This window comes from Spermophilus citellus (genome assembly GCF_964194105.1).
Source record: "Spermophilus citellus genome assembly, chromosome: 18".
NCBI classification, from domain to species: Eukaryota; Metazoa; Chordata; class Mammalia; order Rodentia; family Sciuridae; genus Spermophilus; species Spermophilus citellus.
Window position 1 is genome coordinate 63,292,048 of NC_138200.1, and position 216,835 is coordinate 63,508,882.

Genomic DNA, 216,835 nt, shown 5'->3' on the forward strand with positions numbered 1-216,835 from the left:
GAAGACCTTGCTATGGGTTATTTGGTCGATCTCTCTGTGTAAATAGTTCATGTTTATACATGATGCAATAAATGGGCCTTTGGGTAATAGAAGATGAAATTCCCAAAGTTCTATGTCTATTGCCAATTATATGGCTCTCTGTTTATAAACGATCCTGAGCCTGTGGGTCTGTGGGTTTTGGTTGTCAAGGTAGTAAAATGGGATCCTGATTCAATTGACATGGGATGTCTAAGGTCTCATCCACCTAGAAAACCAGCAGTAGTTCATTGCCAGGGATAAGACAGCCATTCTACCACGCGGCCTGCGCAGTGGTTTCATTAATGAGGTTCTAGGCATTAAGTTAGTTAGAAGAGATCGGAATAAAACACACAAACCAGTTACCTTATTTATATTGCTAGGTCCGAGACGGCTCGCCTCCCTGGTTCCCGCCTCCAGCCGCCCAGCAGGGCAGCGAGGATGACTCTGGGCTAGCAGGAGAGAGAGAGAGAGCGAACACGCCTGGGAGTAGCCTTTTATTTGGGGAACAAGAGATTCAGGGGAGAATTCCATCCAATGAAGGTTGAGGGGGGGCTGCACTCCAAGGTCAGGGTCAGTGATTGGGTCTCCGGGGTCAGTGGTCACGCACACCCCCACACGGATGGGCTCTCTCATCAGGAAAGGGTCGGGAAAGCTCCGACACAGCCAGAGCGCCTCAGGCCCTTAACGGGAGTGACCCAATCACGTGTCAGAATGGCTCCCCACAAGCCACTTAAGGACCTCATCAAATATGTATTTTTCCTCTTATCGTTCTGCTCTGCCATATTCAGTTTTTCCCCCTATGGCCTCAAGGTAGCTGCCAAAGTTCCAGGTGTTTTATATCAGACAGTGTCAGCAACATAGGAACCCTATCTCTGTGAGTCTCTTTTTATTAGCAAGGAGACCTCTCCCAAGGTACTCCCAAAGTACCTTAGAGACAGAACTCCATTCACTTTTTACTATCCAGAACTGTCACAATCACATGGCTACCTAAACCATTCACTGTCAAGAGAAATGGTTTGCCAAAGCCATGACAAATTAGGGTTTACCTTGAGGTGGCTGCATGAGTTGTGTGGGAGTGAAGCCAGATTTAAAGTTAGGTAGTCAGTGTAGTTAGGTAAATCGGGTCTAATATCCGAGTAAGATCCAAAATGGAGGCCATGTTTAGAATGAATTCCTGAAAAAGTTGAACAACTCTTGGAATGTTAATGAAGTCCGGGAAAAGTCCAAGGCCCAGAGCCCATCCCAAAGAAGTGTTAATGAACAGCCCCCAGCAAACTTGAAGATGCTGACTCAGAAATCCTTCCTAACCAGATTACTTCTTTGGCCCACCTGTGCCCCACCCTTGACAGAACAAAGGACAGGAATGTGACAGGAATGCGGGAAAGCTAAATGAAGACTTCAGCTATAAAAATGGGAGACAACTGTGCTTCCACGGATTCCATCTCTTGGGTCCCCTTCTTCCTCCAGGAGAAGTCTTTTCTGCTGTCCTTTAATAAAGCCTCTACTTTCCACTCTAAACTTGCCTTGGCATGCTTCTCTGGTGTTATACTTCAACATTGGGGAAGCAACAGCGGTAACAGGAGGTGTGGATGGCTAACTGAACAAAGCCGTGTTTCTCCTAGCAATGGGATGGATTTGGGTTAGGGCACCTCCAGTATCTGCTATAAGGGATGTGTGAGGAAGATCATTTTCTGTATGGGGAGGGAAGTGTTCAGTCATCTACACCAATGGCTGTAAGTCCTTTTTTCTCCAGACTTGTGGTTCCCAAGTTCAGCATCGTTATGAAGTCTCTCTTCCCCTTGGAGTCCTCTAGGGAGCTTCAAAAATATTGATGCCTGGGTCCCAGCCCAGAGATTTGATGTGCTGGGGTGAAGTCTAGTGGTTCTAGCATGCAGCCACAGCTTAGGACCACCAGTGGAGATCACAGTTCCTGGAGTGTCATGTAGGAACATTCACCCTGATGAGGTACTTCAGTATCTGGAACCTTGACCTGAGAAGTCTGGGAATCATTGTGGATGCCAGGAGATCCTACAGTGCACACTGAGCAAACCAAAACTCTGACAATTTCATGCCAAAGAACTTGCATAAAGTATATGTCAGATCAGTCGGGGCAGGCAATGGCCAAAGGAGGCAGATTTAAAAGGGCCGCTGAACAGGCTTTATTGAGATATCACTCCCTGGCGGAACTCGATCAGACCCACAGAGGGGATAGGAGAAGGGTCTGAGGAGAAACCGCGTGGAAGCTCGACCGGACTGGACTTTTATGGGGCTTACAGCAGGAAGAGAAGGGCTTGGGACGGAAACGGTGTTTCTAGGGTCCCTTGCCCCCTTGAAGTTGGTCAGGGGAGTTGGCTGAATTCCAGGATTGGCCAGGGGGGTCCTGCTGATTGACAGGCATTAGTCAGGAGATCTGGCTGATTGACAGGCGTTTCCGCCAGCATCTGATTGATGTTCTTTTTCAGCACGGGCTGCTTTGTTCTAAGTTGCCACTAAGTCGCCACCAAGTCAGCCGCCACCGACCTAACAGTATAATCATCCAGCATTACTCACATTTATTTGGTCCAGAAACTATCATGGATTGGATTGTGTCCCCTAAAGAGATAGGTCAAAGTCCTAACCCACCTCTTCAGAGTATGACTGTGTTGGGATAGAGTCATGCATTAGTTAATTCAAGTCATACTGCAGTAGGGTGGATCCCTAATCCAATATGACTGGCACCCTGATGAGAAGAGTCACAGAAAATGCCAAGTGCCAGGACAGAAGTGATTCATCTACAAGCTAAGGAACACCAAGGCTTACTAAGAAATTCAAAAGCTGGAAAAAGCATAGATTATTCCCTAGTACCGCAGAGGAAACATGGCTCGGTAATACCTTGATCTTAGACTTCTGGCTTCCAGAGTTATTATGAAACAATAACTCTCTGTTGTTTAAGCCATCTGGTGTGTGATACTATTCTAGCAACCCAAGGCTACTAATACCACACCCCGTGGTTGGTATTCAGAGAAGCTCTGAACAAGCATTGTTTGAAGGTAACCCCTGATTGACCAAAGAGATAAGACAACTGCTCTGTAGAGAAGACTTTTATTTCTAAGGGGAAATGCATTGGAACAAACAGGCTCTCACAGGGGGGCAATTTTATGCATGTAGGTAGATATCTTTTTTTTTTTTTTTAACTTGCTGGTTTGGTAAGTCTTCTACAGACACAACCATTGTCCCCGAGAGACTTTAGAATCCTTGTAAGCACAGGCCCGGGGTGGATGAACACCTTAAACATTGGGCACAGCTTGTGCTGGTTGAGGAACCCAAGCCTTGGGGGCAGATTCAGCCTGGTCACTGCTGCTCTGAGGGTCCTCTCCTTTATAGCTAATGCCTAGGAAGCTGAATATTTTCATCAGAAGTAAATCGATGATCTCTTCTTCCTCTGACAGCTGCAAGAGAGAAAAGACCAAGCAATGTATTTGCAACCATTCTCTTTGGAGGGTTTTCTTTCTATAGGGAAACCATGGTTTTATTGTCCCAGCCTGAGATCACTTTATTGCTTTTGGTGGGGTTTTATGGTTTTTTGGTTTGGTTTGGTTTTGAGGGGATTGAACCCAAGGTTGCTTTACCGTGGAGCCACATACCCAGCCCGTTTTATTTTTTATTTTGAAACATGGTCTCCTTAAGTGCTGAGGCTGTCCTCGAATTTGCAATCCTCCTGCCTCATCCTCCTGAGTCACTGGGATCACAAGAACACAGGTGTATGCCACTGTGCTAGGCCTGAGGTCACTTAATCATTTAGGTTTTTCTGAGGTTATTTGTTTGTTTGTGGAACTGGCGATTAAACTCCTGGCTTGATGCATGCTAGGTAAGTGCTCTTCCACATCCCCAGCCCTTTTCTGGGGTTGTGATGGCACCTTCTAAGGATCCCAGGGATGTGTGCTTCCTCCTTTTCTTCAATGAGCATGCCTGGGTTTTCCTGACCACATTTTAAATCCCAAGCTGAAGTAGAGAAAGACTAGACCAGGCTACTTGACCTGAATTTAAGCAGCACAGGCAACATGCGGACCCTCTTTGATAACTGTCACCCATTTCCCTCTAGATCAGTGTTTATAGTGTCTCTTTCTTTTGTTCTTTATTATTAGTACATCCTGCTCTGCTTACCTCCTAGCCTAGCCTGGCATGAGAGGAAATTATGGGAAAAGGAAAACTGTCTCCAATTTTCCCACATTTCTCAACCACTTATATGTTAAAAATGCCAGTTCCACAAACAAACAAATAACCTCAGAAAAACCTAAATGATTAAGTGACTTTTATAGCAAAGAAAAAAATGTAGGAAATAGTAATGGTAGACTGTAGGTATCAAAAAATTACATTTAGTAAACTAGTCAGAAAATATCCTCCACCACCCCCAACAGAGGCTATTAAAAATTTATGTACAGGGCTGGGGATGTGGCTCAAGCGGTAGCGCGCTCGCCTGGCATGCGTGCGGCCCGGGTTCGATCCTCAGCACCACATACCAACAAAGATGTTGTGTCCACCGAGAACTAAAAAAAATATATATATATTAAAAAATTCTCTCTCTCTCTCTCTCTCTCTCTCTCTCTCTCTCTCTCTCTCTCCCTCCTCTCTCACTCTCTCTTTTAAAAAAAATGTACAAAGGTCCTCACACATTGCTACTAAGAATATAAAACAGTGCAGCTGCTTTGGAAAACAGTCTGACAGTCACTCAAACAGTTAAACAAAACATATCCAGGGACTGTGGAAGCAGATCAGTGGTAGAATGCTTTCCTAGCATGCATGTAGCCCATGGTCAATCCCCAGCACTCAAAAAAAAATGTCCAAACAAAATCATGCACATAAATATGCATATAACATTATTCATAGTAGCCAAAATATGGAAATGACCCAAAGATCCATCAACAGACAAATGGATGGTAATCTGTGGTATATCCATGAAATGAAATATGATTCACACATAAAGAGGAATGAATTACTGATCCGTGCTACAATGGTGAACCTCACACCGTTATCCTAAGAGGAAGAAGCCAGCCATAAAAACTAACATATATATAATATATCCCCATTTATATGAAATGTGCAGAATGGGCAAATCAAAAAAAAAGAATAGAAAGTAGATTAGTTGTTTTCTGGGGGCTGAAAATATGGAATTTGGGGAATGACTAGTGGTGAGTTTAGGGTTTCTTTTTGGGGTAATGAAAATGTTCTAGAATTTGGTAATTGTGCTAGTTGCACAGCTCTGAACATACTAAAAAACATTTAATTACACATTTTAAAATGGTGACTGTTACAGGATGTGAATTATCTCTTCATTCAAAACAGAATTTCTGGACCAAAAATTAGTCAGCCTTCTGTGCACTAAGTTCAATTAAAGGTGTCTGTGTAATTGCCTGACACCTCCACCTCCAAAATAGGGTATAATTGGAATATCTGGGTGTCAAAATTGCACCCTGATAAAGGCAAACATGTTTCCTGAACACTACAAAATCATTTTCAAGATATCAGATCCGTGCAGGGCAAAGACACTGTGGTATAATAGGAAATATATTTGACCTTTGTCCCTGGCTCCTCCCCCAGAGCTCCTAAAACCACTGCAATTTCCTGAGTGACAGCAGTGCACTTTGCCTTCATGAGCACACCTGAGCTTATGCTAATGAGGTAACTTAGGGCAGGACCCCTAGATAGCTTCAGAATGGGGCTATCACCAGAAAGATCTTTCTAACCCACCAGTCTCCATGAGAAGAAGGAGCAGTGCAGAGTGGAATCAATCTTTATAAAAAGTCTTGAATGGCAAGATGTGAAGAGTGTTGCTAAATCCATGAAGGTGCTAGGAGGGTGGCTCACCCAGAGGGTGCATGGAAGTGCCACACCCTTCCCTCTCACCTTACCTCTGTGCCTCTTCATCTAGCTATTCATGTGCATCCTTGCACCCTCTAAATGGGTTTATGTTATTTATTCTATTTATTTTATTTTATTTATTTTATTCTATTTTATCTTAAAATTTATTATAATGTCCTTTAAAATAAGTAAGAGTTTTCCTGAGTCTTGAGAGCTGAGTTAGCAAGTTAATTGAGCTCAAGGAGAGAGTTATGGGAACCCTGACTGGTCAGCAATATAGATGACACCTACAACTAGCAGTGTATCTGAAGTGGGGGCAGTCTTATGGGACTGAGTTCTCTGCCTGAGTGATTGACACTACCTTCAAGCATATAGCATCACAACTAGATCAATTTATAGGACATTCCGTTGGTGTCCACTGGAATGTTGGTGTGGGGAAAACCTCACAAAATTTCCTGGCTTCTGGAAAAGCAGCTCTCTCTTCCAAATGATCCATTAACATGGTTATGCGTTGCAACTTAGAGAAACACATCACTGCTCTTGGACAGAAATGTAAAAATCAGAGAATGAGTTTTAAGGATCTGTAGGTATGTAGTTTTAGGAAAGATTTTAGGGAATCTTCCAACTGGGCAGGGAAGGGAGAAGCTAGTACAGCTACACCTCCAGAAGGACATTAAAACACATCCAAGTCAACCTAGGTTCCAACCTCACCTCTTCTCCTTTCTAGCTCTGGTCCTAAGTCGGGGATCTCAACTCTGTGGGCATCAGGTTCCTTCTCTGTAGCATGTGGCTGGATTTGTGTACTTCCCCTGAGCTTGGCCTTTCACTATTCAGGACCTGTGAGGCACACTAGGACTAACAGTCACCCGTGGTTGGAGGTTGACGGAGGGGCCCCAGCTCGACCCTCGTGAGTCATGCTGCTGTGGCAGAGGTTTCAGATTGTATTACAGAGTTCTCAACCTTGGCTAGACATTCATATCACTGCAGAGATTTTAAAAATGCCAACTCCAGGGTTGTCCCTGAGCTTCTTGTGTTGGTTTCAGGAGTAATTCCAAGGTATAGTCAGGGCCAAGAATCACTGGAGAGCAGGAGACCCCATTCTAGGCCCAGCACTGCCCTTCACTTGCTTGTGACCTCGAGGAAGTAATTTTCTCCTGGGCCTTAGTTTCCCTTCCTGAGAAATTGGTGTTTTGAGTTATACTGGTCTCTGAAATTCACCATCTAATGTTACTCAGCCAGTCTTCATAGTTCAAGGTTAATTAAAAGGCAAGAATAGGCCAAAAGGAACTCACCTGACCACACTTCTGCTCCTCGCTGAAGGCCACCAGAATGACAGAGATAAATAGATTCAGCACCACAAATGTCATGAAAATAATGCAGGACCCAATTAGGAAGGAACCAAGCACAGGACTGTAGCTCAGCACCTGAAAGTAAGAAGGCCATCCATTCCTGGTATCCTTTGTGCAAGCTGCCACCCCATTCCCTAGGACCATAAGAGGGAAATTGGACCTTGGAGCTGGGCAAAGAAGTATGGGCAGAGCTCTCTGGAGCTGGCCCAGGGAAGGGAGTCGGGGGTGGGGTGGCCCTCCTGCCCACCACTACTTCCTCCAAAGACAGGTGCCGGTCCTGACTACTGCCAAGAATACTCCTGTTGGAGACCCCCAGCATAGTCCTCCTGAGCATCCACTGCCTTGTGTTCTGTGAGCAGGGGTCTCCAGGGCAGGCTGCCTAGACAAAGGGGAACATATGACCAAAGCTGCCCTGTGCTTGCCAGGCCATGGACCAGAAGGATGATGGGGGTGGTGGGGAGAGACTTTTCTACTTTTCATGGAGACACAGTGTGGTTGCAGAGTCCGCCCCACCATTACCTCCTCATAGTTGAAGATTCCTAGCTGAAGGCTGATCATCGTTTCTGCTGCATCAAAGAGGGTCTTGTAGGAATGGAGTTTCCAACCAAATATTAAGTTTGACTATCATAGAAAGAGACCTCATGAGCAGGGAAAAGAGCATGAATCCCCAAATCCTGCTGTTTGACACAGTAGCCTGTGTTAGCTACCTCCTTGGTCTGGCCTGGCCAAACTGTCCATACCCACCCAGACATGCAGGTGGTGTATATACTTCCAGTTTTGTGTGGAATGTGTGTTTTTCTCTGTGGGCCTTTGCATACAAGACCACAAGTGTCCTGTGTGATTGCATGGACCTGTACACCTGTGGACATCATACTTGCATACCTATGCTGTGTGCATGCAGGCACCCACCACCTAAGCCCCTGCTGCTTTCACCAGATGGCTATGCAAAGAAAGTAGGGAAATTGGACATTATGATGCCCAACCCTCTTTCCTCCGGGGCAGTTGGATTGGATGGACAATGGGCTTTGCCCATCTGGGCATGGCTTTCCCCTCAACACACAACCCTTTCCCAGATTTTCCCAGGGCTGCGGTGTCAGAGGAAGGCCCAAAACTACATGGCTCTGAGTTGGTGACTTCTGGCCCCAGAGGACACTGCAATGTCCTTGCACCGCAAATGGCAGACTAAACAAATTGACATGAATTAGAGCATTTGAATAAAACCACCTCTTTCAGCATACACCCTCGACCAGACCACTCCATCGGTGTGCCCTACCCTGTTTTTGAGTGTGGGACAGGAAGAAAGAGGTGGGGGCAGAGATGATAGGGATACCAAAGGGTTGAAGGTAAAGGCAGAGTGGGGACTAGAATGTAGTGGACGTGTGGTCAGGGAAAGGTGGGAGATAGGAGACTAGATATGGTCAAGGTGAGAATGAGAAGGGGTCAGGATCAACATAGGGCTAAAGAGTCAAAGATGAGTGGGGGGCAGGAGTATGATGGAAATTGTGGATTAGCTGAGCATCAGGATTGGGGTTCATATGTGGATGGAGATCAGGATGTGGCAGGGTTGAAAGAGGGTCTTAGTTTCTCACATTACTTGGTAATAAGAAAGAGTTGAATGTTTTTATGGTTTTTTTTTTGGTTCTATTTTGTTTTCCAGTCATTAAAGATGTGATTGTCAGAATGTGCTCAGTGTTAAGGGGCTGAATGAAACAGCATTGATCCTGCTAAATTCAGACCTTATGTCTGTGGCAACAGTGCTGACATGGACAGTCAACCCTCACTTCCCCATCCCTACCCTAACTCAAGGACAGGGGTGACCCAGGTCATCCACCAGCACAGTAAGAGTGCTCTAAGCCTGCCTGGACATTAGCCCTGTGCCTTCGGAACAACTGGATATCAGGAGAACAGGCAGAGTCTAGCTGCAGAAAGGAATCCATCATTGGAAGGAGTTGGGCCCTTTCAGTTCCAGAGCCTATGCTTCCTCACTCCTACTCAACTAAGATCTCTAGTCTTTGCCATTTGATGTGGCCATCTCATGAGCACCCAGCTAAAATACCCAAGACTCAGAAGATCTGCCATCTTCCTCAGGTTCCCAGAGTCTCCCTGGCCCTAACTGTTCACTCCACACCACCTGGTAGCCTTGGCTTCCATGGACATCAGCTCTGAGGTTTTCCCAAAAGAGCCACTCACCGCAATGGAATAAGCCAGGAGCATGATAACAATGATGGTAATAAAGCCTGAAATGTCGCCCCAGGCCCGGCGTAGAGCCGAGGTGATCATGTTCATTTTGGGATTCAACCTGAGAAGATGCCAAAGCTTCACTGTAGACAGGAGTACCAGGAAGGCAATAATGTATCCAAGGGCAGCATCAGCTGCTGCTGTCTCACTGAAACTGATCCCCCTGTGGGAACAAAATGGGAAGTCTGGGTCTTAGAGACCATAAGCAATGCAGCTAAAATCCATCTGGATTCAGGATTAGACACATATTGTCTATGGTCTCAGAGGCTATCAAATCCAGAAACAGATCTCGGGGAGAGAAGTCCAATTCCCCAAACTGGTGACGTTGATGATAGTGATGGTGATGTTATAGTGATGATGGTGGTGATATTGATGATAGTAATGACAATGGTGATGATGTTGACAATGATGGTTGTGATGTTGAGGATAGTGATGATAGTGGTGATGGTAATGATGATGGTGGTGATATTGATGATAGTGTTGACTATGGTGATGATGATGGGGTGATAATTATGATGATGATGGTGATAATGGGAATGATGATGGAGATGAGAATGGTAATGATATTGGTTGGTGGTATTGGTGAAGATAGTGATGATGGTGGTAGTGACAATGAGAATAATGATGTTAGGATGATGGTGATGATGATGGTGATGAAGATGATGATGTAATCATGAAGGCTATGGTTATGTCGTTCATGAGGCCTTTAATTAGCTGTCTTTATTAAAGGTTGTAGAACTAGGGAGAAAAGGTAAAGGAGGAATCCTTTCAGGATTAAGGGGATAGAGCTAAGAGACATCTTTGAGCCTCCCTCTCCCTGCTTTGAGGCCAGTAGATGCCACCCTCTCTGCACACTTGTCTGAGTGTACATCTATAGCTGCCCTGTATTTGAAGGCAGGATCAAAGAAGTATCCACTTGTTGTACTAAGTGAAACTTCATTTGCTTAGTCTCATTTGAACTTCAAGATGAAGTACATCTTTCCAGGCATAGTGATGCATGCCTGTAATCCCACCAACTCAGGAGGCTGAAGCAGAAGGATTGCAAGTTCAAGCCAGTCTCAGCAACTTAGTGAGGCCCTAAGCAACTTGGCGAGACTCTGTCTCAAAATAAAAAAGGCAAGGGAGGTGGCTCAGTCATTAACTGCCCAGTACCAAAAAAAAAAAAAAAACCATGATAAAGTATAGCTTACTATTTCCTTTTCATAGATAAGGAGAGAAAGTTGGCACAAGGTCACTCAGCTAGTGACATAAACAGTCATTTGTGAGTGGTAAGAGAAGTTGAAACCTACATATGTCTGATTTCTAAATCCAGGCTGTGCCCAACATCACACCTTGTTCCATTCTCTTCTTGTGCCTTTGTACTTTAAATTCATTCTTAACTATAAAGAGAAAATCATATTACAGAAAAATATTGAATGATCCCAAGTTTGTAAAAGCTTAGGATATATATATATATATATATATATATATATATATATATATATATATATATCCTACATTTTATATATATAAAATGTATTATATATGTTATATATAATATTTATGTATTATATATGTTATATGTATGATAATATAATATATAACATGTAGTATTTATTATATATCAACATAATAAATATTAAATTAACTCCTTAAATTGAGCAATACTTCTAGTATCATATATTATTTTAATATTTTTTATATATAGGGGCTTGGGGATGTAACTTATTCATAGAACACATATTTAGCATGCCAAAGTGCCTGGGTTCAATTTCCAGGACCAAAAAAACCAAAGTTATATCACACACAGATACACATACATACATTCATGGGTGTGACACAAAGAAGATCTAAATGTTGGTTTGTTGAATGAATGAGACAATGTTAGAGGTTAGGAATAGAGTTCAAATTCTGACTCCAGTATTTACTTGCTGTGTGACCTTGTGCAAACAATTTAACCTCTCTAAGCCTCATTACAAATAATTCTCTTATTTGTAAAAAAGAGAAGATAAGACCATCTCTTAGAAGTCTCAGGAATATTAAGATAGGTAAGAAAGTGCTTTCACAGTGGTTTTGTAGGGCTGGAGATATAGCTCAGTGATAGAGCACCTGGTCAGCATGTGTGAAGCCCTGGGATTTTCATGACAGTGTACAACATCCAGCAATAACTCAATAAATATTTGTTATATCTATAAAAAGAGTGAGACAAGAAACACCATGACCCCAATAAGCCACAGGGATCCTAGATCCACATAAGCTAGATTTAAGTTACTTCTCTGCCAAAGTTAAGCTCTATGGTCGTGGGGAAGTCACATGACCTCCCTGAGCCTCAATTTCTTTGTTAAACAGGGCACTGATAACACCACCCTTCATCAGTTCTTATGTATCCTGTGAACACATAAGATATGTATGAACTCACCCTGCATAAGACATAGTGGACGCTTAACATGTTGTAGCAGTTGTGGAGCTACTTGGGCTCTAATACTTGCAAGAGCTCCCCCAAAGACCAGGGAGGACTTCAGCAGCATACCACATGGTCCTACATTTTGGTAAGATTTACCAAGGTTAGCTATGTTGTATTTTGTCTTTAAAGAGTCCTCTCCAGTTGTATCTGCTTCAGGCACCACAGCTGAATCTTGGTGGCAACTGCAATTATTTCTACCAGGTGTGTCCCCTAGTCTGCTGAGGTCCACAGGATTTCCAAAGCCTCCCTGACTCCTGGGCCTCAGACAGCTAGAAGGAGGAGAGTCAGTCGAGGAGGGGGGGCAGGGGAGCTAAGACAGCCACTTACTCCTCCCTGTGGCTCCTGTAGCGCTGAAGGTCACGCTCCACAAGGACAGCCCTCTTCACAAACACTGCCAGGGCACTCCAGCTGACCAGGATGATGGCTAGTTCCAGAAGATTCCACTTGCTGCAGAAATAGCCCCACTTCTGCTTTCTCATGAGCTTGCCCTGGGAAAAGAGCCTGAGCTTCTGCTAAAGGCTGCAGACCATGATCACTATCCCCTTACCCCACAGCTGCTCCTGTCCCCACCAGAGGGCTCTCTAGCAGGGGTTACTGATCCCAGCAAGGCTGTCCAGCCCTGACCCCACCTACACAGAGTGCCTTAAGGCCTCTCTCCAACCTTGTATAGACTTCTCCCCTTGTCCTGGCTGTAGGATTTATAAGAGTAAATACAGTGTCTACTAAGAAAACAACCTTGTATAGACTTCTCCCCTTGTCCTGGCTGTAGGATTTATAAGAGTAAATATAGTGTCTACTAAGAAAACAACTGACTTCTCTCTGATGCGGCAAAAAAAAAAAAAAAAAAAAAAAAAGTGTGTGTGTGTGTGGGTACTCTCCTCACCCTCACTTTTCCAAGAGACTATACTTTAGAAAACTTATAAACTCTGTGCCCCTTGAAAGTGTACATACATCTTTCCAAAAGTCAAACAAGCCTCCTGCCAGTTTTACAACTCAGAAATGTCTTTCTCAAGGACTGGAGAGCCATCTTTTTGGAAGGCAATTATGAAGGAAGATAGTGCCCCTTCTCAGGGTGTTCTCTGCATGTCGGGTAGGTGCCCACCTCCTCAGGCTCCTAACTCAAGTGCCAGCCCTTATCCTATCATAAAGGCTAAAGCTTATTTTTCCTTTTTATTTAGGCAGTTAGAAAACTGCCTAAATAAATATTTTATATATATATATATATACATATGATACTATATAATATATATTATACATTGTATATTATATGTATGATAAATATTACAAATATTTACATATAAATATGGTGATTCCAGGTGAATTTAGAAAGGATGAGGTGACAAATGGTGCAGTCCAGTCCTCTGCTTGAGGGTGCCCGTCACCCCCTTCAGAGCAGGAGTGCTGTGGGTTCTATCTGCTTCACTGTACTGCAGGTTGTGCTCACCTTCTGTCTTTGCAACCCCTAGAGCCACTGCACAGAACACACCCCACATTCTGGTCTGATGCTTATTCAATAACAAGAGTTGTTTTTCCTCAGGAGGAAGGGGAGTGGTTGGTTGCTTGATGCGTGTGGCTTCAGTTTTGCAAGATGGAGAGTTCTGGAGATGTTAGTGATGGTGGTGGGATGATAGAGAATGTGCTTACTGCATACTTAGGTGTGTGCATAAAATGCAAAGTGGTGAGTTTTATGTATACTTCACAGTTAAGAATCAATAATTTAAAACAATTACATTTCTTTCTTTCCTTTCTGTCTCGGGGAGAGGTTTCCTGGACTGGCAGGGTTTAGCCATACTTTCCCAACAAGTGTCCCAAGTCAGAGCTAGTCATCCTGCCAGCCCTCCTCTTCCTCCTCTTCCCCTTCCATGCAGAAGAACCGTGACCTAAGGAGGGGTACCTGTGTCTGGTTAGTGAGGAGGCCAAGTTTGCCTCCATAATAAAGAGGATTATTAAAACTGCTGAGCAGCACTCTGAATAAAAGTGAAGGTTTTGGGGAATGACTTTGTGAAGCAACTGCAAACAGAATGCAAAGACAACCGAGAGAAGAGAAGTGAAGGGTCAAGGGGGTGGTCAGTCCCTCTGCTGGGAGGGACAAGTGAAATGATGTTGATATCTCTGGCTGTGGGCTTGACTTGGTGATGGTGGGAGCCCTGTGTGGCCTGCTTTAGGAGGTCATGTTGCAGCATGGGGGTGAGTATGAAGGTCAGGCATCAGGCTCTGTGTTCAAATGCTGATCCTGGTGGCGGGGGAGTGGTTCATTCCTAGCATGCGTGAGGCCCTGAGTTCCATCCTCAGCATTGGATGAATATCTCACTTTGGGTGAGATGGGGCCCTACAGCTGACTCCCAGCAAGTTGTAGCATCTCCCAGTCCTCACCATAATCAACAGCTGCACCTTCCTGGTGTAACACATCAGTGAAGGAGGTAAAGGGGATTTTGCCTACTTCCTAGGGACAACAGATAAGAACAGAACACACCAAGAACCTCACCATCTAAGCTCAGAGTATCCTCCGTATGGGGACAACCACCCTCACATCCTACCATCCCCTCACCTCAGCTCTTTGGAAGGTCTCAATTAAGCAGAAATAGGGACCAGTCCTCCGTCCCCAACCCACTAGAAGGACCTCAGAGCTGTTGATTCCTGAGGAGTTGCCAGCCTTGGTCCTTCCCATGCCTGACACTGTAGACAGAAGCCTGGGTCATCTGTTAGAACCAACAAGGACCAAAAGGCTGACACCATACTTAAGGCAAAGCCTTGCTGCCACCTTCTTCAGGCCCACTCTAAGCGGGGGTCAGGGGGAGACTAGGCACACCCCAGAGCCACCCCTGCCTGTGCACATGTCCCCTCACCTGCACTACCATGTAGTAGAAGAGGAAGATGAAGTAAATGATCTCCGCTGCCACCACAAAGGGGTGCCAGCCATTGGTAAAGGGGTACAGGCGGAGGCTCTGCAGGGCCGCGTGTGTGAAGAAGGTTCCTGGAAGCACAGAGTACATGTCAGTCCAGGCCACTTGCCCCTCAGACCAGTAGACAGGCTGGAGGACTCAAGTTCAGACACTTCCAAGGGGTGGCAGGATCAGAGGAGAGGACTCAGAGACCCAAGGGACTGAGTGTGGACACATGCTCGATGCCATAGACCATGCACACACTGGAAGGGATGAAAGGGGCTACACTGGAAGTTCCACGGGACACATGACCATTCATGCAGTCACCTCCAGCAAAGCATCCACCCCATCAGCATCAGTCCTTGCTTTCCTCCAGCTGGCTTGCTTAAAGCCACTCTACTGCAGATCAGTCCTTCTGGTGGCCAGTATGCCTAAAACCCAACCTCCTTTTGAATATTTTTCCTGCACTTGTGTGTCTTTTCCTTGTTTTCTGCTAATTGTTGTTGGTGGTGTTTTGTTCTTTTTCCACTGTAATGATATTTGGGTGATAATGTTGTAAACCAGTTTGACTGGTGAGGCTGGTGGAGACAAAGTCAGCTAAGGGTGACAAGGAAGACATGGAAGCCATCTGAGCCCCTGAGGGACTGCAGTGCTTGGCAGACTCCATCAGCCCTCCACAGACTTCTTATGTGTGCAAACACAATTCAATCAGGGGAGGTTTGGACCAGTTATTTTAGAGTTCCTTAAGAGACAAAAAAGGAGGCAAAAATATACAAATAACTCCAAAAACAAAATTAGAAAGAATTCATTGACCATAGGGACTGACAATGGAAGTCAAAAGCCTTTTACTGTTCACTTTACACAATTTTGAATTTTTATTTATTGTTGTTATGATGATGATCATGATGACGTGGCTCAGTGATGAGCATGTACTCTACCACTGAGCTGCATCCCCAACCCTTTTTATTTTTTATTTTGAGACAGGGTCATGCTAAGTTGCTGAGGCTGGCCTTGAACTTAAAATCCTTCTGCCTTAAAAATCCTTTTATTGGCGTTACACCGGGAAAGTGCAGCCGTTGAGGGCTGGGAGATGCTACAGCTTGCTGGGAGTCAGCTGTAGGGCCCCATCTCACCCCAAATTAGATATTCATCCTATGCTGGGGATGTAATCCAGGGCCTCACGCATGCTAGGACTGAACCACTTAAAATCCCTTCTGCTGGGATTACAGGTGTACACCACCACACTTGGCTTCAACCTGAATTAAAAAAAAAAAAAACCCACAAGCATACGTTTTTCTGTGTATGTTATGCTAGGTCTTGAACCCAAAGGTACTCTACCACTAATCTACATCCCCAACCCTTCTATTTTTTAATTTTTTATTTTGAGTGAGGGTCTCGCTAAGTTGGACAGGCTGCCCTCAAACTTGAGATCCTCCTGCCTCAGCCTCTCAAAGTGCTGGAATTACAGATGTGAGCCACCATAACTGGGTGAAATTATGTTGTAATTATAAAAGTAATATATAATTGCTGGGAATGATGGCACATACCTGTAGTCTCAGCCAACCAGAAGACTGAGGCAGGAGGATCACAAATTCGAGGCCAACCTCAGCAACTTACCAAGACTTTGTCTCTACATAAAAATAAAAGGGACTGGGGATATAGCTCAGTGGTAAAGTACACCTGGGTTCAATCTCCAGTACCACAAAAAACAAATAAAATATAATTTAATATTTTTTAAATGTTCAGTTTTTAGTGGAGAGGAGGTTGAGTTTTAGGCAAATTGAGCATTAACTGAACAGGCTATAGGTTGGTGTTTTTAATAGCCTATGATTAACATTTTAAAAGAGGAGGCAGAAAGGAGGGGATAGAATGGGAAATAGGAGAGCATCCCATGTAGTTGGGGAAAACATTTTTTGTGAAGCTTTAGTTTTGGTTGTATACAAATGTTGAATTGTTATATCAAATGTGCTTCCTAGTGTAGATTGATGCACACTTTATAAAATGTTCTTTTAGGTAACATTACCTGTTAACAGGTAACCTTCACCAGCCCCTGTCTAGAGCTTCCATTTCGCTCCTCCAATACAATAGAAAGCTCCAGAATGAGCTGGAAGAGCTGCCTTCAGGCTCCAACTGTGTCACTTTGGGCCAGAGAGAAGAGGGGAAGAAGTCTAGGCCAGCTCTGACACCTTGATTTTGGGGGCCCAGGGATGTACAGCAGCAGGAAAAACCAGAGCCCCCCCCCAATTTCCCATCCCAGCTGGGTCAGGAGACCCAGCCCAGAGGAGACCCAGCAGGGGAGGCAGCCCACCCAGGCCACTGGTCTCCAGCGTGAGTGTGACGATGCAGAACAGGTTGACATTGGCATTGTAGACGGTGAACTCCACAAACACTGCTCTAGTCAGAGTATCCAGCCAGGTGTTGTCAAAGAGATACTGAAGAATTCTGTGGGAAAGAGCAGCATCTGGGGCATCTCCATCCTGTGGAGGCCTCTGCCCCTCAGTCCTGGATGGGACCAGGGTTTCCTGTTTAAACCTCCCTTTGCCCTTGCTCTGATCCTTGGCCACCAGGGTCGCTCCTTAGAATGGTCCCACTTGGCCAGCCATATCATGATATCTGGTACCCACAGTCTCTTGGCCATCAGAGCAGAAGCTTTCAAAGGATGGTCCCCAACCAGCATTTGGGAACTTATTGCAGATTTTCAGACCTCACCTCAGACCTGCTGAATCAGAAACTTGGAGCTAGAGGATATGTGCTCTGATGAGTCCTCCATTCAGGGGAATATCATGCTTTTTTAATGACAGCTATGATATTGGAGGAAAGCCATAAAACACCAGGGACTTAGGCAGGCAGCAGCTGCAACAGTGAGGTCCTCTGGAGGCTGGTAGCTCACAAGACCAGATCCTGGGAAGTTGTCAGCTGACTGTAGCACATGTTCTGGCGATGGCCCATGACCATCAAACCCTGAATGCCCCCTGTACAACCTAACCACCTCTCCAGGCCTTGGTTTCCTCATCTACCATAGTGTTAACACAAGTCCCTCAAGATCATTGCGAGGAGTGCTTGCCTCTGCACCCACATGTATACCCATGAGCATAGTAACAATGGCTGGAAAGGGATTTTCCTCCCAACTCTGAGAATGCAGTTTCTAAGGGCCTGCAAACATAATCTGAGTGCTTCTGAGTCTCCCCCACCCTTCCAAAATGACATGAAGGAACTTGACTTAGCCCCATTTTGAAGGCTGAATCTTCCAGTCTATCATGGATTCTAGAAAATTGCTCCACTCAGCTGCAAAAGAATCAAGTCAGCCTTACCGTGATGCACTTTGGAGATCAGTCCCCAAAGGGACCACATAGCCTCCTCCTCGGTACACAGTAAGTTTGCCCCACATGGGATAACCTTGACGTTGGCTCTGGCTCTGGTACTGCCAAGCCTGGGGAAAGCGGTTGCTATTATTGAGGGCGGAGGCATTCCAGCCTTCTCCATAGTCTGCCAGGTCTTCAACATCCCAGGAATATGGCGCACGGCATCTGTCCAAAGAAGCCTGCAGCTGTTGGACCAGAAGGCAAGAGTTTTCCCGGATCCTCACTTGGCGAATGTGGGCACTGCCAACTAGCTTGGAGTTTCCATCAGTGACAAAGCCTAAAGATGAAAACCAGGTCAGTAAATCTAACTATCAAAATCATCTTAACACATTCCAAGCTCCCTGGCCTGGACGCTCCTCTGAACTTCAGTCTGCCCATCATAGAGACAGCCCAGAGAAGCTCGTGACCAACCATTATCTACTCTCATCCCAACGACTTTGCCATCTTTCTATCTTGGATTTACTCTATGCCCTCCATAGGTTCTCTTGGGGAATGGCACTCCTCACCCTAGCATCAACGTGGATACCATCTGTGCCCTTTCCCCTCAATCCTCACACTCTTTTGGAGGCAGGTATTGAGGATTGAACTCAATGACACTTACCACTGAGCTACATCCTGTCTTTTTATTTTGAGACAGGGCCTTGCTAAATTGCTGAGGCTGGCCTTGAACTTGTAATCCTCCTTCCTTAGCCTCCCAAGTCACTGGGAGCAAGCTCTGCCATGCATGGCTCAACTCACATCCTAATGTTCACCATATCCCAGCATTACCACCTCTTCCATGTTTTATGTACCCATCCCCTTCTTTCCATCACACTGTCCTCTGACTCTGCATCAGCCCCCAGCATGTCTCTCTAGCATCTTGACTAGCCCACCATCTACCCCAGCTTCCGGGTGCTTCCAGAATGATCCTTATACCACAGATTTGTGTTGCTCCCTTATTGAGAAAACTCCTGTGGTGCCTCCTTTCCTCAAAGATAAAAGGTGAATTCAGCTCCTTCACAGCCTGGTCCCTGCTTCTCACTGGTCCTTAACTCAGACCCTACATTGTCACTATACTCAGTGCTGTGTAGTTCTTAGGATGTGCCGTGGAGTGCCCAGGCTCAGATATTCTCATGTTGTTTGTCCTGCCTAGTGCCCGGTTTTTGCCTAGCCAATGTGTGCTAGCTTAACTCTCATTTAAGATTTCTCCACTCTGCTTCAGAGGAGAGTTAGTGACCCTCCCTGCACATGCCCAGCCATCCAGAGGGTCTCCTTCAATAGCATATGGCTATTGGAATAACCACTCGCCTATTCATTGCCTTTGTTATGAGGCAGATTGTGGACTTGCACCATCTCATAAGGAGACCGTATTGTCATTGACCCTCACTTCCCCAAGAGTAGCATGCAGGGACTGTACCTGTGTAATGACCGTACAGGTTGTTCACAAGGGTGGTGTTAGCCCACTCGAAGAACTCTTGGAAGCCCAGCACGGCTGAAAAGCCTCGGGTGAAGCTGTGTTCGAGGTGTCTATTGAAATGGTAGGCACTGGGGTCCCTCTGCCCATAGGCCACCAGCAGTAGCATCCACAGGAAGCCCAGGTACGCTGGAAAGGAGGCACAGCTGCCAGTCAGGCAGGATTCTCGACTCCACCAAGTTAGGGTAGAACGTGGATGGTGCATGGCTCAGAAGAGTGGAGGTCTCACAGAACAGCCCCTCCCCTTTGGAATAACAGAGCCAATCTTCACAGAGACGGCAGAGAGCAGTGAAGTCCTTGGACCAGGAGGCCTCCTGTCTGGGTTCCAATCCCAGCTGTGCCACTTGCTATCCACAGGCCCTTTGCAAATGATTCAGCCCCTCTGTGGCTCACTCCTTATCTGTGGAATTTGCGTATAATTTTCTGGCACAGGGTTGTGAGGAGGTGATCAGTTAATATTTATAAGCACTTAAAACAGAGGCTGCACAGAGTTTGTGCTGTGTTAGTGTAAAATAGAATCATTTAAAACATGCATCTGCCCTGTTGCATTGCTGAGGACACAGAGCTTGCCTGGCTCGCTGGAGACAGAACAGTGTGATGTGAGGGCTCACCAGATGCACACATCTGGTTCAGGAGGCTCTACATCATAACCACTTTGGGGAACAGATTCCTACTAAGCCAGAACCTTGGCCTAGGCCTGGGGAACATTCTGAGGACTCTTCCCCCGAGGACCTGGACAGATACCGATAAGTAGGACAGTTCAGGACTGTACTGCACTCTCTCCCTGAGGCCCCCAGCAGGACTGGGCCCGCTCACTTCCTTCCCTCCTTCTACTCTCCCTTACCACCACTGAACCCAGGGCCACCTCCCAAATGAACTCCTTGCACCCAGATCTGCTCTGGGGAACTCAGAGGAAACTGCACCCTGAGATTTGGGAACTCCTGGCCAGAGGACCCAGGGAAACCTCTGTGAAGACACAGTGATCAGGCTGAGATTTAAAGGATGAGCAGAATTATCCAGAAGAAAGCTGGGGAGGAAGGGTGGACACCTTCCAGGCAGGAATCATCTGGCCAAAAGAGAGAGCCCTGGGTCCAAGAGCTGTAGAAGCCACTGTGGCTGGAGTTTGGGGCACAAGGAACAGAGGGGGTTTCTGCTATGGGTGGAGCCTCAGGAGGGAACTCAGACTTCATCCTAAGGGCCATAAGGACACTAAAGGATTTCAAGTGTAGAGCAGAAGCTGGGGTAAGTTGCCATCTAGGGAAACTGAGGCTCAGAAGCCGGGAGACACTTGGCAAAGACTGTGCAGTGAGTGTGCCAGGTCTGTGCTGAGACCCAGACTGGGAAACCTGCCTACCCAAGATTTCTCTGCTTAGGGCAAATGCTCTCTGTTCCTTGAGGTGGGTGGTTTTCATCTTCTCAATGGCGGTGGCAAGAGGTGGCTGATAGACGGGCTTGCTGCTGCATCTTCGTGCTCGGAACAAGACGTAGGGGCCTGTGGGAACAAGAATGCCAGGGCAGTCCCCCAAGCAGGCAGTGGGACCAGGCTCTGTGCAATCAGAGATGCCGATTGTTAGCACTCTTCTGCTGTAGCCACTTAAGGGAGTGCACCGACCCAGCTACCTTTTGGATCCATGCCCCCAGTGACTCCTAACACCAGAATTTGCCATCTCTTGCCTCCCTACTGCCCCCCCTCATTTCCACATATGGCCTAATATTTTTGGTTCTCATTAGCAACCCACAGTGATTTTTGTAAAATCACAAAACAGATCACCACTCTTCTGTTTAAAGACCTTCTATTTAAAGATCTCAGCTCGTCCAAGACCCTGCCTGAAGCCTCTCTACCTTGTCTTTAATCATCACCTCCACCCCGAACTCTACCTGCTGCAGCCAAACTATCCATAATTGTTATAAAATGACAAGTTCCATCTGGCCTCAGGACCTTTGCGTACACCACTGTACCATCCTCCCTTCCTTCCCCCTCAGCAGAGGCCTGCACTGGTCCCTCCCAGCCCTGCTCTTAGATTTCAACTTGTGCACTTAATTGCTTAATGTCATCTCTCCAGATGGCCTGTTTATTCCAGAGGCAATGACCTGATCCTTCCAGGCAGTGTCATGCTGCCTAGGGCAAGGGAGGCGTGGAATTGACTTTAGTTGGGCAAGAGGGACTCTTCAGGAGTGACAAATCTGAATTGCAGTGAAGGTTATATAACCCTCTAAATTTATTAAAATCAGCCAATTGTGCACTAAAAACGAGTACATTTTATGTAAATTTTGTTCTTGAGCCATCATGGCTGGCATGCAGCCAGAGCTCTCTGAAGAATGGCCAGAGAAATGGTGGAATGAATGTTTAATTGGGCCAAGGCTGGCATAAATTTGGAGATGCCAAATTGGAGAAAAAGTACTCTTTTCTCCTCAAAGAAGATTTTAATGGGCCTTGTGGATCTGTAGAGCCAACACTTTCTCCTAGAAAGAAGAACATGGTCCGGGTTGAGGCAACTCCACTAAGTGATCATGTGTGGAAAGGGGCTCTGGTTTGTTTGTTCCTGACTTATTTTCCCTGAAGGTTGAGATGGGTTATTAGAGGGTTCGTTCTACTTTCTTTGTTCCTTTGTTTTTGTATCCTCTCAGTGTCAGCGCTCAGGAATTTCCATCTGGAAGAACTACCTTGCCCAGGGACTTGAGTCTCAGGAAGAAAGCTGCTTGCTTGGAACACACAGAGAGGACAGCCAGGGTAGAGAGAGGGAGGGTCCCTGAGGTGTCTTTCTGGATGAAGGGTCCTGCTGGGGTGTCAGAGCAAAAGGCTGGGGAGGGAAGGAACAGGCTGCTGGGCAGACAAGGGGCCACTTTTGTCTGACTGGTTTGGTGTGGCTCCCAAATCCAAGGAGAAGGCTGGAGGAAGACCGCCCCCCACCCCCACCCCAGGCTGCAGAGGCTGGACTCTGAAGTTGTATGGCCTCCTCAAGACCACTAGGTGGCTAGGACCCTGCTTCCACCCACAGAGGCCCCATTACCTGGGCTGGACAGATGTCCCGGCAGTGGGGGCATAGTCTCCTCCTCCTCCTCCAGTCTCTTCAAGACCAGCGCAAAGAAAGCAGCAAAGCCCAGTACCTGCAAATCACTGGGGTGAACCCCGAGCCCACCCTGGAAACTCTTAGGGCTGGTCCGAGAGGGACAGGACATTTGTGTGCTGGGCACAGGAGCCAGGCTCTGGGGCAGGCAAGTGGGAAGCTGGCCACCCTTTGCAGAGAGGGAGGCAGTGAGGAGGAGTGTGAGCCACCAGCCAGGTGGGGTACTGGCCAGACTTGAACTCACCAAGCCTGCCCACCTCTACTCGCCCACAGAGGACTACCCCAGCCTGTGGGCTTCCAACATAGGGGCCCTCCTCCTCCTCCTCCACCCTGTCCTCCAGCCTTCAGTGGTGCGAGAACTCACCCTGCACCTACTCTGCACAACAGTAGGGCTCTGCGGGGTGGCTGGGAACAGAAGAGTCAGGACACACCTGCGCCCTTAGTATTCTAGCCTAGTCTGTGGGGAGTTCTCGAAGGTTTTGAGTCTTATCATAAAGTCTGTTCAGAGTAGAATGGGAAGCAAAGGATAGAAGGAGAGTGGGGACTTGGTGACATCCCACAGGCGTCAGGAGTCACCAAGTGACCCTCCTTTCTGCAGCCCCCACCCCAACACTAACTCCTCCCTACTGCCAGGGGTTCCCCAGAGATGGCCTGTTGACTGCTCCTTCCAAGGTGAGCTGGGCCCCCACCCACCCAGCTCCAGGTCAGGGCTTGGTGTTTCTTCAATGCTAGCACGCTTGTTGTAATTTTACCTTTCGGAAACAGGGCATAGCTCCTAATTGGTGCACACACTTAATGACTGAGCATTATATTGTGAAAGAAAATTAATTTCTTTTAAATTGCCATTCTCTCATAATCAAAAATATCTTAGGATTAAGGAAACAGGGTATTCATATTTATAGATATACATAGGGTCCAGGGCAAAATGTTTGTGATCTTAACTTCTCCTTCTTCCCAGGTCCTTGCACCTGTTAGGCAAGCTCTACCACTGGCTACGTCCCAGCCCTGGGGTCTTAACTGCTTCACTTCAGGTCTCCTCCCCTACAGAATTTCTCACAATTCCATAATCTCACTTGGTTATGAAAGCAAGTCTCTCCACGCAGCACCAAGCCTGACCCAGCGAGTGTCGGATAACATGGGTTATTATGCTGAGGCCTTCATGACCCTCCCTGCCCAGAGCCTGCACAGAGGTGGTGTTCCATGGAGGCTCCTTGAATGAATCCATGGCCTAAGCCCAAGGCAGGACCAGTCATGGGAGGGTAAGGGCAGGTGGAGGGAAGAGGGTGGCACTTTGGAACAGGGGTCCTGACCTTAAGGGGCTGAGTGATGAACACACTCTCCACCAAGGATACAGCCATGGAGATGAGCCACCGAAGGGAGCTGGCCCGCCCATAGTGCAGTCCATAGAGCATCGTGAAGAAAGCCGCCACACCTCCCGTGGCCACCACCAGGAGCCAGCCCACCAGGACGCACCACCAGGGCAGGCCACCACGGGACCTCCTGGCCCATGGAATACTACAAAGGAGAGTGGACAGTCAGGGTGGTACCAGTGGCTCAAGTTCAAATCCTTTTCTGCCCTCATCATCTACATGACAGTGGCCAAGCTCCTTGACCTCCCAGACCCTCTGTTTTGTCCTCTGTAACCTGCTACCTCAAAAGACTATTCTAGGTGCTGGGGTTGTAGTTCAGTGGTAGAGCGCTTGCCTCGTATGCATGAGGCACTGGGTTTGATCCTCAGCACCACATAAAAATCAATTAAAAAAGACATGTGTGGGGTTGGGGATGTGGCTCAAGCGGTAGCGCGTTCGCCTGGCATGCGTGCGGCCCGGGTTCGATCCTCAGCACCACATACAAAACAAAGATGTTGTGTCCGCCAATAACTAAAAAATAAATATATAAAAAAAGACATTGTGTCCATCTACAACTAAAAAAAATTAACAGACTAGTGCTGAGGGCCATTGCCAAGTAGGAATGACGCATCGAAATTTCCTTGCCATGTTATATGGACTTGCCTTAGAATTTCGCTGTTGACATTGCATGTAAGGTGACCTTGCTCAAGGACCAGGGCAGATCCGGGTTTAGAGCTGATCAGGTTTGAGGAAGTATCCCGCTCCTTGAGTTTAAGGCGTTCCCAGTTTAAGACAATAGGGGTTTTAGGGAAGTTGGAGGTTGAGGATTATTGCTGCTGGGATTAGGGTGTTCCTGCTGCCTGAGCTCCCGTCAAGTACAAGCAGTCTCATTAAGGTCTGCTGGAAGAAAGCCCCCCAACTAAACACTTTATACAGACTTGCTCCATTATTCCCTCATAGCAATCCTAGAAATGGGCTGTATATAATTTTTTTTTCACTTTTATCATGAAAAATGTCTCATCAAAAATTATCAAGCACAGAAAACCCTAGGTACAGCAATTGATTCCCACATTGTCACCACCTTGACATGCTATCCCATTTGTCCCTGGCTTCCTTCTCCCTTTATTAGGGAATGTTTAAAAATAAGCTCCAGACATAATTCAAAATCTAATTACTTCAAAGTGCAACTCAAAAATGATCATTTTCTTACCAAGTTACTATGCCATCATCACAGCTAACAAATGAGTAATAATTCCTCAGGGTCATCTAATAACCTGTCTGTAGTCAAACCTCACTATTTATCTTAAAAAATATATAATTTGTTTTAAGTTTGAAACAGGAGATACCCATTATCACTCCCACTTTACAAGAGAAGGAGGCTCAGAGAGGGACTGGCCCAAGGAGGCACAGCTAGGAAAAAATCCACACGAAGATGGCTACAGATTGTAAAGTGCTGTGCCCAGGGTTGCAGGTGTCTTCCAAGACAGCTTGGCTCAACATGCTTCCTTCAGGAGTCCCAAGTCCCTTCTGCTTAGAGGTCTGGGGTGAGAGCATCCTCCTAAGGTTCCTCAGGATAGGATGCCCTCTCCCACAGCCCCCAGGCTGTCCTGCTCGTCACTGGGAAAGTGGGTTACCTGACATATGCCGGGGCCAGGATGCCCAGCTGTCCCCCCAGACAGCCCTTCAGGGTCTGCAGCTGCCTGAGGGCCTGGGCGTGGCTGTGGTGCGGGAAGCCTCCGGGCCCCACCAGTCTCAGCTCTTGCTCCACGTGCTGCAGCTGAAGGTAGAGACACTGCCTGTAGGTGCTGCCCTTCCAGGGACTGCTGGGGGCCAACTTGGGCTCCTGGCACTGTGCTTTCTCTGGGGGGAAAAAAGAGAAAGCCATAGCTGAGCTGACTCGGAGCCAGTTCCAATCAAGATGGCAGCCGGGACAGAGGCAGCTGCCACCTCCCTGAGGATCCTAGAGCCATCCCCACCATGGCCTCATACCATCTGTAGACACTTCACGTGGTAAGTCCTGAACTTGAAGCATGACGCCTGTGAGTCTTGATCTTGTCTAAATCATAAAACGGTTCAAACAGAAGAGTGGAGAGTGATAAGAAGAAACCGCACACCCTGACACCCAGCTGCAAAATCAGTTCCCATGTGTTTTGCCAGCACCCACCCCACTATCCACATGGATTATTTTGCAGCAAATTCTGAAGTTTGTATCATTTCATTAAATAATTCAGTATATTTATGTAGAAGAGAAGGACTTTAAAAAAATAACCATGGCATTATGAATCTTTAGTAATTAACAATATTCCCATCAAATATCCAATCAGAGCCCAAGACCCCCAGATAATCCCATGAATATTCTTCTACAGTTGCTTTGTTCAAATTTCAGATTTAAAAAACAAAGTTTTTGATTTTTTTGCTGTTCTGGGGATAGAACCCAGGACCTGCACATGCAAAACAAGTGCTCTACTACTGGGCTACAAACCCAGATTCTCTGAAACTTTTTAAACACCTTTCATTGTTTTAAATTGCAAAAGTACCAGATTTCTTGGGAGGAAAAAAAACCCAGATTTCCACTATTCCTTTTAAGAGAAGCATGCCTTTTAAGGGAAACGTGGACTCTATAGGTGGAACCAGGCCCCAGTCCCTGGGCAATGGGCTGGAAGGCTGCACCCAGGACATGCTGTCCTGCCGTGAGGGCTGGGCTCTGAACCCCTGTTCACCTTCCCAGAGGGTGTGTGCAGCTGGACACAGGAGATGGCAAAATGGAGCCCTCCCCCCGTGATCCCATCCCAGTCGCCAGTGAGAGGTGAATGGGAATAGTTTGTGTGCAAAGAGAAGACTGTGGTGGGAATGTGTGCCACAGCTAGATCCTTGCCCTGGGCCTCCCTCACTGAAGCCTCAGCTGGGGAGTCCAGTGCGAATACACTCTATTGCAGGGCTCCTGCTCCTGTTTCCAAGAAGGTGCCATCCCTACCAATCAAAACAGAACTAACAAAATACCTGCTTTGTGTCAGGTGGGTGGGGGGCTAAGCCTTCTATATATCTTACAATCTTTTTTTTTTTTAAAGAGAGAGAGAGAATTTTAATATTTATTTTTTAGTTATTGGCGGACACAACATCTTTTGTTTGTATGTGGTGCTGAGAATCGAACCCGGGCCGCACGCATGCCAGGCGAGAGCGCTACCGCTTGAGCCACATCCCCAGCCCCATATATCTTACAATCTTGTTCAGTCCTCACAACTAGCCAAGAAGCCAGGCGGATTAGTGCCCCCATTTTATAGAAGAGGAAACTAAGTCTCAGAGAGGTTGATCAACTTGTCTCAAGTTGCACAGTTGCTATTGCATTGGGAGATCTTGAGTCAGGCTGTGTCCTTAATTCCAAAGCCTCCCAACTCAGGGCCAAGAGTCCAGTGAAAGCAGAGCCCTGCCAGGATGACCTTCATGACCATGGGGTCAGTGTGGCCTGGCTACAAAGGCCCAAGTGCTACAGTAAGGGGATAGGACTTCATCTGGAGGACAGTGGCTCTCCAAATTCAAGGTGCATGAAAAGCAGCAAGGTGCCTGGCTGGAAATGCACATGCCTGGTCTGCCCCTGGAATATTTAATCATAGGGGTTTGGACCAAGATTATGAATTCAAATCACCCATTCTATAACCCACACTGTGTTCTAAGCAAAGTTGAGACGTGACAAGTCTGAGTGCTAAGACCCATTACAGCCATGAGGTGAGCAGTTTTGTTGTGTCACAGGCTCCTGCCACGATGTTCTGCCTCACCCTAGGCCAAAGCAACAAGGCCAAGCCACCATGGACTGAAACCAGGAACCTTTCTTCCTTTTAAATTGATCATCTCAGGTATTTTGTCACAGTGATGGAAGCTGACCCAGATGGGAAAAGGATCAAGAGGAGAGTAAGGAGACTGGATCAAACCACAACAAATGCCATATGTAGGACATGAGACAATGTTACTAAATTCTAGCTGGATATTATAGCAAAAGACACTGAATTTGAGATCTCCTACCTCTGCCAAACAAGAGATCAACAAGTGGTAGAGAAGCATTAAAGATTTAGTGGCTCCAACTGAGATTTTCCTTGACTTCTTGATTAATTAGGAGGATTGAGTAGGAATAGAGAAAAGAACTTTGTCACTCTGTGAATCAATGTCCTTTAATGTGTTCTGCTGCCCTGGTCGTCCGTCATCTTGTGTCCTGCCCCACACATTTGAAAGCAGATCTGGGTCAACTCTGCAGCTCTGACACTTTACAGGAAAAGGAACATGGGGCACAGAGAACTGAAGCATCCTTCCAAGGTCACAGAACTGGTCACCCCAAGACAAGGCAAATGGGTGGCTCTCACTTCATGAAGTTTGGGGAACAGAAAGGATGGTGCAGACTTTAAACAACTCTTTACACAATTTATTATTTGGCCACGAGCAGTGAATGTAAGGAGAGGCATGGTGGCCAAATAGCAGGGGCCCAGAGCCTGGGAGACTTGGGTTGCTCCCCCAAGAAGGATGCTTAAGACCGAACCAAATGTCGGGTGAGAAATGGCCAAGCAGAGAAAGGGTGAGTGACATTCTGGACTACAGGGCCAGAGGGATCCAGGGCATAGTGAAGGCAGCCAGGACATAGTGGGAGGACAGCTGGGTGCCTGTGGTGTAGAAAGGGAGGTGACTGCAGTTTGAGCAGAGGCAGGTAAGGGTACCACCCTGTGACCCTCTCCCCTTGGCTCCAGAATTTCCTTTCTCTGGGCACAGAAATGTCCAGGCCTTACCATTCACTTGTGCAGATCCAAGAGTGAGTGTAAAAGGTTCTCCTCTCTTTTCAGCCTCTTCCTGGAAGCCCTGCCTCCTTGTGTTCTGTGGACGAATGAGGTCTTCCACCAAAGCCAGGAGGTTGTTGATGTCCATCGAGCCCACCGAGTCCCCACCGACGACTGGCGGTGGCACCTTCAGAGCTTTGAACAGCGAGCTGACAAGTCTGCACACATCCTGCAAGGCAGCCCCGTGGGGTAAGCAGACAGAGCCTCAGGGGAGGGCGTGCTGCTTGGGGCAAGGGCACACGCCTGGGCTCAGCAATCTGCATTTGAACCCCACTCTGCCCACTGAGGCATGATCTGGACCTCCCAGGACTTCTGTCCACCACCTCTAACATCTTTTTCTAGGATATAAACTGACTCCCTCCAGGCTGTGATCCTCAGAGAGGCACATGGGAAATAAAAGCATATCCAGTGCAGAAGGCAGCAGGAGTCTTCCGTGGGCTGCCAGCCTGGTAGGCTGTACCGAGTGGACTGTTTCACACAGTAGGCACTCAGAAAGCACATGTGTGTGTGGGTACACATTTGTGTGTGTGTGTGTGTGTGTGTGTGTGTGTGTGTGTGTGTATTAGTTGGTGAATCTTGGCAACTGAGGTTGAGATGGCTTGAGGCTGCTGGGCCCCAACCCTACCCCCACTTCTGCCTGAGCTAGAGTACCCCCTCGCACAAGCTGAGCTTGAGGGCATGCCTTGGTCACTGCTTCAGGTGTCAGAAGGCCATCCTCCATGGGCTGTGGTGCAGGAGTCATCTTGGGGGTCCCCCCAGTCCCCGTGTTCTGCTCCTTTGGGACCCGAGGACAGGTGTTTCGAAAGATCTGGACAATCAAGAGGTTGATGGGGAACATGAGGATGGAGCTCTCCAGCCCGATCATCACTTCCTGCCAAGTGAACTCAATTTTACCTGGGAACAGGGAGGAACAGGGCAAAGGAAGACACAGTCACCAGGAGCCAAGTCCCCTCCACTGCTTCCAGAAGGCGGCTGTGCAGTGAAGGATCAACCGGGCCCTACTCCTGGGATGTCACCTCAAAGCCTTTGGATGTCTTGCCTGGCAAAAGTGTCTTTGTTTACCCGGGGCTGCGGAACATGTCAGATAGTCTGGGCTGACAGTGTGATTTATGGTGGGCCTGAAGCACATGGTGTCAGCTTAACTCTGGGGGACTGAAGGCTAAGATCATAAGGTGGGTGGCCAGCCATGTCTACATGGCTGGGCCCTAGTAAATCTCTGGATCATAGTGGCATGACTAGCAATGAAGACTGATGTCCACCAGCCACTAGCTCTGACCGTCATGACAGCAGGAATTACCCAAGTCCATCTTTTGCTCAGCTGGGTCCTTGGGGACACCCCAAAACATGATACTGGTCAGCATGGTGCACAGGAGCAGGGAGAAGCAGCAGGACACCCTCTGAACGCGTGTGAAGTTGCTCCGAGCTGAGCCGCTGAAGATGGAATACCAGATGTGTCCTTCCTGGAAGCCCGTGGAGGTTTTCATGAAGAACAGGTGGCTGTGGGCAGGCAGGGAGAGGGGACAGGTGTTTAGAGAGAGAGGAGTGGGAGACCTGGTTTCTCTAGCTGCATGGGATCCCAGCCTGCTCTCTTCTAGCCCTGGGACCTTGGATGAGGGTGCTAACAGCTGCACCTCAGTTTACTTGTCTGTAACCTTGTGAGGCACTGGGTTCAACTCTCAGTACCATATATAAAAAAATAAAATGAAGGTCCATAGACAACTAAATATATATATTAAAAAAATAAATTAGGGCTGGGGATGTGGCTCAAGCGATAGTGCTCTCGCCTGGCATGCGTGCGGTCCGGGTTCGATCTTCAGCACCACATACAAACAAAGATGGTGTGTCCGCCGAGAACTAAAAAATAAATATTAAAAATTCTATCTTTCTAAAAACAATAAAATAAAAAAAAATTAAACAAAACTTCTTAAAACAAATGTGGATAACAGCAGACCCTACTTTACCACATGGTTGGAAGGATTCAAAGTTGTCATTTTTGTAATGCATTTGGGACAGTAATAGCACACAGGTGAGTGTTTAGTGTTCACACTGTTATTTGGGGTATAGTTTTAGTATAATAAACTATAATATTATTAATTTTGCTATAATTAGATTATTATTAGAGCATGATTAAAAACTCCTGGCTCTGCATTCAAATGGGATTTGGCTTGAGAGAATAAAAATTGTAAGGCAGATTCCCAATAACAGCCCCCGATTTTCAGTAAAAATTCAAATTGTTTCCTGTGAGTATAATGGAGTTTAACCATAGGAGCTGTTCAAGGGCCCAGACCCTCCAGAGTGCCCAGCACTGAGATTCCTGGGGCAGGCCTGTACTCATTAGTCCATGCCAGTACCCTCTAGAGCTGTCCAGTACTTTGACCACCACACTGAGGCTTGTGGGTGGGCTGGACTTAGGGGAAAGGAACACAAAGAAAGGGCTAGTGGCCAACAACAGTGATTTTCCATGTCATCCTGATCATTCATCAAGTATTTGTTGGGCACAGTACTGTGAGCCAGATACTGCTGGGCACCAAGTGCAGCGAAGAAAGAAAAAGAACCTGAATTGTTTCCTATCCTGCTCTGTGGCCACTGGAAACACCTTGTCAAGGACACAGTCTCCAACATTGATGGACAGCCATGAGTTGCAGAGGAAATACCACTTCTGGTCCATCGCCAGGTCATAGACCATCACCCGGCTCACGTACCTGGAAAAGGGACACGCAGTTGTGAGGATAAGGTGTGGGGAAATGAGACTTCCCTGGGCACCCTGAAGCTTAACACCTCTACAGCCTTGAACCCCAAGAACAGGAGCTGCTGGAGAAAGAAACTGCATTTCACTTCATTGATTTTGGCACCTTGATCAAAACTGGCCTCCTGTGGGGAGCTGGGGAGCCGGCTCTGGGAGGCTGTGGCTGGTCCACAGATGAGCTACAGGAGGGCACATTTGGAAACTCTTGGCCCTCCCCGTGGCACCTGGCCAGGGCCAGTGTCCAGCCATGAGTGAGTACAGCCAAAGCTGTCGAAAGTGCAGGCAGGTGCAGTCAGAACACACTGAAATGACCCTGTCTCACCTTTCTAGCCACACAATCAGGCCACCATCTATCTGGACCTGGGACTTCAAGGGCCTCATCGACCCTGATTGAGGGGGCCTGAGGAGGAAATGGGAGCATCTTGCTTGTCTTGGAGGTCAGCTCCAGCAGCAGCTCTCCCTGTCACTGTACAGCCAATAAGGACAGTCACAAGAGCAAAGTCATTTTCCCAGTGTTCACTGCACAGTGCTGAGAGGAGGGGCTCTCCACGGGCATTTTCATTTCAGGGAGGAAGGCCCATCAGGGGTGTAAGTCACTATGCCAGGGTCATGTGACTAACACCTAAGGATGCAGGGCCTGGAGTGAACAAGACCTGTGACCAAAACCAGAGCTCTCCATGGGCCTGTTATTAGGCTGCATTGCAGCTGGACCTCAACCCTGCCCATCCTGCTTCCTCCTTCCCAGGTCTGATCCTGGACCCCTTAATAGGTACCCAACACACTCATCTCCATTTCAGAGGCTGCTTCCCAGGAACCACCCAATGGCTGAGGCTCATAAGGTGCGGATATTTAATCCCTTGGTTTAATTAAAGACAGTGGTGTAAATGCTGTGTTGTTCTAAAGCCTCCATCTGCTGATGGCACGCAGGCTGACACCATTCATTTAGGTCACTAGTTTGGGCCTCAGACATAATGGGGAAGACCTTGTTCTGAACTTGCCACAAGTGTCAGATTGTTGCTGTGGAAGGGCGAAGGGTAGGCTAAGTCTGGACACCAGGGCTGTAACTTCCAGTCCTCTTGCTCCCGATCTGGTTTGTGTGGATCATGAACCAGGTGGTCCTTCTGACCCCGGTTTCCTCATCCATTCTACATGTTTTGCGGAGGCTTATGAGGGCCAAGAAGGCAACAAATGTGCAGTACCTCGCCCCAACCTGGACTGTGAAGGTCCTCATGGTTTGCTTTCTCTGACTCACCAGGATGGCTGGTCCCCTGAGTTGTCATGCCACAGCCTGAGGCTCCGCAGTTCTCCAAGAGGGAACAGGGTAGAAAGCAAGAAGACATCCACACCTCCTCGCTCAAAAACTGGGGAATCAGGGTCTGACAGGTGATGGGGCTCACTCTCTCCATCCATGCCATAGAGGGTGACAGTCACCTGAAATCCAGAGACCAAGAGTGGCCATCTTCACTTGGGGACTGAGTCCTGCTGGCCTTGCTTAATTGGGGTGGCTAGAAACCAACAAAAACCAATGAAGCACAACCCTTTTACCTTTTCCTCTCCTCCCGTCTTTGACCTGCCTGTTTTTCAGTTGAATACAGATTTGGGGTGGCCCTAACTGCATTCATGTCTTCAAGATCAATTAAGTTCATTTTTAAAAATGCTTGCTGGCAACATTTTCGAACTTCTCGTATGTTTATTTGTAAGGGCTGTAGGGCAAGAAATGGTTTCCTTCCTGTTCTAATTGTCTTTTCAGTGCTTCTGAGTACCTGGCATTGAGAGTGAATAAAGGAGTACCCACTGCTTTGAGAACACATACTCCCAGGGCCACCTTAGAGCTACCAAGTAAGAATAGTGCAGATTGGACCCACGAATCTGTTTTTCTGAAGCTATCCAGGAAGTGTTGATCCGCAGTGCCTGGTTTTCTGAAACAAAAATAGCATCGCAGCAGAACCTGCCTGTGCTGCCTGCAGCCCTTAGCCTCACACAGGTAGTGCTCCCAGCACTGCATCCAACCGCCACCCCTGGCGGCTCTTTCCCCAGGGACTTTCTTTGGCTGTTAGAACCAAAGAAAAGCCAGAGAATGAATGGCCCACACCTGCTGTTCTCATTGTGGGAGGTGGCTGACCAGTGCCTCAGTTCCCTCCTCTCTCAGATGGGATATTCTGGGGACACATGTTTGACACTATTTTTGAGTCCCCCAGTGGCCTTAGACTCAGGTGCCCACAGAGATAATCAGTTTGATCAGGTACCTTTCATCGTCTGCCTGCCTTCCCCTGTACGGATTCCTACTCTTCTACTCTCATTCCCTGGGACTCCATCTCTGATGAATTATTTGCACTTCAATTCTTGTGTCAGAGTCAGCTTTTATAGGGGTGTTTTCCCACCTCCACCATTGACATGGGAGCCAGATGCCCTAAACCTTGCCAACTGTCCCCTCAGAGGCAAGATCACCCCAGTGGAGAGCCACTACCCTAGGGAAACCCAATTAAGACAATATGCCTGTGAATAGAGGGTTTTTCATTCCCCTCCTATTGAGGTCAACTATTTAGCATCCAACAGAAATGAGATGGATAGTTCATTGGCTGTATGAAAATGATTCCTAGTACTTACGTTGGGTCAGACAGCTGATCTAAGACCTAAGATACAGCGATGAATAAAAGTTTTAAATTTAAAAAATAAAATAAATACACATAAATAAAAAATATAATTAAAAAAATAAACAGAGAAATACCCTACTCTCATGAAGCCTGATTGCATTTTCTAAAACAATGGAATTTTCCCCAGGACTGTGTACACAGTGATGATGGTGCCCAAACTGTGCGCCATGGACCCCTCAGTGTCAGTAAGGGAACGTGGAGGCGGCTGCAGGGGATGATGTATTCTGGCAAGGGAACCAGCAAGGAATATAAGACATTACAGAGACAGCCCACACGCACTCCATCACTGAACTCGAGGACTTCAGAGAGCCTGTAAGTAGCAGAAATACTCTCTTCAATAGCCCTGGTCAGCTGCTGGAGGACAGGCAGCTCTGCAGACTGCTGAGCCCTAGTCCAGCTGTCAGCCCATTGAGAGTGTAATTCAAGATTTTTCCTTCCTTCCATTTCCCCTTCTCTTCCACACATTATTTCCCATTTTTCCTTGGTAAGTTTACCGAGTGACTACCTCCTCTGTGGGTAAACTTGCTTTTGGTCAACAAACTGAAAGTCAGCATGATTCTTTGGGAGAAGGGAGAGATGAACAGCTAGACCCAGTGCTCCCTGAACCACTCCTTCTCCTCATTTTAAATATTGGGGCTTAAGGTCATATTTTGTATGACAAAAAGGATTATTTTTTCTAAGATAAAAAAAAAAAAGAAAAGAAAAACTAAGAAAATATTCCAAGAACACAAATCCAGTGTGCTAGTCACTATGGCAGAGCAAGCACTTGGATGGGTGGACCATGCAGATCAGTCCATGGGTCTCCTGTGGTGAGGTACCTTGGAGGACGTGGCTGCCCCTCGCCGGTGTCCTGTGTAGACTGTCACCAGGTAGTGGTACTGGGCAAAGGGGTCATTGTCCTCCAGCACTGTGATCTTCACCTGAACAGAAGGACAGTGTCAAGAGGACCCTACCTGAAACATTTACCCATCACCCACCAGCCAAGAATGAACTGGGCCCTCATGAAAATTAAAGGGCAAAAATAAAATTATGTATGCTATTTATCATTCCATCTGGTGAGAGCTGTACCTTATAAAAGCAGGGTTTTAAGTAAAAAATGTTGGCAAAAATGAAAAAGTTTGCATTCCTTATTAATCATGACCCTATGTGGTTAAATTGGAAGTGAACTTGGCACTAATCTGAGAACATTCACATTTGAGCTAGTAAACCATACAAACTCTTTTCACATGTAATTTCTTATAACATTGTAACCAGATTTGCTTCTGAGGTAATTTGAAAGGAATGAAATGTTAAAATAGTTTATCAAAAACAAAAACAAGGTCAACAATCTGGAGTTGATCAGAGGCTGTAGGGACCCCTGAGACGTGCTGCTCAGGTTTCCCTGCAGTGGGAGGCTTGTGACTAGGCACTGTTGTCAAAGACACAGTGGTCACCTCTTTGAAGTGGTGCCTCCTGAGGCACCTGGCATCCAGTGACTTCTCTGTGAAGTGCCTGGGTGTGATCAAGACCTGGGCCTCTCAGCTGGGCATGGTGATGCACACTTGTAATCCCAGCAGCTCAGGAAGCTGAGGCAGGAGGATTTCGAGTTAAAAGCCAGCCAGCAATTTGGTGAGGCCCTAAGCAACTTAGTGAGACCCTGATTCAAAAAAATAAAAAATGGGCTGAGAATGTGGCTCAGTGGTTAAATGCCCCTGGGTTCAATCCCCGGTACCAAAAAATAAAAATAAAATAAACACTTGGAGTCTGCTTTCTGGGAACCAACCTGCAGCTGAGGCACTTAAATATTAATGTTTAATCCCTTGAGTGAATCAGAACAGTTGCATGAAATGCTGAAACTATTGTCTTACTAAGTGTTATCTTGTTACCATCCTGAGTGGTACTGCTGGGGAGGAGGGCTGAGGAATGGAGAGTTTGCAGAGCTCTGCCACAGTGCAACTTTGCATCCACTTCTGTGTTACCTTAACTATTGAAGCCCTGTCATGAGTCCAACGTGATGCATATGTGGGAAAATTAAAACTACTGTCATTTCAAACCATTTGTTGCATAACCTGCTATTGTTTGGCCATGCTTCTAACCTCAGACTGGTCCTATGCTCAAGGAGAATCTAAGTTTACATCCCAGCTCCTGCCTGATGACTTTTAGCCAATTAATTGACAGCTTGGTCATTTGCTACCTCCTCTTGAAGATGATAGGAGTACTGTGCAATAGAGGATACACTCAGCAAGTTTGGGGTGTTCAGACCTTACACATTCCAAAGAAAGGATCTGCCATTGTATAGATCCTGGGAGGTCATGACTAAGTTCTTGGGAAATCTTGTGTGATAAGAGAGCTTTTGTATTTCTAGGGTATGGGCCAGGCCAGATTGCCTATGCCCAGTGTGACATGTGGCAGGAACTTTGGGCCATGCTCTACCAGGCTGACTTTGTTGAGGGAGACTGGAGAACCAGTACCTGAGGTCAGTCAGATGGATGCTCCCTACCTCTGTGGCTGACTTCCAATCAAACCCAGGACACCACGCTCAGGTGAGCTTTCCTGTTGGCAGAACTCCCCATGTGCTGTCACACGGCATGACTGGGAGAGTTAAGTCCCATCTGTGGACTTTCCAGGAAGGAACAAGCAGAAACTGTGCCTGTCTCTCCTCTGCCCCTGCTCATTTTAACCTGCATCCTTTCTCTGTAAGAACCCCTAACCATGAGCTCAACCACTTTTCTGAACTCAATGAGTCTTTCTACAAACCATTGAACCTGAGGGTGGTCTGGGACTCCCAGCAACAGTACCTTTCTCATTAGGCTGCTGTGTTACATGGGAGTCAACTGGTCCTCAGTAAACAATCAGCATTGTATTCCTGACAATTTGAGAAAAAGGGACATTTTTGTAGATAAAGAGGCTGAGAGGCCAGTTTGCTTGAGATGACCCTAGAGGCTAAAGCCTGGCTTAGCAGTTAGCTCTCAGCAGCTCACCCGGGCTCTCCCCCTGAGGCCCCTACAAGGGGTGACCCCTTACTCCACCCTCCCATGCCCTGGAGCACACAGCCTCACCTTAGCCTGATCTTGCGCATCCTTTCTCCTGGCCCAGATCACCACCAGCACATAGACCATACAGAGGCAGCCAACGGTGGTCACCACCACAGGGTTGTCCTCAAAGGTGGCAAAAAGCTCAGCAGTCTGGTGAACATCGACAGCATTGGGCATCACCAGGAAGGTGCTTCCGAAGAAGGTGAGGTGGTTGCAGAGGCAATGGGTCTGGGAGGGGGTGGTCCGCGGCCCCACCTGCAACCCCCAAGAGACCATGGGTAGAAACGCTTGGGAGCTCATCCCTGACTCCCTTATGCCCATGAGAAAAAAAAAATGACCACCTTGGAGTGGACCCTCCACAATCAGCCTTCTGTGTCCACAAACTCAGTCAACCTCAGTTGGGGGAGGGAGCAGGGAAGCTCACCTGTATTGAACAGGTAGACTTTTCCTTGTCATTATTCTCTAAGCAATGAGGTATGACAATGATCACGTACCATTTTAGTTTTATTAGGTAATATCCTGAGTAATCTAGATATGGTCTAAGGCACACATGAAGATGCGTATCAGTTACGTGCAAATACTACACCTTTTCAACAGGGACTAGAGCTTCCGAGGGTTTCAGTTTCCACAGGGAGTCCTGGAATTCATCTCTGTTGGATACTGTGTGACAACTGTACTAGGGTGTGGAGCCTCAGGATTCCTTTGGGCTTTTTATATTAAAAATTAATTTTAGGTCTGGGGTCATAGCTCAAGAGCAGAGCACATGCCTAGCATGTGTGAAGCCCCAGGTTCAATCTCTACCACTGCAAAAAAAAAAGTTATTTTCCAAATTCAGAGAACATTATTTCTAGCAAGCATCTTCATATCCACATTCTCACTGTGTAGCTCTGAACATCCTGACAACCTGCCTTGCCTATTTAGAGACATGTCGCAGGTGAAATTTGTCCCTACCCCCAGACATAACCATTTTTTTTTTTTTTTGCAAATTTGGATGTGTGCCTCCCATCCTCAGTGCACCTGATGCTCTTTCAAAAAAAATTAATAGATAAACCCCACAACTCAGTACTGCCCTTTTATTCCAAGGTCCATCTCAGGTTGGAGGGGTTAGAAGACTGGCATCTGGAAAGTTCTCTGCTCAAGCACCAGTTGAGGAAGAACCTCCCACAGCCCTGTTTTATGACCCAAAGGTAACTCTTGTCTCTTTCCTTTTTTTTTCTTTTTTGGTACTGGGGCTTGAACCCAGAGGCACTTTACCACTGAGCAATTTCCCCAGCCCCTTTTTATTTTCTTTTTGAGCCAGGGTCATGATAAGTTGCTAAGGGTCTTGCTAAGTTGCCCAGGATAGCCTCCAACTTAGGATTCTCCTGCCTCAGCCTCCCAAGCCGTTGGCATTACTATTGTGCATCACTGCACCCACCATCTCTTTCCCTTAATGAGCCACCAGCAAGTCCCACACGTGGGCACAGTGCCAAATCTTTATTAGAATTTCTGGTGGTTGTTAGTGCTGTGGTTGCTCATTGTTTTTCTCAATGTTTCCTAAACCTAGTCATCATTTGGAAAGGGCTGTGGGCCTCACGTGAACACCTGCCATGCCTCGAAGGAATGGGGCTGGTTTCAGAGAAGAGACTCAAGCAGGTGCCAATGATAAGACCTCAGTGCTGGTGCCTAGAGACGAGTCTTGATTTAGGCCCAACATCTTTCCGTTGAGGGTTTCCATAAAGACCTTGACGTCAGTGGCTTTCCCAGCTTTTTTCCAGCACAGGGTTTTTTCTCTCTTTCTGACAGTTCTGGGGATCCAACCCAGGGCCTTGTGCACACTAAACAAGCACTTTACCACTGAGCCACACCCCCCATAAGGTCCCTTTGAGTAATCTGTGGACCCTCCTGCAACCACAGTTGCACCTTTGATAAATGAATATCAGACCCCTTGTGATGATTCTGCCTTTATCTTGTAAAGGTCCCGAGGTTCAGACGTTTCTTTGGCTATTTAGAGAATTCAGTGGTTTTCCATTCACTCTTGAAAACCCATTTACTTATTTACAACTCTGCAATGAACTCTGCATAATGATCTAATGTCTCTATGTCTGTGTCTGTAATGAGCATCAAGTCCACCATTGGATTAATCATGATTTTTGGTCACACATGACCTCTGAACATCCATGGTTTTATATGCCTGCATTTGTAGGTTCATCTTTTAATAGCATAATAAGCAATGCATCTAAGAACTTACCACTGTAATCAAAAGCTAAAAATCTTCCAGTAACAGGTTTAGCTAAGTAGTCTTCCCCCAACCCATTCCCAACCGCCTCCCAACCACCATCTCAAGCCCTTGGTCATTGTGTCCTTGATTTCTGTTTTACAGCATTGTTATCAACTAATCAGTGTTTAACACAGCAATTGCTTTAACCTTTGGAGCACCCACTGAGTGCCAGGCACCATACTTAGTATTTTACACCCCTAAGCCCACCCACCTCTATGTGGCAGCTATCCCTCATTCCCATTTTAGGATAGGTAAGCTTAGAGAAGTGGGGTGACTTATCCAAGCCATGCTGCTAGTGTAGGAAATGAACCTAAGTCTATCTGATGGCAGAGTCCACATCCCCAGCCCCACACCATCCTGACACCTTGATCCTCAGGCCTTTGAGGATATCTCTTGTGGGTATTTCATGCCTTCCTGGAATACGCTGGCTTCAGAAAAGATGACACACACCCAGGGCTGGTTCCTGAGGCTCAGAGGCTTGCATGGGGAGTGTGGGGAGCCTGCTTTCTCTTGGACATCTCCATGTGCCCCTTTTTCCTACTGTTTTGGAGGCTCTCTGAATGTGGCAGCCCAAAGCCAGGGCAGAAATTGACAAGGCAGTGGAAGCCACCCAGGAGGAGCTCACTCTGAGTCCCTCTGTGGCTCTGATGGGACATGGCTTCTTAGGGCCCTTGTGACAGTTGTTAATAGACATGTGCCATTTGCTTCTTGTCTGTGTCCTCTGCTAGACCGAGAGCTCATTGGGTCTTCTCACCATATCCCTATCGCCAGGTCATGGTGAACATTCAGTGAACTAAAGAAAGAAGGTGCATGTGGTCTATGTTGGGACAGGTGATAGGTTCAATTCCACATGGAGGCTGCTGACCTTGGGAAGGGCACGGAATTTAGTGGAAATCCAACAGAAAAGGTTCTGATAACTGCAAGGCCAATGTCTGTCCCAGGACATTGTCACAGGCCTCAACTCCCTGGGGGCAGAGCTGAGTTGACCTGAGACAGGGGTTTGATTGCAATTAATAAAGCCATGTGCCACCTGGGGCTTAGCAGGACTCACTGAGTGCTGGGGAAGTGGCACCGCGTATTGCTGAGGTTGTGCTCTGGACAGAAGGACTTGGCCTTGAGTCCCAGCTCTTCCACATATCAGGTGTGGGATTTGAGGCAACTTAGTTGAGTCTCTAGAGCCTTTGTTTTATTGTCTGCAAAGTGGAATAACAACTCTCTTGAAGTTCATTATGAAGAGTTGACAAGCTAATGCAAGTAAGCACAGAACACTGTGCTTAGAACAGGATAAGGGGTGCAGCAATGAATTCATTTCCTCAGAAATGACCTCAGCCTCTTCCATCAACTCAATGTTATGAGGCCCTCCTGAGTCACTCATCCACTTGTTCAATGATCATTTGTCCCCAGTAGTGAACAAAGCACAGCATCCCGGCCCCTGGGGTACCCAGTGCCCTGAGTGAATCAGATATCTTTTAAGTGACAGGCAGAGGCCAAAGACCACCTGCTCAGCAGTCTGCAGGAGGGGCATGCCCTGTGTTTACAACAGGAGATATGACCTAGTCACACTCAAGATCAGTTTTCTTGAGGAAGCAGTGCTTAGGCGAAGGCAAGAGGGCATTCTGGGCATAGGAATGGTACATGCAAAGCCCCTGGAGGGGCATAAGACACCATACCAGAAGCAACAAGAAGGGACCTACAGGAGCCAGACACTGCCTTCCAGCCCACCTCGTCTTCTTTTTGCTCCCTCTCCTTACCCGACATCCAGAGTTGTCCCAAGTCTCCTGGACCTCATCCCAGAACACACAATGGGATAGGAAGGTGGTAATGCCGACAGTGAGATTCCCACCAGGGGCAGGCTCCAGGTCAGACTCAGGGACCACTGTCAAATAATAGAGACCTTCTCCAAAGGGCAGGTCCTCTGGGCCCAGGATCCATGTGGACAGCTCATCTGTAAGAAGGGGCTTTGGTCACCCAGAAGCCTCACTGAGACTGGAGCTGGTATCATGGGAGAAGGGGCACCAAGATGACAGGGTAGGGAAACACCCTGAAGTTCTCTCCCTTGTCCTAGGAGGACTTTACCTCCTGATAACAGGAACACAGAAGGGGCAACCCTGGTCAGTGTATAGAACACATCAGAAAGACAGGGGTCACATGCTAGTTCTGTTCCTTGTTGGTGTGTGGGATCTCAGATCAGTTACTTAACCTCTCTATATTATCTTCACCCCAAGAGTTGATAGTTGCCACTGCCACTTCACTGCACTGAGGTCAGTTCTATGCATGCTTAACAGCACCTTTGGGGCACATAGCAAATACTCACCTAATTTTGGCAAAAAAAAAAATAATAATACCACCAACAAAAACAAGTCACTTAAAAATGTGGCACTTAGTTTTTTCTTTGCTTTTCCCCTCATGGCTTCTGATCCTCACAATTAAAACTGAGATGCCTGGGAGGGTCCCCAAGAAGAGGACATAGGATTGGGAGAATAAGGGGGAGTCATTCCTGAGAAGCATCTCAAGAAATAGCTCAGGGATCAGGGTTACCTGGAGCAGACACTGGTGGCAAATGAGTTTGGGCATCATAGCTGGTCTTGTTGGGGTGGTAGCCATAGCCCAGGCTGAGTGTGAGTGGGATTCTGGGTCTGCAGTGCAGCTGGATGCCCAGAGCTGCCTCCTTTGATGTCACGTTCACCCACAGAGCTTCAGAGCTAGTCAGGCTCAACACAGTTGGCTCACTGTGTCCTTCCACAGGCCGGGGCAGCAGGATCTGTCATCAGAAACAATCAGATCAAGAGAAGGAAATGCCAGCCAGGCAGCATGAGGGCTGCAGTGCAGAACCGTGCAGGGCAAGGCCCTGGGAGCTGAAACCAGTTCTGCTTGTGGTGTTAGTTTCCTATGGTTTCCACCGCAGATGACCACAGACCGGGTAGTGTAAACCAATGCAAATTTGTTATCTCATGATCCTGGAGACCAGAAGTCTGAACTCAGCTTCACAGGGCTAAAATTGGCAGGGTTGGTTCCTCATCAGGCTCTAAGGGAAAATCCACATCCTGGCCTTTTCCAGCTTCACGAGGCCACCTGCATCCCTTGGCTTGTGGGCCCCTGCCTCATGTCACTCCAACCTCTTGCTTCTGCTATCAAATCACCTTTTCCTCTGGGGTAGTCAATACCCACCTCTGCTCACTCTTATAAGATCCCTTGTGTTTCCACTGGGCTCACTTAGTAATCCAGGCCAATGTCCCCTCCTCAAGATCCTTAACTCAGTCACATCTGCAAAGTCCCTGGGAACATATTCACAGGCTCCAGGGATAAGGTTTCATATAACCAAGAAAACTTGCTATGGACCCAAATGTTGGTAAATGATCACATATTTGTAGTTGCAAGTTAAACACGATGGTTAAGGTAGGGTAAGGATCATTTTGAATAATTCTCTTCTTTAACCACTGTTTTCATAATTGGACAATTTTTGATCCTTCCAGGTTGGAAAATGAAACAGAGTGCCATCTGGATCTGACTGCACTTCAACTTCTACCTCGATATTCTCCGGTAGGTTCTTTACAGGGAGGAGCTGTCCACTAGGGCTGGTCAGACGAAGGTCACCGACAGTTCCGCTGACATCAAAGTGACTTCCAGCCTGGAAGGGGCTCTTTGGGAAACTCATCATCTGAAACCAAGAGCAGGGAGCATTGGCTAAAGCCTGGAGGGGCTGGAGGTAAACAGTTCCTTCATGAATGATGAAGTCCTAAGAGGGCGCAAGTAGCCCTTGCCCTATGGGTGGTGGGGGGACCTTGCCTCAGCTGCTGCTTTTCAAGGTGTGTTTCTGGCCTCCGAGGGTGGCCCTGGAGAGCTCAAATCAGACTTGCTTTGGCTGAGCAGTTACTAGACTATAAAACCATCCAAATCATCCTTCCCTCAAAGGCAGTATAGTCTGACCGCCATATTTTGAGTTCTGCTCTATAGATTCAACTCACTGTGGATCAAAAGTATTTTTTTTAAAAGTCACATCTGGACTAAACAGGTACAGACTTTCTTCTTGTCATTATTCCTTATAATACAGTCTAACAACCATTTACGTAGCATTTGCATTGTACCAACTATTACAAGTAATCACATTTGATTTAAAGTACCTGGGAGGATGCGCATAGATCTCGTGCAAATACTATGCCATTGGGCATCCACAGATTTTGATATTCACAGGGAGTCCTAGAACCGGCCCCAAGGACACCAAGGGATGACAGTCAGTCTCTAAGGGGAAGACTGGTCTGCTCTCTCTAGGTACAGGGAGTTGGTAGTCTCCTGGGCCTTAATTTGGGGATGGGAAGGGCCCTGGTCTTGCCAGTTCCTAGTTATGGAGCTCAACCTAGAGAGCTCTCTTTCCAACGACTATTGGAGAAACAGGAAGGACTTGGGCATCCAGAGCTGTAGGACTGAATCTCAGCTCTACCCCTTACTGTGACTTTGGCAAGTCTTTGAACCTCATCTATAAAACAAGAATAATATATTATGTGACTGACAGGGCTGCTAGCCACATAAACGAGCAAACACCGTGACAGCACTTTGTGAACTCTAAAGGGCTGACCCAAAGAGGTTATTGCTATGTTACCCTTATATCCACGGGCGACTGGCTGCCCTCTGTAGAGAAGAGGGGGGCCACAGCAGGCAGAGTGAAGGCCACAGAGTTAGCAGCAGCAACGTGCACTGGGGAGCCTTGCAGACTCTGAGGGTATATTCTGGCCACAGGATGGAAAAAGACAGAGGAGAAAGTCAGGAAGATTCTACACCTTCTGCCCTGTAGGGAGTCCAGCTTTACCAGCAGAGAGGGCAGCTATATTTTGATGCCTTTAGAAAGTTCTACATGTTTGAGCCAGTAGATGTGGCATCAAAGGCATCTGGTCCCCTGTGCTGGACTGGAGACTCCATGAGGACAGAGCTTTGGCCAGGTTTTTCATTGCTGTACCCCTCAATTCCTACAACAAATATTTCTGAATGAGTAAATAAGCACAGATGTAGACATTTGTCCAGGTTTATCTCCCCCACCTCCCTCAACCTTTCATGTCATAGGCTCCCAGCCCCATCTTTCCTGGTCATTGACCTTGTCCCATTTGAACAGAGGGGGACCTGGTTTCAAATCCTAACTCTGATCTGGATGCTGCTTTGGAAACTTCCCCTGGGGTCCAAGAAAGCAACCTCAGAACAAGAACCCAGGAGAGCAAGGCTGACTGGCATTTGGTGCAGGGAAACACAGCGACACCTGCAGCATGCCCTGCAGTCAGGTGGAGGGTTAGAGGGGGAAAGCTCCCAGTGCTGGGCCAGTGTTGGGTGAGAGATGAGTCCCCCATGGAGAAAGGCCCGAGGTGAGTGTGTCTTGAATCCATGCAGGTCTTTCCTGGCTGGCACTCCGGGACATGAGATCCCCGTGGATTCTAGACAAGTTGGGTCAGCCCCATTCACTCATCCACCTTGCCTGCATACCTCTGATATGAACTTCTCTTGGTGTTCACTCAGGTGGCTCTAACCCTGGGCTTGGCACTAGATGCCTCCCTTCCTGACCTGTATAAATACTCACCAATGTGAGAGGGACATTCTCTAGGTACAAAGACCTTCTCTAGGTACAAAGCCCTCCTGGGTCTAAAGCCCATCCCTTATCCAAACCCCAGGTCTGGTCTCCTAGGCCTGCTGTCACAGGGTCTTGGGATGTAGGTGTGGAACGAGTGAGGTTAGAGCATGAGGTTTTGGGGGGATGCACAGTGCAGCTGGTTACCTGTTTGTGTACACAGAGATGGCAGGGGTGGTCAGGGTGGCTGGAAGGCCCCCGGGCAGTGTCCCCAGCAGGAGGGCAGTCTGAACATGCTCTGCAACCCTGAGAAGCTGGGGCACTGTGGCAGTCTGAAAAGGGAAGCCAGAGAATATCATTATGGAGTGTGGTCCTGTAACACCTATGGTGACTCTCAGCAAGCTAGTGTGGGAGCTCCGGCAGGGACTAGGGAAGGACAGGAGAGTGAGGGAGAAAGATGGCTCTGTCAATGGTAAGAGCAGGCACTTATATAGATTCCAAATGCCTGGCTTGAAATGGAGGTGCAGAGAGTATAGGTGACTTGGGGCGGTCACATGTTGTTAAGGAGAAGTGCTGGGACTCACAAAATTGTGTAACCAGCCCCATAAGTGACAGACAGGATTCAAACTCAGGCTGCCTGGTTCCGGGGTCCATGCTCTACCTACTGTACCACAGTGCCTCCCAGAGGTGCTGCTCTCTGGAACCTTTCTTCTAGCTCCTTGAGAAACACTTTAACCTCTGTGCCTCAGTTTACTCATCTGTAAGGTAGGGAGAAAGATCCACCTACAACTGCGAGTGTGAGCTGGTCATGCAGAAGGTGTAAGGTCGGCATCTGGCCTAGGACACCCACCTGGCTACTGTTGGTCTCTATGGGCTCTTCTGGTCCATTGCTCAAGGAAGCTTCCAGTACACTGCCCACAGCTTGAAACAGGTCTCTGGTGGCTGCCTGGTGCCTCTGGTCATCAGGATGGGCCTTAGTACTCATTGTCAATATGGCCTCACTGGCATGCTGCAGAGCGCAGCTGGCCTCCCACTGGTTCATTCAAAGAAGGAAAAGCACCATGAGCCCTGCCTGCAAGGGACTATCCCCCGTGCCATTCTAGGAAAAGGGATGCAGTGAAGGAAAACAAGGCAGGGGCATAAGCCAGGAAAAAGCTGGTCAGGCCCATTAAATAAGCTACCTATAGTTCTAACTTGAGACCAGGACCTTCCTCCTTACAAGGCTCTGAGTTCTTCCAGAAAGTAGCCTGGTCTGCCTCTGAAGCCTTCCCAGAGGGTGTCACACAGTGACCTGCATGGGTGTGCAGTAGGCATGCAGTTACATTTGCTGACTAGGTGGATGAATGGAGGTTAGATGGATGGATGGGTGGAAGAAGATGGGTGGGTAAGTGTGGGTGGGTAGGAAAACACCCGGAGAGTGAATGAACGGATGGACATAGTACTTCTTCCAATATTGTAATTATACATGGATTTGTGAAATTATTTGTTTAATGTCTGGCTTCCATAGTAGTCTGAAAGTGCCAAGAAGGTAGAGTTCATGTGTGTGAGTTGCTGAATTCTCCATGAATTCAGTACCTGGCATACAGCAGACAGGAAACATTTGTTGAGTGGGTAAATAAATTAATGCACACAAGGAAGGATGGATAGGTCCATGCATATACATATGCACACAAACAGATGGGTGCAAATGGTTGTGTGCATGGAAGTGACCCATCAACAGCACCACAGCCCCTGTAATTAAGAGCAGCCTCCCTGACTCCAGGCTGGGGGATTCAAGGAGACAGCCCCTGCCAGGTGGGGTGGGGCAAAGCCAGGGGAGTTCTTCCCTCTTTCTGTTTGGACATAACCTGGGAACCAGGTGCTTTGATTTGAGTTCTCCAAGCAGCAGATCTCAAGTCAAGGATCTGAGAGCAAGCAATTTATTTGGAGGTGATCCCAAGAAACATTGGTAGAAGAGTGGAGAAATGATACAGGAAATGATACAGGCCCTGGGTTCGATCCTCAGCACCACATATAAATAAATAAATTAAATTTTAAAAGGTATATGTCCAACTATAACTAAAAAATAAATATTAAAAAAAGTAGTAGAAGCCAGGGTGATCAAGCCTGTTGCCTGGGGCTCAGTTGTACTGGGAGTTACCCATCAAGAGGGCAGGGAAGCTGGGGTAGGGGACACTAGACCCGTTAGTCACTGAGCAATATATGAATTCCCTGCCATGTGGGCAAGTTGGAAAGGTTCTGAGGTCAGGCCCCTGGGCTAGAAAGGCAGGGAGCTGGAATCTGGATGTCAGGCTGGCCTGCACTGAGGGCAGGGACAGGGTGGGTCCACAGTAGTATCTGGAACATATCCATGGTGCCCAAAGATGAATGAGATCCAGCCACTCCTCAAGATGCTCACCAGTGGAGAAGATAATGCTAAGTGAAGTTAGCCAATCCCCAAAAACCAAATGCCAAATGTTTTCTCTGAAATAAGGAGGCTGATTCATAGTGGGGTTGGGAGGGGGAGCATGAGAAGATTAGACAAACTCTAGATAGGGCAAAGGGGAGGGTGAGAGAGGGAGAGGGCAAGGGGGTAAAAAAAGATAGTAGAATGAGATGGACATCACTACCCTAAGTACAGGTATGAAGAATACATGAATGGTGTGAACATACTTTGTATACAAGCAGAGATATGAAAAATTGTGCTCTATATATGCAATATGAATGGTAGTGCATTCTGCTGTCATATATAACAAATTTGAATAAAAATTTAAATATATATGTTTATAAAAATTTAAGTAGGAAAAAAATATATAACCTCAAGTTATAATGTGAAAAGATCTAGACAATATCATATAATAAAGTCTCCAATCCTAAAAAAAAAAAAGATGCTCACCAGTAGGTGGAGGTTGAGGGTATGGGTAGACAGACCATCACACCCAGGGTGAGACACAGGGGGCTGCTGGAGGGATGCCTTCCTTTGTACCACCCACGCAGGACCCTTAGGAAGAAGGTGGCAGGAGCCTTGGCATACTGGGAGAGCCCTGTGACTGAGGGACCTCTTTGACTCCTGCCCTGAATCAGCTCAGTGGATGGAAACGTCTTACCTGGGCCAACGAGGTGAGCTCCTTACTGTTGCGGGTCACCTCCCTCAGCACCTCAGCCAGGCCCTGCACTCTCTGCATGTCCTCCAGGTTGGTGGCAACCATGGACAGCGACTCCAGCACATGCTCTCTGACCTTGGCACAGGGAAGAGAGGCATAGAGAGGTCATGTGATTCTAGAGACTCCAGGAAGGCATTTCAGGAAGATCCAGGGTCAGAGAAGTGACCAGGTTCATCTGGGTCTTCCAAAGCCCCCCAAACCTGCATTTGCCTCACAGGATGTGTGGAAGGCAGGATAATGGCCTCCCAAAGATGTCCTTATCTTAATCCTTGAAACCTGAGAACATGTAACCTTGCATGGTAAGAGGCATTTTGGCAAAATCACTTTGCAGATGGGATTAAATTAAGACTCCTGAGATAGGAAGGTTATTCTGGGTTAACAGATGGGATCAATGTCATCTCAGGGTCATCTCTTTATAAGAGGGGAGGCAGCAGGGTCAGTTAGAGGAGATGGGTGAGAGAAGATGCAGCAAGGAGCTGTGAGCCATGGACTGCAGGTAGCCTCTAGGAGCTGGAAAGGCCAGGAAATGGATTCTCCCCAGAGCCTCCACAAGGGGCAGCCCTGTGTGGGTATGCTTAACCTAGACCAAGTCACTTTTCTCCTCTGGGCCTTGTTTTTATCATCTTTAGTATGTAGGGCCTGAAGTGATGCACTCTAAATCCCCTCCCCATCCCTGAAGCCTGCGACTCTGTAACAGTGAGCAGAGAAAGGCTATCAATAAAAGAGGCATGGCCTTTTTGTGTCATCAGAACAACCAGAGTGGGAGGTGATATCAACCACTGGGAGACACTAAAGGTCTCTCCACCGATCCATGAACCCCACCCTTGCCCCAAGTGGCTGAATGCAGATCCTGGGTCCCCCAGACCCAAGTACCTTCCTTCTGACATCCATTCTCAGAGGCTGCTTGGAGCCCTTGCCCTGGTCCTCCTGGTCCAGTATGGAGGATACAGACTTGGCCAGCTGGAGAAGCTGTTCAGGGCCATGCTCGCCTTGCAGAGAGGTGGTGATCGTCTGGAGTGCCACATCTCCAACACGTATGTCACTGAGACCCACCTGACCAGGAGACCAGGAACAGGCTCAGGTCAGTGGTCCTTGTTTGAGAACCTAATGCCTGAAGTCATGGGTCTTTGTGTGAGGAAACATGGCAGCCTGGCATGGGGCTCTTGGGCACTTCCTCAGGCTGGAGCACAGCCAGGCCTGCTTGCATCAGGCAACTGATGGCCACCAAGACCAGCTCTGGGCAAGCCGCTGCCTCTTCTCTAGCTATCCTCTTCAACTGGCTCTCAGGACCTTCCATCTCCTCCTGGCTTCTGACCCTTGAACCTTTCTCAGGACTTTATCCAATTTCTGCCCTGCATTCTTGCTGACTATCTTGGTTCTCCTTCCTCTGAACTCTCTGAAGGTGCTGGCCTAACTCATGCCTGGGTCCTTCTACCCAACCCTCCCCTGCTCCCAAGACTCTACCCCTATTCTGGCCACTAAGTGAAAAGATCTGCTAGGGCAGGGGCCATGTCCACGTGCCTGTGGCTATATCCTTGAGGCAGGGCACATAGAGGATGCTCTGTGAATATTTGTTGAAGGAATGAGTGAATCAGTGATTCCTCTGGCCAAGCCCCTCAGCCATCCCTGTGGCGAGGTCTAGATGGGAAGAGGAGGTTCTTAGTCTTAGTTTAATCCCACCACCCACCTTAACAGTTGCATGGGTCTGCTGTCTGTCCCCCGCCTGGTTTGTGACAGAAATGACCACTGTCAGCACAAAGTCATTGTTTTCTTTTCCAAGTGGTAGATACACAGATGGGAGTGCTTCTTCGGGGCCACAATGTAGGCAGAAACCTGGAAAATGGGAAAAGGGGGGCATCTCCAAGCCTCAGGAAAGGTGAGGCAGCACTCTGGGGTCCCACATTTTCAGGGAGAAAATAGCCAAATATACAGATACATTGTCCTAAGTAACTGAAGGCTACTGCAATGTTGGAATTGTTTTTCTAAAATCCATGAAAAACAGAAAAAAAAATCCCCTGTTTATAGCCTTTTAAAATAAATTAAAAGTGTTAAACCAAATTATACCAAATAGAAAAAGAAGGAAGGGGAGGCAGGGGTGTGGGGGTGGGAAGAGAGAAGAAAAGAGAACTTAGCTCTAAACATACCCAAACTCCCTCAAATGTCCCTTCCTTTACAAAGCCCCTCCCCAGCAGCTGTGTCAAATGGTGCCCCAGCCACACTTGTCTTTGTTCATCAGCTTCCCTCACTTCTAGATAATAGAGATCATGAGGTCAAGGGTGTCCTCCGTTTGTTCACTGCTGAATATCCAGGACCTAAAACAGAGCCTCATGTTCAATATATATTTATTGCAAAAAAAAAAAAAAAAAAGAGTGAGCGAATGAAAATCCTTTGTACCTTCCCTGGGTCCCACCAATCACCAGCTGCTGTATAGTGTGCAGACAATCATGAAGTTATTGATGTGTGATTAATCCCTCGGTTTATGTGGTCACACCCGTCTACCTTCTTGCTCACCTGTGTGGGGGTAGGGTACTAAGGGAATAACCAACTGGAATTAGAGCAGCTGTCCTGGCCTCTCCCTTTGGGGGATGCCAGTTGTAAATGAAATCCCACTTTGCTTGGAATATTTCCTTGCAGGCTCAGACCCAGTCACAGCCCTCTTAATAGCCGTGCATTTCCACATCTCTTTGGCAGGGCGCCCCTTAAAAACCACTCCCCTAGACCTCAAAAGAGCTTATATCCACCTCTCTCTAGTCAACATATGGCATTTATGTCACAGTGGTGTCTGTAGCTGGATATTGGAGAGAGTCTGAGAAAAACTCACGGTGCCTAGGTTTGGAGGAAAGATCCAATTCAACTAGAATACTTTTAGAGCTCATTAGAGGGTCACAAAATTCCCAGGCCTGCCAGGAGGAAATAAGGGATCAGATGAACCCTCCCAGGACCAGCCATCACTCAAATGGGAGAATAAATGGAGAGTGGGCTGTCCAACCCCCTGCTCATGCCCACTGTGATCCTGGATGTGAGTTGTTATGGCAATGGGTGACTGCAGGGTTTTATGTAATGTGGATGGGGTCTTCAATGTTTGTCACCTGTAAACCTTTCAAAAATGTTCTCCTATCAGCTGAGCCTGTCCTGTGACATCACCCATTTCCCTACTATCACCTGCAAAGCAGGGTCAATGAAATTGTGAAGACTCTGTGAACCAGACCATCTGTCTTCTTGAGAAGCTCCAGGCTTTCAGAGTCACAGCTACCCTAGTGTCTGGGCATGGTGTCCTCATACGGCCCCACCTGGTCATCTTCTGGTATCCCTGTTCATTTCACCCTTTCAATATCCCGTTTCTATGGCAGAGGTTTTTGGGTCTCCATGATAGTAGGGGAGCTACTGTTGGAACCTGCTTCTCATGTCTCTGTGGGGTCATGGTTGGATCCATACCTTGCGGGTAGAGGTCAAGGTTTAGGGGACCCTCACCCTGTTGACCTCTTCAACCCATAGAATACATTCTTTGCAGCTCCCAGAGAGAGTTCTTGGTGAGAATAAGCCCAGGAACTGAGGGCAGAGCAGAGTCCATGGCTGGTACCTGATTCCAGACAGAAGCAGTACTCCAGGGGGCCAAGGGACTTGGAGGCATCACAGAGAATGGAGAAGCGTGTCAGCACAGTGCCCTCCTCTGGGGCAATCTCACAGGTGGGCACCTCGGGGAGAGGCAGAGTGCTGATCACGTAGGCGTCCTCCCCATAGGTGTCCCTGGTCAGTGCTGAGGAGTGAAGACATATGGCGTTTAGGGAGCTGCGTTTAACAAGCTCCCCATGGTGCGTCAAGATCCCAGGGGAGCTTGTGAAACACACAGATTCCTGAGCCTCCACTCCAGGCCCAGAGCCCCAGACCTCTCTGGAGATTTTGGGAAACCCCAAAATATTCATATCTAACAACTTGCCCTGACCCAGGGATCTCAGGGAGTAACTGGGCAGAGGTAGAGGAAGAGAATCAGTCAGATCTGAGCTGCAATTCCAATTCTGCCAATTACCATCCAAGGGATCTTCCACTTGAACATGATCTTATTACAGGCAAGTTTGTCATCTGTAAAATGGGGTCAATAATAATTTCCTCACAGAGGTAGCATAACGAGGAAGACTACTGGGAAACAATGTCTTGCTCAAGCTCTCTGCGACAGCAAGGGTCGGAGCCAGGATTGAGAACAGGCTAATCCCAGAAGCCTGACTCTTTTGAGGCCTCTCAGCACTGGGAAGAGCCCTCAGTTGACCTGTTTCAAAAGACCAGTTTTCAAAAGGAGTATCTGCCTGCAAGAACTGGGAAAAGGAGAATTTTAATCAATTACAATTAATTCCACGGTCTAAATTCAATTTGGATGGCCAGGGTTAGACTCCAGAGTGTCCATTTAATGGGTACACCAGTTTCTCCCAGAGTGGGTGATCTATGAGCCACTTTAGAAAATACAGAATCAGAGACATTCTTCCTGAAAAGAATAATCAACAGATTTTTTTGTATTGTTTTGTTTTTGAGACTACATTTCCCACCCAGGGCTTGATCTAAATGAGCATCTCTGAACTCTCCTGACAGGACACTCAGGTTGCACGACCCCAGAACAACCTGCTCATCCCACTGGGGTCCTCCCATGCCACCTGCATAATAGCAATCCCGAGGCAGGCCCTTTTACCATCCCCAGCTTACTTGGGAGAAGACTGGGGCATGGAGAGGATAAATCCTTTGCCCAGTCTCCCGGGTAGAAAGACAGAATCCCACAGTGGTGGAATTCACTCTAGAGCCCCCGGCTACCCTGAATGAAGCCCCATATTATGGTTTCTGGTTTGTTTTGGGTCCCTAACAGCAAGTGGAAGGGTAGTTCACACCTGTGGCTCGGATCCTGATGACCTCGCCCCAGGTCCGCAGGGAGCTGCTGTTGAGTGACAGGGTGGAGGTGTTGCTCTGGAGCAGGACTAGAGAACGCAGCCAGAATCCTCTGAGTCTGCAGGCAGCTGGGAGGGGCTCCGCCTGAAAAAGAGCCATGCCCAGGGTCTCTGGGAGTCAGGCCACTGGGCCTCCCCAGGAGAGTGGCATCTGACCCAGAGGGGGGCTTTCAGGTTTCTGTCTGATGAGCGGAGGGCAGGCACTGCTGGCTTTCTGGAGGCTGCACAGCCTGTCTTCAGCCTTGTTAGGCTGTCTGTCTTAAGTCCACTGGAAGCGGAGCCTGGATGAGGGGCTTGTGTAGTGAGGGAGACTCTCTGGGAAAACCAGCAGGGGAGGCAGGGAAGCAGACCAGGGCAGAGAAAGAAATGAGGAAAAGAAGAGGTTTGAGGGGCTGTCCAGCCTCAGCCTGGCCCCATGGGGAGTTCTGGAGCAGAAGGGACTGTAGAAACTGCCTGCTTTGGGCAAGGGGGCTGGGCTGTCAGATTCCCCACATGAGCCAGCTCTTGGCCAACAGCCACCGCCCAGCAGTTGGGGGATAGGTGCACCAGCCTGGAAGGGGACCTTGGCTGGGCACCACTATATCAGCCAAAGTGCCTCCTAGAGTCTTTTTTTTTTTTTCCCATTCTAATTTGTTATATACCACAGCAGAATGTAATTCAATTCATATTACACAGATAGAGTACCATTTCTCATGTCTCTGGTTATACACAAAGTAGAGTCACACCATTTGTGTTTTCATACATGTACTTAGGGTAATGATGTCTGTCTCATTGCACCATCTTTCCTACCCCCATACCCCCTCCTTTCCCTCCCTCCCCTTTGCCCTATTTAAAGTTCATCTGTTCCTCCCATGTTGCCCCCAATCCCCATTATGAATCAGCATCTATATATCAGAGAAAACATTTGGCATTTGGTTTTTTGGGACTGGCTAACTTCAGTTAGCATTGTATTCTCCAACTCCATCCATTTACATGCAAATGCCATGATTTTATTCTCTTTTAATACTGAGTAATATTCCACTGTGTGTATATATATCACATTTTCTTTATCCTTTCATCTACTGAATGGTATATAGGTTGGTTCCACAATTTAGCTATTGTGAATTGTGCTGCTATAAACATTGATATGGCTGCATCACTGTAATATGCTGTTTTTAAGACCTCTGGGTATAAACTGAGGAGTAGGATAGCTGGGTCAAATGGTGGTTCCATTCCCAGTTTTTCAAGAATCTCCATACTGCTTTCCAGATTGGCTGCACCAATTTGCAGTCCCAAGAGTAATATATGAATGTTCCTTTTCCCCCACATTCTCGCCAACTCTTATTGTTGTTTGTATTCATAATAGCTGCCATTCTGACTGGAGGGAGATGAAATCTTAGAGTGGTTTTGGAAATCCATATGCAACAAATGAAATTAAGCCCCTATTTCTTACCATGCACAAAACTCAACTCAAAGTGAATCAAGAACCTAGGAATTAAGGAATTAAGCCAGAGACCCTACACCTAATAGAAGAAAAAGTAGGCCAAAATCTCCATCATGTCAGAAAGGCCCTGACTTCCTTAATAAGATTCCTTATAGCACAAGAATTAAAATCAAGAATCAATAAATGGGATAGATTCCAACTAAAAGGCTTCTTCTCAGCAAAAGAAACAATCAGTGAGGTGAATAGAGAGCCTACAGAATGGGAGCAAATTTCTACCACACACACATCAGATAGAGCACTAATCTCTAGGATAAAAAAAAAAAAAACTCAAAAATCTTAACACCAAAAAAAAAAAACACCCCAAAACAAACAACCAAATCAATAAATGGGCCAAGGAACAGAACAGACACTTCTCAGAAGATGATATACAGTTAATCAACAAATATATGAATAAATGTCAACATCTCCCACAGTCTTTGATCCTTTGCACCTACTCGGCCTGCTGACCAGTCCCTCCTGTGCCTCAGTGGCATGTCCTCCAGCCCTCCTGACTGCTGCACTGGCTCCGTGTGGAGCTGACCCACTTCTCAGTACTGGACATTCAACACAGGTCTGGTAAAAAAGGGAGATGGTTTCCTGTGAGTGGTTGTCAGCATCCTCACCTTATCTGGGGCAGGGTCATCTAAGTACCAGCTGAACGTGGCCACTGAGGCATCGCCTCCCAAGGTGACCCTGAGCTCAAGGTCTTCGCCAGCAGTCACCAGGCGACAGTTCTTCTCACAGCTGAAAGGGAGAAAGAGGGCGAGGAAGCTCCCTGGGTGTGGCGGCCGTGGGATCTTCCCAAGTCCTTTGAGAAGGTGGGCAGTGGCCTTTTTCCAGATGAGACGTGGAGTAAAAGCCACGGCTGCCCACCTCTACCAAGGACAGCCTTGTTCTCGCCTGGAGGGCTCACGGCCTCACTGAACTTTCATTTTGTTCACTGCACAGAGTAAAGTCGTGGAAAGTACAGGCAGCTGAACAGAACCCCGGGTTCAAGTCCTGTCCTTGCCACCTAGGAATGGCCACCTCACGCAAGTCACGAAACTCTCTCAGCCTCATCTGCCAAGTAAGGGGATAAGACCCATCAATTTCTGTGATTCTCCTTTTTAAGATTTATTTACTATGTATGTAGTACTGGGATCAAACTCAAGGGTGCTGAATCTCTGAGCTATACCTCCAGCTGTTTTTTTATTTTTATTTCAAGATAGGGTCTCACTAGGTTGCCCAGATTGACCTTGAACTTGCTGTCTTCCTGCCTCAGACTCCCAAGTAGCTGGGTTTACAGGCATGCATTATTGCAATTCTCTGAGTTCTAATAATAGGAAATAATGCTGTGGTTTCATAGCACATGTGCATGCATAAATCATGTTCCTGGGTGTTAGTGCATCAGATTCTTATAGCAGCCCTGTGGGTGACACTTCAGTATCCCCAGAGCACACACAGGCTCAGAGAATTGATGTCATTTTCCCAAGGTGATACACCTCCTAAGTAGGTGATGGAACCCCCATGTCTTACCTGAACCCTGGGTCTTCTCTGTAATGCCCTACTCCCTCCCTGGAGCCCCTGAGAGGTCACTTTGGCATCTACTCTATCCAGTCCATCCCCTGGGTCTTCCAAATTTTAAAACCTCAAAAGTTCTTGACTCTTCCTACTCTTCCTTCTCTCTTGATGCATATTTTAGTACAAGATGGTCTCCTTTGGCCCCTCCAGACTGTCCTCCAGCTCTCTCTGGCTGTGACCCATTGACTGGCCTCAACAGGCTGTGATGCCCCAGCTCCTGCACCCTCAGGCTTCTGCTTGGGTCCCACCAATGGGAGCCCTGGTAGAGGACTGGTGGTGTGAGGAGAGAAGGTGAGGTTTGCATTCAGTGTTTTCCCTGCTCCTTCCTTGCAGGCTGCAGTTGGTGGCAGCTGTGTCTTGCTAGCAAAGCCCAGGGCTCCTGCTGGGAGGTCCTTCTACTGCCACAGCTCCCAGGAATCCCCACCCCACCCCATCTTAGCAGTTTTGGAGTGATGGATTCCTGTGCTGCATTGTAACCTTAGGTTGTTCCTTTAGCCCTGTCCAAACCTGTAGACAGAGTCTTCATCCATCAGTGGTTAGTCATGGTTAGAATAAGCTATTTTGTTGCTACAGGGACCAGGCTGCCAGGCCATGCTACCCTGAGCTCTTAACCTTGACTCCAGCAACAGCAGGAGCAACCTCCCTGAGGGTTCCCACCCTCCTGCACCCGTTCTCCACTCTGCTAGCAGAGTTTTTGACATTCAACACAGGTCTGGTAAAAAAGGGAGATGGTTTCCTGTGAGTGGTTGTCAGCATCCTCACCTTATCTGGGGCAGGGTCATCTAAGTACCAGCTGAACGTGGCCACTGAGGCATCGCCTCCCAAGGTGACCCTGAGCAAGATGTGACCATGTCTCTAACTGCTCAGCACTCTTGGCTGGCATTCTCTACTGAACTCTTAGGAGAGAGACCCAAACATGGCATGATCTGCAAGGCCCTGCCTGCTCTTCCAGCTCCTCTTGCCCCTCTCTCCTCCAATCTCAAGGATACTCTCCACTTTCACTTCCTGGTTGCTCTCTGTTCTCTCCCTTTCCCCTCTCTGTTCCCTCTCCAGCCCCCACTCTCTGGCCAAGTCACTTCCTCTTCCCCAGGCACATCTCTGCTGATCCCCAGCTCCTGCGGGAAGCCCTCTCTGACCCTCAGCTGGGGAAGCTATCATGCATATGTAGTCGCTCCCTTCATTCCTTTGCTCCAATTGTTGCTGAAACCCTTATGAGAACAGCCAGGACAGTCTGCCCACCCTTGCCAGCCCCGCCCCTAAGTCAGGGCCAGCCCAGGTTGGTAAGTATTGACTGATGAATGACAACCTGGAGGAACTTGCCCACCTGATTTGAGGTTTGAGGTTCAGGGGAGCAGAGACATAGAGACACTGCTCTGCCTTGTTCTCCAGCTCCTGGCCCCTCAGGACATCCAGGCGCAGGGTGACAACAGAGTCCGGTGGTGGCAGGCAGGATGGTGGGACTACCAACTCCCTCTGGTCCATGTGGAGCAGCTGCCTCTCAACACAGTTGCTCCACTGAGCCCAGCATCGCCCTGAGAGAGGTGAGCAAACACTGTCATCTGTCGGGAACACTGAACTTGGAACATGTGGCTACCTTCTAGTTTGAGGACCCCTCACTACCCCCTCCAATGTGTTCATCAAGAGGCAGGCTCTGAGGACCATTTGTTTAAGATGGGATCTCACTGTGTTGCTCAGATTAGTCTCCAACTCCTAAGTTCAAGTGACCCTCCTGCCTCAGCTTCCCAAATAGCAGTGAAGCAGGCCATACTACAGCTTGATTTGATGTTTTTAGAAGAAAGAGGTCAATATTAACTGTGTTAGTTACAAACAGATTTTAGTTTTTTAAAGAATCGTCACTCATGGATTGCAGGAATGGGGCTGCAGAGGATGCTTTGGGAAATGGCCCACACTCCACCTAGACATGGAGCAAACCTGTGGGATCTATACAGTTGGTTTTATACCAGGGACTTTCATAGATGATCAGGCTGGCACTTGGCAAGAGAAACAGCAGGAGGATCTATGCTCCAGAAGGTAGCTTCTCATCCTTGGAGAAGTTTGTCACTCCATGTGGAGGAGGCTGTCCATAGCTATGTCCCTGTAGGGTGCTATGGGTGCCTCCATCTGCTCTGCTGAATCACCCCCTGCTTTATGTTGGCATCTCCCTAAGATTCAAAGCTGCTGATTGGTCTCTATCCATCACTGCCTCACTCGCTACCCCCTCCAGTGTGTTCATCAAGAGGCAGGCTCTGCTCAGTCACTTAAACTCTATACTTGTGTCCTCTGTATTCAAGTAATGAGAAGTAACAGAAAGTCACGACCATGTGGCAATATCAAAAACCTTGAACTTGTGCATGATTTTTGACCCTATTATTCCATTTTTAGAATAATAGGGTCATTTAGTTATAAAAACAACCACAGAGGTAAACAGAGATCAAACTATGAGGGTGTTCATTACAGTGTTGTTTATACAGCAAACAATTGGTGGCAACCTAATTATCTAAAAAGATGGCACTGGTCCATGTGCCATCTTTTTGGATAATTGACCACACATCAACTTGATCGTGCATTGTATAGCCATTACGAAAATCAAGATGGACAAGAAGACCCCATGACATTAAAATATGCAGAATATGTTGTTCAAGGAAGAAAACAAGGGTTGCAAAAGCAATGTGCATGCTATGAATGACATGCATCTTATTTCTAAAAGAGTGTACATGTAGCTAGGGTATGTGCCTATAAAAAGGAGGTCACTGATTCTGAAAAGTGGTGCTACCATCTTGGTTTGTCAACAAATGCCAACTCACACCCTTTCTAGACTCTCTGCAGTGACACATCTGGTGGGGTGGGAATATTGCATCACTGACATTGTTAGAATTGCCTGTGCATGCTGGTAATAAAAATGCACACAGGCTTTTATGAGTTTATTATTGGTTTTAATTTTCTACATCCCCTTGTGGCCTGCATTCAGGATCACCCTCCACCCAACCTTGGTTTGCCATGATTTCCCCATCCCCCATTTCCATGGAATTTGCAGTCTCTTGCATGTACACATTACATAAAATGTCAGGCTTAAGAAGTACTGTTGGTGTGAAAAGCAAGAAAACATCAAACTCTGACCTCAGGTCATGACTTATTAAGAAAGGACCACCCAAGGACTACCTACCACATGACCAATGGAAACGTAGATCCTTGTCATCATCTGGCCAGCTCAGAGTGACCGTTGTGAAAGGGTCTGCATACACACCAGGCTCAACATGCACCTCCATAGCCCCTTTGTCTCTCTGCAGAAGAAGCAGCCATGGTGAGACTCCCCATTCACAGGCTGTAGGGTGTGCTGCCAACCCACACCCACCTCTGAGCAATCTGTTCCAAGAGTGACCAAAGTAGAAACCTTGGAATGGAGAAAGACCCTAACCTATCCACTCAGGATCACTGGGTGAGTGACTTTGAGTGTGGGCTCAGGGTCTACCATGCATTCAGCTATACTGACACAGGCCTCTCTGGGCCAGGCTCTTCCTGGAGATACAAGTAAAAGATCCAGCCCTTGCCTTGAAGTTAGGTTAAAAAAGAAAAAAAAAAAAACCAGGCATACAAATGGACAAAACTTTGAGGAAGGGAGTCTAGGGAATCATGAGAGGTGGAGGAAAGAGGCAATAAATTAAGAATGTAGCCCTTGGGGCTGGCCAAAGCTCAGATTGCCTCATTAGCCCATGACCTTCAGCCAGTTTCTAAGTCTCTGAGCATCTGTTGCTCTGAGGGTTTGATAGCATCTGACCTGCAGGGCTGCTGTGATTCAGTCTAAAAAGAGCCAGTTGTTACCTCTATAAACTGGTCATTGGAGCCAGGGAACATTTCCCTGGAGGACAGGCTCCCAGAACAACCACAAGAGGGGGAGAGAGGGTGGGCTGGGCAATAATGGGGAGAATGTGGGTTCTAGGAAAAGGGCTTGGCAGGTACTCGGAATGTTCTGGGAGTAAATTCTGATCGGACCTGTTGAATAGCTCAGATGGTAGGGCCTCTTGTTCAAGCCTAGAGATCTTAGCCTGGAATAGTATGAGATTACAGTAGAACTCAATCTTTAGTGGCTTCCCACAGCCTGAGAATAAAATCCAAATTTCTTACCTTAGCACCTAAGGCCCCATGCCTTCTGGCCTCTGTCCACCTCTGTAATCCTAGTCCTTCTCCCACACCAGGCTCTAGCCACACTGGCTTCAGGCCATTTCCAGCTTCAGAGCCTTCTCATCCCACCCACTCAGCAAGCTCTTACTCTGTTTCCCAGCATGCTTCATATTTTCACATCACCTCTTGGGAGGCTCATCTGACCACATTTGCTAGACTACTCTGATAGTTGTATCTCTGCACCCTACTGGTTATTTGTAGACACCTAACACAATTCTTAATTTCTTAATTCTTCTATTTTGTTTGTCTCACTCAGTGAGCTTCATGAAGGCAGGGAACACCTTTGTTTATTCACCGTTACCTTCCTAGACACTAACACAAACCTTGAACATTATAGGTACACGATAGGTCTTTGTTATTGAATTATGCACACATGAACAATATTAATAGCAAGGAGTTGAATACTCAATCTTGTCATAACAACTAAAGAATGTGGACTTGTTTTCTAACATAAACACTAAAGCTATACATTTTCCTCTAAGTACTGCTTTAGCTGTCCCGCACAAATTTGATTAGGTTTTATTGTCATTATCATTTAGTTAGAGATATTTTCTGATTTCCTTTGTTGTTATATCTTTGGTCCAGTAATTTTTTATAGAAGAGTTGTATTTAATTTCTAAGATGTCTAAGAGATATCTACATATCCTAGTTAGCTTATTATTGATTCACAACAGAGTTATGTTGTGGTTAGAAAACATCGTTTGTTTGACTTCAATCCTTTCGGGGCTTCTTTCAGATGGAAGAGGACTTTGGGATTCCCATGCTTTGGCTATTGGTAGCAACAAACCCCAAATCAAAACTAACAGAGTGCTTGAATATCTTTTTCTTGTGAAGTTAAGTGTTTATAAAAGATACTCACATTCTTTCCTTTAACATTCATTCCAGTTCGTTCTTGAAGATTGGATGGGGCTGTAAACACAATGGGAACGAGCATTAAGCTTTCATAGAAAACCTCATATAAGATTCAAAAGGCAGAATCAGTCAGGCATGGTAGCACATGCCTGTGGTCCCAGCTTCTTGGGAGTCCAAAATAGGATCACAAGAGCCTAGGAGTTCAAGACCAACCAACCTGGGCAACACAGCAAGACTTCCCTACCCCCAACCCCTACGGCAAAAGCAGCAGTCAGAGAATCATGCTGAGGATGCTGGGTCAGGATGAGGAGCCCTGGTCTATAGCACATGCTAATTTCCATAGCATAAATATTCCCACCAGAGTAGATCTCAAGCTACCAACCCAACATTACTGAATGTAGAGTAAGAGGAAAGGGGTGCAATCAGACCACGGGGTGCTGTTTTCATCTCTCTCTATGGGCTTCTTATAGCTATGAGGACCTGGGCAGCTTAGTTATTATTCCTGAATCTTAGTTTTCTCATCTATAAACAAGATTTCAGGAGCACTCAATACCATGCTGTTTACATTACACTTCCTAACTCCTATAAAGAATGCTATTGTGCCATGTTAAAAAATGGAAAATGGATGTTCATCTGATATGCTCTGAAGGCATTGAAATGTGAATAAGATTAATGTGTAACTGAGTGTGGTGATTGATAGGAACACAGGGTTATTCTATACGGATCGCTTGATTCTAGTGACTTGGGTATTTTAAGAACTGGATACTCTGGCTGTTTAAAAATTCTCTTCCAGTAAATTCTCATTCACACAGCTATAACTTTGAAGGTCTATAAAATTACATGAAGCAAAGCTAAGATGCCAAAGAGACCTCCGTTTCCCTTAAGAAGAAAGATGGTCTAACAACCCTGGATGAAGAAATCAAGAGAAAGAGTTGCTGCCTCTGCTCCTGCCATGAATTAGTTGAGTGACTTCTGCAAAGCCAATTAGCCTCTCTGGGCCTCAGATGTCATGCATAGAAAATGAGGGCTGTGGACAGTACAGGGTGTTTTCCTCCTGTACAGGCAACCACGCCCCCTTTTTTAGGAAAGAGCACATCCCTTCCCTATTCTTTGTGCCTATGCTCACGATATGCCCACACCGAGTACCAGTTCCCTGAGGTCTCAGCCAGGTCCAGGAAGGAACCTGAACTGAGCTTGGTCCAGCAAGAGACAGGCTGGGACTTTCGCTGTAAATCTCAACAAGGAATGTTCTTTCTCCTCTGGGGACTGGGATCAAAGCCGGGGCCCATCTTGCGGGCTGGGGAAGAGAGAATCAGATGACGCCAACACAGAACCAAGAGGTGGAGAGGGCAGGTTTCCCAGGACATTTGTGTAAATGATGTCTATCCCCTGGACTCTTCATTTTATGAACTGATAAAATTTCCTTTCAGCTCGGTCCAGTTTGAACTTCTTTCCTGTCCCTTGCCACTTGGAGTCCTTGGCAAAAGCATTTGAGATGAACTTTAAGCTCTGTGATGGCTACTACTGACTGGCCAGTCAACAGCTTTTACCCTACCCTTCCTCTTGGCAGCCAGATTTCACCTTCCCCTGTAAGCACCTCGAAATCCTGCATCCCCGCTTTTCCAGCCTCCTTTACAGCCGAGCGCATCATTCCACCCTGATCAGCAGTGTTTGAGGGAAGATGACTGGGTGCCAGAGAGAAAGGGCACAGAAAGCAACATCCTTCTGCTACTTCTGGGTGATGCTGAATTGACAGACAATGTCTGGAACAGCAGCAGCCTCCTTGATTCCATCAGAGACAAGAGTAAGAACAGAGTCAAAGCCTGAGGATGGCAGAGCAGAAAGATAGACTGAGCCTGGGTTCTTGCTAGCATCACTGGGCCATTGAATCAACCCTCTTCCTTTCTAATCTCTTATACGAGGCGAGAAAGCTCTGAATGTTAAGTGACTTGAGTTGGACTTTCTGTTGCTTACAGCCCAGAACACCATGACCAATACCAATTCAGAATTCCATGCCAGTGGTTCAATGTTTTACTGTACAATTGTCCCTCAATATCCCCAGAGGATCGTTTCTAGGATCCCTTCAGATACCACAATCCAAGAATGCTCACATATAAAATGGTGTTGTATTTTTGCATATAACATACACATATCATCTCCTATACTTTCTGTTTCTCAGTGCTGGAGAGCAAACCCAGTGCCTTGCACATTCTAAGTAAGTGCTCTACCACTGAGCTACACCTCTGGCCCATCTCATATCCTTCAAATCATCTCTAGATTACTTGTAATACCTAAAATAATATGAATGCTATGTTAATTAATAGTTGTTATACTTTATTGTTTAGGGAATAATGACAAGAAAAACATCTGTACATGTTCAGCACAGACACAAGTTCTTTCTGATTTTTTGATCACTACCTCTTTAGAGAATTTTGAATGTCTGCAGTACAAGACATGCATTCAGAGCCCTGTTTGAAGGGCCCCTCACTAGATCCCAAGCAATAAGTTTTGTACACCCTTGAGGAAACACCTTGCCTGTGATGGTGACGCTTCCTATCTCCAAGCTCAAGTTTGAGAAGGCATTCCTCAGGTGCACGGTGACCAGAAAGGTGCCTGCAAGGCAAAGGCAAAGGGCACAGTGTTAGGGGCATTGCCGTGTACTGTCCAACTTGTGCTGAGACGACGCTCCCTGCACGTGCTTTTCAGTCCATTCAGAAGGTGGCACCTGAATCTTTCACCTCTGAGCATTTAATAAGCATCTGCTATATGCTGGGCACAGGGCAAGGCTCTGTGGACCCAAGAGATGAAGGAGTATGGTCCCTGTCCTCAAGGGCCTATGGTCTGGTAGATCCATAGGCAGGAGTGCCAAACCATGGCGGGAATTGGTACAGGGGCATTGTGGGCATGGGAGAGAAAGAAATGGTTCATGGGATGGAGCCAGGGCTAGAGCTTAACTTCCTTCCCACCCAGGGAAGGACATGACAACGTAACAAGGACTTAAACTTCTCACTTTTGCCTGCAAACGTTTAGATCATGGCTGAAAGCAGGATTAAAGACTTGGCATCTCTGCCTCTATTTCACGTCCATCCTCTTTGTTCCCAGTCAGCTTGGATCCCAGGAACAGGGAATGACCTCATAAACATCATGTGATGAGTCCAAGCTACCCCGCAGGCCACAGCCACTTTCTTATCAGAGACCCCACCTGACTGATCCTTAGGTGGTGGGGTCAGACCACACCTGAGCAAGGCCACCTGGCTGGCCGCTGCGGAGAGCCTTGAGGGGCAATCCCCAGCCCTGGCCCCCAGGCCCTTCCTGTTGGGCCCTGGAAGGCAGGGCTAAGGACGCGGGTTCCCCTTCCCGGGGTGGCTACACTGATTAAAGTTCTCTCATGCTGTTCACCTGTTACCGTCTCTGGTTTTTGCAGGGAGTGGCTGACCTGATTTGTGGGACCCCTCAAGTCAGCCCTCAGGCCTAGGACTTAAAGGACAGAATTGTAAAGAGAGTCAAGAGAGGGGAAAGGGAAGAGAGGTGTGGAAGATTTATTTGGAGAGGACTGCTAATACCTGGAAACCCATCTCCTCCCACTATGGGGAAGGGCCGAGGGGGGGGGTTCCCCAGCAGAGAGGGATCTTCAGGAAGACCCCTTGAAAAATGTGGTGTGTGTTCTCTGAGGTTGGGAACCCAAGGGCGGGTTTCTTACTCCTGTCCCTGAACCTGCTGGAGGGGTGGCTGTGGAGGGAGAGGGAAGAGGGAAGGGAGGGCTGCATTGGGTCTGGGAATACCCACGGTTGGCTGGCAGGGGAGCAATAGTGGGTAAGAACTCTCTGTGGGCCCGGTGTGGGCCGTGTTGCTGAAGGTGGAGAGAATGAGGAGACTAGCAGAGAGTGGCGAGAGAGGCAGCCTCTGGGCAGTTGTGGCCAGCTGAAAGGGAGGCTCACTCTGTCCTGGGAGCTGTAATCTATGGGGCCCAGCAGGGGGCCCCAGGAGCCCATAGAAGCTCTCACCAAAGGCAGTTTCAAACGTCTTCAGGGCCCTGAGACCAGGCCAGCCAGGCCGGAGCCAGCACCACCAAGAGCAAGTGTTCCTGCCTGATCCCCTTCCCCACCCTCCCTCAGCCCCTCTTCCCCTGGAGTGGTCCAAATCTGTTGGCCTTGGCAGGGAAAGAGTCTGTTAATCATCTGAGAGTAAGCAAACAAGTGGCAGGGTCACGCAGAGATGATGTCAATCAGTAAGGGATAAACCTCCCCCACTGAGCAGCTTTAAGGGAGCAGAGGGGATAAAACCCAGTGGGCATGTGGATCGTGGCCTCTACGGTGTGTGTCTTTTCCAGTTCCAGTGAACTCTGGGTTCTTCCTGTCCCGCACTGGACACTGGGTGCCTGGCCAACACCTAGTGGTTTCTTATTGAACCTGTCATTCCTGCTGCTGTCTCTTTTGCCAGCACCTGCCCCTGTGGCCTGCTCTCTCACACACCTCTGAGGTTCCCAAAAGCTGCCGGCAGAGTCCTGGTGGGCTGGAGACCCCACTGCCTTCCTGCCTGCTGATACCACCTTAGTCACACTGCCCTCCAGTCCAGCAGCTCCTTCCTGAGTCATTGCAAATGTGTGCTGTGACCTCTTCCTCATTTGGTGCCAGCCAGTCTACCTCATGCGTCATCTTATGCTTACTGCCTTCCAGTTCTAACCCCTCTCTCCCCAGGGCATGGATTGCAGCTCCTAGGACTATACTGTCCTAGACAGTTGTTGGAAGAAATCTGAATATATACTACTCTTTTCCAGTGGTCCTAAAAGAGGGTAATTTTGTCTTTCAGGGAACATCTGTCAATGTCTAGGAACATTTTTGGCTGTCATAACTTGGAGGACTGCTATTACTTGCATCTAGAGGTAGAAGCCAAGGATGCTGCTAGAAATCCTACAGTGCACGGGACCACCCCTGACTGTGAAAAGGAATTGCTCAGTGCCAAATGTCAGGAGTGCCAAAGTTGAGAAACCCCACAGCTATAAACTGTTGAAGGGCACATAACGTGTCTCATCCTCACTGGGTGACCCAGGCAGGACCATCCATGAATCACGCTTGTATCTAGGACACACTGAAATCTGGCTGGCAGAACCCTGGGCTCCAAGTCAGAAAGGGAAGAGAAGGGAAGTTGGATGGGTTGCCACCAAGTACCTTCAACAGGAACTGCCACGTGGTAAATCCCAGATGGCTCCCCCAAATCCTCTTCCGTTTGGGAGAAGTTTCCATTGAGTCCCACCACCTCAAAAGTCAGCTCCTCAGGGGTGCCGTGAGCTACTGAGACATTGATCAGTAGGTCCTGTCCCAGTTCTACAAGGTCCGAAGCCCAGGAGGCCTGCAGTCCTGACAGCAACTCCACAAAGTGAACAGTGATGTTCCCAGAGAGTGCTGAGGCGGTGCTGTTGCTGCTGGCTTGGATCTGCAGGTGGTGGACCCCGGGGCCCATCAGTTCCTGAGCATCCGTGTCCAGGGTCAGATTATAGGGTAGTGAGCCCCTCTGGGTGGCAGACTCAGCCAGAGTTATGTTGCCGGAAAGCACAGTGTAAGTCACTCTTGTTCCTAGTTGGGGTAAGAAGAATTTAAAAACATTGGTGACAACCATGCAGCCGCTTGTACTTTGATAGTTCATACTCAAGGTTTGATGTCTGATTCTAGGTGTAGGTATGCATACAGAAAGAGATATAAAGAAATATGTAAGGACATTACCCACTTCCCAATGTTAACAGTGACTATTTCTGAACATTGGGTTACTGGGTGATTTTTTGGCGGGGGGGGGGGTCCTCTAAGTTATTTCTACTATGCACATGTTACCTTTTTTTTTTTTTTTTGTACTAGGGGTTAAACCCAGGAGTATTCTACCACTGAGGTACATCCCCAGCCCTTCTTATACTTTGTTTTGAGACAGGGTTTTGCTAAGTTGAACTTGTGATCCTCCCACCTTGGCCTCCCAAGTAGCTGGGGTCACAGGTGTGTACCGCCATATGTTACCCTTGAACTTAGAAGCTTCTTAGGGAAGAAGCTGAAAAGGCAGCATCTCTGAGAGGTGGACTGTTTTTATGCATGAGAATGGGCCTCGAGTCTTATTTCAGTGGTAGCAAGTGGAGGCTTTTCTTCCTCCTCCATCATGACTGCCTGAAGCCTACCAACAGGAAAACTCAGCCTCTTTATCTTGGGTGGGTGCTCCCTCACAGTTTGCAGATAGGAATCCTTACTGGGTGCTAAATATCATGAGAATCTTAAAATCTCATTTATACCAAAAAATTAGAATTCCTTCCAAGCTAGTGTATTTCTAATTCAGATGATAATGAAGAAGGAGGAGGAGAAATTATTGGTACCAAATTATATTTATATAATAAATAGGTAAAAGTTTGTTTTAGGCTTCCCCAGGTTCACAATATCATCCTGCTTCAGCCAGCAAACAATCAAGAGCAGAAGGGAGCGGTGAGCACCGTCCAAGCCTGTTACCCCTCCACTAAGGCACTGCTGGAGCAGGGCTCCCGGTGGTAAGTAGTCACGTCCCCATTTCCACAGCTCTGTGCTGCGTCACTGACATCAACAGGCTTGGTACAGATCTCACACTGGACCTGCGCCTCATCAAAAGATGCTGCCCTGGATAAGGATGGTTTCTTAGCCAGGAAGTCTCTACAAGAGAAAGGGTGATGTTTAAAATAACTACTGAAACAGTGTGAGCACCAGCCAATAGAACAGATGGTCTGAGGCATCAGAATGGACACTGTAGCCAATCAGAATGAATTCTGTAACAAATCAGAATGGATGCCATGACCAATCAGAATGACACTGTGACCAATCAGAAATGCTACTATGACCAATCAAAACAGATGCCATGAATCTAATCTGAATCAAAATGGACACCTTGGCCAATAAAAAAAAAAAAAATAGACACGATGACCAATCAGAATGACATCTGCAACCAGTTGGAAACAGCATTGGGTGGACCATCACTGTAACGCTAGTGTGGTGGTGCCAGTGTGTACAACTGAATGTTAGTCATGACTGCAGCAAGATGACCATGCCCTGCTGGCTGTTGCTGGCTATACTGAGATAGGGTCAGCCTAGCTAGAGTCCTCCTAGTCCCACCTCATCCCATTCAAATTCCCCAACAGGAAGAGGCATGGAAGTTGTTCTTGTGATGGGTCTATGGGCAGGCAAAGAAGGGCTTGGGAAGGCTGGGAGCTCTCTTTGACTCACTAGCCTTGTGACTCTGGGCACATTTTTTAACCTTTCTGTGTCACCATTTCTTCATCTATAAAATAGAGATAATACTAGTATGCACTTAGTAGGCTAGCATAAGAAAAGCACCTAGAAAAGTGCATGGCACATATAGATGCTAAATAAATGAATAAATGGTAGCTTAATTCAAAGTGATCATTGTTGTTATTTATCAAAGCTAGTAGTTACCTAGACAGACTCAGAGGAAATCGAGGACCCTCAGCAAACCTTGACCGCCCCAGTGCTTCAGACTCACCTCCATCAAGCTCCACCTGAATCCACAGAGGCTCCCCAAAGACAGCCCGGCAGAGAGGGCTGGCTCCTGATCTGGATCGGCCGGCACACCCAGTGACACTGAGCTTCTCCATCTTATCTCGCACTGTTACTTGCTTCTGAGCTGTCACATGCCACTCACTGGTTGTGCACTCCAAAAACACAGTGAATTCCCCAGGAGATGTAAACTGGTGGATCACAGTGCTGGACAAACTGCCGCCACAGTCAGAAATGTTATTAGCATTGGGGATGCGTGGGCGCACGCGCGCGCACACACACACACACACACACACACACACACACACACACACTCTCACACCTGACTCACATCTTTAGGCTCTGCAAAGAGAAAAGATGAAGGGGAATGCCCAGCTCTCAGTGTTAGGGAAGGTTACCCTGAGACCTCCAGGAACGGGGAAGAGTGGTAGAAACGGCACTAGCCAGGGAGGCAAGTCCCTTTCCTGTCATTTCTTCCCCTCTCTGCCTCATCTTCCTTCTTGTTTCATCTGTGAAATACAGTGCTCCAGACTACCTCTCTCAGCCTTATTTTCCCCATTTATAAAATAGAATCAGATTCTAAACATACCAGAGTTGCAGGCATGTTTGGCTTCTTATTTTCAAGGTGCTAATTAAAAAACTCTCCCATGGCCCACAAAGATCCACAGACCTCTCCTTCCTCACTGCAACCCTCATCTCCTGCCTCTTTCCCCTTGTCTAACTATACTGGTCACCCAGACCACTGTCCATTTTCTGGACCACACCGCCTTTCTGCTTTAAGACTGCCAAGTGTGTGGTTCCTCACTGGGAAGTGTTTTGTCCCCTCTCCTTGTTCGTTCTCAGATGGCTCCTTGGGTCCTCCACTTAAACCTCACTTCCTAAGGGAAGCCTCCTTAAACCAAGGACTAAGTCAGACTCCTTTTATGGTCACTGTAGCTTCTTTGCTTCTCCTGGGGGGCACACACGTCTTTTGTGCTTGCTGGCTCTGTGTTATCCTCTGCCAATGGGCTCAGTGAGGACAGTTCCAGGATCTGCCATGCCCCCCCCCCAACAGCTAACAGAATCCACAGAGGCTCAAGTCTCTTTATAAAATGGCACAGCATTTGCCTATAATGTATATACGCCATCCTGTGTACTTGAAAGCATCTCCAGATCACTTAAAATATTAATATAATGTAAATATTATATAGTTATTGTACTATATTTTTATGTTATATTTTATTGTTTTAATTTTTATTAGGGTTTTTTTTCCAAATATTTTCTATCTGGTTGGTTGAGTCTGCAGATACAGATCCATGAATCTGGTGGGCTAACTGGACCTGGGGCCTCCACATACTATCTAGAACATGATTAGTGCTCAAGAAATATTCAGCAAGTGAACATATTTGTGAAAAAGCTTAGAAAGGTAATCCCTTTCCCAGGGATGGAGTAAGCCCATTACAGCCTGTCTCTTCCATTGATTTAAACTACAAGGCTTGGCAGAAGACAAAAACTACCCAAGGATTTAAAAAAGTAAATAACAGTGAGCAGATTGGGAAGAAAGTCAAAATGTGAAGAATGACCCATAAAGATGGTAGTTTCCTGGGTTTTTTTTTTTTTTTTTTTGCTTTTTTTTTCCCTCTCTTGGCTTTGATCCAAAGGTAGCCTAAATCATGAAATGTATAGGGAATAAAGAAAGAGCAAAAACCCCAGGAGAAACCAACCCCTTCTCTGTTTAGGAAGGGGACCAGGACCATGTATGTCTGAGAATACAGGGGAGGTCTCCAGTTTTGCTTTGTTTTGTTTCTTGTTCACCTCTCTTAGACTGTCCCAAGACTATCCCCTCTCTAGGAGCTGCATTAACAGCGTAGGGTAATGCAACTCTAAATCATCAATAGAAAGCACATCTTTCATGGGGTTGGGAATCTCATGAAAATCAAAGGAAGATCAGTAGACAAAGACCAACAACAGGTGGGAGGTGGGGAGGGAGAGGGAAAGTTCTGGGGAGTGATAGTGGCCAAATTATATTGTTACATTGTGTGCATCTACTAATATATAACAACAAATCCCATCATCATGTACAACTATAAATGCACCAATTTAAAAAATATGGGAAGCCAGGCACTAGGCTCATGCCTATAATCCCAGTGGTTTAAGAGGATGAGGCAGGAGGATTGCAAGTTCAAAGCCAGGCAAGGTGCTGAGCAACTCACTGAGACCCTGTCTCTAAATAAAAACAAAATAGGGCTGGGGATGTGGCTCAGTGGTCAAGTGCACCCAAGTTTAATGCCCAGAACAAAAAAAAAAAAAAAGAAAGCCCATCTGTCTGCCCAGAGGAAATACAAATGTACTAGAGAGATGGAGAGAGAATTCCCTAATTCTGTGATTGAACCAGCAAAAAACACAAGCTCATCTTCAAACTGCACATAGACCCCAAAGAAACAGCACAGGCTTTGTGAACTGAACCACAACAAAACCATGACCCTGGGAGGTAAATGCACAGGACAGACTCAAACATCCCTGAAAACTGGACTGACATTGAAACTACTTCAGAACAGGCAACTCAGACATGTGATAGGACCTATCTGGGTCAGTTGCCTGTTAAAACAAAGAAATGTTAAAAATAAACTTCCGGAAGATTTCAGCAAGACCCAGAATTTCAGAACATATTACTCAAAAAATTCAGAATGCAATCCAAAATTATTTGATACATAAAGAACCAAGAAAATGTGACCAAACTTCAGGGGAAAATGAAATCGGAAGTCAGTCTTGAGATGTTGGAATTACCAGATGAGGACTTTAAGTCATGTTATAAGCATGTTCTGTGAGGTCAAAGTAAACCATCTTGAAATGAGTGGAAAGGCATGCATTTCCAGCTGAGAAACAGAAACTACAAAAAAGAACCAGATGGAAATTTTAGAACTGAAAATATACAATATATGAAATAAGAAATTCACTTGATGAGTTCAATAGCAGAATAGAGATGAAAGAGAGAAATGTCATTGAACTTGAAGATAGACCAAGAGAAGTCCAATCTGAAGAACAGAGAGAAAACATTAAATGATCAGATAGGTATGGTGGGATAGGTATGGTGGTACATGACTGTAACCCCAGCATCTCAGGAGGCTGAGGGAGGATAGCATGTTTGAGGCCAGCAGAGGCAACTTAGCAAGACCCTGTCTCAAAATTTTAAAATATCTGGGACTATGACTCACTGGTAGAGCACACCCAGGTTAAATACACAGTAGCAAAAAACAGAGTGTTTACGGGGTAAAAATGGGAGTTCATAACCCACTTGAATCAATCTGTGAAATATGGTATATTAAGAACTATGTAATGTTTTGAACAACCAACAATAAAATTAAAAAAAAAAAAAAAACAGAGTGTTGGCAACCTATGCAACAATATCAAAAGATCTAACCTGTGTGTCATTGGAGCCCCAGAGAGAGGAAATAAGATTCATGTAGAAAAATATATTTGAAGAAATAATGTGGAAACCTCTCAAACATGACAAAAGACATATTTACAGATTTAAGAGGCTCAATGAACCCCAAACAGGGAAATAAAGTAAGTCACACCCATATCTATAATAATCAAACTGCTGAAGTTGAGATAAGGAGAAAATGTCTTGAAAGTAGCCAGAAATAAAAAGATGATATGTTACATACTAAAAAAAAAAAAAAAAAAAGTTTTGAATGACTCTAGATTTCTCAATACAAACTGTGGATGTCAGAAGACACTGAAACATGTCTAAACAGCTGAAAATGATAGAGTTGTCAACATAGATCTCTAGATCCAGAAAAAATATCTTCTAGGAATTAAGGCAAAATAAAGACATTCTCAGGCACACTAAGAGAACTTGTTGCTAGCTAGTCTCCTCTGAAAGAAATGCTATTGGAAGCTCTTCCCAGCTGAAGGGAGATAACAGAAGGACATGTGGAACTTTAGGAATGAAGGAAGAGCACAAGATATGGTAATATGTGGTTGGATGTATAGACTGTTTTTCCCATCTTAAATTCTTTCAAATACAGATGGCTGTTGAAGCGAGTTTTCAGTGTACCTGGATGTCATACCCATGACAAGTACAGCATGCAGGAGTGTGGGTCCTATGGGATAAAGAGGGAGCCTGGTAAGGCTTTAACACTTTACCTAATGGTGTAAAATGTTAACTCTATGTAGACCATGAAAGGTTCAGTATGTATATTGTAAACCCTGCATTAACCACTGAGAGAGTAATGCAAAGAAACACAGCCAAAAGTTAAAGTTAAAATGGAATGCTAAAATCATTCAAATCATCCAAAAGAAGACAGGAAAGGGGAGTAGAAGAAATAAAAACAGGGGGCAAGCAGAAAACAAATTTTAAAATGATGGACCTCAATCTAACTACAGCAGCAATTACATTAATTGTAAGTGGTCTAAATACACCAATGCTTGTGCCTCATTGGCTCTTAAGAAACCAAGACCTAACCGTGTGCTATCCACAAGAAGTCCACTTTAAACATAACCACATGGCCTAATTGAAATAAAGGAATGAAAGATAAATCAGCAAGCACTGAGTTGGACAATATCAGACAATGTAGATTTAAGAACAGGAAAACAGGAACCCTCTGTGGAAATGTGAAGGGTGTATGTATCAGTGATCTATCTGGAAGAAGCCATTTATTCCTTTCTCTGAACTCTGATATCAGCTGAAATTGCCTAGGACTAAAAGGCAGAGAAATGAACCTTTCCTAATTTCTCCCTCAGCAATCCCACCAGAGGGAGAAGAGTGCAAAGTGGTTTTAGAAACTGCTGCCAGCCAAGGGAGATAGGCTCAGAATACAGAGAGGGAGAGGGAGAGGGAGAGGGAGAAGAAGAGGGAGAGGGAGAGGGAGAGGGAGAGGGAGAGGGAGAGGGAGAGGGAGGGAGGAGGGAGAGAGAAAAAGAGGGGGGGAGGGAGACAGAGAGAGAAAACAACTTAAAAATTCATAGTGTGATCCTATATGATGCTAAGACCCAGCATTTCCTTTCTTGGATTTAGATGTAATATATGTACAAAAAGGTGGGCTAGAATGTTGGTAGCCGTACAATTTGTAATAGCCAAAAATGAAACACCATCCAAATGTTTCACCAACACTAGAATGCAAAAAGTTGAAGGATATTTACACTGTAGAATGTTATGCAGCAATGAGAAAAAGAAATCAGAATTATATGTGATATGAACAAATCCAAAAATGTAATTTTGAGCAGAAGTCAAATACAGTGTATTCTCTATGATTCCATTTACTTAAGCTCCAAATGCAGCTTACACTCACCTGTGAGGTTAGGGAATTAGGGCAGGGGTTATCCTTGAGGCTGGACGGGGACTGAGAGGGATGTTGGGAAGGCTGGTCACTTGCCTTTCCCAGTCGGGTAGCTGGTTACATGTGTGTGTTCATTATATAACAAGGGATTAAGCCCTACATTTTTATTCACTTTTCTGTACATTGTACTTCAAAAGAAAGGTTAAAAAAATAGCTCAAGATGCTTGTGGCTCAGTGTTTGCACTCATGGCTAATATTTACCTTTAATAAGATGTAATTTTCTTTGAAGCAAAGCTCACATTTCTGGCCTTTACTCCAAGTATCTAGCTGTATAGAATGCCATAGTCTGTGTCACTTTGTTATGACACTGAGAAGTGGCCCACCAAGTTGGTAGATGAAGCCCTCTGACCAAGCCGGGCAGTGGGATAGAGCGGAAAGAGTGGAGAACTGGGATCACATCTCCTAGGGAATCCACTGGTTACCTGCAGGACCTAAGATCCTGATATCTAACCTAACATCTCAACTAAGCTCCTGGAGTCTTGATTCCCTGGTCCACACAACGGAGATAGAACCGGCCTTGGCAGGGTTGTTATTAGGTTTAAATGATACAATACTGAGGAAGCGTCTGGTATATAATAAACCCAAATATTGTGTTTTTTGTTTAACAGGATACCATTGTGTACTACTTGGCCTATGAAATAAAAGTATTATTCACTTTCATGTAATATTGATATAATTGTAAGAATTAAGGAATCAACTCTGCCAGTTATTTTCTTCTTTGTGGTCTCATATGCTCCTTAAAATTATCCAGTGAGTATAACAACACTAGAAATCATATTAACAACATAGGCCATATAATTCCTGGCCTAAAATCTCTTCTCTGCTCCTCTGTAGTGGATGCTTCAAGTGTGTTGCCCAAGTTCCTCCAGGCCCCACGGCTGAACCCAACTCCAGGGACCCCTTAGTCATAGGAAGATGCCTCACCCCTGGTAACATCCCCTTCCCAGCACATCTGCTTCCAGTGACTGCTCGATTACAGGGGTAAGTGTCCCCTCTCTGGCCTCAACTCAAGAGGCCCATAAGAGCCACCCCACTCGGGTCTCCATGGCATTGGTGGGACGTCGGTGGAGGCTGCTTCCAGTTCCACTTCTCCTCTGCTCCTCTTGGCACCCCTCCCATGTTCCAGTTCAGTGTTTTTCCTGGCTCTCAATCTGCGCACCTTCCTCTGCTCTCCTTAGACCGGCTGGCACAAAGGCCCTCTGGACAGGGGCCCTGGTGAGTTTTCTGGCGTCTCTGGTTTTTCCACATCCCCTGAATACCCAGTAGAATGAGATATTATCAGTCATCGGAGCATGCCACGGCTCTCAGGCCCAGGCTGTCTCCTTCCCTAGACCTGCTGCTCCTGCCTTAGCATTCTGGCCCCCAACCCAAAGGACTTCCACTCCAGAGTCCTTTCTGAGCTTCACCTTCTGTCACCTTCCTCTGTGCCTCCCCAAACATCCTGTGTACACTAGGTCACTCTAAGGCTTGTGTTGTCTTGTGAATTACGGGTCTCCCACAAGTTCCTCAGCTGTGTGTAAGCGGCAGCTCTGAATGAGGATGAAATAATGGTGTCAACCCCCCAATCTGCCAGTGGGTGGCGCTTGGTTACCCAATACAGAACTTGAACAAACTGCCTTGTGTAAATTTGTCCCCTAAGGCCCATGATATAATCTCAGAAATGCAGAAAGCTTTTCTTAATAGAGAAACGAAGATTCCACTGTATAAATGAATACAAGGACCAAAGAACATCAAGCAGGAAGGCAGCTCCTCAAGGAGGATTTCTGACTTCCAAGACACCATTTCCACTTGAGGCTGGAGTCTCCCCCTCAACTCACGTATATATCTGCAGCGGACCTGGAGAGTCGGATATTAAAATCCCTTTTTCTTAGACTAATAAGGAGTTATTCAAAAGGAGGAGTTGGTATAACATGTGAAAGAAAAGCAGAGTGACATCCACACAAAGCATGTGACTTCTGTGTACTTAGAGTCCATGCCCTATCGAAAATTGAGAAGCAAGACTGCTGGCGTTGACAAGAGAGCATCTGAGATATGACCTCAATGTTAGAAGCCAGGTGGGTAGCTTTGAGATCCCACAAACTTTTACATGAAATACCAGCAAAGTCAACCCATACCAGAAAAGTCACCCAGCCCAAGAACCATGAGTCACTAAGTTCTTGGTGGGGGGGGTGCTTATTACATGGCAACAACTGACTGATACAATCCGACTCCAGGCTCAGAGAGTCCTCTTACCTGGGAGGGTAGTAGGGATCAAGAGTGAGGCCATCTCCCATGCTGAGTATACAGGACAGATTTCCAATGTAGGGAGAGAGGAGCCATGTCAAGGAGATGGTGACATTGTCAAAGATGAAACTCCCATTTGTCACCACCAGTCGCAGGCCTGCAGATCCAAACATAAGACACCCAGTGCTCTTGCAAAGCAAAGTTGCACATTTCTGCTTAAAACCTACCCTATTCTACCACTTGACCTTTATTTTTATATGGGACATTTAAAGTTTATTTTTGGTTTTAAAAGTTCTTTAAAATTTTATTTCCATTCAAAGATAGTATGAGTGTGACATGTATAAAGGGCACAGAATGAAAAGCCAGCCTCCCCTGTCTTCCTGTCCCTCAGCTCTGGTTCTCTGCCAGAGCAGCCATAGCTACCAGCCCAGGTTCACCTTCCAGAGACAGCTGCACACACAGCACACAGTCGTACTTTATTTACATACATGGTGCCTGCTGAATTCACTGTTCAGCACCTTGACTTTTCTTCACTTAGCACACCTGAGATTGCTCTGTAGGACCACAGTTAGAGCTGCCTTGTTCTTTTTAATAGCTGCACAGTGTACCCTGACTTATAAAGCCAAGATTCTATCCCAATGATTTTATGATGGTTAAAAAGACAAAAGGCAAAACCCCTTTAAGAAACTCTACTTGGCTAAGGTGGCAGATGAATCATGTAAGCTACTTAGTGCACATTAAATTTTATAAAACCTTGAACTTCAAAACTTGGCACAGAGGATGGGGTGAGGGAAGTGACTTAACTGTGGCTCCCCAAGGCCCTGGGCTAATCCAGGCACTGCAATCTTTCAGTGCTTGGCACTGTAATGTCAGTGGAAAGGATCTTCTGGAGCTGGTCTGAAAGCCATCAAGGCCTGATTCAGAGTTTTCTGAAGATGCTCAGGATGCAGCTAGGCCCTCTGAATATAGTCAGCAGGGCACCAGATAAAGTCCCTTCCTTCACAAATCAGAAACCGTGAGCAGAACACACTGGTTCACAAGGGAGCAGGATGTTCAAAATCAGGGTAGGGGCAGGAAATCTGGTCCACATTGTCGTCAGATCCAGCATACCCTTGTGCTCTAAGTGACACATTTGTCTAGCGACAGCAATGCTGCAGCTGGCATATCTCCAAGGGGCACCCTTTGTCCACTAGCAAAACCACCAAATGGTAATTGCTGCCAAAACACATGGCCCTCTCCCCAGAAAACAGAATGGACACATCTTACTTGCTCTTGATTACCCCAGGCACATTCAGCAAACTCACGACGCTGGTAAAACCTGTCTTTACTGCCACCCTCCCTTTTCTGCTCCCTGTCATCTGTGGATCCTCCCTCCTTCTTCTGTCCTAGATGTCCCCTGGCGACCCCAGCATTCCTTGGCTCATCTTTTCCCTTCAGAGCTCTTGTCCCTATTGCTTGTGTCCACAGTAGAAGCTGTTGTTCTATGTGATTTGTCAGATGGTGGCTCAGGGTGGTTTCACAGCCTTAAGGGAAGCTGGTACTTTCCCACCCTGTTTATGGGATGCAACCACTTTAGAGGGCAATGCCTGTTACCTTTAAAATGCACACACACTGTGATCCAGCACTCCCACTGGTAGGGATCTCTCCTCTAAAAATTTTTTTAAAAAATAACTAAGTTGTAGACCACTATGTTTCACATGATATATTTTTATAAAAAATATAGGCAAGTACATTCATACATAGCCATGTCTATGCAAACATTTTAAAAAGCAGGAAAGTTTCTATTCTAAATAATTAATAGTTTTTCCTTATGGGGAACAGGATTGTCAAATTGAAGGGAATATTTTTTTTCCTTCTTAATTTATAAAGCTTTTATTTTTTCTAAATTTCTTTAGTTGTAGATGGACACAATATCTTTATTTACTTATTTTTATGTGGTGCTGAGGATTGAACCCAGGGCCTCATGCATGCGATGCAAGTGCTCTACCACTGAGCTACAACCTCAGCCCCTATAAAGCTTTTATAAATTGTGATATTGTGAATTGATTTTTGTGGCTTTCACAATTTGTACGTTTAAAAATATTTATTTGGTTTTTAGTTGTAGTTGGACACAATACCTTTATTTATTTATTTTTATGTGGTGCTGAGGGTCGAACCCAGAGCCTTGCACGTGCTAGGTGAGAGCTCTGCCGCTGAGCCACAACCCCAGCCCTCAAGATTTGTACTTTTTAAAGTGAGAGATCCTTTGGTTCCTTCCAAATCAAGCAACCTGAAATTTAATGAAGGGTCCTGGGGTTAACACTTCTTTTTTTTTTCTGTTTAACTTCTGCAGTAGGAGCTGCAAATGTTTTACCCTAAGAAGCCAGCTTGGGGGTTGGGGGGGTCAAGCTACAGGGAAGCTGTTTTGGTAAGGAAGCCTCTCAGCACCCACATAGGAACTGCTGTGCTTCCTCCAGGGGGAAGCTGGACATGCTATGGACATAAGAACCATTCCAGTGGCTGGGGATGTGACTCAAGGGTAACATGCTCGCCTGGCATGTGTGGGGTGCTGGATTCGATCCTCAGCACCACATAAAAATAAAATAAAGTTTTGTGTCAGCCAAACCTGAAAAATAAATATTAAAAAAAAGAACCATTCCTACACCCAAGCAAGAGGGGGACTCACCTTCCCGGCATTGGTACTGCACCCATAGGTAGCTGCCCTGAGTGGGGCACAGATCTCCAAAGTAGGTCTCATCTGCTGCTACCTGGCATGCCTGCAGCCCCTGGCACTGGCCTGGGAAGCATCCAAGTCCCAGCAGCAACGGGGATGATGTGCAAGACACAAGGACAGACATCAGCAGAGATTGGTTACTATTCATCCATTCCTTTACCTGCCACCCACCCACCCAACAAACAACCATTGGCATCTGCCAAAGACCAGGCACTGGGTGAGGTAAGGGGACAGGAAGGTAAGATTCCTGACCATTAGCAGCTCAGGTCTGGAGCATTGGTTAAACTTCAGCATGCCTCAGATCCTCCAGAGGGCTTGTGAAGTCATGTAATTCCAAAGCCTACCCTCAGTGATTTGGATTCAGTAGGTCTGGGTGAGACCTAAGATCCTGCTTTTCTAACAAGCTCCCAGGTGATGTCAATACTGCTGGTCTACAGACCACACTTTGAGAACCACTGGCCCACCAGCACCTAGACAGATGGTCTAAAGTAGAAGCCTACAGCCTGGGAGTCAACAAGAGGGGGCAAGATTAGGAATCCTGTGTCTATCGGGGATCCATATGCCTGCAAAAGGGAAGAGCATGGAGACCCCACACCAGGATCATCTGACACCTCTCCCTCCTGCCCATGTATTAGAAGCCTGCAAAGCAGCCTGAGAGAGAGGGTCAGGCAGGCCCTGTGGCCCGAGAATATCCTCGGGCTTTGAATGACAGTGCCTGTACATCCAGGTTCTCCTTTGCCACTCAAAAACCTATGCTTGCTCTAGACTTTAAACTTCTAAGTACCTATGTGTTTGCTTAGCCAGGGAAGGGAAAAACCCCACTGGATTGCCACATGCCCCCTTGGGCCTGAATTCCTCCCCTGTGCTCTCTGTTTCCTGTACCTGGTTTTTACCCAGGCGTCCATCACTCCCCAGCCTACATCTCCCGCGCTACTGTCTCTGGAGAGGGTCAGGCTCCTCCTACACCAAGGTGAGGTCTTGATCCCTGATATGGGCTAAATTGTGTTCCCCAGAAAGATATATTGAAGTCCTAACCTTTGGAACTTGTGAATGGGACCTTATTTGGAAATAGGGTCTTCACAGATGTCATTAAGTTAAGATGAGGTCATTAGGGTGAGCTCTTAATCCGATACTGGTGTCCTTGCAGGATGAGGGAAATTTGGGCAACAAGACACACAGGGAGAAAACACCATGTGGAAATGGAAGCAGAGACTGGAACAATGTATCCAAAACCCAAGAGTGGCAAGGAGTGCCCTCTACAGCTCTCAGAGGAAGCACAGCCCTGCTGGCACCTTCGTTTTGGACTTCCTGCCTCCAGAACTGTGAGAGGATAGATTTCTGTTGTTCAAAGCCCTGCAGTATGCAGGACTCCATTTTGGCAGCCTTAGGACACTCATCAGCTCTTTCTCTCCACATCCTTGCTGCTGCTCCCCACTCTCTTGGCCTCCTTCTCTGCATACCCACCCACCCACCCACCTCCAGACCCAGAAGGCCCAAGCCATGGTCATCCTGGTTTCCCATCAGTGGCCAACCCCATGTGTCTCTAGAATCCACACTTTTCTCCCCATTGGCCCGGGGACCACTTGCCTCTAGCACCTGGGCCTCTCCATCTTCCAGCCCCCACCTGAACTCACAGCCACCTGAGGGTGTCTCTAAAACAAACTCCATGTCCCTCTTCTGCTCAGATCCTCCAGTGCTTTCCAGTGTCACTGGGATCGAGTCCAGGGTCCTTGGGCAGGTCCCCTTCTCACCTATGCTGGAACTGGCTGCACACTTTGCAGTCCCTGCACCACTGAGCCCTCTGCCTGCAGGGCTTTGCACACGCCCTCCCATTCCCCAAGCCCCCACCTGTGCTTTTCCTGGTCACCTCCTGCCTCATCGCCAATAGAAAGTTGGCTGGTTATTGGACCCTTAGCCCCAAGGTACCTGCTCACCCTTGCCCCATGACCCAAGCTTGCCTAACCCTGCTCCATATTGCAGGGGCCCACATTTCTCAAAGTCCCTAGTCCACTGGTTCCCAGGTAAGCCTGGCCACGTAGGCCATGGTGGAAGAGAGCTTGTTCATTTCCAACCGCTACTAGAACACATTACTATAAACTTAGCAGCTTAAAACAACATAGATTTATTATCTCACAGTTTTGGGGGTGAGAAGTTTGCCTGGGCTGGGCTGGGCTCTACTTTGGGTATTACAGAGCTGAAATCAGCAGGGCCACTCTCCTTTTTGAAGACTCTGGGAAGAGTCAGATTCTGACATTATTTTTGTTGGCAGAATTCAGCTCCCAGATCCTGGAGGTTTCTCTTGCATGTGGCCCTGCACTTCCGAAGCCAGAAGCAGCACATCAATTCTGTCTCACTGCTGGACTCTCTCTGACTTCTCCTCCCACTCTCTCTTCTGCTTCTAGCTAGAGAAAGCTCTCTGCTTTTAAGGGCTTACATGTTCAGATTATGCCCAACTGGATAATCCCAGATAATCTCCCTTGCCTAACACCAGTTGACTAGCAATTTAGTCACATCTGCAGAGCCCCTGTGCTCTGTCAGTTAACACACTCACAGGCATGGTGTCTCCCCAGGCCATAGGTCCAGGGATCAGGGTAATGTGACAACCCTTGTTTGGCTTCTCAGAAATTCCATGACTCAGGAACCAATTCCTTGCATTAAATTCCCTCTGTAGAAAGACACAGGGTAACATTGTGGGTTTTTTTTCCTTCCTTCTTTCCTATCTGTCTTTCTTCCTTTTCTTTTTTCAAGACAGGGTCTCACTATGTTCAAGACAGGTTGGCCTCAAACTTCCAGAGTCCTCCTTAGCCTCCCAAGTTGCTGAGACTACAGGTATGTGACACTGCACCCGGCTCAAAACATTTGTAAGAATTGGTTTTTTGAGTTGTGTGGGGTGTGTGTGTGTGTGTGTGTGTGTGTGTGTTACTAGGGACCAAACCCAGAGACTTAGATATGTGACACATGTGTTCTAGCGCTAATCTACAACCCTAGCTCCCTAGTGTGATTTCTGATGCAACCCGGTTAGAGACACCCCTCAATCTGAGTTAGGAACTGCATGTGTACTGGACTGCAGAGTAGCACTATGCATGAGCAAATCTGTAGTGTCTTTTGCTCCCTTATGATGTAGCACTTATCACACTATAGTTAATCACCAACACCAACACATATGTCTCCCCCTGGACTTTGAGCTCTTCAGAAAACAGATTGATTCATCCCTGTATCCACACAGCCCAGGATAGTGCATAGCACAATATTGGTTCTCAATAAATGTTTATTGGTCAAATGAATGGGCAAGTGACTAGGGCAGGTAGATATAGATGGATTTGGGGGGCCCTCAGGATCTCCTCCAGTGAGGTACAGGGCTCTCCTCTAGAGTGTTCCCTGGATGTAGCTGCCATGTCTCCAAAACTTGCAGGAGAGCCTTTGAGAGGACCTCCCTGTCTGTCCCGGTGTGCCTTGGTGAAGGGATCTCATGCATCAGCCTGTCCAGCTGAGGCCTTTCCTCCTTGGGGCCACAGTCAGGATTGCTGAAACAACGAGGAGAGTCACAGAGAACCAGGAAGTGGGTCCAGCATAGCCTCTACCCATACCTGCTCCAAGGATAGTGAGGGCCATGCTATAGACCCAGGAGGTGGGAGGAGCCAGGGGCCCTACCTGCCACCTCATCCTTGACGCTGACCCAGCTGCAATCCTTCTCCAGATCCGAAGGAGGCAGGTCTTCTTGGGTACAATAATGGGGGGTCTGGCGCCCATAGAAGGCATCCTGGATCTGGATGACCTCTCCTGAGCCGCAGTGCATGGTGGCATTGAGGCCACCACAGGCCAGGCTCTGACCAACCCCTGTGGCAAAGGGAAGGTGATGCTTTAGGGGGTTCACAGTGAGATGGAGAGCAGCTGGACAGGGCTGTGCGGTGCCAGGACAGGGGAGAGAGCAGGGAGCTGCAGAGAGGAAGCAAGACACAGAGATGCAGAGCACCCGGGTTGGGGGGCATGGGAGACAAAAGGAGAAAGCCCTGGATAAACAGAGGCGGGATCAGAAAAAGACTAATAAGCTCTTAAACAGGGGGACAGGGAGATGGAGCAACGGCACCAAGGAGAAAGGGGGACGGGAACACCACAGAAGTACAGGGAGAGACAGAGAAGGAGAACAGGGGGAGAGGAGAGGGGAGACCAAGAGAAGCCAGAGGCCAAGAAGGAAGGGAAGCTGAAGAAGAGGGAGGAGAGCTGAGCGGGCAGGCAGAGGCCGGGAGGAGGGAGCCCCAGACAGGGCCAGCTCACCAAACTCGCAGACAAAGGCCAAGGCCTGGGTGCAGTCATCAGAGGCAGCCCACTGTGAGGAAGGGCCTCTCCCGATGTAGCCACAGGTGTCAGGGGCAGGTGTGGCCTGCCCTTGCTGCCAGTTGCTGTAGCTCACATTTGAAGTGTCCAACCAGGTCCCGGGCCCTGGGATGGGAACATGGCGGCTAGGATTGGCGGGAACCCCTCTTCTCTACGTGGAGGGCTTGCCCCAGCTCAAGTCCTGGGATGCCATAGATGCTTAGCCAACATAGGTGGGTAAAGGCTCTCGTCCCCATACTAGAAGAGGGGCATAGCCTTGCCATTAGCTTCCAACAATCAGACATAAGAACCCGGACACCAGAGTGCACAGCCCGTAGAGGGTGGTCCAACTCAATTAACGATGCTCCCCTTTCATTTTAGATCATTTCCCATGATCAGAGAGAGAGCCCAGGAGGGTGCCGTGGATGTTCACAGGTGTTCTACGCACTAGCAGGGTTCTGGTCAGATGCATGTGGCTGAGTTAAGATGCAAGCAGTTTGAATCATTTCAGGACCCCTCAGCACCTTGAAAAGCCTGCTGCAGCCCTTGAAGAGGTAGGGTGTGTGTGTGTGTGTGTGTGTGTGTGTGTGTGTGAGAGAGAGAGAGAGAGAGAGAGAGAGAGAGAGAGAGAGAGAGAGAGAGAGAGAGAGAAGAGTCTCAAAGATATTCGTGAGCTCTAAAATATAAGAAAAATTTACTAGTAAGACTTGGAGAGTATAATTATCCATTTTAAAAAGAAAATAAATCCATGCAACAATTTTTTAAAGCTTCAAGTGCTATAAAGTGGTGCAAAATGCAAATATCTTCCCTCTCCCAACCTACAAAACTGCTCCCACTATTAGGTTTTTTGTAAATTGTTCCTAATGAATCTTAAGCACATATCAGTATTTATGAGTGTCTGAAATCCAATTGTGTAAACAGTATCATATTGCTCACAGTGTTCCAGCTCCTCTTTCACAACTAACATTACATCTTGCAGGTTGCTACATATCAACCTAGTAGACCTACATCATTTTCTGAAACTGCTATACAGTATCCCTTAGGGGACCTTAGTAGACCTGGCTCCCTTAGCTGCATGAAAATTATGTTTGAAACAGAAGTTCACAGCTGTGCCAGGATGCAGCAGGAGCCCCACACATGAGAGCAGAGATAGTCTCTAAAAGGACCATTAAGATGAGACCATCTAATGTGAACAGAGCTGTGCTGAGCACTTGGCCTGCTTTCATTTCCTAACAACTGGGGAAAAGCATTGAATGCACTTTGAAAATAGCTATCTCATTATTTTTGGAGACTGTTTTCTCATTTGTAAAATGAGGAGGATGACAATTTTCTCATTTTTATCGTATGGATCAGCATGATAATGGCCATGAAGCACTCAGGATAGTGTCCAGCACCATTCTAGCAAGAAACTTAAGAAGTTCTAACTGGCATTAATATTAGGTACATGCAGAGCTGGGGATGCAGCTCAGGGGTAGAGTGATTGCCAGCATGTGTGAGGCCTTAGGTTCAATCCCCAGCACTGGTGGGGGTGGAAGTGCATGCAAAGAAATGGACATTTCTAGACTGTCAGCTTTGTGGCTGGACTCTGTGCTGGGTCCTGTACGTGAATTATTTTATTTGATTCACATAAAACAACTATCCCAGCGCCTACCTCCTGGGGTTCCATTGTGCGCCGAGGTCCCTGTGAGTCCGATCCACCATTCTCTGTCCTGGGAGATGTGCATCTGAAGAAATCGCTGGGTACTTTCGTCACGAATGAAGACCAAATGGCCTCCCTGCCCTTCGCACCAGCTCTGGGCACCACGGAAGGTGTGTCCAAGTGACACAAATTCATAACAAGCATCTCTGAAGGCCACTTGGCTCTTAGAGCAAAAGCTGCCCTCTTCTGGATTAGCAATGATGGCCCTCAGCCTCAGAGCCAGCCCCAGGAGTAGCAAGTGTGCCACACTCATGATGGAACCACTGCTGGAACCGATGGCTGAGCTTGCTCTGGGGCCTTTCATACTCTGGGGCCTTTACAACCATCTGCCATCCATCATCCCTTCTTTTCTTGCATGAACAACAACAGCTCTTTTTGTTTAAAAAAACAAAGACTCAAGGTGAATGTGTCTGCATTTTTGCTTCACCCCGCTCTTTGTTCATGGCCTGTTCGGAAGCTGGCTGATTCACAGAGATCTTCTGGAGAGAGATCAAGCAGTTCTATCACCTGTGTGCTTGTCATCTGGTCACCTGTTGGCGCTTGATAAAAGCTCCTTGTTATTCATGCTATGCTGTTACCTGAGGGCCAGACGTCTCAGGATAAGCCATCAGCATGTGGGTGATATGTGATACAAGAAAACTGGCAGGAAAGTTAAGTGTTATGGGACAGCAAAAAACTACCCAGGGCTCAGATGCCATCCTGTTGTCCAGAGCAGCAGCTGCGCTCGAGTGATAACGGCCCTCTCCCCTCATGGCTGACGTCCTAGTGGACAACTGGGCCCTTCTGATTCATCACATCTTCACTCATTCTCTTTCACTTGCTGGAGAATAAAAATGGCCTACAAAATTTATTTGATTTCATCACAAAAATAAACTATTCAAAACAGACCTGCCCACCCTTACCCACTACCTAAGGCCTTCACTGGGTTTCCAGGGTTCATGGTCAAATTCGAACTTCTTAGCTTTGTATAAAGTCTCTGTAGAGCCTGGGCCCTGACAAGATTTCCAAACACACCCCTCTAAATGTGGCTTTCTCTCTCCCTGCAGAGGAAAAGTATAAATTGATATGATAGCTGGCAGTGTGACAATATCTATCAAGATTTTAAAAGCACAAACTCTATAAGGCAGCAAGTCCACTTCTGGAATTTTACCCACAGATCATTTCATACATTTGTGAAATGTCATGTGTAAGGTTAGTCACTACAAAATTTTGTACAGGACAAAAACCAGAAGTTTTTCTGATAGAAAACTGGTTAACAAAGTGTGGCATATCCTATAAACCCTTTTGAAAACAAAACCTCCTTCCTAGACGAATATGGAAGGATCTCCAATAGAATAAAGGAAAGGAACAGGGGGAGGGAGGAGAGTGGGGGTAAATACTGAGGAACTATATCAGACAAATTGTACTGTGTACTTGAATGAATATGTGTCAACAAATCCCACCATTGTGTACAACTCTAATGCATCAATTAAAAAAAAGTGATAAAAATTTGGAAGATTCTCTAAGATTCTTGTTCATGTTAAAAGCAAAATATGGGGCTGGGGATGTGGCTCAAGCGGTAGCACGCTTGCCTGGCATGCGTGCGGCCCGGGTTCGATCCTCAGCACCACATACAAAAAAAACAACGATGTTGTGTCTGCCAAAAACTGAAAAATAAATATTAAAATTCTCTCTCCCCTCTCTCTAAAAAAAAAGCAAAATATGGGGGGCTGGGGCTGGGGCTCAGTGGTAGAACACTTGCCTAGCATGTGTGAGGCACTGGGTTTGATTCTCAGCACCACATATATATACATAAAATAAAGGTATATCAACAGCTTAAAAAAGTTTAAAACAAAAAGCTAAATATGGAACACTGTATGTGGCCTAATCCCATTATGTATAAAACATAAATATTTGAATGTGAGTGATATATCTCATAAAGAACATACCAGATAACGGCAATAGTGATCATCTAGGAAAGAATTAGGTACCTGGGAGACATAGGAAGGAGGGAAACTTTTGTTTTGTTGACCATCCTTTTCCAACTTTTCTCTTTCGAACATGCAAATGTATTACCTGTTCAAAAATAATATTCTTGTTTTAAAAAAATAAGCTCATGGCTCCGTCATTTTCCACAAGCTCAATATCATAGTTCCTCCCGTCTACCACAATCCATGGCTGTGACCTTCCTTCATTATATCTGTGCACCTATCTTTCTATCCCCTTTGCCAGGGATTTCTTTGCCCCCAGCCTTTCTCTGACCATCTCCTTATCTTTTAAGGCTCAGCTCAAAAGCTCCTTTGTGAGTTTTGTAGAACTTGCTGCATACGATCTGCCTTCTCTGTGAGTTTCCTTGTTCTTTTTAAAACAATAGCTTTATTGAGATATGATTCACCTACCATACAATTGGCTCATTTAAAGTATTTGGTCCAGTGATCTTTAGTCTATTCACCAGGTGAGCAACCTTTACCATCGTCAACTTGAGGACGTTCAGTACTCCAAAAGGTACCCGTTTCCCATTCTCCCTCCCATCTCCTGAAAAGTATTCCTTACTTCCTGCCCCTGTGGATTTGCCCCTTCTGAACACCGCACATAAATGGGATCACTCAGTATGGTGCCTATGGTGACTGTCTGGCTTCTGCCCTGGCTATCCTGTTCTGAGATTCTTCCTGAGTCATTCTTCCTCCTATTTTTTTAGGAATACTCGGTAATTTCCCCAAATAAGCACTGGATGGATGGTTTTGTAAAATTTACACATCCCCACCTTGGGTCTTTGTTTGCCTGCCCAAATAACATCTGTTGTTCAAAATTAATTAAATTTGACCAAATTACTAATGTTACTTTAATGGTGGGAAAAAAACACTCCCAACTGCTAGTGCCAGAGTTTCTTTTGAAAACTTTCTCTTTAGAAAATACCAGCATGGGCCCATTTGGGTTGGGATTAGAGACATACCAAGGGAGTGATTGGTAAACCACTTTATTAACCAAAACCCAGAGCTGGATGAATTGGTCCATGTAAGAAGTAAGTCATTTGAGGAAGAGAAGGGAGCCATGCAGGGTGGTGGGACCCTGGAATTTCCAAAAAACGTGTCAGGTAGACAGTTTCTCGTGTGGCCAGAGACTTTGGAGAACACAGAGTCTAGTGTCTGATTATAAGAAGCCACTTTGCTCTGACAGGGCTCTATTTGTCCTTGCTTTCCCTGCCCTGGTCCCTGGCAACCACCAAACGACTTCCTGTTTCTATGGATGTGCCATATAAATGGAATCGTACAATGTCATGTTTTGTGTCTGTCGTTTCCCTTCTGGCCTTCAAGTTTTATCCCTGCACTAGTGAGCACTTTATTCCTTTTTATGGCTCCATGGAATGGACCACATTTCATTTGTCCATCTTCTATTGGTGGACACTCAGGTTATTTTACTCATAGAGCTTCCTGTGGGAGAGACAACTTCTCTTTATCTCTGTCCCATGGTTGGCTCATAGTAAGATTCAATGAACATTTGCTTGGCCCCATCTCCCAGCTGGCTGGACTGACCCTAGGCCTCCCTCCTTTCCTGGACACCCCTCCAAGCCCTCTGGAATGGTCTTGCCAGCCAAAAGGGGGATGGGCAGGCGCCCAGGCAGGATGAAGTATCATCACTGACTCACAGGCTGGAGCAAGGCTGGACAGAACTGGCCTCTTATCTCTGGAGGCCAAACTTCTAATGACTTCCATTAGAAAACTATGTGGAAGGCCACAGCAGTGATAATATATCGCACAGGCTTAATTTATGTTCCTAAAGGAACACAAGCTTGCAGACATTCGATAACAAATGCAGATCTGTGGGCTAAATTCCATCTGCACATTCTTTACATTCTGATGAATTGCAGGCTCCTGGGCAGGGAATTCGTCTTGGTGATGTCAGTTCTCAGTGTCCCTTAACCTTTGTGTCCTTGAAGCTCACACTGAAAGTAAGCAGGACATAGCTGGTCCCGTATGTGATGCTTCTAATGATCTGATCAGTCCTCAGGACTTCCGAGTGGCATCAACGACAGGAAAGCAGAAAGACAGAGATTTGTTTCAATAGGGGATGGGGGCAAAAAGAACTAGAAGGATCTTTACATTCCAGTCTGGGGATGTAAAAATCCATTTTAACTTGGGTTCCCCAGAAGCCAACAAAGACAAGAATTTTAGTGCAAGCAATGTATTTGGGAAGGTCTCCAGAAACTGCCTCTATAGGAATTGGTGTCTTTGTTGATCATATAGAGAATCTCTGCCCTCCTTTAGATCAAAAAGACAACACATTCAAAAGAATTATGAGTTCTCCCATCCTGTGGGTCCTGTTCCCTTGAAGACAGGTATTGCCTAGTTCTCCTCATGTGTGTGGGATTGGTTCCCTATACATCCTGCACTTCTGCTCAGCACTGGACACTCATTCTTTCCTGGGTCGTGAATGGGTTTTCACATTGTCAAGGTGGAGGCTGAGCCCCTTTCCACTGAATGTCCTTCAAACAGATCTGGTGAAGTCCTGCTCCCTGAGATCTGTGGATATGACCATATTTGGAAACAGGGTATTTACAGATGTCATCAGGTGAAGGTCACACTGGAATTGAATGGGCCCCAATCCCATGATTGGCATCCTTAGAGGAAGAGGGAAATTTGGACACAGAGACACAGAGATACTGAGGGAAGGATGTCACGGCAAGTAAAGGCAGAGATCAGAGTGATGTGTCTATGAGCCGAGGTACACCAAGGACTGCAGGCGATCAGCAGAGCGAGAGAAGCAGTGAGGATCTTCCCCCAGAGTCCACAGGAGCACAATCCTGCTGGCACCTTGATTTTGGTCTTCTGGCCTCTCCAGAACCAAGAATAAATTTATGTTGTTTAAAGCCTCTGTTTGTGGTAGTTTGCTATGGCAGCCCTAGGACACCAAAACCAAATGACTATATAGCAGGCCATTCATGCAAGCATTTCTTCATTTATTCACTAAATACTTGTTGAATACCTACTATGTGCCTGCAACTGTTTAAATTTTACAAAGGAGAGTGACACGTGACACGATCAGGTTTGAAGCTCAACCAAGTTACCTGGAGGTAGTGGGGAAGGTGGATTGGAAGGGGTGGGACTGGAGGTAGGGAGGCCCATGAGGAGGCTGTTCTGAAGAGGTTAAAAATAGTGAGGACAGGGGTTGGTGGGCTGGAAGAGAGGAATAATCTTAACAATTATTTAAGATGGGGTTGTAGTCCAGGCTCTAACCTGGGAGTCATTTTTTAAACTGAATCTTTGTCAAGTGTCATAGACTGAACTTGAAAGTACAGGATGGGAAATGAAAACTTTCCACCTCGGGTATAAGAAGACGTTCTTTTTTTCTTCCAGTCATACCGTCTGCATTTCAATCTGGTTGATTCTACTTCCTAAGTGTGGCATATTGTTGTCTTATCATTATTATTTGCCTTTCCGTCTCCCTCATTAGACTTTGAATTCATTGAGCTGTGTCAGGAGCCAGGATTCCTAGTTGTTCTGTCTCCAATAATCAACATGATACTAGTCTCTGCTGCTCAGGAGGATTTTGTAAAACTAGTGGATCCTCTTAAATGCCGAGAGCATAACTCAGGACCTTTGGTTTGGGCAGTTTTCTCTCCAGGAGCTCGAGGGAGACTGGTCATTTCACAGGGGCAAACTGCCACCTCTGTGGGGACTTTGCCTGTCACCTTGAACCCAACTGTCTGAGATCAATGTTGTCTATCACCCTGGCTAATTAGAGGCACGATTTAGACATTAACTTAATTGGAAAACTGCAAAGTAATTTAGATATGATAACGTTATCTCCAAAAGGGAAATATTAACTTATTTCAGGCAATAAAACTTTGTAACAAGAGATACAGAATTGCAAAATAAGGCTGTTGGGTTTTTTTTATAGCCTCTAAAGCTTCTCTTTTTGATTTCAGCTGTTACTTCTTAACCTCATGACTATTTTATAGGCTCACCCATCCTGTGTGATAAGTGATCTGAAGAAAGGGGAGCCATCTCCCCGACTCTTTCCCAGAATTACTGAGGTTGGAGGATCTGGAGAGAAATATTCCACCTCCTGCCACAGGGTGTGCCATCTCTGGCCAAGGGCACCACCTCATCCAGCTTCAGCCACTTCTCCTATGAGATGGGGTAAATGTGTAAGGGTGAGAAGATGCGACCTGTGCCCTGCCCAGGGCTGGGGCACCCTATGTGAACTCTGTGCCTTTATTAGCCTCGAGGTTCATGTTCTTCCTCCCTCCCAAAAGGAGGAGGCGAGGCTGCCCACTTGCCTTGACTATCTCACACCTCCCTGACCACAGTGGGCACTCCATACTGTGTGTGACTCCATACCAGGCCTTCCATGCTGCCATCTCTGGGCGACTGCTGAGGCACGTAGCCAACCTGAGCCAGCATGTGACCTGGGAGGGAGCCCAGGAGAGCCAGGAGCCTCTGTGGAATGTCAACCTCCTCTCTCTCTGTTCCTCCTGTTTTCCCCTCTCTCCCTTTCCCCTCTGCCATCTTCTCCTGGCTTCTTCTCACCTCTCTGCTTCTTTCCACAGCCTTACACAAAGCACCTCCAACCCTCCCCTCACCCAGAGCCCTATGTGGCCGCCATGCTGGGTGATGCCGCCGACTCTGCAACAGCTGCTGCCGTTAGTGGGGCCTTTCTTCCCACCTTCTCCACTTGGCCCATGCCTAGTGACCCTTCAGGTCTTGGGTCAAGCTTTGGTCCTGGCAGGAAACCTTCCTCTCATCACCATGCACCTCTGACCTTGGAAGATTCCCCACTCCTTCCTCAGGGGGTTGTGATACCTGTGAAGAGGAACTGCCCCTGACCACATGGGGCACTCCATACTGTGAAACCGATGAATGGATAGCACAGGGACTCCTTCCATGTTCACCATTGTCAGCCACAGGCTTCTCTGACATTGTACCCTCTGGGTTGGCTTGTCATTCAGTCAAAACTGCCTGACCCCCTTAGTCACATATAATGCCATCTTAGCAGCTCTCCTTACTCAGCACTGCCAATAGAACTTTCTGGAATTGTTATGTCTGCACTGTTCAACATGGAAGCCCTGGAGCCCTTGAAATGTGGCTACTGTGAACCAGGAACTAGCTTTTAAATTTAATTTTATTGCCATTAATTTATATTTAAGCTGAAAGGGCCACTGTGGTTAGTGGCTTTTGTGTTGGACAGCACAGTTGAGTGTCTCCTGAGTGCCTTTGCAGAGTGTCATTACTTGACTCAGTACTCCATTGCCTGGGGTATAAAAGCCAAGTTGCTACAAACTTTCGACCCTATCTCAGCAGTAGTGGAGACAAACATGGTTGCAAGTCCAGACTCTGGAGTCAGGCTGTTGGGGTGCAAAGTCCACTCCCAGGTGCCGGGCAACTTGCTTAGCTCCTCTGTGCCTCGCTTTCCCTCTGTAAAATGGGGCAAAACACCTGAGCTCAGGATTATCATAGGAGGATGTGGGTTTGTACAAGTAACAGGCTTAGAAAAGCATGATGCATGGGTAACTCGCCCTGAACAGCGCTGTGATTATCCTCCTCTCCCCAGGTCCCTGCAGAGCCAGCCACCTCCCTGCTGTCCCCCTGCTAAAGTGGCTTATGGTTCACACTGGTCCTTCTGCGTAGAAGCTCCACTCCGTGCTCTTGACCCATCCAAATTCTTCCCACTCTCCAGAGCTCAGCAGGGCACCCTGTCCCCCAGGACACCTTCCTTCGCAGTTCCCAGCCTGGGTAAGTTCTCCCTCCTGAGACACCTGGACACTTCCTACCTGTGCCATCCCCCAGAGCAGCAGGATTGGCTGCTGGTCATTGCTCCCTGGGTAACAGCCAGCTAAAGAAACTTAAAATACACGACTAGGTCATCGGTATTTAGTTTCCTTCCAGTGTCAGGCCCTATTGTGTGCATTGTAACTACTTAAAATTAGTATATTCAATCATTATATATATATATATTCCCTTTTCCAAAAAAAGAAGGGAAAGGAATATGACATGAACTCCTACAATATTTAAAGCATCCATGACAGACACAATCACAGAGTTCACACTGTTTAAGCTTTGCAGTCTGCCAGTGAAACAGGTGTTATAATTCTCATTTTAGAGATCAGAAAACTGAGGGTCTGAGATTTGAGTGAGTGGCTCAGAAATTTAGCAAGTAAGTAAGTGGAAGGCTGAGGCTCAAATGCTAAGGGTCTGTGGGGCAGCTAGTCCCCAGAGGTAGTCCAGAGGACCTGCCTGGTCAGACGCCATATTCCTGCCCATGAGCAGACCCTCCCCACTGGGTCTTGGCTGGCCCAGTGACTGGCACTAAATGATAGGAAGCCGTGGAGGGGAATCTGTGCCAGTTCTAGGTTTGGCCTTGATGGAGACTCAAGATGTGCTCCTCTCTCTTTATATGCCCACTTTTGGAGCCTTTGATCCTGCTGGAGAGACCCGTGAGGGGGCAAGGACAGATCCCAAGGCTACAGGGAAAGAGAGAGAGGCCTAGGCCCCCACCTACCTCCCAGTCAGTCACAGCAGCTGTGTGAGGACCGAAAGCCCTGGAAGCAGAAGAGCTGCCCAGACATGCCAGCCAACCCACAGAAGTGTGAGAAAATAAACACCGTGGTGTTTTAAGCCAGCACGTTTGGGGGAGATTTGTTACTCAGCACTGAGTAACCAGGACTCTTGTGTAAGATGTGCCGTTTCCTTCTCCGTTCCCATTGCCCAAGTCTCTTGCTCACTGGCCAGTTTTCAGGCCCCTTTTAAGGAAGCAATTGCATTACAGAAACAGTAGCCCCTTGCTCTTGCTCCCTTATCCACTCATCTGCCCCAACCAGCCACTCTGAAAGGTGGGAAGAGCTTTTGTGTAGTGGCGAGGGAGATGCACTCAGTGCGATCAAGTTGTGTCATGACTGTGAGGCTAAAAAGTAAGATTTCTAATGCTGCCCTATAGGGCCATGGAGGGCTGAAATGAGACTCTGCCAATAGAACACAAGGCACATCCCATGGCGCATGTCAGGCACCCAGCAAAGAGGGTTATGGGGGCGGGGGGGAACAGGCCAGGAGACTGCTCTCCCCAGGAACATATCCCTCATCCCACTCTCCCCAGATCAGTAAAGATGCAGAACACAGGGGCAGAGCTGTGGGGCCAGGGCTCCTTGGGAAGAGAGCAGTGGCTGCTTCTTGTTGCTCTGATTAGAAAGAGGGAGGACAGACGTTTGGCACAAAGACTTCAGGAGAACCTCCACAGGGCACCCAGCCCCTTTGGGAAAGTGCACCCAACCTGGACCCCAAACAAAAAGATCATCGTGGGGGTCTAAGAGGTCGGTCTGTCAGTCACCTCTACATTCCCAGAACTTGGCACACTGCAGGTGTCAGTTCCAGGAAGGCACAGAATTTTTTTTCCTGGTTTATTCCCCACTCTGTTTCCAACCGATAGTAGGTATTCGATAAATTTTTGAATGAATGGATGTGAGGATGAGTGATATTCTGCTTCCAGCTGACATTGTAGCTGCCTATCCCAACCCATCCCTTCTGTTTTTTTGCTCTTAAAAACCAGATTTGAGTGACAACCTGCCACCCCAGAAGAGACTATCAATGAGCTTAAGGAAATTAAGACTGTTCTGTTCCTCTTTGCCAGGGATTGGCCCAAGGATGGTCACCTGATAAAGTTGAGCCAATGGGATTTAAGAGAAAAACTGCTCAAGGCACTCTGGGAAAGATTGTCCTCCAGCATAAAATGAGAAATGTAAGGGGAAAAAAAAGGCCTCCGTTGTCCCCACCTTGCCTCACTGATTTTTGCACACCACTTGTGAGGACCCAGTTCCTGGAGCAGAGACAGTCATTTGTAACCAAACCTGAACATCCTAAAAATGAGAAGCCAACCCTTGGAGGATGGCCATGAGGAAGTTGGGAACAGGCACTGACCAGAGAATGACCCAGATGAGCTTGCAAGGGACCCAGGATCTCAAGCTCCAGATAGCTACGTGACTGAGGTAAATGCACATCTTTGGGGTTTCTGCAGATGTCCTGTTACCTGCAGTCAAAGTATCTTCCCCTAATTGTTGATTCCTAATGACATTATTATACACCAACCTTTGCTCCCAGACCAAATTTATTCAGTGAAGCCCCTGACCTACAGGACCTCAACATGTGACCATTTAGAAATGGATTTTTCAAAGGGAGATTGTGTTGAAATGAGGTCATTAGGGTGGGCCCTAACCCAGTCTGACTGGTGTCCTCATGAGAAGAGAAAACTTGGACACACAGAGAGAAACCAGTCAGCGCACAAAAGGAAAGATCATGCAAGGACACAGGGCTGAGGGGAGGTGCCGAGGGGAAACCATCCCATCCACACCTCACCTCAATCTTGGTCTTTGAGCCTCCAGAAATGTAAGAAGATAAATTCTTGTAATTTAAGTCACTCGGTCTGTGGTACTTTATTATGACAGCTGGAGCAAACTTATACAGATATCAGTCATTATGATCAACTTATTATCACTACTATTTTAAAAAATAGCTTTATCTAACCATGTATTATCCCTGGGTTATGGTTGGGGCCTAAATAAGAAAGCTTATCATTGATATCATAAATGATGCAATAATATCAACCCAAGACTGTCTTCTTGGGGTCTATCCCCCATCAATGAATCTGTCCATTACTTCATTCAGTAAAAATCCAGCCAATATCCCTCATGCCTCAGAGCTGTGTGAAATCATCGGTGTGTACTTGGAAGCCAGGCTACCAGCTTTGCTTTCTAATTCAATCTCTTTGTTGCTGTGACTTGGAGCAAACGGTTGGTTTCTCTGTGTTCTCATTTCTAGAACGGTGCAAGAGGATTCATCTCATGGGTCAGCAGAAGGCCAGAGTGAGATGTGCAGGTAAGGGTTCTGCAAGGAACTTGACTCACAGTACTCTGTGGACAGAGGCTATGGCTTTTCTGAATTTACAAAGAGGGGCAAGGAAGAAAAACCTGGTCATGTTTTCACCTGTTTAACTTCGGTGGTGTCCTCCCTACCAGCCCTGTGACAAGGGCATTTCCACCCCAATTTTGCAGGTAAAGCAAGGCTCCCAAGGGTAATGTGACAGTTATTGCAGTTATTAGACCTCAGGCTGAGATGCAAACCCAGGCCTTCTGATCTCCAAGCCTGGGGCTTTCTCCCACTGGTGGCAGTGTCACCCCAGCCCAGCCCGGCCCTCAGGGTATGCCAGACATTCACACAAGACGCAAAAGCCCTGATGAGGACGCCCGTGTTTAGACCCAACTGTGGAGTAAACTGGCAGGTTTATTCAGCTTACTGGACACATGGGTCAAAGGGAAGGGTCTTCTAAGAGAATGGGAGAAAAGGGTAATGACATGGATTGACAGCTCTCTGGGGCAGGGTCTTTAGCTAGACCCTTGATTTACAGTGGCCTTGAGACTGATCATCACACCCCGCTTCACAGTTAAGGAAAGGGAGACTCAGAGAGGAAAAGCTGACACGGACACACAGAACAGGGGTGGAAGAATTCAAATCTACTACCAGCTCGAACATGAGGCCTCTTTCCCTGGATCAGGCTCCGCCATGCCTGCTGCACATGTTAGGATCATCGGGAGACAGTTTTGACAACGCTGGTAGTTGGCTCCACCTTCAGAGATTCTGAGTCAGGGGGTCTGGGCCGGGGGTCTGAGCCAGGTCCAGCCTGGGCACTTTCAACCTCTCGCCGGTGATTGGAATGTGCAGCCGGGCAGGAGGTACAGCGTGCGGGGACACTCAATTCTCAGCCCATTCTCAGCTGCATCAAGGCCAGCACTGAGCCTTTTCTTTCTCTTCAAACAATTTTATTTTATTTTAATTAAATGTATTCTTAACTGATCTATCAAACATAAAAATTGCATGTGAACGGGGTTCCGTGGGACGTCTCAACACGTGTACATGCTATGCGATGATTAAATCAGGTACCCAAGCAATGCGAGTTATGAGTTCATTCTCTTCGCCTGATGCTCACAGAAACTTCAATGTAGATGCACGGCGATGGCATCACGTCAAGATACGTGAGTATTGGGAAACTCGAGAGTCGGATGCAGTCACTCTTTGCCCTCCTGAGGGGCCAGGAAGCTGGTTTTTTAACTATTCTTCAGTTCCCGAGAAGTCTCTGGTTCCCTGGACTTATGTTTTAAACAGGTATGTGACACGTTTTTATCTTTCCTTCTTGCAAAAAGAGAATCATGAATTAAGTTGCTTTTTAAATGATTTGTACTGGGGGAGCATCAGGGCTCCTTTTTAAAAACAAAGCCCAAAACTCCCTTCCCCAACTCTGCAGAAGGCTCTTCCCACGGGGCAGCAGGCGTGCGCGTGACCAGTGTCCTCAGGCGCCTTTGCTGGTCCTCACAGTCCCTTTCTGTTCTGATCATAAACACCTCCCGCACTCGGGATAGATTACTTCAGCCAACTAACTAAGCAGAATGCCCTGCTTTCTCTCCACCATTCAGAAAGGAGCTTTCCTCGGATAAGCCAGAAGTGAAAGGGGAGAGGGAGAGTCGGGGACACACTAACAGGATTAAAGATTAGCCATGGCACATGGCTTGGGAATTGACCTTTGACCGAACATCTTATAAATAACTCCAGCACGGCAGCTTCCCCTGTGAGAGCAGAGACACCAGGCCTTCAGAGGGAGACTAAGCGGAGAGGGTGGCTTCAGGACCCACCCTGATGTAAAGCCCCGCCGGGAGGGAAGACCTGAAGGCAAAGCGGGAGGAGGAGCAGCAGCTGCTGAGTGCACAGAAACCCGTTCCCTGTGAACCCTCGCTCTGCAGCCAGCAGGATGGATTTGATATTTGGCAAGAATAAGAAGGAACAGCTGGAGCCCGTGAAGGCCAAAGTGACAGGTGAGCATTTTGTACCATCTGCTGACTCTGCTTAGACGGACATCTGTTTTCTTTAATGTGAATTAGTTTTGGAAAGTCTGGGAGATATTCTGTAGGGGCAGAATGACCCATAATCCAGACAGATTCTCTCTGATGATCTGAGTGTGCTTTTACACATTTTAAGTCCATTTCCAGGGATAGAGAGAGTCCTTCTCGCTATTTCCGGGAAATGGGTGTTGGGAATGCTCCGGTTCCTCATACACAAGGGCATCAGGCTGCAAATGCAGCTATTCTGAATGCATGCTGTTTTGCAATGTGTGCATTCTAAACTGATTTTATAAAGCAAATAAGCATGTGCGAGCTCCTGCCCATGCACACGCCAATGTGGAGGGCATTGCAGCCTGACATGAGCTGTTCTCAAGTGCCCACAGGTGTGGCTTCAGCCTGTGGACACCTGCAGATCCAATAAGAGACGTATTGGTCCGTAGAGAGACCCTGTCAAGAACCACTCTTAGCCAGATTTGAGTCTCATTTTTTCCCTCTGCCATTTCTCTTGCTCTCTCCTCTTGTGGGTTGCCTCTTTCCTGGGACCATCCTATCTAGACTCTGAAGGGCTGTTGCTGGTTCTGAGCTCTCAAGTCCCTGTAATAGCAGTCCCTCAGTTCAGAAAACAGCTGCTGGGGCAGCCTGGGCACCTGGTGCTTCTGTCTCCCCACAGATGGATCGTGGATGGAAAGTCCACTGGGATTTTTTCCGACTGCAGAATTGCCTTAGAAGTCTTTCAAAAGAAAAAAATCTGCTCTTATGCCTATTTTTCATGATTACAAAGATAATATTCAATGTATGATGCTATTCTCTGTGTGTAAGTATTAAATTATATGTATAATTTGTAAGTGCAAATTAGAACATAGAAGGAAACATTTGGGTCTATTTCCCTGAAGTTTTTATAAGACATATATTTTATATTTGAGAAATATAAATAAACATAATATTATGTTTGAAAAATATAAAATTTTAATACACAAATAAACATTTACTGTTAATTTTTTGTATATAAGAAGAGAGCCTGTGACCCTAACATTTGTATGCTAGGATCCAGAACTTCTTGCCATGTCACTGTACCTCCCCTTACAACTCATGACCCATGACTGCATGGAATCCTTGGAAATTTTATAAAATAAGAATCTTAGAACCTGAGATGCTGAACAGACTCCAAAAATCCTCTAGAGCAGCAGTTTCCAAAGCAGGGTTGGGAGACCTGTGTGGGCACCACCTCCTGGACATTTGGCAGCAGCACAGAATCTTGGGCTCCCCAGCCCAACTGGACCAGATGGTGTGGGGTGGAGCCAGCGTCTGCATCTTCACAAGCCGCCTGGTGCTTCTAGCAGAAGGACCCATGCTCTAGCTCAAGCCCCCCTTCTTCACAGATGGGGAAACTGAGATGGAAGAGGACAGTGAGTTGTTGGAGGCCAGGCAGCCAGCAGAAAACAGGGCTTCTGATTCTTTGTACAGACCTGGAGCCCTGGGTGGAGCCCAATCAGCTGGACACTGCTGGTGATGGACAACCTGAGTTTGTGCCTGTGGGGGATCCCTCCCCGGGAGGCCATGCTGAGGCTGTGGCTTCACCTAGATGTTCATTAAAACAGAAAGCAGCCCTCAGGGAGATAGGAGTGCAAAGGGACCTGTGTGGGGGACTGGCTGTGTCTGCCGCAGTACCCTATCTTAGAGCAGTGCTCACTGTCCAACAGAATATGGTGCATGCCACGCTGGTACTTTTAAATTTTCTAGTAGACACATTCAAAAAAGTAAAAGGAAACTAGTGAAATTAATTTTGTTAGTGTATTTAACACATATCCAAAATATTATCAGTTCCATATGAAATCATATGCAAAAATAGCAAGTGAGATTTTTTTTCACACTGTCTTCGACATCCAGTGTGTGTTTTACCCTTACAGCACATCTCAGTTCTCACTGGCCACACTTACATGCTTAATCACCACATGGGGTTGCCGTCTGTCATGTTGGATGGCACAGCTCTAGGATGTTCTTTCTTGTGCCTTTGTAAGGCAAACACTCTCCCTCAAGACTGCTAGGTTGCCTCCTCCAGGAAGCCCTTGCTCATTCCTGCTCTCGACCCCCCCAGAGGAGGTTCTGTTCCATGCAGCACACTTTGCTGGGCCTAAAATCTTGCCTATCATAGAATATGTTGTGTGTCTCCTCTTCTGTCTCCTCCACGGACAACGAGCAACTTGAAGGCAGGGACCATGTCTATTTATCTTGGTGACTTCAGTGCTAGCAAAATACCAGGCACTTTCTAGAAGTATCTGTGGAATAAACAAGTAGGTGCAATGATCGGGGTGGGGCTGCCCAATCCCCCTTCCTCTCTCTGGCAACTCCACATTCTTTCTTCAACAGGCAGGATTCCAGCATGGCTTCAGGGGACCCTGCTTCGCAACGGGCCTGGCATGCACACGGTGGGGGAGAGCAGATACAACCACTGGTTTGACGGCTTGGCCTTACTCCACAGCTTCACCATCAGAGACGGTGAGAGTGCTGCAGCTGCCACCGCTGCGTTCTTGGCCTGAGACACAGGTTTATTCTCTTTCAGTTACAGAGGTCAGAAGTTGGAAATGGGTCTCACCTGGCTAAAATCAAGGTGTTGACAGGGTTGCGTTTCTTCTGGAGACCCTAGAGCAGAATCCATTTTCTTTCCTTCTCTAGCTTCTGGAAGCTGCCTGCATTTTGGGCTCGTGGCTCCCTCGCTTTCTTCAAAGCCATCAGCCCAGAATCTTGTAGCCCGCCACCACCTCATACCCCTTGCCCTCTCTCCACTGTCACAAACTCCCTTGTGATGATGCTGGTCACCTGGATAATCCAGGATCATCTCCCATCCCCAAATCTTTCACTTAATTATACCCACAAAGTCCCTTTTACCATGTCAGGTAACAGATTTACAGGTTCCAGGGACCAGGGTGTGAACATGTTGGGGTGGGGCATTATTCTGTCCACAGCAAGCACAAGACTCTCTGGAAGGGTGTCCAGGGTTCTCCCTCAGTTCATCTTGCAAAATAAGATGCATTTTCAATAAGGTGGGCCAGGGCACATGGAAGATTGCAGGCTTTGGATTCAGATATACATCAAATCAAAATATTAAGCATCTTTGGATTCAAATATGCATCAAATCAAAATATGAAGCTTTGCTGAAGAGCAAAGCTGAGCATCCTTCTCAACAGGGACCTGCCAGGCCGCTTGAGCACTGAATCAAATATACCTCTGAGCAGAACCCTACCAGGACAATGACAGGTGTCTGGCTTAAGACATGCACTGTGAATCCTTGGCTATTGGCCACCAAGCTGGTTTGTCACTTTGGTGGCTCTCATGAGACAAGTTCTTAAAGAAGTCCTGGCTGGTTGCATAAGACTATAGCATGTCACAGAGAAGGCAAGTCTGTGCCCAACTGCCCAGGCATGGCGAGACTTCAGCCCCTGCATTCCAGCATGGGTGAACTGTGGTCCCTGAGCCTCGGCTTCCTCGTTGGGAAAATCATCCTCCCCTAGACAGCTGTTGTGATGATTAGAATTTGTAGCAATTAGAATTATCATGAGATGTTGAGGAAGCACCTAACACTGGCCCAAATGCACATGGCAAAAGGTGGTAGAGGTCAAGTTTAAGCCCTATGCTTTCCAAAATCAAAATCTCAAGTCCTAGCCACTGTACTGTTCTGCTCTATCCCACTCCACCAGTCACCCCCATTCCCCATCCCTCCCACTGCTGCCAGATGGCCAACATTGGCATGGCACAGCCTAGCCTCCTCCCTCCTCTCCTCTAGAACTCTCAGTGGCTCCCCATGATCTAACAGTGGGAATATAGGTTAAGTTCACTACTATGCCTAGTTCAGAAGAGAGCACACACAGGGAGATCATGGGTCTCTGATGTGCAGATAACACAGAGCCAGGATTTCTCAAAAGGCCTTTGTATACCTCCTTCCTCAGACTACCCTGGGATGTAAATCCTGAGAGCCAGTGTCACCCAGGGCTTGAGTGAATCATGATCTCAAAGGGTAAGGGCAGAGCATTGGTGTTCCTAACACATTGTCTAAGAGACCCCAAGCCCCTCTTGGTAGACAGTAGGCTTTCCAGGCCCCCGGGACCAGGTTAATGAGAAGTGCTATGAGCTGGGGCATAGCCTCTGCCAGTGTTTAGAAGCACCAGGGGATTCCCTGCAGCAGAGAAGTGCCATATGGAGCCACACAGTGGGAGAGGATTCTGAGACTGGAGAGGGAAAAGGCCGTAAAATGGCTTGTGGCCTTCAGCAGAGACCAGAAGAAGTGAATGCCTTAAAAAACAACAAAGAGGACTGGGGATGCAGCTCAGTCGGTCGAGTGCTTGCCTCTCAGGCACAAGGCCCTGGGTTCAATCCCCAGCACCACAAAAAAATAAAATAAAATAAAAAACAGCAAAAACTGGACAAAAGGGACAGAGGTGGGGCGTTGGGGTGGGTCTAGGTGATGGATGTGTAAAAACATTCCTTCCTCTACGTCTAAAATCACTTCAAAATAAAAAGGGCTTTGTGTCTAAACATTGAAGGAGGTGAGTGACTCCAGGTCTCCTCTAGCAATGACAGTTACTGATTATCCAAGAAGGAAAGTTGTCCCACCAGGATTGGAATAGTGGAAAGAGTATGTGTGTGTGTGCATACACACGCATATGCCTCCTCTGCCCCCCGAAATATCAGGCGTGACCCAGCTGCTAAAGATCCCAGGCAGGACATGTGTTCTATGGAAGGAATGTGGCTAATTGGATGCTCCAGAGCAGGGGGTGGGGACACACAGAGGCCCCTTCTTTATTCTCAGCCCCGAAGTACAGGGTCAGCCTTGAGCAGTTCCAGAGACACATTGTGACCCCTGGCCCCTGCTCTCCCCGCTCTGCTGCTGGATGTTTATAGGACATGGGTGGCCTGGACTGGGAGTTTACATTTCAAGTGAAAAGAATCCAGTCTTGTGGGCCAAGCATCCATGAGTCCCAAAGAGCCTCAGCCAATGCACTAGGGGTGGCGCACTCTGCAGAGAGTGGCCAGCACAGGCCAGGCTGGCCTAACGCAGGTCTGCTTCTAGGCAGTACACAGCTGGGGACGAGGGTGTGGCCTCCCACCTCCAGGATCTCCAGGACCTGCCAGAGTTTCAGTAGCCCTCGACTCACACAGTGTGTCTTGGAGCCAGAGACTTTGCTCATCTTACTTCATGTAAACAACCAACTAGGCCCAGAGAACTCTGGAATCCCCAGCTTTCACTGGAGGAAATACGCTCGGTGACAGTACCTGCCACAGCTTGGATGGGGACAAGCCTCAGAATCAAAGCCTTGACCACTCTGTCTATAGCATCTTGGTACTGTCACTTTTTTTGAGCACCTACTATGTGCTGTACAGGCCTTAGATTCTGCAAGTATAAGAAACATCATGATCCTCATGTCAGCATGGAGAAGACTAAGGCTTGCTTCTGACCAAGGCCAGGTGTGTGCCTGGTCTATGGGGGAGTGTGGATTAGCACATGGGCAGCTGAGTCTCTTTCAGGGTGGGGACTTTGGCTGTTCCCATTTACTGAATCCCCACTCCTGGTCCCCTAAGGTGTTGGGACAGCCCTGTCAGCCCCAGAGCCCAGGCTCCCAACTGTTCCTCCCCAGGTCTTCCCACTGTCTCTGGAGTCCACCCCACAACTGAAACAGCCCCGTGACACTTGCTCACACAGTGGCCACGTCCAAAAGGATGTTTGACAAAAGGATAGAGGAATATCTGTCCCTTGAGGACACACAGTTAGCCTCCTGGTCAAGAAACTCCAGTTAAACCAGAGAAGGAATTGGACAGTCTTCCATAGCCTCCTCCAGTTTTATTATGGATCATGTCACTAGTAATTATTGTCATTACCTCCCTCCAGTGCACAGTGGGAGGCATTACCACTGATGTCCACACTCAGTCCTGGGGGATGGTCAAGAACACGACGCTGAAGGGGAAACCAAGGCTGCTGTTACAAGTCCAGGGAGTGGTTACCCTGGGGGTGGGGGTTAGTGACTGAATAGCTCCAAGGAGGTTTCTAGACCACTGCTTCTGTCCTCTTCCTGGCCAGCGTGTAGCTATGTGGGTATGCTCAGCTTGTTCAATGCCATCAAGCTGTTCAGTCATGGAAACACATTTCTACAGGTATTTTTAGCATCGAGGATCAGGCAATATAGTCAAACCTGTTGTGCTGCTGTGGTAGGATCTTGGTTAGGAGAGTCAGTTTTCAATGCCTGTTATGGGGCTTCAAATCCATGAGTGCTCACTAGATATGTGGCTTAAGGCAGTGTACTTAACCTTTCTGTGCCTCAATTTTAAGAGCTGAGAAATAGGTCTGCAGGGCTATGAGTACCCAAGCCTTTTATATTTCCTTTGGTAAGGAATTTTTTAATTTATTTTAATTAGGTATATATGACAGCAGAAGGCATTTTGATTAATTGCACACAATTGCTGCACAACTTTTTATTTCTCTGATTGTACACAATGTAGCATCGCACCATATGTGCAGTCATACATGACCTACGGTAATGATGTCCCTCTCATCCCACCATCTTTCCTGCCCCCATACCCCCTCCCCACCCTCCCTCCCCGTTGACTAATCACAGTTCCTCCATTTTTCCCATGTTCTCCCCCATTATGGATCAGCATCCACTTATCAGAGAGAACATTCAGCCTTTGGTTTTGGAGGATTGGCTTACTTCACTTAGCATGATATTCTCCAACTCCATCCATTGACCTGCAAATGCCATAGTTTTATTCTCTTTTAATGCTGAGTAATATTCCATTGTGTATATATACCACACTTTCTTTATCCATTTATCTATTGAAGAGTATCTGGGTTGCTTCCACAATTTAAGTATTATGAATTGAGCTGCTCTGAACATTGATGTGGCTGTGTTACTATAGTATGCTGATTTTAAGTCCTTTGCTATAGACGAGGAGTGGTATAGCTGGGTCAAATGGTAGTTCCATTCCAAGTTTTCTAAGGAATCCCCATACTGCTTTCCAGAGTGGTTGCAACCAATTTGCAGTCCCACCAATAATGGATGAGTGTACCTTTCCCTCCACATCCTTGCCAACATTTAATATTGCTTATATTCTTGATAATTGCCATTCTGACTAGCATGAGATAGACTCTCTGGGGGTAATGATGCCTCTCCTGAGCATTCCCAGCTGGATTTGAGCTCTCTCTCCCCTCCTTTCTCCCCAAAAGGAACCTGAGAATATGTCCAGTTTCTCTACATGGCAAAAGACTTTGCAGATGTACTTAGGTTAAGGATCTTGGATGGGAGGTTTCCCTGGGTTATCTAGGTGGCCTAACATAATCACAGGGTCCTTATAAAGGAAGGCAGGTCTGGGCATGACAGAATATTCCTGTAATCCCAGCAGCTTGAGAGGCTGAGGCAGGAGGATCATGAGTTCAAAGCCAGCCTTAGCAATTTAGCAAGGCCCTAAGCAACTCAGTGAGACCCGTCTCTAAACAAAATCCAGAAAAGGGTTGGAGATGTGGCTCAGTGGTGAATCACCCCTGAGTTCAGTACCATGTACCAAAAAGAAGTAAAACAGGAGGATCAGAGTCAAAGATGATAGAAAGGTGTTGGAGTAAAGTGGCCATAAGCCAAGGAATGCAGGCAGCTCCGGAAGCTAGAACAATCAAGGAGCAGATTTTTCCTTCAGAGCCCAAGAAGGAATTAGCCCCATGGACACCGTGAGTTGGCTCTGAAAGACCCATTTCAGACCATATCTCTCAGAGTTGTAAGATGGTGTTTGTTGTTTTAGGTCATAAATTTTGTGACAAGTTGTAACAGTAGCTATAGGAAACCCATAAAGTCTAGAATCATCTGCTGTTTTCATGTTGGTCCTGATGAAGGGACCTGCTCCCTGCTTTTGTGCAGTGACATAGAGCTGCTCTAGCGTCTGGATGGGTCACCCAGTCAGCACAGCTCCAACCCTCCATATACAGAGCAGAAGGTTAGGTGGCCCCTGGTAGATATCCGTGTTACTCCAGGAGGCTGCAGTTGTCCACCCAGCCTTCTAAAGGCAGGACTCCCAACAGTGAGAGGGGCCCCAGGGAAATGCAGCCTTTAGGCCAGTCCTCCAAGCCTGTGCCACCTCTGGGGGTGCACCAACATGGCGGAAGGGATGGTACACAGCCAGACAATGCTGGGCCAGGCAATGGCGCATCTCTGAGCTCAGCTCCCTCATATGGAAATGGAGCTAAGACAGACAGACTGAGCATGTCTCACTGTTGTGAGTCTCAAGTGGACGGATTGTGTGTGAAACTGGACCCCGGGTGCTGGTGATGCCGGCTCCTGCATGAAAGGAAACCATCTTGGTGAGCTGACCTCCCCCTTCCTTCGTAAAGCCCCCAGAATGGAGGACAGAGATTGTAAAGCCCTATACGTGCCAACCAGGGACTAATCTGGTTCTTCTCTTTCAGGTGAGGTCCATTACAGGAGCAAATACCTGAGAAGTGACACCTACAACGCCAATATCGAGGCCAACAGGATCGTGGTGTCGGAGTTTGGAACAATGGCCTACCCGGACCCCTGCAAAAACATCTTTTCCAAGTAACTGCCCATTTAGAATCTGACTGAATTTCATGCTCTTTGATGCCCTGCATAGTCCAAACAACCAGTACTTCCCCTCTGATGGTTTTCTTTAGGGTGGATAAAAACTCCACGGGGCTGGCCTTTTGACCATTGTTGCTGGTAATTCTTGATCACTGGTAGCAAGAAAGGCAGAGAGCATTTGACAAATTGTTAGGTACTCTCCCGTGTGACTGGGGAAAGAGCAGTTAGGAACCATCTGTCAAGGTTACAAATGCACATTCCCTCTAGTCAAGGGATACACTTGCTCGTGTCTGAAGTGACAAATGTACAAACAAGGTTATTCACGGCTACGTCATTTGTTATAATGAGAAACTGAAAACAACCCCAGTGCTCATAACAGAGGAGCAGTTAAATCAATAACATTGAAACTGTACGGGAAAGCACCATGCTGAAGTGAAGAGGAAGGGGGACACTCTAGATGGGAACATTTCCCAGACATATTGGTAAGTGCTTCATTTTGTGTACAAAGGCAGAGGAAATCTAGATTAGTTTTTGCTTGCACAGGTGTCAAGTCTGAAAGGATGCTTAAAGGAGAGAGGACACTGGCAGGTGGACCACAAAGTGGGGGAGACGTTTCAGATCATCAGGTTCTGATGCATATGTAGGTATCACAGGTTCGACTGTTAAACTTTTGGCCAGGGAAGCAGGCCAGCTGTCAGTATCTCCTCTCTGATACTCTTCAGACAAAGAGGGGTCATGAAATGGCTGGGGCTACACTGGTCCAGAGATGCAAGATTGCTTTTGCTTCTCTGGAAATGGCATCGGCTGTCTGCACAGGGAAGTGCTGTGCTCACACCTATAAATAGGGTGGAGCATGGAAGGAGCCAGCCAGAAAGGAGTGGCAGGGGTTAAGACCACAGCTGCGGAGCAGCCTCTCCTGCCACCCCTTGTCAGCAGGGTGCACGACCTAGATCTAGGATTGCCAGTTGCACCAGTGAACCCCTCTGGGTCTCCTTCTTTCCCGCTTGGAGTTTGCCTTCTGATAAAAATGAATAATGAGTTCCTAACTCAACACTCATTTGTATTCCTTTTAAAAAAAAAAAAAAAACTAATTTCCTAGCCAAATTTGAGAAAACCAGTGTGGACAAAGCAGGAATTCACTGCTTTGACAGCCATTACGGCATGTGTGCGATTTCTGTAGAGCTGCTCCAAGCACTTGGAAACAACCCGCCAGCTCTTGCTGGCTCTGGCACAAGAGACCTGTGGATTTTTGAGAGCTCAGTAGGGATCAGTGGGTGACCTAGGAACTCCCTGTAACTCATTGTAATATTGTTTTTGGGGAACCAGATATCTGAGTCCTCGAGATTCCTTAAGAACCCATTGAGGGCTGGGGATGTGGCTCAAGCGGTAGCGCGCTTGCCTGGCATGCGTGCGGCCTGGGTTCGATCCTAAGCACCACATACAAACAAAGATGTTGTGTCTGCCGAAAACTAAAAAATAAATATTAAAAAATTCTCTCTCTCTCTTCTCTCTCTCTTAAAAAAAAAAAAAAAAAAGAACCCATTGAGACCCAGTACTTTTTCTCCTGAAGTTGAAATTAAGCATTAAAGTGATAGGAAAACTGGAACCCTCAGGACAGAACTTTCTGGCTGGGTAGGCAGAGCCAGTGACCTTGCTGATATGCTTCTTTCCCCAGAGCATTCTCCTACTTGTCCCACACCATCCCTGACTTCACAGACAACTGCCTGATCAACATCATGAAGTGTGGAGACGACTTCTACGCAACCACAGAGACGAACTACATCAGGAAAATCGACCCATGGACACTGGAGACCCTACAGAAGGTATCAGCAGACCTTCAGTGACCTCAGTTCCACATGCAAGGGCGGGGCATGTTTGGCGAGACCCATTGGGCTGCCAGGAGCTCATCGGAGGTCCCCCCACGTGCCATTCCATCCTGGACAGCCCCTAGCCGTGCTTGGCACTAAATTCTAAGCTCTTGTGGGCAGGGATGGTGCTTTCATCTCTGGGGCTGTGTTGATTTTCCATAGTGATTACAACAAAGCACGTCCTGTGCCCCATGACAACATGTCTGTCAACACAGAACACTTAAACGGTGGTGGCCCCATGATTGTATTGCCTAGTGATGTTATAACCACCTTGGTCTGTCTTCGAACATGCTGTGATGTTCACACAACAACAAAATATATTGATGTTTCTTATCTCTATCCCCAAAATAATGCCGCGTGTCCCCATCACTAAGTAATGCATGACTATTCCACAAACTAAGGGGCTTTACTCTCAGTCATGGAGGTCAGAGGTCTGAAATCAAGGTGTTCCCACTTGGAGTTTGCTTTCTGATAACATGAGTGATGAGGTCCTAACTCAACCTTAGTTTGTTTTCCTTTGATAAAAATGAATTTCCTGGACAGGCTTGCTATGAGGGGTCTAGGGTGGGATCCTTCCCTGTCTCTTCCAGCTCCTGGTGGCTGCCAGCAATTCTTGGTGCTCCTTAGCTTGTAGGCAGGTTGCTCCAGTCTCCTCCTCCATCACCACACAGCCATCTCCTTGAGGTTTTTGAGTCCAAATTTCTCACCTTGCATAAACTCCCAAGCCATCAGATTTAGGGCCCACTCTAATGCAGTATGAGCTCATTTTAATTACTTCTATAAAGACCCTATTGCCCAATGAGGTCACGTTGGTAAGTACCAGGGTTCGGGACTGCGGTGTCTTATTGGAAGACACAATTCAACCCACACTTCTTGGCACCTAGGGAGCTTGATGACGTTGGAATGGCTGTTGGAGTGCCAGGATTCCTGGCAGTCCTACCCATATTGACCTGTAGAGGGAGGCCTTGGGCAAAGAGCAAGGGCATAAAAATAAATGTCCTAGCAGATGCCTTTCCTGGGCAGAATCAATCCAACATTTTTGTGAAAATCAATAGACCCGGGTTTGATTTTCCTCAGCTGGCCGTTCAAAGCCCCGGTGTCTTCACAAGGCGTTTCTTCACAAGTGCTTTTCTTAGCTGGGAAATTATATCCCGCTCCTTTTAAGCTAGGTGGCGGGGGTCCAACTGATGCCTGCTTTCCACAAAAGAGGAAATAACGGGAAAGGACGGAGCCCTCCTGACTCTGGGCTGGAGGGTGTGCTGCTCTTGGGGAGGAAGAGTGGACAGTTGGTCCTGGCCATCTCATGGTTCTGCAGCTGTGGCCTGTGCAGAGCAGGGGTTGTTGTTCAGCCTGTGAGTGGAGCTTCACTTTGACTAAAGGGCTTTATGCCCTCTCTATCCCCAGAATAATGGTGCAAGACAGGCTCGGAGCCCTGTGTTCTGTGGAAGGCAAAAGTGGTGAATCTAAATGAGTTAACAGAGCAGTGGCCAGGATTAGCTGGAAGGCTGCAGTCTCTCTGCCAAAGTCTTTGCTCAAGCCTCCCGAGGTGAGACAGCCTGTCTGCATGCTGAGGGCCCTGGCAGGGACAGGCCGCAGGGGGGAATGACAGCCACAGAAGTCACACAGGCTCACCAACTCTCCTCTACCCCTTTGCAGTAGGAGCCCCTCCCAACACAGGGTTACATCAGATCCAAGGGTCCACACCCACTCAGGTAATTCTCTTATTTTCCAATCTGGAGATGTGCAAAAATTCCCCTCATCTCTCTGGACATAGAATCAGTCAGGTGTTCAAGAAATTTCAACCTCTCCCCTTTAAAAACCTTGAGGCTGTCTTATTTTGCAGGTTGATTATCGTAAATATGTGGCTATAAACCTGGCAACGTCACATCCTCATTATGATGGGGCTGGAGATGTTCTCAACATGGGCACATCCATTGTGGACAAGGGGAAGACAAAATATGTGATATTTAAGATCCCTGCCACAGTGCCAGGTAGGTTCTTCTGGGGCACGTAATGAAGCCCACCTGGCCAAGGGCAGCTCCTGCTGAGGAATGCTGGGTTTTATTTACAACCCAGCACTTGGTGATACTTTCCCCATCAAGAAGGCATTCAGATGACCATAAACTCAGATTCCTCCTTTAAAAGAAAAGAGTAGTTTCTGGAATTCTTTTTGGAAGAAAGGAATTCTCTCACTATTCTAACCTCCTTCATCAATTCATCATTTTATCCATCCACCCACCACCCATCCATTCATTTGTCCTATTTCAACCTTTTCTCAAAGCTCCACTATTTTATTAGTTTATCCGTCCATCCATCCATCCATCCATCCATCCATCCATCCATCCATCCATTCATGTTTTAAGTCTTTTGACAATCTTTGCATGGCCAGGGTTCACCCCCAGCTCTGCAGCCAGGCTCCCAGGATTATTCAGGGAGCTCAGCTCTGCTGGGATTTACTCCAAATCCCCACCCTATTCTCTGGGCCTTCTGGACCTTCTCCACTTAGGGCTGGGATTCTGGAGCAAAGCCCAGGCCAACGGGAATTGCATGTTCCTGAGGGGGAAGAGGGTGAGGTTTCTAGCCTGTGTTTGTCCAGGACCCTCCTAGGAACCACACCCAGGAGACTGGGCCTTATGAGGGCTGCCACGCAGGACTCGAGGCAGTGTGGGACTCTGAGGGTGCTTGACCTGACCTTCTGGTTTAGGAAACTAGTTTACATCTGTGATCTTGATGGTCCCTGCCCCCACAGTCCTGTAGAAACTTCTGAGAGAATTGCCAGGCTGTGCTGGGAGATGTGATTCCCTTGGGTCAGAAGGTACAATGAGTATTCTTTAAGCAAAAATCTCATTAATTATGTCATTCAAGGACTATAAGGTCCAGTCAGAATCCTAGACTGCCAGAGTCAGGGGTATCTAGGCATCTGTTGCCACCTCATATTACCCAGGAGGACAGTGAGGCTCGGGGATCAGGTGACACCCTGGGGCCTACAGTTTACAGGAGCACAGACACTGCAAGAGCAGCCACCCTCTGCTCCAAGCTGGGACTGGCCTGGGGAGCCATCCCCATCTGTGCCGCCTGGGCCAGGAGCTTGTCATCTCAGTTTGCATTGTGCTTCATTTGTTTTGTGAAGAAAAGAACCATCCCACAGCCCCACCACATCCTCCCCAGCCAGCTGTTTACAGTGTGCACAGGTGGCCACAGAGAGGTGGGGACCTTTGCAGGTAACTCATTATAAACCGGCCTGGGGCCTGGGTGGGGAGGCCTTCTGGCCAGGGGTGACTCATCCTTTCAGAGGAATAAGAAAACCAAACACTGATCACCTCTGGTGTCAGGTGCACCAGGTGAGGCACCGGAACCCCAGTCAGGACAAGAGGTCAGCTTGTCCCTCACCACTGTGTTGTCTCATCCTGGTCTCTACCTTCACTGAGGCTATGCAACCTGATGGTGGAGAAGGAAGCCAAGGATAAGAGGCCATGTTTCTCACTGAACCCTGTGGCTCTGACCACAGTGGTAAGCAATGTCACCAAGTCTCAGTCTCTCAGCTTTGCAGTGGGCATCCAACAGCCTGGCTTGATTGTCACAGTATATGTAAAAGCCCCTCATCACAAGTCAGTCCCTTCCCAGGGTCTTGTAATGGGCAGTGCAGGAGAAAGTTGTGGAAGCCTTAGGAAATACATGCCAAATGATGGCACCCAGCAAAATACCAGAGCTTCAGCCCAGAAAGCCCCCGTCTCTTGGGAGTCTGATGGAAACGCAGACTCAGGCCCCAGCCCGCACGCTGAGTTAAACTCCTCATTTTATCATGATCCCCAGATGATTCACATGAGCGCTAAAGTTTGAAAAGCACTGCTCTGCAGCAGCTGACTTTTTCTGTAAAGGGGCCAAGTAGTAAATATTTAAGGCTTTGAGGACCATATGGCGTGGGCCACTGTAGCTGAAAGCAAAGGCAGTCACAGACAATGCACAAAGGCGTGGGGGAGTGGAGCCGAGGGAGTGGGACCACAGTCCAGAGAGACTGTGCCAAAGCAGGCAAGGCTCGGGTGAGCCCCTGGCTGTGATGCCGAGCCCTGGCCTCGAGGCCTCCCTTGGTGGACCAGAGGCTTTCATGCCCGAGAACCTGAGCTCATCGTCATGGGGGGCCTGAGTGGGATGCTCTCAGGCCCTATGCCTGGTCTCCTTAGCAACCATCAGTCTGTGGGTGACAGTTGTGTGGTGGTCCTGTCCTGGGCTGGTTCCTGTGTGATTCCAGGTTTGCTTTCCTGCAGAGGCCAAGAGGAAGGGGAAGAGCCCTCTGAGGCACACGGAGGTGTTCTGCTCCATCCCCTCCCGTTCGCTCCTCTCCCCCAGCTATTACCACAGCTTTGGAATCAGCGAGAACTACATCGTGTTTCTGGAGCAGCCGTTCAGGTTGGACATTCTCAAGATGGCAACGGCATACATGCGGGGAGTCAGCTGGGCTTCCTGCATGGCCTTCCACAGGGAGGACAAGGTGAGGCCTGGCTGGGATGTTGCTGCCTGCCGCAGGGGCAGACTGGGAGGGAGCCTGACTGGCAGGAGGGTCGGGGAAGGAGACTGCGTGGAGGGAGGGAGAAGAGCAGCTACCTTGCAGACTCTGGGAGGAGCCTCAACCTTCCAGAGTTCTAAAGCCGATGGTCCTTTAGAGTATCCCTGAATGAGGGCAAGAGGCCTGGACCTTCTACCCCGACTTCAGTAAGTCACTGGAGATAGACTGGCCTCACGCAACCAAGGCCACCAACCCAGTCCCCACATGCCCAGCTGCAAAGGGACCAAGAGCTCATCCTGAGGGATAGTTGGGCCCCTCACAGCCTCCATCATCCAAGAACACGGCTCCTCTGGCATCCCTGCCATCACCTTGTGTTGCTGGGAGGACGGCAGGTGCTCGCAGTGATGGAGGGCTCCCCAGCGTGCTTCAGGAGAAACATCTGTAGTCCAGGTGTGCCTGAGTGCTCCAGCAGGTGTGTCTGTGTGGTAATGTGTGCACGTCTGTGTTTGTGTTTATTTTCAGTTATTACTTTACTTTTGAAAAATATCAAGTAATTCTCAGTGTTATTTAGTCAACTAATACATGACTTTAGAGCCACATGTTCAGTCCCCTCCCTCCCAGCCTCCTGTCCCAGTAGAAAGCAATTTTACATGTACATACAAATACTGTGGCTGGCCACCTCCTTAGGGCCTGTCCTCTCCCTTCTCAGCGCTGAGGTTCTTGTGGGAGTGAAGTTGTGGCTAAGGTCCCTCCTCTGCTCAGAACCTTCTAGTTATTTTCCATCTTCCTCAGAATAAGATCCTGGAATCCCCACACACCCCCATCCCAAGCCCTCACTCCCTGCTTGGTGTCCTCCTGACTCTCCTGGCTCTTGAACCAGCCAGATACGTTCCTGTTTCAGGGCCTTTGCATCGTCTTCCTCTCATGGAGTGGGCTGCTCCCCCACCTGCACCTGGCTGCCCCCTGCCCTTGACCCAGGTGGTGGCTCGACACCCTTGATCTCTGGGCCTTCCTCTCTGAGCCCATCTGAGTAGACCCTGTCCAGGGCTTTCTCCACCTCCACCCTGCTATCTTTATTTCAGGAGCGCCCATCACCTTGACATGTTGTAGATTTGGTATTTATTGTGGGCTTCACCCCACTAGCACGGGAGCTCTGAGAAGGGAGTTTGGGATTATTCCCGAAGAAGCCCCTGATACCTAGTAGCCCCTCCACAAATATTTGAAGCTTAAATAAGAAGGACCGGAAGTCCACTGAAGCTGTGCGTGTCCTGTAGCACTCTCCTGGGGAGCCCCTGGGAGCTCCTGCCAGCAGGAGCTTGGGAGTCCTCTATGTCTCTAACCTGAACCTCTCAGGAGTCCCTGGCCCTCAGAAAGTCTCAGGGAGATTCCACATGTCAAAACCCACATGTCAGAGCAGACAGCCCTGGGGAAAGCTCTGGAATGAGTTCAGAAGAGAATTTTCTTTTTTCCTTTTTTACAACACTGGGAATTGAAACCAGGGGTGCTGTGCCACTGAGCTGAGCTACATCCCCAGACCTTTTTATTTAATTTTGAGACAGGGTTGAGGCTGGCCTCAAACTTGTGTTCCTCTTGCCTCACCCTCCCTAGTAGCCTGGATTATAGATATGTGCCACCACACCCAACTTTAAAAGAGAATTTCCTGCAAGATCCCAGTGGTTGGCTCAGGAATTGCAGTCATGAGAGAGAAAGCCTAAAATCATCACCACTATCCTCACCTCCCCTACTCAGCCCACTACCACCTCAATCAGAGCCTACCTCCCTTGCAGCCCTCCTAACACCTGAAGGTTGGTTCTGGGAAAGAAAGAAGGACCAGAGTGAACCTCCCTTCCTCTCAGGAGGAGGTGGTTAGCCCAGACCTGCCAAAAGAAAAAAACTCACACCCCGTTGGATTAGGCAAATGGCCACAGATATGGCTGATTACCACCCAGAGTGAGGCCAGCCAGTAGTTCCCAGGGAGGTGTCCCTGAGCACCTGTGAGCGGGTGCAGCTCCTAGGCTGGAGCTGGCACTGGGTCCGCTTCACTGCAGCCCCCGGGACAGGTGGGGTTGCTGTGCCAAGCACCTCCTGGGGAACAGGCAAAGGTGGGAAGTAGGCCCTGCAGTACCAGCCAGGAGAGGGGACCATAGGATGGGACTACAGCTTCTGATGGAGCCTGACACCTGGCAGGTCCACTGAAGTTCGTCTGTGGAATGCGGGACAGTGCACCCTCGGGAGCCTCCCCAGACATTGCCCAGAGGCCCTGGCAGCAGGGCATCCCTCCTTCCATCTTAAAGATGGGGCCACAGAGGGCTGGGGGTGTGGCTCAAGCGGTAGCGCGCTCGCCTGGCATGCGTGCGGCCCGGGTTCGATCCTCAGCACCACATACCAACAAAGATGTTGTGTCCGCCAAGAACTAAAAAATAAATAAATATTAAAAATTCTCTCTCACTCTCTCTCCTATCTCACTCTCTCTTAAAAAAAAAAAAAAAGATGTTGTGTCCGCTAAAAACTAACTAAATAAGTAAATAAATATTAAAAAAAAAAAAAGATGGGGCCACAGAAACCAACAAGGCACAGCTCTGCCCATTGAGTGCTTCTACCTATCGGGTACTTCTGAGAAGACTCAGAGCTCAGGAGGGGGAATGCTCCAGATCATGAGCTAGTGCCAGGTAGGGCCAGGTGTTGTCAGTCCCTGGACTCCACCATGCCAGGCTTCAGAGGGAGAGCTGACCACCCGGTGGGCATCTTCTTCCAGACTTACATTCACATCATTGACCAGAGGACCAGAAAGCCTGTGCCCACCAAGTTTTACACAGATGCCTTGGTGGTGTTTCACCATGTCAACGCCTACGAGGAAGGTGACTGCATCCTGTTTGATGTCATCGCCTATGAGGACAACAGCCTCTACCAGCTCTTCTACCTGGCCAACCTCAACAAGGACTTCGAGGAGAACTGCAGGCTCACCTCGGTCCCCACCCTCCGGAGGTTTGCTGTGCCCCTCCATGTGGACAAGGTATGGTGCTGGGGAGCAGCTGTTTCTTCCTAGAGAGACCCAAGCCCAGTAGGAAGTTACTTTGGCACTTATTTGATTGACATTGAAATTCAAAATGAACTGTTAAGAAAAATGATGCTTTCCTTGTTTTGATCATTATGGACATATTTGTACTGTCTGCCCCACCGACACACATACGTGCAAACATAAGATGCACATGTACATATCTCTCTCAATTTTAATCAGATTATACATAACTCTAACAGCTTCATTGAGATTTAATTCACATATCACAAAATTGGCCCATTTAAAGTGTTCTGTTCATTCTTCTTTGATATAGTCATGGAGTTGTGCATTCATCATCATTATCCATTCTAGAACATCTTCATCACCCCAGAAAAGAAATCCCACACGCCTTAGCCATCACCTCCTGGTGCCCCTCCCCTCCCCCCAGTCCCAGGCAGCCACTAGCCTACTGTCCATCTCAAAGGACTTGCCTTCCTGACTTTTCGTGTCAATGGAACCACATGGCGAGCAGCCTCTCTGACTGGCTTCTCCCAGGTAGCATGCTTTCAAAGTCCTTCCACGCTGTGGCATCTGGACACTTGTTCCCTCTTATGTGAGGGAATACTAATTCGCATGCTCCTTTCTTCACTTATTAATATATCTAAACATCTCTCCCTGACATTAAATATCCCTTGACAGCATCATTTTTAATTTTTACCTAATAGTCTCTGTCCAGGGTTCATTTCCACTGGCTGTCCAACAGTCCTGTTCCGATTCCAGTAGTCATCCTCCATTAGGGTGGCACTGCGGTGGCTCTGGGCGCAAGGAGGCGACAGCACAGCTTCTGGCTCCAGCACTCACTGTCTTCATGACTTAGTGAATGTCAATGAAGCCAAATGCAATTACATTTTGATGGCTCACATTTACTAAATGCACACCAGGTGCCAGGTACTTCGCTAAGCATTCTATTTCCCTTACATCAGTTAATGATGAGGGCGACCCATGGGAGAAGTCCCCAGCAGCCTCATCTTACAGATGAAAAAGCAGAGGCTCTGAGGTGAAGGAATGTGCCCAAGGTCCCAACAGCCCACCTAAGATCAGAGCCTGCTCCGGCCTATCTCCAAACCACATTTGCAGCTGCGAGGTGGTAGTGACTGCTGTTCTCCATAGCAGAGCTCACTCCTGGAAGGAGCCCTGGACAGTCACCCCGACCCCTCTTAGGGCTCTGCAGGCCTAGGAACATTCATTCCTCCAGTACCCGGGGAGCCTTCCCGGCCTCACTGCAGGCTCCACCGGGCAGCGGTTCAGCCTACTCCCACACAGCGAGCAGGGAGCCAGGAGCCGCGCCAGGGTTACTCAGTCTTCAGAGCAGAGGGTCTTGCCCGCCACTCTGGCCTTGCCCCACCTGTGGTCATTTGTGTGCCTCTGCCATGGTTTCACCATGTCTGATAGCGCCCCTATTTAACAATTTATGAAATTGTTTGTTTTAGCCAACTCTTAACTGGTGTGGAAGGAAGCATCTCTAACGACACAGAGCCAAAGGCTGGCACTAAGACAAAGATGTGAAGCAGAGGTCTGAACCGCAGGGGGACTGCTGCTCACCAAGGTCTGACCTCTTGAAAAGAAGCTGGAGGGGCTGGGGGCGCAGCTCAGAAGCCCTGCATTCCACCACCAGTGCCACATTTAAAAGAGAAAAAAGAGGTTTCAGGCACTGTGGCACCTGAGACTCTGAGGGACCCATCAGAAAAGTATTGCCTCCCTCCCTCCCTGCGCGCTCAGGGCTATTGACCCATCGGTCACAGCCCATGGCTTGGAGATGCCGCAGTGCAGCTCAGCAGCCTGTCTCCCACTTCCAGGAAGAATGTGGGTGTCACAAAATGTGGGTGACTCACAAGGCCACTCTCAGCCCAGGATGATGATGCAGGAAGAGGAGTGCGCTTCCTCCTGCTGCCCACACCGAGGGTTTTATAACCTTTTATCATGCCTTGGAAATGGTTCCCTTCCCCAGGACCATGCTTAGAAGGGAAACAGGTATGTTTATAAAAGACGCTGTGTAGCCATCTGGTGCTTTGAAATTAGCAAAGAAGAGATTTGGGTTTTGGAGATAAAACCCAAATCTCCTGGTCTAGGAGTAGAAGCTGCTATTTCTGGGCCCAAAGTGCCTCCTCCAATGACAGCCTCTTGTGTGTGGATGATAAATGCTCTGAACCCACCTCCTGGAGCACACGATGCCCTTTAGGACAAGGGCAGGGCTGCGGTCCCTGTTGTCTGTACATGCCCATGGGATGGGTAGCTCTGGTCACGCTGTTTAATTGCTATTTCTTGTCCTTTAAAAATGTATTCTCTACTTTCAAGTCACTCCGCTGCTGCATATGGAAATGGGAGAGTGAAGCAGGTGGACATAGCCACACATGCGCACATCCGACAGCTCTGGCCCCACCCTGTCCGGAGTCTGATCAGAGAGGTGACCCTAGGAGTGCAGTCCTCTCTCAGATGTCCTTCTGCTCTGGGACCTTGGCCCATTATTGTTCCCTCTTCCTGCCACACTGATCTGTCCCATCTCCCTGGCTGCATGTTGGAATCTGCTGCAAAGCTTGACCAGCCCACGCCCACACCACTACAGCAGAACCTCCAGGGGACCCAGGCCTGGCTGGGCTCAGCACCCAGGGATTCCAATGTGCAGCCAGGAGAGAGAAACTCTGGGCCTGGTGGATTCCCCATCCTTCAGGCCTCAGGTCATTTCTGCCCTCAGGTGCAGGCACACCCCCAGGCCCAGAGCTCCACATTTACCTCCAGCATGAGGAACTTGCTCAGTCCCCTCTTCCCACTGAAGCACAGGCTCCAAGAGGGCAGGGACTCTGTTTTGTTGACTGTGTCCCCAAGCTGAGAGGGTACTCACTCTTCAGTATCGGGAAGGAATAAATGAGGAGTGAATGAATGAAAATGTGAACCAAGGTCTCCAAATGAAAAATGATTTCCACATGGAATGGGCGACAGGGCACTGTACTTAGAGGCCCAGGACCACCCCACTGCCCTGGATTCTCTTGCACTTGAGCCAGCGAAGGTCAAAAGAAGGTGGGGCCATTAGGGCCTCTGGGCATCCCCCCCCCCGCCCCCCCAGCCTGTCTATGTAGGGCATCAGGTGTCTAGGGAAGGGCTCGGCAGAGAGGAGGAGTGGCAGGGAGGGCCATGGGCATGTACAGACAACAGGGACCGCAGCCCTGCCCTTGTCCTAAAGGGCATCGTGTGCTCCAGGAGGTGGGTTCAGAGCATTTATCATCCACACACAAGAGGCTGTCATTGGAGGAGGCACTTTGGGCCCAGAAGTAGCAGCTTCTACTCCTAGACCAGGAGATTTGGGTTTTATCTCCAAATGCAAAAATGAAGACAGATGTAAGAGAAGCTGTGCTGTTGGGAGCGTGCTGCACTTGAGGCCTATTAAATGCCCTTTGTGCTCTTAGACCCTGGCAAAGGGGGCCATGTTCTGGCCTTCTGTCTCTAGCAGGGCCCCTTCTCCACAGGGTGAGGTGCACACAGGGCATCAGGTGTTGTACCCACCAAGAAGGACATCTCCCCACTCTTACCCCAACCAGGCTCTGGATACCTGGAATCCTAAACCTGCTTCAGTGCCTGCCCCTGTCCCCCTAAGAGTGGACTGTGCCATTGGGGTACCCACCTGGGCCCACAAGGTGGCAGGGCTGGCCAGGGCATCCAGGCAGTTAGGGCAGAGCCATCTCATCCAGCTCGGAGCTGCAAGGGGCCCTAGATTCCTAAAGTCAAGCTCCTTCCAGAGCAGCACTGTGCACTGGGACCTGCATCACAGCCGGAACATTCTCCCTGCCCTGTAACAGGGCTACTGGCCATGAGTTCTGTGGAGCACTTGACAGAGCCCATCAGAATGTTTCATTTTACTTCACTATTTTTTAAAATTTTTTTTAGTTGCAGATGGACACAATACCTTTATTATTTTTATGTGGTGCTGAGGATTGAACCCAGAGCCTCACATGGGCTAGGCAAGCACTCTACCACTGAGAATCCTACTCAGCCCCTACTTCACTGTTTTTAAAATTTGATTTAAAGAGCCACATTTGGCTGGTGGTTGCTGCCCTGGACACAGCAGTTAGTTCCACAATGTTAAGGTCCATGTGTCCAGGTAGGAGAGAGAGGATATTTTGCTCAATTTGCTTGATGGTTAGGGTCTGTGATCCTCTGCTCATTCTCTCGCTCTGGGTCTTGCACACTTTAGGAATTGTGAAGTGCTGTGCTAATACACATCACACCCTAGTAGTTGTGGCTTCTCCCTGTGTCTACAGATGAGAGTGAAAGTAGTTTGCCCAAAATCGATGAATCAGCCATGGGATTTGTGTTGGGATCTGAATGCTTGTCGTCTGGCTCCAGGTCACTAACTACAATATGACTGACACTGGACCAGAGGTTTCAACAGCTATGATTCCATGCTAAACATGATCCTCAGAGCAGGAGGAAGCAACTCTGCCTACTCTCAACAGCCCTTCTGACAGAGGAGGAAGCAGGCCCAGCGAGATTGAGGTTGGGCTCAAATTCACATAGAAGGTTGTAGAGTGAGATTTCACACTGAAACTGGTTTGTGGGGGATTCCTGAGATGACTGATTCTCCTGGGAGTTCCCTCACATTAAGGGACTTTAAAGTAGGCCTCCAGGATTTTGTTGAACTCTGGCTGGAAAGTGATTTCTTTCCAAAGCTGAGCATATTGCAGCCGAAAGCAGCCGAGTCATGTTCGTTATTGCTGTGTGTGGAAAAATTCAGTTTATTCCTCAACCAGTCTGACCAGTTTCAGGCTGGAGTTATAAGATGTCTCTGTAGACCAACTCCCTGAGAATCAAGGCTGGGACATGCCCAGGGGCCTGTGGCTGTCACGTGTCCAGCAAGGCACCAGGCAGGCCTCCTACTGGCTCCCAGTGCGCACAGGTGAGGGAGGCACTTAGAGTTTCTGTTTATTGCCAGTGTGCCAGGCACTGGGCTATTCTGTTCACACCGTTTATCTCACTGAATTCTTACAGCCAGCCTGGGAAGCAAGTGTTTCACCGCTTGATAGTTGAAGGAAAAGCTTGAGTTATGCATTTACTCCTTCCAGCAATTACTTCCTGTGCACTGACTGTGTGCCATGCAGTAGGCAAAGTCTGGTCCTTACCTTTATGGAGAAGACAAGTGTAAGAAGGAAACAGCTATGTATAATATGTCAGAATACATCCTACCATCATGTATATCTAAAAAAAAAAAAATTAAAGAAAAAGAATCAGCTCCATAATGGAGAAACCACTGCTTAGAACAATTGTTTCAGAGACACTGAAGATTCAGATTCAGACCGAGTTATTAGGGGACATTTGAGCTGAGACTTGCAGGATGAGTACTGGCCAGTCTCAGGACCTTTGCTCTTGCTTTGCCCACTGTTACAATGCTCTTGCTTCCAAGAAGAAGAATCACAGTGCAAAAGCCTGGGCCCAAGTTCTGCTTCTGCCTGTGTGGCTTTGGACAATTCCCCTTTTTTCTCTTCTGTAAATTGATGGGTTAATCTAGACAGATCTCTCAGCACTCCTGTAGTCCAACTACCAGGATGCAGTGAACTTTTCCTCCTTCCCAGCAAAAAATAGGTTGGTTCTCATTATAAAAAGTGATTTTGGGAAATTGGTACATGGAGAAAAGTTTCAATGAGAAGTCAGCCAAAATAAGGATCTGTGATTTTGTTTCTCAGTCTTCCAGTGCCTAATCTGTACTCACCCCCAGGAGTAGTGGTAGGAATTGTTATTGTAATGGTAATAATAATAATCATATTGTGGTGCCCCATTACCTATGGTTTTGCTTTATATAGTTTCAGTTACCTATGATCAATTGTGATCTAAAAATATGAAATGAAAACTCCAAAATATACAATTCATAAGTTTTCAATTGCATGCTGTTCTCAGCATTATAAAACTTTAAGCCCTCCTGCTCTGTCCTATCCAGGACATGAGTCACCTGTGTATCCATACTGTATATACTACCTGCCTGTTAATCCTTTCATATCTGCCCCAGTTATCAGATCAACTATGCTATACATAAGACTCAGTACTACCTACAGTAAGCACCCACTGGGGGGCTTGTATTCCCTAGGGACAATGGGGACAACTATCACAACAAAGATGTCATCATCAACAAAACAGTTAGCATTTATCTAGCTCGTAAGTTAATCAGGCATTCTTGTAGACCATTTGTGAGGATGATCTTATTTAATCTTCACAATAACTCAAAACTATTATCATCCTCACTATACACAAGGAAGCAGAATTGTGGAGAAGCTAACTAACCTGCTTAAGACCCCATGGTTAGGAAGTGGGGCAAACAGGGAACATTAGGTGTTCAGTAAGTATTTATTCATGTTAAGTCCTTCTCCTGGATTAATGGTGACAGAAAGTTACTGAACAGAGCAGTCTGATCATAACCCAAGACTAAGGAATGGCCTTGAAAGTTGTTTTTCTCCCAAATAATTATATCACATTTGTTTTCATTTCAGCAATGATACATTTTCACAGGTCAAAGTACTGACAATCCAGAGAAACACAGAGAAAGAAAGGAGGAGGTCCCCATAACCCACCACTCACTGTATTGTCAATATTTGGTTTCTCTCCCAGTCTCTTTACAGTAATTTTGTGTAAATGGTTGAACTCAGGCTCCATATGCAATTTAGTCCAGAACTTTCACCTGGTGCTGTACCATAAGCATTTCTCATATTATTGTATGATCTTTATAAACACCTTTTAATGACTGATGCACTCTTTTACAGGTGAATCATCCAGTATTTATAAAGTGAGAATTTACTCTTATAAGCATATTAATTTTCCCTAGGAGGGATAAAGCAGCCCAGAGTGGGAGAAAAGAGCCCTAGGTTTCAGTGCCTGGTTCTACCACCTACTGCTGAGTGACCTTGGAGGAGCCACTTCAAGCTGCTAACCCTCATTTTTAAATTGAGAATAGTATCACAACAATAAAATACCTGCTTCCTACTGTTAATGTGAGACCAAGCCGGTCGATTTATGCTAAAGCATTTTTAAAGTGTACCCAGTGAGGGAAAGATTTGCTCTGAATAAAACGTCATCCTGTTTTGTTCTGAAAAATGATTCTTTTCAGAATGCCGAAGTAGGCTCAAATTTAATCAAGGTGGCATCTACGACAGCAACGGCCCTGAAAGAGAAAGATGACCAAGTCTACTGCCAGCCAGAAGCGCTTTACGAAGGTAACAGGCGCCCTCCTTGCATGTATCTGGGGGCGGGGGAGGGGGTATCAGGCTCAGTGTCTGGGGACTCTCCTGGCAACACTTGAATTTGCCTGGCTGCCTAAGAATCTGCTTCTGTAAATGGCCTTCTGCAGACCCTTGAACCTGCTCTGTGAGGGACTTTTGCTTCTTGGAACATAAAGAAATGAAGATGTAAATCTTAGACCCAGGCCTGCTTTGGGGCCAGCCGTGGGCAGCTTATTAAGTATGTGAGCGGCCATCCTTCTCATGCTCACCTTGGCCTGTCCCTTGGAAGTGTCACAGTTGCTCATCTGGGGGTTGGACGGATATCTCCTTCCCATCCCAGTGGTCCATTGTCCTTAGTCCCTGCTGAGCCTGCAGGAGCCACAAAGGCCTTGGGTCCTTTCAGGAGGCCTTCAGGGGGTGAGAGGGTCGCCTCGGCAGCCCCTATTCCTGGACCTTACCTCCTCACCAGCAGTTGGCTTCAACACCTGGAGTATGTCACAAGAGAATACTTTCCCTTCAGCATTCAGATTTAGAAATTCAGCTTGACCCATGGGAATACCTAAAGATATGCACATCTGCATGGAATTTTTTGGATTATTAAAGCAATAGACATAATGAAATTTTCACATAATGAATCTACAATATAACATATAAATTACAAGACAGTTCTAACCCCAGCAGTACTTTTAAACTTTTTCTCTTCATTTGTAACATTATTAAGATGATTCTATAATCAGCCTTTAATTTTGTGATATGGATACTTGCCCATGTCATTAAAATCTTCTGTAAACATCATTTTTACATATTATTATAATAGAATTCATCAGATATTTTTTGTATTGCCCATTGAAACTTCTTACTCTGCTTCCAAAATTTATCTTCACACCCCCACATGTGTGTGTGCACACATACACACAAGTACTTTTTAAAAATATTTTTTATTTAGTTGTTGATGGACCTTTATTTATTTATATGTGGTGCTGAGAATCAAACCCAGTGTCTCACACATGCTAGGCAAGCACTTTGAGCCACAACCCCAGCCCCTATATACGCACAAGTACTTTTTTAAAAAGAGCTTTAAAAATTTGCAGTAGCCTCTGATTTTAATCATGCAATTCTCTTTGATTTCTATCTTGGATAATTAAAGATGCTTACACACTTAAACCTGGTCTATGATACCTTACTCCTGAAACTTCTAATAGAGCCAGGGTCATTATCAGAGGTTCCCTCCCCTGCATTTGGCTGCCTTTGATCCAATCTGGAGTCTGAATCAAGGTTGGGAATCCTGCTTGGGAACTTTTTCTGTGGAAAGGAGGCCCAGCCTGGAAGGAAGGGTGGATATTCCCCACCCAGGTGACAGGGGCTTACTGTTGCCTCCTTTCTCTCCAGGCTTAGAGCTCCCTCGGATCAATTATGCTCACAACGGAAAGCAATACCGCTATGTCTTTGCTGCTGAGGTTCAGTGGAGCCCAATCCCAACCAAGGTACTGACCCCTGTGTGGCTGCAGAGTGGTTTTCTAGAATGATCTCATCTGTCTGCAAAGCTGAATTCAAGGTTTTGGAGACTGTGTGGATGTTGATCAGGAAAGGAGATCAGTTTGGGAAGATAAATCCAAAGTAATGATGAACCATCTAAGAGATCGAGCCATACCTCGTGGGCTGCAGCTCAAGAAGCCCTGGTTGGAGCTCAGGCAGGGACTTGAGTCCACATGTATTTGTCGAGCACCAACTATGTGCTGCCATGTGGTAGGCAAAGAGGACAAGGAAGTCAGCAGGGGTGTCCCAACCCCTGCCCTCAGGAACTAGCTCACCCTCTAGAGCAGAGAGGGTGTGACTAGAATTTGGAGGATTTATTTTGTTTTTTAAATTAGTGTTTGTCAATCTTATTATGTCTGGGCACTGTACAAAGTGATACACAGGCTTCACTTTTCTTTGACATCTTCAATTATTAATAATTTTGTGTTTTAAAATAATGCAAACAGGGTAGAAATATACAAAGCCAAAAATTAAAGTTCCCAAACACACATACAGACACCCTAAGCCTCTCCCCACTAATCCTACACCCTAAAGGGAGTAGGCCTATGAGAATTTAAGAGAGGCCCAGGGACTTTTTTCTTTTTTACACGAAGCTGGATTGAACCCAGGATCTTGTGCATGCTGGGCAAGCGCTGTTCCACTGAGCTATTCCTCTGCCCAGGGTCTTTCATCTTTAAAGCAAGAAGGAATCACATTATATTCTAGCTTTGGCATTGAACACATTAGTTTATTTAACATATAAAATTGCAATGTAGTACCAAATACCAGATCAATTCAGGAGTTTTCTGAGAATTCCTTGTCACTGTTGGCCACGTTGTACCTGGAAGACCTGAGTTTGAAGCCAGAGGAGGAATTTCAGTTCTTTCCTTTTCATTGCTGTGCTGACCAGAGGCAGATGTCATTTGGAGGTGATGTCAAAGTCTAGATGTGAGGGCTTAATCTCCCCCCGTGGGCCTCCGTACCTACCTGTTCCCAGGAAATCAGCATGTCCTTGAACAGATAACTCACACGTTCCCCTCTTTGGATGTACAGATTCTAAAATATGACATTCTTACCAAGTCAACCTTAAAATGGAGCGAAAAATGTTGCTGGCCTGCAGAACCCCTATTTGTGCCTGCTCCAGGTGCCAAGGACGAGGATGATGGTAAGACTGACCACTGCATGCTGCAGCAATCACCCCTGAAACAGAGATGTTGTGTAGGGGCATCATGTCCTCCAGGTCACACAGCTAGGGGAGGTCTGCTCTGAGCTCTGTCTGAGCCCAAGACCCTCTTGCTTCTGACACCAATTGTAAGTTCAGGGCCCTCCAGACCACCTGTTCAGGAGGACTCACAGAACTCACAGGAGGCTGCTGTTCTTATTGGTTGGGGTTTCACTGCAGTCAAAAGACACAGGTTAAAATCAGCAAAGCAAAGAGACCCGCAGGACTGGGTGCAGGAGCGGCCCGGCAGGGAGGTTGCGCTTATCTTCTCCCAGTGTAGTCTCAGCGCTGACTTCTCCCAGTGACCTTACTTGACAGTACACACCAGGTACTGCCAGCTGTGGGAGCTCAGCTGAGCCTTGGTGTCCAGAGTCTTGCTGGGCCACTTATGTGGCCAAATTTTAGTCGTCAGCCCTCAGAGGTTAAACTGACAGCACATGGTCCAAGGTCCACCATAAACCACACTGTGAGGATAGACTCCCTGGAGGGTCCGAGGCCCCCAGGTGAACCAACTGTTAGGACATTCCAAGGACTTAGAGGGGACCTCCCAAGGACAAAGGCTAGTCCTCTCTTTGGCAAGGTTAAAGTCCATAATAAACAAAGCCCATGTCCTTCCTACCAAGTGACACTGAATTCTCCCAGGGTGTGGAATTCATTGCAATGGTTGGGTCCAAATTTCTAACTACAAACATGTGACTTTTTCACAGAGCACATAGAAAGTGTGTGTTTGTGCCCATCTCCCTTTTCTAGGTTTCCACATGACCAAAGCATCCTCTCCTTCCACTCTGCCCTTGCCTCAGAAACGCCCTGCCCGCAGCCGGGGGATGCTGAGGAGAACGGGTCGGGTCACCAGCTGGCAAGGCATAATAGGGCTGCCCACACTGCAGGGGAGGGCAGGCGGCCCCGGGAGCCTGCCAGCTTCTTCCCTCAGGTGCGGAGGGAGTGACTTTCTGTCTGGCCTTGTCTTCCTACTGATTGTGGCGTGGCACACCAGCCAAAACTCCATGTCACTGTCATCTCCCAGGTGGAGGACTGTTGGCATCAACTCCAGCTGAGGCTGGCCTCCCACTCAGCTGGGCACTTGGTTCCTGTGTGTTCTCTTGGTCCCTAGGAAGAGAGTCACTGTCTTCATAGGACCAAGGAAGGCTCAGGGAGTGAGATAACTTGCCCAAGGTCACACGCACCCTATGTACAGATCTAGGATCTGAATACAGGCCAATCTGACTTCGCCTGTGTTCAACTGCTCTACATCCTGGGAACCTGGGGGTGGGGGGCTCTCACTTCCCCTGAAAGTGTGTGGACTCATTAGCCTCTGTCTATCCCTTGAGAGTGGCTGCTGAGTAAGCCTTGGGGTGTTTCCATTCTATAGAGGGCAAGCTGAGACTACAGTTGGCTGCATGCACAAAAGATGAACTGGACTTGTTCGAACACCAGTGGTTTGTGACAAGTCCAAGTTTAGCTGAGTGACACATAGTAGCCAAAGTGCATCCCTGGAGTGGACTCTGTGTCTTCTGAATTTTTAAGCAGTAGGAAAATAGCCATTCCTAAGTACTTGCAACAATTTACAAAGCGCTTTCATACCCCACCCTGCAAGAGATCCTCTCAACAACCTTGTGAGACTAGGGAGGGTTATCCTTACTGTACAGATGAAGAGACTGAGGTTCAGAGAGGTAAAGGGACTGATCCAGCCAGTGCTAGAATCAGTTCTTCTGATTTCTGGTTCCCAGGCTTCTCTTCTGCTCACATAGAATATCAAAATCTCTTTCCTCCTATTTGGATTAGATAAGTAAGTTTAAAGAGAACAGGGAGAGATGGTTGAGAAATCAGTACCCCAGCCAGAGGATGTTCAAGGCTTCACTTTTTAAAAGTATCTCTTTTTTAGGGCTGGGCGCAGCTCAGTGGTAGAGTGCTCCCCTAGCACGTGTGTGACCCTGGGCTCTAGCCCCAGCACCTGAAGTCAAAGAAAGCACGCACTGTTTCTTTTTGTTTTTCCCAAAGGAATTATCTTATCTGCCATTGTTTCTACTGATCCTCAAAAGCCGCCTTTTCTGCTTATTCTGGATGCCAAAAATTTTACGGAACTGGCTCGAGCCTCAGTTGCCGTGGAGATGCACCTGGACCTCCACGGGTTATTCATCCCTGGCACGGACGGGGGCACCAGGAGCCAGACCCCAGCAGAGACCCAGGCGGACGAGGCTGCAGACTGCCAGGCAGCATCACAGGCCTGATGGCGCTGGTGGGACAGCTCTGCAGCAGGACCTGGGCCTGGCCTGCCGCCTTTCTGGGGGAACGGGGCCTGCGTCTCACTCTGCACTTGTTCTTTCTGTGGACACTGACAAAATGGAGAAGGAGCCCGTCAGTGTCTGCACTTGGATTTTGTCTGGAGAAGCCTTGTTGAGAGTCAAATGCGCATTGGTTGCTCTAGCACTGTTAAGGAAGCCCCTTTCCTTTTTTTTTTTTTTTTTTAATGAAGACCTTGACCATGAATCAGAAATTGTTTTAAATCACATTGCAAAAATAAATAAATAAATAAATAAATAAAATAAATCACATTGCATTGTCATCATTCTTACAAAGAGAAACCACAAACACGGTGGAGAAGAGAGATAAGTACGTGTCATTGCCCCCACCCCACCTCCTTCTCTCCTAATGGACTGAACTGTGGTCAAAGAGTTCTGGCTTTCCCAGCCACACCCCGTGATGAGTGACGTGGCCCAGAAGGCACGCTGCTATGTGGGCATTCCCTGTGCGATGTGGTATGATATAAAAAGAATAAAAACTTCAAAGTCTGCTCAGACCTTGTTTTATTTTTACATGGCTTCTTCCTCTGAAGTTCTGCTAAGGTAATAAATCAAAGTTGTAGAACTTGTGGTTCAGAGCCACCAAGATGCGCCTCATGGTACAATCGATGGGACTAACAGGTCAGTGGGACCCCGCCTCCAGGACAATGGTCTGCCTGCTGGACAATGACCTGATGAACCATGGCAAAGGGACTAGAATCCAGGAGGGAGGACCAAGGCCAGCGCTGGCGTGAAGAGCGTCTGTCTGTGTCTGAAAACCAGAGCAGGGAGTCGCCCGTGTCTGAGGTTCTCCAAGCTGCATGTGCTGCCAGGATAGACCAGGTGTGTGGGGCAGAGTGGCAGGAGCCGAGGGTCCCCATGCAAGGTGGCAATGGGAATGCAGGAAGTGGGGAGCAAGCCCAGCTACTGGAAGCCCTGTGTGCATTGGAGTCTCACCCTTATGCCAGTGGGCGCCTGCAGCATGGGACCAGGACAGCAGGGGGTTCACACTCTTGTGCTGAATCCAAATCCCATTCAGTCTTCAATGGAGATTCAGTAATGTGCCTCAAGCGTGGGAATACTTTGGTGCAGGTCATGAAATACCCCAGGAGGGTACCTATCCAGGATGACTGTGGCTTTTTCCCAACAATCACCATGAAACAATATTTGGCTTTCAAACTGTAGTCTCCATTCAGCCTCAGAGTTATTATTGTTATTATTATTATTTGTACTGGAGATTTAACTCAGGGGTACTATACCACTTAGTTACCACCCTAGTCATCTTTATTTTTTATTTTGAGACAGGGTTTCACTAAGTTGCTTAGGGACTTGCTAAGTTACTGAGGTGGATTTTTTTTTTTAATATTTATTTATTTATTTATTTTTAGTTTTTTAGATGGACACATATCTTTTTTTTTTTTTTAATGTGGTGCTGAGGATCTATCCAAGTGCCTCATGCATGCTAGGTAAGCGCTCTACCACTGAGCCACAACCTCAGCCCCCTGAGGCGGTTCTTGAACTTGGGATCCTCCTGTCTCAGCCTCCCAAGTTTCTGGGATTACAGGCATGTGTCACCATGCCCTGCAGTTATGTTTTTTAAATTGCAATTTTTATTGAGATAAATACATGTTGGTGCAATTCTAAGAAGTAGTATAGTTTACTCCAAGGCCAACTTTACCCACTTTTCCCCAGAGGTAACATTTTGCAAAACTCTACAGTATGTCATAACCAGGCCATTGGCATTGACACCACCCACAAATCTTATTTAGATTCTCCCACTTGAACTTATTTGTGTGTGGTTTAGTCCTAGACAATTTTATTGCCTGCATAAAATTGGTAGGTCCCTGAATTCACCATTCAAGCCACTGAATAGTCCATCAGCACCAGGGTCCCTCGAGGTGCTTCCTCATCACCACACCTGCCTCCCGCTAGTCCCCACTCCCATCCCTAACCCCTGGCAACCACCATTTGTAAAATGCTGTCATCTTGGAAGTCTGATATAAATGGACTTGTGCAGCATTAACCCTCCAGGATGGCTTTCCTCACAGAGCAGAGTATCTTGGAGAGTCATCAATGGTATGCAGTCACCCTGGTTGTTATGCAGTGGGGCGTTCTATTCCCTGATTTATCCTGGCCTCAGAAGCACTGCCTGTGTCATGCGGCACCAATAGCACTGGTTGGATAAACCAGCTAACCCAGCTTTGCACACACCAACCAGAGAAAGCTTCACTGAAGGGCTCCTGGGGGTTGCGAGGACGGTCCATGGAGGACCAGAGATAGCACACAGGACTCCGCACTAAGGCTCCTCTCTCTGTCCCTGACCTCCTCTCTCCTCCCTGCTGACCTCAGCTGTCCACCTAGCCCTCGGTTTACACGCCCCCTCCAGGAGCACGCACACCTCTAAGGGGCAGGACAGACACTCATTCACCTTCCTCAGAGGCTCCTGTGGGGCTCTCGGAAGCTCAGCCTTGATAAGATGGGCTGTGGCCTGAGGAAATCCGAGCAAGGCCTGCGCTGGGTGGCAGGAATGGAAAAGAGCTGGCCAGCTGAGCATCTCTTGCCTACTCATTCTTCTGCTTTCCGTACTTGAAAGGAGGCTGGAATGTAGGAATGCCTCCGCCTCCTCCTACTTGATTCTGATCGCCAAACAGCACCCAGACCTGATCTTGAGAAAGGGTGCAGTTCTTCGGGAAGAAAACTATGTCTGTGGTTTGTTTACCTTATTTAAGAGGACAGGTGGATACCAGAGTCATGAGGAAGGCTGATGTACCATATCTGCCTTTCTCAGTTTCAAAAACACCCAAGGTTGGTGGCAGGGTGTTTGATTTGCAGGGCTCCTGGGCTGCACTGCATTTCGCACAGGGGCCAGGGGGGTTAGCTCAAGCCTCTGCAAGCATGATGGTGCAGGCTGTGTGCTCCTTTCCTGAGGGAATCACAAACAGGCTGTCTTATCCTCCAAGTCTACCATGTCATACTTCATGTGGGTGTAAAGGTGACCAGGAAGTTCTGAAAAAAAAAAAATCACTCTGGGTTTGTTTATTGCTTTGATCAAGCCATGGTATTTCCCAAGTGCTCTGAGACCTACGTATTGAACACACAGGAGGCCCTCACAGGCCTGCTGACCTGCTAACTTTTCCACAAAAGGTTTCCCTAATATGATGCCAAATTGACTCATGAAAATTCAAATTATATTTGAGGTACATTTGCTGTGTTTGTTCACACTTGTTCCCGGTGTTGTAGGGACAGTCGAGACATGGCATTGAAGACAGCAGGAAACAGTTTTATGTGGCTGCAGCCAGGCTCAGAGGGCACAGATTTTGCTGTAATCAATCCATCCCCTGAACCCCGACTTTAGGTAGTTTCAGAGTTTTATACCCAGCATGTAAGAGGAGGGGCTCAGAGGTTCACAGGCTGCAGAAGTTCACATAAAAGCAGCTTTTTCTTTCCCTGTTCTGGGCAAGTTAACCCTTCAAGGACAACACCTGAGAAGGGGAGAGCTTCTTCTCCCCTTTCTTTCCTCCCTGTTACCATGGAGCCCACTTTGTAACTTATCTTAAAAATGTAGACATCTCTGTGAAGCCCAGCTCAAGGCCAGAGGCCTTGTTTGTTCATTTCTACAAACTACTATACTGGATACATGTTTGTGAGAAACTCATAAGGGGGTGTCCAGCACCTGGAGTGCTGGTATCTTCCAGGCCAGTGGCCAAGTAAAACAGGGCAACACGAAAATAGGAAGTTTATCTGCATTGAACTCTTTTTCAGAGACTCTTTTGCTGACAGTCCCAAAATCAGCCATGGTGAGGATTTCTGGAGAAGCCCAGTTAAGACTTTTCTGTGGAGAAAGGCAGTGCCACTTCCCTGGCACAGAACTGACTCCTTTCAAAAGACTGCTGGTCCAGGATAAGTGTAAACACCTTTGATGGCTTCTTAAGCCATGGAAGATTGTTCAGGTGGTTCTTAAATGGTCAGGAGAAGTCTTTCCTGTGGTGAATCAGGGTGTGCGGACCAAAAAGTCATCTCCATCATCCTCAGTGTCCAACGATGATGAGACGTGGCCTCAACACTTCAGCCTCCTCCTGCAAGTTCAGACCTAGAGACCAGGTACAGAAGCAGACAGGGCCCAGCTCCAGCAAAGAGGCAGGTATTTGCTTGGACACAGGAGCAAGGAGAGGTGCGGGGGGCTATGTTGGGGCAGGCTGGGGACATGGTTTGTTGGTGCTGGTGATCAGGAAAGGCTTCCTGCAGCTTCTGCAGGGGGCTGCTCCCTGCAGGCAGAGGGTGCAGCTGAGGCCTGGAGGTGGGTGTGGGCTGGCTGAACAAAGCAGGTGTCCTGTGAATTCCCCAAGAAAGAGCCGTGGAGAAAAGTGGGAGACCTAGGGGAGCGTTTTCCCTCTGATTGTAAAGCTCATAATGTTCACTGCAGAGCACCTGCTAAGTTAAAGAAAGAGTCGGAAAACTCACCCCAAGTCCCACCACCCAGAGAAGGCTGTTGATGTCCTTCTGGGGTGTGGTTCTAGGCAGTCTGTGTGTCAGTGTTCCGTTTATAGACTCCGCACCAGTTTGTAACCGGCCTTTTCCACTTAAACTCTGATGCGGGCATTTCCCAGGTTGTTACATTCTTGGTGGCGTAATGTCCACCACCCCACTATCAGACACCTCGGATGTTTCCAAGTTTTCACTATATAAATAATGCCAGGATGAGTCACCTTCTGCCTCAATTCTAGGGTTCACAGCCCCACTATATGGAGGGGCGATTATTGTTGTTTTCCTTGACTAGATTTCCACCTTGGGATTTCCGAGCCAAAGAGTGGAAGAGCAAGATTTGGGGTATTTTCTTGACAGACCAAAGGAGACAGGGACTGTGCCTGGGGAGGCTTTCTTGGATATTAGCAGCTCCAATGGCCAAGGTGACTGAGGCTGAGAAACACGTTTCCCTGTAATGGAAACAAATGGATCTGAGGTAAGAGAACTGCAGTCCAGACCCTTCTTCGGGGCTTTCCGGGCTTTCCTCCCTGCAGCGCTCCATGCAGCGCCAGGCTCTTTCTAAGGCTTACGTCCCCAGGGTCCTTCACTCGGTGGGGTGTGCTGGCACAGGGCTGGGGAAAACCAGCATCGCTGCTGCCCCGGGGCACACAGCAGAGTGCACAGCGACCCAGCACAGCACAGCAGCCCAGCCTGTGGGACGAGGGGCCCTTCAGAGAGCAGCCATGCTGCCTGGGGCCAGCTCACGGGCAAGGATGACAGCAGGTGGCCTGGTGCAGTGGGGCTCCGGGCCCAGAGTCAGCGAGAAGGTGATAAACTTGGGAAACCCCAACCGTGGGTAGAAGGTGGGCCAGAGCCACAGAATTTCAGTCAGACCCCAATGTATCTGTGCTTGGGTAAGAAAACGGAATTGGCATGAACCCAAGAGAAGGCTCCATTGGGAGCTTCAAGGACAACCAAGGGCTAAGAGCAGTTTTGAATAATAGAGTTTTCGAGATCAATTATATGGTTTTAGTACATTGAGAGCTATGTGACTATTACCACTACCTATTTGAGTTTTGCTTGTTTTGGGGGGAGTGGGTGGGTACCAGGGATTGAACTCAGGGGCACTCACCACTGAACCACATTCCCAGTCCTAATTTGTATTTTATTTAGAGACAGGGTCTCACAGAGTTACTTAGCACCTCGCTTTGGCTGAGTCTGGCTTTGAACTCGTGATCCTCTTGCCTCAGCCTCCCTAGCTGCTGGGATTAAAGGCACGTGCCTCCTCACCCAGCTACCACTACCTATTTGGGAACATTTTTGTCACAAAGAAACCCCAACCTGTCAGTATCACTCCCCATTCCACATGCCTCTTGCCACCGTTCCTAGGCAAACATGAATCCACTTTCTATCTCTGGGTTTGCCTAGTCTGGACCTTTCATATAAATGGAATCGTGTAACGTGGGGTTTTGTGACTGGGTTCTTGGCATAATATTTTCAGTGTTTATCTATGGTGTCGCATGAATTGCTACTTCATGACTGTGGCTGAGTCATACTGTACCACTAAGCCTGGTGTAATGAATCTAGGGATCTATCTCTATAACTTCTACTACAGTTGGGGTAGATAAAATAACAGTGAAAGGACCCCTCCAAAAAGGTTTTAAGGGTTGAACATTCCATTGTTTGACCCAGACTGAATCTCTAGGCCTGAAGGAGTATGCGTCTGTGGTCAAACTTACTGGCCAATTTTCTTTGACCCATTGGTTGAGTGTCTTTAGGGTATTTCCTAAAGCTTGAAGCTGTTGTCTTAATATTAATTTTCCTATTTCCTGTAGTCCCCTGATAAGTGGAGGAGGCCTCCATACATGATCTCACAGGGAGAGAATCCAGTCCTCTTAGTGGATCTAATCTTTAACAACACAATAGGGAGGCTTTCATCCCAATGCAAGTGAGTTTCCTGACACAGTTTACCCAAGTGAGCCTTTAAACTCCTATTTATCCTTTCTAATTTACTGTGGCCTATAGGCAATATGTAACTTCCTTATGATATTTAAATTCTTGGCCAATAATTGTATCATTTCTGTTACAAAAGCTGGTCCATTGACTGAGCCAAAGATTATTGGAATGTCAAATCTGGGAATAATTTCCTGGAAGAGCATCCTGACTACCTCTTGAGACTTTTTAGTGTGGTTTGGAAAGGTTTCCTTCTAGGCAGAAAAAGGTTTCCTTCTAGCTACAAAACACAAAAGCTATTTATGCCCCGTGAGTTAGTTCAGTAAAGTTTACTTCCAGGTCTTCAAGAGGTGATCCTCCTGTAGTTTAGATTCCTAATGGAAGTCTTGGTCCTTGACAACGGTTGTTGTGGGCACAAGTTTTACCCTGTTTAGATATCACCCGGGAAATGCTGTGAGCCAGGGGATGTAGAAATGCGGACACAGAGTAGTCTCAAGTGCCATTCGGACAATGTGTGTTCCCCTGTAGAACTGTCTGATGAAGGCAGGGGTTAGAGTCTCAGGGATGTATTCAGCCATCCGAAAAAACTTCCACCATCTACCTGGGAGGTAGGTTGTTTTTTTTTTTTTTTTTTTCAGTCTTAAGCCGATTACTTTCCTGTTGGGAATATTTTGGTTCCTGTTTTGTTAGAGGACTAGGGAGAAGAGCAGTGTTTAAGACTGAGTGTTTTGTTGTTGCTGTGGTTTGTTTTGTCAAGCTGCTCGTCTTGCTTCTGTCTGTTCTTTGGTTGCCCTGAGCAACCATGGTGTTTTCCTTTTGGTGGTCCCAGCAAGACATAACTGCAACTTTTCTGGGTGTCCATACTACATCTAGAAGATTAAGAATTTTCTGTCCATATTTTATGACTTTTCTTCCTGAGTTAATTGGCCCCTTTTTTAATATAAGTCCCTGGGAATATGAAGAGTGATAAAGGGACATTTTGAGTCTGTATCTACATAGATTCCTGCTGCTGATTGGAATGCGCAGGTCAGAGCAGTAAGTTCTGCCTTTTGTGCTGAGGTTCCCTGAGGCAGAGGCTTTGCCTCAGTGGTGGAGTCCAGAGTGACCCCTGGATATCCAGCAAGACATATTTTGTCTTCTATGAAACTGCTTCCATCTGTGAAGGTCTCCACATCAGGGTTCTTGAGGGGCTTGTCTGTCAGGTCCAGTCTACTGGAGAACACTTTATCCATGACCTCAATGAAGTTGTGATCAGGCTATCCAGGCCTGATGGGCAGCAGAGTTTACAGTGGTTAAACAGTGGTTACCAGAGTTACAGGCATCTGGTTTATAGTCCAGATGACTTCAAAGGATACATGTGGATTTTCATATAACATGCGCTGGTATCTGACCATCCTCACATTAATCAGCCAATATTGTCCTTTGAACTGCAACAGTGCCAGTACAGAGTGTCAGGGCCTGTCCCATAGTCAGCTTGTCAGCCTCCACCACAGGAGAGCCATGGCAGCAAGAGCTCATAGATAAGGTGACCAGCCTTGAGTCACAAAGTCCAGCTGTGAAGACAGGCCACTGAACGGTGCCATGTCCCCAGCACTTGAGTCAGGACTCCCACAGCTATTCCAGATGATTCGTGGACATACAGAAAGAAAGGATTTGTGAGGTCAGGGAGTCCTCGTCCAGGTGCCCTGGTGAGTGCTTATTTAATGTCTTCTAAGGCTTTTTGTTGTGTTGGTCCCCACACTAGAGGCTCCTGTTTCTCTTCCCTTTGTTGCCTCATGGAGGGACTTGGCCAGGACTGAAAAGTGAGGATCAATATATGGCAGAATTCAGCAGCACACAGGAGCTCTCAGATCTAGCAGTGGGTAGAAGGGACTAGAACTGAGCAGACTGCTTGTCCACTCAGAGCCCCTCAGGGCCCAGTTGCCTTTGTCTCTGAGACAGAAGTGGAGGCCCTTGACTTTTTTCCTCGACTCTTCTTTGGGACTTTGTAGTCAGTTTCACCTAGGACAGTGAGAATCAGCTGTCCCCTCCGTGCAGTCCTATCAGGTTGCCCTGGCCAGCAGCAGATCATCTACACCCAGGAGATCCACACCAGAGGCAGCATCCACAGAGTTTGCTGGGAAAGACTCAAATCAGAAGCCAGTGCCTCCCGGAAAATGGTTAGTGAGTTTTCGAAGCCCTGTGGCCGCCTGGTCTATAGGTCAACTGGCCTTTAGTTGGGGACATTCTTTCTTCCAGTGACCCTCTAGATGGCAGTAGGCACATCGGTTTAGTCTCAGCCTTGTTTGCACATAAGGTGGTCCTTCCATCCAGAACTTCCTTTGGACCTGCATCTGGCCGCAATTTTGATATTTGTCTCGACTTTGTCCTGGTGGAACCCCTGTTTGGTGACTTCTGGGTTTGCGGCGATGGTAGCCGCAAGGAGACCCCTCTTCTTCCTTGTCTTCTGGTCTGTCTCTCTTCGAGCCTCTCGGTCTCGGTTGATGAAAAGTAAGGTGGCCACTTCAGTCAGCCCCCTGGCATTCTTCCCAGTAAAGCCCTCTAGTTTTTGGAGTTTTCATCAAACATCTCCCTGGACTTGTCCCACCAAAGCTGTGTTGATCATCCGTTGCTTGTCTGGTGCCTTAGGCTCAAAGGGAGTGGAGTCAGAGGCCTCATATAGTCGTTCATAAAACTGGCTGGGGCTTCTGCCAGGCTTTTGGAGTACTTCTGATATTTTGTTCATGTTTAGGGGTCTTTTTTCCCTTTTCTTTTAAACCACCAATGACAGCCTCTTGATATCTTTTTATCTTTAGAAGGTCTTCCTCTTTGTTGGAATCCCAGCGGGTCTATGTCTGGGAATTGGATCTGGGCAGAGGCTTGAATGTTGCCTCGTGTTTAGTTGTTAACAGACCTTCATTTTTTAAAATATATATATTTTTTAATTATAGATGAACACAATAACTTTATTTTATTTATTTTTATGTGGTGCTGAGGATCGAACCCAGGGCCTTACATGTGCTAGGTGAGCACTTTACCGCTGAGCCACAACCCCAGCCCCCCCCAGACCTTCATTTTATTTATTTATCTGCCATGCTGAGAATTGAACCCAGTGCCTCACACATGCTAGGCAAGTGCTCTATCACTGAACCCCAGCCCTAGCCCCTCTCTAGCCATTTTAGAGCTGCTTGGGTCAGTCACCTGTGTTCCTCTGTCAACCCAAGTGGGATAGTGGGTCTGGATAATGGATTACATCAAGTCATCATGGCCTGGGGCCTCTCCATGTATGAGGGAGTATGATTTTTCAAGTTTAAGAGATCAATGGTGGTGAAGGGCTGGCAACAAAAATGCATAGTTCCCCTTGGATGCTTCCCTCCAGGTCAAACTAGGCAGGTCCTCTAGTCTCTCGTAAGGGCATTTGGAGGGCTCTCATCTGAGTTATGGCTCTGGTCTTGGGACAAGTCTTTGGGAGTCTTTGGCTCTGGGGAAGCCTCTGGCACTGAGGACATCAAAAAGGAAGGAGTAGCTGGGCCATAATCTGTTGCCTCTGGGGACAAAGGGGCTGAGAGGGCAGAATGTTGTTTTGGTGGTCTTGGCAAAGTCAGGTGGAGTGGCACATAAGGTGGTGGGCTCTCTTCTGGCTCACTGAACAAAACTGGTTTCCTTTCTCTTCTCTTTGTCAAGTCCCCCCCCCACCCTTATTTCCCTTAGATTGGGTCTTAGAGGCCACCATAGTTTGAGCTAACATCAATTCATCAACTTGGACTGTCCTTCTAAACATTCTCTCAAGGAAGGAGGCTGTTTCTATACTATCTCTTGCCAGCAAGGGAATTGGTCTGGGTGTCCAGGGGATTCCAATAACTATTAAAAGGACCTCACTAATGACACTTTTGTCTAAAGATCCTCTGGTAGCCATCCCACCTCAAATGTTGGCCATTCTAATTTGCAGAGAGTATTTGACCTTTGTGGAGTAAGTTTCACCCCATAGTCAAACTTTAAAACCTTTCTTAAAGTTTTCTTACATTTCAAACAACTCAATTTACTTTGTGTACCTCCCATGTTCCACTCTGCATCTGTGTCCCACACTTAGGACAAGCCTTGCTTTGTCCATATCTAGCGGTTCCCCTCTTGGGGACTTAGTTAGGGTCCTCTTAGCTTTGTGGGTCAGTATCAATCCCAATCTGGAGCTTCCACCTAGGTGCTGGTTGGTGGGAATCCACCTCAGAGTGTATGAGGTGCCATGGAACTGCAGATCGGGACTCTGTGCTCGCCTCAGCCCTCGGGTTGGGTGGGAACCCTTCCCTGGTGCTTCTCATTCACCCACTTTCACACAGACCTGATCAGAGCAAAATTTCTATACTGCCTCAATTCCAAAAATTCCAAGACCAAAGGAGGAATCATGGTTTCCCCTCTGCTCGCTGAACCCAAACAGAGTCTACTTGGGCGACTCCTCAGGTCCTTTTCACCTCCAACTCCTTCTCAGGAACCCTCAAAATTTGATCAAGACTCTCTCCCCCTGGCTTAGGCTTCTATGGGGAAGTCAGGTGGGATACCATTGATGGACGGCTCCTACCTGCTCAGTCAGGCGGTGCTCCAAGTTGCCTATTCCTGGTTCCTGTTCCTGGTGGGTTCCATTATGCTTTGGGGCAGCCCCTCTGGGGCACCAGGTGAGTTGCCCCACCTATAGGCAAAGTTGCTTGTGGTGCATCATGAAAAGCATTGTCCTCCAGCATTCTAAGGAAGCCAGACCCCGGAAACAAGAGAGGCAGAAAAGCCATCTTCACCTCCTCTGTCCCATCTGGGTTGTCAAATGATATAGGATAGATGAGGTGGACAACTGAGAAATTTTCAGGAAGCAGGTTTATTTCAGCTGCAGTGATCTAGGGAGGCTAATGTCTAAAAAATCTCTGAACCCCAAGTCTGGAAATTCTTTTAGATTTATACTCAGTGGGGTAATTGCATGACAGTGAGAGTGGGAGGGAATATGACAGTTACTCTTTGTCCCATATTCTTAGGCTAGATAGGGGTTTCACATGCGTTGTCTGCAAACCTGGCATTTACAAGAAAAAGGAAGCTTCAAACCTCATTGATCTCTCTGCAGAACTCCTGTGAAATCCTGTTGACACTCTTTGTAAAAATCTTTCTGACATGAAGAGAAGCTTAATTATGGTGGTGGGGGGGGGGGTCTTTGGGTGAGGCTACCTGGTCTACTTCATAGCTATTACTACCACCTACTTGAGAAGGTTTGTGTCACATAGAAACCCCGGCCTGTCAGTGTCCCTCCCCATTCCACATGCCTCTTGCCACCATTCCTAGGCAAACACGAATCCACTTTCTACCTCTGGTTTGTCTAGTCTGGACCTTTCATATAAATGGAATCATGTAACATGGGGTTTTGTGACTGGGTTCTTGCAATAATATTTTCGAGATTTATCTATGGTCGAATGAATGCCTACTTGATGACTATTTGTGGCTGAGTCACACTGTACCACTACACCAAACTTCACCTATCCGCTCCCTCACAGCTGGAGGACATTTGGGTCGTTTCCTCCTTTGGGCTGTCATGAATAATGCTGCTGTGAACATTCATGGGCAGGTTTTTATATGAACAAGTATTTTCAATTCTCTTGAGCACATTCCTAGGAGTGGAATGTCTGGGTTATATGGTGGCTCCTTCCCATTTTGAGAAAATTCAAAACAGCTTTTCAGACTAGCTGCATTGTACACTCCCACCGGCAGCCTCTGCAAGTCTCCTTGTGCCTGTGTCCCCCAGCACCTTTGCATCCACCTTTTGGGGGCACACAGTGGCATCTCATGGTGGTTTGGATTGTCCCTCCCTAATGACTAATGACGTGAATGGTCTTTCCATGTGCTTCTTAATGCTCCATACATCTTCTTTGGAGGACTATCTACTCAAACCCTTTCCAGTTCTTTAACTGTCTTTGTGTGTGCGTGTGTGTGTGTGTGTGTGTGTGTGTGTGTGTGTGTGCGTGCGTGTGTTGCTGAGGATTGAACCCAGGGCCTTGTGCATGCGAGGCAAGCACTCTGCCAGCTGAGCTGTATCCCCAGCCCCCTTTAACTGTCTTTTTATTTTTGAATTATAAGAGTTCTTTATAAATCGTGGTGTCAGCCCCTTGTCAAATTATGATTTTCAGTATTTCCTCCTCTTCTGTGGTCGTCTTTTCACTTTCTTGCTTGTGCTTTCAAAGTATAAGGGACTTTTAATTTAGATGAAGTGCAATTCATCTAGTTTTTCTTTGACCACTTGTGCTTTTGGTGTCCTCCCTAAGAAACCATTGTTTACCCCATGACCACAAAGAATTGTTCCTAGGTTTTCTTCTAAGGGTTTTATAGTTCTGGCACTTACATTTAGATCTATGATCCATTTGGAGCTAATTTTTGTATTAAGTGTGAGGAAGGATTTGTATTCCTTCATTAGCAAATGGCTATCTACTTGTCCCAGCACAAAAGTCACATTTGGGATTAGTAAATCTTCCAAGTAGAAAAAATATATACATATAGCCCCTTTCCCACCACCATCTCCCAGAAGATGTTTCCTTCACCCACAAGAAGCAGTGGTAGGGCAGCTCTCTGTTTGGATTCAAGACCAGGAAACCAAGACAGAAGCCCCATCCGGGGGTGGTTTGCAAGGCTCTCTCTTGTGGAGATTTATGTGACTCCTTGTCTTGGTCCCTGGGTCCTGGTGACATTCAGGTATGTTCACCATATCTGTGCTCAACTCAATGTGTTCTGGTGGGATTCTCCAATGTTTTCTTTATGTAACTGCATCCACGTGTCCCAGAAGTTCCAGTAGATTCCATCCCATTCCAGAAGCTGGGAGAGGGGGTGGGTGCCTTTCACCGTGGGCAGCTTGGAGGCCACCATGGCATCCTGATTTTGTCTTCAGTCTCTCGTTGGACTTGGTTGGACAAAAGGCCCCAGCCTAGTTCAGGGCTCTTTACGTAGCCTTTGGAATTCACGTGGGTGGGACAGTGGTGTCCACGTTGTTGTGCACCCTCTCAGGTGCGGGCAGGGACTGAGCCTCCTTCTTATGAAAACAACAGCAATAATAACAGCTTATGGATGTTGACAGGTCATACTGTGCCAAACACCCCACTGAAGCTCTTCACATGAGCAGTAGCCCTGCTGTGCTGTAGCAAATTATCACAGCTTGGCAACACCTCGGCAAATGCCCCCCAACAGCCCAAGCCGACTCTCATATGGTTCTGGAGGGCATGTCTACAGGGCCATGTCCCCTGGAATCTCTGGGGGAGAATCCATTCGACTTTGTGGCTTCCTTGGTCCTTGGCATCTGTCCCCGCGTGGCTTCATGCTCTCCATCACTGCTTCCGTCCCCTCTCTGGCTCTGTCTTAGAAGGACTGGTGATTCCACAGGGCCTCACTGGCTAATCCAGGATAGGCACACCAATCTCTAGATCTCTAACTTGACCACATCTGCAAAGTCCCTTTTGCCATATAAGACCACATTCACAGGTTTCAGTGATTGGGATCTGGATGTCTTTGGGGCTATTATTCAGGTGACCACAAGCACTGAGCTCCTCATGCATTCGAGCTTGTGGAGGAGAGCGTGAGCTCACAGTGGAGGGCTGGATGCCGCATGTTGTCATTGGCGGCTTCCTGGCTCTTCCTGTGGGGCGTGTGTGGTCCCCTTTCAGGTCTTGCCCTTCAGTGAGGGGTTCTTGGCCCTAATGTAACACTGTAAGCTGCCTCCTCCACTCACACTCCTGGGCCTCTGAGCCCATTTTCCTTTTCCCCGTAGCTTTTTGTCTTCTAATATATGATATAATTTACTTTTTAATTACCTTTATTAATATTTGTCTGTTTTCCTCACTAGAATATGAACTCCATGGGGTGAGGATTTTACTCCATTGTGGTCTCAGATGTATCCTATAGGCCATGGTGAGCACACAGTAGGTGCTCAATACATTTGTGTACACATGTGAACTGAATGGCTTCACTGAGCCTCTCAGCTTTGAGCTTCTTTACCTGTGGTGGCCAATCTTGGTTTTCATGGCAATGAAGTCCTTGCCTGTTATGAAACCAATCAATGGTAGGCAATCTATGGACTCTCCTGTTCACGGTCTCCACCCCATTCCATTAACATACTGGCAACTTTGATCTCTAAAACACGGATGACCTCAATTCTCTTCTCTACCAAGACTTGCAAAAGTCTCAGAGGGAAAGAGAGGGTTTGAGTTTGAATATATATTGAAGGACAAACTTCTTGGAATTAAAAATACTGCAGAGTTCTAGTGGTAAGGTGTCCCTGGTTGGAGTGGCCAGGGCTGGTTATGTTGGGTTATCCTGTCTCCACTGGTCTGCCTGGAGGTTATGAGTCTGTGGTGTCTGTGGCTGCTCAGGCTCAGGGTGTTTGCTGTCGAGGTCTTGAATCCCTGAGGAGGAAGGGCAGGGGGGCTGCATGGTTCCATGTGTACTTCCATGTGTGTGAGTGTTCCCAAGGAAAGCGGCTGCACAGCTGCCATCAGAAGAAGCACTTCTGCACGGGCCCACCTCTGAGCGCTATGTGCTTCTATGACTTGTGACAGAGGCAGCTTAATCTCCAGCTCAGAAAGGAAGGGCAGTGGCTTGAAAGGTGTGCCCCGGGCCTTGTCCCACACTGAGCTGTTGTTAAAGATGCTGAACCAGGCACTGGTTCAAATCTCAGACTGGCCAATCCCGATTTCTGCAAGACCCTGGGCATTGCTTGAGGTTTCAGTTTTTCTCACAGGTGAAACAGGGATAGCTCTAGTTTCTTTGGTTTTTGTGTGACACAAAGTGCTTTGTGGGCACAAAATGACATAGAATTGCAAAGTATTCATGATAAAAGGAATAACTGCCTCTTCTGCTATGCGGTGCCAGACTGTCCCATCTCCCTGCATCCATCCAACCACATCCCATGAACACTCATTTTCTCACAGTAAGAATTAAAGCTGCCATGTACATTTTAAAAAGCTTTATACAAAACACCGATCCTCATAAACAATTATGAATAAACAGGTTCAGAGAGCTCAGGCCATGTGATCCAAGTCACATGGGTCATAAGTGGTGGAGAGAGCTTGATTGAGGATCTGATTCTGTCTCATGCAACATTTGCCAATATCACCCACCCCACATTCTGATGGCAGAGAAGAGGATAGCCACAGAGTGGGGACAGTCTGCTAAAAAAAATGGGTGCACATTACAACATGCTCCTTATCAAACCAGTGTTTGTTTTAATATCAAATCATTCCCCCTGATCTTGAGATGAGTGGTGCTTCAGGAAGGGGTACACCCCAGTGTAGCTCTCCACCACACTCCCCACTCACACCCTTCTTCTTTCCTGGGTTGGTTCAGAAGCTCCCAGAGGCAAGGTCTGAATGTAATTCCTCCTTTCTCCCTCCCAAGGCCTAGCCCAGTGCCCAGCATAAAACAGGCTTACAGATAATGAACTTGGCAATGACTTATTGAATTTCTGCCTGCCCAAGCCCAGTGCCACGGGAGATTCAGAGGGTTCCATGTGGTCCCTGCCCTCCGGACACTTACAACAGGGCTGGAGAGGCCAGGCTTCCAGAATCAGCCCAAGGAAGATATCCCCAAGACTCTTTGCACAGCACTTTAATAGTTTAGGACTGTGATAAAGTAATATAAGAAATGATAAAGTAATATATGATCATTAGACATAAAACAAAGTTTCATTAAATAGGACAAATTTTGTGGAAAGTGACAACCTGTTCCCCTGGAAAGGCAGCATTGTGTCACTTCAAGAGCACGCCTCAGAGCCATCAAGTGCAAATTATTGATGTTGAAACCACTGTTTCCCAAGAAGAAAAAGTTGAAAACAGTTGCCTGCCCAGATGCTATCTGCTGTGCCACATCTCAGTTTCTGATTGATCGGACTTTTAGGGTCACATTCGGAACTTCAGCTGCCCAAATAAACCCATGCTCCTTTGCGACACATTTAGGTAGGTTCTATATCACTCCAATTCAATTCCCTTTAGCAAATGTTTACCAAGCTCACCATGTAGGGCCTGGGATTTATAGAGAGGTAGTGACACATGATGGCCTACCAACTCTGCAAAGAAGCAAGGACTCAAAACCCTGTTCCCTCCACTAATTCCCTGAGGACATTAGCAAGGGACCACTTTGCCTCTCCGAGCCTGAGTTTTTAGACCATAACATGGAGAGCCTCACACTTGCCCTGCAGGTGGTTACAAAGATGGGGTGAGAGACACAGAGCTCCCTACACAGGGAATGGGCCCTGGTCGGAACTTCCCAGCAGGGCACTAGTGGAAGTGGCTACTATAGATTTCAAGAAACTCCCAGTCTGGGGAAAGGTCCAATGTTAACAGATAAAGGTCACTGGTGGGATGGGTATGACTGTAGTTTTTGAAGCTAACATTTACCGAACGTGTACCACATGCCAGACACTGTGGCACACAACTGCACCTGGATGATTCCATTCATCCTGCACAAAACTATCTGAAGCAGAGGCCAGTTGTTCCCAGTGAGAAGCCTGCGGCTCAGGCAGTTTAAGCCTTATGCCCAGGCCAGAGAGCTGGAAAGGCGCAGAGGCAGGATTTCAGTCTGGACCTCTGACCCCAGAGGTAGATTTCAAGGTGCAATGAGACAAAAAGGAGCCATGCAGGAGGGCTTTACAGAGGTGAGGCCGGAGAGGCAAAGAGGAGCTCTGCAGGCCCCAAGGCATGGGAGGAGGCGTTGGGGCAGGAGGGCAAAGCAGGTACACAGAGTCAGCAGGACGTGGCCCCTGGTGTTCAGGAGTTCAGGGGTTAGAGTGAGGGTTTGGCATGAGGACAGTGGGGTCTAGAAGATGAGGAAAGGAGGAGCAGACAGGGTAGTGGGACACCTGAAAGGCCAGGCACAGGACTTGGACTTTCTACCTGGAGGATATGGGGACTAATGAAGGATGTTAAAGGCAGGCTCAGAGCAGGAGCGTGATCTACTTACCTGTGTGCAAAGAGGAGATGACTCCGACAGTGTGTTGGAACCAGTGTCTTCATCATGTTTTCCAACTAAATTACAACTCTCTACAAACGGTTCATGTACAAGTTCCACTTCCTCCCCTAGAAGCCAATTAGTTCCTTAAGTTTAACTCCAACCCTAATTGCTTGTGGTCTCCCACAGTACCTGGCATTGGTAGGTGCTTAAAATTTTTATTAAATGAATAAGTAGTTAAAAACATGAGTGGATTTCACATTTAGGACCATGGTCTCTGAAATACTGAATTTTGAGCTAGATTTAAGAAAATGCATACATCTGAGTTGGATCACAGACCCGAGTGTAAATGGGAAAACAGGAAAAGCTTTAGAAGAAAGCACAGGAGGATATCTTGATCATAGGATTTCTTAAACAGCATATGAACGCACCAGCCACCAAAGAAAAGACTGATAAATTGAACTTCATTAGAATTAAGAATTTCTGTTCCTAAAAGAGACCACTTAAAAGTAAAAAGGCAAACTATGAACTAGAGGCAGAAATTCATCTTTACATTCATATACTGAAAAACCCCTTGCAAATTAATTTAAAATAATGGGGCTGGGGGTGTGGCTCAGGGATAGAGCACTTGCTTAGCATGAGTAAAGCCCTGAGTTGGAACCCCAGCTCCACAAAAAAGCAGCAGTAGTGACAAAACTTGAATAACCTCCTAACACCAACCACAGAACACCAAGTGGTTACATGGTATATAAAAAAGGCATTCACCATCATTATTCACCAGAGAAATACAAATTAATTCAAGAGATGTCATTGCACATCAATCAGAGGGTACAATTAGATGACTGGCATCACCAATTACTACAGGATGTGGAGCCACCAGAACTCTCAGACATTACTGGTGGGAGTACAATTTGAAAAACTTGGAAAACTTCAGCAGTCCCTACTCAGGCTGAACATATGCCCATCCTACAACTCAACAGTTTGAACTCTTGGACCTAGCCTCAAAAGGAAAAAGTGTAGACATCCCACCAAGACTCTTTAAGAACATCCATAACAGTTCACTGCAATAGTCCCAAACTGGAACCATCCAAAGATTCATCAATAGCAAGGTGGGTAAGTTGTTACACATCCACATCATTGCTACAAGTGGCAAAAAGGAAGGATCTCAAAGACCTCATATGGAGTGAAAAAAACCAAACACAAAAGCTGAAGTATAGGAGAAGTTGGGATAGTGGTACTGAGGAACAGCACGGCTGAGAGCACCTTCAGGTCTTACTGGAAATGTCCTTCATCTTGACCTGGCTGGTAATTTCACGGGTGTCATCATCCCCAAATGTGTACGGAGCTGCACACATGAGGTTAGTGCACCTTACTCTATGCTATACTTTGGTAGAAACTTTTTTAAAAATAAATGAAAAGTATTAATTAGTTCCAAAACTTGGTGGTGAAAGAAGAGGTCTGACATATTTCAGAAAATAGATGAATGGATTAAATGCTAAAAACAAAATAAAGGCAGGGGGCATGAAAAAATGGGGTAGAATGGAATGTTTAAAGAACTGTAAGTATCAGATAGAGTTAGAAAATAGATGAAGTTTGCCCAAATCCTAGGGAGAAGCAACAAGAGAGCTTGTCAACCCAGGCCTGGAGGGGGTACACCTGCCAGGGCCCAGGCTGTGCAGGTGGAGAGACTAGGCTTTCATTTAAAGTCAACTGGAAGTTAATAATTACTGAGCAGGGAAGGATGCCACTAGAAACAAGGACGATGGTGGGGGGATAATAAAGCATTTATTGAGCTCCTTCTATGTGCCAGGCCCAGTGGTCAGCACTTCACCAGCATCACGTCACTTTATCCTGGTGGTAAGTGTGGGAGGAACTGCTACATTATCCCAATTTCACACAAGAAGGAACTAAGAAGCCATGGAACTTTCCCCAAATCCCAAGACTGGGAGAAAGAGACCCAGGAGGAGGCAGTTAAGGAATCCAAGGAATTAAAGGGATTCAAATGACTTCACAGACCCTAAGGCTCAGGCCAGTCACACAATGGAAATTCTACTGAATAAACTGGCTCATTGAACAACCAGCTGTGCACCAGCTAGGATTGTTGGGAAGGACAAATTTTGACCCATGATTATCATAAGTATATGACCACCATACAATACCCAAGCCAAATTGATAGGGTAAAAAGTGCAAAGCAGTGCACCTTGAGAGAGAAAAATAAAGTTCTGGCATTGGACCTCATTTGAAAAAGTTACTGGGAACATCTATGCCCAGAGCTGTTGTATGCTGCAGTCTGGCTGGGCACAAATCATGAGCCACTCAAGCAGGAACAAACTTTATTTCCAAACTCCACCAGCACACTCCCCAGGAACTCTCCCGAACGCCACCTACGCGGCTCCTCCAGGAACACACCACACATCAACGGGAACTCCCACCACCGGAACTTCACCAACTAACTCGAACTCTTCAGGAATCCCCGAGAGAGCTCAACCGGAACTCAATGGGAACTCCGCGAGAACTCAAAAGTCATCAACCACTACTTCTGGCAAAAATGCCATGCATCATCCCGACTCAGCTGTGGCCCTCAACAGTTATATTGGGACCTTCCAAGGTATGGAAGTTTAGTTTCAGGTCCTTTGATAAGTTGGCTTCCTCCAAATTGGCAGTGTTGGATAAGATGGCAAGAGATGGAAAGATCCAGGAGGCCTTTCAGTCACACATTCATTCAGAAAGTAAATATTTATTGAGCACATGCTATATTCCTATTATTTTAGTCTAGCAATACTTTGAAGAGCAAGCTATGAGAATAAGAGAGTCTGTGAAATTAGACAGTACAAAAGTGGGAACATGCCAGGCCAGTTTGGCTGGTGCACACTGAGAGGTGGGTGTGACAGGAAGTGAAGTTACAGGGGAAACAGAAGGCCAGATCACACAGGGCTTTGAAGGCCATGGTAGGGGCATAAGATTTTTATAAGTTTGATGGAAAGCCACTAGAGGACTTTGAACTAAAATATGGCTTGATCTAATTACCTTACGGGGAGAAAGAATTCCTAAGGAGGCAAGAGAAGAGGCCAGAGGGGTGAATGGAGGCCGAATCAGGGTGGTATTGGTGGAGGCCGTGAGAAGGGCTGGATTCAGAAGACAGTTTGCCTAAGACATTCAGGATTTGCTGATGGGTTGGATGAAGGGCCTGAGAGAGGTCAAGAATGACTCCAAGTTTTTACCTGGGTAAAAGAATAGTGCTGCCGCTTACTTGAATAATTAGGTTCAAGGGGTAAAATCAACTTATTTCCTGACACGTTGGGTCCACAGGTCTGTTAGATATCCAGCTGGTCTCTAGTCTCTGTCTCTGCTTCCTGGCTGCCATGAGCTGAGCAGCTCCCTTCATCATGCCTTTCCGCCGTGATGTTACGCTTCACCTTGGGCCAAAGCAATGGAGTCAGCCAACCATCAACTGGACCTATACAACTATGAGCCAAAATAAACTTTCCTCCGCTAAAAAACGAACCAACAAAGGAGATGTCCAATTGGAGATGGCAAGCAGGCTGTTGATTAAGCCAGTTTAGAGTTCAGAGGAGAATTATGGAAAAATCTCCAATCTCCTTATCTATTATTTTTATTTATTTTTAGGTACTGGGGACTGAACCCAGGGTGTTTTTATCACTAAGCTACATCCCCAGCCCTTCCTATTTTGAGACAGGGTCTTGCTAGGTTGCCCAGGCTAGCCTTGAACTTGTAATCCTCCTGCCTCAGCCTTCTGAGGTGCTAGGATTACAGGCATGTGCTGCCATGCCCAGCTACATTCAGCCAGTATTTATTGAGACCTACTGTGTGTCCAGCATTGTGCTGTGGTGGTGGCAGTGCATGGATTTGGACAGAAACTATCCTTGTATGTTCTTGGAGCTTCATTACAACTTAATTAGTTCCCTGGTTTCTGAGACTGTTCTCTGACTACTGTGAAATATATAGAATCAACTCTCAAGTGTTATAAATACTAAGATGTTCTCTGACTCAGCAATTTGGAAGAGCTTAGATTTTTCGGGAAGCAAAAAGCTATATATAGATTTGGACAAATGACAAATTTACCCAATAAAATGTCTGAAGTCTACCTTAAAATGAATCAGAAGAGACTGTCTCAACCAAATTGGTGTTCATGAAGTCAACCTGGTGTAATGGGAAAGCTTGCAGGGCTGGAAGGCACTTCTGTTTTGCCCAACAAGGTCACTTGAATGACCTTGACTAAGACCTCTGCTAGTCTTGTACTTCAGTATTCTCTTCAATAAGCTGAATCCATCTGATTCAGTGTTTTCTAAAGTTTTCAAACTACTGGCTTTTTTCTTTGTTTTACAGTGTTCATTTTATTGGGCTAATAATTTTTTTAAAAATAAAGGCCCAAATTCCTAAGGTGATTCTTCTCTTGAGGGCCCACCTTCCACGGCAAAAGAAAGCTTATTTTTTTGCAAGTTGAAATTGCTTGTTTTTCTTTTATGATTTCTTTTTTTTTTTTTCTTGGTTGTAAGAATGGCATACGATCAGTGCAGAAAATATAAATATGAAAGTGCAGAGAATAAGGTCTCTGTAAGACCACTAAGGTAACTGTCTCTCAATCACTGTATATGCAGCAGATCAGACAGCAGCAACTAAGACACATTTGTTGAATGATTACTGTTAATATCAGGCAAAAAAAAAAATTCTTTCTCTGGAGGTTGTTTAGCCTATAAAACAGAAGAGTTCCACAGTCAGTCATCAGAGACTGAAACTGCTAGGACAGTATCAGATGTCTCAGATTACTTGTTTCACAATAACAGCTGATATCTGATACCTATGGAATGTTGGGAAACAACAACATTATTTGCACCATTCTGATGGTCGTAAATAATATCAAGGGCGGCTCAGTTTAAGCAACATAGAGAAGGCTGCAAAGCTGTCAACGGCTCAACCAGGAGTGGCTCCTGCCGCAGTGGGAGGCTATGTCCTGCCTCGCAAGTCCTCCTTCCATGCTTGGACCCTCTCTCTCCCCATGGCACCAGGATGAGCTTTCTTAAGGCACCTGAACTCAGCTACTATCACTTTACTTTTTATTGGCAACATAGCATCCTTTAGATTATCAACTACCTTTCAGTAAACTAAGAGTTTCCTAATTACCTCTGATAATGAATTAAAGCTAGATCCTGCCTGTAGACCCATGCTACTCCGCCTCTTACCCCAGTGGAATTAGTTGCTAATGGTGAATAACCAGAACATTCAACATATAGAATTGAGCTTTCAGGATTTTTTGAAAAACTGCTATATCCGGCATCACTGGGCCCTCAGAGCCATCAGCTGGAGTGGGGGGATATGTGTTCTCAGCTCCCCCAAACCCCACCTGACCCCTTTGTCTGACATCCTGCATCCCATTCTGTCTCATTTACCTAATTTGCTACATCTAGCTAATTATGTCAAGCATGTGCCCAGGGCACAACACAGCTCCTACCCCGGGAGCGGCTCACAATCCACCAGGGGGACAGACTTACAAACCAGTAAATGAAAGCCTAGTGAGAGTGGCAAGTGCAGCAAGAAAGCATGAACATGGCATGGTAGGGCCTCAGAGATGGCTGAGCCACTCTGTCCTGGGAAGCTGGCTGAAGGTTTCCTGGAGGTTCTGTTTAAGCTGGCTTTCAAAAGATGAACAAGAGTTCACCAGGCAGATGGAGGGATGGAAAATATTGGAAGCAGTGGGAGTGGTATTCAAAGCATCCAGGGGTCTCTGCTGATTTGCTCTGCCAGTTGCACGAATGAGCTTCTCCAGCCAGCAACTACCTTTCTCCTGACTGACATTGTGTATGAGCCTCTGTCCAGGTCTTCCTATTCCTTCCTTCCATCAAAACAGAGAAGATTTACCTCTACCAGGCTGCCTGACTAATCCCCACTCACTTCATATTATCTCAAATAAGGCAACCTTCCCACTGTGGGATAACTGGTTACCTGAGGTGATTCTGTTATTGGGCCTCTTTGTTTTATTTTGGAATCCCTGTCATTTGAAGAATAGCCCAGTATTCCAAGCAATCAATTAAGTATTTATCAAATACCTACATTGGACAGAGAACTCTCCAAGTCATATACACCATTTTTAAGCCCAAATGAGAAGAAAACAAATTAACTAAGACCAGAGAGTATAATTCAGAAAACCTTTATTAAGTGTCTGGTATTCACAGATTTTTTTTTTTTTTTTTATCCTTCTACCCATCCAACATTCAATGAGTACTACTATGTGTCAAGTACTATGCTTGGCACTTGGAAATCATGCCGAGATACAATAAACATACAAGTTAGCAGGTAACATGAACAAATAAACTTATTAAAACAAATTCACTGCTAATGCAAAGTTCAAAGTACAGCAATTGCTTGGAGAAAACAGTGTTGACTATGCCCAGAGTTGGGTACACAAAAGATAAACTCTTATTGCCGCTCTTGATTTTTTGGTTATGTGTGAGAGAGAGTGTGTATGTGTGTTTGTTTTGATATTGGGGATTGGACCCAGGGGTACTTTACCACTGAGCCACATCCCCAGCTTTTTATATTTTGAGATAAGATCTCACTAAGTTTCTGAGGGCCTTGCTAAGTAGCTGAGGCTGTCCTCGAACTTGGAATCATCCTGCCTCAGCCTCCCAAGTCGATAGGATTACAGGCATGTACCACTGCACCAGGCCTTATTATTTAATATAACATTTTCAACAAACACAAAAATATAGAGCTGGGCGCAGTGGCACACACCTGTAATCCCAGCAGCTCGGGAAGCTGAGGCAGGAGGATCACAAGCTCAAAGCCAGTCTCAGCAACTTAGTGAGGCACTTGGCAGCTCAGTGAGACCCTGTCTCTAATAAAATATTTAAAAAGGGCTGGGGATGTGGCTCAGTGGTTAAGCACCCCTAGATTCAATGCTCAGTAACCCCCCCCAAAAAAAAAACCCCACAGAAACATAAAGAATAGTGCAACCCATTACCTGGCTTCAACAATTAGTAACTCATGGCCACTTTTGATTCATCTCTACTCCTACCTGCTTTCCATATCCCTTTGTTTTGAAACAAATCCTAGACATTTTTTTCACTGCATCCATAAATACTGAACCTACCTTTGAAGAAGGAATTGGAAATGTGTGAATCTTCCACTATTAACATCCTTTCCACAACCCAGTCTTCCGCAGGAAATCAGATATCTACTGCCAGTGACTCCAAGACTTGGCTGGCTCACAGTAAAGACCTAAGACCCTACTGGAGGTTTTGCGTTGGCTGAAATCTGAGCTGAAAACAGCATTCTCCCTTGTCAGGTATGCTGCTGACCAGTCTTCTGATCCTTGGTCCTCATAAAAACTGCTAATTTTGGAGGCTTACTGAGTACCTAATGTTTACACAAAATGGGAAGTACATTCCATAGTCCCATGTGCGTTCCATAACCTTCAGGTTAACTTCAGATGGTACAAGGCTCACCCTGCAGGGTGAGCTGACCCAGAGGTGTTTCCTGTCACAGTCTTGATCTTCACTGTGTTGAGCATCTGATCCCATCCTATCTCCCACCTCTTCAGTGTTTCCCACTTTTCCTTTAAAAGAACTAACGTCCAAGTAGTTACTCAACGAGAACATTTATCTGGACTTTCTACACCTCACAATTTTATTCTTTTAAAGCAATACACTATTGTCCACTTACACCCTTTCACCCAGGCCACCAGTCCCTTGTCAATCACTACAGTATCTAAGCACCTACCTGCTTTTAGCACCCCCATCACCACCCCATTCTCTACGTGGTAGCTTAGCAATCTTTATTAAATAAACACCAAAAACACAAAAACAAAAACAAAAAACCCTTCCATAGTTCCTAACACCTACCGCATCAACATCAACTTCCTTACCACAGCCAAGTAGGCCCTTCCAAATTTAAGGCATCCCGTGTATTTCTCCAGCTTCATCTGTTCCATCTCCTCCCCGGCCCGCAACCAAAACGGGCTTTTCAGGCTCCGCTCCGTGAGTTCGGTGCTCTCAGCGGGGAGCTCCTCTTCCCAGGTTCGCGATGCGCGCTGCACCTACTGCGCCCTCGCTCACACGAGTCCGCGTCTTCATTTTGAAGATGGAGAAGCTGGGGACGGGGACCTCACCCACGGCCACACTGCTAGTACGCAGAGCCCACAGGAGCCCGGCCCTCCGGGGCACGGTCCAGCGCCCAGAGCTCTCCGGCACCGGTGCAGTTCGGGCCCGCCAGTGGCCGGGGCGGAGCCAGGCAGCTTCTGATTGGCCGCCTCCGGCGACGGGAGCGAGAGGGAAGGGCGCGAGGGCGTCGCGGAGAGATGACGCAACGCCGCGGCTCCTTAAAGGCACCGGCACCGCGCGCCACGGATGGCGCAGGCGCGTTCCGGAGGTTCCAGCCACAGCTCGCAGCGCCAAGAGACGGGCCAGGCGGGCGCGCGCGCGGTGTGCGGACAGGGCGCGCGCCGGACTCGGGCGGCTCGAGGGGTCGGGCCCGGCGGCCTCGGGAGCCCGACCGGCCGCTGAGCAGCGGGTGCCGCGATGGCCGAGGGCAGCGCCGTGTCGGACCCTCAGCACGCCGCACGCCTGCTGCGAGCGCTCAGCTCTTTCCGCGAGGAGTCCCGCTTCTGCGACGCGCACCTGGTCCTCGACGGGGAGGAGATCCCGGTGCAGAAGAACATCCTGGCGGCGGCCAGCCCGTACATCAGGTGAGGAGGGGTCCGCGGCCGGCGGGCGGGTGGGGCGGGGCGGGGCGGGCGTGTCCCCGGGTCGCCGGTCCCCATCCCCGGCCGCTGGGGTCCGCGGCGGCGCCGTCAGCGCGGCGTCCCTCCCGGAGACGCCCGGCCGGGCCGCCTGGCCGCCGCGCCCCGGGACAGCTGCGTGGTGGCCCCCTCGGCCGGGCCCGCGCCCCCAGAGCTGCCCCCGGCCCCCGCCCCCCGGAGGCCGCTGCGCCCCGGAGGACCCCGGAGGACCCCGGAGGTCCCCCGGCCGGGCCGGATCTGCGCCCGCGAGCAGGGCGGGGCCCGCCGGGGAGAGCCGCCGCTGCTCCGGGCCCGGCCCGGCCCGGCCCACGATCCCGGCAGAAGTTTGCCGGCCGCTGGCCTCCGGATCGACGCGCAGTGGGCTGGGCCGGCGCCGCGGGCGGACGGGGAGCGCCCTCCCCGCGGAGGAGCCACAAGAACGCCTCCCGGCCGGGGTGGGCAAAAGGAAAGCCCCGGGGGGCAGCCGCCGATCCCGGGCCGGTCGGCGAGACTTTCCCTCCTCCTCGGGAGAAGTCCGTTTGAGAGGAGGGTTGTGTGTTTCTGATGGAGGAAGCTGTGGGCGAGTTTTCCCAGACCTATTGTAATGCTCAGGATCAATTACAGACCCAAAACCTTGATATTCTAGCGATTAATAATAGTGCGTTTTAAAACTTCAGTAAAACAAAGCTTAACCTGATTTACCAGCTCAACTAACCAGCTTAATTAAAAGGTTAAGTCAGTGCTTATACAAGCGTATCAGATCGTGCAGGAGGCTGCGATCTTTTCTATTAGCAACTTTCCTGCAAACTGGATTGCTATTTCAGTAAATGATGGGAGGGGGAATACTAAAAGCTGAAGAAAGTGCCCAGTAAGCTGGTTAAATATAGACTAATGGTAGAGAATACCTCTAGAATTGACAGGTCAGAAAAAGCAAGATGATATGCGCTGTATTCTTAGTGCTTTATCCCAGCAGAACTCAGCACACAAACTGCATTTTCACCTTTGCATTAGGAGATGTTTGTGCTAACTCAGAAGTAGTTCAAGTGCCCTCGAAATTTCTGGCTTCTGGCTTTGTCCTATAATTATATTTGCACTCTTCCTTAGCAGATTTAAGGGGCTGGGGGAGAGTCTTTGTTAATAAGGAATTTAGGCCATCAAGACAGACAGCTGGCAATTCAGAGGTTAGAACAGTCAGTAACAAAATCATCAGACCAGGGCCTTCCCTGTATCCACAGTAGTGGTCATTGTTTGGGGAAATGCTCAGGAAAACTTTAATTGGTTATTGTTGTAGTTCTTTGAATGGCAGGTAGTCAGCTTAAAAGAAGTTGCAAATCCTGGAATACGTGGTATCTCCGTTCACTTGTCTCCATAGCACTTACTGCTGTAATATACCCTATATTTTACTCATTTACTTTGTGGATCTTTCTCAACCACAGTGTAAGCCCAGTGAGGCCAGATTTTTCTTTGATTCATTGCTGGGCCCCTCATACCCAGAAAGAGCAGTGCCTAGAGGCTTAGTAAATGTGTTGAAGCCTGCCTGCTTTTCTGTCATAGCACACTGGGCATAGAGGCTTGGCTCCATTTCCTTGTTAGCCAAGCAGACTCAAGAGTTTGAAGACCCACTCCTTGTTTCCTGTTTTTACTCATAGCTCTGAGTTGATAGATGGCTTAGTCTTGTCTTTGGCTCAGTAATCTGACAAATGAGGGATAAAATATGTCTTTCATTCAATCTTTGAGCCACCTCTGAAAAAGTGAATAATAGTGTTTTGAACACTTGCAAGGTCTGCACACAGGTCTACTGAGATAGTGATATCCGCCAGTTAGGAAAGATATTCTGTGGTCCAATTCTGTCACTTTCTTAAGTAGGAGAATAGGCACTTAATCGAGCATTTATGAGGTTTCTAGTACTTAATGGCTGAACTAGGAGTAGACTCCAAGTTCATAATGGCTGTTCTTTAACTCTTAACCATCAAGTTAGAACATTGTTTGTATTTAACTGTTGTTCACGGTATAATTGATAGCTTATAGTATGTTATAATTTAAGTGACTATCAAGCACTCTCACATTCATTTTCAACTCTTCTTTCAACTTTTTTTTTTTTGCAGTTGTAGATGGACAGCCTGCCTTTATTTTATTTATTTATTTTTATGTGGTGCGAAGGATTGAACCCAGTGCCTCACAAGTGCTAGGCAAGTGCTCTGCCACTGACTACAGCCCTTGCCCCATCATTTTCAACCCTTTTGTGCAACTGGTAGGATAGATATTTTTAACATCTTACCAATAAACATGAATCGGTCAATATTTTTCTTCAATAACAGATGAATTACTTTATTTGGCTGTTGAAGTGGTAAAATGTTTTGTGGTGCTTTATCAATTTCAAGGCTGTTTCAAATTAATTTGAATAATCTTTATTGCTACCTAGAAACAAACTGCTTAGTAATTTTAATGCCAATGATATTTGTCTCTTATAATGTATCTATTTTGTATGGATGATACTACAGAGAATTACACTGAAACAAAATGAATTTGTATGCTTTGGAACTGGTTGGTCTTTATTGTTTCTTTTTGAAGCTTAAGCATTTAAATCTGTGATATGATTAACATATGAATTGAATATTTAAAAGTCTGATAATCTCTGAAGTTTCATAAACCTGAGTTTTGTTTAATGTCTTTAGTGAACTTCATAGTAATTCACAAGAGGTCTGAAGGTCTGAGATGTATAGTTTAGAAGCCATGTATCTATTGATTCCTGTGCTCAACAGAGGGCCAATCCAATTCTGTCATATTGAAGCAACTTTTTTTTTCCTTTGACTTGTTGGGAAAACTAAATGTAGACCTAAGTGGGCCTCTTAAGAATGGCAAGGGGCTGGGGATGTGGCTCAAGCGGTAGCACGCTTGCCTGGCATGCGTGCGGCCCAGGTTCGAGCCTCAGCACCACATACAAAAACAAAGATGTTGTGTCCGCCGAAAACTAAAAAAATAAATATTAAAAAGTTCCTCTCTCTCTCTCTCTCTCTCTCTCTCTCTCTCTCTCTCTCTCTCTCTCTTTTAAAAAAAAAAAAAAGAATAATAAGACTTAAAAAAAAAAAAAAGAAAGAAAGCCAAAACTGACTCCATACTGACTCCATATATAAATGACAATCCTTGACCTTTAGTCTTTCCTTTCTCAGCAATCCCGAATCCTCCATGGGGCTCATAGGAAATTTCCCTTTCTTTGGAATATTGCAGTGTCTGGGGCCCCTCTGGTCCAGGCCTGAGCCCATTGTTGCCCATGTGGAGTTCAGACCCCTTCCTTTGAGCCTGGTTCCTGGGGCACAATGCATGAGGAGAGAATTGAAAGATGAACCACTCTGTACTTCTGCAGTGACTCTATAGTGGCTCTGTACAGGTTCCTGGTCTTTTGAGATGTTAGGTTTTTTGGGGGACCTATGGCAGTATTTTTTTTTTAATTTTTGTTTGTTATTTTTAGAAATACATGATAATAGAGTGCATTTTGACACATTATGCATACATAAAGTATACTTATTCTAATTAGGATCCCATTCTTGTGATTGTATGTTTTGTGGAATTCCACTGGTTGTGTATTCATATATGAACATAGAAAAGTTATGTCCAGTTCATTCTACTGTCTTTCGGCAATATTATTTTGTTTAGCTTTCAGGTTTTTTTTAACATTTAATTTTTAATTGTATATGGACACAGTACCTTTATTTTATTTTTATGCGGTGCTAAGGATTGAACCTAGTGGCTCACACATGCTAGGCAAGCGCTCTACCTTTGAGCCACAACCCCAGCCCCTAGCTTTCAGTTTTTGAGAGTAAAGGAAATAAAGATTCCTAATATTTTCAGATCCTTTGATGAGTCAGCTAACAACATAAGTGGCTTCCCCCCGCCCCCCCGCCTTTCTTATTTTTCGAGAGAAAACTGGCCTACTGAAGGTGGAATGAGGCCTCAAAAGATCATCTTGGACAGTTTCTCTAGGACCCAGTTTCCTTATCTGTGAAGTGAGGTCCGTTCTGCTACGTGAAAAGCAAATTCCCTTTAAGCCTAGATTGCATGCTGTTTTTGTTTTGCTCCATATGTGTGTATTATAGGGAGGCAGGTCTCTTTTAAGTCTTTATCATTATGTATTGATGTTTAAACATCTCCCTTCCCAGGACTTGGTTGGGTGTTTTGCTGTGTGAATCCCGCCCATGACACTGTGTTGTAACAAGCATCTGTTTCATGATCTTCATCTGTTTATGTTCCAAGGCCTAATTATTGATGATCCTGTTTTGCCATTTAAATCTGAAATTTGACTCATAGATGATGTTGACGAAACCACGTAAGGACACTAATGTGGTCTCTGTTGGGGGTCCAGGTTTTATAGTAACATGGGAATTACTGTCATCCTTTTTATGGAGCTGAAATTTGTCCTGAGGTCTAATATCACAGGGGTACTAAGTCCGTTATATCATCTATTCTGTTTAGAGATCACTTAATCCCCAGCTCCCTTTGCTTAATTAATTTATGTAAGTGACCGGCAGCTCCTCTCAGATTCTCTAATTCCTTGTTGGTGCCGTACATACCCCTGAGGTGGCTGTAACCATGAGGGTTCCTTGATGGCCAGGAGAGTCTGTAGGGCAGCAAAGTGACCTTTTTTTTTTTTTTTACTTCCATGTATGCTTTCAGTTTGCAGATGTCCTTATCTAGAGCAACTTCTGAACGATTGGCATAGGATTTTGAGTAGCAGTTGTAGGCTGCCAAGTTTCTTGGTGCTCGGGATCCAGTTAGAAGCTACAGGGTCTAAGTCTCTTGCCAGATCCTGAGTATTCTTAAAATCAAATTGGCTTTCCCCTTTTCTTGTCCAACTCTTATGGTGATGGGAAATGAGTTGAGCCATATCTTTTAATGAATCTAAGCTTTGTTTATTTTTATCTACCTACTCTAAGGCTTCCCTGACAGATGCTCAAAAGATTAAATGTCCTGAAGGTCTTATAGTTAAATGATTTAAATTGATATTCCCTTTCTCTTTCTCTCTCCCCCAACTTCCTCCTGCTATTTGCAGTTTTGTTTGGTTAAGCCCTGCTCATATGGAGTTTTTCAAATGTAATATTAAACTGTTTTCAGTTTCATAAGATCAAAGAAGTGGTTTTGTCTGGGCTTCTGGGGAGACCAGGCACTTGCAAGTGGGCGCTTTAAGTGTGGATCAGAGGATTTGTTTAAGCATAAAGATGCCTGTGTTTATACCAGGCTGTGCCGGCGAGTGTGCTGATTCTAAAGGCTTTTGAAAGGTTTCAAATGATGAAACAAATCAATAAAATCCTTGTTACACTAGTGACTCTTAACATAAAGAGAAGTGTTGAATATTTGGAAATGCTGTAGAATTTGGATGTGGAATATTTGGATGTGTTATAGAATGGTCCTGAGAATTCTTATTTTGAGTAATGGTGATAAAATTTAACTGTAGTTAACACTGGTGGTCTAATGCTATTCCTCATCTTATACCTATATCCTTTTGACTTTTGCTTCTTTTTTTTAATATTTATTTTTTAGGTGTAGATGGACACACACAATGCCTTTTTATTTTTATGTGGTGCTGAGGATTGAACCCGGGTGCCAGCCATGCTAGGCAAGCGCTCTTCCGCTGAGCCACAATCCCAAAAAAAACCTGCTTCTTCCTATCTGTATTTTCCTTGTAAGTCCCCTTCCTCCTTCTTTTTTTTTAATATTTATTTTTTAGAAATAGTTGGACAAATACCTTTATTTTGTGTATTTATTTTTATGTGGTTCTGAGGATCAAACCCAAGGCCTTGCGCATGGTACATGAGTGCTCTACCGCTGAGCCACAATCACAGCCCCACTTTCTCATTCTTAAGATAATTTTTATTTCCCAGTTTAGAGATTCAAGTAGTGCTTTTCCACATAGAAACTCTGGTTCCTTAGGATTTAGATTTGGATGATATAGACTAAGCATCCAGATTACAAAACCACCTTATCCATTGTTTAAAGTGTTAATTATCTCTCTCATGATATCAAAGTAGCACCTAAAATTCAATTTATAATCCATAAAGAAAACATAATTAGAACAAATAGGGAGTGGTTGGGGTATGAGTCCTGTGCAGCAAGTCTTTTAGAGAGCTACATCATCCTTTGGAAGGACACAGGCTATCATTTTGTATACTAAAGCTGTAATATAAATGAATAATTTGTAAGTTAGAATTCTGGGTTAAGGGTGGAGATGTGGGGGTGTGAGGTATGAGAGTGGTAGGCTCTGGTTGCAACCTTGAATTTGAGTGCTTCCCATGGGTTCTCTGCCTCCTAAGCCATAATGAGTCCAAAGAAAAAAGGTAATCAAAGGCAAAGGTGACAACTCTAGCTCTGTGGAGAGGAAAAAGTCGTATGTCCATCTAAATGCTCCAATACCTGGCCAGAGTTCTTGACCTTGAAAGAGCAGAGTTAAAACATACTGCCAGAGAGTGAGTTGGCCATAGAACAATGATCTGATGTTTGCTGCTTCCATTTCTGTATGGGAATAAATGGCAAATTCCCTAACTTGTCCCAAAATTATATGGGAATAATATGAAATATAAATATACAGGTTAAGGATCTCTAATACAGAAATCTAAAGTGCTCCAAAATCTGAAACTTCTTACACCAATATAATGCCAGAAGTGGAAAATTCCATATTTGACATCATGTGATGGATCACACTCAAAATGCAGACAAGTAAAACATATTGTGTAAAAATTACTTTCAGGCTATCTGTGTAAGGTGTATATGAAATACAAATGAATCTTTTAAAGTATTTATTTGTTTGTTTATTTTTTGTTGTAGTTGGACACAATACCTCTATTTCGTTTGTTTTTATGTGGTGCTGAGGATTGAACCCAGTGCCTCACACGTACAAGGCAGGTGCTCTACCACTGAGCACCAGCCCCACATAAATGAATTTTGTGTTCAGACTTGAGTCCCATCTCCAAGATATCTCATGTATATGAAAATATTCCAAAGTTTAACAAAAAAAAAAATTCTGAAACCCAAAACACTTCTGGTCCCATGCATTTCAGATAAGAAATAGTTGGCCTGTGTAGTACTTTGTCATATACTATGGTAATGAAGGAATTTGCCTTTTCCCTCTCTTCAGAGATGCTAGGAAAATGTGATGTTTCAGGTAAATCAGATCTTGGCAAAATATTTTGTTAGATAAAACAGATACAGCCTTCAAGCAGTAAAGCTGTGCAGAGCAGTGTCCATCATAAATGGAAAAATGGGGAGAATGATTTTTAAAAACCAATTGTTAAATGATGAGATATAGACAGATAAATTTCTTTTCCCCTTTTTTGGAGTTAGCATACTAATGGATATAAAAACTTGAATGTATATTTTGCTTATAGTTATTTTGTGGTTCTCTCTACTGCAAAGTATTTCTTTTCTTTTTAAAAATAATTTTAATGACCATCTGAGGGCAACCCCATTAGGTTACCTCTTGCCCTGCTGGAGCTCTGTCTCTTTTATTCTCACTTGAATAAATCCTTCTCTTTTAAACACACACATGCACACAGAGGTGATTTTATGGCAACTGAATAGATCCAAGTGAAACATGGTTTTATAGTCCTATTAGCATTCATCAGTAATCAATTGCCTATGTCTGTGAATAATTGCAAATTGTTTAATATTATTGAGCTCAAAGGCTATGCAGTCTCTGTCACTTAAATGGTTTATGTTGACCAATCCCTGAATTGGAGGAAACTTCGTGTTGAAGTTTCCTAAATAGAAGTAGTCCTTCTATTTAGGATATGAGGTTGTATGAGTCTCTTCTAACACATAGGGAATGTTCACTAGAAATGAAGCCAGGAGTTCAAGACTGGTGGGATTTTGAAAGGCACTGAGAATCCTTAGAAAGAACACTGCTAATTGCTTTTGCCCTTCTCTGCCCCACCTACTTTGCCCTTCTCAGTCCCACCTACTTTGGGGACAGAGTTGGAGGCCAGCAGGACCCACCATCTGATTGCATCGCCTTCATTTGTTTGGTAATGGGTGAGCCCAGTCCCCCATAAGACTTCCAGCCTGTCCTGCTTGGAGCCAGGAGTAAGGCTTTATACTTCCTGTATCAGATTAGAGGCTTCTCTTTGGGCATGCGGTTCATTGGTCTGCTGTCCTGCCTGGACTCTTTAACAGCTACTGTCTTATATAAGCAAAACTACTAGGTTTGTCCCCTGCATAAAAATTACAGGCCTTGTTCTTGGCAGGGAGGAGTAAAATACTCATTCTCATCACCTGCAATGGGGTCAGGAGAAAAGGAGTTGGTAGGCTTCCTTCAGTTTCCTTTTATATTGATAGGAAAGGGGCTATGAAGATATTTACCACTGTCACAGATGTCAGGACCTTCTTTAGAAATGTTATAACTGCCAGGCACAGCATTGCACACCTGTAATCCCAGGAGGCTGAGGCAAGAGGAATAACAAGTTCAAGTTCAGCCTCAGCAACTGAGACCCTGCCTCAAAAAATAAAAAGGTTAAGGATGTAGCTCAGTGGTGCAGCACCCTAAGTTCAATCTCCAATAAAAAGGGTGGGGGTGGCGGGGAGAAAGCAAAAAAGGAAGGAAGGAAGATTGTCACTGCCTTAACCCAATAATAGATTACGTTTCAAGAATTAATGTTGTCCAACGTTACTGAAATGTGCTGTGTATTATTTCATCGTAGACACATTTCACAGTAAAGGGACCTCATATGTAATTAGTGTTGATTGTTCAGGGGGTTTATACAGGTTAATTACATTCATTCACCAGAAACACAGGTGGTAACTCAGGAAACCGCAGCAACTGGTAGGTGGTGGACAACTAGCAAAGGCACTGCCCACCTGGTGCCTACATTTCAGTGGTGTACCCAGTAGTGTGCCCCTCAAAGCTCATTTCCTTGTGCGCCACTTGCCAGTTGAGCGAATCACAGTGTAAGAACCAGGAATATGGAAACCGTAACTCAGCATATTTATTTTTCTACCTCTGTGGAGCTAGTAAGGGAAATAGACAAAAAACTAAAGGTTTTTAAACTATTTTTGATGTTCACTTAATGTTGCAATGTTGCGTATACTAGTGTAATAGGATAGTGTCAGGATTTCAAGAGTGGGGAAAGAGTAGGTTTGCTTTATTTTCTGAGTAGGCACTTCTGAAGTCTGCTGTAAAAGTTGACTGCCCTGGCTCCCATGTTAGCAGCCCTGGTGAGCCGCATTCCCAGACACCACTGTCTTAAGTAGAGACCATTGACTCTCGACTGAGGTTCTCAGACGTGCTCATTCACTCACGAAACCTTTCTTGAATGTTTACATGTAGCACTGCCATGAGCTAGACAGGGTTCTTGCAGCCGAGAAGTCTGGCAGGGAGGCCACAATAAAGAAGTCTAATTACAGACAGATGGGAACACTCTAAAGGAAACACACGGGGGGCGGGGTGGGGGCTGCCTGTGGACTGACTGGGTGCAGGGAGCCTGCTCTGAGCAAGCACCTTTGAAACAGATCTGGTGGAGGAGGCAGCTTCTGCAGGAGCAGATCAGGGGAGCAGGACACCTGAGAGTCCTGAGAGAGGGACCAACAGGCAGGACGTCTTCAGGGGATCAGAGTGGCATTCAGGGCCTGTGGTCCCTGAGGCAGGCTGGCATTTATACTACTTCCAAAGAAGCTAAAATGTTCCCTATAATATATCCTTGAACACCTGAGGATGAAGGAACAAAAAGACAATTTTGTGATATGGTTTAGTCTGAGATGGACGAGGTTTGATTTTGAGAGTTACGGGCAGTGTTAAGCATCACAACATTTAACACTCGGGCTGCAGCATGGAAAATGGATTATAAAAGTCAAGAGTGGAAGCAGGCCTTTACAAGGCTGGCTGCAGCTGTCAGACAGGAAGTAGGACGCTGGGGACTAGGCTGGGTAGTGGGGCTGGAGCAAAGTGAGCAGAACGGAGATATTTGGCATTAGGAATTATTAACAAAGAAAAGGAAAGATAAGAACTGCTCCCGGGCTCATTGGCGACTTCCTCTCTCCACAACATTTTCCCAATTTTACCAAGTAGTCCCTCCCTCCTACAGTTGCCTGTATGTGTGGTGTGCACTGTTAGCATGACGTCCATTGATCCTTTATATTGTATATTGTGTATTGAGAGTACTGGGAGGGGATGCAGCTGGAGTTGCTAGAATGATTCAGGTTATTGCATCATGGTGATGTCCTTTACCACCAGTAAACAACGCTCGTCATCACCAACTGTGTGCACCTAATTACGAGCAGTTTAGAAGGATGTTCTGAAGTATAGAATCTGCTCTTAAATTTTAAGATTAGCTGTGAACTATAGTTTTTGAAAGTATAAAGTAAAATCTGTTTTAGTTCTATGGATATTCTGGAAGTACTCCAGGAATTTTGCAGGGTAAGACTACGCAGGTCCTCACATATGGGGGAGCCTTGGAGAGCTGGGAGTGGATGGATGGGAAACGGAAGAGGAAGTGAGGGGATTGTTCTGGTACAACAAAGGTATGTGTGCAAAGGCAGAGGATATGTGCCCTGGCAGTGAGGAGACAGGCGTGGCTGGACCAGAAGCTTCATCTAAGAATGATGGAGAGTGTGAATATTCAGAAAGGATAGCAGTATTCTAGAGTGCTGGGTTTTCGATTTTTGTCAATCATTAGTTGGTAGTCATTTAAGAATGGTACTAGTAATAAGATGGAGCTCTACTTTAAGAAGATAATTTAGTTTTGTATATTGAGAGTACTGGGAGGGGATGCAGCTGGAGTTGCTATAATGATTCAGGTTATTGCATCATGGTGATGTCCTAGGTACCAGAGACTGGCCAATAGCAGGAATTAGAGAAGAAATGGACTGGTTACTAATTGGGCATAGGAACCAAGGATGAAGAAAAAAATAGAGACACAGGTGTTGAGTTGGGCTGTGTAGAGAAGAACGGAAGGTAGCAGTCTTATAGTTGTTGAATCTGCAGTAACACTGATGTGTGAACACTTTAATTGTGCTCTTTGGCACTTGACAGCTCGACAAAGTGTTTCACTTCTACACATATGTGTGTGTTCCTTTCTTGCACATGTGTCTTGTCTATGCTGTTCTTGATTTCCTACTGCTTTCTGGCAGCTAAGTTCATGTTCACTGTTGGTAATTTGGATCTGGACTATCCCCCAAATGCTGACATGTTGAAGGCTTCTTGCCAATGTAGCACTGTCCAGAGGTGGGGTTTTGGGGAAGTGATTAGATCATGAGTGCTCTGACCTTATCAAAGGATTCATCAACTGAGGAATTTATAGCTGGATTGGACCATTGGGATTAGGTGGAAACTATATAGGACGTGGAACCCAGTTGGAAGGAGTAGGTCCTTGGGAACATGCTCTTGGGGACTACATCTTGTCTCTGGCCCCTTCTTCTGTTTCTCTGTACTTCCTGGCTGGCCTAAAGTGAGCAGCCTTGTTCAACCATGCCCTTCTGCTGTGACATACTGCCTCACCACAGGCCCAGGAACAATGGAGCCAGCTGACAATGGGCTAAAACCTCTAAAACTGTAAGTCAAAATAAATTTCCCCTCCTTTAAGTTGTTTTTCTCAGGTATTTTGTCACAGCTATGAAAAGCTAATGCAGTCATCATTCAAGATGTAATTCAATATCTCTCTCCATAACATTTTCCCAATTTTGCCAAGTAGTCCCTCCCTCCTACAGATTCCTGTATGTGTGGTGTGCACTGTTAGCATGACGTCCATTGATCCTTTATTTAGTAGGAGAAATGAAAGAGATGAGTGGGCTGGGTGTTTTCAGAGCCCATCATCTCAAAGCTCCAGGGCCAAGGGCACCAAAACCATAAATTGAACTTCCCTGCATAAGAGAGTGGAGTTGACTGCAGACTTTAAGTACCCATCTTCCAAATGAGATTAAACTTTTTGCCCTAATGGCTAAATATATATGGGGGCTCAGGGCAGAGGGACAGTCATCATTTTACAGTAGAGTTTAACCTGTAAGAGAGCCCTGATTTTGTACTCTTTTAGATGGCACAGTTCCAACAAAGTCCATTTCTGATGCCAAGAAACCTGGGAGAAGAAGAGACCAAATTCTCTATTCAGAAATAGTGGCTTCAGCAGAGCTTTTGTTCCAGCATGACAAAAGAAGTGGCTGAGAAGCATTCATTCCCTGACAGCATGTTGGAAGGCCCTTGCACTTCAAGCTGTTTGGAGAAGTTTATAGCAGGGGATCATAAATTAAGGAGGTGCCAGAGCAAAAAAGGCATTTTGAGGTGGAGTGGAAAGTGCTGAATGGAAGCTGATCCCAAAGCTGCCCCTCGTTACTGGAGGGAGCCTGGCAGAGGGTGACGGAGGGTGAGGGAAGCTTTAGTTCTTCTGTCCCCTTCTCCCCACTCTCCGTTTCAAAAAAGAGAAACAGATTAACATTCACTTGGTGCTTTGATTTGAACTACTTGGAAAGAATGGACACAAAGACTGCGATGGATTCATGGAACACTAGCCCTTTGGATTTCCTCAGGAGGCCCACTGTATTTGAAAAGTCATAAACCTCCTTTTTCCGCCATCTTGGAGCCTGTGGAGGCCTGCTGGGAACAGGACTTCTAAAAGACAGATATGTCTGGAAGGTTGTGGTGCAAAGCCATTTTTGCTGGCTATAAGCGAGGTCTCCGGAACCAAAGGGAGCACACAGCTCTTCTAAAAATTGAAGGTGTTTATGCCAGAGATGAAACCGAGTTCTATTTGGGCAAAAGATGTGCTTATGTGTACAAAGCAAAAAACAGCACAGTGACTCCTGGTGGCAAACCAAACAAAACCAGAGTAATCTGGGGAAAGGTAACTCGTGCCCATGGAAATAGTGGCATGGTTCGGGCCAAATTCCGAAGCAGCCTTCCTGCTAAGGCCATTGGACACAGAATCCGTGTGATGCTGTACCCCTCAAGGATTTAAAATGGAAAATAAAGATGGATTTGTGTTCTTGTTAAAAAAAAAAAAAGTCATAAACCCTCCCTCTCCTTCTACTGGGAGAGAAAAATTAGAAAGTGAGCAGAGCTATGGACCTGTTGCTGAAATGTATTTCTGCAGTGCTTAGTGCCACTTGTATGCTCAGCACAAAAGAACCAGAAAGCCGGCTTCCAGTGAGGGAGGGAGAACCTGCAGCAGTGGCCCCAGAAGCAAAGGGGCTTCCTCTTGAGGTGACCTTCTGCATGGGGTCTCAAGGCCCCAGAGCAGCGTTTCTTAAATAGCATCTGGAAAATAATTCCTTAGTAGAAAATCTGGAACTGTTTGACAGGTTGTGGCATGAGTGTCTGTCTTTTATGTGTATTTTCAAAAGGTCAGGGTGTGACCAGAACAAGGAACCAGGCTTGTTCCACTCTAGAAGAATTTTTTTGCTTCTCAAGTTGCTGTATCATGATTCTGTCTTTGAATTTATCTTAATATTTGAACATGTGTTGTCAAACCTTCTCTCTTGAGGTAAATTGTATTGACTTCTTTACTTTTGAAATTACAAAAGCTAGATACAAATTTTTTAAATCTATTTTATATACAGAAATATGGAAATCACATGAGAGTTGAATTATTTATGGCACTCTAAGTTAATTTCTGGTTCTGAACAGCATATTAAATGCATTATAGTTGTAACCCACGTATGCACATTTCTTGTGGTTCAGCTTTTCACCTGAAGTCATTTGATCCCTTTCTTATTTCTCAACGTAAATGCCCATAAGCATCATTATTAACAGTTATTTGTTATTACATCATATTGCTGTTCCATGTAATTTGCTTCATTATTCTCCTGTTTGATGTTTTAATTTCTAGTTCTTTTTTCCTATTGAATAGTGACTTTATAAACAAATAAAGAAAAAAATTCACTTCCTTTTTTTTTGTATTTTGTGAGTAGACTCAGCTTGAGGGCTATATCCCAGGTCAGACGGTAGAACAGATTGTTATTCCTCCTACATGGAATCAGATCACTGTCCGAAAAGACTGTATCATCATATAGAGTCCTAGGCAGTGTGTGTCTGATTTTCTTGTTTAAAGATCTGTTGCCATTACTTTTTGACTTTTAGAAATGATTTCTCAAAATTGTTATTTTGCATATCTGTTGGACTGTATTTTGAAATGATGTGCATTTACTACCCAGAGTAGGGACTGGCAAGTTTTCTCTGTAAAGAGAAATATTTTAGGCTTTGCAAGTGACATGCAAACTCTGTCTCATACTTTTCTTGTTCTTGCAAAACGATTTAAAAGCCATATAAAAATGGTCAGCAAGTTGTAATTTGTTAATCTTTCACTTGCAGTATTAGAATTTAAAATTTGGATGTATACACTTTTAATCTGAATGCCACATGCTGTTTGAATGTAATGTCATGATTATTTACCTGTCATATTTACCTGTCATTTTTTTATCAAGCAAAGATTGACAATCTGGACTGAATGCCCACTGTCTTTCTTCTCTTCTCCTGTTGTGTGTTTTCCTTCTCCTTCCTCTCCTGGCTCCTCCTCCCTCTTATGAAAGAGTGCTTCCTTCTTTTCCAGTGCCCGCCTCAGAGGAGAGGTTGCAAGTGTTGAATGGGTGACTCCCTCAAAAGCAAAGAGACCACATTCTCTTCTAGCAGGTGCCACACTTTCCCTGATTTTGCAACCAGGATTTTTGAAAGAATCATCCACTTGATGACAGTCTCATCTCCTGTCTTCACTCTGCAATTAGGTTCTGTCTCATGACTCCATTAAAGCTGTTCTTTTTAAAAGTGTCAATATAATTGCCAAATCAAGTGAAAACTTTTAGGTGTTTATCTTATTTGACCTGCCTACTTATTTATCACTGTGGAGCATCTTCTCCACACTCTCCAGGCTTCTATGGCATCTTTTGTCCCATTTCCCCTGTAGTCTGCTTTCTGGCTCTCTTCTCTGTCTGTCTCTATACCTTGATAGTCACTGGGTTTTGACCTCACCATTCCCTGTCTCCATGGCAATCTCATCTACACTGAACATGCTGGCTCCCCTGGCCTCACTGCTGTGTGGCCACCTTAAGCCCACGTGGGCCAACTTCCTCACCCCCCAGGTAGGTTGTCCTTCATTCCTGTGCTGGTTACTAGCTACCAGACTCCCCAGGGGAAGCTTGAGAATCATCAGAGATGCTACCTCCCCCATATTCCTCAGCATTGAACTGATGCCAAGACCTCTCATTTCTATCTCTCAAATCTCTGGAGTCTGTCTCCCTTGCCTCTGCTCAGTTCCAGCTTTCACTAGCTCTGGGTTGTGACAGGGGCTCTTAGTGGCCTGTCTGCTTCCAGGCATAGTACCCATCAGTCTCCCACTCTGAACTGCCACCAAAGGAAGGCTTCCAGAATGTAATCAGATAGTACTTAAAACTTCAATGTCTTTGGAGACCTGGCTGGTTCATTGCCAGGGCAGGAAAAATACACCCTGAGCCTGAAGATCTTGTGCCAGAAAGTAAAGAGGGGCACAAAGAAGACAGAGACTTTTGAAAGGACCCAAGAGTCAACCTGAAAGAACTCCAAGGAAAGCTGCAGTAATTTGAGCAAAAAAGATAAAATAACAGTGATAGTGGAGGATAGCCATAGAATAAAGTAAACATCCATGTGTCTGTGGATGAATAAATGAATGAATGGATAAATTAATTAATAAATGGAAGAGAGGAGTCCGACCTTTCTTACACAAGAATTTCAGTGAATATACATAGAAGAAACCAGAATAGGAAATCAACACTGAAGCTAGGCATGGTGGCATGTGCCTATAATCCCAGCTACATGGAAGACTGAGGCAGGGGGCTGGGGATGTGGCTCAAGCGGTAGCGCGCTTGCCTGGCATGCGTGCGGCCCGGGTTCGATCCTCAGCACCACATACCAACAAAGATGTTGTGTCCGCCGAGAACTAAAAAATAAATATTAAAAATTCTCTCTCTCTCTCTCTCTCTCTCTCTCTCTCTCTCTCTCTCTCTCTTTAAAAAAAAAAAAAAAAGACTGAGGCAGGAAATGTGCTAGTTTGATGGTCTGCAACAGAGTAAGATCCTGTCTGGGTCTCAGGCAGGGTGGTGGGGATAGGAAGACAAGATCGTCATTGAAAACACCATAGTGATAATTGTTGCAGGCAGATCCACCAGTGGATGCTAAGATCAGTGGGTGAGTTCCAGAGAAAGTGGTATTTGTCTGTTCTCAAATGGTCTCCTCCAATATATTTATTAATAAGAAAAGGAAAAATGGTAACCATGGAGAAACACAGCAGAACCATCACAACCAAGAGGCCAAGTTGTGTCACTAGTAGTGAGGCACGCTTTAACCCTCCTGTTCAAATGCCTGTCCTTGGGCTGGGGATGTGGCTCAAGCGGTAGCACGCTCGCCTGGCATGCGTGCGGCCCGGGTTCAATCCTCAGCACCACATACCAACAAAGATGTTGTGTCCACCGAAAACTACAAAATAAATTTAAAAAAAAAAAATGCCTGTCCTCAACGACCATGAGAAACTTGCCAGACCCAAGTGAAGGGATGTCGTAAGATTAATTAGCCCACCAGTACTCATCGAAGTATTGGGGTCTTGAAAGACAAGGGAGAGCTGAAGAGCTGTCACAGTCCGAGTTAGCAACTAAACAAAGTTTGGAACCCTAGTTTATATCCAGAGCAGAGCAAAGACCAGAAAAAAAACAAAACCTGTTATTTGAATAAATTCTGTAATTTTGCTGAAATAGTGCTCCAGTATTAATTTCTTTGTTTTGATAATTGCTGCATGTATGGACTAGAGTAACTATACAGGTGTTTTTTGTTTTTTAAGTCTAAAATCATCTCAGAACAGTTGAAAAGAAACCACCACCACCAGGAGCAGTCCTGTCTCTCAAGGTGAAGTCCAGACCTTTGCAAGTTGCCCAGGTCCCTGGAGCTGGCTTCTGCCCGAGTACAGCCATCCACCCTCTGCACTTTCTAGCCTGCACCCGCTCTTCCAGAACACCGAATGCCCCCGGCTGACCCCCTCCTGGCGTGCCTCCTCTCCTCAGATGCCTAGAAAACCCCTGCAGTGCCTGTTCCAGGTGCCCCCTCTGGGCAGTCTCTTGTAACTCTTGTCCCCTGTTGTCACAACTCCTTGGCCTCACCAATCCCTGGAGGCTCCTCTTTCCTGATTTTTCATGACTTTGGCACTTTTTACTGATTTTTAAATTTTTTTTTAAAGACATATTTTTTTTAGAGAGAGAGAGAGAGAATTTTTAATATTTATTTCTTAGTTCTCGGCAGACACAACATCTTTGTTGGTATGTGGTGCTGAGGATCGAACCCGGGCCGCACGCATGCCAGAGGAGTGCGCTACCGCCTGAGCCACATTCCCAGCCCCTGATTTTTAAATTTTAAAACAAGTATTTAGGGCTGGGGATGTGGCTCAAGCAGTAGCGCGCTCGCCTGGCATGCGTGCAGCCCGGGTTCGATCCTCAGCACCACATACCAACAAAGATGTTGTGTCTGCCGAGAACTAGAAAATAAATATTGAAAATTCTCTCTCTCTCCTCTCTCACTCTCTCTTAAAAAAAAAAAAAAGAATAAAAAAAGTATTTATTTTAGTGCATTATAGTTATCCATAATAGTGGGGTTCATTTGGACATATTTATAAATGCTATATCAGGTCTCTTCATTTCAGTCCCCAGTACTACCCACTTTCCTCTCTTTCCTACCTCTGACCCCCTTCTTTTAATCTATTGGTCTTTTTTCCATCATTTTGACAATTTTTAATGAGTACTGATCAATTGTTTTATAGACCGTCCCTTTACTTGAGTTTGCTAATTTTTTAAGAGGAGGTTGCGGTTGTGCACTGTTGACAAGAACACATGCCCATAAGTGAGATTGTGACCTCCTTGGTGCATTCGGTCCAGGGCACATAAGGATAGTGGTGTCCTGACACTGGTGATACTGCGGTCCCCTTGGCTAGCACCCTGTTTCCTCTTTATAATGAACAGGGATTTGTGGAGTGCTGCTTTGAGATCACGTTGAGCATGGCATTCCTCCTCAACTTTGTCTCACTAGTTTTAATATCCCCTAAGATTTTGTAACTCATTCTTTCCTCCAGTCCTTAAGAATTTTAGACTTAGACAGCTGAGAGGAAAACAGTACCATTTACTAGATGTGGACCCCAGGGTGGGGGTGGGGGTGGGAGTGGGGAATAGCCTTGAGCAAGCCGAGGAGAAAGGATTTATGGGACATAATGCTGGAGACGGCACACTGAGTGGATTAAAACCCAAACCCCTGATGTAATGATTTGTAGCGTTTTATTTTGTTGGCAATAAGCTTATGATTAGAAGCACTCATTAGTCAGTTCATGAAGGTTGATTAAGTTCGGATCAGGTTTCTAAATTCAGTCATGATAACTATCGTGCCTGGCACCTTTAAGGGGCTGGTTGTACAAAACAAAGGTGTGTGTCCCCCCACGCAGTTTGCGGTGGTTAGTGACACTTTATATCTTTTCCTATGAGGATAGCTGCTTCTACCTGGTATCACTGTGTCTTGTAGTTGTGCAGACCCACTTCCCTGTGGTCTCTGCAGGTATACTCTGCACAAGTTTCCTTGAGCTATCCTCCTGTAAAGTTATAATTCTCTTTCCATGTTCTTTTCAGAAAACATGTTCTTCCTTAAGATAGATTTCTTCTTCATTCACATCACGTGACTCTCAGACACACAATTGCTCTTTTCGTGTTTCTTCTGGATGTTGAAGTAATTGACAGCCAACTCGGAGCAGAGCCAGATACACAATGCTAAATTTCATCTTCAGAATGGCAGATGTGCTGTCAGGAGGAAAATGGACAGCATTCTGGTGCCTCCTTGTGTGTCATGTAGTTGGGGAAAAGAGGCCATCAGGGGATGGGAAGGCACAGGTTGTCTCTGATCCTCTGGTGCAGGGGACATGCTTCAACTTTGCTTTGCTGTTGGCTGGCAGGATGCCAGCTGGACAGTAGCAAACCCTTGGTTTCCTGACATCTTTCCTAGGCCCTGTGTTTTTCCATTGCATTGTGACTGGGTTTTCCCAGGCAGTGCTAGTAAGTGGGGAGCAGTGGAGCGCGTGAGATGGGCTGCAGCTGGGCTTTCTCAGGAGCAGGGGGCCTCCTCCTATATTTAGCCTTGGAGTCCAGTTCCACAGGGGCCTCCATCTGAGGACAGATCCCTGCCTGTGGACCACTGGGCTGCTTGGAATATGTGGGGTCTAAGTGCTTGCACTGTTGACTGCAGCACACCTGGGCCACGGGCAGGGACAGCGCAAGCCAGCGGGTGTGTGAGAGCTCAGTCGGTGAGGTGTTTCTGACATGTGTGGTCGTTTGGTTTCAAGGCCACATGAAACCAGTCTCTGACACCACAGGGTTAAAATCCATTGTTTCCTCACCTGGCACTGTGCTCGTTATCAAGCCAACAGATATATCAGATCCCAGGCATTTTATTAGGTAGAGAGATACAGCAGGAAGCAGAGCAGTCTGTTTTCATGATGTTGACATTAAACAAGGAGCGTTTATTAGTGGTGGTGTTATAAATTCTGTGAAGCAACGTAAAGCTGAGGAGGGAGAGGGATTGATAGACAGTGGGTGTCCAACAGCTCTGGAGATGTCATTGGAGCAAAACTTAGGACCTGAGCCTGTGGGAGGAGTGTGGAGGGCTTGCCAGGAGCGCGTCAGGATAAGCCACGAGCTTTTCACACATACGCAGCCATGGACCTGGCCTAGCTGGCCTGGGACGGGACCCATGGATCTGCTTGTCTGTAAAGCCTCTCTAGAAGGTTCTGGGAAGTGGAGTAGGGGAACTGCTCTTGAAGTTCATTCCAGGATCTACGTGAGGGAAAAAATTTTGATGTCTCCAGGTAAAAGGAGAGCATTCAAGGAGGAAATCAGGAGACTGAAGGACAGGAAACGCACTGCACCTCCTCCTCATCCTGCGGTGCTCCCACTGCCCAGGGAGGCTGAGGGCAGCTCCCCACAAGCAATGGCCCCTCCATGGTCCTGTTGCTTCTGCCCTCAGTACTCACTTGGCCTGCCACAGGGGGCGCCCTGAGGACCGGCAGCTGGCCGTGCTGGGAGGGGAGCTTACCATGGGTCTCTGGACCCTGCTCATGTCCACCACTTGCCAAGGGACTTCCTTGGGCTTTTCTTGGAGACCTCCAGTCACGTCTCAGACATCTATGAATACTGTCCTCCTATGTTGATGGGACTCCTGGGTGGCAGGACTGTGACATAGACCAGTCCCTGTTTTCCCACCCTCATGTGTATACCAGAGGCCTTCATGAGAAGATGCTGTCTGTTGATGGAAAGATAATTGTAAATTGAGTTAACTCGAATAGAGCTCAAAAACATCCCTTAAAATCGACTTTATGCCAGGCATGATGGCGTACACCTGTAATCCTACCTGTAATCCCAGTAGCTCGGGAGGCCGAGTCAGGAGGATCACAAGTTCAAAGCCAGCAATAGCGAGGCACTAAGTAACTCAATGAGACCCTATCTCTAAGTAAAATGCAAAATAGAACTGGGGATGTGGCTCAGTGCCTGAGTGCCCCTGAGTTTAATCCCCAGTACCAAAAAAAGAAAAAGAAAAAAGTAGACTTTATTACTATTAATTTTTTTTAAGATTTTATTTTTTAGAGTAGTTTTGGGTTCCCAGCAGAAGTGAGAGGAAGGCAGAGGGGGATGTGGCTTAGTGGTAGATTCCTGCTTGGCATGAGGCCCTGGGTTGGATCCCTGGCACTGTAAAAAATAGTAATAATTGAGAAGAAGGCATAGAGATATCCCCTGAACCTGACCCCATTTGTGCATATCCCCCCCCCCCTAATTATCACCAACCCCCACCAGAGTGGCCAATTATTACCACTGATAAACCTGCACTGACACCTGGTTTACATCAGGGTTCCTTCCCACCGGTGTGCACTCTGTGGGTTTGAACAGATGTGTGAAGACTTGTTTTCACCTCTCCTGTATCACACTGAGAGGCTTCACTGCCCTGAAAATCCTCTACCCTAAAGATCCATTTTTGATGTGGTTTTTGAAAGGTTGTGGAGGGAAAAGAGAAGTGGGGGATTATCTACAAAACCAGTTTCCCAAAAAAGCATGAATTACTAGTTTGGCATAAGAGGGCTGGCCAGGCACTGTCCTCATATATCAGCCTGGTCATGGTGGCTGCACAATTCCAGATGACATGAATCATTAAGTCATGAGTAATGCCCATGAATCACCCCACATTTCTCTAAGTCTTGGCTTCTCGAACATTACATTCTCCTATGTTCTGTGTTCGTGTTCTTCCTTTTATTGGAGAAGGCTTTTGCATCAGAGAAGAGGTCGCTTAGGCTTAGTCTCTCTTGTTGTCATATCATAGCCCCTGCAGTGAGGTCTCGAGTGATTCTTGAAAGAGGGGAACTGGGCCTGATTACCTGGGCTGCCACTGTGGCATTTAGACACATCGAACTTCCTCAGCAGTTTCAAAGCTTCTGAGACCCCACGTACCCAACAGATTCCTTTGTCTCCATCACAATTATTTTAAAGTCGGGGACTCCTTTCATGAATATCAAACTTTGGATCATACCAACTTCTTGGCTGTGAATGTAGCTCAGTGGTAGAATGTGTGCTTAGCCCAAGAGAGGCCCTGATTTAATCCCCAGCACCCAAAACTAATATTAACTTTTTGTTGTTTTGTAGCCCAGAGAGTTGAACCCAGGGCCACTCTACCACTGAGCTACATACATCCTCAGCCCTTTTTATTTTTTTAAATTTTTGAGATAGGGTCACACTCAGTTGCTAAGGCTGGCCTTGAATTTGTGATCTCCTGCCTCAGCCTCTCAAATCTACAATTACAGGTGTGCATGACTATACCAGCCCAACTTCTTTTTTTTTTTTTTCAGTTGTAGATGAAACACACAGTATCTTTGTTTATTTTTATATGGTGCAGAGGATTGAACCCAGTGCCTCACACATGTAAGGCAACCACACTTTACCACTGAGCACAGCCCCAGCCCCCAATTTCTTGATTAGCTACTTGCTACCAACTTTTTTCTACCACACCTTTTATTTTTCAGTGTTGTTAAGAAAAAGCAAATTTGATTTTGTTTCACTCTTTGCTCAACTTTAATAAAACAAAATTTTAAATGCTTGGCAAAAAGATAGGTGATTAGATGAAAATAAACTTGGACTCTGATTGCAAGAGGGTTGTGTGGCTCCTCTGTGACTGGTTGGCTTGGCCAGGCTTAGCCCCAGAAGACTCGTGAGGCCCCGTCTGAGAGAGGAGTGTATGCAGTAACACCACGTGGCTCTGCCTGACTGGATGTCATGGCCCAATTGGATGGAAAACGTCTCAGATCTCTTGACTGCTGCATTTTCTATGAGAGAATTGTAACTTAACATCACATAATAATAAAAACAAGGAGGGAGAAAGTCCTGGGAAGTGATATTGGCCAAATTGTATTGCTACACTGTGTGCACACATGAATATGTAGCAACCAATCCCACCATTATGTACGACTGCAATGCACCAATAAAAAATGTGGAAAGAAAAAATAAAAAACCAGGGCTGGGGTTGGGACTCAGCAATAGAGCGCTCGCCTAGCACATGGGAGGCACTGGGTTTGATCCTGAGCACCACATAAAAATAAATAAATAAAATAAAGATATTATGTCCAACTATAACTAAAATAAATATATATTTTTTAAAATAAAAACCAAGGATATTGTAACTTTTGACAAATCTGATTATGACCCTGTAGCTTACTGCAGTGAGGACAGAAATGAACAGTTGATACATAATTTATAAGCTAACTTTAGAAACAAGCAACCAGTTATTAACCTTTAGCTTAACTTTATATTGTTGTTCATTGAATTCTCAGTTATATGTGACAGGGATAGAATTATGTGCAAGGTGAGAAAAATCTACATAAAAAAGGGAAAGCTGGGGCTGGGGGTGCAGCTCAGTTGGTAGAGTGCTTGCCTCACATGCACAAAGCCCTGGGTTCTAGCTCCAGCACCATTAAAAGGGGGTGGGGGGGACTAAGGAGAAACTAGGCCAGATATTGAAGGGGACAGCTAATTGATGGGGATTCAAAATATTGGGGTTTATTGAAGGAAAGAAATGTCAAAATAGAATGGAGTAGGAGCCAAAGGCATACAGAGATTTAAACTGGGGGGTTGGAGGGGAAAAAGCAAAAAGGGGTCTGAGGCAAGTTCCTGGGCCACTGCAATAAGGCTGGTGCACGGCGGGTTTGAGGGACTCATTGAGATTGGAAGGTTCTAGAAGCCAGTCTTCCAGCTTTCATGGTTTGAGGCAGACTGAAGCTCTTCTAGCTTTCACTATTTGTGTCAGACTGAAGCTCTTCCACCCTGAGGCTACCAACATGTGGCCTGCAAGCTGTGTGTCACCTGTGCAGGAGAGTATAAGTATAGTCATCAAGAGGAAGAGTTCGGCAACTCCTATAGGCAGCAATTTGCCAGAGTCATTTGTTGAATCTACTGATAGAAACTATCGGGGCCTGTATTTTTTATGCCTTTTCTTTTTCATTTTCCTGGTAGTTAATTTTTATTATATTTTATATAATATCCATCTGGAATGGGTTGGAAATACAATAATATACCATGGATCAGTTGAGAAGCACCAGTTAAACCCTGGCTGCCCAGAGAGTGGTCTGGAGACCAGAGGCATCTTTCCACATCCCCAGAGAGCTTATCACAGATGCAGACACTGAGGCCCTCCACCAGCTTTCTCAATCAGAGAACCTTGTTTGACCAGGTCCCCAGTGAGTTACAGTGAAGGAAGTGCTGCCTCTCACTTAACCTTCAAATGTGGGCCTTGGCCTTTCAGCACTGGACAGATTAAATTATTAGGCAGTGCTGCCTCAGTACTGGTTCTGTTTAGCTTCACTGTATCCGAGGTCATCAGGAAAACTCTTGTATGTGACAGCACCTCAGAGTTAAAAAACTTATTTTACAAATAATTGTTGAGTGTCGTCTATTTTTCATCAGCTGCCGCCGGGCTGCATTGCAGATTACAGTGGTAAAGGATTCCAGCCTCGAGGACCTTGGAGTTCAGTAAAGGAAATAGCACAGAATACTGCACCTCAGGCCAAACCAAGACAGTCCCACACTGTGTCATGGTAAAGGTGTGGGTGCAGCACCAGAGAAGTCTCCGCAGGGAGGTGATTTGTACCTGCCACAAGAACAGCATGAGGGCGGAGGGATCTGGGAAACGTGTCTAGTTACAGAGTCTGGGACCTGGTCTTCCAAGGGCAGGTGGAAGTTAGGTGTTCACAGGTTGCAAGGGGAGGTCAGTCAGGTCGGGTAGGACGGTAGGAGAGTTTGATGCAGGCAAGTCTCAACCATAGTTAGTTTTCTCCCTTAACCTTCAAATGTGGGAAGACTTTGTACAATTCATCTTTTGACAGGCTTTGGAAACTATCATAATCAGAAGCCTGAAAGGGTCAATGCTCATATTTAAACTAGCCTTTCTTTGTCCTCTTTGCCACCTTCTGTATTCTCTAACCTATTCAGTGAAAACTGCACTCTTTAAAAGGATTCCTTTCTCATTGTAAGAACATGACCGAGTAATCATCTTTTTAAAACTCTGGTCACGTGAGTCAAAAATAGAAAGGGAAACAATGACAGGTGTCCCAGTGACCCTTTTCCCTGGTGGCCTAGTTTCCCCTGTTCAGTGCTATCTGTATTGCACATGCAGATGCAACCAGCTTTTATTTGAACTGGACTATACTAATAAGAAAAATGCAAATTCCATGTTGAAACTCCCCTACCAGAGCGCCTTTTTTTTTTTTTTTTTTTTTTTTTAAGTTGGACTCAATAAGAGTCATTTAACAGTAGGAGATTGGAGTAATGGGGGTTGGTTGGTTACTAAGAAGTAAAGAAAATTCTACAAGTGTAGGAATAACAGAGAGGGCAAGTACACTCTCAGGGCTGAACAGCCTAGTCAAGACATACTCCTGGCTCATGGAAAGGCAGAAAAGCCACACTGGTAGAACTTACTGTAATTCTGTCCTCTAAGGTAAGTGAGAAAGATTCATGGGGAGATGCATTAGGGAGGTGCCAGGGAACTACAAAGTACTGCTGGCAGCTGCCCGCTGCAGGAACCTGGACCCAGGAGAGAGGCCCATACAGAGGGAGCCAGAACCAGGAAGCAAACCCTTTCCTCCTGTGGTGTTTCCTGTGCTCTCTTCTAAAGAAATTAATATTGTGCCAATTGACCAAGGAAAATGATTTAAAAGGCCCAGACCCTTTTTCACCAAGTGATCTAAAAGGGTGAATTTAGAGCCAAGAAGCAATACATTGATAACCAGCACAGCCACAAGTATAGATAGTGACATCCTAAGAGAAACTCACCAGAAAGGCCTGCCTGTGTCATCAAGATGGTACAGTGCCTGTGAAGCCAAGTGTTAGTGACTTGGTGTTGTTCTTACCACATTCTGTTTTCTCTCTTAACTAGGAATTGACTGAAATTTTTTTCATCATTATTAATAAAAGTGTCAGGTCTAGATAAACCTTAGGGTGCTGCAAGAAGTGCCTATTGAATAAAACCTGGAGTTCAAAAGAAGCTGTTGACACGGGAGTGTAGATTTTAAATATAGGGAGAAATCAATGTTGTCTAAATACCATCTTTACACCTTCAGATATACATCACATCTTCCTAAAGACTGGCAAGCGCCTCCTACTCACAGCAAAATAAGACTGGCTCCCTTGTACTGGCCCATAGTTGTTGTCCTGGGACTGTCCTCTACCATCTCCCTGCATTCCCTTCACTTGATTTGCTGGATCCTATTTTTTTTAGTGTCCAGAAACTTTCTTGACTTGATTAAAGCACATTTTCCAACAGCATTCTGAAAAAGGTTGCATAAGAGGTAAATTGTTTTGTGATCTTGTGGCAGAAAAGCCACACTGGTAGAACCTGTGTGTATAAAATGTCTTTATTCTATCTTGATATTTGATTGATAGTTTGGTCAGTTATGAAAATCTGTGTTGGGGTGCTGATGTAGCTTAGTGGTAGAGCGTTTGCCCAGCATGTGTGAGATCCTGAGTTCAATCACCAGCACTGTAACACAGCAACAAAAAATCTAGGTTGGAAATAATTTTCCTCCAGGATTTTGAAGTCCTCTCCCATTGTTTACTTCCATTTATAAGCATGAAGCCATCTGACTGCCCTTCTTTTCTGTGTAGCCTATTTTCTCTCTGAAAGTTTTAAGCCTTTTTACTTATTTTAACTATTCTAAATAGAAGGAAGAGACCTGGAGTGGGTCTGTTTCTTCCATGTCATGGGCACATGGTATTCTTTTTGCTGTGAGATGTTCCTGTTTTCACATGTCCAACCTTCTGTACTGATATTACAGTTTTTTTGACTTTCTTATTTCCTTGTCTTTTTCTCTCTTTTGTAGGAGATTCCTCAACTTTTCATTTGGACTTTATATTCAAAAAATTTTGTTTTGTGCTGGGCACTGTGGCACACACTTGTGATCCTAGCAACACAGAAGGCTGAGCAGGAGGATTGCAAATTCAAGGCCCTAAGCAACTTAGTGAGACCCTGTCTCAACATAATAAAAGTGGATGGGAATGTGGCTCAGGTTCAATGCCCCTGGGTTCAATCAATCAAAAAAATTTTTTTTGTTGTTTTACAACCATTATTTTTGTTTTTCTTTGTTTCTTTCTGGAGCACCTGTTCTTATTTTATGAGCACAATATCTTCTCTTTTCTGCCTGGAATATTTCTTTTTTCCCTTGAGCTTTTCAATTTGGCATAATCTTCACTTTTTTTTCCTGTTGATTTTGGTTTGCCTATTGTCTTTTTTTAGATGTCTAGTGAATCCTGTGTACTCAATTTTAAGAGTAGGGCTATCAGTTTCTTAACTAGTATGCAAAAAAAAAAAAAAAAGGTGTGTGAAGATAGACAGTACAGTCTTCTGATAGCTGGGGCAACACCTGGAGAGTCTTAGCCCATCTGGCCCCGGGGCCTATTTACCTGGAGTAAATTCCATTTTCCACTTGTGTTGTAACATGGAAAAGCCTGGAGCCCAAGGGCCACACTTGTTGACTGTGGCTTTCACTATCTCTTGGTCAAGCTGGCCCATCTTCCTGGGACAGATCAACGTCAATACGGTCAGATCTGTACTCTTGAGTTAATAGAATCCTCCAGGAGAGTCTTGGGGTTTCTTGCTTGAGGATATTGGTCTTGCTTTCAGCGTGTTAGGAGCTGAGTTGGTGGAGGCTGGGTGCATATGTTCTCTCACGCTGTTTGGGGCAGCATGCCTTCCCGAAGATGTGCCTGGTGCCCCTGTCGAGATCTCAGTTCCATCCTTTTCAGAATAAAAATCACTTTTCTTCCACCACAGCTAGAGAGAGACTTACTAAAATCTTAGCAGGGAGCCGTGTAGAAACTTAGGAGGGAAGTTATGTGAATTTGGCTGTTCCGGAAGACTTGGCTGTTTTTAGTTTGTCCTTCTCCCCTTTGTCCACAGCTCCCTGGTCCCTGGGGGGTCTGTAAGTGTGTTCTGTGTGTGGCCTTTGCTCACTGCTGAGCTAGGATTCATGTCCTCGGTGTTTCAGATCAGATGTTCTTGTTTGTTTCTAGTTTAGGAAATTTTGTTAATGTGGTTTCCTGCTCTCCTTGTATTCTTTCTACCAAAAGTCTGATTCTTGATTGACTTTATTAGATAGAGTTCTGAATGCAAAGGTAAGTTTAAATTCTGGTTTCCAAATGTTTTCCATGTAGCTGTTGCTGCTTAGGATCAGCGTGTGAGTTGCACTTTATTTTTTTTTAGAAAGCATAGTTACTTGGTAACGGTTAACATAATGCCATTTCTGAGATTTAACATAGTTGTAATTTCTGTCAATATTATGTTCAAAGCTATTTTAAAATTTTAACTTAAATATATATTTTTCCATAGAGCCTTTTTTTAAAAAATTGTTGTTGTGGATGGACACAGTATCTTTTTATTTTATTTATTTATTTTTATGTGGTACAGAGGATTGAACCCAGTGTCTCATGCATGCTAAGCAAGTGCTCTACCACTGAACCACAACCCAAGCTCAAGCCAGAAAGTCTTAATAAAGAGTATTTGGAATGAGGATAGTATCCATAGATGGGACAAGGATAGTACACTCAGGTCACAGAAGGAGGTATGTGAGTATCAGCACAGGTGGTTTGGTAGTTTTGGTGAACAGAGCATGTTAAAACACTCTTCTGACTGCTTCTATCTTCATAATGAAATGAGAATTAAGTGTACCAGCTAAAGATGATCAGGAACTGTGCTTCAGGTTTGAGGAAAAAGAAGAAAATGTAAAGTAGTAGTTTTAGAGAGTAGGAGAATGAAGACATATGAGAACTATATATGGATTGAAGAATAATACTATGACTATTGAAGATATGAGTCATGAATTAAAAAGAAACATGTTAAAAAAAAGAATATTTGGAATATCTTTTAGACCTTGAGTAGATTGCAAACAAGACTTACAAGCATTGGCTTTGAAAATTGTTCTTCAAATTGCCCACCACCTTTACGAAAGCTAGAGTCTACCAAAGGATGAATATCAAGAATATAGCTGGGCTCAGTGGTGTACACCTGTAATCCCAGTGACTCTGAAGGCTGAGGCAGGAGGATTTTAAGTTTGAAGCCAGCCTCAGCAACTTAGCAAGGCTGTAAACAACTTAGTGAGACATTGCCTCAGGGGGGAAAAAAAGTTTCAAGAATATATAAAGAACGCTTGATATGAAAAGAATGGCTAAGGATGTCTCTCGTGGGTAGAGTGCTTGTCTAGTATGCATGAAGCCCTGCATCTGCCCCCAGCACCTCAAAAAGAGAGAAACAGACATGAACTTAACAGCTATTTCACAGAAGAGGAAACCTGGCCACAAACACATGAAGAGACATTCAGTACCTGGATGGGGAAATGCAGAATGGCAGTCTCAGTGAGATGCCACAGTCACCTTTGGGGCCAACCTCAGAGTGATGATGGTTCAGGCATCATAGAGTGTGTGGATCCACAGAGAGGAGGCTGTCAGCTGCTCAGCTATGGAGAATATTTATTATCATCTTCTGCTTTGGTGGATAATGCAACCCAACTCCTTTTCCCGGCATACCCAAGGGAAGTTCTTTTACAGAGTACAAATGGAGATGTGTACATAATAGTTACAGCAACACATGTTCAGACCATCAATAACCTCATGACAGCCTCAGAAACCATCCATAGGAATGTGGAAAGTTACACAGCAGAACCAGGAGATAGGCTCTTATGGATGAACAAATAAAGGAAGCAAAAAATTCAACACAAGATTTGCATTATAGTTACTTCCAATGTTAGAAACAGAGTAGTGTATGGAGAGAACCATTTGGTTAAAGCTGATTATTGTCAACACTTAGCTTTTGCTTTGAGTAGTGGGCTTTTGAAGTACTTGTTACATAATTGAAAATAATTATTGGATGAATAAATACACAAATAATAAGCCTAAAAGAACTTGGATTTCCAAGTGAATAGAGATTCATGGTCACATGGATCTTAGTTCTTCATTTGTCTGTTTTGCCTTTTTTTTAAAGAAGCAGCATCTGGGGCTGGGGCTCAGCAGTAAGAGCGCTCACCTAGCACATGTGAGGCACTGGGTTCAATCCTTAGCACCACATAAAAAATAAAATAGAGATTCTTGTGTTCACCTACAACTTAAAAAAAAAAAAAAATAAAGAAGCAGCAGCAGCATCTTGAACATTGGTACCAATGTTTTATAGTTGAAAGTTGTAAGAATATATTGACTTAACGTTAATAAACTAAATTTTCTGAGTGGAATTGCAAAGCTAATATGTATTGTAGAATATTTAGTGCATAAATATTTATAGCTATTTGTTTTTTCATAGAAATTTTATATTTTTTCCTTTCTTAGGACAAAGTTAAACTATAATCCTCCAAAAGATGATGGATCCACTTATAAGATTGAACTGGAAGGGATATCGGTGATGGTCATGAGAGAGATCCTGGATTACATCTTCAGTGGGCAGGTAGGATGAGACACAAGGGAGGAGGCCCAGAGGCTTCTTGAGCTCAGGTCGGGGGTTTCCTTCCAGCCACACGTGGCCAGCGACCCTGTCTTCCTCTTCCATTATGGTGGGCTTTCAGGGGTCTCTCCTGGGGATGGTACCCCGTGCTGGTCTCCCTTCCCGGCTCTGATCCTGAACGAGCTGCTGCTGACCAGCCTTGGACCCAGTCCATCTATGTTTGCCGCGGGAAGCCTATACCCACGCTGCAGGAGATGGGCAGGGCGGGGGACCCTGTGGGCCCTCAGTGCTGCCCTTTTTTTCTTGTTTCTGCATCTTGAATCCAGTCTTGCTCCTGCCCCATGCTGTCAGGGAATGTGTTCTGTCCCCACAGCAGGGCGAGAGCTTCCTTGGGCAGTGGCTTTCTTCATAGAAGTGAAGAGCTCCTTACAGGTCACTCCCAAGAAAGAAGGTTGACACAAATGATAAGACACCTTACAGTGGTGATGCCCTGGTCCCGTGCCTCAGTGGCACCCCGTCCCTGCCTGACCCCAGTCTTCATCCCTATTGCCCTTTGCTCTCTTGGGCGTTTAGTGATGCCCGGGGAAGAAATGACTGGTGACTAGACATCTTGCTTTTCCTTTGCCCTCTTCCCACCCCAGCCCCACAGTGTGATTTCAGGTCTAGCTTGGGTGTGAGTCAGGGCTGGTTTTATTAGCAGGAGGAGGGTGGCTCACAGTGTGACAGGAGAATGCATTTTCTCCTCTTCCTCTCTCAGGTCTTGCCCAGCTTTCTCCTTAGCTCCTTCAAGCCGTTTCTGTTGAGCTCTTCCTTTCTGTGTGGACGCTCTCCTCCATATTTCTTGGTGTCCCAACCGTATTGCTGCCTTCTCTAAGCACATTCGCTCTGTCCAGAGCCGCACTCAGGACTCTCATCCTGAAGGTGTGTGGTGATCCATAGTATTCCCTCCTCTTTCCTCTAAACACAGCAGCGGGCATGTATGTGTGTAATTGCTCAAAGTGAACAGAGTTAAAGTAACTTGGGGTCAGCCCTTAAAATCCTGAGAGATTGTAGCACTGCCGACCAGGCCTGTGGCCAGCCCCTTGTCTACTTGGAGTCAGCATCGCCGCACATCACTGGCCAGGGAGAGCATGCATGCTCAGGGCTGGACCCCAGACGAAAGACTGTATTTTCAGATTAACTTCTGTGGTTCATTCCTATTTTAATTGTAAAGCCATGGTGGCAATGTAAATTATAACAAACTCCTGAATTGTCAGTTTGGTCTTATTGAGATGTAGTGTTTTTGTTTTTGTTTTTTTCCACATGCCTATATTTGATAGCTCTCTGCTATCTCATAGAACAAGGTGTTTCTTGCTATGCTCTTTGAATTCTTTCCTTGACATTTCTGAACGTAGGAAAGCACCCTCACTTGGGGACTTCACCCATGATTGTGGCAGTATTATAGTGGCCATATCTCTACACTGAGTAAAACAAAGGAAAAGTAAACTTTCACAATGAGAAAAAACAACCTTATACTAGGAATTTATCCCAAAAGGTATTTTCAAGGCCAAATTGTTTTGGTTGCTCCATGGTGTTTTGGTATTCAGAATCGGGCTGCTGAGGGGTCGAAAGCTCTCCTTCAGGGCCTGCATTCGGCTGGGCATACCACTTGGCAGAAGAGAAAACCCATATAGTCAGAGGCAAGATTTTCAGTATCTCTGGTGCTAGGATTTAAAGAAACCACGCTGTGTCCTAAACATTTCCACTCTGAAGCTTCCTCTGAGCTGCAGAAGTAAGGCAGATCGTCACTTCGGCAGGGCTGGGGAGTTCACATGGATGTAGCAGGGGAAGACTACGGCGACTGAGGCACGTACACATCCGCTCGCATTGGTGCAAGGGTGACCTCTTGATGGAGGTGCCTGGCGTCTCAAATATTCCCTCGTTTTTGACCTGCAGAAGTGGAGACCTCGTGTGGTTTAGCTAGTAGATTAGTGGTTTGGGTCCTAAATACCTACATTCAGATATCAAATGCTGTGACCCTCTTTCAGATCAGGCTGAACGAAGACACAATCCAGGATGTTGTGCAGGCAGCAGACCTGCTGCTGCTGACGGACCTGAAGACCCTGTGCTGTGAGTTCTTGGAAGGCTGCATCGCTGCCGAGAACTGCATCGGCATCCGAGACTTTGCCCTGCACTACTGCCTGCACCACGTCCATTACCTCGCCACGGAGTACCTGGAGACTCACTTCCGGGATGTCAGCAGCACAGAAGAGTTCCTGGAGTTGAGTCCTCAGAAGCTCAAAGAAGTGATTTCTCTTGAGAAGTTGAATGTGGGCAATGAAAGATACGTGTTTGAAGCAGTGATTCGGTGGATAGCCCATGACACAGAAATAAGAAAGGTATCTGTCGCTGACAGCATGGTCTCATTTTTATTTGCTTTAAATTCAAATTGTAGTTGTTTTGTCTTTTTCAATTTGAAAGATTTACCAGGTTGTGACCTAAAAGGTATTTGTAAGACATCTTCCATGTGACACTAAAGCGATGGGCCTTTTACCCCAGTCTGTATCTGCGGGGATGATGGAAGTGGGAGGAAGCATACCATCTGTCCTGCCTTGCTTTTAATGGCAAAGTGCACTTCAAGCCTAAGCGGGAGGTTGCAGAACTGCCCCATCTCTCCCCATGCCCTTGGCACCCCTCCTGCCTGCTACATCGCTGGGTGTACCCTGTCCCCCAGGTGCCCTCAGCAGGCACATGAAGTCCAGCAGAGAGGGGATAGGCATGCCTCAGGAGCTCGATGGGTTCTCCCTGGAGAGATTGGCACTGGGTGGGGAGGAAGGAGGCGGGCTCTGAAGTTTGTGTAGCCATGTGGTTCCACACACAGGCAAGGTTCTGGGAGTGGTGGCTTGGGGAAGAGGTTCCTAGAGAATATCAAGGCTCAGATCCAAATCAGAAGCACACTGTGGGAGGGAGCAAAAGCACAGGACTTCATTTCCAGTCTGCTCTTTATGAATAAGAAACTAGCTCCAATTACTCATTTTAAAATAAGAAATGTATTAGGTTGGTTTTAGAGAGTAGATTTCAAAAATGTACAGTTTCACTGTTAATTGTTCTTGGAAACTATTAACCTAAGTTTTAATGATTATCATATAATTTTTTAAACACCATAAACCTATGAGTGAGTATATTGAGGAATCCTGTGTATAGTCTTTTGTTAGTTTTAGTCAGGACACAGTAGTGTTCTTTTTTCCAAATTAATCAGGTAAATTAGAAGAGGAGATAACAGAGTATCCACCTGCCCTGCTCATGGAGGCCACCACAGGAGAGACTACCCCTCTCCAGCTTCTGCTGGAACCTCTTGCCTCAGAGGGGTGAGAATACTTAAGGTGACTGGTTACTAGAGAAACGAGACAATTCTTTGCCCTTTGTTAATCTGAACTTGATACCATACTCTTGGCTTTTATTACTCAGAGTACAGGAGAGTATACCTTAACATGACTACTTGAAACCCAAGAAAAATCTCTAAATATACCGATTAATCAAGTCGTTTACAGTGTTTCATCTTACATACGTGGAGTGCAGTGTAGAGCAGCAGAAGCATATAATCATCTTATATGTGTTAGTTAATTTTGAACAGCGATTACTAAGGAATGATTATAGAGTACTCAGAATTTTTTTACTTTGGGCTTTTCTATATTTTTCTTATCAACAATGAGACATGGGGCTGGGGATGTGGCTCAAGCGGTAGCGCGCTCGCCTGGCATGCGTGCGGCCCGGGTTCGATCCTCAGCACCACATACCAACAAAGACGTTGTGTCCGCCAAGAACTAAAAAATAAATATTAAAAATTCTCTCTCTCTCCTCTCTCACTCTCTCTTAAAAAAAAAAAAACAATGAGACATTATCTAAATTTACCATATAATATCATATATATTACCTATGTAAATGTGAACTCCCAGCACATCCAAATATGTTGGTATAAAGCAAATCATAGTCCTTTTTTACTGTTTACTTATTGGAAGAGAAACCCCGTAGATGTAAAAAAAGCTGCTGCTTGAAACTTTGCACTGATCCTCAAATATAAATATGAACAGATGGTTTTAAAATTTTTAGCTTTTATTCCTGAGGCTCTGGGAAGCAGGAAAAAAAGGGGTGAGCACACATTCAAGCCATCCTGGCCCTGATACCTTGCCTGTTAGTAGCGGGGCTGTTGACAGTTTTCTACAAGTTGGAGGACGTGTGCTCTGGAGCCCCTGCTGCTCTCCAAGGCTAATCCCATCCTTTCTCTCCCTCTGCAGGTCCACATGAAGGATGTCATGTCAGCACTCTGGGTTTCAGGCTTGGACTCTAGTTATTTACGGGAACAGATGCTGAATGAACCATTAGTACGAGAAATTGTCAAAGAGTGCAGCAATATTCCACTCAGCCAGCCGCAGCAGGGAGAGGCAATGCTGGCCAACTTCAAGCCCCGGGGTTACTCAGAGTGCATCGTGACTGTGGGCGGGGAGGAAAGAGTGTAAGTTTGGGTGCAAGGTGTTTGAAAGGTGGGATAAAGGAAGAAATAGTTCTATGTAAACAAGAATTCAGAATATTTTTCAGTTTCTAAAGTATAATAGCAATTGATGGTTTAATGTTTTAAACATTCTATAGAGCACTAAAGCTAGTAATGGTTTTTGTAAGCAGAACTACATAAAACATTAACTGCTAATCAATTATTTATTTCCTTAGTTCCCGGAAACCAACGGCCGCGATGCGATGCATGTGTCCTCTTTATGACCCTAACAGGCAGCTTTGGATTGAACTGGCACCTTTGAGCATGCCGAGAATTAACCACGGAGTTCTCTCAGCAGGTAAAATCCTGTAGTCAGTTTTAGTTGAACACATGACCAGTGATAGATAATTTCAGGGTCAAGTGGAATGACTAAAACCTTTGAAGATGTAATTTTATTGTCTCTACATGATTATATTGTCAGTGTGGGTCCAGCTTTCAAGACCATGGTTGAGAGAAGAGCATCTATGTCAGTCCTCATTGTTTCCAAGAGTCAGTACACAGTCATCTGTAAGGTGGAGGGACACAGACTAGGTGGTGTCACTAAGAAAGAGGCTGCCCTGATTAGCTGTGCAGCCATCCATGGTCTGGTATTTTCTTGAGGCATATATTCCCATCTTCAGAGTTCATGCTGTGTGGAATTCCTATGAGACTTTAGAATATATTACTTAAATTAGCAGTGGCTCAAAATTATTTTACTATGGAGCGTATGTTTTACTTGACTTTTACAAGTTTGAAAATTGCTTCACATTACTCAAAGCTCCTACTTCAGGAGGTGACAGGAAGGATTGGGACTGCTGCTCTGCAGTGCTTGGCTGCCTTTCTCTTCTCCTTAGACCCTGAGTTCACCCAGCAAGTGCCATTTCCCATCATTCTAGTGATTATTGGCCATCCTCCTGGAATTTTTACATGTTTCTGCTTGCCCATTAGCATTATCTTTAAAATGTTTAAAGGTATGCCACGCCGTATCATAAAAATGGTTATCACTATGCAGTTTTAGAGAAATCTTTTTATGACTCTCAACATTTTAGGAGTTATTGTAAACAATAAAGAGTTGGATAGAGTAGTGCATTTGACAGGATGAGAGTCTAGTTTTCCTGCCTTCCCAGAATTAGCTCCATCAAACTTTCCCCATCATACAGCACACTCCTACTTTGCACTCATACACCCCCATCACAGAGGTTCCTGGATCACCAGGTTTTGCAGATTTTCTGGATGGGTTGGTATTTCAGACACCAAACAATGAAAAGAGTGATTATGGACAGTTTTATTGACTGAAACTAAAATGATTGAATAGTCCTTTCTCTTTTCTTGATAGGGCAGAAGGGTTGGAGGGAAAGGGAGGGGGCATGGGGTTAGAAATGATGGTGGAATGTGATGATCATTATTATCCAAAGTACATGTATGAAGACACTAATTGGTGTGAATATAGTTTGTATACAACCAGAGATATGAAAAATAAATAAATTAAAAAATTTAAAAAAATAGTCCTTTCTCTTGCCACAGTCTACTCTATTTTTCTTTTTTTTTTTTTTAACTTTTTTAAAAAAATTAGTTTGGACTGTTACTCATCATTCAGTTTTTCTTCTCTACTAGTTTGGAAGTTACATTCTTTTTTGCGTTTCTTTGGGGAACTTACATTAGATATTACACCCTGTGTCTTTAAGTTATCAGAGTGTAAAGTATGCTAAAATACATGATTTTTAATAGCTATGTATGTAATATATGTTGTTTTTTTTTTTTTACCTGTGTTTTGGATGGATTGCTGGACAGATAGAAAGTTTACTTTGTTCTTCCTTCTAATGCACTAAGTTTTCCAACTAGAATTATTTTCCTTCTCTCTGACATTCATCCTTTTGAATTTCCTTTAGAGCAGGTCTTTTTATGGAAAACTCTCAGATGTATTTGTCTGCAAATGTCATTATTTTGCCTTCATTCTTAAAGAATATTTTTGCTGGGTATAGAATTTTAGGTTGATATTATTTTTCAGCCCATTTGCGGTGTCTTTCCTCTGATTTCTGGCTTTCATTTTAAGTCAGTTGTCAAATCTAAAAATCTTTTCTTCTCCATCTTCCCAGAATTAACCCTTCCTTGCCCTGTCTTCTTTTTCTTTTTCCTGCCATTTCATTGCTCTGTGTGTGTGTGTGTGTGTGTGTGTGTGTGTGTGTGTGAGAGAGAGAGAGAGACAAAGAGAGAGAGAGAGACTTAAAATTGAATCACATTTGGGAATTGTTGGCCTTTTTGACTCTATAGCGTGACTTTTCACCAGTTCTTGGAATTCTTGTCCGTTTTGTCTGCACATTGCCTGTGCTCCATTCTCCACTCCCCCTCTGCTTTTGGAAGTCACATTCCACACTGCACAGCCTTTAACTCTATCCTTACCTCCTGTCTTCTTGTTATTTTCATCGTTTCATCCTTATAGCCCTCTTGACCGTCACTTTTGATTTGTCTTTGTACATTGAGTTTTCTCCTTATCATTAATTAATCTATCAACCGACTCATTGTTTTATTTCTAGAGTTTCTCTTTAAATCTTTTTGAAATCTGCTGTCATTTTTTTTCTCTTTTTTAAAGATCCGATCTTGGGGCTGGGGATGTGGCTCAAGCGGTAGCGCGCTCGCCTGGCATGCGTGTGGCCCGGGTTCGATCCTCAGCACCACATACCAACAAAGATGTTGTGTCCGCCGAGAAGTAAAAAATAAATATTAAAAATTCTCTTCTCTCTCTCTCTCCCCTCTCTCACTCTCTCTTTAAAAAAAAAAAAAAAAAAAAAAAAGATCCGATCTTATTTATGTGTTACTCTTAAAAATTCTTCTTTTTGTCTGGACTCGGACCTAGAGGTAGAAGCTCTCAGAGTGGCAGCCTGCACCTCTTGGCAGTCTCTTCCTGGGGTTTTTCTTTGGCTTCTTTCATTCTCTTGTCAGAAGTTTGGCATATTCTGCAGCCTCTTCCCTGTTCTTTGTAATGTGTTGTTTCTTCAGGGCGAAGTGCCTGTGCTTGGGTTGGACACGTGGAGCAGCAAGGCACTGAATTTTCAGTGCTTTGGTCCTGGGTTTTTTGCCTTCCTCATTTAAGGGTTTCCTTACAACACATTGGTGACCATCATCTTCCTTAGAGAGCTTGAACAGTTTGCGGATTCTACTATCTCTTTTGGGTCCCAGTCGATGAGACACAATAGTATCCAAGAATCCAGGAATATCTTTCTCTCTCTCTCTCTTTTTTTTTTTTTTTAATTACCAAGTTGAAAACACTCACATTGGCATCCGTGACACAACCTTGAACAGCTTTGGGCTTTCTCTCTCCAGTTTGCCTTGGTCTATCCCATGCATGCTCCTTACTCAGAAGCATGGGTCAAGATACCTGCTTCATGGACAAACCTTGTTTGTCATTCCTGCCACTGATTCGGGTCACATAACCCTTCCATTCTTCACCCAGAGCATCAGCAGCAACTTCTGTGGCCACACGCTGCTTCTTATAAAAAGTGTGGAATTGGGCTGGGGATGTGACTCAAGCGGTAGCCCACTCGCCTGGCATGTGTGCGGCCTGAGTTCGATCCTCAGCACCACATACAAACAGAGATGTTGTGCCTGCTGAAAAAAACTAAAAAAAAAATAAATAAATATTTTAAAAAATTCTCTCTCTCTCTCTCTCTCTCTCTCTCTCTCTCTCTCTCTCTCTTAAAAAAAAAAAAAAGTATGGAATTTGTGTTCATCGTCCACTTGAGTGAGTTTCCGGCAGTCAATGGCTGGGAAGAGACACTCAGCTTCCTCTTGGTGCAGCTCTTCGCCTATCTGAAACCTGCTGTTGTTTCTACAGTTCCAAGTTTCCTAGAGTTATCTTCAAATTTAATTTTTAAAGCATGATAAGCATTGTTATTTTATCATTTTTCTGAGTACTCCAATATTTGGAATTTGTATTTCCCGACTTCTGCTTCTGCTGTTTTTGTTTTTTTGTAGACCTTAATTTCTTGTTATGTCTGAATATCTTTGACTAGATGCTGGTATTTTTATTAATAATTATTTGTGTGAATAATTGATGCTTTGAAGTTTTAGAATGCTAATAGTCTAAAGCTTAGATGAAAGTACTTTCTTCTATGGAATTTTTGCATTTGATTCTGCCTGTTGCCTAAGAACACCACTAATTTGGTATTACTGTAAATCAAGTTCAAGGCTGGAGGTCTCCTAGGCAAGCAAGGGGGTTTAAATCTGAGCCCGATTCTGACTGACCTGCATCCTGAGAGAATAGAACTTTGAAGAGCATTTCTTGCCAGAAACCAGATCTTTTTGTGGGCCTGTGGCTTAGATTTCTCTCTTCTCATCCCCATGGCAAAAGTGCAAATTCCTCAGAGTGGGAAATGCCTTGGAAGCATTGGTTCCTTGCCTGGTGACCACTCTAGAGGTTCTACTTCTTCCTTCAGTTTTTCCTTTTTTGTTTTGTTGGCTTTTAAGTGTTTTATCCAACAATGTAGATTTGTTTTGAAGAAGAATATCTAATCCACCTTTACATAGAAGTTCCATAATTACTCTTGGACCCTGTTTTGAATACAGAGGGCACACTGGTGCTCAGCTCTGAGTGTCCCCGGGGTCTTGCGGGCAGGTGTGGCCTTTGGGTCAGAAGTTGCATGAGAGTCAGAACCAGGAATAAAATAGGTGAACCGAGATGATCTGGAGCTGCCTGGTGACTAAAGAGGTGGTGTCAGCCTGGCTTCTCACCGTAGGGGTGGGAGTCCCCTCAAAGACACTAATGAGTAAAGCAGAGTGGTCAGAATGACTCACAAACTCAGCTCTGTCACCAAGGGGCAAAGGTCCTGAGTCCAAGAACAAAACTATGGTGGCTGACGAAGGTCTCCAGATGCTGCTCCACCCTGTGGAGCTTGACGTGCTGGAGGACATGCATTTTGGGTGACTTATGTGTGTCCTGTGATTCTTGCAGAGGGATTTTTGTTTGTGTTCGGGGGCCAAGATGAAAATAAGCAGACCCTGAGCTCAGGAGAAAAGTACGACCCAGACGCAAATACGTGGACTGCATTGCCACCCATGAATGAGGTACCCCACGTGTGTTTCCTGTGATGGGTTTCCTCTTCCCCTGGGTCCTCTTGCTGGCTTAGTGTTCCAGTGTCTAGGAAGAGAAGAGGCAGCCCTGCCTAGGCCCCGCCTGTGTGCTCACGACCCCCTTGCCCTGCCTCTCTCCTTCCTGCTCAGGCCTCACCTGCTCGTACCTGGGCCCTTGTGTTGTTTGCCCCTCCTTGTCTGAACCTCTCTTGAGACTGCATGGCCTGCTCCTCCCCTCCCTCAGTCCTTTGCTGTGTCCTCACTTTTCAGGGGGTTTCCTCCTGCCTCTTCTCTCACACATAAGGTCTTTCCTAATCCTTCTGGAGGCTCTTTGATGGCTGGAAATTCCTTATGTCCCGATTTACTTTCATGCTAGAGCAGGGCTCAGCACATGGGGCTCTGAGGTGGTGGCTAGATGAATGGCCGACCCCAGGGCTTCAGCCACTCCCAGACCTCAGCAGCCCGGTCCTCCCCACTGCCCCTCCCGTGGAGAGTCTGCACAGTTATGGCCCTTTTGTGTCTCACTCCCCCACTTGGAAACCCACAGCCCATTGCTATGCAAAAACAATTCTGTGAAACCCATTATTACCTAAGGTAATATTCTTTTTTCTTGCTGTGAGTTAAAAAGTAATGGTTATGCCAGTGAATTCACCACACTTTATTCCCTTGTTCTGAAAAATGCCTGGTTTGGGGTTCTTTATTGTGCTGGAAGGGCGAGTGCTAGTGAAGCCAGAAACAAGATGCATTAGGAGAAGTGGTTTTGAACCCCTTTTGGCTGGAACACTGCAATAAAATGATATCCCCAATCTGTATCAAATACCAAGTATCAGCTTTTACATACGAAGATCTTTGATGTGTTTCCAGGCAAGACACAACTTTGGAATTGTGGAGATTGATGGGATGCTGTACATTCTGGGAGGGGAGGACGGTGAGAAGGAGCTGATTTCCATGGAGTGCTACGACATTTACTCTAAAACCTGGACGAAGCAACCTGATTTGACCATGGTTAGGAAGGTGAGGACAATAGCTTGTGATAACTAGTCTGTTCATTTATTTCTTTAGTATGCCTTTAATATAACTCAGAGTACTTAAAGATTTAAAATGATAAGAGTTCTGTCTTTTTTTTTTTTTTTTTTTTTTTTTTAGTTGTAGTTGGAGAGAACACCTTTATTTTATTTATTTATTTATTTATTTTATATGGTGCTAAGGATCTAAACCAGCGCCTCGAACGTGCTGGGCAAGCACTCCACCGCTGAACCACAACCATAGCCCCAAGTTCTGTCTTTATTAGTAGCTTCCCGTACCTGTCAACAGCTACATGCCAAGATAGGAAAGAGGGCGTGCCTGAGAGTTGACTCTGGGGCAGGAGGTGGCACTGCTGGGTACAAGTCTGTTGATGGTGCCATGTGTGTGCACTAACCTAGGGAGCAGCCAGATATCCCCACCTGTTCCTTAATCACTGTTCAAGATGGGGGAGAAACATTAGTCAGTATACAGGTGAAAGCAAATGGCTTACATAGATGTTTAGAGCAAAGTCCGTCTTTTTTTATAGTCCTGTTGTGGGCAAGGAGTATCCATCAAGCCTAAGCTTCATGCGTTATCATAGGTATTTTACATCTTTAGGTACAGAGACATGCTTTGTGCCCTTTCAGCTGAGCTATTTAGATGGGAATTAAATGACTTATTGTTCTATGAAACCTGTATCTTGGGATCTTCAAATATTGGTAAAAGAATAGAGACCAGAGCTTTTTTTTTTCTCTTTGCAATATTGAGGGTTAAACCCAGAGCCTTGTGTATACTGGGCAAGTGCTGTACCACTGAGCTAGACCCCCAGCCTGGGAGAGCTTTTAGAAAATAGGACTATTGACTTAGGATGCAGAAGAACTCCTCCTCTGGGATTCACAACATGTGTATTCTCTTGCTCTTCTCATTTTTAAGTCCTGTGGTGTCATTGAAAAGCACTGTAGGGGCCTGGAGTTGTAGCTCAGGGGTAGAGTGCTTGCCTCGTACGTATGAGGCACTGAGTTCGATTCCCAGCACCACATCTAAATAAGCAAATAAAATAAAGGTACATCAGCAAATTTAAAAAAATTTAAAAAAAAAAAAAGAAAAGCACTGTAGTTTTACTATTAGAAATCAATCCTTTATGTGATAAATTGGTTTCTGGATGAGTTACTATATATTCATCTGTCCGTATCATTTTTTTTTTTTTTCAGATTGGCTGCTATGCAGCTATGAAAAAGAAAATCTATGCCATGGGTGGAGGATCATATGGAAAACTGTTTGAATCTGTGGAATGCTATGACCCGAGGACCCAGCAGTGGACTGCTATATGTCCACTGAAAGAGAGGAGGTGAGTGGCTGTGAATGCAGACTCCCTTTCTGGTCTGAAGCCCTTATCCAACTCTTCTTCCTCTTTCTTTCAAAGTGACCTTTCATTTGACTGACACTTCCTAGAAAGGAAGGCCCTCAAATGCGTGAAATGCTGGCTACTGCAGTTATAGCAAGCACTAGAGGCGCTGGGACTTGGGTCTTCAGCCGTGACTCATGCTGGCTATGCTGTGTGGCCTTTCAGGTTTGGAGCCGTGGCCTGTGGAGTCGCCATGGAGCTGTACGTGTTTGGGGGAGTCCGAAGTCGTGAGGACATCCAGGGTGGTGAGATGGTCACCTGCAAATCCGAGTTCTACCATGATGAGTTTAAAAGGTAATTGCAAACAGCTTTTACTTTACACTGTTAAAAGTATGTTTCAGCTGTGTTTAGTTTTGATTTCAGGTTACTTCATTGTGTTGTCTCTTTAAGAGATATGATCAAAGACATTTATTTAGTGACTTCAGAAGTATTGGTAACTCAGTGGAAACCATGGAAACGAGTCTCTAAAATGTAAACCAGATCTTGACATTTGGTTGCTTAGAATAATTTACTGGCTTCCAGTACCTTTTAGGAAAAGGTTTAAACTTCTCGACTTGACATAATCGGCCTTTGTCTGCTTTTTCTGCTACAGTCCAACCCAGTTGTTTCACACTTCCCCCCCCCACCCCCCAAACATGTATGCCTCTCCTTTGGCTTAAAATATCCCTTCCCACTGTTCATTCTGTCTGACCTTTTCCAAATGATGCTTATGTCGCTGCCTGGGGAAAGCTGCACCCTATCTTCCAGTCGAATTGGGTCCCTCAGTCAGTGATCCCCTGGTCTCTGTGCATATCTCTCTGAGTTTGTAACTACCAATCATAAACACCTTCAGAGCAAGGTCCCACCTAGTCAGCTGTGCATCCAGGCTTCCAGCATCAGGCCTGGCCTGTGTCACACTCCTTCAGATGTCGAATAGTAGATGAAATGTGGCATTGAGGTTCTTACGATGTCTGGCCAGCTGCCATGTGCATCTCATAGAGCAAAAAGCATCTTTTCCAGACTTCCACCTCTCCCCTCCTTTCACATATTCTGTTGTAACCATGACACTGCTGTACTCTTACTACCTTCAGATTTTCAGGGGACACAGTTGCACTGAATGTAATCTCAGTCGTTACCAGAAGAGGATGCTATAATATAATGTTTCATTTCTTATTATTTTACAAAAGGGCAAACAATGAATAGATCCCAAATGTTAGAAATACATATAAATGTTCCCTGATTTTTAATGTGCTTTAAACTTAGGATATTTTCATAGCCTTTTTTGTTTCCAATTGTAGGGGTAGACTGTCAGGAGACTCCAAGTGTGAGAGGGTTCAGAAATGTTTGTTAAGTGGGGGTGGTCAAAGAACTTGAAAGCCCCACTGCTCCTTCCTAAAGGTGCTATGCAGCTGACTGCCAGGGTAGGAAGTAGGCTATTAATTTCCTGCCCCAGTCAGTCTCGAGACAGTCCACCCAGCTGCATTATCAAGCAGTAGCAGTGTGTTTGGTTTTTGATAAAGCGTTGGTGTAAAGCTATTTTGTTGACTGGATTACTGCTCAGAAAGCATGAAGCATGACTCCTGCTTATGTTTGGCCACTTTCTGCCCCTGTGCTCATTATGAAGTTTTTCATCCTGCCACTTGGTTTGCCATAAACTGCTGGGACCTTCAATCTGTTCCATGTTTGTGGTTGATGAACTTTATTATGTGATTTAAGTTCATGATTATTAAACATAAAAGTCTTGCTCTTTCTTTGCTATTTAAAAGCACTTCCAACCAAATATGATTCCTACATCTTGTTGGGCACTGCGGCCCACACCTAGAATCCCCGTGACTCAGGAGGTTGAGGCAGAAGGATGGCAAGTTTGAGGTCACCCTCAACAACTAAGCAAAGCCCTGAGCAGCTTAGCAAGACCCTATCCCCAAATAAAAGGTAAAAAAGGGCTGGGGATGTGTCTCAGTTGTTAAGCACCTCTGAGTTTGATCCCTTGTACCAAAAAAAAAAAAAGGGATTCTGTATCTTCACCTTCCATATTTCTAGGCTGTTAAGTTCATTTGTAAATAGAATAAAGAGAGCTAAGTGCTCTTGTCAACATAGTACAAAGGATTCTCACATGTTTAGATCACACTAAGCATGTATGTGATGGTGCCACCAAGTACGAGTCACTTAACTCACTGGATTTAGTGTAGATTTTGTAATCAGCTCTATTTCACATAAGGAAACCAGAGCACAGAGAGGAAATTCAGACTCAGGTGTGCTGGCTCTAGAGTCCTCCTTTGCATGACTCCGCTCTATTGACTTAAAAAATACAGACTTTGGGGCTGGGGATGTGGCTCAAGCGGTAGCGCGCTCGCCTGGCATGCGTGCGGCCCCGGTTCGATCCTCAGCACCACATACAAACAAAGATGTTGTATCCGCCGAAATCTAAAAAAAAAAAAAAATATTAAAAAAAAATTCTCTCTCTCTCTCTCCCTCTCTCTCTCTCACTCTCTCTTTAAAAAAAAAAAATAATAATAATACAGACTTTGGGGCTGGGGATATAGCTCAGTTGGTAGAGTGCTTGCCTTACATACACAAGGTCCTGGGCTCAATCCCCAGCACCACAAAAAAAATAATAATAATATAGGCTTTTTCTTAAATATCTATAGACAAATAACATATAGGAGTCATTCATTGCTTAATAGATCGGATGTTACCAAGCACGTTCTAATTGCATGTTGTGGAAACTATTGCCAGTTGAGCAATCTGTATTAGTTTGGGGACCATTTAGATTGTTTTAAAGTAGTCTCTTGTCTTTCCTGTCTTTGTTTCATATTTTTAGGTAAAAACTTTCCTGGCAATATGCCGTATCTTATTATTTTCTGTATTTCTGAATAAAAACAACACTGATAGAAGGAAAGCAAAGAAATCACCGTAAGTTATTCCCAAGTCCTAGTTAACCATTCAGCCAGGGCGACACTTTCTCTTCCTGATCCTGCGTCCTGTCCTGTTAATATACTGCCATCCTCCCAGCTATCCATACTCAAAGGGTCCGCTTTGATCGCTCTTGTGTCACCATGTCATCAGTTGCCACATCTTGTCTTTCCTGGGATCTGCAGGCTTCCTCACGCACACCTCCGTGCACAGTGTCCTCAGCCTCAGGGCAGCCCTGGCGAATGCCCACCCTCTGCCTCTTGACTTGGACAAAAGCCCGGGCCATCTCATCCCCCTGCTCAGACCTCTTCATGCTTTCCCGTTACTTACCACATCCACATAACCGTACTCGGCCTCCTCGGCGTCCTCTGATCCAAGGTGAGGAGGTCACCAGTCTTCTTCGTGCGCAGGAAGACGTCCTTTTCACTTCCTCCAGCTACCTCTGTGCGTTTGCTCACCCTCCTTTCATTTTCATTTCAGTTTTGTGTATCAGTCAGGTTAACTTGAAGCTCAGACCTGTCGGTTTCACCTTTTCATCCCAGAATGCATGATTGGAATAGGTATGCGTGACACCAGAAAGAATCTCATGTTGGTTTCTGATCCAGGGATTAGGGGCTATTGTGGCAGGAAATGCTGAGTAGAACCCTGGAACTCTGATTTCCTACCAACATAGAAAACCAGAAGTAACATGCATCCTAGGGAAATTGACAGATTATGTCACCATCAAAAACTTGAAAATGCAGGCATGATGATAGCTTTCACAGCCCTATGTAATCCAATTAGAAAAAGTAGACATGACAGGTGGATCTTGGAAAATGACTACAACATCATAAACTTCAGTCAGGTGGCTACGCTGATCACAGATGCCGTCCAGATGTAGTACCTGCACACGCAGGTTGTGTCTTTATGCAGCATGGTCCCGGGCCTTGCCCTGCAGCTATTGGCCTAGCCAGTGTTTTTAATTCTGACCAATTTTCAGGGCTCATCAGAAGCCATCTGCTTTTACCTGGAGGGGCCGACAGTTAACCTGCATGTTTCACCCCAGGTCCAGGTCAGTCCTGTCTCTGCTGCGTAGGAGTCCACAAGATTCAATCACCTCTGTGTCACACAGAACATCACGTTTTCTGCCCTGTTCATCAGAGCTTGCTGCTGGGGAGCCACAGTACTTCAGGCACCTCCAGAAGGCATGTAAACTGGAGGATAGGAGCTGAACCCCACTCTTGACCAAAAAATTCCACCAAGAATCCAGTCAGGAGACAGAAGGCACACCTGATTATTAACTAGTAAGAAAGATCAACTGCTACAAGAGATGAAGGAAGACTTGAAATAATGCACAAATTGGGGCTCAGGGTACAGCTCAGTGATGGAGCATATCCTTAGCATGCACAAGGCCCCAGCGCCCTGGGTCCACTTCCCCAGCACAAAAAAAAAATGAAAAAAGAATGCATAAACAGCTGATGTAAGAAGCACAGCTACTACTTTAGGGCCAAGGGAAGGACCTAAGGAAGGAACAAATTGGAAAGAGTCCTCCCAGCCCTCGAGACTGAGATTGTCCCACCGGGGGAGTGTGTTGTGCTCCCTGTAAGCAGAGCACTAGGGTGCGGGTGCCAGGGGAGCTCAAGGGAAGTGGACGCTGGCCTGCACACGGCCCTGCAGCAGGAGGCGGAGCGCCCTCTGTCCCCGCCTTCTGTGGACAGAGCCAGCTCCTGGTTTGGCTCCATTCTGTCCCTTTGGTTTCTACACTGTTGTCGCATCTCATCCTAGCTCAAGCTGTCACCAACCACTGCCACCCGAGTGATCCCCAGCTCTAACTGACTGCAGGTTTCTTTTGGCCTTCCTTGTCCAGATCACTGGGGCGGCCCCGTGTGCTCCTCAATGTGCAGGTCTGAGGCTTCAGGTTCCCATGCAGCTCCACTCTAGCTGCGCCCAGCTGTTTGGATTACCTTTTCTCTTCATTTCACTCGTTGTGAAACGTTTTCTTTCCCCTTCATCAGGTTGGAGGATTTCTGCTGCTCCGTCCTAAACCTGCTGTTGCTTTCCTTTGCTCTCTCCAGCCTGTGGTTAGGACCATCCAGCATATTTTTATTTAAAATATTATCTTTCAATTCTAAAATCTTTGTGCAGTTTGTTATTAGTGTTGGTTGGTTGGTTGTTTTTTGTTTTTCTTTTCGTTCTTTCTGTTCTGAAATTGCTGTCTCTCCATCACAAGCCTCTTTCCTTCCCCTCACTGAGTGTGCTCATGGTAGCTGCCTTCAGCTCTCTGCCTGACAATCCCAGCGTCTGAGTCATCTCAGAGTTGGCGTCTGTTGATTGTTTATTCCCTTGAGAATGGCCTCTCCTTTTTCTAACTCTTCTTTTGTTGAGTAATTCTGGATTGCATCCTGGACATTGTTAGTTATGTTGTTGAGGCCCTGAGTGTGGCACTGGGAGTCTCAGGAGGCAGTTAGCATGGTCAGACTCCAACACAGGCTGCCATACCTGCAATGGGTGGTACCTCAGCTCTCATTTCAATTCTTGAAGCCTCAGTTACATGCACATGTGGTCCCAGACTTGGCAAAGACTTGAAATGAGCGGATGCTCGTCCATGAAGGCTTCCTCCGTGCCTGTCTTTTCTGGAGTCTTCCCTTCACTCCAGGGCTCCTGACCCCCATTCCCAATTCCTATAGCCAGAGAGGTGGCCAGTTTTAGCTACCCAATGGTGCCACCTTCACACTGCCTTTAGAGAAAACTACAAAGGAACAGGAAATTCACTTCACGGGGGTTGCTCATTCAACTTTCATTTTCTTCCCCAAACCAGAGCCCTCTGGTCGCTGTGTTTTGTGTTTTATCCAGAGATTTAGCTGATACTTACAGCAGCACTTGGTCAAGAAGCAGACATCATCCGGGCATGGTGGTGCCCACCTGTAATCCCAGCGGCTCAGGAGGCTGAGGCAGAGGATCATGAGTTCAAAGTTCAAAGTTAGCCTCAGCAAAATTAAGGTGCCAAGCAACTCAGTGAGACCCTGTCTGTAAATAAAATACAAAATAGGGCTGGGATGTGGCTCAATAGCCGAGTGCCCCTGAGTTCAATCCCTGGTACCCCCTCACTAAAAAAAAAAAAAAGGCAGACACCTCACCTCATAAAAGCTTGCTTTTCTCTCCTCTCTCTTCTCTCCCAGATCTCTTTGCTGTTCTTTGCCTCTCCAAAGCTCACTGCTACAGTCCATTCTGTATTTTAAAGTGTCATTCTCAGGGGCAATCTTAATTCTGAGTCAACAAAGGACCTGTCATCATGGCCTCCATGTACTGATAGCCTGTGTTTGAGAGAGTGGCCGTAAGTGCATGGTGTTGCCTTGTTCCTCATAGAAGTGACTCTAATGGTAACCTCTGAAGCGTCCTGGACACTATGCAGGTACTCATTTTGCTCCACAGCAGGCATTTCAGGTGCCTCCTTTACAGAAGAGGAAGTAGTGGTTCAGGTAGCAGCATTTCCAAGGACATTGAAGTGACAATGTTCTAAACCTTCCTACCTGCTTATGAGCAGCAGCAGCTCAATATGTGATCCAGTGAAATTTCCAAGTTCCATTTCACTTGAAGCCTCTGCATTGCGTTACATAACCTCAATCCCCTAGGCTTATTTTTGTTTGTTTGTTTGTTTTTTGTTTTTTGAAGCTAGGAATTCTGTATCATTGATATGCTGAGGACCAAGTTGAGTAGATCATCCACATAGGCCAGTTTCTTCAGCTTCATACCATTATTCCAAGAATGAATCTTGTTACATTCTCAGTCAACAAAATTTCTGGGGAGCCTCACTGTGCTCCAGGGAGCTTTAGCAGCAGCACAGTCCCATGTGTCCTCGCTGGGGAGTGCTGCTCATCCTGTGAGCAGACAGGCCCTGCCCACGGCTCTGCCCAGAAGAGGACTGTAAGGGTGTCCTGGCAGTCTGGCTCAGCTGAGCACAAGGCACGGTGGTACTCATCAGCTTTGATTCAGAAACTGAGAGGAACTTAAATGATGAGGCATAATGATGTTTACCCCTGAAGATGTGAAATGTGAATACGCCAGTATTATAGTCTGACATTTTTCAAACTCTTTCTTTCAAAAGCTTATTCAGGATCTCCATTTTTTACTTTTCAGTGAGAGCTCTTAGTTTTTCCTTTTTTCTTTTTATTGGAGGCATTTTAGAAGTAAGGACCAAAATCTGTATTCTCAGCCCCAGCAAACTACCTGACACCAGTCAGCATTCAGATGTTAAATGAATCAAGTGTTATGAGCATACATTTAGGAATCTGACCACTCGTCTTTACTTCTGAATTGTTTACCATCTTGGACAATTCATCATGCACTCTTGGACAATTCATTATGCACCCTTGTTTCTTGGAATTCAAAATATGGAAGCTACCTACATTGTAACAGTCTGGGGAAAGTGTCCATTGCATAAAAGTGATGCTCTTTATGCAATAATTTTAGTGATGTTTGGTATGGAAGTGCTGTAAACCTAAGGTGCAGGCACAGCATAGTGAGCCAGGCCAGGAACAATGCCTGCATACCTGTGTGCACCAGAGGCCAATTGGGCATTGGCAGCCCTTGAAGTCCTGAGATCCTACTGACATCCACTGTGACGGCATGCCTGTCGGCTCTTAACAGGAAATTGCTTGGCTAATTGCTTAGTTTTACTTTCTTAAAGGAAAGCAAAGACAGCTTGCATTCTGGAATAGTTTTAGACTTGTAGAGAAGTGGCAGAAATAGTCCTGGAGTTCCCACAAGCCTGCATTCTGCTGCTCCTAATGCTGACATCCTCCGTGACCAGAGTGCAAGTGTCGCGACTGGGATGTTTACACTGCACGGTGTTGATTAAACTCCAGGCTCCTGGAACTTCACCTGTGTTTCACTGGCATCTCCTCTGGATTCAGTCCAGGATCCTATGTGCATCTGGTCACCACGTTCCCTTGGTCCTGTAGGCTGTGACATTGCGTTCCTCTGTCTCCTCATCTGCTCTGACCTTGAGACTCCCAAAGATTAACAGTCAGGTTTTTTCCTAGAATGTCTCTTCGTTTGAGAGGAACTTACAGTTTCTCGTGGTTAGCCTGGGGTTGTGCCTTTTGGCAACACCACAGAAGTAACACTGTGTTCTCTACAGGGGATCGAGACAAATGTCTGTGAGCTCGACTGCCAGATGCCTTGACCTGGATCAGCAGGTGGAGGTGGTGTCCCTTGGCTTCCTTCTCTGGAGAGTTACTGTTTTCCCAGTGGGATTAGTGAGTGTCTGGGAGGAGGTCCTTTGAGAAGGTGCAAGTGCACTGCTTCTCTGTAAGCCCCGACTGCTGATGGGGGCCCAGCAGATGGAGCCACAGTCGCCACTGTGGTGTCTGCCTAGTGGGGAAGTTGCTTTCCTCGTTTCTTCTATGTTTGTCAGTTGGAATTCTGTAAAGGAAACCTACCCCTTCTTCCTATTTTTAAATTTTCCCGTTCTGTATTATTATTATTTTTTAGTTATAGGTCGACATAATGTCTTTATTTTACTCTATGTAGTGCTAAGGATCGAACCCAGTGCCTCACGCATGCCAGGCGAGCACTCTACCTCTGAGCTACGGCCCCAGCCCTTTTTCTGTTCTTCATATTGGTCCTGATGCACAGGTGTTTTACTCCAGTCCTGCTGCTCTCTCTTCTTGCTCGAAGGGCTCCATGTTTGTGCTTGGGAGCTCCTCCCTCCAGCTCCCGCACCTCATGCTGTGCCTTCCCCTTTTTGAAGGACTTTCTTTCTGGCATCATAGATGCTGTGGGCTCATCTTGTGTTCTTTCTGCCTCTGCCTCAGAACCAACCGCTAGTTCCTGGAGCTCTCAATCTTTTAATGGTTTTTCAACAGAGGTGCCAAGGCACGTTTCAGTGGGGAAAGAAAGCCTTTAGCAATGGCGCTGGAATAGTTAGCTATCTGAATGGAAAAAGGAGAAGTTAGACTCGTACCATATGTAAAAATGAATTTGAAATGTATCCTAGGCCTAAATCCATAAAGTTCCTGGAGAGTGCATAGGAGAAAAACCTATAAAACCTTGGGGGAAGCACATATTTTCTAGAAGGACACCAAAAACATTACCATAAAAGCAAAAAAAGATATATCAAATTAAAAACATCTGTTTCTCAAAAGATTCCACTAAGAAAAAGGCACACACATGCAGGGGAAGAATATTGATACGCTCGTATCTCACAAGGGCCTTATACTCACTCAATACAAAGGATCTTACAACTCAACAAAAGATAGTAACCCCAATTTTAAAAATCAGCAAATCTTTGAACTTACATTTCACAAAAGAAGATACATGAAGTGGCTAATAAGCACATACAGAGATGCTCAGCATCACTGGTCTTCAGGGAAATGCACATCATTAAAATGGCTAAAATTTTAAAAAGACTGACATGATAATACTAACCCACAAGGACTCGCTACGCCGCTAACTGGAGCGCATAATGCAGTGCACTTTGGAAGGGAGGGGGTGTTTTCTCATGGAGTGGCATCTACCCTCCACCCAAGCAGAGCTCCCCTCTGCAGTGACAGGAAGCGCAACTGTGGCCACCTGGAGGTGGAGCATGAGGGTGGAGATTGCTGTGGTGCCCAGTGCTGTGGGTGGCTCACCAAGTTTTCCCGTCTCTTAGTCTTTCTAAGTATCAGGGTCCTTAATATTGTCCTTTGGCTTTGTCTGCAGGTGGATCTATCTTAATGACCAGAATTTGTGCATCCCTGCCAGCTCCTCTTTTGTCTACGGAGCTGTACCCATAGGAGCCAGTATCTATGTTATTGGAGATCTTGATACAGGTTAGAATGCTACAGTAATTTTCCCGGAACTGCTTCCTGGTGAATCAGAGGCGCATTGTCTAACCTTTGCTTACTTTCATGGTTTAGGTACCAACTACGACTATGTGCGTGAGTTTAAAAGAAGCACGGGGACCTGGCACCACACGAAGCCGCTCCTTCCATCTGACCTTCGCCGCACAGGGTGCGCGGCCTTACGTATTGCAAATTGCAAGCTTTTCCGCCTGCAGCTTCAGCAAGGCTTATTCCGAATTCGTGTTCATTCACCTTGAGGAGGATGCAGAGCAGAAAGCAAGGTCCTGCCCTGAGCGCACCATCACATAGCTGGACGGAAAGGGGAGCAGAGATGCAGCTAAACTTGCTCTGTGTGCTGGGCTGCGGTATGGTAACTCCGCGGGGGTCTTATAGTGCTTAGGAGCTTGAGCTTCTGCTCTTGTTTGGAGACCATGTCACTGCTGAAAGACTGCCTGGGAGGAGTCAGTTCCTCCAAGGAGGTGTGTCCGTAAACCGTGGAGCTAGTAAATTATATCAAAAGGAACAGGGAGTGGGAATTGGTATGATGTAAAGTATCCAAGTTAAAACACTAAGGTACGTTTTCCCTGAAGGGAACTCCTGTCTGACTGCTGTATTCAGCACGTGGCTTTGGTAAACAAACAGAAAATCCGTATATGCAAATCAACACATCCAAAAGCATACCAAGATTGCTTTTCTACCACACTTGGAAGGATATATTATGCCTCACCCTGTCCAGTGAATTTGTGCCTAAAATGTTAGATTGGACTCAATGCCAGTTAGTCTCCATTTATTACTAGTGCTCTGTCCTAAGAATCTTTTTAAGACTGTATTATGAATTGAAACTGAGATAAAATTTCTCTCTCATGATGTTTTGTCTTAGTCGTGTAAAGATCCAGTAAATTGATTAGTCAGGTCACAGCTCTTGTGTGAACTTCAAGGAAGTTGCTAACTTCTCTCATTTTAGATTAAGATATGTCATGCCATAATTTCTGGGGTAGTACTTTCGGAGTTGTGAAGGATCTCATGCAGTGCCATTCTTCCTTTCCAATCGATCAAACCATTTTATAACTATAAGTGGATAGGAGATTTTATAAAGGAAAGATCTGAGTCAGATAAATATTAAAGGGTCTGCTATGACTTTAAAAAAAACTGTTCAGATAAAATACATAGGGATCAAAACCTTTTTAATATAATCCGTCTGAAAGCACACAAAGTCTTGTTTACTACTGTTTAGAATTTGAAAATGTGTCTTAGAATGCAAATCTGTGTTGAGAATCTGGTCTTTGTAATAGAGTATTCCCAATGTAATAGAGTATTCACTGGTAAGAGTTTTAGACAAATTATGCTATGCGTAACGTTTGGCTGGTAGACTAAACTACCTCAACTTAATTTCATTCTGTTCATAGTAGGCCAATTACTCTTTTTCCTCTTTCCTTCCTTTCCTATCACTCATTCCCACCTCCACCCACTCCACCCCACTTCCCAGAGAAGAGTTCTTTCATTAGTGGAACTTACCTTGTAAGATATTTTGTTTTCCATTCAAATTATATCACCTTGGTGTGAAATCAGGGACTTCAAAGTGTTTGATTACTTCATAGTTCAAATTTTATGCAATATCAAGTTTCTTATCAATTTAATATAGAGTACTTCATTTCTAATTGTTTTCTATAACTTTTTTTTTCTCTTAGAATATGGCTCCAAGCAGTAGCATTTTGTCTTAATAATTACTAAATGTATAAATACATTCTTTGGTTGTAAATTTGAGAATAGTAATATCTTCCATGTGGGGAATGTTTGTATGCAGTTAACATGCATATGAAACATCGCTTGTATGTTCCCACCCATGGACAGGAAAAAGGGTGAACTCTCTGCAGGTTTTTGTACACCTGCTGGAAGTAAGTTAACACAAAAGTCATTACCTAGGGCCAGGCTTGGGGTCCTGAAGGATGTTAGTGCGGCACCTTAACTTCCGGGTGTGGCCAGGAGGTGCCAGGGAAGAGGAGGCATAGCATTTTTATCTTGCGCACCAGAGGCACAGGCCAGGTGTGCCGCGGTCTGCATCCTGGCAAAGGCAGCATCAGTGCCAGGCCTGGGATTGTAGTGAGTGTCAGCACACTGTTGTCCGCACGTTCCCATGCTATGTGGCCACCTCAGAGAAAGAGCACTTTCTTTTTACAATTAGATACTAGTTTTGGAGGAAACAATTTACTGAGAAAGTGAACGTGCTTTGGTGGACTCTCTCATTCAGAAGCTGCAGTCGGCACGTTCCAGGGTCCTGACCTGTGTCACAGCCTTGGTGGGCAGCAGTGCTCTTTCTCCAATTCCTGAAGTTTAAAATCCTTCCCAGTCTACATCAGGCCTCTCCAAGAAGACAGTGCGTTATTTAGGAATGAGTGAGTCCTATCGCAATGTTATCAGTGCCTGCATGACTTGGTCAATTCACTTTAAAAAGTTGTTTTTTTTTTTTTTAATTTAGTTATTTGACACTGTAGCTACAGAAATTAGATAATGTTTTATAAAATAAATTTGCCATTTAATATGGGATGCAATAACAAACAGAAGCTGCTAAGTGCCAAACTATTCCTTTAGTGTACATAGATACAGTACTATCGTGTTAAAGCATAGGGCTGTGTTGAATTTTATTATGTTCCAAAATTAATCTTGACTTTTTTGTAAATTACACTTATTTTAGTCTTGTAAATTATAACTCATTTCATGCAGGTTTGTGTTTTAGCATTCCACTTATGCCTTGAAACTTTGTTTCTTGATAAATTTGGGGTGGTTCTTTCTCTTCAAGGCACTTTGACCAGGTGTGTGTTGCCTTTGGCAGCTGAGGATAATCTTACAATTTTAAACACAGTATCTTCGGGGAAGTGCAATTTGTTTTCCTCATCCCACCACAGAGGGAGGCTGACTCGGATTAGAGGAAGTGGACATTTAAAGGAGCTCCCCTTGACTGCAGTCTAAAGTAGGTTTGTTTGTTTGTTTGTTTGTTTAACACATCCAAACTTGGGTCTTTCAAAGATTCAAGTGTTTAATTTAAAATGAAGTGTTTGCTCTTGTGAGTGCTTGTATCCTATGAGAGGAGAAAGTGTGGTGGAGACAAGCGCATGAGCAGCGTGTGCACCGTAGTGTACGCTGGGCCACGTGGCTTGTGGGTCTGTGTGTATGTTTACTTTTTGAATTGTGGTTCCAAACTACAATACATTACTGTCTCCTGGTGCTTCAGATAAATTCTTGAGCCTGTTGACCCTTAGTATATACTACTGTGTTAGATTCATGTTGACTGTAAATATGGAATTATTTGTAGTGTGAAATAAGTTTTACTTGGTGTTTGCATTTCTCTTCTGTGGCAGGATCAAAAGCAGTGTTTACCACCCAGGGGTTGGTTTGCTGTAAAGATTTGGCCTAAGAAATTTGGCTTGGTATTTCACTGGTGTGAGGAGTTGGTAACCCCCGTGGGGTGTGCTGAGCAGCGTGTAGTGTGTTGAAGAGGTCTCTACGTTGCACTGTCACTATACTAATGGTACCTCCTTTGTCGATGGTTTGGTAGTGTGATTTTTATGATTTGTAAGTTGGGGAGATTCCCTAGGCCACCCATAGGAACTGCAATCTTTGTCTAAATGTGGCAAGGACAGGACTGAGCTCTGGCAGCTCAGTTGCTCAGGGGCAGTGAGGTAGGTTTCCACGGAAGAGCCCAGCTACCTTGGTCCATTCATCTTCCTACCCAGTCTGCCAAACCAGAGACTCCCAGAAGTTTCCCAAGGAGAGAAGAACCCAGCCTGTTAGCTTCCAGGATGCCCACTTTCCTAATGAGAGGTTCCTTGGTCACATGAGGACATTTGATTATCTGGGGGAAAATGAAGTGGCTCTTCCACTGTAAGGGCAGAAAGGCAGTGAAACCCCCAGCTAACTGCCCTGGGGAGAGACAGGCGAGGCTGCTCTCTAGGGCTGCCCCGGAGCCACAGAGACCCTGAGGACAGCAGTGACAGATGGGTCAAGAGTAGCAGAGCCTGCCCCTGGGCCAGTGGACAGATGCTCACTGAGCACCTGCCAAGGACTGAGCTGCGCCTGGGAGCTTAACCACGAGCCGGACATCATGCCGCTCTCCCTCTCCAGCTGCTTTATGTGAGCTGCATGAGGACCCTTTGTCATCTGCTGATCTCAATACGCGCCACATAGTAGGTGGTCAGTAAATGTTTGACAAATTAATATTATCCCTGTGACCGAAGTGATGCTCTTCACCACACTGAAAAGTGACTTCCCTGGATTTTAAATGAGGAGTTTTGTGCACAGACAGGCTGACCTTCTGTGGCGCCGGGGAAACTAATGCAGAATAGAAAATGCAAAGTGCCTGATGTGGGTGCACAGCCTGTGTCTCTCTGGTCTATAGGGTTTTTGAGACCCTAGGCCCAGCACGCCTGACATTCATCATGTTTAGTGTTAAGTTTTATTTATTGCTTTTTATAATGGCACCAAAATCTTTTCCAGAACATACTACTTTGATCCTCGGATCTCTGAGATGGGTAAAGTGTGGCTTCATTTCTCACTTCAGGTTGGAGCAGGAACCAAGGGCAGAAGCCAGGGTTGTGGGTTATCAGTTCACTATTCAGCCTAGTAGACTATTGCTTGATTTCTCTGGGCTTGCAAATATGTTTAATCATGTGTAGTACACTGTAAACTCCCAGACAGTCCTTTGCAAGTGACACAGGTGTGAGCTGAAAGATCTTTGGTTTTCCTTGTCACCTAGAAGTAAGAAGCATAGGAACTCAACCAGGTTCAGGCACAGAGGTCACGTCTGAGAGAGGCAGGGTGACCTGTGAATATCCAGAGCTTCCTGAACTTCCCTCTCACCCCAGATACTCAGGCAGGGGAAAGAATCTCTAAGAATGTTGAGGAAAGTGTTTTGCTGGCTTTTAGTAATCCCTGAAGTATTCTCTACAGCTTTTTTAGAAATTATAGGTGTTCATTTTAAGTCTGTCGCAGCATCATGTTGTTTCTAATAGCTCCATCTAGGGGCCCATGAGGACTTCACTGACGCCTTAGCATCCTGTGGTCCAAGGTGCTCAGTGTAACAAAGTGTTTTGTCTGTTTTTTTTTTTTTTTTTTCAGTTCTATCATTGAAGTCCTTCAAGAGATTAGACTATAAAATTCTCTTTCTCATGTAAGAGAAAACTATAAACTATATCATGTAGTTATTTAATGAGAAATGGTTGTCTTTTTTAAAAAATAAAAACTATTCTTTTTAAATTGCTACTCAACTGAAATTTGGCCTAATGATAAATTTTGATATGGTTATCCTCTTTATTAAACCAAGTTGTTGAGTTTCCATTTCTACAAACATTTTGCCCATAGCAAACCTGCATTTTGCTTTTCCACATCACTGTGATTTGAATTAGAGAAGGTGAGGGCAGAAGGGGCCACATCCCAGACTCCGGCCACTGCCCGCCTGGGTCAGATGAAGTGGGCACTATCACCAGCCAGAGGACTGATGTAAGTGAATAGCCACTTCAGAACACTTAGATCCCAAGTACATGTGGGTTCATCTTTCTGTTGCTTGGTGAGTTATTTACTCGGGCCTTATTTTTAGCCCTTTAGTACAAATCGCAGGTTCAGGTTCCTTACTTTTATTGTTCTCACTCAAAAGATACAAAAAGACAAAACTTAGAACTTGGATTAGGTTTTTCCAGTCATACAATGCACTTCCTGTTTAATTGGATGAGAATTACACGCATCGATTCCCGTTCTTTGTGTTCTCAGCTACCTCGCCTTGTGGTGTTGTGCTTGATCCCCTGCCAGTTTAGAAGAATTCCACATGTTCTGCCCTTTAGCAAAAACCAGAGAGCAAGCAGTGAGTGGCCTCGGGGAGCATGAGTCGCCAAGGCCTGTTTTCCATTTTACTCCTTTTTTAAAAATAGGCACTTTTAATCAGGGGGAACAATGATTCTCCTAGAGCTACTGCAAAGTGATTACTTGAAACTGGACTTGAACTTCAAAGAGTCTTTAAAAGGCTGTGTTTTCATATAGCAGAAAAGTAGTCTATGTAAACTCCACTGCTGTGTAAAGCAGAGGGCTTGGTTTCCATGCCTGTTAGGCTCAGACAAGAAAACGTGTCCTTCTGTAACTGGACACACTGTCTGGAACCTAGGTACTAAGGCTGCTGTTGTTTATTTCCTGTAAGGTGCTGCTGTTTCCCAAGGCTGTCTTTCCTTTAGTCCTGATAACCCAGGATTTTAAAATGAAACTCTGGGGTGTTTCCCAAGTACAACCCCATTGAGGTTGGCCAAACTATATAGAATTGGGTTTTACTTAAAGTCACAAATAATCTGGTATGTCCCATGTGTGGCTGATCTCCCTCAACTTCCTCCTGTCTGTGCCTTCACACCAGTGTCTGTCACCGTAACTGCTTCCTAAGTCAGGAGGAAGGGGCTGGGGCTCAGCAGTTATGGACAGACCCTCCCTTCCAGGAGAGAGTTCTCGTGGGAAGGAGCTAGTTGGGGCCAATGGAAGGCTTCACTAACCCTTGGTGGCCAAGGTTATGCCTATTTCTGAAGCCTTGCATACACAGAGTGACTTAAGCAACAGTAGAGTCTCTGTCCTGACCCTTGAGTAAGATTTAATTAGTATGCCTGTGCTTCTCAGAGTCGAGGGCTTGCTCCCCCAGGCAGAATGGCAAAGCTTCTCCAGACACAGTGCATGAGCCTTCTGCTGATCTGCAGCAGACACAAGATGGTTCCTGTGAGTGACCACAAGAACAGTCCGACTCTATCTCTTTTATTTTGCCCCAAACTCTCTTATTTTAGTAATTTTGAGGAAATCTCAAACCTTTAAATATTTAATCTATGTATTTTCCTGAGTAGTTCTACCATGGAGGGTCCGTGACCTTGGGAAGCACTTTAGCCTGAAGCTCAGCTCCATTTCTTACCTATAGAAGTAGGATGACCTGGGTACGCACCTGTAGAAGTGTGGAAGGAGAGTGCCTGCACGAGGTCATGCCGATTAACGGAAGGGATGGTCCTTGCACACATTGGTGGCAGCTGTCACTGCCCTATTGATTCTGTCAGCTATCAACACAGGAAGTACCCAGAGGCACTGGGTGGGCAGGGGGCTGCTCAGTGCTGAATAGCCCAGGCCTCATGGCCTCCTTTATTCCAGTGTCCACCACCAGAGGAGGTGAAAGTAAATGTCTGCTGGGTGCCGTGGTGCAAACCTGTAATCCCAGCAGCTCAGGAGGCTGAGGTAGGAGGATCGAGAGTTCAAAGCCAGCCTCAGCAACTTAACAGGGTCCTGAGCAACTCGGTGAGAACCCGTCTCTACATAAAATACAAAAAAGGGCCAGGGATATGGTTCAGTGGTTAAGCACCCCTGGTCCAATCTCCAGCACCAAAAAAAAAAAAAAAAAAAAGTATGTTTATGTTTATAAAATTACCCACTTTCTGTACCTGTCCCCCCCCCGTCCTTCTTTATCTCTGATATTTATATTCAGGATAATTCTAGATACCTGAAACATCCCACAATATGGGTTTAGAATATTTAGAGTTTTTATAAATAGCCTTCTGTTAAGAATTTGCCTAATGAAGTCCTCCAATAGCACTTAACATTTTTTACCAAAATTGAATTTTTCTTTTTTTTTTTCATTAAAATATCAAAGATAGTGGTCTGTATTGGTCAAATAAACTGGATATTTTCTAGATCTTTGTTTGAAATCAATAGACCTAAACCATGATTTCTTAACTTGGTTGTTATGTGAAACTTAAAAACAAGCAAACCAACCAACAAATTTGTGATGTGTGTGTGAGTGTGTATGTGTGTGAGTGTGTGCACTTTTATACCTTCAAATAGAGAAGGTTATTACCAAAAGTGAACTTCTTTATCCTTTTATAATATCCCTCCCTTCCAGTTCAGATTCTGAGGCTGGTGGGTTTAGCAGTTGTGACGTGCCCAGCTGATGGGGATTTCAGTAAGACATTCGGCAAGTTCTTGCTCTCTCTGTGACTAAGAGAAGGGAGTGGGAACCAGGCCAGCGAGGCTGAGGACCAGACCCCAATATTTTCATTAGTAACTTTATGTAAAAACAGAGCAGACAGAGCAAAGTGCAGGGAGGGATCTGTGTTGGCTGTTCAGATCCACAGTGCTCTCTACAGGGTAAGGCGAAATATAAAGTCTGGGTCTGGGTCCAGAAAAGCTAGTGGCTGCCTGAAAGAGGGAAACCGTTGCAAGTGGGTTGTTGCCCATTGGAACGTGGATGGACTGCTCAGCACTTGTCTGTGTGTGGGATGAGGCCGAGAAGGGGTCTGCCCGCTGCTTCCCTCTGTGCTGCTTGCTCTGCCCAGAGTGCCCACTCCAGGTGCACAGTCTGAGAGGATGCCAGCAGGGCACAGAGGCAGCTGTGACCAAAGCCTCTGAAGGCTTAGGAAGGAGCAGATGTGCATGTTCCAGAGCCTCCCTCAGACAGCAGGCAGAACGCGGGGACAGAGCTCATCACCTTTAGGGCTTTCAGGCAGAGCTGCCTCAGGGTCAGCTGGTGCCCTCTGCACCGCTGAGTGCTCTCTTCTGACACCCGCGGTGGGTGGGGGCCTGCAGCCACTCTGCAGGCAGAACAGTCTGTGGGCACTTCTACCTTGAGAACAAGAGCCCAGAGCAACTTGCAAGTGGAAGACTCTGCAGCCATTTGTTCAGTCAAAACAGGAAAAAACAATGTTCACATGTGAGCTTGGCGGGGTGGGGTGAGAGGAGTCCACGTTCCTTCTGCTCTTTGCCCTGTTCCCTCCCCCTCCCTCCCTCCACCCATCACCTCTTCAGCTCCTTAGCTGTGGCAGTGGCCACCCCAGCAGCCCTGTCACTGTCTGCACCTGGTCGTGTTGGTTCTAGTAGAACTTTCAGGAATGGTCTCACTTCTAGAGATTCCCCTAAACTGTACTGTCCACTAGAGGCACGAGGCTGGCCCTGCGTGTGTTTGGTTTAAACCCCATGCTGCCTCCACAGACTTAAGAAAGCTGAGGCGGAAGTTGACCCAGGCAGGCGGGCCTCGGCCAGGGCTGGGCTGCCGGGGCCCGTCCACCTCCCCTGGGCCTCATTTGCTGGGGCATCACTTTGTCATCCCTTGAGGAGATTTGTTCTTCTCGTGGTTTCATCTTGTCCCTGCTCCAAGGAGAGTCCACTACAGATCCCCTGTGTTCTTGGGGGAAGGGTGAGCCGCTCACTCTGACTCTGCCCAGAAACAGGCTACCCTGGGTCACGAGGAGCGGCTTTACCTGAGGGCCACACAGCCTGTGATACTCAGTCGCTGTGGCCACCTGTCGTGACCGTTTGTTGGAGCCAGTGCTTTTTCTCTGTGTCCACTGACCACCCAGGGATCCCGTGAGGAGGAGTGTCTTTGGGAAGACAGGCCCTTCTCACAGTCATGCCTCCTCCTCTGCGCCCCAGGGGGAGGGTGGGCCTGCTGACAGCCTCCTTAGCCACGCTCTTCCCTCTTAGTAGCTTTGCCCCCCGCTCTTTTCTTCCATCCCACCCTTTTCCTGGCCTAGTCTTCTAACTGCTGGAATTAGGTAGCAAAAAAAGGACAGCCGACATGACCCTTCCAGCCCCCAGCCTCGTGATGTCCAGGACGTCAGCATTGTGGAGCTTGTAGGGACAGCATTCTCCTGTAGCCCTGACCATGCCTTTCTGCTACCATTTCCCATGGCCGGCCCGCCCTGTCTGCAAGAGCACCAGACCCACCTGGCAGGCCCAGCAGCATCCCAGGTCTGAATCCGGACCTCTGAGGCCAAGGCACACCACAGCCCTGAGCAGCTGTAGCCTAGAGCAGGCACCTTGCCCGCCTGCCCTGGAGGCCGCGGGGCTCCTCTCTGAGCCAGGGGAGGGGCAGACACCAGGCCTCACATACTACCTCAGCACCCAGCACCCAGCAAGCACTGTGCAGCCCCAAATTGTCCAGCGAGACGTGCACAGGGCCCAGGGTGCCTTTCAGAAACTCTTAACAAGCACTCCACCATGTCCTGCCTGCCCAGCGTAGCCAGGGCCTCGGTGGACTCTGTTCTCTGCGTCCTGTGGAACGTTCCAAGAGCGGACTGGGGCCTTTTCCTTCTTCTCTCTTATTTAGCTCTAACTTAAACACTCCACTCCTGTACTCCAAATGGGAGTCGAATTGGAAATCAGAATTGCTCATTTACTTGAGAGAAACCATCTTTTTGTATTTTTGTCAGAAGGAATTTTTGCTTCAAAATAAGCTCTAGAAAATATGCTATTAATTTAGCATAGCTCATTGAACTTGACTCTTAGGCTTTTGTTTTAAAAAAATCATGGGGGCTGGGGTTGTGGCTCAGTTGTAGAGCACTTGCCTAGCATGTGCAAGGCCCTGGGTTCAATCCTCAGCACCACAGAAAATAAATAAATAAATAAATAAATAAAGATATTGTGTTCAACTACAACTAAAAAATAAATATTTTTTAAAAATCATGGTATATGGGACAAAAGGGTATCATTAGCTTTAAAAAATAAATGCATAACCTCTATTAGGTATATTAAAACTTCCCTTTCCAACAGGGCATCTCAAAATTCAAGCTCTCCATGAAAACAAAGGTCATCTAAATGCCACGGATAAATAATTTTCTGTAGGGAAATGCAGCAGGTGGCCTTTAGTTGAGAAAAGCACAGGCTATTTAGCAGAACTTACTTAGTTATCAGAGGCTTTTTCTGCCCGTGGGGTCTTTTCATTTTGAATTCATCTAACTCATCTTTTGTTCAGTTCCTCTCTCCTGTACACCATCAAGTCACCAGTGACAGAGTGAGGGTCATTCTGTTTTGTCTCATACCATTTGTGAATTGTGACAGCCATTAAAAAACAAAAAACAGCCCTGCGTGGCCTCTCCAGAAGTGTGGGGCAGCCCTGCAGCTGGTTCTGCAGGTCATGGGCACACACGGGGGGGGGGGGTGCAGAACCCTCCGTGCCCCCCACTCCCTCCCTTGTGCTCATCAACCTCACTGCAGAAGCTGCGCGGGCAGGCTGGGACAGACCTTGTGCTGTTGCTGAGTGTCACTAGTGACACGGACGTTTGTTCCCTCTGTGAATGAGATGGTCCTGGTCCACG

The 216,835-nt window shown here is 46.2% G+C and overlaps 4 protein-coding genes and 1 pseudogene across 7 annotated transcripts; 3 read left to right on the forward strand and 2 right to left on the reverse strand.

Annotated features, from left to right (window-relative positions):
* Window positions 1-3,129: 3,129 nt before the first annotated feature.
* On the reverse strand, window positions 3,130-85,347 carry PKD1L3 (polycystin 1 like 3, transient receptor potential channel interacting). The gene is made up of 43 exons (XM_081274732.1): window positions 84,900-85,347; window positions 83,210-83,374; window positions 82,586-82,771; window positions 78,887-78,997; window positions 76,231-76,378; window positions 68,664-68,884; window positions 66,332-66,736; window positions 63,699-63,776; window positions 61,171-61,220; window positions 59,296-59,413; window positions 57,457-57,664; window positions 55,196-55,316; window positions 53,054-53,195; window positions 51,763-51,939; window positions 49,870-50,015; window positions 49,056-49,235; window positions 48,126-48,257; window positions 45,890-46,072; window positions 45,247-45,371; window positions 44,089-44,215; window positions 43,018-43,149; window positions 42,030-42,252; window positions 41,243-41,436; window positions 37,256-37,486; window positions 35,036-35,137; window positions 32,816-32,994; window positions 31,373-31,519; window positions 30,115-30,314; window positions 29,500-29,711; window positions 28,770-28,986; window positions 25,635-25,860; window positions 23,962-24,166; window positions 22,595-22,691; window positions 20,938-21,075; window positions 19,527-19,712; window positions 18,080-18,407; window positions 17,077-17,210; window positions 14,733-14,860; window positions 12,214-12,374; window positions 9,396-9,606; window positions 7,725-7,826; window positions 7,149-7,280; window positions 3,130-3,446 (listed from the first exon to the last, which is right to left on the reverse strand). Exons 1-43 carry the CDS (start codon window positions 85,249-85,251, stop codon window positions 3,285-3,287), a joined length of 7,422 nt encoding a protein of 2,473 aa, XP_081130858.1. The 5' UTR covers window positions 85,252-85,347; the 3' UTR covers window positions 3,130-3,284.
* An 11,508-nt stretch (window positions 85,348-96,855) lies between these two features.
* On the forward strand, window positions 96,856-128,524 carry BCO1 (beta-carotene oxygenase 1). 2 transcript variants are annotated; one of them, XM_081275659.1, is made up of 12 exons: window positions 96,856-97,072; window positions 97,517-97,776; window positions 100,171-100,299; window positions 106,244-106,373; window positions 108,052-108,199; window positions 110,088-110,235; window positions 112,510-112,733; window positions 115,504-115,761; window positions 122,891-122,996; window positions 124,392-124,486; window positions 125,571-125,682; window positions 127,738-128,524. In XM_081275659.1, the coding sequence occupies exons 2-12, from the start codon at window positions 97,713-97,715 to the stop codon at window positions 127,965-127,967; spliced, it is 1,644 nt and encodes a 547-aa protein (XP_081131785.1). In that variant the 5' UTR covers window positions 96,856-97,072; window positions 97,517-97,712; the 3' UTR covers window positions 127,968-128,524. The 2 variants fall into 2 exon arrangements, with proteins under 2 accessions (XP_081131785.1, XP_081131784.1); XM_081275658.1 differs by having other exon boundaries at window positions 96,856-97,776.
* Window positions 128,525-151,540: 23,016 nt separating this feature from the next.
* On the forward strand, window positions 151,541-207,437 carry GAN (gigaxonin). Of its 2 annotated transcripts, XM_081273124.1 has the most exons (11): window positions 151,542-154,068; window positions 183,955-184,069; window positions 186,094-186,444; window positions 188,341-188,558; window positions 188,771-188,892; window positions 193,522-193,634; window positions 194,505-194,654; window positions 195,857-195,993; window positions 196,216-196,344; window positions 205,624-205,733; window positions 205,821-207,437. In XM_081273124.1, the coding sequence occupies exons 1-11, from the start codon at window positions 153,902-153,904 to the stop codon at window positions 206,000-206,002; spliced, it is 1,794 nt and encodes a 597-aa protein (XP_081129250.1). In that variant the 5' UTR covers window positions 151,542-153,901; the 3' UTR covers window positions 206,003-207,437. The 2 variants fall into 2 exon arrangements, with proteins under 2 accessions (XP_081129251.1, XP_081129250.1); XM_081273125.1 differs by lacking the exons at window positions 205,624-205,733; window positions 205,821-207,437 and adding an exon at window positions 198,851-198,979 and having other exon boundaries at window positions 151,541-154,068.
* On the forward strand, window positions 166,622-167,046 carry LOC308637077 (large ribosomal subunit protein eL33-like). Its single transcript, XM_081273126.1, has one exon. The coding sequence runs from the start codon at window positions 166,695-166,697 to the stop codon at window positions 167,025-167,027; it is 333 nt and encodes a 110-aa protein (XP_081129252.1). The 5' UTR covers window positions 166,622-166,694; the 3' UTR covers window positions 167,028-167,046.
* LOC308637295 (small ribosomal subunit protein eS6-like) lies at window positions 191,375-192,849 on the reverse strand (annotated as a pseudogene). The gene is made up of 2 exons: window positions 192,816-192,849; window positions 191,375-192,083 (listed from the first exon to the last, which is right to left on the reverse strand). The product of its transcript is annotated as a small ribosomal subunit protein eS6-like (transcript).
* Window positions 207,438-216,835: the final 9,398 nt, after the last annotated feature.

Coding starts and splice junctions, on each gene's coding strand:
- PKD1L3 (XM_081274732.1), bottom strand. CDS start 85,251: ATGAAAGGCCCCAGAGCAAGCTCAGCCATCGGTTCCAGCAGTGGTTCC. Junction 50,016..51,762: donor CTGCTTCTGTCTGGAATCAG/GTACCAGCCATG, acceptor CCCATTTTCCAG/GTTTCTGCCTACATTGTGGC. Junction 17,211..18,079: donor GATCTCCAAAGTGCATCACG/GTAAGGCTGACT, acceptor TCTTTCCCACAG/AATTCTTCAGTATCTCTTTG.
- BCO1 (XM_081275658.1), top strand. CDS start 97,713: ATGGATTTGATATTTGGCAAGAATAAGAAGGAACAGCTGGAGCCCGTG. Junction 106,374..108,051: donor TGCAAAAACATCTTTTCCAA/GTAACTGCCCAT, acceptor TTCTTTCCCCAG/AGCATTCTCCTACTTGTCCC. Junction 108,200..110,087: donor CACTGGAGACCCTACAGAAG/GTATCAGCAGAC, acceptor CTTATTTTGCAG/GTTGATTATCGTAAATATGT.
- GAN (XM_081273124.1), top strand. CDS start 153,902: ATGGCCGAGGGCAGCGCCGTGTCGGACCCTCAGCACGCCGCACGCCTG. Junction 193,635..194,504: donor CATTGCCACCCATGAATGAG/GTACCCCACGTG, acceptor ATGTGTTTCCAG/GCAAGACACAACTTTGGAAT. Junction 195,994..196,215: donor TGTCCACTGAAAGAGAGGAG/GTGAGTGGCTGT, acceptor GTGGCCTTTCAG/GTTTGGAGCCGTGGCCTGTG.
- LOC308637077 (XM_081273126.1), top strand. CDS start 166,695: ATGTCTGGAAGGTTGTGGTGCAAAGCCATTTTTGCTGGCTATAAGCGA.